Source organism: Phalacrocorax aristotelis, chromosome 14 (assembly GCF_949628215.1).
Source record: "Phalacrocorax aristotelis chromosome 14, bGulAri2.1, whole genome shotgun sequence".
Classification (NCBI taxonomy): Eukaryota; Metazoa; Chordata; class Aves; order Suliformes; family Phalacrocoracidae; genus Phalacrocorax; species Phalacrocorax aristotelis.
The window spans coordinates 16,286,364-16,574,721 of record NC_134289.1 but is presented as its reverse complement, the minus strand read 5'-3'; the positions used below and the strand labels follow the sequence as shown (position 1 = coordinate 16,574,721).

Here is a 288,358-nt window from a genome sequence, read left to right as displayed (position 1 = left end):
GGGGACCGCTACTCATTCCCTAGTTGACTTAGGGCAGCAAGTTCCTAGAGCCAGCTCACCTACAAGAGATACAGTTAAAAGAAGCGGGGAGAACGTTTAGTTTCTGTATGCAGTTTTCAGCATAAAACTTAATTTCAAAAAAATTCTGGTAAAGCAAAGAGGGATCCACAATGAGAAAGGCAGTTTACTTGTGTGTAGGCTGTGTGCGTGGAATAATGTCTTTTTTTGAGTGATGCTGCACTAGTCTGCAGTTCTATAATTTACTGTTAAAAGCAATGTGCAACTTGGAGGGAACATAGAGTGCTATGGAGAGCTGCTATAGCTATCATGGCGTGGTGGTGTTAGTATGACAGAGTTTGGCAGCATACTTCTGTCGTTTATAGGGAGGAATCCCTGGGCATAGTTTTCATACCCAGGATTTGCTTTAGGGACCAGAACTTGGTCTGTAACATTGCTCATCCAGGAGCTGACACCAAAAGCTATGTGATGATACAGCGCAATGTCCATGTCTCTTCTCTTGCCAGAGCACTAATCCGCTGAACACTACGAGAAGGTGACTTTTTTCCATATTCTTCTCCTTTAAAAGTTTGAGGAACAATGCAGTGGATGTACTGGGTAACAAAGTCATTTCCCTCTGAGAGACTACTTGTCAGCATATTTTTTACATTTATGCCAACCTCCCTGAAAAAGCAAGCTGCTTTGCTTCCCCTCCCCACCCACCCCACCCCCCCCCCGAGATGTTATTTCTGATCCTATAATGAAGTTCAGAATCACAGGAGAAAAAAGCAGAGAGATATCAACTTTATTAATGTTTAAAAGAGAAACTAAAGTATGGGAAGGTCTCAGGGAGAGGAAGACTACTTCTGTATGATGAATTTGAAGAAGGTATGACTTGAGGTTTTGGAACATGGAACTTCATTGTATTTTAGACCACTACTGCCACCAAGTGGAATAGTTTCCTCTAACTTTTCCCGGGGTCTTAAAGAAACGCGTTCGCCTTCAACCACCTGCTAGTTCATGGAATGGTTGGATTTTTTAATTATCCAAATAATAATTAAAAAAAACCAGCTGTTGACTGCACTCCGGTGGTGTTGGCTTAAGGTCATGTCCTTGACGCCTAATGCGCCTCTTGTCTAAAAGCCTCTCAGTAGCACCATGGTGCAAAGTGAGTTGGGTAAAACATTTCCTCTGTGCATGACAGAATTTGGGGCAGAAGTAAAATAACGTGGTTCATCAGTAATGATATGTGAGCTTAAGGAGGAGCAGCAGTAAATCACCGAGTTTAACACAAGGAACTTGCAAATATGAAAATTATGTGCTCTGGGTTAAGATAGCTGTTTCAATTGCTTCTCTTTGGCTTGTTACTGGAAGTGACTTATCGTTTGCATCCTCCTTTTGCTTTGTAAAAAGCCCCGTGTCAAAAAGGTGGACGTTTTATTGGGTCAACAGCTGTTAGTCTTCCTTGCAAAGCTGTGGCTGCTAAATGAAGGTGCATATTAATCAAGGGCAGCATCCGCACAAAGACGTATGGTGTGGGACTAGGGAGAAATGATTTGTTTATCCTTAAGGCAGCTTGGTTGGTTATCTTGACTGATCATGAATCTAAGGGGGTTCCTTCAGCAGACAGTGATGCTCCTACTGTCTCGCCCAGCCTATGCCACTGTGTCCGCAGGACGGTGATTCACGGAGTCGTGGATCAAGGGAAGTATCATCAATGCCATCAATACACTGTAGCTGACAGCTTTGAAATTGAATTTCTATTTTCATAAAACATGCTTTAGCTGGCAATTGGACAACGTTGTTGCCTTTCTGTGAGGGTAGTCTGCAACAATGCCCGATTATATGTTTCCAGGCAGGAGCCTCTCAATAACGGTTTTGGAAAAAGCTCATTTTCTCTTGACTATGAAATTGAAAGTGCCAGTAATATTGAGGAGTTCAGCCGTCTGAAAAGGTCATTTATCAGCCTGCTCGTGAGGATGTGTTACCTGAGCATTTCCTTTCTGAGGAGTCTTGGCTTCATAAGGCTATGGAATAAGAGTGAGGCTGAGAAGTTGTGGGGTTTTTTGGTTTTCAGTGTGGTGTTGGTCGGGGACTTGTTCGTGGCCTTTTTTTCTGGTGCTCCCTAATTTCAGTTGCTTGGCCATTGTAGTCACCACATGTACCTCTTCACCTCATTCAAATATGTTTTTGAAATACATTTGTGAGCCCTAATGGAACAGTTGTGTTACCATGTCAAAGGCTGCCCTCACTGAGGGCTGGAAGACATGCTGGGCGCTGGTTTGAACAAAAGCATAGAGAAGGTCTTTAATTTCCTCAGCTGACAAAATCATAATGTGCTGCTCTGAAAATGTTGGCTCCCAACAAGGTCTGCCTGCATGGCTGTTTCTTTCTTTATCCTCTTAAAACAAATTTTGCTGTTGGAGAGAGGTGGTCGAGACCAAAATCCTCTCTAGTCACAGACAAGTCCAAAATGACCCAGGTACTTCATAATACTTCAACCCATCACTGGACAGAAGTAGAACGTAATTTAATTTCCAGGTGTCTGATTCTGGATTTTGTCACCAGGGCGTGGAGAGAGCGGTACGTTTCTTCTGTGGATGCCTGTGTATCGGGAACGAGCAAGCTAATGCAGTCACGCTGCTATTTGTGGATGTATCTGGCTGAGAAATAAATTCGCTGTCCCTGAAGGTAGCTGTGATGTTTTGAAATTTTTTTTTGTTCTTCCCTCATTGGATGTAAAATTAAATATGACATGAAAAGTCAGAAATACTTCATTTTAGAGATGTCAGAATGCTTTTATCTTGGAACACTCCAGCATAACATAAAATTATATATGCCAATATTGTAATAAAATGCAATACAAAATTAAAAGTCAGAAAGAAATACAGTCTGACAGCCAAAACGAAGAAGTTAAATTTAATATTCCGTTTAAATATTCCATCATCAGAATCAATATTTCAGAAGGTTGAGTTGTTGACAAAATTATATTTGCCATCTGAAAATCTTTTTTCCCCTCTAGCTGAAATCTTTTTAACTGGGTCTAATGGTGAATTGCTGAATTTTGTGTTCAAGTCTATGAATGTATTTCACGGAAAGCACTGAGAAGCCACTAGAGGATGATGACGAATCTCCATCAGTAATATACTGAAGTTGATTTGAAATACTGATTTAGAAGAGAATTGCTTTGTACCCAGCATCAAATTTCTAACTTAAATAATCTCTGGGTCATGCTGTATTTTTTCACAGGACAGATAAGTATAATCCTCTTCAGGCTGTAATTATTGAGAACAGAATTGTTTCACACTTTACAGATTTGTTTAGGCAGCGGTCAAACCATGATAGTGGGAGAAGCAGAGGTTCCCCTGTTTGAAAGACAAGGAACAAGAAGTCACAGAATTGCAGTGCAAGGCTGAGGTCTGCCAGCCTAGCGTCTTTAGGCAAGCTTGTCTGTGGGTTGAAGTCTCCTTTGTTCCCTGTGCACAAGTTTAAGGGCTGCTTTATGCTCCTGTACAAAAGGCCCTACTAGTGGGAACTTCAGATTCCTCTTGTTCTTGATAAAGAAATTGATACGTCATGGGTTTCAATGTAGTGAATTAACTGAGTTGTTCTGAAATATTATGAGTAACTTTAATTTCAGGTGCTTCAAAGTCCAAATTACTTCATAAACCATAACCAGAGCAGAATTTCGGTCAAGGATAGTTACTGTTAAGAATTGGTGCAGCTGTGAGGTTTGCTTAGTGAACATTTGTCTGGCTCCAACAATTAATATTGCAGATTGCTTCCATTTATTTGAGAGCGTGTCCTACTTTACTCAGCTCAGAAACAATCAGTTAAATGACATTGAGAACTTAGAAGACCAGATGAGCAAAACAGGCAAGGAGTCTTGCACTGCCTATTCCCCACTCCCCACTTTTTTTCACGTTTGAGAAATCCTTGCCAGTTTTTAAGGGTCCCAGGAGAGCAGTGTTAAAGTTCAAAACTCCAAGTACGTGTAAAAGGTGTGTGAGGGGGGAGATAATATAAAAATAGTACCAGAATATAAAAATACTCTCAAAATATCTTCTGACGAGCAGAATTACTCAGGAATTTGGCACCTTGGAAAACATCCATTCTTTGTCACATGAAAAAGATCTTGACTTCGTTGTCATGGTTTAGTTACCCTTCACAAAAGTTGTCAAATCAAAGTTACTTTTCCATCTAACATGGATCATGAGCTCCTGCGTTTCTCCAGTATTAATGTGTGTCGTGTTTGGAGTCCTATCTAGGTCACTGTTGTTTGCTTAAGGGATAACGTTTCAAAGTCAGTAAAGGGGACTTGCACATCCAGCTTCTAATTCCCTCTTATACTCTGGAAACCCTCTGCCAACGTTCTTTGCAATTTTCCTTTGTTTTCTCTGCTCGCTCCCTTCACTGTAACATCGAATGTTTCTTCCTGCAGTCTTTGCTGGGGCCCAGTTTCCACTGAAGTCAAATAGACCATTCAGTAGGTGAATATTTGGTTCCTGATGTGAGGGCTTTTTTTAATGGCTGTTACAAAAATTAAGCTGGTGACACTTACCAGAACTTTTTGCTTCCCTACATGTGTGCTGATGGATGTTACCCTAGATCACAGAAACCACTGTCAATGTTCCAGTCATTATGGTATAGCTGATTATTTTGATATTTTTTAGTTCACTGGATACTGTAAGGCATCTTTCTTTCAACTAGTTTTTGGTTGGAACTCCCAATGACGACATGGCTTTTAACCAAAAGTAATGTTTTTTCTGGGTCTCAGTTCTGAATCCTGTCCATTTAGATGACTGGTCTCATCAGAATCGTCCAATGCAAACAGTAGATTTGGGTTTCATTCAAATAGTAATGTCCTGAAGTTGAATTTATTACAGGACCAGTATTCTGTACGAAGTCAACCCCAAGAATAAAAATATTTACGCTTGGCAAGAATACCAAAGTTTGTTTGCATTACCTTGTCCTGTAGCATTAGGTCAGCCACCATCTATTTTACAGCTTTGCACCAGCAAGCATTGTTTAATGAAAGAAAAACATCAGCCTCCCAGGAACGTGGAGCAATGTTGGCTTCTTGCCTTAATAAAATGAACGACAGCCTGTTATTAATGAGCATCTTACTAAACTATCTAGTGTAATGACAAACAACTCTCTGCAAATCTTAAATACTACCTTAGATACCTTCGTAGGACCTACGTTAGTGCCTGTGAAAGAGCAACTTGTTTTATTGTTAAAATTCCGTATCGGCCCCTGTTGCAGTGAAATTCATAGTCTGATTGGATGTCAGGTTGCCTGGGATAATTAGCCTGGGGAATCTGTGCTTAGCATTTGATTGCTGGATCTCATTTCCAAATATTTTGGATGACAAACAGCAGTGTTTGGCTGCTGAGAAATATTTACACTCACAAACTAGAGAGGCACCTTTCCTTTTCTTATTTCAAGTTTCTTGTTGACATTTCTAAGTGTATCTCTAATGCTGTACCATTCACATTGGCACCAGTTGTACTGTATACTTCGTTGCTCAACTGTTCATGTTTGTATCATGCAAGTAAAGACCTATTTGACCAAAGGTCTTATATTTGACAGTATTTAATTCCCTCAACGTTAGCTGTAGTATCACACTAGAGAGAAGCTAGAACATGGATCTAAGTGGGCAGAGCTGAGACGAGGTGCTCTGTCTCTTCCTATAAATAAATGGCCATACTGAGGAGGATTACAAAGTCACAGGGCTAGCAGGAAAAGTTTTAACTACCTTTTTGGTTCATGAAAATTATTTCTCACTACTGATAAAAGCGTGTGTTGTATAAGCTATGTACTCTTATACTAGCTTCCCATGCTCTCATCTTTCAGGTCTCATTTATCATATTGACAGCACTTTGCAGGAGTAATGAGTTATTTTTTGAGATGTTAAACCTGAATGACTAAATAAGTTAAAAAGAAAATAAACTTGAACAAATGTGTTGTCTCTGACTCTCCTTCATAATCCTTTCAGAGCTTTCCTCTACAAGAACCCAGGGAATTCTACATATTTTAAGATACAGTAGAACTGTGTCAAACTGAGCAATCACTTCCAGATCTTTTTATGCTCTTCAGCTCATCTTCTGATTCATAACTCTGTATCTTATAACACAAGTTATAAGTCAAGTTATATTTGTAACATACCACCTCAACATCATCATTGCTGGATGACCTTTTATTTAGAATTAAGGGAGGATTTTTCCCCCACAGATTCCCAGGGAGAAGTTCTCTGTGTTTATGTGTTATAAATTGTACTGCTCAAGAAAATTTTTTTTCTCAGGACAGTTCATGTACCACAAATAAATGAAGATAGGTGCTGAAATATTGCTTCGTCTGGGTTCATGTAGGAATATACAAATTGCTAGCAGCAAAAAATATCTTCCTAAGTTCTCTCATCTGCAAACTCACTAAAACCTCCTTCTCTGCTCAATTTCATTGTCAGCAAAACATAGCAAAACCCACTTTGGAAGGTTAGTCTGGTTTTCTGCTCCAACTGGTAAGTAAAGCAATTCTTTCTCAGCGTGAGACATTGACGTATTTTGGAATACAAGCTAATGGGGTGGGGAAAGGTGGTACCTAGGCTGGGTTCCTTGTGCGCCTCCTCTGAACAGCTTAGTATGTCCGTGTCGTGGATCCTCGACCTGTGTAAACCCAGAGGGGACAATGGGAATGTACTGGAGTTTTACTGGAGAGGCCTGGCTTGATCTGTGGGACCTGCATTAGTAACGAGGAGGGGTTGGCAGGGTGGGGGGAAGAGCAAACTCAGCTGGGGGTGAGTTTTCAGAGCTGGTGGCTGGTAGAAAAAATATTGTTCTTGTCTTTCAATAACTTTAGATCAAATATAACAAATCTAAAGACATGAAATATGGAACCTCACAATGGCATTTTTTTACAGTAACTTTGCAGAGCAGCCTGACATGGCAAATCCTTAAAGGAAGCAATGTTGCTCATATCCTGCATGGAGCTTTAAAAATACACCCATGGCTTTAAGGACTGCTCTGTGGTTTCTTGAAGATAAATATTTTTCTGTTCAGGTAGATTTATGCCTGAGCAGCTGATATACCAAAGGGTAGATTCTAACCTGCGCTTCACTACTGCAAATCCAGAGTAACTCTGGAGCCACTGGATTTCTTTCGCTGTCTATGAGATGGCTGTTGTATCGTTATCTGCCTTGGAAATCATATGTTTATGTTGTCATGGCCCTTTTGAAGAAGAATTTAATGGCTGTTTTCTTTGATACCCTTTAGTCCCAGGTGTGAAATTGATCAGGAAAATCTTAATTTGCAGGCTTAAAATCTCCAATTTAACTTTTCTCTCTGATTTCTCATTCTGTAAGAGTGGTGGGGGTTTAGGTGTGGTGTTCACTTTTTAAAAATAATTTTACTTGCTGTACAGCATGTAGTTACTACTCCTTAGTGTCCCATGCAATGCATTCTCCTCTCACTTGTGTAAGTGACCCATCTGGGCCACTTAAATAAGAGTAAAGAAGAAAGCAACCATTAAAAAATCCCAATAGTTAAGACATTTTATTTACTGAAGTACTGCATTCTCCCTTTCCCTTTCTTTCTCCACTTCTGTCACTTGGAATGCCTCTCCTGTGTGTATATGCTTTATGGCTTATCTTTTTGGTGGCTTCTTGTGACGAACTCATATTAAATCTGGGGATTTTTGACTACCCAAGTAGGGTGTGTCTGACTCGGTGCTGTTGTCATCTTTATCTGTAATCTTTAAGAAAAGTTATTTTGGGAGACTTGGTGGAATTAATTTGTTCTGCTACATTCTTCATGGTTGTCTGTATTGCGTCTGTAGCGGTTTCGCTATTTCTCATGCCAAAACATGTGAAGCTGACATGCTTACAGCGGTCATTTTCCTTTCACAGTTTTTGTTTCTTTAGATGGAGTAGAAGGTGGGCAAATAGAAAATTAAGAAATACTGATTGATGTGTTCATAAAATCCATATCCTTTTAATAAATGAGACTCTCAATCAAATTTGGTTCTTCTGATGCTGGAAATAAGACCCTTCTTTGAACCACTGGTGACACAGCTCACACCATCTGCAGAAGTTTTGCTTTTGCAGTAGTCGGCAGCAGAGTAGAGATGAGAATGGCAGCTATAGTTACATTTTATTTGTATTATGTTTATGTATAGCAGTTCAATGTTATTTTTTAATAGTTACCTTGACTCTCTCTTCTGCATCTGTATAATGGATCAAAATTGCTTTGTTAAATCTTCTAATGGGCAGTTATTAATTGAATTGTGAAACTTGTATGAAAACACTGAAAACAGTGGGGTTGTACCGCAGCTTCCTCCTGCGCGCTGAAGCCTCTTCTCACTGTCTGTCTGCCTTCTATGCTGAAGCCTTTGAGCACCTCCTAGGAAGCTGCCATCATCTCCCAGACATGGTGAGAGTCACTGTGAATGAAATCCAAACCTGTTGATGGATGAGGTCAGTCATCAAGTTTGCCTCTGATGTTGGGAAATTTGATTTGGTGTGGTGTGTATACTTAGCCATCTTGCTTTCCATCCAATGCTTTCTTGGCGAAAAAGGAGAGTCAACTGACTTCCCTGAGATCATTTATTTAGAGTCCTGCCAATTTCAAAACATGTTGCTACGTACTCCTCTTTGCGATAATAAAACTCCTAAGAGTGGTGTTTCTAACAGGTTGCAGATATGCATGGCAGCAGTGCTAAACATGACATAATTTGACTACTCCAAGCTTTAGATTAAATTTTGTATGATTTTTATTTTAGTGACACAGTGGTTCTGAGGTAGCTCATAGGGAGCAGCCTGAGAACTGTCCAACAGAGACCTTAAAAATGTGACAACCCCCCCCCCACTTCCAAACCAACCTCCAAAAACCCCCAAACCCCAATCCACTGTTGTTCCAGTACAGCACGATGTCAAATCTAGAACTAGTGATTCTCACTGTTTACTCAATCATCCCAATAAACTAGGGAAATGTGCTCTCTTATTTTTGACTTTTGTTCTTTCACCATCACTTCTTTAGGAATGTAATGTGATTTCCTTTGTTGCTTAAGGAACGTTCTCTTTTGATTCCTGAAACTTGCTGTATGGTCGGACATTTTATCTGTTCGCCTACAATTTTAATTTATTACTAGTATGCTTTGATACCCAGTTTAGTGCTTGAGGTTCAGCGGGGTCCATCTTGCTAACCACCTATTCTCTATTAATTAAAAACTTTTGATTGGATTTGTTTTTAGTTACCACTTAAAATGCAAATTTTTAGACTTTTACATTACTTACAGTCACTTTCAACTCTCTCTTCCATCTAAATTTATCATACTGTTTTGAAACAAGCTCTTTTGTTAATAATATCAAAGAACAACTCTTAAATCAGGATCTGATACTTTTGACAGTAGTGGACATTTCTTTAGGCTAAAAAAAAATTTGAACAGCCTCTATGCGTGGTACTTCATTCATCTCGTGCTTTATGGAATATGGTGCAGTGTAGTGAGCGTATGTCAGGGCTTGCTTGTGCGCCAGAAGTGGTACAGGGAAATCAGAAGAAACACGTCGTGATGCTCTACAGTAGCATGGCTATACTAACTCCGGGAGCCAGCCTAAGTTGAAAGCTATATTGAGCATCTGTGCTGCTTTGCAGTACAGACATGACCAATTTGCTGATGAAAAAGTTAATTACCTGGATACTGTGTTGATGGAGACCAAAGGCGTGGTACACATAACCAATCAGAGCCTGCCTTAAGATACCTGAAGAGGAAGAAACCTGTTTTTTCACTGTACATGGATGATGCCCTGAAAAGTCTGAACCCGAAGGAGTAAGGGGGTCCCAGAGGAGGGCGCTTTAAATCACGCATCAATTCTGAAAAATATTGTGCAATAGAACTACAGGGATATGTGGTTGCAAGTAAATGCCATCAATAAGCATATGAAGTATGTTTACTTGTATTTAGAAGTAGAGTGTCTGTGTATATACACACACATCAGAAGAATGGCTTGCTCTCCAATATATCATCTTAACAGTTGCTTGATCTGATTTTCCTAGAATTGTTTATTCTCTCAACTGATTAGCTACTTTTCACCTTTTCAATCACAAGTTGTAAACTCGGAAAGAAGACATTTCAGTGGAACAAGAAGAGATCATTACGAATGGACAGTGAGATTTACTGATCTACAGTATATTAAAAACTCCTTAAGTCTGATCCTTTTATATATCTGACCAAATATTTATATGAATTTGTATATATGCACATATACTGCTTTATGATGAATTCTGTTTTTGATAATTTAGGTATTATCTAAGAGACTTAGCTTAAACTATTCAAGGTCACTTTCAATACTTTTATTTAGATTTTTTCCCTGTGATTCGCCTATCTGTGACACTCCCTTGTGGTTTGAAGATAGTTTCCTTCCTCTCTGGTTTTTGTTGTTTTCTTTATCAGGCTGCAGTCAGCAGCATTCCTCGTGAGGCTCAGGCGTTCAGTGTGTGGAAGACGGTAGTTCAGATTATGACCCCTAAAACATAAAGTTGTTAGTGCCTTTAACGTTCTCCACCTGCCTGCTGTTAATCCTACACAACTGGACAGTTCCTGACCTGTTTCTTTAGTGAACTCAGAAGTCAATTGGATGCTGGTGTTAAAAAACAAAACAAAACAAAACCCAAAAAAACCAACCAAACAAAAAACAAACAAAACCCAAAAACCCAACAAAAATGACACTTAAACTCTCAGTCGCTGCAGAGCTGTAAATGGTAGGTTTCTGTAGCAAGTCTGCTGTGTGCTTCTCTAGTTGTACCGAGTCATCTGTCTTTGGAGTCCATATCAGCATGCTGTGAGTCCTGTCACAGAGGATTAGGAAAAAACCCCTTCCAGGAGGGATTACATGCATTCCTGAGCCACTGCACAGAGGAGTTAATTAGAGGCGGGGGGAGGAAGGCGGGAATGAGGCAAAGACTGTATTAGCCAACTAATTTGGAGGAAAACTGTTGTATCAAATCATGATTATTGCAATCATTACACCCTTGATGAACCTTCAGTAAAAGCTGAGTATTCATCAGACTGCATAAATTAGAGAGAAGAAAAAAATATGTCATGAGGTCATCTAATCTGTCCCCTGGGGCTAGTCCCCTGCAGTACAGTTTCTCATGCTTGTCCAATCTATTTCTAAACACCTCACGTGATGAGGTCTGCTCCTCCGTGGGTAGCTAGCAGGGGGATAATGTAGGAGTGACTGGACAAAAAATAAGGCACTGTAGCAGTCTTATAACAGTGGCTGCAGGTGCTGGTGTCGAGTGTTTGAGCTGCCCTAGTGTAGAACTGGACAGACTGAGGCAAGTGTTGTCTGTGCAGCTGTGGCATGGAGCTGTCTCTGAGCCCAGCCTCCCTGCTGCTGTGAGTTACCAATAAACTCACACAGGAGTTTAGCCCAGTCTCACTCGGGAAGCTTCTCCCTGACGCTCGGGCTCAATGGTGTCTGTTAATTTCAACTAATTTACTCCTTGTTACGCTACTTTTTACAGAACTAAAGAATTCGTCTGCCTTCTTGATGCTTATACCCATCAGAATTGTAGACCCTAATCATGTTCATCTCCCTCCTGCCACTTAGTCTTCAGTAAACCAAGTTATTTGTATTGGAGTCCTTTGATCTTTCCCTATAAATCAGTCCCTCTGGTTTCTTAATCATTTGGGTAGCTCATACCTGATCTCCTTCCCATTGATCAATATTGCTCCATTAATGAGGCACTCTGGCAGTACCACGAGTGCAGGTGAGCTGTAGTTACATCAGAGGCACAAAACATTATCTTAGTGGTGACCATCATCCAGAATGAGTGGGAAACAATGGAAACGAATCTTAATGACTAACTTGATTTGGATCCATCTCACTGTATTTGTAGTCTGTACATGCGGTTCTCTGCCGTTATTTCCTCATTGTTGATTTGCTACTCAAACATATTTGCTTTAAAAATGTGTAATTATCTTCTGGATCAGAAATGCAAAAGAGTTATTGAGTAGAGGAGCATACAACTGTGAACTCCTATGGGTACTGAAAGAACTTCTGCAATGATTTACATAGGAAACTTTCTCCGTCCATTTCTGCCAGTAGAATTCAATGGCATAAAAATTGCCAATATTAATAAATGCAAAATCTAGGAATAAACTGAACCCCAGTGTGAATATCCTAGAGGAATTATTTCCACATAGTCAAAGCTTTTCCATCTTGTACCTAAATACGTACATGACTTATGTTGCTCTTAAAATGGCAAAGTCATCAATGGATGATCAGCCATTTGACACATACAGCGAAGTAAAATAACTTTTCAGGATGAAGAATTGAAGTGCAGGTATGCCAAGTGAGTTTCCCAGAGCCAAGGTTGCAATGTGTGGCTAAACTGAGAATTAAACCCAGCTCCCTTGATTCTCAGAGGCCTTATATCAAAGCATGTTGTCTCTCAGTTGGCAGTTTGTTGTTATTAGTGGCGAAGTGGTATGCTTCAAAAGACGTTTGAGGTTCTCAAAGCATTGAAAATCTGATTTCAGCGTAGTACAGAGAAAATCTTGCTCTTGCTTCATGACTTCTAAAGGCCAAATATTCTGTCAGCTTCTTGAAACATACAGATAAATTTTGCATGTGTAGGAGTGTTTTCATGGCTATAATTTTTACTCTTAGCTTTACTATTAGAGTTAAGGCAATCTTAACATTTTGCCTTGCTTGACAAAGCGGGCTCACCAGTCTGAGAAGATTGAGAAACACTGCCTTCATCCTTTCTACCTCTTTGTGTTCTAAAACATTTAAATTCATTCTTTTGAATGCTAAATTGCCCTTTAAGAAATGTGTGTGTTGTGGTTGGAGTGCTGAGTCGCTACGCTGTGTCATGTGAAACCAAGGCAATTTTTCCTGCAGCTTTAGTAGGTACAGCATCAAGGTAATGCTGCACAGAACGGGCTGTTGATCCAGGGCTGCTGAGTTGAAATGTCTTCCTTCTTTTCCTACCAGAGCCCAAAGAAAGAGGCTATGAAACACACAAGGGAGGTTGTGGGTTGGTTCTTGTTGGTGGGGTTTTTCGTTAAATATGGCATAAATGGCTAAATAATGAGGCATGCAGGGGACTTGTTCAGTTTCTAGACATAAAACTTTAAAGCATTTGTATCACTTAATTCATACTCTTGCAAGTGCTTCCAGCCAAACCACAGGCACACCTATGCAGAAGATGACTAGGACAGGACCCAGAGCTTTCACTCTGCTCACGTGATTGCCAGTTCTTTGCAGCAGGGAATATTTTAATGCTGGCAGTTCTGGGCTCACAACGCCATTGCAGAGATTGGTGTAACACTCAGCAGCTTTCTGGAGGGTGTCGCACATCAAGGGTAAGAAGTGGGGGTGGAGAACGGCAGCCAAGGTGTCTTGAGAATCTTTAGGGGTCTGAGACTCTGAAGATTTAGTGGTAGCTTAGAAAAGGCTCAAAGGACAATAGATTAGTCACAAGCTTTCTATTAAATCATCAAGTCTCCTGGCTCACCCAGTGAAATATTTTTTTCATAAATGATGTACTTTTACTGCTCCGTCTCTTGACACTGTGAGCCAGTCAGAGTAAGGTCCCATGTTGCATTTTTCGCTTCCTTTTCCTGTGCCATCTGTTATTTTGGTGTATTGATGAAAGGTTGGTGTTGCTGTTGCACATGTGAGAGTAAAACAGATAGACAGGGCATACTGTGTCAGTACAAGATGCCAAAACATGGGCTGCATTTTAAATTAATTTTCAGTAGGTTGAAGCTAATGTTTTTTACAAGGTTTCTGGATTTGAGCAGTGTCAAAATGACACCTAATGACTGCCTGGCTGGGCAGAGCTGGCTTCCGAGAATCATTCAGGTATTGGAGTGCTCTCTTCCTTTTTCATCCTTTTCCTTCCATCCTCAGGTCAATCCTGCATTTCTCATGGGGAGCCTACCTCATGTTCTCATTCAGCACTTTTAGCTGGTTACTTCTTACTACTTGTCCTGTCGTTTGTTTTGTGTGGTGGGTGGTTGTTTTTTTCTTCCCCCCACCCCCCAGTCATGGGATTTTGAGGTTCCTCACTTCTGCAGCCTGAAGTTAAATGCACTTTGGGAGATCCAGGCTTATGTCATGTATTCTTCCATAGTGTGTATAGTGGCCTTTCTACATAATCCACTTGAGTTGGGTTCCTTTTAGTTGTTTTCTGACTGTTTCCTCCTGTCCCAGCAGGTCTGAATTCTGTTTTCACTGCTATTCCCCTCCCTTTCCCCATTGATTTGGAAAACCTGCCTTCTGGCCTGCTTAGCTCTCATTCACGCTTTGTTCTTCTGTTTGCCGACTGAAAGAATTAATGAGGCCACGTCAAAAGAGTAGGTGAGACTCTGCGTATTAAAACCACATGTTTTTGTTACAATTACATAAAAATGAGTACTTATGTAGGAAGCATTACATAGAGGTAGGCATATGGTGAGAACGGGCCGCTTTTTGATGCGGCAGGATGCCCGTCTAGAATATGCAATGCAATTTCCAGATACCGGAATGTCCGGGGAATGCTGGAATTGAATCCACATTGTTAATAGACTGGAGACTAAAGTATATGTCTTCATACCCCAAAGGATGCTGAGGAAAGATAATTTGTTGCCTGTTCGTGCTCCTGCGAGACTATCAGAGCAGAGGACTGATTTATTAGATGTATAATTTTTGAAGAGAAGCTGAGCAGTGTCTTGGAGAAACACTTATTTTTTCCCTGTTTCCCTTCCCACCCCCCAACATATACACATTAATGTTCATCTTGGAATCATGTCTGGGCCCTGTATTGGTTATCATAGTGCAGATAGTCATCCCTATTATACATGCATACTGAGAATTGTTCATGCAAACCCAAGTAGCTGAGGTTGGAAAGGTCTTCCCTGCTCAAACCATGGCCAGCTAGAGCAGGTTCCTCAGGATCATGTCCAGCCAGGTTTTGGGTAACTCCAAGGATGAGAGTTCACAACCTCTTTACATGGCCTTTTCCGGCATTTCATCATCTTTACAGTAAAAAGGCTCTTTTTAATGGTTAAATGGAATATACTGTGTTTCAATTTGTGCCTGCTGTCTCTTGTCCTTTCACTGGATACTGCAGAGTCTGACTCTGTCATCTGTACTCACTTCTCTCATGTATTTATGTACATGGATAAGATCCCCCTGAGCCGCCTCTTCTCTAGGCTGAAGAGTCCCAGCTCTCCGCTTTTCCTTGTCAAAGGCTTTTTTCTTTTTCTTTTCCTCCTTTCCTTCTGCTGGGGAGCTCAGCTCTGGGCACAGCACTCCAGGTGTGTCTCGGCAGTGTTGTGCATGGGGGAATAATCATCTCCCTTAACCTGCCGGTAGTTGTCTTCCTAATGCAGCCCAGGGTGCTGCTGGCTGTCTTTGTTGCAAGGGAACATTGCTGGCTTATGGTCAACTTGCTGAGGGTGCATTCTGTCCTGTCATCCAGGTCATTAATGAAGATGTTAGGCAGTACTGATGGCACCATCGACCTCTGGGCTTACACTGTCAGTGACCAGTCTCCAGCTGGACTTCTTGCGCTGATCACAATCCTCTCAGCCTGGTAGTTCGGCCAGATTTCAGTCTACCTCACTGTCAATTTATCTAGCCCTTCTTCAGTTTGTCTGTGAGGGTGTTATGGCACACAGTGTCAGAAGCATTGTAAAAGTCAAGAAGCAAAATCTACTGCTCTTCCTGCATTCACTGCACTAGTCTTGTCGTAGGCGGCTTCCAGGTCGGTTAAACATAATTTCAATACCTTATTGTCTAATCGGCTTATAATAATATCCTATTTCTTGATACCTTACTTCAATATCTTGTTGTGAAGGTAGGCATTATTTTGAAGACTATCATAAAAAAAAAAAAAGTATCTCAGTAACACCAGGAATATGTGTCTTACAACTGGAAGGCTAACTGTCTAGACTTCCAAGCTCATAGCTTTTTCTTCTGATGTAACGGATGGCTCAGCTTACCATCAGTATATAAATATAGTAAGTGTTATAGCAAGGTTTAAACACTTGGTGTTTTCTTTCTCAGCTGAACAGAATGCAAGGTAACTGCAAAGTGTTATTTTTGTTCTCCCTTTTCGGCAGTTTTTAGGATGTGTTTTTTCCTGCTGAAATATCGGAGCTGCAAGAAAGGATGGTGTGTTTAATATTCGGTGTGAGTTGTAGATATTGGCTGTCTGTCTCTTTATTATTGCTAATCAGAGCCGCGTGGTTAACTTCCCCATAAGTCACAATGAATATTTACCCTGGAATGCATCATTGTCCTAAGTGAATTTAAGGCTGCTGTCTCTTGCCAATAGGACATGTTTCAAGAGACGTCTGTTTATCCTCAGAGTCTGGACTGTAGAAAAAAGACCCAAGGAAACCGTTCTAAGCTTTCCTGCGGATGCTGTATGTAAGCTAGACTTTTTTAGAAACGTTGTCTCGGTTGCTGTCGCTGGTGCCACTTCCCCGCTGGCAGCGGAGGTGTAGGGATAGCGGTGCAGCTTGCAGCCGCTGCCCCTGAGCTGACTCACAGTGCTGCTGGTATTGCTGACTCCAAACAGAGCTGCACAGATGTGAAACAGTGTTCAAAACTGTTGGTGTGTGGCATAGACAAAGTCACGCTGTCTCAAGCAGAGCTGGACAATGATGCAAAAAATTTAGGGTTTTTAAAGTTCTTTCTCAATTTTTTTAAACAAATTAATTTCTATTGTGTTCAGGCTCCGTCCGTGACAACGCTGTGTGTGCTTTGTTTTTATTGGAACAACAGTAGTAGTATATTTGGAAGCATTTTAAATCAGGAAAAATGACTTTTTTAGTATCTCTCCAATTGCTTATGCTTGTCTAGTTACGATTGAAAAGCAAACTGAATGCCGGGGAGATCCACCTTGTTCCGAGTACTCAACACTTGTGGTAGGCAACTTGCGATGATGATGCTACAAATAATTTTGAACCTTTAACGTTTATGGAAATAATATTCTCTTCAGTATGCTCATAACACTTTACAAACAGGGAATGTTCCAATGGATTCATTTTAAGCCAATTTTCCTAACTCTGGTTTCACCTCTCGCCTGATGAGGCTGCATTTAGGGTGTGAGAATGAGCTGATTCTCCCTGGCCGGTTCAGTAGGCAGTGCCTCCCGTGAGGTGACGTAAGGGTAGCAGAGGTGAGCACCGTGCCGTGGTGGCTGTGCTGCAACCCCGGAGATTGCATCTACCCGAATTCCCCCTGAAGCTCCTGTTGTGTGCAGTGCTCTTCTCTTCCCTGTCCCACCTGTTGTGGACTAATGTCGTGTAATACGGAATGGGTGCCGTGTTCAAACATAGTCATGGGGATATTATCATGACACATGGCTTTCGTAGTCAGGAAACTGCATCTGGGGACCCATCCTGATGAGAGGAATTTCATGTTGAAGATTATGATGAGAGAATGTGGTTATTTCATGTTGACACTGCTAAAGCGTGTTTGGTTTTTAAAGACTGAGGGATAGGAGACAGCTAGGATGGGTCAATTCATTCTGGAGATCAAGGGGGAGATTCTTGCTAGAGTAATATTGATAATACATGACCTCAGTAGAGGTAAGTTTGTATCCTCCGTTGTCATTGAGTATGGTTGTGCTCGCACGTATACATAGGAGGGACACGCTTATAGGAAAGTGTTAGACGGATAACCACATAAGGTAGAGTTCTGCTGTCATCCTGATTTGAAAGAAAAGCGATGTATAGTAAATGATGAATGCCTATTGCAGAAGCTTTTCCTTCCCTTTCCCATGCTTGGAATGTTTCATAAATGGAGTTACTATTTCTTTTAGCCTGCAAAGCCTGTCTCAAAGTATTAGGTCTTGCTTACTTCTTGCTTTCTCTTTTCTTTCATCTACCCCCACACCAACATATTATTTATCCTTTTGAAGGATCCATGAAAAGGATACATCTGTGCCCATTTATTCTGCCTTGCAGGAAAAAGCAATGAATGCATAAATGATGTTACTCTACATCTAGGCACTGTGAAGAATCAAAAAACAGCTTTTAGAGCAATTGCACTGGAACCTGGGGCGGGGGGGGCGGAACCCCAAACAAACCGTAAACTAAAAATGAAATTAGCCAAAGGTGTAAAGTCTTAATTCACACCTGAGCTTAGACATTTAATGGTCAGTGGAGAGGTGTTTTTTTCTGGGATATGCATTTACAGGATTGAAGCCTCAAACGGAGCAAAGTGAGTGTGCCCCGTGCACCCAGGACAAACAGGCTGGCAATGATTTTACCCACCTACAGGAAAGTTCTGAGCCAGCAGGCTTTGAGAATCATTGCTGTTTTCGCTAGTGCAAAATTAGAGTGAGTCTATGTAAGAGTACTCTTCTCATAAAACATGAAAAGTGATCTATGAACAGGTCAAGAAGAGGGGTTTTGTGCCTCTCTCCCATGTACCATATGAAAGGAGTAGTAGAAGTAGTCTCTCAGGTTTGTTTTTTACATAATTTTAAACAGATATTTGGGCAGGTGGAGGAAGAGGGAACAGACCCCTGTTTTTTCATTCAGTAGGAATGTCGATCTGCTGGCCAGATCCAGTGATCAGAGAAAACGTAATGAATATAATTTCAGTGGAATAAGAGGGTAAAGCCTAGCAAAGGAGAGGAAAAGATCTGTTTGAAAAAAGATCAGTGTCAAATAATCTTTGTACATCCCTGTAACTCTGAGGCTGAACGCATGTTCCAGATCACCAGTGTCCAGTAAACGTTCACCCCTCTCCTGAGTGTTGAAGTAGCACGTAAGGATCTGTGGTGGGCATTTGGGCTCCTGAAAAGGGTCACCGGGAAGAGTGGTGAAGCATTCACCAGAAGATCAGGTCTGAGGGATGTTAGTGACATTGAAAGGCAAAAGTAAAATTCCCCTATCTATGGAACTCTGAGGGCTTCCCTCTAAAGCATGAAAACATGGAAGCACAAAGACAGTCTTTTTGCAGGTCACCTTGGGGGAAAGAAAGGAGAAGTCAGTGCAGACAAGGAATGGGGACCCGGTTTCAAAGCCTAGTGAGGCATTCTGAAGAGCAGCTTGTCATTTTTAGGCAGCCTTGTGCCAACCTTGTGTGGGGACCTACTATTTCATCTTAATCCCAGCATTTTAATTCTTTTTCATAAGCAGTATCTAGGCTGTGAACTTTGAACATGTTTTGCCTGATTACTGTAGGACAGGTGTACAGATAGGGTTGAATAAATGCCGTGAAAATGTTGTAGTCACAAAATGGCTATAGATGTCCTAATTCCAGACACTCAGCATTATATATTAGACAGCAGCTCTGCTCAAACAGTAAAAGAACACGTCACTATATATCCCCGTCAGATTAAAAAACTAATTTGAAAAGATTAATGTATTCCATTCCTGTTAGCCTGAATCAGATACCGCTGTGCCTACAGCAGCACTGCCTCCTGATTATTGAATTTTTATGGCCTTGTAATTAATTGCAGATTCCCTGTTTTGTTCTATTTCTTTTTCTCTGACATTTTAATTTCAACAAAAAGCAGCGGTCTCCATGCAGCCTCTCTCAGGAGATCCTAATGGCCTATAAAACAAAATGACTTATAGATATGGCACCCACTTCAGTTGGCTAGCGATTGTTCGAAACCTTGCTGATCACGCGGAATTTAATTTTTTCCCTTCCTCTACTGTACTTATTTCTTGTCTATTAAATTGCAGCTCCAGTGTCCTGACTAACAAATGGATGTAACAAAGTGCCACCCTTCCGTAATACATTACTGTTGCCACATGCAAATTTTTTTCTTTAAAAATTGCAGTTCATTTTATCTAATTATAAATGAATAAATGACTCTTGCACATGAATAGAATATTGTCCTTGACTCTGCATGTGAGAATTTCATGTTCTGGTAAATCACTTGGATTTATTATAAATTTAAAGAATCAAATGTGGTTTAGATTCATTTTGCATTTCCTTCCTCCTCCTCCCCAAAATACTGGAATGTACAAAAATTATTTATTTCTGTGCTGTAGAAAGGCATGTTAGCATGACTCACCATCTCCCAGCAAAACTCCCGGAGTTACTGAAGGCTGGTAGTCGTGAATTATTGTTGTTTATATTACAGTAGTGCCTTGAGACCAGAACCCCATTTTTCTGGGCACTGTACCAACACATAATAAAAGATCATCTTTCCCCAAAAGAGTTTATAATCAAAGGAAAGCATCCTCCAAGGGAGGGCTGGGGTGAGTTGTGTCTGGGAAGGGAGGAAAAGGCGGTGGGGATGGGCAGTCCCAGTGCCTTGGAGGGCGATGGGCTGTGCGGGGGAGGCTCTGCCCTGGGAAAGGGCAGCCTGCATGGGGAGCAGGGATGGCAAGGACTCGGCGTTGGTGTGTGTCCCAGGCTGCTGGAAGCATGGCCTCTGCTGTCTGCATCTCCCCTGGGTGAAGCTGGGTCAGTGCATCTTCGTTATCCACCCTCTGGGCTATCTGAGCTGTCATTTCATGAGCATATTCCTTCAGCGTGCTCCCAGGAGCTCCTGGGCAATGTCCCCTCTCCGCTGTGAAGTAGTTGTCAAAGCGACGTGGGTGCGAGGTGGCTGCTGGAGTAGGAGGGCTGTCTGAGAGCTGCTGCTGAAGAGCTCCTTGCATTAACGGGCTTCAAAGCAGCTAGCTGAAGCGTTTGTAATCTAGCCATGGCAGCGCCACGCTTGGCGCTGGGTGTGAAGCCCGCTTACAAACCAGAGTAAACGAGCTGCTCAACCAAGTCTGTTCTTAGGTTAGTTTAGGTCTAGCTTTCCACACTCATACCTGCCTTGTAAGTATGCCTGGGGGTCACGGTCACGATGGAGCAGTGGCCTCAGTGGGTGCTCAGCTGCACACGCTCTGTTCCAGGGAAAAGCCTCATGTCTCCGCAGTCAGCACGTAGCCTTCTTCCCAGGCTTGGAAACTGGAGGCAAAGGCACATGTGGGCGACTGAAGCAGAGTGACAAGAAGTCACTGATCTAATTCAGCATGCATTATCTTTTAAGTACGTGCTTATCTAAATGGTGGCACTTAGGGGGATAGTCGCTACTCACTGTACGCTCCTAGTGTTCCCATACTAGAAGTCCCTAGATGATACAATAATAAAAATGATGGTTTTGCTGGATCGGAGTGTTGCTTGCTCCTCCTTTCAGCTTCCCAGCTGTAAATGCAAGCAGTAATCTTTCCATAGCTGTTACAAAACTATAGAAAGAACTCCTGACAGGGCTGGCAATTCTTTGTATTTCTAAGAGGAGCTATATATATTTTCTATCAACTCTTCTCTCTCATGGATGCATGCAAGACCAAACACAAAACACCACCAACCAATACTCCCCGAATTTAAGAAAGAATAATTAAGACAAAGCAGCCTTTGTAAATGTTAGTGTGACCTTTGCACCTCTGCTGTGCTCACTTTTCATGAGATAGTTGTGCAAAAGCTATCCTGGGTGTTCGTCTTGCTAAAAAGGACTTCCCCTTCCTTCTATCTCTGATCCTAATCAAACCTATCTGGCCTGGAGTCTTTCACCTGGGGTCTCCCACCCAGTTTGTTTAGACGTTTGAGTGGTGGCAGGAGCCTCGCTTGTCCCATTCCATGGATTCCTGGTTGGAGTGTTGAACAACGTGCTACAGTCTTGACATGTACTAGAAAGATATGTTCAAGAGGTCGCCTGATCTGTCTCAGCAAGCACCCGGAGAAGGGGTTCCGTTTTAAATGCCATTGCTTGACCGAGGTGAATACCTAGTCCAAAGAAGCGCTGTTTGCTCGCTCAGGCTGGGGGGAAGGAAGAAGCTGTTTCCATGGTACGCTTGAACGGGCTCTACCTGGGAAGCGCTGGGTAATGCATTTGCACAGCTGGAATCTCCTTACTGTCTGCCGACAGTTACCTGCCCTCTTTCAGCCTGGGGAGCACAACACTTGTGACATGAATGGAGTTGGGCACCTTTTTTCAAGATGATGTATTTAAGAGTTAAAATCTGCTCTGGTGATGCCTGTGAAGCTGATTTTCCTGTGTGACCTATTTTGTCTTTTTCTCCTTGTGACTGATTCATTGTAGGAGGTTTTAGCGCTTGAGTATTCCCAGCAGAACTTGATAGTGTGGTATGGCCTTACGGTAGTCTAGAGGAGACATCTTAGCAGCTCATTTCTTCATGGCACAGAGATGTTTGCTAGGAGACCTTAAGCTGATTCTACTGTTACTGATACCCTGGGTACCTCTGGTGTGGTGCCTTGTCCTACCAGTCTCTAAAAAAACTTGGTACCATAGTTCCCGTCTATCTTCAGGTTTCTTTTCTGTGGGTCAAAACATCTCGTATGGTTTCCTGTGGTCACTCAGCTGAGAGAGGACATCGCTAGTGGCTCATGTGTGTGGGACTGCATGCATTTGCCTGCTGAAATCATTTGCAGAGCTGGTTCTGGAACAGCTGGCTTAGGAACCACCCGGTCCAAGAGGAGAAACAGTACCATGTGGCACAGACCACCACTTAAGTTGCATCAGATGCGTTATTTTAATTTTTTCTAATTTTCTAGTGCAAAAGAAATATTTAAAATACTCAGTTGTGAACTTTTTCTGTGTTGAAAAAAATATAAAATCCCCCTCAGAAGACAGCTCGCCCAGACCTGGATACCAAGCTCAATTCAGTAGCTTAAATGAGGTATTCCTGTATTTATGTACTGCCTACCAACCAGAGGTAGAGAAATATTGCGGTTATGTTTGCTTCTAGCTGTTTAGATTTTAAGAAATGCTTTATCTTCTGTTGTCACTTCATCAAGCTTTGGTTCTGCTGTTTGGTGCTATGAATGTGTGTAGAGGAAAAAACAGATAATAGCATCTGCAGAAAAAGAAAGGTATAGGGGTAGGCTGGTGGAGTGGGAACTCCCTGACTGGGGCTGCATGAGATGTTGCCGGAAGGCCTTACGCAGGTATGTGCTGCAAAACTGAGCAGATGAAAAATGTTCCTGGATCTATAAAGCTTTCATCCCACAGTGCGCTTAAACATCATTTATTTGTGCAGTTTGCAGCAGAAGTTTCAGCATGCTGTACTGTATTTAACGAGACCAGAACTGGTATCTAAAGGATTGCATCACGTGGAGGAAAGTATAACCAGCACTTGTGTTTGTGACTGGAGAAACAGTAAACCTACATTCTAGTTTTGATTCCTTCAAAATTGGCTCTGTTGAAAAAAGGGATTTTCCAGACTATCTAAGGGAATTTTAAGGCGTTCTGACTTATCTCTGGTTTTCTCAGATTCCTTGATTTGTGCAGAAGTTTGATAAGTCTATATAGTGGAAGTACTTTGGTGTTCTTTGATTTGGTTCTTTTTTTCCACCCAGAGTGGCTTCTCTTTTCTCTTTAAATTTTAAAAAAAAAAAAGTAATCTAAAACCTATCATTTTCATGTGGGATTTTGTGGGGTTTTTTCCAGTTTCAAATAGCTTAGCAAATCTTTGCTTATGAAAGCAAGAAATCCCAGTGCTGTTTCTGCATTAAAGGTAATGGTGGAATTAAGGTCAGGTGTGACAAATCAAAGGCTAAGTAGTGTTTGGAGAGCGAGCAGTTTGGCGAGAATGAAGCACAACTATTTGCTTAGTTGTTGATATCTGGACCGAAATGTCTCCTTTAACCTCAGTGGCTTTGGATTAGGTTTTCTGACAACATGTGCATTTTGGTTGTTTTGTCAGAGTCTGAACTCTCCTATAGGATGTACTAAATGCTTTTTTGTACTGAAAAACTGAGGTGGGGAAGCCCTTAGAAGGTGTTTCAGTATGAATTTATGAGAGCAGGGTGTGTTTCATCCACAAGAGACAGCCAGAAAGGAGAGGCAGGAATAGCTGTAGGAGAGGTTTTGATGTGGATTCTCGGCTGGTATGATAGCTATAACCCTACCTGAGTCATTAAAACCATGGATCTGCTCTGGACATGAAACACAAATCACAGTGGGTGGTGCATTAAAAGGCTAGGCCGTGTAAAAAGGAACAGGGCAGTGGTTATGAAGAGGGCAGAGGAATCTGACCTTCTACCATTGGACTTATTATTTTAAGAAAAAATTGAAGTTGATATGAAAAAAAGACTGGGAAAGTATTTTTGAAGTATTTTCTTGCAAATACTGTAACTGAAGGATGTAAATTCTAATCAGTTAACTTAAGAAGAGTGGCTTTGTAATTACTGGCAATAAACAAGCACGTTACATAGGTTCTTTCTGAGCAGGAGTTGGTTTTGCATAGTGGAGATGAGCTGTGGAGTTAGGAACGGTATTTCTATTTGCATGTGCTAGAGTTTCTAGAGATTCTTACAGCTTGAGCAAGTGTTTCTTTACTTACAGCAAATTATGCTGTCACTTTGATCCAGGCAAAGCTAGAATAATAATTTTCAACTCACGGCTGTTACCTTGATGCAAGCAAAAGCAAAAATTTGGTCCTCCTTGTAAGAGCTTGGTTTCAGCTAACTTGACCTGCCTTTGCATCATGTTTTCTATATATGGATAGTTTAAACTGGTTTTATTTTATGGTGGGGGTTAACGAATTTGGAAAAGGCTGAATTTACTTAATTTGAGTGTGTTGCCATAACACTTTATATAGAGCGTTTCATCTGACTTATTTTATTTCTGTGTAAATTCTGGATGGTGTTATTTTTCCTAGTGTAAAGGGTATGCAAGTAAATTTCAAAAGATAAATGAGCCTTTGCACTCCAATATAATTTCTCTACAATCCTATGTCTTATTTATACATTCGGAAAATAGACAAAATGGTGATGTTTTGGCTCGCAGAGCCTTCAGAGTGTATAAATAACATGTATTATTGCATATAAATTATATTGGAGTGCGGTTGCTCATTCATCTTTTGAAATTTATCTGCATAGTTTAGCGTTTCCATCCACAAATGCTTGAAACCAATCTGGCACCCGCAGGAAGTGATACGTCTCCATGCCAAAAAAACCGTGCTAAGGGAAATGTCACTCAAGGAATCGACTGTAATATATACTGTTTGCCACCACGCCCACAGATACGAATTTGTCTAACCAAAGGGACTGAGTTGTTGGGGCTCTGGTTATTGTGATATACCAGCCTTCCCAGGTTTTCAGGTCCAGAGCTGTTGACTTCTGCCAACACTTTAGCAGCTAAAGCCATGTAAATTAGACCCTGTGGGGCCAGTTAGGCACAAGCGTGCTTTCTCAGTATCGTATTCTTCTTCTTCTTGCTAATTCTCAGTAAATAATTCTATCATTTGCATCACCAGTTCTTGCAGACGAACTTCAGTCCTTAAGTTAGGTTCACTCCAGCAGGTGCACGAGGTTAAAAGTTACCTGCGTATCTGAAATAAAACATGTTAATGTACGTCTTTTAGGAATAGAGCCAAGAAGACGGGAGGGCTACGGGATGGGTGGAGAGAGTGTACAGGGGTAGGGGTTTGGAAAGTGTCTTTCACAAGGGATTAGAGAAACGGGAGGACCAAATCTGGAGATAAGGTTTTGTGCAGAGTAAGAAGTTGAGACCTGAGGGAGGAACAAGTCACAGCTGCACGGCATTGCAGCAGTCTACTTTATTACATGGGTAGAGGTGGAATATGATATACCTTCTCCTCTTTTCTTCAGCTCTCTGCCCTACTTGCCCACCTTCTGTCCCTCAGAATGCCTTCAGGCAGAATATGCAAAAATCCTTCGTACTCCCGGGTGGCTGCTGGTGTGCAAATTTGCGAACAGTCCTTTGGCAGATTCTGCCACGTGGGTGTTGCTCAGGTTTGTTGAGCCTCTCTCCCAACAGGAGCTGGAAACCGGCACAAAGCTGGGAGTAAATGCTGTCTTGCGGCTGCTTTGCCTTGCTGGAACGTAGAGAGCGCGGGCGTGAATGCTGCGCGCGGGAGGGATGCGTGGCCCTTCAGTAGGCAATGTGAGCACGGGCAGCCCAGTGGGCAGTGCAGGCAGTGGTCTCTGTCCTGTTGGTGGTGTGGGGTTCTGGTCCACACAAACCTCAGGAGAGGCCGGTTCTGGCCTTATCAGAATAGGTGGAGCGCAGGTGCCAGGAGATCCCTGCGGGTAACAAAAGGGAAGTTTGGTGTGGAAACTGGGAAATTTCACAGCAGTGGATTCATACATCCTTCTCTTCACTTAAACACTCCTGTAGGTATGCACCCTACACAGCTGCCTGGGAATCATGTTCTGCACCCGCTGAGGTCTTAACGTTAGATGTGCTTGAAACGTATTGCCTCTCGGAGCTCCTCAAACCGCTTGTGGCTTCAGGCTGGGTGCAGCTGCTTTTATTTCATGGACAGAGAGGTGGTCAAGGTGGTTGAGGGTGAGGCTCCTTTGGGAATCCCACGAGGCAGTTAAATACTCTTAAAAATTGGCCCATAGCATATAAACAATGTGGGTCTTTCCTTCCAGTCTTAGCATTTTCCAACCCATAGAAAACACTGCACTTCAATTTCTTTTATTTTCACCATCACATTCCAGTGATACCAGTTATCCAACACTGCTCCCCCCCAGCCCCACCCAAGGTACAACAATGAAATTGCTTGGGAAACACATCTCCCCAGGTAAACCCTGTGGACTATGTATGTTCTATCTTGTTTTTAAATACTATAAATGCAGATGTTGAGAGAGTTTTATTGATTCTTCGTCCCTCCCCAGTACGCTGCTCTATTAATAACAAATGCAACAATATGTTATAAATACTCAGTACACCAATGTGTTAGCATAAAACCAGCAATAAATTCCCAGACTTCGCATAAAAGTGAAAATCCCTAATAGCGTGCTCTGCAATTTGCCCACGCTAAGAGCAATCAAGAACCATACATAATGTAAAGGTGCTGCTGTGAGTAGCCAGAACATACAGGATAATTTCATTTTGCGTTCAGAGGGGCTGATCTTTTGAAGAGGTCCCTAATGAGATTCTGCTTAGCTCAGACTAACCTAAAAAACCTGCTACAGTTTAGCACTGCACCTTGCATGTAATGGTGGGCTTTGGAGTAGGAACCAGTAGTTATCACTATGTTAATAGGTTTATGCTTTCTCCATCTTATGCTAAGATCTGGAACTTTTCCTAGAGTCACGTAATGAAATGTCTGTTAAAAGAAGCAGACAGATGGAGTTGCACCAAACATCAGACTGACTTGTTTTAAATAAGGATGAAATGTTCGGTTTAATGATGTAATTTCTCTAAGTGCGTGGGTTTGGACAGGTGAAAGCGGGAACACTGAGATACACTGTAAGGTAACGATGCAACGACAAACAGGTTTGGGGGTTTTGTGTTCTCCTGTTTGTGGCCCATCACATCACCCGCGTTTCCCAGCCTGAAACGCTCAGCTCTGCAAACCTCCCCGTGTTCGGCTCGGAGACCTCTGGTGTGCTGGGCATTCCGTTGCTCGCGCTTAGGTCTGCGCTACAGCAGTTCATCGTCTGACGTACAGTGAATTCATGCCGACTGCGAGCGGCGTCAGGGCTGGGCCAGCCCAGTGCGACTCCCGCGTCCTCCAGTGTCCCGGACACGTCGCTGTCCTCCGGTCAGGGCCTTGTTCCCTGGGATGCCCGCCGGCGGGTGCTCGGTGTGCAGCTGCTGCGGTTGCCCTGACGTTCCTGCAGTACCTCTTTCTTGACCTGCTCTTTCCGGAGGTGTGTGTTAACTTTGTGAAGTGGTCGGTCGGCTGGTGTTGATATGCTCTTTCCGGTGGTGTTTGCATGTAAAAGGATCCTGGCTTTATGCTGGCGCCCCTGAGAGTTGGCCTGTTACAGAAGTAAAGAATATTGATACGTGTCCATTGTTTGAATTTAGACTTAGTGTTTAATTTCTCTGCAATAGGTGGCATGGGGATGATGGTAGTGTTAGAGGTTGGTGGCCTAACATCTGGTGCGCTTAGTTTTTGTTTACTCTGAATTTATCCCTCTGTGGTGCACATGTGCTTTCTCTGCCCAGGTGTGGCCTCGCCACGATGAAGTTTTAGAGCTTTCGGTGTTCTTTACGGATAGATTAAACCCCTTTTTTCATTCTTTAGGTTAATTTCCTTTTTACAGGAAACACAAAGCTGTTGTTTATTAGAGGTTGTGTAAATAGGTGGTAACATTATACCTTCAAACCCAGTCGCGCCATTGTTACGTTGCCGTGATACCTGAAAACACCAAAGAGATGCGCGGCTGGTTCCCTGTTACTGGTCAGGGTGCTGGCACGGACGGAGCCGTCCTAACACAAGACTGGGAACGGGCCCTTCCCGAGGCCCTCTGAATTATATGCTGATAGAAGGAGCAGTGAAGCAATTCGCTGCGTTTTCTGGGTTTACTAAACAAGTGGACTTGCGAGCTGTGTGTTAACCAAGGAGAAGTTGTGCCAAATGAGTCAGGGAGGTGGTTGTTGCTGCTTTGCTGGCAATAGCACTCCGGGTACTTGAAGTTACGTGAGTGGAAAACTCATTCCCATGGGGAAGAACTGTGCTCTAAACCATAGTGTGTACCTGAATTGCTGTTGTATAAAAATGCTGCAGTAGGGTTATAGGAGGTAAAGATCCCCTGTGTCAGGAATGAAACCCAAGAGGAAATGCATAAATACAAATAATTCCAGCTGTAAGCATACTATTTAAATGGAAATCCAGGTTTAGTTTTATTTTGCGTCTTACTGACCACAATTACTGCTACGGTAATTTCTACAGCTCGAACAGGATGTTTTTAGTACAATATAAATTACTTGTTATAAGGGTCTTAAAGCACCATACAGTTTTCTTTTCTTTTTGATTAAGTATTTTAATGTAGAAGTAGATTGATTCATAATTCTGTTTAGCCAATCTCTTTAGGACAAGTGTTATGGAAAACAGCCTCTGACTCAAACCATTCCTGACGATGCGTGAATGAGAAAGCACTCAGCTCAGGCTGGAGCTAGTACACGGTGATTTTTAGGAGATACTAGCAGAGGTGCAGAGATAAACAGACAGTATTGTGGAAGCATTTCTGGATACAGTTGATGTGTACCAGCGGTGTTTGGTCCGGTACCATGCTGAGATGTTTGCGGATACCTTGGTTTTGAGAGTTAATGTCCCTTTCCTCGTAAGCCAGCATCCCTACCTAATCAAGCTTTTCAAGAGAGACTCCTAAATCTGAGTCCTTAGAAGCTAGCCAGGGATACCATAAAACATCATCTTTTATTGCAGGTAGGCAAGATGAGACTGCTGAAACTAGTCTATGCTTCACTGTCTGCTTTCTAGGAACTGCTTGCCTTTTAGACCAATAAAATGTGCGAAAATGGATCTCTAGTCAAAATGAACATGTTGCAAAACAAACGTGAATCTGAATTTTTGCATGTTGGGGAAACTGAAGTATGAGAGAGCAAAACTCACCAGTGACACGGTAACGTTTTGGCTGGGTGGCTGTGGTTTGGGTGTGTTTGGTGTTTTTCAGTGGTGTGGGGTTTTTTGGTTTCAGTGGTTTTGGTTTTTTTTGTTGTTTTTTTTAAATGTGTTATCAACTAATATGGATGATAAGTAAGGTCAGGTCTCATCCCTACTTCTAAGTATCAGTTGCATTTGTAGGTTTGCCAATGGATAGAAAAAGGGAAACCAGGTGTGAAATGACTAAAGCATTGATTCATGTTTGTGAAATGTTGGCTGCCCATAAATAATTTCAGCATACGGGAATGCAAATACGAGTTTTTGCAGAGGAGCTAAAAATGTTTTAGATAATTGCTGAAACTGCAGTTTTGTCTTCCTTTTGCCTTCACAGACCTTCCTGGGTTTAGGTTGGGGTGGGTTTTTTTTGTTTTTCTGTGGTGGTCATGGTGTGTGTGTGGTTCTTCTGACTTAAACCACCGTGTGAACGCCTAACTTGCTGCTTTATGTTGGCACTGTTCTGCTCTCCCAGGAAGGCTGTGGTGCATCTTTTCCATTGACCTACTTGAATGGAGTCAGGGATAGCAGTCTTATGTACAAAGGTCCATCCCACGTGCAATCCTAGCAGGAGAGAAGAGTGCTATGAGCCACTGTGTAAAGTAGTGGTGTGATCCTCTTTATGCCCAGCCTGGTCCAGCTGGCGCTGGTGGTCCTGCCCTCCAATGGAATGGGGATAGAACTTGGCCTGTGTGTCTGTTCTTCACCCTGGCTGGGACATAGGAGACAAGCTGCCTTTTTGGTGTCAAAAGGTGTCGCCTAGCAAGATTTTGTTGAAAAAGTCATTGTGAAATTATTACCAAAAGGTGAGAGGAAGTTGGATCACTCCGGTATCGTCAGAGGTAGGAGCCATCTGGATTCTCCACGTGCCATTCTTGGGGTTGTACCTTGCTGCTAACATTAGTAATTTTGTCTCCTTTCTTCTCTTGTTACCTCCTTGGTCAGGCCTAAGTTTTTGTCGTCTGTCTCTGGTAACTTGTCTTTTATACCTCATGATAGAGGAAATATTTATTTTAGACTCCTAGTATTTCAAACAGTGGAAGAGAAAGCTGCTCTCTGTCACACTGACTGTGCAGTCTCTCACCCCTAGGTTTATCACGTGCGTGTGTTTTTCGGTTCAGTAGCCTCTGATTCTGTATGTGGGCAGAATCGGCATTCATTTTGCACTTCCGCATGAGGTGAGGTAGTCTTTGGGTACGGCAGCTCGGTCAAGGGATCTGTAGCAAACGGCCTGGATTATCAGAGTCTTTAATTTGTTCCTCTCTGCCTGTTGGTGTGTGTTGGTGATAGTTGCTGATGACTGACAAGCTGGCATCCATGGCTATTTAGGCATCCTGGAAAAGCAACGTGATATGTCTTTTACCTTGCTTTCTCTAATTCAAACATCACTGCAAAATGTGGGCTGCTGTAACATTTAGACTGTCAGATAACCTACCCGTTGCAGTTTTAAAGCCCTCTGGGTGAGTCAAAGAAACAGCAATGGAAGAAACTGAAGCCCAGCAATAATATGTGACAATGGTTATGATGACTTTGCAATATAAATACTTTCCCCTTTTAAGGACCCATAAATTGCATCAAGATAATGACTATATAGTCTTCTAACTTGTCTTTTGCACGGTTCAGATTGAAGGCCACAAAAAAAAAGCATCACAGGATTAAAGCCAAAATACTTTTTCAAAAAAATTATCCTTCTCAAATTTGCCTGAGTCTATATTCTATTAATTTCACTATCCTAAAATGTTTTGTGATATGCACCATGCTTCTAAACTGTGTAAAGGGAGATGCTCCCCCAGGCTTTCATGGAAATTATGTTTATAGTACACGCTCCTGTTTCCTTCTCATTCCCTTAAGCAGAAAGGTCCTCACTGGTACATTTTGACTGGCAAAAATGTATACATCTTTTAAGTCATTACAGGTCGACTGCTCATTTGTTACAATAAACTATATCATCCTCGCTAGGAGGCCAAAGAGAGCCTGTAGCCATGAATATACATCTTCCTAGGGTAACTCAATTCAAAGCAGCAGCATGCCATGGTAAAGTATTACTTAATTTATACTGCTAATGTTTAACATTGATTCTGTGTGGGAAAATAAAGCCCAACGCATTTTGAGAACCTACATCATTAAGGTTTAATAATTTAGACCTAGTTAATGTGATAATGAATTTACTGACAACTAAAGTGCAGTTTCAGTACTTACATTTCTAGAAATACTGACTCTGAAACTAGGTTTTCTAGGCAGAAAATGTATATTATAGGATTGTTTCTGTAATTTACCCGTCCTCACCCTCTTAAACCACAGTGAAAAATATATCTTTAGGTATGTTTACTAACTAGCGGAATGCAATGCTTCTTTCACTCCATATATCTGGTGAGCTATGTGGTACGAATAGGGTCTAATAGGGTATTTGTGTCTTAAACTTCTTAATTGATGGAGGCCGCTTAATATCTTTTAAATGTAGCAAAAAGAAAGCTGCTGTTGGGCTCCCAAGCACAACATTGAGCTGCTGCGAGCTCAGGAGCTGTATACTGGAAGCAACAAGCTATCTCTATTGCACGTTTGCATCCCTCCCGCCCCGTCCCGCTCAGGGCCGCTGTCACAACTGTTGTGGTGGCCCATATCGCCACAGAAACTGTTTGACAAAATGATATGTAGGTCATTTCCAAAGCTCTAGGAGGGGGAGGGGGTATTTATTTTTCATATGTGACATAGTGTAGTCCCTGTGCCTCCCTCTGACCTTCCTGTGTCACTGTGCAGACTGCAGCCATCTTCTACTGCCCCTGTGGGTGTCTTATATCAATCAGGCTTCCTTTCAAATGGCTAAAATAATGGGTGTCCTCCACGCGTCCGAATGTGTCAAGGCTTCTGCGATATAACTTGAAGCAGGAGTCAGGGGCACTCGGCGCCTTGTGGGAGGTACTTACTCAGCAGCTTGCTGGGTTTGGCCTTGTTGCGGGATGTTTCTGAATATCCTTCGTGTAGCCTGCCTGGTTTTGTACGCTGCTGCTATTAGGAAAGCAAAGGCGAGCTGGGGGTTCTGTAGCAGGGTTTTCACACAATTTGTGTCCCCCTGTTTTCGTGGAAGGGGCAGCGGTGGGTGTGCTTGGTTGGGGTTTGTGTTGTAGGGGGGTGGTGTTGCTGTTTCGAGCTTCAGTAAGTCTTGGATCTGCGATAGTCCATCACCTGCTGAAGTTTATAGCTCAAAAGCTGTTACTGTGTATTACCATGAGCTGATGGCTATTGCCCGACAGTGTCTTGGATCAGATTAAAGAGAGCACGAACCCCGACACGGGGTTTTACGTAGACACACCTGTAACTTTGGATGCTATTAGGAGAATTCAGTGTCCACCCCAAAAGAATTTCTACGTGCTTAAAATAGTGTTAATGTTTTCTGGAGTGTATAGATGTGAAATTGGGTTAATGAGATACCTGAGTGTTCCAGCTCTGTCCAGGAGAGGGCAGTTCATATTTATACTCAAGAGACGATTATTCTCAGTTCCTTAATAAGATGATTATTAGTTGTTATTATGGCTGGTTGCTCCAGCTTAGGAAAAGTTCACATAATTTCTTCGCACAGTTCTGTATTTCTTCAGAGAGATTCCTAACTTCAGTTTGGGAGCAGAAGGTAGCACAGACATGTGGGTCGTAGGCTGTACAGTTGTTTCCCTGGTTCTTTTGATCTGGGTCCTGAAGTGCATCCCTTGACATATATTTCATCACCTTTTTCTTTCCGCTCCTTGTAATTGCAGTATTAAGGGTTGCAGCTCGAGGCTAGAATGCTGTCCCAGCATGTGTTTAGCTTGATAGAGTTTGATTCTCAGTTCTTATGGCAGTACAAATAACAAGAATAAAAGTTGAAAGGAGAACCTTCGACTTGCAAAAAAGCCTGTTCACAGGAGGCTTCTGTCCTTAAACTGTGGAGTGAAAGAGTCCAACCAAACATGTAGATCTTGAGGTAGATGTGATCCAAGCTGAAGCATTCCTTTTCATGGCTCACCTGTCAGTTGTGCTAAAGTACTAGCTATAACTGTATTTGAGCTCCACCACCTGTGCTTTACCTGTTAGTATGAAATGCCATCACAGGAAGCTGGTTTTCCAACGCTGCTAGGTGCCTGTCAATGATTTTAGTATATCTGAAATAATTTAGCAAGCTCTGGTACTTCAGCAGATAGTACGGTCGCTTCCATTCAAGTGCTGTGGGTCAGTGCTGTCTCAGCAGACTGGACAAAAGCCATTTTTCTAAGAAAGCTCTGTGTGCTTTCTTTGCGGTCCAGGCTGTGCAAAGTGTCGTTGTGCAGTGTCGTCCCGATCCATGTAGGTTCCCCCTCCAATGTTTTACCCCCCGCAACCTCTCTTTCCACCCTGTAAAAGCTTCTTCCTTCCCATTTCTTGAAATTGCCTTCCTTCCCCCTTGCTATTAGGAGTTTTAGTTTGAAGTTTTGTAGAGCTTTTATTTCCTCCTCTTTCTCTCCCAGTTCCTATTCCCTGTGTAATGCTGTTTCTTAATAAGTCTAGTATGTGCCTGGCATCAACATAATGTGAGAGAGGGACCCTTGTGACTTAAACTGCCTGCAGTGTGCCGTAGCAATCGTTTCCCTGCTAGGATCTAGTGACGCAGGTAAGCCTTTTTTTCCATGTTAGCTTGCAAAATAGTCGTATGTGTTTCCTGACTTCCATTCCCAAATCTTGTTAAATGTAATTAAATGTTTGCTTTCTCTTTGTTTCATTTCCAAACACAAACTCAGCAAATTCAGAGTGTCAGTTGTCTATAAGAAGCATTTTTCTTTCCACAAACCCAAAAGGCAAAATTACTTTGGAGCTGCCTAGAAGCTGTGTGGTGAATAAGTATTGTTGAATTTCCTGGGAATGGTTAAAAAGGTTACTCCTCACCCCCAGTCTGTAAGCCCGTGTTACACAGTGGGGGTTGCCACGTGTCTAGTCCTCAGCTGCAGTCACTCATGGTCCCGTTGTTACTAAACATTAGGCTATGAACTTGATTGGGTTAAAAATAATAGTGCGTGCTTTTCCCATTTGGACTCTTGCTCTCTGTAGGGTGGTGCTGCTTGCTGGATGCTTAGATCACTGAGTTATGTAGCCCGCTTCTGAGGTTGAAGACCAAATTCCCTTCTTTTATCACTAGACGTTGGGAGCAACCCCTCTGAAGGCAAGGCACTGCACCTTTGGAGGTAGACTGGTGTGGGAGAATGGGGCTGTCGGATCCTTCAGTGGCTGTCAGAGATTGTACCAGATGTTGCTGATGTGTGGCTAAATGAATTTTACCTTTTTTGCTGCATTTGCTTCCTGATACTGCCGGCAGCTGCTTTGTGACTAGTTAAAAAGTGAGCCTGAGACATCTTGCTAGAACGGATCAAGTATCATTACCATGTACAGTATTTCAAAAGGAAAAAAAATCATACATTTATTTCAGCTAATCTTATATATGAGATGAATGTGCTTTTCATAATGTTACACAATGTAACCATAATAACACAGCCAAGATGGTAAATTCATTTTAATTCCACAAAATTCATAATTGGTGACATTGCCAGTGGGAGCAATTGATCTCTGCTTTCCATTTGTTCTTGACTGTTTCCACTTCAGTGAATTAAAAGAATTGGGCTGTTGGGACCCCACCCTCTGCATGTTCATACAGCATATTATGCAAGAGCAATAGCCTTCAGAAAATTGCTTGTAATAGACAATGCCTGCGTTAAATAAAAAAGGCAATAGTCCCTAGCCTGACTCAGTATTTTAATCCTTTTCAGGTTCTTATTATACCTGATGCCTTTCTGTTCTGTGGCGGAGCAAAGGAACAGGTGTAATTCAGTGTAGCTAAATTGCATTATTTGAAATTAATGAGTTCTGTGTTTATTCTTGTAAATTAGTACAGTTTCTAATAAATCAAAAGGGAACGTGCACTTCCCTGTGGTTGCCTGCATATTACCTCAGTGGGGATAATTAACATCTTGTGACAGTGAAGTCATATGTCAAATCTGAGATCTTATTGCCAGCCTAGTGAAAATGATGTTGCTAGTGACCTATATCGCGACCTTATTGGTGCAGTACGAGTTCACTCATTCAAGATGTTCAAATCAGTCTTGTCACTTCACAGTCCTCCCTGTTTTATAGGAAAGGAATAATATTAACGCACCTAAAGTAAAACAAAATCAGAGGTAGTTAATGGGGTAGACATAATAAGTTTTGAAGCATGTGTATTTATTGTCCTAATTCCTTTTAATTTTGGCAGGTTTTTTGTTTTGGTTTTGTTTTTTAAAAAAAAAAGTACCCAAACTATTTGTGTTGATGCTATTCTTTAATTTCTACTCTAATTAGGGCTAGGTTATACTACTTGCGTCTGAAAAAAAATCATGTTTAAGGTGTATTACTGGGTAGCACAGGTTTCTTGTGCTCCTATTCAAGGAGCATCACCAAATTTTTTTCAAATCTCAAGCATTCAGCTCATTATCTTGCCAACCAAAAGCACAAGATTGTGTGTATATTCTGGGTCAAAGGCAGAAGAGAAGAAAATACTCTGTCATGGCTGCTGCTTCATTGTTCTCCTGGTTTCATTAGCATTTCCAATTGCTACTAAATAGGTAAAGCATTTAAACTTTCTTTGAGAGAATAAAGGGCTGTAGAAGCCTGTAAACTCATTATAGAAACTTTTGGTCATCCAGCTTGTATTCTGTTCATTGGTAATTCTTCATCCCCGTTCTGGATGGCTCAGGTCGCTGGTGATGGGAGATGGACTCTTTCTTCTTCGGATGAGAGTTTAATGAGTAAATACTCCGAGTGCTTTGGTTTCCTCATAAAAGAGAAGGTTTGCACAAGTGCAAGTGAGTAGGTTTCTGTTTAGATACTGAACATGGAGATTAAATCATCCAAAACTAAAAGAAATTGGATGTTTTCGGCTCCTGTGAAATAAGACAAAGGTCTTCAGGAGGGAAAAAAAAGCTCAAAAATCTCTTCAGCTCTAGTCAGCAGAGAAGTTAAGAATTTACTGAGCATGACTCTGGCTAACTTCACATCTCCAGATGTAAACAAAAGAGCCTCTGTCTGCTTGAGGTCGGCCATGTACTGTGAGCCTCTTGTTGCATAAAGCCAGTTCTGACAAGTCTAAATGCCACTAGGTTCGTACGTGTAGCACTGGCTGTCCAAGAAATGACCTTGTTTTCAAGTGCCAGACATTTTACCTACCTTTTCTTAGCTACTGATGACTTCTTTTTTTTTTTTTTCTTTTAAACTATTAAGTTGTAAGGGAAGCCCAGCGGGTTACCTGATGGTGCTTGATGTGCCGTGCCTGTTTGCATGTAGCCTCATACAGTAGCTCTGAGGTGTGAGTACTGTGCTTGCTGAACTTTGTCAAGTTTTCTTGATGATAAATACTTCATTTTACAGTGGTGTACGTGGAAATAATCTATTGGCTCTGTATTTCTGCTTGCAAAAAAGTCATCAAGTATTGCTTCATGTGATTTAATGGCAGCAGGCGAGATTCTGGTCTCAGTTATACCGGCTGAAATCTAGAGTAGTGCTACTGAAACGTGTAAAACCGAGCTTCATCTTCAGTTGTACAGCTGATATCTGGGTACTTCTAATGTAATATATTGGTATTTGTATAACTGTAATTTCTTAAGCACCTGCAATCTGTCTCTCCTCCTGTTTGTGGGTGGAAAAAACTGTATTTTCATTTTAAACTAGCTCATTTTTTTTTCCTGACTTCTCTTTTTAAAGTCTTTTTAAAAGTGGTATTGGTACACTCATTACCATGGACATCCACTGAATTCTCTGTCTCTGAAGGCTTAATTCATTTCTTCATGCAAAACAAATACAGTCTGTTGGGTAGCATCAGCTGGGCCCTACAAGCACCAGGCTGCAATTAGATCATGATCAAATATCCTAAAGCAGGTGGATTGTGGCCTGGCTTCTTAGAAGTGGAAGTCTGCCAGCTTTCATCCTTCAGGTCTCTTTCCAGCTATTTTTGGGATGCAGAAATAATTGGAAAGACTCTTTAGAGAACCCTTTCATTTTCAGAGAACCATCTCTTAAAGATACCACTACAAATATCTTCTTAAAAAAAAATCTCAGCCCCACAGTTGCCCTTTGGCTGGTGCCCTGGAAGACAGGCACTGCCTGTGTTGTTCTTCTCCTCCTGCTCCAGGACTAAGTGATGTTCTTCGCTGCAAAAGTGTATAGTGCCACATGCTAGTTTTCTTTTGGAAATCAGAAATAAGGATTCCTACGGTTGGACATGAGTGGGTTTTATCTGAAAATGGTGGATATTTTAAAATTTAACCTCCATATGGTGTTTGTGAACCATCAGATTTATGATGGGTACTTGGATTGCTAAATCTGGTCCTAGAATGGTTAAGGATCCCATGTGGAAGTCCCACTGACATTGTGTGGCCCCATATGGGTTTATTCTCTTGAATCAGGCCCGAAGTGTTTTATTCAAAGTCAGTAGCTGAGCATAAAACAGATCCCCAAACCTCTGACTCCTAATTGTCCTCTACTTTTAACTAGAACATAACTGTTAGGTGTAATTCCTCTTCTCTTCTTCATAACAACTCATCACCTCTAGTTTTCTAGTTTAATTCCCTGGAAAATAAAGTGGAAGGAGGAATCCCCTCCTCTCCCCCTGCCCCGCCATAGACTTCACAGCATTTTCTCTGCTTTTCAACGTGTGAAAATGAAGTGTCTGATAATTTCCTGTAAGTTTTTGTTTGATCGTTGCTCGCGTTCGGTCCTTCAGCTAGTGTGCTCTGTGCAAAGCCTACCTGCCTTCCAGGCTGAGAAAAAAGCTTTTCAGTCACTTTAAGAGTGAAGAACTAGCATTTCCTAGCTGCAAAAGACAACTTCTGCGGTTTCAATTAAAGGAATTACTGGGATTAGGAAGACAGAGGCCCACTTCTGAAATCAGCTTTAGCGGCATTTATGAGGATCAAGTGATCACTTCAAGTTTCTCATTCTTTTCTAACTGGCTGCTTCTCATGCTCCGAAAATGTTGTGCTGTGTTTGTACTGGGAATGGAAAAATATGTTCAGGCTATAGATGGTTGATGAAATGAACCTGATTGACCATATAGCTGGGGAAATTTATATGTGTCTTTTATCCTTTCCAGCTGCATACAGTGGTGTTCTCTGAATTTGTATGACTTTTAAATTAACTTTTATTATTTTTAAAGGAAATTTAATACAGGGAATAACTTTGATTGCAGAGCCAAGGCAAGTCTTCCAGTACCTGCATCTCTTGCTATAACAGCTAGCTTTACTCAGATTAGCAGAGTCAGCACCATTCCAGTAGATATTAAGTTAAAGAAGCGAGTCTGGCCAGTTAGCGCAGGAGACTGGGAAAATCGATTTCTCGGGCTAAGAACTGATTCCTGTAAGGCTGGCTCACATTTTTACTGCATTAGGAAGCTCTAATGCTGACCTGCATCTTGCATGTGCTTGCCTCTTCAGCACCATGCAATCTAATCCTCCTAGAAACAGGTTGGATAGATATGATTTAAAAATTGCAGGAGATAGGTCTGTTTAGGCCTGCAGCTGTGATGAGAGTGAAACTGCTTAAGGAAAAAAAAAAAGACAACCCCTAACTCCACGCAACAAAAAAAGCCCATGTCTCAGGTCCCTCAAGCAGGCCATTAGTCACCATGGGAGATCTTATGTCAAGCAAGGAGTCTGGCAGACCTGTTTCTAGCTCATTTTTTTCTGCAGTTTAAGGTGTTACCGTGTCCATCTGCCCACCCCGTTCCCCTGCTTGAGGGGTCTTGCCCCCACTGTGCTTTTGGCAGGTTGTCATGTCTACCTACGTGTTAGCTGTTCCCTTTGGCATTCGATACCGCTAAATTCAAGCACTGGTCGCTGTGTGTTTGTGCTAAGAGCAGATGCTAGAGGCCAAGGCGTGAGGGTGTGCTCCCCTTCTCCAGGGCCAGTAAGAGGCTGGGTGGGCAGCAGCGTGTTGACCTGCAGCAGCTGATGTCTGGGTGAGCGGCAGCTGGAGCTGTGCGTGGCTGAGCTTGTCCTGCCTCGGGTACTGTAAGATCACAGGGCAGCAGCCGCCTCCTTGGTGCGTTGTCCAGTCCCCCAGACCTCTCAGAAGATAACCTGAGTCATCCTCAGCTGCTTCAGTGTCCAGACATTAGCGTTGCGCTCACTAGTGCTCTGATGTATTAATAACTAACACCTCTCCCTGGCTTAACGATGAGCAGGCTACAGCATGCTGTCTCTGCTTTCCTTCCGGGGAAAGATTGTGCGCGCTGCCTGTACATCTACACAGCATGAAAATTGTTCCCTTTCCTGACAGAAAATGGTGGTCAGGGAATCTTTAATTTTGGGGGTTTTTTAATGATGATTTTTTTTTTCTCACCAATTCTACCATGGTATATAACCATGAGCAAGAGCAGAGCAAACAGGATGCCTGTCTGTCCTGGTAGGCTAGTGTACTTGGTTATTAAGAAAATTTACCGATGCAAACAATGCCTTAAGGTAAGGTGGCACTTAACAGAGTGTTTTTAGACAGAGGGGAGAGCAGGATTTGTCAGCAGCTAGGAAATGCTAAAGCTTTCAGAAAAGGGGGTGTGTGCATGCTCCCCCTGCACATATTTAATATACGTTTATCAAACTGGAGATGTCCTCATTCTTGTATTAATATTCCTGCGTGTGGTTACAAGAGTAAAAGTGCAAGGGTAACAATACCTTTATTTTCCTAATAGTGATTTGCAACCCCGAGACCTCTTAAGCTGCAGGTTGACGGATCTTAACTTAGTGACACTAACATGGCACTCCCAGAGAAACGTGTTGTGTAATGCTTTAATCATTAATTACTGTTATTCATCATGCAGCCTTCCTTTTAGTGTCCATTAGCATCATATGCCACTCACGAATGCTTGTAAGTGTATAAATGTGCTGGTAATCCTGCTGATGAGTAGGTTTACATTAACTGTAAATTATCTTCTTGAGCAGTTGGTTGGCCTTCCTGGTTTGTGGGGTCGTCTTATTTGTAGTATTAGCAATGAGTTTGGGAAATGAGATATGTAAAAAATATGTGCAGGTTTGCCTTAAAAGCTAGGACCAGCTGGTGCCTGGGGATATGTTGTGAAGTGTTAGCTCAGTTGTGCCAGCATGCGTCAACGTCTTCTGAGACAAAAACCTACAGTCTGTGATCCACATGGCAATGATCTTGTAGAGATCACCTAACGCTTACCAGCTCCGCTTACTCTAAGCAAGTCCATTTAACATCCCACAACTCTTTTTTTAAAAAAAAAAATCAAAACAAATGTAACTGTAGACAAGCTGTTATGAGAGGAGGAAAAAAAAGAGGGAAACAAATGAGAATAGGTAAATGTGAACAAGCAAGAGGGGCCTTTCCCCGCAGCAGCTTGTGAAAGCCCAGCGAGCACGCGCACGTGGCCTTTCTCTTGTTGTGTGATTTTCCTTGTGTAAGCCTTATGTGGGCACACTCCATCTCCAGGAGCATAATGTGGTTTTGGTGGGAACAATGTTATGTTCTGTATTGTTGCATTAATGATTCATGTGAAACATGCAAATCAAAATATAACACTTGCCTACATGTCGTTAGGGAGCAGTTGAGAGAACCAGGACAGAAACAAATACAGAGGTATCAATTTGTGTTGTGTATATGAAACATTTAGTGTGAAATGTCAGTTGCTTCTTACTGACAATCGGCTCGTTCTCTTGAATTAGCACCAATTGTGCGTTTTGTCGCACAGTTCAAAAATGGACAGCTTTTAAAGATGATCTCCCACCGTGTACAGAAGTACTTTCATGTAGCAGAAGCCGTGCAAGATACATTTTGTTGGTTGGAACTGGATTTGACAGCTCACCAAGCAGCAGAATATTTTCAATACAGTCCTTGCTGTACTGTCGTTGCCGGTTAGGTGGGGCGCATGCTTGTTTGCTCCTGGATCCGTTGTGGGATGCAGCTGGCCACCAAAGGCTAGACCCTGATTTTTCGTGTGAATGCACAAGGAGTTTACAAGCTGTGAATTTACAGCACATTTTAAATTATTTTACTGACCATGAATGTACCAGGAAAGTTTTTGGGTGGTTCTGTTTCCTTTAGAAGTACCCGTTTTTGGTGATTGCCTGCTGGCGTGAGGCTGGATTTTCACCCACCTACAGCGCATCAGCAATTTTCACTTGACAGAATCTCTAGAAGAGGAGCTGACACGTTGTCACAAACACTCACAAATATTTGAGCAGTTTGATATTTTACTTGCATGTTGAGCATCAGGTTTTACATAAAACTCCCCTGACTAAGGGGCTGTGTCTCTCGGCTGGTGTCAAACCCTGCCTCTGCTGGAGCTGGTCACAGGACTTCCACTGACTTCAGTGGGAGGAGCTGGGTAAGAACATGGGCTCCATTGAATGAGGTCTGTGAGTTTATTTGAAGCTTAGAGCCTGAATCAGCTAGGTCCTCATTCCTTAACAAAGCTGTTTGGGGCAGCAGAGCCAGTAATTTACACGGATAACATGAGAAGCAGGGTCATTCATATGTGACTTTGAGGCACCTGTACCGTGGCCTGCCTGAAGGGAATTTGTTTGCCTACATCAGCTCCTCAAAGACCTCAAGTCCAAACTCCACCATTATCTCTGTGCTCCCTGGCTGTTCTGTGCAATCCCATAGTTTTTGACTGGCTGGCTTGTTTTCTGCCGGGTTGAGAGCTGGGGAGGGGAGAGAACCACGCTTTCTCCAGGTACAGAGGGAAGGTTATGCAGAGTTGTTCTGCCAGAGCAGAGCGCGTGCCATCTCCTGTTTCATTCACTCGCCACCACCGATGGTACAAATCTGCTGCCTGCCTTGTATCTGGTATCCGTGCTACACCGAGCCTGGTAAGGGAACCGCTTTCCTTGCTACAGGCTACGGAGACTTCTAGTTCAACCAAACGTGCAGTGCCAAGGAGTCCAACCACAGTCCCAGGAGCTGTGTTAATTATTCATCTAACTCAGGGGTAGAAAAGGTCCAACAATGAATTATGATGCTATCCAAATTCTAGTTTTCCAGTTGAAAGTGTAAGTGGGACCGTGGGACTCTGTCAACAATTACCTTAGGAAAGGAAAAAAACCGGAGCGTTCAACAGATGTCCTGACTATCCCCTTTTGGGAGAGAGCAATCCTTCCGCTTCTCTTTAGCAGGCTCTGGCTATTTGTTCGTGCTCCTCTGGGGGCTTATTTAGTGGTTCTGGAAATATTTTAAAAGACATTTAAAGGGAGTTGACAAATGTTTGACCTGTTTCAGTGTCCATGAGCTGAGTTAAATTATGATGGTATCCTTTACATGCAACCCAGAGGCCTGGAGTTTAAAGCTGGGGAAGACTGTAGGAATGTTAAACCCATTTCGGTGACAGCATCCAACACATGTTCTGTCTGGTTGAAGCAAAAGGGCGAGGAAGCGGTGGAGTTATGTGAAGGTTTTGGATGAACCCTTCCTGATGGTTCAGGTACAACCAAAGCTTTCCAATAAATATGCTGTAGCCTGCCACCTGAATCTGCCTGCTTGCGGAGCACGTGGAAGGCAGGGGAGGCACCGTCTCTGCATACAGGGGAAACGTAGGATGGCGCTGCATACAGTACTCTCTTCTATAACATTCCCCTGCTTGTTAAAAATAAATAAAAATAAAACCAAACAAAACTGAAGTTGGTCACTGACTGGGTTGAAGTGTTAGCTGTGCTGTGTCCCTGGCTTTCTCAGTTGGAAGTCTTTCTCTTTTGGGGCACTGCATGTGACTGGTGCCAAACTTCCTTCTCTTCCTTGGCAGGTTTATCTGCCTCTTGACCTGGACCACGTTCATCTCCCTGCTCGTAGACCATCTTGGGGCTGTATTATGCTGGCTCCTTCACATATTTTTTTCCCCCTCTTTATATCACCTCTTCTTCCCAGCTATTCTGCCAGGCACCATTACCTACATATACGTGCTTCTGTGTCCTAAGGCTCTGTCCTTTCTTCAGTCTGCTCTGCTTTGACTTGGTCTTTTCCCTTCTCTAGCTGAGAATGCTCCTGAGCATGTGTCCTGTTTCTTCGCTATTCTCATTCGTAACTTCTCTTCAGTTGTAGCTGCCATCCACTGACAAGCTTGGGGGCATCACGAATAGCAGGGTATGAGGCCTCGCTTGTGTCGGTGGAGTTCCGCAGGAGAATTTCAGCACTGTTTGCACAGTGGGTCTCCATCCCTCTCCAGCTGAGGTTTCTCATTTAACTGTAGTTCATGGGGGAAAAAACCCAGCCCACCTAGTTTATAGTTAAGTCTACCTTTGCCTTCTTGTTGTCCTATATGCCTTAGTTTATACATTTCTTCCACCTAAGTTGAAGAACAAATCTTGTGTTAGTCAGAGGCTCTCACAGACTGCCGTTGCTCCTTATAGAAACTCAAGTTACACTTGCCCAAATATGGCTACCTGCAGTTAATGTCATAAAATTGCACTTAAGCATCTAAGTCTCCTGATTTTTTGGAAAATTTGAGCCATTGCAACTCCGGGTGAAGGGGATGGGGCAGGAAATCATCTCCAGAAATCAGTGTACTTTTATTTAAGTCTCTAAATAAGAACTGGGGTGCTTATATTTTACGTTTTCAGGTTTTGCAAATGTTTGCTGTTGTGCATAGGTTTCAGTCTGTCTTAATACCAGAAAAAAACGTTGCCTCCCACTCCCATCCTCTGCCCTCCTCAAAGAAAAACCCTAGAATAACACTTGCCATGTCTGAACTGTCTCTGTGTGTTGTTTAACTTTTGTTTCCTGCCAGCAAGGAGAACCATGACCGAAAGGAGTGAAATGCTGCAAGATAAACTTCTGCATTAAGCTGCCAATTAATCAGGCTCTGTTTCACATTGTTTAGGAGAGGATCAGAGGATTATTATCTGAGACTGACCTAAACTGTGAACTTTTCAGACGTGCCCTCAAAACCCAAGTTCCCTTTCCCTCTCGGAGGCATTGCGCAGTACACTTTCTGCGATGTGCTCTTTTCCTCCTTCCTACTTGAAGCACAGCTTTCTAATGTGAAAAATATTTTTGTCTTTTTTCCCCCGCTGCTTCAGCTGTAACAACACTGGATGTTTGCTTGGCTTGGGTGGGAAGGTGGAAAATTCTTCCAAAATTTAGAAACAGAGAGCTTTCTGATGTGTGCAGTAATCTTAAGGTAGTAAATTATTTTTATTTGATTTTAAATGCATAATTTAGTATACAATATAAAAATGTATCCAAGGGGGAAATGAATTTTTTTTTAATAACATGCTTCCCAAGGCGAGTGGCAAAACGCATGTGTTGATGGGGAAGGGAGGGGATAAATTTATATCCTCAAGGCATGACTTGTGGTTTTGAATAAAATTGAGATTGGTGCTGCTGTTGGCTTAGTTTCTTCTAGGCAGAGATGGGTTATTCTGTTCATTGGGAATTCAAACTCAGGCAAATTGGGTTCCCTTACAAGACACTGATGATGCAGGGCTTTACTCCACAGTTCGCGTTACAGAAGTTATTGGCTTCTCTGCAGCCCAGCAAGAAAATCTGTAGACTGGAGATAACTTTTTGCTCCTCAGGAGAATTGTGTGGTCCTGATTCTGCCACCCTTGTGCGCGTGAGCCACCGCTCTGGCACCAGTGGGGTTCTGTGCACATTTAGGGGTCATGTGAGGGTGACGGTTATTTTGTTTTCTGTCTGTTGCTAGACAGAGTTCCTTAGTCACTGATCCATATGGCAGTGATAAAGGATCGCTTTTCTCCAACATTAAACAGACTTATTGAGAATAAAGAAAATAAGTATTAGCTTAAAACTGTGCTTATACTTCTTTCTTTGGGGAATGAATTGTTCGTGTTCTGTCCTATCTGGCTGCCTGCAGGAGGCTTAAAGAGAGCGTGCATGTTTCCTCACGCTTTGGTCAGCCCATACATGTGTGTGCGAGTGTGCGTTTGGGGTGTTTCACAGATGCATTTTTAAACTCACGTGATGCAAACTGAGATCACTTTGATTTCAATTTAAGGTTGATTTATGCTCATTTAGCCTGAATCAGTAAACAGAGTCTTAATTTGAAAGCGAGTTCATAGAACGTTTGACCGACATATCTGCCATCCACAGTGGATTAAAAAGAAGTCCACAAATAGTCTTGGTTGCCTGAACTTAAAAGACTTGGAAATCTAGACTTTTCTGGAAAGTGTACGTGCTTCCTTCTAGCGCCATTCAGAATTTTGTGCTTTTCTAGGTGTTGCTATTGCATATAGTCCACCTTGATTAATCTTTTAATTAAAACTATTTTTTTGAACTTATTGTTTGTATATGCAAAACAAAAAAAAGTCCATTTGCATGATCTCTCTTGGGCATCTGAGGGTTTGGGGTTATTGCAGCATCTGGTTTCCACAGGGAAGTGTACCTTAAATCCCTGGCTGTTGGGCGGTCTGGAGAGGCTGGTGATCTGTAGCACGTTTCAGGCACCGCTTCCAGCGTGCACTGGGGTCAGGGAAAATTGCAGCCTGTATGGATTTGCTAGGAATGGAATAGTGTAATGGGATGGTTCTTTCTAAAATGAGTTAAATACGGCAGCTTCCGGCATTATTGGTCCTGTGTCAGAATGCAAAATTTTAAAATAAAATGAACAAATGATGAAGGTAAGGGCTCCAATCGAGGCCTGCCTCCAGGGGAATGTTGGGGTCAGAGAGCTAGTGGAACCGCGCCTGGTGTAAAGGTGATTTCCCCGGTGGTTAAAGGCCACACAGAGGCGTGGGAAGAATGAGCTGTGGGTGAATCACGCTGCCTTCTAGCTACCCTACGCTGCTAAACGTTCGCATAGGAAGCTGCCGCGACTGGCTGAGGACATGGTGTTGCCGGGGGGCTCTAGCTTGCTTTCGGGACAGCTTCAGCCGGCCAGACCCTGGGCAGCTGGCAGCCACCTCCTCCCCTCCCACTGGCTGCAGCTGGGCTTGGGCTTGTCCCAACAGCACGGGATTTGCTGCCTGCCCACCCTTAGCTTCCTGCGTCGTATGGCATGGACGTGTGTTCCTCTTAATGTGAAGTGAATTAATCCATGGAGCGATGGTCTGGAGTATTAGATATTAAATATCGGTGCACCTGTGAAACACGGGTAAGGTAATAGTTTCGTTCCCTCCCTTTTGCGTTATTGGACTTCCTTACGGGTTTTGCTATATTGCTGCAGCGGTATTACAGACTGACTGCCAGATGTGCAACTTCAGACTGCGGTGCTGGGTAGCCTGATATTGCAAATACCAGCTTATATGAATTACATGAAATAAGGATTAAGTTCTTTGTTGTTTTCATTGGTTTGTGAAATGGCTCTTTTCCAAACAGTTCCTTTCTTTAAAATAACTTCTTTTTTACTTTAAGATTTGAAAGTAAAAGGCAATTTGGGCCTAATCTTTGCCGTATAGCATTCTCTGAGCTTTCCAAGTCTGCTGGTGCAGGTGAGGGGGAAGCAGAGCCTCGTCGGACCAGGTGCTGGGTGATTTTGTTCACCGCACATTGAAAGTACTTTTGCCGTTTTTGTTCCGTCAGGTCAGTTGACCAGTTTATGCTGAGCTGTAATGAAATTTTACAGCCTAAATGCTTCCAGTTGTGCATCAGGTGATGTGCTTCAATCAAATAAGGCAGGGCCAGTCGCATTCTGCCCCGGTGCACTGTGGGAATCTCTGAAGATGCTGCCATGACCCTCCTCCCCGAGGGCCAGCAGAGGGTGATGTTGGACAGGAGGTTGTAAATCTGAGGCACAGCACCTCACAGTTATCTGCAGCCAGTCCTTAGATTTTTATAATTTTAATCCACCCTTTAGAGCTATTACTTAAATGATATAGACAGGGGTGGTATAATTAGAATGTGCTGTATCTGCCATTAATTTATAACATATGATAGGCTTATAGATGTCATAAAAGTGTATCTTGAGAATGCTGTGAACTCTGTTTAACCCTGATGTTTCAGAAAAGTTTTAGTTTTATGGCCAAACTGTTTCATCGCTGCAACAAGATCTTTCTTTCTTCTAGAAAAGATGATTAAAATGAAAATTCAATTTCCTCTCCGGTCTTGATCTTCTCTTACTGTGCTGGAATTGGCGTATGCAAAGAAATGTCATGTTGTTACTGCAAGCATCAATGCAGCTCCCCTGGCTGGGATTTGAATTTCACTAGATGCAGGAATCCCTGAAGTTTAATGCACGGGAAATTCATTTACGAGATCAAAGTTAAATTTGTGCCTCTTGACTGCATCCGTGTTTTCCATAAAACTTTCTCCCAGTGGAAGCTGAGCATAGTGTGAAATACTGTCCGCCTGCATATTTGTCTCCCTCTTGTGGCTAAATACATTTTTAGGCCTGGTACTTTGAAACAACTGGTTTTATTCTTTCGCTGAGATTACTGAAGCATTTGTTTCCACACTTAGTTGTTTCTTGTAGACAATTTTCTCACATGCTTTCAGTTAATGTGTGCACCAGGCTGTCCGATGGTAGTGCCTATCTTGTTTGCAGCCTGGATTTTGACGTTCTCTAACACGGTGAAATATTGAGTCACGTGTTGCTGTTTTTCCAGCAAGAACTGTATTTACTTTTAGAATATTCCCTTGACCCAGTTTTATCTGATGACCCAAAATGCAGGCTGGCAAGTAGGATGAATAAATTGGGATAGCAGTGTTACATGCTTTGTGAGGAGGGAAGTGCTGAGGTTTGGAAGCGCCAAGAGTTTGGCGAGATTGCACTTTTGTGCAAGGATGGCTGCATGAGTATGGCCCTTAAACATCTGGTTGGCACTAAAAGAAGTATGAGAGCTTGCCATCTCTGCTCCTGCAGGCTGTATTATAGGCTGCTTTCTGAGCTTTTGAGAAAAAAGGGTTTGCAACACATTTCTAAACTGAGAGGTTACTAAAGCTGTCAGTTCCTTGGGAGGAGAGTTACCTAGCCAGACCAGAGTGAAGAGGGATTTTAAAAGGCTCTTTTCCTGTAGGTCTTCAGTGAAACTGGTGCAGTCACATGCTTTTTGCCATCAGACAAAATAAAGTTAGTTTTTAAAAAAATCCTATGTCATCTTGCAGAATAATCCCTAGCCAAAAAAGATTTAGGATTTTAATATGTGGCATTTCAATTTGCTGATCCACAGAAAGTTAGTTTTCTCTTAGGGGTTGAAACTCCACCCTGCAGTTACCACCCAGCAATTCCGTAATGCAACTGTCCTGCTTTGTACCTCGCTTAACACCACGCATGCTGGTGCTAGGTTTTTCCTTGGGCTTCCATCACCCACGTTATTTGTATTTGAAGGGTTAGAGATGATTTGGAAAACGTTTGTCTCTTGCAGGCCAGTTGCAGCAAATGGTTTTGAGAGACTAAAGCCACTAATTAACAACAGATTTTCTGCAGTCCTTGTGAAAGATGGAGGCAATTCTAAATCTTTTGGGTGCCACCCGTGATGACTGGGAGAGCCGGGTGCCAAAGCTGAAAGGTCTCGATACATTGCACAAAGGGCTTCTCTATGCTGCAAAAGCCGTTCCTGGCTTCCACACCTTGAAATTAATCTGTTTGTCCTGAAAGAAGAAAAGAGGCCTCGGTGTGCCTGAGGGGGTTGTCAGCTCAGTATTAAGACCCAGCCATCAGATGTGTGGGCACATCTCGCTGAGTCTCCGCTCCAATACGTTATTATCCACCTTCGCTCTTGACAGTTGGCTCTGATACCTGTGTTTTTACTGGTTGCGTAGTCAGGTACTCACATGCGTTGAGATAATACTTCGATCCTAGGCTTTGCAGGGAAAATTGGATCTGCTTCCAGCTGCAGCTGGGTCTTCTCTGGGGTTTGGTACAGTTCTTTCCTTACACAACTGAATACCTCCCTGCTTTGCACTGGTAAATTCCTGGCAATGAAGTTCCTATTTCATTCAGGGAAATAGCCCATATCTCTGCAGTTTCCATGCTCTGCTGCTAAACTCCTCTGGCTTTCCCCTCCACAGCTCCTTTTAAACTGCAGTATTACTCAAGCTCTACAACAGGAGACAAGGCATCTAACAACAAATCTGTTTTTATTTGTCCTCCTATCAAATCCCCCTAAATCAGACTGTGGCCAGACATGGAGTGGAAGTACCCCAACCTTTTATAGCACTCGCTCTGCGAGACAGGGAGGAGGCAAACTCCGGCGCTAAATCTTCCCGGTGCCACCCTTAATGACAGGGAGAGCAGGGTGCCAAAGTCTATTATGTGCTGAAAGGCCCCTAAGTGTTATTGTAAAGGGCTTCTGCAGACCCACCATACATTTTCATCTGAAGGTTTTCATGCTTCCGCTGCATGGGAAGAAGCCGGTGGAGTATTTGTAGTGTGTACCTGCCATATTTTATAGTAAAGAGCCCTTTCTGAGCAGCTCTCCTTTTTAATTATACCTTAAAATGGTATTAAATGTTGGCTCTGTTCATGCCAATTGCTGTTTGGTTGTAATCACTGCAAGAGCTCTTGCTTGTTGGGACATCAATTTTCTTTTCATCGATGCTTTGCTTTTATGTTTGGAAGGGAATTTGAAAGCATATAGGCTGAAGCAGAAAATATTGCTGAGGCACACAGAATGATAAATTTCTCTTCTGATACAGGAGAGTCTAAGGAGAAATATATGTTTTGTTTCTTTTAAAAAGTTTTCCTTGCTAGATGATGTTTTGAGGAAGGTGGGGGGAGAACAAATTTGTACTTTTATGTGGTTGGGGAGAGGAGGGTGTATGTGTGGGTTTGTTTTTTCTGTCTCTTAAAGTCTACCTTAAAGTGGATATTTTATTGTCTGCTTCTCCTGACTTACGTATATTGGTAATTGAAGGAGAGTGCTGAACTGCTGGCCTAGTGCATTATTTGTGTTTTCTGAGTCTCCAGGATCTTGAAGGAGGTGATTATCCCAACAGCTGCCTCTTGGGGAATGCGAGGGGAGAGGGGAAATTGCCTAGTTGGGTAGATGGGCTCACCTCTGAAAGGTCACGAAGAGAACGAAATGCTGATGTGTTGTGGACCCTTTCTTCCTAGCCTGACACAAAAGGTAGCTTTAAATTGAAAGAAGACTGTGCCATTGTGGAAAATAGTTCACACGCGTATTTCTGCTCTTCTTCCCAGCCAGCCAGCGGTCTCTTCTGTAAATCACCTCTTCCCTCTTCTGGTGTGACTTCTCTTCATTCCCTCTACAAATGCGCAAGCGGGAAAGCCATTTACTGTAATCAGCTTATCTTGCTTAGCCTTTGAGAATGTTAATTTTGTAATATTAAATCTGAATATTCTACTAGGATCATTCTTACCGGTGACCTTTTGCCTGCTCGACTAACGCAGATACCGCAAAAGCTGCAGCGCAGCCCTGTAGCACAGGGATGATGGCTTCCCATGGGGATTACATGGAAACTAATATTTCTTGGTATATTTGGGTTTTCCAAGAGCATCCTTCACAACGCGTTCAATAATTTGCAGCCCAGCATTGCCCTTCTGCCTTTCAGCTTGAGTTATGTACCCATATGTACCCATGTACCTTCAATCAAGAGATACCTCAGATCTTTTTTTTTTTTTAAAGAAAAAGCTGTATTAATTTTAAAATCTTCACTTTTTTAAGTCTAAGCATAGTTACATGTGCACTGAATTTGAGCAGACTTGGTACGTGCTCTGTAATAAGCTCTGCACCAGGATTTAGGTCTTTTACTTGTAAGAGTCAAATCTTTGTAATCGTGGTCAATTGTTCTAACTTTCTCTCGTGCTCGCCCTCTCCTGTCCCGCTCGGGTGCGTGGCCTGGACACTAGCCTATAACATGCTTTGTCTCCCACCTCCTGAGTGCTCGGCTGTGCAGTGGAATGCTTTCAGGAGGGGGTATGGCCCCACTTAGGGTGCTTCAACAGCCTGGTGGTCTCCTGGGAGTAAGGGGTGGATCTGAACCCTGGTCTCTAGCTTCCTTGGCGGGTGCCTTATCCACGGTGCTATTCTATACGTAGCTCTTTCCAGTGTTTGTGCTCAGGGTGGAAGGAAAGTGATGCCCAGGAGCTTTAGAGATGGGAAGATTTCCCTTCTCCCTGAACCCCTGCTTCCCTTAAAACTCGCATCTGGGCTGCGTACTAGAGTGCAGGTGCAGAGCGTGGTTGTCAGACTCGGGATGTGCATGAGTGTTTCACCTTGTCCTTTTGCCCTTATCCTTGAGGTTTTGTTCCTCAAAGTCAAATATCAGTTTGCCTTTACAAAACTGAGGGCTAAAATATCTGAAAAAAAGATGTGACAGAAGGAAGGTGAAGACAGATGTGTCTTTTAAAAAGCCGCGCTATTCCTCTTTATTCAGAGAGAGGCAGGCCCGTAGTCAGGATGTAGAAAACACGATCGCCATAAAATTAGCAAAGCAACGGTCTCTAAAACACAACATTCAGGAATAATTACAAAGTTCAATGTCAGCTGGAGGGAAAACTTGTTTTGACAAGCTATGCATTTAGACCAATATAGATTAAGTGTTTTTCTTCCTCATGTATATTCTATTACTGAAGAAATTTTCGAAAAGGGGAGCAGGGATGTGTGAAGTATGGTGAACCATAAAGCGTCTTGGGATTTCAGTAACTTATGATGAAAACAAATGTGATGGATGAAGTTACATGTCAGCTGTAAGTAGGACCCTAAAGCCCCTACTGTAATTTGCTTGGAGACAGCCAGCTACAATGCACCTTGATCACATCTTGATAGCATGTGGCCAGGAGTGAAGAATACAGAAGACTTTTTTTTCTTTAAACAGCCCCCATTTATTCACAAATCTGTGCCTGGAACAGCCTTCATGTAAATCATTTCACTATTTATTTCAGTTCAGGTTGGTTAATAAGTTTACTTTTTACTGATTTAAAGGGCACAATTGACATTTTAGCTGCAAAATACAAGAAGCACGTTAAGCGCTGGTTGCTTGTTTCTATTAGTCCTCAGGAACAATATAGGGATCTTGATGCTTTTTAGTGAGGTCAGTGTTTAGTGTGGACCGCTTCCAGCAGAGTGTGTACTCTGGACTCTCTACTGAGAAACTGTATAGGACAAACTATTCTGTACGTCTAATTCTAATAAAATCAATGGAGCTGTATAGATTTACAGTAGTTTAGGATTTGTGTGACTTGCTACCAGAGTCACAGCTGCCCATCTTCCGAAAAAGCAGATTAAACATTTCCTAGAGTCTAGTAGGTTTCTGTCATAACAGTGGAGTGACAATGATGCTTCGAGGAAAAAGGAATCTAATTTTCTCCCTTCAGCACCTCCAAATCAAAAGAATACATTTCCCTCCCTCATACATGAAAACAAAAGCTCTCTCGACTGCTACTACTTCAGCTGTCTCAGGTTCTGAGTTAGTTGTAAAACTTAGAGCTTTCAGGTTTTCCTCTCCGGTTTCTGGTGCCGTTTGCTTAATGCCACCAAGAATTAGTGGTACTTACATAGTGCAGTTTGCATAGTCACGTTTTTTTGGAAATCAATTTTATTGTGAGGAGTAGTGAGCTTGAAGAGACACGGGGGGCTTATGGCAGAATAGAGAAATCTAAGAAGTATTCTGGATGTCCAAGGGCTTCAGTGTGAAATGTCTCCTTCGGATTCATGTCTTTCAGGTTTTTAGATACTACTGCTCTAGGATAAGTACATCTGCAGCTGATTTGTGTAATATTGGACTTAATGCAAGCTTCCATCCAAAGAGAAGGGGCTTTTTCTTTTATTTGTTGGCTTTTTTTTGTTTGCACTGATGTGTGAATTTTTGCAGCCAACAGTTGACATTTATTGGGAAGAAAATTAATTAGCTGGAGAAGTGCGCTTTTCCCCCGCCCCCTTCCCATTTCTAAAACAAGACTATTTGAAAATTGGCATGCCCCTTCTCTCAGCCGCGGACCTCCGAGCGACACTGGGGGAAGGACGAAGCAGCGTCTGCGCTCAGGCCGTCGGCAGCGCCGGTCCCGCGCCGGGAGCAGCAGCAGCGACTGCAGGCTGCCGCGGTCCCCACGCTCCCTCTGCAACTTCCCGCGCGGGGCGACGGCGGCGGCAGTCTGGCCTACGGCTACCACAGGGTGGATGGGCTGCGTGAGGGAAGAGGCTCCTTAATTGTTTCCTTTCGTGTGTTGTTTTTAAGACATTACGATCCGCTTATGTTTATAAAGTGTCACTTTTCCTCTATGGGACCCCACTTTGTACAGCGCGGGGGGGGAGCACGCAATAGGGCATAATTCAGTTTGCAGAGGTAGCTGTAAAACTGGTGCGTCCTGTCTCCCAGTGCTGATGTAGAAACTTAAATAATGGTCTCATGTGTCTTGCTTTGGGTTTCGGGTTTGGGTTTTTTTGAGTTGTGTAAAGCGTTCAGCTGTAAATCAGCGAGAACTGCGGAAGCCAGAAGTGCTGTGCTGATTTACAGACAACTGAGTTCCCGGGGCAAAGTAAATAGACCATCGGCACCTCCCAGCAAATTTTGACAAAGGTGATAAGCAGTTCCCAGGTACTGCAACTCTGTTACCAACTCTGCTACCAACACTAATTTTGTTGTATACAATCAGCATATATACGTATACAACCAGTACACACAGTCTATGCACCAAAATTAATATATTTGTGGGAGAAATTATCCATGTTGCTATAAAATAATTTGCTAAACAGGTGAGAGTCTCTACATTGACACAGACTTCGTACAGAACTTGATCATGAATGTTTCAGGGTAAGGACGCAAACATACAGAAAGACTTAGAATTGTTCTCTCTTCATTACTTGTTTCCTTTTAAGGTTCTTGCTGATTTCGGATTAGAGTCTTTCCGAGGTGATATTGAACTTGCTCTGAAATTTTGTATGTGATACCACATTAGGATTTCAGGGTTTGGTTTAACAGATTTGAGGGTAAGGTGAGAGATGGAGAAGGAACCCTCCCGTAGACCTGATGTTTGACCTTTGACTTTTCTGTGCCTTAGTACCACCAAACGTGACATGAACGTTGTCCACATGTGCAGTGGCTCTGACACGAAATGTGACAAGGCTGAAGTGTCATTATCTACAGACTGTTTTTTTTATACTGACACATTTGTTTATTTGCTATAGTCAGTTTCTGAATTACATTCTTTCTGAAGTTGTATATAAAGTTGGTTTTGGTTTTCTCAGCTTTATTTTGTGGTTTCAGATGGTTTTGTTTTATTTGTTTGGGGGATTTAATTTATATTAACTTTTACTCGTTATAAATAACAGCATGCCAGTTCTCTTTCCGTCCAGAAATGTCTCTTCTCCAGAAAGCATTTTACTATAAAGATGCTGTGCAAAGTAAGAAAGATTAATTACAGTGATGGTGGAGCATAATTGCTAGAGCCTCTGGATCCGATGGTTTCAAATTGATATTTAGGGCATACCAGCAGATCAACAGATGTGGATCTAAACGAGTGACTTGGAGCATAAGGCAGTACAATGTCAGGGAAGATGGTGGGCCGTGATTATTAATGGGATTTTAATTAACGGGTATTCCAGACAAACCTGTTGTTATTGTGTGTCTGGCTGGATTTAGCTGGTTACAATCTCAGACTGTTCCTGCCAGGTCACAGCTTTTTAAGAAGAAACTTAGATGAATATTTGTCTTTTGCTGTTCCTCTCTCTAAAGATCTGCCTGGATTGTGGCTTTGCTCAAGCCGAGAGAGTTTCAAGTGCTTTATTACAGATGCCTTTGTAGATAATTAGGGAGGCAGGACACAGACTTGATCTTAGATGTGGGTTTATGTGGCCAGATGAGCCTGGCTCCAAAGTTTTCAGCTCACCTGTACAAAAAGTGCCTGTTTGGTGTTGGAATCCTATGTCTGAATTACTTAACACGGTGAATGACCATACTGAAGACTCAAAAAGCAAGAATGGGATCAAGCCAAATGCAGTGATCACAGCATCACAGAATGGTAGAGGTTGGAAGGGGTACTTGGAAAGTGCGTGCTGTTTAAAACTGTGTAAAGTATCGAGGTTTTTATCCTGCTTCTGGAAGGATAGGGCTGTGTTGCAGTCCTTGCCATCCATAAATCGGTCTTTCCTGCAAAGGAAGTTTGCACTTAAACATCCTATGCCTAGAGGCATGCTTACGATCCGGCACGTGGCTCTGTCGGTGCTGCTGCGACACCGTGTGCTGGTTCTCTGACCGCAGCTGGCCAACCGTGCCCTGCTGGATGGCAGGGTGCTGGGACCCCTCTTGCTGCCTGTGATTCGAGTTCCCTAAATATGACACTCTTACCCTTAGGGTATGAAACAGTGTAGTGTATCTTACTGTAGTAGATCATCTGGCCCTTCTTCATGTATATCTCGCATCTCAGCCTGTCTCTAGTCACAATATTGCATGTTTTATAGAGTGCATTATTCATCCACAGATTGTTTTCAATATAAATGTTTCTGTTTCCTATGTAGCTCCACTGTTGCTTGTGGTCTACTGTTCTTTGTGATGCCACTTGGCCAGTTTTGTTCACTATATAACTTCATGTGGAACAGGTGAATGGACCACATCTATGACAAGTCAGCTGGTGTTTTTGTGGGACCACTGAAGTAAAGAGAGGGTTTGTACAATAATCAGAAGTAGGAGTAACAGCAGTAAGGTTCTGTCTCCAGCACAGATGGTATTTAGCTTCCTGCTAAGTTAATAGCCTGTCTGTATAAGGGACTTGAGCCATTCCTTTTTGTCCTATTGTTTTTCCCTTCTGTGTAATTTCTCTTCCTCTCATTAAATCACTGAGTTAAATTAAGGATTAGCTATCAGTCATTCGTGCTTCCTTTCCAGAGTCCCCTCTGTTAGCATCTCCCATGCCCTACAAGTGTGATCTGATGCTGCTTCTTGGTGTGCATTTGCATGCATGCTCCCTCTGCAACTCGCCTTTCTATCCTTTCTACATTTAACACATCTACAGCATCTGCTTTATGAGGGAAATCCATCTCCATCTTGGTGTGCTCCCTTGCCTCCTCAGAGGTAGGTGGATAGCTGAATACTGGTCGTGCTTTTGTGGGTCCTTGCAGCATTGACCTCGCCTTTCTGTTAAATTCTTCCCAGTGCTGAAGGTAGATTTTACATTGGCAGCGTTCAGCTCTCCTACCAGTCTCTCTCTCTCATGCCTTCCTCTTTTAAGGTTTAATTATGATCCCGTGCAGTTGCTGTAGGCGGGTGCTGCATCTGTGTCATTTGGCTTCCCCTGCTCTCTGCTCTTTTCTCTGCTTCCTCTTGGTTTTATTCTACATCTCTCTCCTGGCTCTTACATCTCTCTCCCTTTGGCTTTCATTTGTATTCCAGAGTTATCTAAGACAGGAGAAATAACTGTTTAGTGAGGTTAATAATGCCATAAAAAGGACAAAGATCGTGGTGCATAGGAGGAGGGAAGAGTTTAAAGGTGCCCTCCTGTAGGAAAGGCGGCTGGTATAGGAAGATGCATGTTGTGTGTCTGTTCAGTCCTCTGTGACGCCGTAGGCTTTAGCTTGTACTTGAGCCCAGCTCTGCACCCTTTCTGTTCAAGTGTCATCTTGTCATTGCCAGAATAAATTGCACAGACCAAACAGCAGGTATCAGCCTTCCTAAAACCCTGCTTCCTATACACAGCATCTCCATAAGACTTCTGCAGTTCTGGCATTGAGTCGATACTTTGAGTGCTCCCATCCCAGATGGATCCACTGAAGGAAGGTGCTTCTTGTTACTTAAGATTACAGCTCTTGAATATGAGGTGCTACTTGAATCAGCACAGAAAGGATTGCTCTTTACTTTCTTGTTTACATGGAGTTCATTCTGGGCTAGGTTACTTTATCCCATGTTAAAACCATTCAGGGGAATCAATGTGCAGATTTCAACCATCTGTGTCCCTGACAACAGCACACTGGTGTATCTTCCCTTGGATTGACGGTGTCCCGAGGGCAGGAGGAAATGATGTTTATGATATAAGCTAAACAACAGCCTTTGAAGTGATGCTTCAGAAAGTACTGCAGGAAAAAGAAGAGGGAAGAAGCCCCAAATGTAGTATGTTAAAGGAATTTGGGGCTTTCAGAAAGCATAGTTGCTACCCTGCCCCCCTTCACTCATTAATAATTACCATGTTTTATGTCTCTTCTCTGTAAGATTAAATGACCAGTAAAAGAACAGAGTAAGATCACAAATATAAACCCAACGGTGTCTTTGCTTTCTGGCTGCCTGCCGTCCCAGTGGAGAACTCGGTATGAAACTGAGTGTTAAGAAATAAATTGGTAATTCTGAGACCAGACACCCACTTTGTATACCAAGTTCTAGCAGGGTCCTAACCTGCAATTTAAAATACGTCAACCTTTGAAATGTCTTGTAAGTCATGACACAATAAATGCAACATTCTTGTTATAGAAGATGGTGTCTTTCACCTGATGTTGACTTGCAAGGGACTACTTCACCTGTTAGGTATGGTGTAAACAATTTTTTCTTCAAAACACTTGTTTCTCTGTATGGTAAACATTGTTACATGGGAGAAGGGGGCTAAATGCACCCAAGCTATGCCCTACAGGTACCTGTATATGAGCATGTGTGCTGCTTTGGGCCTTGAGATAGCAGGCTAACGCATCTTCCTCCTCTGATTTTAGATGACTCTTATTTTGAAGACAAGATGCATTTTCCATCAATATTTGCTTTTTCACAGTGATGTGTTACCATAATTTTCCTTAACAACCACATATGGATGCAGATTTCTGTCTTGGTGGGTTTTTCTATGTGCAGAGATGCTTCCAAATGTTATCCTGTCTTTAATCCGCCCGCCCTGACAGGGAAACATCACGTTCCTTTTATCTGTCAGAATGAAATCACCTTCTCTGAAGAGCTCCTGGATTTTAGTTTTAGAAGTAAAGATAAAAGCAAAACCAAAGTGGGGATAGTAATCCAAACCCTTTCTGGCTAGGATTATCGATTACCCAGTCAAGTTTTGGATAAGGTGATTTGACTTTTGTCAGTGCAATGGCATTGCCAAAGCCTTTGGTACCAAAACCATTTCTTTCAGGTGCCAGAACTGCAGTGGATGGAAGAATTCCCAAAAATATTATTTGGCCGCTGGTTATTCTGGCCTCTAATTTTCATTTCAGATATATTGCTGTGCTAGCGCAGCCGTGCGACAGCATACTCGCATTCCTCAGGAGTGGTGTGCCTCGCTTGTTTTGAAAATGAAAAGTACTCCAGTGCTTTCGAGTGTATTGTAAACATCAGAAAACTGGAACCATTTAATTTCATTCCTCCAGTACTGCTGGAAGGGTAAATATTAAAACAAATTATAGCATTGGGCGTTATTTTATGCCAATTGCTGTAATACCAGAATAAATTAAGCCTGTGGATACTAACTCCAAGCCTGTGCAATTTGAATGCTCTTTCTAAATACCCTTGTAAGGATTCTTCTTCATCACCTTGGAAATACAGTGTCAGCACCTGAAGAGGCTCTCTGTAAGTAACTAGATTCTGAAATCGCTTCAGCTGGTTGCTGCAGTTGCCCTTCTTGAGGTGGCATACCTCCTCCAGCTGGCAAAGCTCCTTCCCCACCCCCCCTTTATCAATTCTGCTGTTGGTCTTTGTTCTGCTTTAGGATGGAGGAAATTCTTCTGGAGGAGAATTCTGGATGAATAAGTCAGGTTTGCACTCAGCAAGTTTGTCATGCTTTGTACTTCTATCCTTCTGATCAAACGTTTTGCTCACCCAACCAACATGTGCCCTTATAAATAAACCTTAGGGTAAGTGATGCTCCGGAGACAGCGGGGTTTGGATTGTTTGTGATTTGAAGCAGAATCAGATCCTTGAGTTTCTACAACAACTTGCAGTGACTCCATGTCAGAAGTGTAGGTAGTATGGACTTTCTGTAGCGATCCAGGATGTGTGCAGGCCCTCTGACACAAAATTCTTCATGGACTTATACAAGTAGAAGCCAAATTTGACCAAGATTTGTGCAGTGATGTGAATAAAACCCAAAGGTGTGGCTAACCTTGTGGAGGGTAACAGAGTGTGCTCTGTGTTGAAGCTGTGTAATCCTGTGTCACATCTGACATGTGTTACTGCTGGGATGAGAACACTCTGTTCAGGGCACATCTGCAGCCAGCCACAGCTCGGGAATACTGTGGGGGTTAGGTCCTGTCAGGTTTTGAACTCCTACTGAAGGCTGAGCATCCTTCATTCCTTCTAGTATTTGCAGAAGCTGAGGCCACTCAGCATCTCACTGGTTCAGGCCCTGAATTCCCCCATGGTGTTGGAGAACATCGGAGGAATAGAGGTTTCAGATGGTAAATGTGTCATTTTCAAGCTCTCCTTTCATACCCCAATCTCATTTCTTTTTTACATTGATTCCTCACTTAAAAAAGGAAAAAAAAAAACAACAAAAAAACCCCAAAGGAAGAAGCAGCCATTTCCTACACCTTTTGGCACCCTCCATTCCCAGCACTGAGTTTGGACAGTAGAACTGCACTTGCAAATGCTGTAAAAGTAAATACCTTTTACGCTGAAGTAAACTTAGCAGGATTTTGATAGGCGATTTTCCAGAATATGACTATCTTGTGTTGAACTTTAAAAGATTTCTTCTTTGGGATTGCATCTCATGCCCGACTGTTAAGCAGTATTGGATCCAAATACGGTTTTAAAACAGTTAATGTGGAAATGATTGTACAGGGCGACAAAATGTGACATTGGTTTTACTGTGATTAGATGGTATTTTTCAGTGTATTTGTCTTATTTTCTGTCAGGGTGTCAGCTTGGGTGCAACTTCTGCACCGCTTCTACAATAACAAACTAATAAGTACATGTTCTGTTATTGTTAAAAGTGAAAAATATCAGAAATGGATTCTTTTTTGCGTGTTGCTGACTTGTAGCTCCTGGGGTTGGTGTATCCCTTCATTGATACCCCTTGAGAACCGTGCCTTTTTGCAAGGTGGATAGTCTTGAACACATGTAGAAATTCATACCAAAGATATGCTAGCTGTGCTTCATTTGCTGCTTAGTAATCTTTAATTTTAAATCATCTTGAAGTTTTACACACACTAATAAACCTAAGCCTCATGACACATGATATAAATTGGGGATTATAAAGTAATTCTGTAGAAGTGACCCTCTTACACTCTTGTGGTGTTTTCTCCCATAGAAATTCCACTTCGGTCTTTGCCGTGGAGCCTCTCTGACACCGCTTGTTTTCACCCCAAAATACACTTCATGCGTGTAAAGTTTAGCTGGATCACTTAACACCCGTTATATTGCTGGGTGACTGTGAGGAATCGTGTTGTGTTATCGGGGTGAGAGGCCTGAAAGAAAACCGGCTGGTAGCAGGGAACCTAACGGCTTCAGTAATGGCAAACAGTGCCGTAGCATTATAGATACTGTGATCTGTAACTCTGGATATTTTCTGGAACCTCCAGACCCTTTCACAGGTTTTTGTAGGGTGTTCCTTTTGTAATAAAACCTTCTACACTGTTGCACTTAAAAAGCATTTGGCTGAAAATCTAGCGATGTCTAATTGTACAATTAAACCCCTCTTGTGTGTTGGGATTATGCCTCTTACGTAGAGGGTGTTGAAAGGTATAGTGATTGTTCTTCTCTTAGTCAATTACCTTTATCTTTAAAACTTCAGTTTGCTTTTTCAGAACTCAAAAAATGGTAGTATATAGTCTGCCCTAATCAGACTAGACAATTATGCTTGCAGAGACCTATTCAGAGTTAGCTGTGTGTACATGAGCGAGCCTGCACTGAAGCAGGGATGCACCAGCACGTAATCATTCAGCTAGACAATAGCAGAGTATTACTGGGGAATGTTTAGTTTAAATGAGCAATCTATAGTGCATCAAAGCTTGATTTAGAGTAAGAGTTATTGTTGAGGCCTTTTGAAGGCAGCTGATACAAATGAGCTTAGTTTTGAAATGTTTCAGTATCAATTCCAGCACCTGTCTTGGGAGGAGAAGGCAGCAGGAGTCATCCAAGGATAATCTTAGCTAGGTAAAAATTAGAATATTTACAGTGTTCCATCTTCCTTGTTCCTCTAAAGTAAAATAAAAAATGGCAATATAGCAATAAGATGCAGTGTACGGAAGAGGGAAAGCAGTGTCTGCTGACCACTGGTGGGCAAGGCATACCAGGAGCACACCATCCTCCGCCTCCTTTCCCGGAGGAGCACACCTGCCTGGCTGTGCACCTAGCTCCGAAGACCTGTGAGACATGTCTGGCGCGTTTTCCCTCCAGAAGGATTCTTTCCTAAAAAGTACACTAGATTAAAACAGGCTTGTGTGAAAAAGGCTGTTACTAGACCTTTAGGTGACGTGCGAAGTGACTTGTTCTGTGTCATCTGTCCTGTAGCTAAATTTCCAGCATTTTTCTCCTTCCCCACTTTTGTTTCTTTCCCTTTGCAGTTACAGCACCCTTCTCTCCCCAAGAAACCCTGCCTACTTAGAGGCCAACAGCAGAAACTGTATGGTCTAGGACATTTACGTTTAGCACATTTCTGCTCATGACATTTTAACTGCATGGTTTTATTACTTAATTCTAAAAAGTATTTAAAGGAAATGCTTGAAAAATGCTACTCAAAACACAGTATAGATTACTGCCTTCCCTTTCTCCATATTTTCTGTGGAGCATCATAACCAAGTAAAGGTTTCTTAAAATGATGTTAAATAGTTCTGGGTATCCCAAGAATAACTGGCTGATAAAACATACAGCCTGCGTATCTGTATCAGTCTGCTCTTATCCTCTGAGCTGATCTCCTCTGGCTTGTCACTTCTGTTGGATCTTGATGAACAAGAGCAAAAGAGTGAAATCAGTCCAGCTCCGAGCACGAGTGTGCTATATGCAGAGGTATCCTTCCCTATGCTGAAACTATTTGAAGTGTGTTTGCACATTATTAAAGGTGCCTTTATTAAAGGCCTCCTTGCACCTTTTTCCCTAAATCTTAAAGGCGCTGTGATACCCAACGGTTGTTCATCGTGTGCTTTGAGATCCCGTGGTGATAACTGCTGTGGTACTGGTGGCTGTCGTGAGTCCCACTGCTGTGTCCTGGTAATTACATTTCCGAAAATCTAACTATGTGTTGTTAAAGCTTTGCATTCTGAGTGTTTTGCCTGAAACACCTACAAGCAAGCAAAGCTGTAACGTTAAAAATTCATGAACACTAAGCTACTTCTGAAGATGCAGAAGCAGAACTATCAACAGGGCGGTTTTATGGTTGAAGTTTTCGGGGAAAAAAGACCCAAATTGCCACAACCACCCCAAACCACAATATCAGGGTTGTATTGACTTGGATGGCTGTGTCACTTGTCCCTCCTCAGCCAGTTCCTGGGTAACATCGGGATGCAGTTTGATGAATAGAGGCTGGAGGTTTATTCTGTGGTAGGAGAGTGGAAAAGCGTTCACGTTCAAGCCAGTGAGCACTTGGATAGGTAGACCTGAGGTGAAAATGTGCCGTTCACGCCACCTCTGAAGTGTGCCAAAGTTGCACTGACCATATATCAGCTAAAGGAAGAAGATGACTCTCTTACTTAAGTCACAGTTAGGCTGTCCCTGCGGCGTAGGAGCCTGAGGCAGGGTCTGGCCAGGGGTTTGGAGAGATACAGGAAGGAAAAAAATCGCATGCTTAGGCTGCACACCAGAAAAATCCATATGTTAACTTAAAACTATGTATCTGTTAAGCACTTTAGGCAGATTTTAGTCTTCCCAGCTACTTAACCCTCAGCCAAGGTAAGCCAAATCAGGTTCACAGTCAAGGCAGAGAACCTACCCGTTATGCAAACTGGAGTAGGAAGCCAGTCGTTTGGATGCATTGTCTAAACAGGTGATTAGGGAAGAAGTTACCTTTGGTTTGGGAACTCTCCATGGGGGTTCTCTTGTTTCTGCTGTTCATCTGTGCTGGGCTCCAGAGGCCAAAAGGCTTGCCAGTGCATGTGTTGTGTCTTGGACAACTAGTCAAGTGTCCCCTAATAACGTCTTCCATGCACAGTCTTAGCTGCTTCTCCTGCAAGTGCCTGAGAAAGTTTGCTTGGTCATCCAAAGGACAAGTGGCTGAACACTGTTCTGCCTTTGCAGGCTGAGCGTTATAGCAAGGTGGAACTAGAAAGCCCGTCTCACAATATCTGACAGGTTATGTTTGCGCGGCTTCGTTTTCTTACGTGTTCGACCCCTTTCTAAACCTGTGCTACCAAATCAGTAGCAAGTGTAAATGGACGTAGCTTTTCCAACTGTGACAGACACCCAGCAAATGATAGGACCAAGCAGACAAAGAGTCTGCGCTCCAGCCATTGCTGTTGCTTAGGACTGCTCCCATCTTTGAGCACCTCTGGCTTTGCGGTCTCCACTCAGGCAGGCCCGTTCGTCCCAGCTGGCATGCAGTCATCATTCCCTATCATGTATTTGCCTGGGGCTCTCTGACCATTCTGTCAGGGCCTTCATCTTTCTTTTAAAGCGTATTTTGGTCTGGCTTAAGATGACAGTGGATAGATTTTAAGGGTAACACGATTTGCAACCACGTTTCTGTAACACCTCAACAGCGATTTCTAACAAACAGTCCAAAAGTGTGTCCATTTTCTCACTTCAGTAGATGCTATTTAAAGTGACAACTTCCCTGCAACAGTTCCAGTGGAGGGTTGGCCCCACACTAACTTGTGTGGGTGCCTTGGCTGCTTAGGGAAGTGAGCATTTTCCCTCCGCAAGATCCCGAGAGACCAGCATTCAGCGGTGGGCTATGGGTAGAGCTTGAAATACACAGTTTGTCTTTGGTTGACCTGCCATGCAAGAGGTTGTCAGGGAAAAACTTGTATAGCACAAATTATGTCCTCTTCAGCATCAAATGATGTTCTGACCAACTGAAAGAGACCTTCATAAAAATGGCAGAAAATTTTCCTGTAAAAGAAAAAACGGCCTAGCTTTTTATCATTAAAAATGGATTCTTACTTCTGTAATACTTTATTATTTTAAAATATTGTCTAAATCACTTGAGCTGTTTGTTCACTGACACCCGTGTTGTTTATTTATGGGGATTTTTTCCCTTTATTTGATATGGTTTCTATAAGGAAAATAGAAACAGAAATAAAAGCTAATGTCTAGTAAAGGCCCCTGCCTTTTTTTGCACGTAGGCTTCTCTGTCCCTGTGAAGAGCAGCTATTGTTGATGTCATATTTGCAAAAACCATACTTCCAGAAAAACCCCTATATTTACAAATACAGTACCCTGCCTTGCGGTTCCTGACACAAACACCCCCTGAAAAGACCTGCCTGTTACCTGTGTGGGTCAGACTTTAGTCCACATTGATAATGCTGATTAGATAATACATCATCATCATCTTTATCTGAAACTTTTCCACACTGGTGCTATTTTATTACAGAAATTTCCCTCACACCTTGGCCGGCTGAAGAAGGGTAGTAATATCTGTGCTGTTACAATGCAAAGACTGCTTTAACTTTAAGTAATAGAGACCCATGAGGATTTAATGCATTAATTTCACTAAATGTGATAATTTACTACTTCTTTGTTTATATCTTTTAATAGCAGCACCTTTTCACTGTAATTCTTGCAATAGAAATATTTATGAAAAGCCTGGGGCGATTGCTTTGTGCCTCTCCTCTCCAGCTGCAAGGGGGTGTGTTTTAATGGGAAGCCTCAAGACCATTTTCCTGGTGTATCTTTTCCTGCCCTTGCAACACTTGAGCTGTGCCGCGTGTGCTGCTGGCTCACTTGAAGGCTTCAATAGTGATCTCTTGCCAGTCATTAAAAGAAACAAGATTACTGGGTCTAAAAATCAGAGCAATTTTTATCCTGGCAAAAAAACATTTAATCTTATCCAGCAATCTCTGCATTTTAGAGTGCTGCTTGGAAATAATGTGGTGTGAAGAATGCAGGGCAATGTCTAAAAAGTAGCTACTATAAAATATACTGAAGCTGTATCTCAGTTGAGGGTGCTGAGTGAGCAGTGGAGGTGAAGCAGGAAGGGAACGTCAGTATTTTAAGTGCGTAGCTCTTCAGTGGGTGCGGGTTTATGTGTCTGTTCAAGCCTGTGTCTTTGTGCGTGTCACCCCGTGGGGCTTTGTCACCCACGAGAAACAGCGGCCAGCGAGGCATGCGGCGCTGCGTGGTGGGCTGTGGTCCCAGCTGCCTCCTCTCCTACCTGTTCCTTCCCTCCATCGCTCTCCGTTTAGAACAGATCTGCATCTATCCCTCACAAATATTCCAAAGGTGACTAAATGGCTCGGCAGCCTCTCAGTTTTCTTACAGAAACTTCTGGGTCTGAATCAAGAGCTACATAACAATAATCTCGACAAGGAGCAGCTGCAGGCTGGGGATCAAAATTTGTATTGCGAACTGCAGCGTACCTTCGCAAGGCTTTCAGAGTGAGCACGTGGTACCCTAATTGCTTTACGGAACAAGCTGAAATAGAGGTAATTGGAGGGGTTTGCCTGGAGCGATCACAAAAGGAGCTTGTGGGCATGGACAGAAACGTACCGCATCTCCCTTCTTGTAGACACTTCTTGTAACTGCAAAGTTGCAAATTAAAGAAATTCCCACCTGGCCTGCTGGCCTGATAAGTGTGTGACTGAGGCTTAAGTCTGGTTCTCTCATTCTCCTGAACAAGCAAGTGTTGTACAAGATTAAACTTGGATGGGAAGTCTCAATTCTGGCTATTGAAATTATTTGATGAAACTTAATCGATTTCAGTGGCAGGAAGTAAGTGGCCCCTTCACACTTAAAATGAGCCAGGTTAGCCTGGCAAGTGTCCCCTCGTCACGAGGACGTCAGCTTCTGGCTGGGGCTGTGCCTCTGAGCCTGTTTCTGCCCAGTGCTGGTCTCTGCTGGCTGTGAACCCGCCGAGTGCTCTCCTTGCCATCTGCATCCCTGCATCTGCCCCTTGCATCTCCCACCTTGATCCGCTCAGGTCTTTCACTCTCCGTCTTTCTGCCTTGCCACTTGTTCCCTCCTCCTGACTGCGTATTCACACAGGAAAAGAAAATCCTGAAGCTGTTGTGATATTTGAGGTCAACGTATAGCTTTATGTCAGAGAAGCTTCCAAAGGTGCCCCTTCTCGTCTCCCTTTTCAGCTCTGTAATAAGCAGCGTGTGCCGTCTACTGCAGTGGTCATAATAGATAATATCTTCTGTTATCTCTTGTTTCAAAGCAAGAGACTGGATTGTTAACCTGTAAGAAGTAATGTTAAGGTTCCCTCAATCTTTTCCAGGTATACCACTAAAGTGTGTTTTAATGAATTGGTATATTCTAAATAACTTGGAGTAGCTGGAGAAACTATGTTTATTTGAAAAAAGGGAAGACACTTTTTTTTCCCCAGTGCCTTTTCCAAAAAACCCAGTTTTTAAGCACTAACTTAAACTACTCTGTCACGCATATGAGCTTGGATGTAAGTTGAAATCAACAGGACTAAAATTCAAATCTAAGATGTGCTTAATCGGCATCTAAAAATGCGCTGTACTTTGTTTACAGCCTTTCGCTGGGGTAGTGTGTAAAAGCGTATGATGGCCTTTACCTGCCAACAGAGACTCGGGGTGCAGAACTGGAGACTCGGAGAATGCTACGTGTTTGCAAGGGTCTGCTTAGTGTTTAGTCATGTGAAAGCACTTGGTTTTTATCTTTTGGGTCCATTCCAAGTTCTTATTTTTTCTTCTACTCCCTGTGTATATGCAACACACAACATTACAACCTGAAGTTTGGCTGCTTTGTTTCTTTTTACTTCATAACCTTTTATAGGGCTTTGCAAATTAAATTTGGTAATTGAAGCAGACAAGTTTCTTTAACACGAATTATAGCCTATCTTAGAATGCATGATCTGTTTCATAGCCATTACTGTGACTAAGTGGGTTGTGTGGCAGGAGACTCAAGACTCTAGCTTAATAAATCATTGCCCGCTTGGTCAGTTTTAGGCATGAAAGAACAAAAGCATAATATAATTTCTGGTTCAAGTAAGGGATTATCAAGAAAGATTTGTGAGTTGTGTGCAACCCCCTAACCTTCTGGGAAAGAAGGCATTCTAGGACTCATCTTCCCATGAATAAATAAAACAGTCTTGCCAATTAAAAATCCTTTACTGATAACCTGCAGATTTATTTTGTGCCGTAGCTAGAACGCGGGTATCACAAGACAAAGTTTATTCAATTGTGTAGATCTCCCAGTGGGAGGCAAGCAGTGTGTAAAAGAGCCCTCGCTTGCTTTGAGAATGTGAGGCTTTGGAAGCTGCACACGGCTTCCGATCGGCCGACCCCGCAGCAGGCTGCGGAACCGCGTCGGCGAGGAAACAAAGGAGCAGCTTACACAAATTATAAGAGAAGTCCAGCTTAGTGATTTAGAGTTTCAAAAATACAAAAGGTATCCGCAGCATCAAATGTGAATCTCTTTAGAGGTTAAATTAGGAACTGGAATGCATGCAGATGAACGAGGGTGGTTTAATTGTAGATGAATGAAGTTTAACTTATTTAAATGGCACTCTCTGTCTCCACTTCTAATTGTACCATATGGCATCACCTAATAAGAGCCAAGTGCAGATGCCAGTTACGTCAGAGTATGATATATTATAAAGCGATCGGATTTGAAGTGAAGATTTATGACAGAGCTCTTTGTTAAAATCAAGCAAACAAAAAAGCCATCAGATCTATTACGGCCAATGAATAAGCCTCTGCTTTAAAGCTCCTGTTCCAAAGACTTGTCCCTCACCATGCATCCTGCGTCCCCAGTAAGTCTCAGAAAGGGTTAAGGACTGGGGGAAGGATTCCAGAGGTGAGACCTGCCTTTATGCTGTGACCAAAACACTTTGCTCAGGAAGGGCTAAGTGGCAAGATCCTGCAGTGAGCTGAGGGGTTGCTCCCTGCTGGTGGGCTGGGGCTGGAGTGTCCGTTATCCTCTTGCTTCTGGTAAGCGCGTTTACAAACCCTATTTTGGGATTATGACCAATTTTTTCGCCTCACCCCACAAACCCATTGCTACATGGTAAGGAGGTGGAAGAGACCATTCTACCTCTTTAATTTTCACCTGTGTAACCCATGCTAGAGGGTTTCGTTGGTGTTGCAGGCTCTAGGCTTGATCACAGGTGACTGTGAATATTTTTAAGGAGATACCCAATCCCAAAGACCCCCAAAGTGATGGAGAGTCCATTGCACACTTCTGTCTTTGGGTAGTAGTACATGATTCCAAGAAACTTAAACTTGAAAATGAAATGAGGCGCCAGTAAGCTTCCTTAGCCCGCCTGTGTGTACATCGTCATTAAAAATTAATAACTTAATAAGGCAGTGGTTTTTTTCCTACATTGTCTTCTCATTACTTGCATCCAGAACTCACAGCTGCATTTCAGCCAGCCACAGTAACTCCTCGGAAGCTGTGAAACTGTCATTTCTTTCCCTGTTTTGTTAACGGACGGGTGGTGAAATTGACAGTGTTTTTATTTTGCTTTTTTATGGAGCAAAAATCAGCATAGCTCTCCGTTTATTTCCTTTTTAATATCTCCAAATGATTACTGAAACCTTTAAGAATACCAGGAATAATGGCAAAGCCTTTGTAGTTCCTGTGGTCAGCGGGGAAGGCATTAGAGTTGGTGTTCACTGGCCTGAGTTTGTCCAAAACTCAAAACAGCATGGTAACAGTCTTGGTTTAAGAAACAGCTGCTTGGAAAAATTTTGATTTTTCCAATAAGTTTGAGTGACCCGTTTGGCATATTTAGGAACTGCTCTTTAGAAAACCTAATCTGATATTATTTGAAACAATTTAACATTCAATATTGGAGTAATCTCCCGCTGGAACGCCGGGAGGACATCAGCATCCATCTGCAAACAGAAGGATTCAAACAGTAATTTCTGCCATTGCCAGTTAGGGAAGCTTTAAAATAATAGTCACCAGGAATAATCTGCAGGTGAAGAAATTGCAACACATGTGCATTCTGACTGTCATTTGACCCGTCTGCAAGCATGTAAATCTCCCGTTATTCCCAAACTGAATAATCCTCGAATAAAACCAAAGTCATCGAGCGGAAATAATAGTCAGAACTATGTAGCACTGACAGTACGCAGAGCTCTCTCCTCTCCTCTGGCTTTTGTTGCACAGCTTGCTGAGCGAGGGCTGAAATAAAACAGTTGCGCGAGAGTGTGTGAATCTTCAAGTACAACAGAATGATCTGTCCAGACTAAAAATACAGGGAAAGATGAAACGGGAGGAAGATTAGGGTTGATGTACAGGCCCTGAGACAACGCAGCGACAACGCTTTTCTCCTGCTGAAGAGAAGTGCATGGGTTTGATCAGATGGGTCAGGCCTTGAGCTGAAGGATCCCTAGTTCCTCCTCGCATCTGCCTTTGGAGACCAGCATACTCACAAAGTTATTGTGTTACAAAAGTAAAGAAGCACCCTGGCAAACTCATGCCATGCGTGATGAGAAGCAGGTCCTCCTGAGTGGAACAGAGCATACATTTTCTTTTCAGATTTACCCCAAAAGAATTTTTGTTGCTCCTAATAATTTAATCCAGGTTCCCTTTCTCTCTGCACGTTATTTACTGAGAAGTTAAATGTATAAACTCATTTGTCTACTTTGTTTTACTGTTAAAATATTTCAGGGACACTGTTGGAGAAAGTTAAGCATAATTATTGTTGAGATTTTGGTCTGCCTCCTGAGACTGCCTTCTTTGGGCAAAATCTCGTGACAATTTTTCTGATACCTCCCTCTGCGGAGAGAGTCTTCTGTTGCCCTTTCGTTCCCTGCCTCTCCAGGCTCCTTGTTACAGTCAACAGAGGAAGAGGAGTTTTTCCAGTGGGCGAATTCAAAGCACCTAAATGATCCTCCTCCTTCTAAATCACCCTTTCCAGAGACTGGTCTCTTCCATTGGTTATAGGTGACAAGTAAAACTTGTGTTGAAAAAAAACAGTGTCGTTTCCCTGGGAAATTTTTGTGTATGTGATGCAATTTTAGGTTTGTCTCTTGTAAATTGATTTAGCTGCACCTTTCAAGCTCTAGCTGGGGGTATCTCTGGGAATGAGCGTAAGTGGTCCAAAAAATCCCAGGGAGTTCTGCTGGGTGGGGTTGCCAGTCAGAAATCTTTTATTAGGCTGTAAGGTGATGAGCCTTTGGAAAAATCCCCATGCCCTGTCACAGTGAGAAACCCCTGGAACAGCTGCATCTCATGAGAAGCCAACGGCCCACGGTTACAGAGGTGTTTGGTCTGTGTTTCCCTGGGGCTGTCACCATGCTTGCGGGTGAAAGGAGGCCGCTGCCTGAAGAAGGTCCTGGCTGAAGGATGTTTGCATGACAGCTGGGTTGTACCTAACAGCCCTGCTGAAGGTGCTAACTCACCAAGAGTAAAAGCTTCAACATGTGTCCTTAAGTAAGAGGAGGGCATTATTCGTTTTGTTATTTTTAACAGGAGGGGAGCTGCCAGATTCGTGTTAGCAGATTCTGGTTAAATCACTGCGAGCTGATTTTTGAGGCAACTGGAGCAGATGTCCGAGTGTCGCTGCAGGCGTGCTGCCTCCCAAACCGTAACCATTGCACAGTAGGCAGAGCCGTGGTTTGTGGTTATCTCGGCAGGCTCCTGGGCTTGCAGCTGGAGGGGCTTCAGGCCCTGGGCGTCCCATGCAGCCTCCTATGGAAGATGTGTTTCAACTGCCTGAATGCTGTACCTGCTGTATCCAGCAAGAAGAAACAGTCCCAGTGCCAGCAAAACCTCTATAACGAGCATTGTTCTGACTGACTGACTGACTTCTCCCTTCCAGTTGATTTCGAGCATCTCTGGTAAATTCGTTCTCCTCATCACCCTGATGCTGTCACTTACACCTGCACCCTAATTGGAGCACCTTCCCATCATCTACCATGTCACCCTTATCACCAGAGTGATCCTCCACCTCGGCTCTCAATCCTTTCCAGCCAGCCTGTTCCCCGTGCACTGCTCTGTCTCTCCCTCTAAATCTCCTGTCTGCGTGCGCAGCTTAAAAATTTCTGCTCTTCTGTCACCAAAATTGAAGCAACCTCTTATAACACGTTACGGTACGGGCAGCAAATCCTCAAAGAGAAGGGTATATTCAGACTTCCATAACAAAGAAGATTCAAGACAGAATCTGTGTATTTTGGGCAGATCCATAAGTTTTGGGCTAGTCTGGGAAGTTTTGCTGACAATAACAAATGTTTCAGTGGAATCTCATTGATGAGCATCTCCTCTCACTCAAAATTCAGATTTTCCCCTGTGCGTACACCTGCTATTTTTCTGCTGTTTACAACACCAGGTATTGAAATCAATGATGTCTGGTTTTGTAGAGGACAATTTTTGTTTCCAAATTTTCAGTGGCATTTTAAAATCCATTGATAGAAACTTTTTCTGCAAAGAGAATTAGAAATTATGCTTGATTCATTATAATTTTATTACATTTAACAATGGATTTTTTTCTTGACAGATATTATTCTGAGTACCTCCCCTTTCACCTCTTTCTCTTCCAGAGGATTTTAGATTCAAAATTACCCACCAGTCCTTTCTTTACATATCACAGAACTAGAGGGTTTAAATTAACTGTGGCATGCTTGTCGATAGGACAGAAAATGTGATGAGGTCTGTGTCTCTGCACTACCATAAATTGTTTGAGAACTCTCTGCAAGATTTGTTAAAAACTTTTTGAGGAAAGCTTCCCGCTATTTGATCTGGTTTTGGTCAGTATCTGAGTCGTGGATAAGTGCACTTTATTTTCTTTAAACAGATGTTTTATCTGTCACACATAATGCCAATCAGATTAGGTAATTCCATGTGAACCTTTCAGTTTGTTCTATATAAGTCTTTACAGGACAGGCAACCCTTACTGAGGCAGTGCAGGAAATCCATTTGTCTTCTGTTCATTGTCATGCTTGGCTGTCACAGAAAATAATTTCTCATAAGACCATATGTGCTAGAACCGTTATTCTGCTCTATGCTGTATCACGTTTATTGGATGTTGACTGATGCTGGGTTTTCATGTTTTAGATCAAGAGGAGCAATTCCATAACATGTTCTGAAGGTGTTTATCAGAGCCAGAGCTCTTGCCACACTATGTCCCAGAGAAGTGAAAATAAACGCTCTTGGTGTGCAGCCTGAGGCCGGGCATTACCGTTGGGTACAGGTATTGCGAGAGTAGTCTGTGCATTTTAGGAGAAGGAGGTCTGTAAAGTGTGAAACAAGTCAGTCCTCTTGGTGTATTACGTGGGTGAACCAAATTCTTTGGAAAGCATGTTAGGAAGCAATACATTGCCAGCAGTTTACATTGGCTTGAACTGCACGTAGACTAGACATTTAAGGGCAGGACTTGACATGCTACCTGTAGAAAGGACAGGAAGAGCATGATTAAGTGTTAGCTTTCACAGTGTATCACAAACAAATTTTTAAGTCCTAGAAAGTGCCATTGAGCCAGGTCAGGTTCCTGCACAGACATTAGTCTCAGTGGGTCACTCTTCTGTGAACAGAGACTCTTACTGAGCATGTATGTGGTTCAATGTTACGAGTTCAGAACCAGGCCCTAAGGAGAGAAATGTTTTCAGCTGATGCTTCGGATGATCCTCCCTATACCATGTGTCACTTCATCGCTGGGGCATTTTGTCACCTTCAAATCACACGTTAAAAAAGCCTGCTTGGTTCCTGAGAACTGCCCAGGGCACAAGCGGCCAGGGCTGCTACTTGAATTTCGCTATTGGAACAGCAATTAAGGATAATTAAGATGGTGGGGGGCAGGAATTTTAGCCTCAGTGTGGTTTCTGTTCTTGATTGTTTTTTAACATTTGCACTGAATGAGCTTTACATCCTTTTGAAAGGGGAGCTTGTTTTGGTTTGGCACAGCCCTCTGATGGCGCCTGAGCAGGACAGCAGCATCTCTGCCCCTCCGTCTAGTGCTATATCTGCTTTCCACAAGCTTTTGTGCCCGCACACTCCCTTCTGTCCCTCGTGCCGCGCTGCACCATTTGGAACTGCCCTTGTCCTCCATCTCTGCGAGGTGCCCCAGGAGTAGTTTCAACCTTGTGTTAGTGCTACCTCCAAGTTGCCTGTGCTTCTTGACAGCTCTTGTTACGATGGATATAAAGGGTACCTTCTTTGGTTTTTGAGGTTGCTAGACTTTTCCAGGTTGCTGGAGGGATTTCTGCCCCCCACCCCCTTTCTTGCTAGGGAAGTTGGGAGGGTGTTTCTGTGGTGTACAGAGATCTAAAGTCCCTGCAGGAATGAAGGCCTTCAAATTCTAGCAGTCATTGGGCAGTGATAGGGGGCAGATGGGTTTTGACGGTTTTGCAGTTATTGTTTCGGGCAATGGCTTGCCCTTCTTTCCTTATCCCTGCTCACAGGTGTAGTTACACCGTGGGCTTTGCTGCTGTGGGCTTTGTTGCTGTGGGATGTTGTGGCTCCCTCTGGACTGGCTGCCTCTCCATGGCCACGAGAGAAACCTGTGTAAGGATCGTCTGCAAAGCAGTGCAAGACAAAGTGCTCTTCTGGCTTGAGACACCCTGTGAAACCCAGCATGCCAGAGGTTGAGAGAATGTACCATGGTTTACAGTCATTCTTACGTGTGTGTGCACACATGTGTGCCTGTGCTTGTCTTGTGATGATGCTCTTCCCGAGGCAGCGCTATTGCCCCTCGTCAGAGAGCGGCGTACGGGCAAAGTCAGGCCTTGGTGTGACTTGGCCCAGCCATTCTCCTGTCCCTGCACGTTACAGCTGTGGGCAGACCATGCTCCAAGCATTCCGGAGAGGAGGAGCAAAGAAAAGAGATCCAGTTCTGTGATCAAAACCCATCAAGACCTGGTCTTTTAATAGATCTTTTGCTGTGTTTTTTTTTTTTAGTTGCTCAAGTGTCCTGCCAGCTTGCAGAGGTGATCTGGGTATTCTTGAGTGGCTTAGGAAACCATATTTTTTGTTCTTTTCCCCAGACTTGCCCCATTTCTGTCTAGGACGGTCACTCCATTCTGCATCAGAACATAGGCTTTTGGCTGCTGAGGCGTATGTCAAATGGGACTGATTGCTTAAAGCCAAGAATAAATCCAAGAATTTATACATATTTAAGGAGCCCCTCTGCCTGGTCTGCTCAGCCCTAGCAATTTGATTACCTTTTCAAGCCTTTCTTTGCAAGAAGGAAGATCAGTTTTTCTTCTCCCCTCCTCCTTCAAAAATAATATTCTTTACAGGATGAAAAGCTGTCACGTATAATGAAGGGCCCAGGTGCATGCCATCAATGCTGGGTGGACTTATGCCAAGGAGAAGATATTAAGACCTGTTGCAGACAGAGCAGACTGACTTTTAAATTTTTTTATTTTTTTTTTTAGAGTCTTTTCTCTAAACAACTTATTTTACAAGACCTGAACTCACTATCGGTACTGGCAAATACAAGTTGTATTGCCCAGCGTGGGAGCACGGGCATCGCGTTGGCAAACTGACCATGGCACATCTCCAGTAAAACAGCAAATGGTGTGAATTACAGGAGACCTTGTGACTTGGTGTTGCTTAGCAACAACAGATGCTTAAGTCACAAACTTGGTGACGTAATTCATGCTGGGGATGAATAGGAAGTATCTGACTACATAACATACGTAACGTTCAAAACGAATAACCCTTCCACTGCCTTCTGGCAACACCATTTTCTTTCTCATTCCTTTCTTGATAAAGCACTGTTAAGGATGAGAAATCTAATCATTTTGGAGTTTGGAGAACTGTGAAGTTCCTTCTACAAAAATTTGTTCAGGTGGAGTTTCTGTTTCTGGTGTCTGGCTAAAAATATATATGACACGTCATAGCAAAGAGTCAATGTTGCTGTCAAAATCTCAACTTTTCCTTTTTGTGCATGTTTTAATGTTGTGTTTTTACATTTTGATACTTTATCTTGAATGTTTTGATGTTATAGAAGGCAAGTTAGAATTGAGTGTGGTTAATTGGGTTTTAAAGATCACGTCTCAAAAGCTGGCTTTCCTGCTAACATTTAGAGTCCTTTTTCAAATTAAAAGGTCAGGCCTGCCCACGTTACCCTTGTGTCACCATGATCGTACCTTTGCAACAGAAAGGCATGTTTGTGGCAGGTGTTTTCACATGATGCTTTTTTCTGTAGTCTGACAATTGATTTTCCAAATGTGTTTTTTGACTTTAAATAAACATGTACTATGTTGCTTTACATTATGTGGACGTCCTAAGGGAGTTAACGAAGAATTTTTTCAGTGCTGTGTTGAAGATTAGTGTAAGGATACAGTCGCACCCAAGAACTGAGCATCATCTATATCTGCAGTGACATCTGGACGAGAATATTGCCTAAATGCTGTTTGAGTCTGCCCTTGTCCCAGCATGGATATGTGTGTGGTTTGTTCTTCAGAGAACAAACAAGTAATACAAAAACCACCTGTCCTCAGCACCAATTTGTGTTAGTTCTCCCAAAGCCTCGAGGTATACTCTTTGCTCTTGGCAGAGAAGTAACAATACACATTTTTTTAAAAAAAAACAGAAGTGCGGCTTATCCTTCCTAATTAAGAAAAGTGTGAGGTGACAGGGTCCATCATCTCTTTTAATATGTGATCTAAATATTTAGGAAATGAGATGGGTGTCTTTAGCATCCTGTGTTTTGGAGTATTCAGTAAGGCCGAGTTACTTCAGTGTGATGTTTATGACTTTCTCATGCAGTGATTTCACTTGCAACTCAGGAACAGTCCTAATAGGTCTTTCATGCCAGACAACAAAATTGTGCCTTGTGGTATGGCAGGGATTAGCTGGAATTTTGAATACTTTTCCTTTCCCCTCCTCTCCGCCTCTTCGCTAGGCAACTGCTGAGAAGTGGTTTTAATTGGCTAAAATTTTATTATTACGTTTTCATAGTTGCTCACAGGGCACTGCCCTCACCCTCAAAGCTGCACAGACACCGTCCTGAAATGGGAAACCGACCATTTCTGTACTTCACACAAATCAAAACACAGCATTAAGAGAGGTTTCACTTAGGCTGAGCTTTGTAAAGGGATTCATATTTAAATCAGAAGGAGGAAACTGTAAACCCAATGTTAACATCTGAATCTCATGTAAAACCATAACAGTCCCATTTTATATCTGAAATTTGTAGTTTCGTTTGGATTTTGTAACTTTATCAGCTAAAATATTTCTGACTATATATAGCGCATGAAGCGTTGACTTAACTAGCAGCTCCCATTGGTATGTATGTGACTGTGAAAATAAAACCTCTGAGACCTGCTCACTGCGTCCGGAGACGGGGCCAAACTCCAGCATGTTTTAACTCAGACAAAAGTGTCAGTGTCGTTAGCAGGCCTAATTAACACTCTTGATGTATGACAAAACTGGCTTAAAATACCTCGCTTGTGAAAAGAAGCAGCGTGTGTGTGAGTTTGTGTGCGAGAAGCATCCAGAGTTGGGCTCATCTGCAACTGTTGAAAGAGCAATACCTTGCTTTTCATATGTAGCCCACCATTTCAGCATCTTAATGTCTTCCCACGTGGTCTTGTCTCAGCCATCCTGTGACACCCCTAGGGAAATAAAGACAGAAAGAATGGAGGTCATTTGTTCAGTGTCCTATAGGAAATGTGCTGGAATTGGAACCCGGCTCCCCCGAGTCCTGCTCCTTTGTCCTGATCAAAAGATTGCTCTACCTCTCCATAGGCATCCAATGTGTGTTTCAGCTGTCCCTCTCTTCTGTGGGGCACCCTTTGTTTCAGATCTAAATTTAACTCCGTTTCACACACAGCTTGGCTTTTCGTGCTGCTGTTATCATAAATTACGATCCGAAAGGCTGATTCACCCAGCGGTAAAAACTGTTATTGTTACAGCCTGGGAACGCGATACCGTTTCAGAAACGGAGACTTGGTTTCTTTTAGTTTGGGAGAGCCTTAAACCTTTTTCTCTGTGACAAATCCCTGCACTTTATGGCCTGAATGGCTTTGTGTAGCTGCTGAAACAAATGACTACCACCAAGCTGGCTTGCTATTTAGAGGTTATGGAGTTGGGTCATCTGAAATATAATATGCAGATGGATCCCAAGATTTTGTCTCAGTAGCATGATTTCTCTTAATTTATTATTTTTTTAAAATTTTAGGGTCAAGAAAGTGGATTCTTGAGAGGCGAGAAGTAAAACCCACCCCCATCAGTCTAGATAGGCCCCCACTGATTGCCTAGATGCAACCTGAACAAGTAAACAGTTGAACTTAATTTCTACTTGCCTGCAGAAGAGTGTCTGCATCCTCCAAAGGGTACGTACCTGCACGGCACAACAGAAATCCCTTCACCCAGTAAGACAGAAACCACTCGCGCAATGGATTTAGCGGAGCAGAATGCCCATTTACAGCACCCGCTGCAGTTCCCACCCATTGGGTGGTTGCAGGGGCCGCGTGGCAACTCTCAGCTGTGCTATTCCTGATTCAGTCCCCAGCCTCTACTGGCAAGTAAACTGCATCTAATCCTGAAGTCTGGGTTCTTTGAGGCCTATTAGCCTGTTGGCCTCCAAATCTCACCTGTGGGAGCTTGTTCTTAGGGGGAGTGAATAACACCAGGTTCTCCTCCTTTCCAGCAGGGCAATCCCATAGCCTTTTGCAAGGGGCCCTCCAGAGCCCCACAGGAGATTTGCTCCAACACAGCTTTCCCCTTGTCAATAGGCATTTTGGGGAGGAGTTAGGAGGGGAAGGTTTTCCCATCACATGAACTTGTTTGTCTTGCTAATGGAAGAATATTGGTGCTGTCTGTTCAGTAGTTCTGCGTGAAAATGTTGGAACAAACGCCCTGAGAGCTCAGACCAAATCTTGCATGAAGACGTGACTTCAGTGCTGTCGGCTGCTCTACTGTTGCACTAAGTTGTTTGGTAAGTCTCTGTTTATCTCTCTTTCCTAGTTTGTGTTGATTCCTTTATTGGCTCTTACTTTGCTATCTTTCATCACAGGAAACTGCGTACATGCATTTTTAAAAATAACTAAAATACAAGGTTGTACCTCTAAAAGATATATACTTTTATTGCTACGCGTAGACATCAAGGGTGCAGGTGTCACCCTGACACAGAACACCAGCCTAAGTCTTTCCAAATAATTCAGTATTTGGATTGTTGGGGGGTGGTGGGGAGGGTTGTGTGTTTCTAAGTAAAACAAACTTAAATTGGGAAGGTGACAGAAGACATGTTAGAGACTGGTACCTGGGCATATCAGCCTCTTGGCTGATGGCTGTTTGTTCCTCATTTGGAGGCTTTTTCTCTAGATGTCATAACATGACAGTAGCAACACACATGGATTCAAATTAATCTTTTCCAGAACACCTTCTTGAAAAATCAGTTAACCTGTGGAAAGGGAGCCAGAGCCAGCTCTGAAACTATGCATTTGATCTGAATGCCTGCCTAATGCAAAGGTCAGACACAGACTGCATCTGGCTGCCATCCATTCCAATCCCGCTCCATGTCCACACGTGCTCCTGAAGGGAAAACACAGTTAGGTTCAAGTCTGAAATTATTATCTTCTGAAAATGATTCCTAGATCCTAAAAATTTCCAGCTTCTGAAAATCCGTCTGTAACACCTGGTAGTGGAATGCCTTGAAAGTCTGACTGTGAAGCCTCATCCCACTAACCTAAGCAATCTTTTCAAGCCTGTCTTTCTCTAATGGACCAAATGTGTCTAAACATTTTAATGCTGAGAACCTTTGGATTTAAATTTTACTGGTGTTTTGTTTTTTTGTTATTTCTAGAAATGCACTAGTTGCTTCTTAGGCTAAGATCAGTGAATCCGTAGCATAGCCAGGGACAGCCTTGGTAGCACAAGGGAATATGTATTTATATTTCTCCATTGTTGAGCTTCAGAAGCACATCAAGGTCGTTCCCCGCATCTCAGTTGATGCTCTCACGTTTGGAGTAGTTTCCTGATCGGGGTAAGTGACTTACAAGAACAAAATCTGATGAAGTAGCCATCACAATTTACTGGGAGGCACCCTCTGCTAACTGCACCTAATTTACCACAACAGTGTTGGAAAACAGAAGGAAGGGAGAGGACGGTTCATTCATCGGGGGGTTTTGTTCATTTGATACATGGCAGCTTCTCTAGGTGCTGTGTTAGAAATCAGTTTCAATTTGATTAAATAACTGGGGGAGGAATACACTGCCCCATTCATTCGAAGTCCCTCAGCAGTAAGGGGAAGCTGGCTGCTTCCCAGTAAGACGTGCAGGTCTTGCTCACATTCTGACTGCTATAAATTGCGTGAGCGAGGATGGGGCTTCAGGTGGTGAGCGGTGTGATGGAGCACTCAAAATAATCAGAATAAATGTGCAGGAGGATCCTCCCCTCTTTTGACCTAGGAAAGTGTGTGCCTAGTGGTGAGGCCAGCTGAGATCAAAGCCGGTGGCGGGCTGGTTATGAGATAAGTGCGCAAAGAAGTAGCAGAGGCGTGGGAAGGATGGTAGCTTCTGAAGCGCACTGGGGAAGACAAAATGAAAGGAGGACAAGGCAATTCCAGCCAGTGGTCAAAGTGATAAACTGTTCAGATTCTCAAAAACCCATTTGGCTGTCACCCAGCCCTGAAGACCCAGACTCACAGATTAAGCGTTCCTGTGCCCATTCACTGGACTAACACCAACAGGCTTTCTTAGAAGACAGGTTCAAGGTAGGACTTAAATCCTAGGCTGCTGGATTAAAAAGGAGCACGTATTCTTCTAGAATGTGTTGGAAAAGACTGCAGCCTGCCCTTCCTTCTGAAAAATGGCATTGTAATCCCAAGCTTCATACTTAAGGCTGTAAGTTTTAACGGCAGGTACTAAAGAAAAGGTCTGAGAAGATCTCTTTGTAAATTGCAAAGAGGAACGGGAAGTCAGAAGACACAGTCTCCTCTGAACTCCTGGAGGAAAGCTCCATTTGCTCCCTTTTCAGGGTGCTAGTTTTAAGCACCCGTTTTTTTCTTGCCTTACTCTCTCCACACACCATGAGCAGACATTATAACAAATATCAGAACGCAAGATTCCTGCAAGGTCAGGTCTGTTCTGCTGACTGCTTCAGCGCTCATGTTCCCTCCCAGGATAAATGGAGGGAGCTTTACTTCTTTCAGCTGCGATTTTTACCTCTTAACATCACTAGTGCAGTGAAAAACAAGTGACCTGGTTATAAATTAAGGTCAGGATTGCTGTGTGTGTACACATGGTTTCTACCATCAGATAAATACACAGATAAACATGTGGTAGCTATTTTAATTAATCATACCCTGGGAGCTTTGCCCATTGTTTTCCCAAGAACAGTGCGCAAGATGCAGCACTCTAAAGAAATTCCACACATTGCATTAAGTGACCCCTTACCAAAAGCATGGCTGAGAAAAACTGTAATTTCCTTATTAGAATCACATGTCAGCACCTTGCCAGCTACATTCTTGAATGCTCTTCAGCTCTTTTTTGCACTTGTTGCCCACAAACACTGCCATAAACCCATCTACAGGGTGACTCACAGCATTATTCCTTGTCAAACCTCCTCCTCCGAAAAGGCTGTGCCGGAGTCATTTGATGCCGTGTTTGCTGGTGCCCTGGAGGCCTCCAGGCAATCCCCGAGTCAGCTGAGCTCATGTTACCAGGGATAAGTAAGCCGCACTCAGGCTGTGTGCCTGCACCACTGTGACTTCTTCTCAGTCATAAAATCATTTCCCAGTTTATGTGGGAATTATACATTGCTCACCAAATATAGGAGACAGGCCGCGTTGCAGTCAATATTTTAGGGGTGCTCTATGGCCGGTTCCGGTTGCGACTCATTCAGAAGTTCCCTTTGGCTTTCGTCCTTCCTAGCTGGGCTATTCACAGAAAGCAGTGTTTGTATTTGGCAGATAACCTTGTTACAAATGGGAGTAAACACTAATTAATTACAGGACAGATAATTGCCCGGGGAGCAATGCTCACCTGCTTTCCTCTTTTCTTCCTCTGTCCCCTCCAAGTCTGGATTTCTGCCTTGCGCAGGAAAGTTTCTCAGAGAGTTAAGGAAGTTGAAAATACTAAGAGGCTCAGGGAAGAAACAGTTTCTGGACAACACCTCCAGGAGTGTTGGTTTTCAAAACCTTGAGATCTATATTAAAGCCAGAACTTTGCAGAGTGAGGTTTTTCCCTTTTTTACCCTGCATCCAAGCTTACGCAGCTCCCATCGTGTTTTTGAGGAGCATTGCTTCAAAGTAGCTCTAAACTGGAGACAGCCCCTTTTAGACACGGGATTGGGGTTCTCCAAAGTGTAGATCTCCAGCGGGACTACTAAAAAGGGGTAGCAAACTATCTGAATAACCAGCCTGTCTATTTATGCAGGTCCTTTTAATCTCAGCTCACTCTTAAATGATTAGCAGGGTGCCCGTTGTCCGAGGAAGCTGAAGGGCTCTACATGTAGTTGGCCGTGCCTGCGCTTTCAAGGCATGAGCAACCAGGTTTCCCCCTGGACCCCAGAGGACTGTGTGATAGGTCTCAGCGTGAGGAGGCAGAACAAGGCACTCCAAGGGAGGAGTGTACTTGTCGGTTCTCACTGTGATGGGCGACAAAGTTATGCTAGCCAGAGGAACTCTCTCCTGCTACTGGAAGCTTGGCATTCCCTGATAATTTAATTAAACCGAAGCTGAAAAGTTCATGTTTAAATTAATTCTGTCTAAAAGATGCATTTAAACCATGTGTCCTTATCTCTGAATTTTTTGCTGATAATGTGAGAATCTTTGTAATCTTAGAATTCACGTTTTGTGCAGAGAGAGCTTGAAATTTCATTGGGTTGTCATGTCAAGAGACTCTTCAGGAGTGTATCTGAAGACAGAAGGTGGGATGTTGACGACTGAAGAGCACTTTTACACCCATAAATTAGAGCTTAGCAGGTGAGAGCCTATGATTCCAGGAAGATAAAAATCATCTTTGTAAAAGAGAGAAAAGAGTTAATCTTTTCCAGTTCCTGTTTGTGTTTGAGGGAGGGTACAGGCCAATCACTAGAATCTAGCCATATCGATTCAGAACTGGGTACATCAAGTTGCACAACAGGTCTCTATTGTCTGGTGGCTGTGCCAGCACACACAGTGGTCACCAGCACGTGTCGTCTTGTGCCCTTTCATTCGTGCACTCCAGTCAGCCTGTGTGGACGTTAGGCTGCAATGTCAGCTCTTGAAGCCTTTCAGAAGAAAAACCCAAAAATGTCATAGGGATGGAATAGGAGCTCCCAGCAGGAGCTCACCTTCGAGCTGGGAATCCACTCGGCACTGGAGTGGTTCAGGACATGGGAACACTGGAAAAGGGTAAAACGCCCATCAACAGCCTGCTCAGCTAGAATAGCTACCGGCTGCTTGAAAGCCCAGCCATTCTTTTGGAGCCACTTTAGGTCACTGCCTGTAATGTCAGTAAAGGCAGCCCAACAGTGACTGAAATCCTCCGTCAGATTAGGTTTCTATATGTTTCCCTTGGTGACATCAAGAGAGAACTTGAAGAGAAAGCTGACCGACCTGTTGTTATACCAGCACAAGACATGGCCGTGATCTTTCCAGTGTGCCCAAAATAAGCCTCATCTCTGAAAATGAGTTACTGTGTATGTCCATGGCTCAAGGGCAGCCCTGAGAACATCCTTGGTCCTGCACAAGATACACTGTGAAAATGCCGTTGTGCGTCTCCCTTTCCTGTTGAGGAGATCTAGTTCTGTTCTGAAGCCAGAACCCTGCAGCCTGCATAGGAGCAGAAGTCCCGATTACCGAAGTTATTTCGATAATGGTATCGTGTCTAGGGCAGCCTTTGAGAATTCCCAAGTCAGGTACACAGGGCCTGGGGGGACTTTTGGATCTCATATGTTACCAGAAATTTTCTAAAGTTTTCAGTCCATTTTCCTTGTGCTTTTTACAGTGAGGCCACCACAACAGGAAAACAGTATTTCCCCAATAAGCAAAACTGTTTTATAAGCATGAACACAATTCCTCCATGTTGCTGTGCTTCTGTACGTAAACAGCCACATTTTGTGTCCTGTGTTTTCCTGTTTAAAAAGGAAAAAAAAAAAAAAAAAAAAAAAAAAAAACCTGCCACAAACCCAAACAAAAACAAAGCCCCAAACCATCAATGGACATAAAGAAGCTCTGCTGTGCCAGCTAACCAACTAGCTTGGTGTAGCACAAGGTATGGGAAAGAAATGAATGTGGCTTGTTGTGACTGATTAAAAGGGGCAAGGAAGGAGCGTGGGGAACAATGAGTCCATGCTGTGTGGAGTGTGCGTAGTTCCGGAAAGCAAGAGAGTGAAATGCTGCTGAAATATTGATAGGGCAGATAGGATCTGGAATGATTGACGGCGTGTGTGTGTCTTGGCAAGTTTAATTGGATTTGTTGGGGTAGAGGGTGGAAGAATGTGGTGCGTTTCCTTTTATGGGTTTCTTTCGGTCTCTTCTCTCCTATAGAATTGACATTCAATGCATATACTTTTCATTGGCTGCATATAAAACCTGGTGTTTATTACACTAAATTTTAAGGTTGAGGGAGCTGCATAGAGAGCATGGAGATATGTAAAACAATTTTAATTGCATTTTATGTACTCCTTGTCTCTACTCTTCAGTTAGTACTCATGTTTTCTGAGAGTGGCACTTTGGAGGGGAAAAGAAGGAAAAAGAACCTACAATTGAATAGTGGCTAAATGATCTCAGTGTTATGGTGCCGGACACAACACGGATTCTGCCCTGAGGACTTGTGTGCATGCTCTACTTGAGCATTATGGTGCTTTTCTTTTTGGCTTATCAGGAACCAGATTCCTCGCATCTTGCCACAAGATTTGAAGCTGGGACTTTATGGAAAAAGGTGTTAGGTTATACCAAAGTGATAAAGTCCAGATCCCCCGAGATGCTGATGAGCCCAGCCTGTTTAGTCTCCTAATTTCCATTGAAACACGTAGATGTCTGTGGGGAGCCGCCTGAGTTGCTTTGATGGTCAAATCCTGCATCCCGAACAAGTTGCCAGCGTGCTGTATGTGGGCTTTCTTCTGCAGGGCTGTCTGTCAGCCTCCCCTCTCCCTCCTGCCTTTCTCCAGCGTGAGTATCCTGTGCTTTTAAGCAGAACTGTTGAACCGGCTGTTCTCTCCCCATGTCTGATTTCTACTTGCTCTGTAAATCAGGAGTTCCCCTTATGTCAAAGCTAGCAAGCAGAAAACCACCCTGGATTTCCAAATCCTGTAAAAAGTTTTTTGTTTTTATATAATAAAATAAAGTACTTTTATCAGTTGTTGGTTTGATACTTGCACTGAACTTGCTGTTGGTGAAAAGTCCCGGTGTGGGGACTGCATGGATGGCAGCTGTAAATTTTACCTGCACTGCTGGGCTTGGGTGGTGGGATTGGACCCAGAGGGACGTAACTGTGGCAAGTAGGGAGAAGGTATTTTGGCCTCCCAATCCTTAGCCTTTCGCTGTCAAAGGTTAACAAGCAATCTAGTTATTTCACACAGGAGGGTGGATCCAGAATGGGCATCGTGTCTCCTGTCACAGGTGAGCTTCTCCAGCTCCATCTTAAAATTAGCCAGGTTTGTCACTGTGACTCCAGTGACAAAGTTACTTCCCTCCTCTGGCCTTTGTCCGATTTTTGTTCAGGTCTTGCAGGTCAGAGACCTGAGGATGACGGCTTCCAAGGCGTTTCAGAGAGAGAACCCCAATTGCTGCTTCTGGGCTCAGCAGGAAAGAAGCCTGCCTTCTGCAGAGGCACGAGTGAAGGAGCCGGGAATCTAGGAGGGCTTGTGTTGTGTGGGGAAGATTGAGAACTACTGTCAGAGGACACTGCATTTCATCAAAGGGTAAAAACTTTTCACTTGCTCTTGCTCTGAGTTCAGCTTGACTCACTAGCCAAAGACTTGCTAAGCCCTTTTCAAATCTGTGAGCTTTCCAGGCCCTCTGGCACATGCTTCAGAGCTGTCCGTGTTGCATCTCTTGCCTTTTCCCTTCCTTTTGCTTCGCCCTGCCCCACGAGCGAACTTAACAGTCTGTGAAAACTGGTGGGTAGGTAGGTATAGGGAGGGGACTCAATGACATGTTCAGTCATCTCCGAAGAGATGAAGCCAAACAGAATATTTTTGGAGCAGTTTGTTTTCAAATAACAAGCTTAATGTAACAATGTCATTACTCAGCTCTAACTTCAAGGATGTGTTTTCACGGAAACACAATAGAAGCTAAGCTATCAGATACTTCATTTTCATTGAAGTAACAGCCAGTTTCACTGGCAGAAGTATTTCTGAATTTTTTACTCTTACTTAAGGCTGCTTTTGGCATGAGATAAATGTATGTTCCTGAAACTGATTAAGAGACTTCTGGGGGGAGGTGGGGGGGAAGGCAGAGTGTAGGAGAACGTTCACTGTCTGCTTCTTTGATCTGATTTGTTTTTATTATTATGTGTGTGAAATTCAATTTCTGAGAAAATTTATTGATGCAAGAAACCACACGTCATTTTTGTGTTCTGGATGTCGTAGCTACTCTCTTAGGAAAAGCCTGCATTTCAGGAAAAAAGCAACAGAGGTAGCATTCATGAAGAGTCAACCAATGTTTTTATTACTCCACTAATCAACAAACCTCTCCTGCTTGCTGTAAATCTGCTCCCATTGCCCCAGATGTTAACTCTATGGTCAATTCTCTTTAATCTTAGCACCCTCTGCTGTGGACAACTATAATAACATCGTATTTAATTATTCTTGGTTTATAACTTATGTGTCTCTTTTTATACCAAAGGATCTACAAATACAACACAGCTTGTGTCGATGGAGCTGCATGCATCAGGTATGAGAAATGTATTCTCTTCTTGTGGAAGGTGGCTTTTTTCCAAGTGTTTACGGAAGAAGAGATGTGTGGAATACAGACAAACGGTTTTAAAATACTCTAGACTAGAGAGGATCCCGAACCAATATCTTAGTCTTTGCAGAAGAGAGGTGGAGGTGATGCCTGGACATCGCCTCCGGGCTGCATAGGCTATAAGAAAAATTTTATATTTGGCATGTTTAGTTCCTCTGGGACATGCTCCGATTGTACCACTTCTATCTCTGGTGTCGGATTTTCTACACGAACAGGGGCACGTGGGTTAAAATTGGCTTTGGCTCTCCCTTGCCCAGATGTTCTCTCTTGCCAGCACAGTCCCTAGTTAGTTCCTCAGGTCAAGGGGTCACTTGTACCAGCCGGACTGGACCAGGACGTGGCCCCATGTTTCTTCTTACTTTTTGGAAAAAAGATACAACTTCAAAAGTGTCAAAATGGGCAAGAAGCAAAGATTGAGTATATGTATCCGCCTAACTTATAAGGAGAATTTTGCAGGGATTATATTTAAAAAATCAAATGTTGTTACTATATTTTTCCAGTAACCAGTTCCATTTTTTAATCCCTCTGTGACAGGAGAGGAGTAGGTTTGATTTCAGCAATTACAGCCTGAAAACTGAAGGAAGAATATTCCTAGTTAGGTAAGCTATGGTCAATTCTTCCACATTTGTCTACAGATGGAAAATCTCGTTTTCCTCCTTGGTGAAGCTTCTTGCAATAGATCCTCCGATGGGACATCGTTTCCAGCCACCCTTTCTTCTCTCTCATCTCACATTTAGAACCTTTCTTCAACTCTTGTCAGGCTTGAAGGCTAACAAGACGGCTGCACCAAAAGGATGCTTTTGAAAAATGCAGTCATTTCAAATAACACATAACCAGTTCTCTGTACTTTCAGTGTCTCTCTTTAAATGCGTAAGTATTTGTTATCAACCCTCCCTTCATATTTTCTGTTTTGTCTTCTAGAAAGCAGCATGTGTAACAGCAATAACAGTATGAATCAGTCATTTCCCTTCTCACTCCTCCAACTCCATCTGCTGATCACTCATACGAGAGCTCTAACAGCGGAGCTGCTTCTGAGGATTGTTGAAGACGTGGAACAGTGAAAGCCTTCTTGTCAAGCCTCCAAGAGCGAAGAGCAGCAGAGATGAGATTTTGAATACATTAGTAATAATACTGTATTGATCTCAAAACACTTTACAAACATTAACTAATTAAGCTTCCAAACAGTGAAGTAAGTTTGCATTAATAAAGCTGATTTATCACATGAAGAAGTAGAGGTAAGCAAAGGGAAAGTGAAGCGACCAGAGTCAAGTGGCGAGTGAAGGACAGAGAAAGGTGTCCTGATTTCTGGTGGTTCTGCCTTTCATGTGATCTCATTGAGAAAATTTTTGCAGTGAAGCTTACAGCCGTTTCAAATTGAGTCATTTGGGACGTTTTATTGCAAGACTGAGCATTTCTTACAAGAGCCAGGATGATATAAAAGCTCACAGAAGTCATAAACGTTTTTAGGCTCTCAGGTCCAGCTTTGACGGACAAGGGGCCATTTCTGAAAGCGGCGGGGGAGCAGCAGTGGCTGCGGAGTTTTCTGTGTGGTGAGCCTTTCTTTTCTCATTTGCGTTGCTCTGGTGGTGTTAGCTGGATAGAAAACGGCCTTAACCTGCAAAATGGGAATTGGTGTGGGCTTGACACTGATGTCATGCATCTATCCCACCCTTCCTGTGGGAGGAGTGGAGCCCTCTCGAGGGATTGCTGTGGTGCTCCAGTGATCGCAGGCAGTCTGTGCAGCCTCGGGGGCTGTTACGGAGTGGAACGGCTCGGAGTCAGTGGAGCAACCCTGGCTTAAAACCAATGTAACAAAGTGGAGGATCAGGCACACAGTAAGCGAATCATGCAGAGCAGTGTTGACCCAAACAGAGGATGATGGCTTAGAACAGGTTCCTCAGAGACATTAACTTATCCTTGGAAAGGCAGGTCTCAAAGCCAAGGCTTATACTTTCTTAATGGGTTTCATTAAGAAGAAAGGAAAGGAACTGGAAAAAAAGACATGTAGCTTAAAAGGGAACAGCTTCAGCACAGTCTAAAATTTGTTTGATTTTTCAATAAAAGAAGCCAATACTGCCTTGAAATTCATGTCCCTTCAAAGTTCAAGGAGGCCTGTATTGCTGGCCTGCTCAGTCAGAAGGCTCCAGCCACTCATTGTATGTGGATTGCACTCCAGGGACCGCCCGAAAAAAATATGATTTAGTGAAAGCTTGTACCCAAAACACATCATTGGCCTCTGATCTCTGAACATTTAAATATTTCAAGCTTACAAGCGGACGCTGTCACGAGGACAGACCCTGATCCCTAGCTGATTCTAGAACATCTGTTGAGGCATTTACCAAGTTAATAGATTAGCTATGAGAATCAGGCAGGTGTTTTTCACCAAAGCCAGAAAACATCAAAATCAGATTGCCCTCCAAGTCTTTCAGCACAGGCAATCGAGTTAGAATGACTCATAGAGTCTAACAGATAATAAAACACACATAACATTTGCTTTAAGGTACAGGTGGGGATATTTTGTACTGCGCTTAGGAGAAAGAAAAACTAACTCTATTTGGGAATAGAGTAATTGAATACAGATGGGAGGAGGCAAATGAAAGAATTTAGCAAATATCTCAGTGGAATAGCTAATGGGAACGAGACAGAATAGGAAATTAAAAATTATTCGAAGCAGATGGACCATTCTTTGAGTTTTTTAAAATTTATTAGGGCTGCGAAAAAAATGTGTCTGTTTATTTTCCACGGCCATGAAATTAATGACTTGGTGAGTTGTGCTTGTGCAATTTTATGACTGCCATGTCATTTGTCATAATTTGGGTGCTGTTTGATATGGATTTATGAATATTTCCTCCCCCCAACATGATTTATGGGTGTTGGTCATATGTGAATTAGACTGTCACCTTTACTATGAAAAAGTACAAATGACAGATTATAAAAAAAAAAAGTGCTCAAGTCCTCAGTGCTGGAAAGCAGAGTTCATGATCCCCTCTCTGCTTCTTCATTGGAAGTTTTTGTTTGGAGCTGACAATTAAATGTTTGGACTTGAGTCAAGCATATGGGAATGTTGAGAGGGCTTGAATAGATCTGAACTCATCTGAACTTCACCTGTGAAACTCGGCTTGAGTCATCCTTTCCTGGTACTGTGTGCTGAAAAAAATTTAATATATATACACACACTAGTTGCTATAGGAGGAACTGTACCGGAGCAGCAAGTTGGCCTGGCAAATTTGCTGTCTTGCTTCCAGTAGTGGCTAGCTCTGGGTGAAGCTTCCATGAAAAGTGAAAGGAATTTCTCATGATATGTGTGGTTATTCAGCACTGCGTTGTTGAAGGAGTGAAGGTGAAGGACATGCAAAACAGTCTGGATTTCTCTAACAATAATAGAATACTAGGTTTAGATTAAAGCACTAACTTTTATGCTAACTGTTATCACTTCCACCAAAACTATTAGTGTTTGCCATTTGTTTTGCAACGTGTAGCAACAACACGCACCAGTTTAGGACAAGAGAAGCAGCAAGAGTTGCTCCTGAGTTTGAGCCACCTGACTTCAGGTGTTGAACTGAGGCACCTAAGTTAGTACTGAATCACCCGAGGCTCCCCCATTGATGCTGGAAAGCGATACGCACCTCCAGAGGGCAATTCGGCCCACGTGTCTCCATCTGTTGACTATGCAGGCAGACTAAAACAGTACCCCTTCCTAATTTAGCTCCCCGGTTTGGTGTAGGAAAGTCATGTGGGAGGAATTAGAGCCCAGCATGGGATAGCTTTAAAAAGAAGAAACAATACACCTTGCATGACAACAAAACATTGCTGATCATCTTTCATGCTGAGCGAGCAAATGTTTCCTTTATGGGGGATGTGACTGGTTCATTCTACGGTTCTTAGACAACCATATGCTGAAGCCCATTTACTGAGGCCCAGACAACATTGCTTCTCCAGTGGGAGGCTGATAATTCTTAGTAGTAAGTATCTCTGCACTTGTGGGGGAAGGATGGATTACTTTGCAGGGACACCAGCGTGGTCTTTGCATGTCTGGATAGCACCTAGTACCTCTAGGGGTAATTGATTTTATTTTTTTAGATAGTCAACCAAAAGCCTGAGTTAACAAACCGGTGTCGTGTCGGCTGTTGCGATGGTAGCCGAGGTGCTTCGCAGTGGTGTTATGCAGCTGCACAGAACTGGAGTTTCTTGCAAAAATAAGCCAGGATCACCTGTACTGCATTCAAGAGTGAGGCCCAGGGATCTGAGCTGACTCATCAGGAAAGCTTCACAGCTATTGGAGAAAGCTCTGCTCATCAGTTGCAGTGCATTGATATATATCAGAAATATCCCATTGCTTGGGCCAACAAAACTTTTTTTCCATCTAGTACATCTTATCCATCCATTCCCAGGCTCTGAAGTTACTTCAGTTGTCCAAAAGTAGCTGACTGTCAACTTGTCTGGCAGTTCTAAGGTGAAAATTTTTCAGAATTCAGAAAACTTAAAAAATTTCTGTTTCAGTCAAGCAAAATATTTTGCTTAAATGCAAATAAAATGCTCTGCTTGGGATTTACCTAGGCTTAAGAAGGTGGGGTGTTTTTTTTAAGGTTTTTATTACTTAAATGCTTTCAAACAAGCTCCTTTTTTTTTTTAGAAATATTTTTTAAAAGTGGGCAAATGTGAATCATCTTTGTCCTTTTCAAACATTTTGAGTTTTGTTCCTTTATGGAAATAAATGAGTGAAAACAAAGCAAACTTAACCTTTTGTTTCACCAAGCCTGCATTTTGGTCAAGGCATTGAGCCTAGATTAATTCTCCTGGTTACTTCCCACACACACACTTACTGGATGGATTGCCCTGTATGTTTTCCACTATTTTTTACCATATTTTGAAATCAGTGAATTAAATATGGAATCCTTTTCTGTAAAAACAATTATACCAGGTTGGGGATGGAGAGGGGAGAATATCTGCTGTTGGATAAGAGCAGTGCTCTCACTGAGCTCAGACCAAAGCTGTTTTGACTGTATCTGGCATTTAAAGGGCCAACCTGCTCATACCCTGTTACCATAAAGAAATTTGCCAGGAAGGCAGGTGTCTAACTATACGGGCAATCAGATTGCAGAGCAAAGTAATCATGATTTCCGATTTTGAGCGTAGCTTTCCACATTAGCACATGTATTTTGGAAGAGGGGGTGAAGTAATCAGAGAAAGATAAGGGCAAGGGTGGAGATTATCTGAGACAGTACGGCTCTAATAGGGTAGTAAATTTTATGGAGCTTTTATTAAAGTATTTTGTTTCCTTTATGTAAAGAAAAAAAAAGTCAAAGCTATCTGAAAATGAGAAAATCCCTGAGTTTGCTTTCATTTGTTTTTAACAGTTACCGAACTGTAGCAATGTGTTCCTTGGGAGGCACCGTTTGCACACACATGTCTGCAAGTCTGAGTGAGTCACAGCTGCAGAGTTTCTTTAAGGCATGCATGCTTGGCTTTGACATGCTGAGATTTATGGTGAGATTTAAGTTCTTGTACCAATGGTGACGTTTCCTGAATGGTTTTCATCCAGATGGTCTCCGAGAGGATAAGGTTTAACAAGATTTATTCACTGAGAGGGGGCAATGTGAATTAAAATTACAAGGGGTACTGTATATACACTACTTCTTTCCCATTCACTGCCTCACGAAATGTAGAAAATCCTCCCTCTCCATTCCCCCCACAAACGAAGTTAAATGGAGTTGCTTCTTTCAACATATAGTTCCACTCTGAGCAGATTAGGGCTCTGGCAAACAAGTGCTATTGATTTTGTTGGGGTGGAGGAAGGGGTTACTGCCCTTAATTTCTACACTGCCACTTTGCCATGGTCTTCCACCCTACTAGTGGAGGCAGCAGATGCAAGCGAGTGCCAGTTTATCAACTGTCATAGCTCGCAGACCATTGGCAGTTAAAATTAATGTGCTGGCTCTGAGCTGTATGGATGACGGCTGGGCCATGTTGCTTTCGGATGGCTCTGTTTCAGCTTCTGGTGGGGGACCGCTGCAGACAGCTGGGAGAGGTAACCTCTTAAGCCATTACCACTAAATCCAGCACAACCCCTCTGACTGAGCTCCAAGAGTTCGGCCTTTGAGAGCTGTTAGTCCTAACCAGCACTCTTTGAGGTCCTGAGGCTGTATCTTCAATGGGTCGTAGGCTCAGTCGAAGTCAGCGGAGCACCAGTGATTTATGCGGGCTGAGGATCTAGGCACGGTAATTCAAATTATGATTGCTGAAGCTAGATTTTCTGGAAATTGTGTGTATTTTGCAAACGAAAGAACTGATGTTTTTTCATGTAAGAACCTTGTAGGTTTTTATAAGGTTATTGACACACAGTGAAACAATTAAGCACATGCTTAACTGCTGGTAGATAAGTATCTTCACCAAAGAAAATGAAAAGATATTGCTCCCATGCTTAAAGTTAAATGCTTTGTAAGCGTTTTGTTGGACAGAGTCGGAAGATTTATTGTTTTCTGGGTTTCTCTTTTTAAAATACTGTCAGAGCCACTATGGAAGCCTACTATAGGCTTATTCAAGTCCTGCTTAAAAAAACCCCACAATTGGTAGGTATTAAAAGATCAGTATCTTTTATCCATTTGTTGTTTTCTTCACTTGCAGGCTGGTTCCCCCCACCCCCACCTCCATCTTGAGGTATCGAAAGTATCTTATCTGTGAATAATTTGGCTTCTTTAGCAGGATCAACACATTTCAGTTTGACTATCTTTGAATCCAGCCAAAACTCTAGTGACAGGAGGCAACAAGTTCATCCTAGAGGAGCATTTACAGAAAAATACACTGTCCTGCTTGATAACCAGAAAAAACCACTTTTATCAGCCTATTGCATTTGGGACCATGAGCATGTTCAAGGTATGTTTGGGGGTTTTGTTGGTCTTAGTTTGTTTTGTGGTTGTTTTTTTTATTATTATTATTCTTTTGCTTTGCAATCTCATATTATTTGGAGAAATATCTTTAATGCGTTGCCTACTGCTAGTCGAGCTCTTACAGATGAGATCTTCACAACCTGTGACTGGTCTTGAGCCCTTCAGTTTCTGAGTTGTCAGCTTGTGGTTCTTTTATTTTTGAAAGATTGCTACTCAGCATTTCATAAAACCATCTGCACTTTGTATTGTCCCGATTTCACCAGCCTCAAGAATAGGTACTGAAAATCACCAGTTGCTTTTGAGATCTTGCGCTGGGTGAACATCATCTTTTTAAAACAATGGTAAACAAAAAGTGAGAAGACTTTGTGATTGTTCTTTATGGCTAAGAATGGACAGTCTGAGTAAAACGTAAAAGGGTTAATAATTGTAATGAAATAGGCCTCATTGTGTTGTTGCAAGTTAAAAAATATGCCTCTTGCTGCAGGGCTTGCATTAATATTGTTTGAGAGAAGTAGCATCAATGTACTGTAATAGACTTTTATTAATAGGCTAGCACAGTCATCAGTCTCTGGGTTGGTGTGATGGCTGAATACAGCCAGCATGAGCAATCTTGACAAGCAAGTAACAAAATCTATCAATCACCTTCAGAGTGAAGATTCTGTGATAATTATGTTTACAGTGGTAATAAAATATGGATAAATAAGGCATTCAAACCCATGGAAATTTTAGGGTCCATAGTGAATATCCTATGAGATAGAAAAGAGGGCATCACCATAAATTCGCCTAGCTGTGTAGACTGAGAACATTATTCTCTTGACCCATCTTTCTATTTTTAGAATAAATTTCATGCATTTTTCATTCAGCACTGTTCAATGGTAAAATCACTCCAAGGCTGAAGGCCTCGGTTGCTTTTTCTTCTTGCTGTTGGCATGTGCAAGGATGCTCGGTGCCCTTCCTGTTGATGGTGCCGATGCTCTCAAAGCAGCAGCGTTAGTGGCGTTTTAGAATTTGTGCTAGTCACTTTTTCTTTCCGGTATTGGCCAGATAAAGAATGGAGCATGTTTGGTTCCCTTTTATGCTGCTCTGTGTGGGTGGTTGACTCCATTTATTTCAGTGGAATTACTCGAAGTGTATGGTATAAGGAAAAACAAACTTCCTGGTCTAGTGGCTTCTGGTGTCAATGAGTCAAAGTCTCCTGGACTGAGAAGTGATCTGTCATGATTGCTGGGAAGAAAAAGGTCCTGATTTTTTTTTCTGTCCTCAGGCCATGTCCCTGGCAGGACAAAGAAGCCTTACGTAGTGGGAATCCATTGCATTTACATCAAGTTTCAATCTCTTTATAATGGCAGGTTAATCTAGGCTTTAGCATAAGGAAGAACATGGCCCAGTCTGAGTCACCGGTCTGCCCCACACTAGACAGCATCTGACGTTTTTGGGGTTTTATTTTATTATTCCTACGAAAAGTAGTAAATTCAGTTCCTGGAAAAGGTGCCAGTTTGACAGTCCACGGTACTGATGTCCTTGAGCGCGACTATGGCACAGCCCTGCTCAGGCAGCAGCAGAGAAGGCTTCTCCTGCCAGTGTGCCTCCACCCTGGCCCATAGTGGGGGAGAGGTAACTTTGCTTCCCATGCTTCATTTAATTCTTGGCTCTGTCTGCTGAGAATGGCAACGGAGTTGCCAGTTGTGGCACGCACATTTATTGCGAGGAAGTGAGCCAGAACCACCAATCCATTTTGCATAGACACTGAACAGCAATGGTAAATACTTCTTGTTCATTACCACCCTAAGCTGGATTTGAGCTGAAGACTTGGAGGTGAAAGGCTGTCTCCCATTCCTTAATCCCCTTAACATTTCAGTCTGCCTCATAAAATTTTCTAAAAACAAATGTAAACCTTGTGTATAAAGTGAAATCCAGGAAAGAAAAGAAAATCCAGAGCGAAGGCTGAGTCTGTTTTCTTCTTCAGCAAGCTTCTTTGCTAGTAGTGACCCTGGAAAATTGTTCTTTGATTATTCTCTTGAGAGATTACTCTAATTTCTTGCTGCTGTAGATGGCCATATGATCAATTGTCATCAGTCACTGCCTGATGATGGGTCATTACTTGCCAGTGCATACTTGGGGGAAAAACACATGCGACTTCCATTAGGAGGCAGAGTGCACCTACATCAAATATGAAGCATACAGTAAGTTCTCATTAATAACATTTCAAGACTGTCCTCCTAAAGTCCCCAGCACAGAAGCTGCCTTCACAGTGGAAGAACTGAAACTAAGAAAGATTTGCAGCTTACCGTCAGGAAAATGAGCATTCCCATAAGTGAAAATCTGATTTTATGGTTGAGCATTTCAATAGCAGAGATGGGTTTAATTGAGAAAGAAAGGTAAAGCTCATTCTTTTCTGTTCTTTGCTTCAGGACCTCCTAGCTTGAGAGAGCTTATGTAGTTTAATTAATTCATTTAATTAAATTAAGTTGCAGCCGGTATAAATATTCCCTTCTTGTTCCATTTCAAAGTTAAGAATGCAAGCATGGCATCATGGAAAATGCTGCATCTCATGGGTACGGCAGTGGTCAGGCGGTCTGGATGTCTTCAAGAGCTTAGAGAATAATTTTAGTGAAATTTTAAAATAGATTTCTTTCATATTTTCTAAGCATCCTAGCAGCAATTCAAATCAAACAGACCTTCAGCTGAGTAAACTACTGAGAATTAAACAATATAAAGGAAGCACAGCCCCGCTATGCTGAGCGGCCTTTTGAACGGGTTCGGCAAGGACCGCCTCTTTCCTATAAATGTGAAGATGGTTTCTGTCTCTTTCATTTAGGCTTTCGAAGCGAAATCTGGTGGACCAAGAGGAAGAAGTTTAGAAAGAGGTGAAAAGTGGAAGAAGCAATTGGGTTTCGATCCCAGCAAATATGTAGAGACAGGATTGGATGAGACTGTGTCATCCAGTCACGTTGCGTTGTGTTCCCGTCTGGCACTGAACGACACCGGGTCTGGTGCCTACTGTCCTAAATCAACAGATATATACACGGGAGTTCTGTGAGGAGGGTTGGTTTCTGTGCTTCCTTCCACATCCCCAAAGTCCCATGTCTGTATGGAAGACCTCTTAAGAAGTCATCTGAAGAGAAGCAAAGAGAAAGGAAAGTTCGTCCTCTGACTAGTGGTGCTATCTTTTGTGCATGCTGCTGGTAAGGGCATTGGTGTGGAATCACAGGCATAGATTCGTAACCATTAAGAAACTGAGGGTAGACCTCTTTTTCTGATGTGACACACCATGTAAAAATGTACAGATTAACTGGAATAAACACATTTGAAATGACTATCAGACCACTTATTTTTAATCACCTGAAAGTCAGCGTTAAAATTCTGTAGGTGTGGAAGAAAGTGGTCGGCTCAGCCCTCGTGTCCTCATGTACGCGGGCAGGACCATGCTTCGGTGCAGAGAGAAGGCTGCAGTTAAGAAGCTTTGAATTAACTAGCGTGGTTGACTTAAGTTGCTGAGCTGTGACGGTGAGACTCCTTACCCAAGACCCCGCTGAAGCCTGCACTGCTCTCGGTATTTGAGCTACTTAGAGTATGTCCCCACCTCTGGATTGCAATGGAAGTTATTGCAATGAATCACAACTGCAAACATTTCGTTTGAAGCATTTATCAGCTGAGCTTTGGCCTGCTTCCTGATCACAAATTGGCCCTGGATGGTTACTTGTAATATGCTGTGTAACGCTGGAACCTACGTTTTGGGAAAGGATCTCTTTGGGAAATATCACGGTCTCTACACCTTCCAGCTTAACGTGCTGTGCTCACTCATCTGTATTTATTGAGTTGTATGGGTTTAGATGGGAATTTTATAGAGGAAGTTTGAGCCACGATCCCACTGAAATGTAGAGAGAGCTCGGTACCTCTACCCTTAGGTTACAAAAATGTAGGAGAAGCCCCTTGCAAATTGTTCTGTTTGAAGTCATTTAGGGCTACATAGAGATGCTTGGTGGAGTCACCAAGGGTTCCTGGGGTGGTCAGAGGCCCGACATCCACTGAAAGTCAAGAGGATTCAGGCTTTTTTCTGGATCCTCCAGTCACTACATTGTTTCTTCAGACACCAAAGTGTGTTTGTAAATCTCACCCCTAGGATTCTTGAAAATCCTGCCCTTTAGCTGGTGTGCCGCTGCTGTGGATTAACATAACCCCCCCCTCCATTGCCCAGCTGTAACTAAAGCAAGACTGCAGTGTTACTGATGCATGTTCCTCTCCGGCACCATCTACTGGCTCCAGAACCAGGCTTCCAACCACTGCTCTCTTCCCATTGGAAAACAAGTAGTATTTTCCTTTGGCCATAGCCTAAAATTCGGTTCAGTGCAGATGCCGCTGTCGTGGAAGGAACTCGCCGTAGAGTGATGGTTGCAGAGCCTTTTGGGAGAAAGCTTTGTAGTATGGCTCTTGTACTAACAGTTTAGATTCGTAATTCAAGGTGCAAAACTGCCAAAGCACATAAAAAATAATGTGATGATCTTGTTATAGATATTTTGTTACAGTAAGAATCAAGAAGGGGGGGGTGTCTGTGTATTAAGACTGTCATAGCCTTTGAGCATCTTTTCTAGTCCTAATAAAATAGCTGAGAATGAAATGAGCATACGTAAATTATAGAATGATTCAGGGCATCGTGTTGTTAATAATGTAGAGAAATGAGATATAAAAGCTTTTACTCAAGCATACCCTAAAGCAAATTTAAGTAGAGCACACAGCTATGATGCTGATTGTTTTCACAGGTGTTGGCACCATATGAATTAAATGAAGAAAAAAAAATGGTGAAACATTTATGACTCATTAGAATTATGTGGTTTTCTATCCTGTCCTAACAACTGAAAAAAGGTGTAATTTACATTTGCAGCCAAATGGCGTGAAGTAACATTATACTTCACCGACATGAAAAGAGGAGACTTCCAGATGACTACTATTCTGAACTTCTCTAGTTCTCAAATCCTGGATTTTCAGGTTTTCATGTGGACTTCTGAGAGCTAAAATTATTGCCCCATAAAAAACCCAAAAAGGAATATGGTAACTTTGAATCTATAGAACATGTGGTTTCAAGGAGCTAAGTGCCATTCGCTACACATAACACCTTTACAATCAGAATATTTCTCCTTTTCATCAAAGAATACACTTGATGGATCCAAAGAGAGCCACATCTGTGGGTTTTTTTAAATAAATAAAACTCTGCATCCTCCTTTTCCTCTCTCCTTTTCAGAGTTTAATTTTTTTCTATCAGAATTGTTTTGTTGTAGATTTTAAATATTTACATGAAGAGGGTATCCTGACAGGCTGATCTATTGCAGGAAAGCAACAAATAAACAAATCCATGTCTACAGTATTTTAGATTCTGGTTTCCTGAGCTGCTAAGTGTTTATTTTTCCTATTGTAAAAACCTGCATTGAAATGCATTTAAAATGGAGTTCACATGGCAGCTTTCAGGCAACATCTAATGTTTTAACAAAGCCGTAATACAAGCCTCAGCTTCCCATACGCTGCATAGTTGGCTAAAAAAGAAAGCAGCTGATTTATCAGAGCCTCTGTGCTGTAGATGAGTCTTCAGAAAAAGAACATGTCGTACTTTGCAACTGAGACTTTTTTGCAAACACCTAATAAAGCAGAAAAAGAAAGTTTTACTGGGCTTCGTGAGCACATTTTTCTCCTCTCACCAGAGCAGCAAACCCAGTTTGTAATCCTACTTTCATTTATTTCATCCTCCCCTGAAATTTCTCCTAGCACAAACTCACTCAATTCTGGCTGGCTAATTTGCATCTCATGGTCTGCAGTATCTCTTTAGGAGGTGAACTATTAAAAATACATTAGCCTGGTGTGGATGGTAATGGGCCAAATGCTGCTGGTTTTGAAGGCAATCTGGGAAGCCTCATGCTCTCTCTGACTCTTGATAGCTGTGCAAGTAAGTTGTTTGCTTTTGCTGTCCTTGGACTTTAAAAGTTCTAGCAGCAGATGTAGGTGAGCTGATTGTCCTTCTGAAAGTCTGGGCTGAGAAAAGCGCTTTTCTTCCTTTCCAAGCTTGTTCTAATCTTTAACGTTACCTTTATTTCTGTTCTGCCAGAACTGTGTCCTATTAGCATCCAGAAATGTTACACATAACTTTGGCTTGCTTACAGAAGATGATCCAACCGCTAACATTTGCCTTCTGTAGCTGAATGCTGAAAGAAAAAATAATCCACATTTGAAATGTGAGACTTTGCTGCTGTCAGTTTCTGGAGCTGATTATTAGGGCTGCGATTTTTATCTACTCACTTGTACAGTAATTAAAAGCAATTCCCTCATCAGTTATCATCCTGTGAAGCCAGCTTTTAAGCAGCGCTTGATGTACAGTTTATTAACCTAAGCCCACGTTGAAGGAAAGGTGACATAGTTTAAAAAGTAAGAATGAACACATCTGCTCTGAAACAAAGAGCTGAATGTAAAATAGATGCTTATTGTTAAGCTAGCAAAAATGGCAATGGGATTTTAATTGGCAAAGTAGGAGTAATCACCTGGCTTGGGCCCGGTGCACACCTTCATTCTGTCCACTCCCATCTGTGTCCTTTTTACGTGGATTATTTTCTGCGTGGGTGTATCCTGTTGTGATGGAGAGGGTGGTTAAAGACTTGAGGAGGAAATCAGGGAGACAGTTGCTGTGGCATGCTGAGGAGGAAGAGCCTGACCACCTTTGCCACACCCTCTAGCAGATATCGATGAGCACAAATGCTTATCGGTGTCGGCTCCAAATCCGAGGTATTTGATATTAACTCAATACTGAGCCTCTGGCCACCAACGTTGTAGCTGAGGACGTCTTTATTGCAGTAAGAGATTTTGAATAATGGGCAATGAAAATCGTGATATTTACCTGTGATAACTTTTCTGGACAGGTGCTGGAGACAGAACGACAGGCTGAATGAAGGCAAACTGAAAGTGAGCCCAGCCACGGATCTTACACATGGGACTTTTCTAGACCACTGAAAATGATGTGGAATCTTGTGAGAATGCTCAAATATTAGGGGAAAAAAGGCATTTAGAGAAGAAAAGTGAAAGTGGAGCAGAAGTCCCTAAAGCGTTACAGGCTTGCAGAGCTCCTAAAGCACCGACGGGGGGGAGCCTGAGAAAGGGGGATAGAAACAGCTCTGGTGTAAAGGTGCAGGCTGCAGCATTTACTGATGGAGTCCCGGCATTTGTAGAACGGGGAAACTATGAGGTGGAAAGTTACTACTGGCTGTGCTCTTTGAAATGGAGCCATTCAAGGCAGTCCAACAGCACAGCGTGGTGTGCGACAGGCAGCAAAGCAATTTGCAATCCGTGCTCGGCCAGAGAGAAAGGAGCAAGTGTCACAGGAGGTTGTGCCCATCCCCAGCCACGCTAGGAAGTGAATGAAGAACTGCATGGACTTTATTTTAAATGGAACTGAACAGTAATCCCCGGAGGTTTAAGAGTTGAGATCATGCAGTGGATACATATTTCACACCTGGGGATAGAGACATGCCTGAGATGAGCCAGGAAATGTATCTACAGGCCAGGCATGAATACCCGGTTGAAAGCATACATGGAACAGTGCAAGCTGTGCAAAGAATCTAGTGATTGACAAGAAATGCTTCATGAAATCCCAGCCCAGCCCTGGGAAAAGGTCAGAACAGACTTGTTAATTTCTAATGAAAGAAACTTTATGGCCACAGCGGATTACTAACCCAGTTCTTGGAAGGTGTACAGAGAAGAACAATGATCAGAAAACTGAAAGCATAGACTTTGAGATGTGCTACACCTCACTCGCTGGGATGAAGTGAGAGGCTCCTGATCCCTTCGTTTAAGCATTTGAACATTTTGGTGCCTTTAAACATTTCTGCGTGAGATTTATGTCCCTGAAAATACACAACAGAATAGGAAGATGGCATCAGCCTCGATGGCAGCCAACAAACCAATGGCAGCATTAGTTAGATAATAAGGGTGTTTGGCCTGGTTATTTTGAACCTCATGAATGCTAAGTGCTCCTACGGTTTAAACAGAGACATGTGCTCAGACACTGGCCTTGCAGTTTAGGTGAGCATGTCTGCGAAAGCAAAAACAGTCGATATTTTTTCTTTACGGTCCTTGGGAAGGTAAGCAAGTGCAAAGGACCCAACACTCAGAGTTACTATACGTAGGAAGGTATGTATGAAATTAGTCATGAAGTTATTATGAAAAGTAACAGCAAAAAAAAAAGTTGTTACTGGGTGCAGGATGTGAAATGAGTAGAGCAAGCAGGAAAAATGAAACTCGAGGCACCGTGCTGTGACTGGAATCAAAGATAGCACCAGGGGATCGTAGTCTGTTAGGCTAATGTAAGCAAGGCAAAAGGGCCGTGAAGTGTGTGATCAACACCGGCTCAATGGCACTGAGCCTTTCAGGTGCCCTCAATAATAACAGAAAACAGGGAAGCTGAACAGTACGGGGAGAGCTTGGTGGCTTCGTCGCTGGCATCCGCGTTGTTTTAGCTATTACGGAGTAGCCTGTCTGGCATCCGATCACCCCCCTGGTGGAGCGTCAGTCTGCTTTAGGTCCTGCGTCATATCTGCTATTCCCGTGCAGATGTCCTGGATGCCTGAGGGCCTCTCAAATGGCACCGGGCACCTGTGCGCTGGACGGAGGAATCCTGGCCTTCGCTTTACGAAGCAGTGTGCTCTAGAAGGGCCGCGACAGCGTGGTAATAGCTGCAGCCAAGTGTGGCAGCAACGAGCAAGTTGGAGAGATCTTTAAACAGGTAGGGCTGTGCAATAATTATCTTCAGCTTGGGCCTTTTAAGGCTGGCTGTGGGCTTAGCCTGGCAGCTTCCTGCCTTGGCCAGGAATGAATCGCCTGTGGGGAGCTGTAATTCCCAGAGCAGATGGGAGTTGTCGGGCCTACAGTCAGAAATGATGGAAAGGGATACAACATGTAACAGCTCCCTTTGGGCAGGAGAGATCGGGGGGGACAGGTGGGTCTCTCCAGCCAAGGAGAGGATATCACAGATAAAGATGCCTTAGGAAGATGCTTTAACAGGCAGTCAGGTGTCTGTGTCGGATACCCAGAGGAGAAAGCAATTAAAAGAGCTCTAGTTGATTAAAAAAAAAAAAGGGGGGTTGAAGAAAATTGAGTTAGTCTGAGAATGAACTTAATCACCAAGGTGCCCTTGAAGTTTATCAGACCACCTAGAGGTGCAATATCCTAGACAGGCAATGAGTTCTCAGAAATACCCTTAATCTAATCTTTTTATTATTATTATTTTTCCTTACCCTAGAAAGATTGAAGTGTTTTGGTTTGGTTTGGTTGGAAGACTGAACTAGCTTGCCAGAGGGAATTCGGAGGAAACCAGAACGTTTTCCCAACGAGAAGGTAAGGCCCAGCCACACCTTGCAACATCAAATCTTTAATCATGTACCTGCCTGTAGAGCAGCAGCAATATTCAGTGTTTCCGTAACATCATTCATGCAAGAATTTCAAAGCACTTCATAAGCACTAATTAATCAAACCTCACAAACACTCAGCAAGCAGCAACTTTGCCCACCAATGAAGCGTAATCACTTCTAAAATGGAACACGATGGCAGTTTGATATCACATAACGTGACGCAACAGGTCAAGGCAAGTAGAACAGGAGCAATTGAGGGCACTTGGGAAGTACCCATCCTTAAAGAGCTTTGCAGTTACAGTGCTTCTATTACACTGGATATGCTTTGTGGAAATATTTGGTAAAAATGTATTTGTGAAAAAGCAATTTTTGTATTGCACCAAAAAGAACCATCTGAAATATATTTTTTAATTCCTAGTAGAGCTCCTGATGCTAAAGGCAAATACCTACACTTTGTGGGGGCAATCTGTCAGAATGCTTTCCTCTCGCCGTGGGAACATACTGTTTCTATCCCTCTAGCCAATGGCACCCGCAGTCTTAGAGATCGTGAAACCAGCCACTCCTGTGGGGCTCTTGACCCCCAGGTGCTGCCAGCTGAGGTTGCCCAGGGGGAGGAGGGAGCTGTGTCAGAGGCTGCAGGCTCTACCTTCAGTTCCTCTATGTTTTGAGGGACTACCTGGCAGGTTTAATACTTCCCCCCCCCGATGGGGGTCTCCAAGCCGTGATCCCCAGCCACAAAACCTGCTCCAGAGCAGAAGCCACAGGGCCTAAATTAGGGCCTTCTCTTGGCCCAGTTAAAGCTGTCAACGTCCCAGTTGACTACAATGGGAGAAAGATTGGGCTGGCCCAGTTTCTTTATATTTCTGCCGATCCGACCTTTACGGGTGGACTAATTCAGACGTGCGTATGCTGCTAATGTTCAGAGCGAGTATCTCCCAATTAAGTATATGTTGAACAACCTTGAGCTTTTTCTGTCTATAAGCAAAACATCCCTGTAGTTTAGGTCTCCTGTCCCATCGCTTCTCATCTCTTCTGGAAGCAAATGGGATACAGATTTTTTTTTTAACATCATACAATAAAACTATATTGTACTTGTGTAAAACAATGTGCAAACCATTAAGTAGAATAATGAAATGCTGGAAGTTAAAACAATAAGCCTGGATGATTTAAACCTTGCTACATTTTAAACGTGCAATATGTTTGCAAGAACGAATTGGTCTTTGGGGCTGAATAAATAGTGCAGATATCCAGCCCATTTTGGAAAGAACAAGTAATACCTAGGAACATAATTTAAACCAGTGTTGTAATTAGCTGGTCATTTCACATTACTGGAGTTCTGGTCTTATTGTTTGGCTTTATAAATGACCCATATAGTCGTCTCCTAATTATACGTGATAGGTTTAAAACAACCCAACAAAAACCACCAAACTGTTTGGATGAGAATCTTTCCTTTGGCAGAATAGCGAAGAGTAAATTATTTAGATGGATTATGTGGTACACTCCCCATTAATATGCCTTTGCAAACTTATTTAAAAACCCAAGATCTGGAGGCTTCTTTAACTGTACCTTCAGGATATCATAATTCTCCCTGGCTTCACTTCCTGAACATGAAGCAACACAGTATTTTCAGTCAAAACTCATCTCACCATACATCTAACTGATAAATAATGGATATTACTGTGAATGCAAAAAGATGGCTGTGTTCCCGATTATGGTGGAAACTGTAGAAGCAGAAACTCTATTACGAAAGTCAATCAAATTCTTGCAGGACTAAACTGAGAAGCTGGGGCGACTGGGCTTTTCCTTCTAACTTGTTTTCTGCCTGCATAGGGTATGAAAATCTTTCTGACTTTCACAGTGGGTCAACCGTATGCCATGCCAATACTGACGTGGAAACGAGGACTCTCTTAAGGCTGCTCTCGGTTACCATCACCTTCTTAACACCCTCAAGAAATCACTTCGGTTCCCTGGGATCAGGGCGAGAGAGATGTTCCTAGTCGCAGTACCCTTATAACTTCACCTGTAGCAGATCAGTAAGTGATATGCTGTAGAGGAAGGCATTGTAAAGTTGCCACGTGGGGTTCTTTATTTTTGTTTTCCAAATTCAGCATTTTCCCAACAGCATGAAGCCATGGGTACTTGGTCAAACTGAATTTTTGTCCATTTCATTCTTGCTGGAAAGCAGCTACTGCAGGAGGTCGGCATCTGGTGCTGAATTTGAGTTCAGTGCAATGGAGTGAGGACTCTTCAGTAGCCCGAATTATGTCATTAACATCAGCATGTCTGCAAATGCACCACCTCGGTGAAATAATTCCTAGGGAAACTGTCGATTGCGAATCATGATGCTGTATTGTGAAATCTGGCTGAAGTAGCTGTTGTGTAAAAGGCTCTCTGAACGCATAGATTTCAGCCCTCTGGCCCCTTGCTACCAACCTAAAAATTAAGAAAGTAGGCTTTCATGTATTTACCTCTTTTATATTCTCTTGGCTTTACAGCTTGATTGAAAATCTGCACTAATTGTAAATTGCTGCAATAAAAAAATACGTTATATCTATTCATATAAATACAATAGAAATTAAAAGTTGGGGGTGAGAAATGAAAAATTCATAGCCTTGAATGTTGAGAAAGGCAGACCTGCTGTCTCCCCTTGAAGTCACCTACGTGAGACTTTTTGACATAATGGAAGCATCAATGAACTGCTCTTGATTAAAAGTTTGACAGGTTGACACTATCCCCCTGAACGGGAAGACCGAGGTTGAAAGAAAATTTTAATACAAACAGAATTTCATTAATACCACCGTTTGCTATAATGGGGGTCTTTTTTTCCCCCCACTGTTGTTTTTGCTTAGATGGTGTCATTACCTTTTAAAGGGGAAAGACACTATGGTTAAGCTTTGTCTCTGAAACAATGTCATACTAATGGAATGGGAGCTTTCAAGTAAAATCTGAAAGAAACTGCCTGGAACAGTTCTGATTCTCCAGGCACAAACAAAACCAGTTTTAATAGGGTGGTTCCTTTAAATGCAAGCTCTATTCATTGAGCCAACAGCTATTTTGTAGAGATAGTACAGAAATTCATTAAACAATATAAAATAATCAATATAAGCAGAATATCAGGATGGCCTTACATCTCCCAGGATCCAAAAATATAGCCTCACTTCACTTTATTTACCTTCTGAGAGCTTTTTTACTAATGTGGTAACTGTTAGACTCTATCTGCTCTGCTCAGTGTTAGGGCTGTCATGATGAAAGTGCATAAGCAATATAAATAATAGTTGTTGGCACATGAAAGGAACTCTGAGTAGATTGTTCTTTTGGAATCTAACCGTCAGGGTTTTTGTTTGACTCTCGGGGATTTTTTTTTTATTATTATTTTTTATGTTTAATCCAAAGATTCTTATAATCTTAAATTGATTATTTGCAAAACCATCATTCTTTTAATATTTACATTGCGATTTAATATTTATAGCTTGATCCCAGGCAATTCTTATACAATTTAGTAAATATTTATTAAATCAGACTCGTTTTTAAAGACTTACAGTTTTGTAAGCACTCTCTAGCACTAATACTCTTTGAAGCGGAATGTCAGCCTTTGCAAGTCAGTTCCTATATTGTCTTTCTGTTCCTTGTCTGCGGTGATCCTTCTTGACTTCTTTTCACTGCTGAATAGTTAAATAGTTTAATCTCTCTCAGATCCTTGATATTATCAGGTTATATAACCTCCCACTCCTTTCCCACTCAGCATCTCTGAAACGTAATATTTGCACGTGGATTTTTGACTTCTCATTTGAGATCTGCAGAGACCTCCAAAGCGCTGTTTGAGCCCACAGCATCTCTCCTCGTGATGCATTTTTAATTTCTCATTTACGGGCAAGTAAACTGACTTACTGTGAGCTTACAGTCAATATTTTCCTGATATCATTTAATTGCAAGTGTGCAGTTTTCAGATGTGCAGCTTGAGACCTTTACCACGTCACTTGCAGATTCACTCTCTCTTTTTTTTGAAGATGATGAGTGTTGAAGTACTGACTCACAGTGGAAAGCAGACCATGTACACCACCTCAGTTTGGAAACCTAAAACCAAGCCATCTAAATCAATGAACTTGATACAACGCTATAAACAGCTTACCCAGTCACCAGCAGAGTCAGTAATAGAACTCGGGCATCTGCTTCACATTTCCTTGTTCTCCTGCTACGCCATTCCTCTCTCCTTAAAGCATCAGTGACAAATTAAGTAAAAATGGACATCTGAGGAGTATGGGGAAGAGAATGTTGAAAACAAAGCAATTCAGAGCATTTCATCCCTTCTAGCCAAGGCAATGGCAGGTGTTCTACGTCCTATTACAGCCTTGATAGCATGTTATGTTGCATCGTTTCGGCATACTTGCTTTCAGACTGGATGACTAAATGTCAGTTCAGATAGCAGTTACCCAATCCAAATGAACCACAGTTGGATGGCAGCAGGTGAACATAGGAGCGTCCAGTTCAGGAGCCTACCCTACCGCTCCATACTTGGAAGGCTGCAGATATACCAGATTTTGTTAGTGGAAAAAAGCAGTTGTAAACTAGGAAATATTTTCCTGTGATTTTACAGTTCTTTCATGATTGATTATGGGTCTGCACATGATGGAGAAGAGAGCTTTTCAGAATAAATATGAACAGTTCTGATTATCCATTTTCCCATTTATTGACACAAAATGGGCAATAGACAACGTGTTATAAGCAAAAAATGTTTCACTACATTAGGAACCATTTATTTGCTAAAACACCCATGAAATCAGCCTCTTGACATATTCCCCAGCAAGTTAATCTGATCGTGATTGGCTCTGAGTGAAATGGAAATGAGAGAATTCCAATAAGCATGTGAACATACAAACTGATTTTCAACCCATTTTAAACACAGGTCAGCTCCAGACATTACTTGTATCGGCGAGTAAGTGAAAAGCTGAAGTGCATCTGAATGTAAAAGCCAAAATCAATTTGATTTTAAATGATTTTCAACTGATTTTAAAAAGCAATGGTGTGGAACTTATGTGTAAGGTTAAAAGGCTTCACTTTTATTCCCTTCAGACTAAAGCAAGCTTATTTTTTCTCCTTTATTCAATTTGTTATTTTCTTATCCCACCACTGTTTTCAAAGGCCTGTGTATCACTTTACCAGTTTAAGTCAGAATTATTGGACCAACAATGCAAAGTATTTTTATAAACGGAACTAAACACCAGATGGGACTCCATGAATATTATATTATTCATGGCTGTTGATTTAGAAATGCCTTAAAAAAAATTATCTAGTCTGTTGTTGTATGGCCTCAGCTTTATTCCAGCCGCAGGTTTCTTTTAGCTACACTCGTTGGGTACCCCGATGGACTCCGATCAAAATCCCCGCTGGAAATAGCAAGAGCTTTTCCTGTTGAGTTCAGTGGGCTGCTGGTCAGACTGTGATTGCCACCCGTTCTCTGAGCAAAATGGTTTTGTGATACAGGACCCATAATGAGCCTGAGGAAATCTGGATCCAATCTTTGTCCTTGTTTTGCCTAGTCTTGGTCAAAACATTTGTTCTCTCTCAGCTTTTGTTTCCTAAACGATAAAGTGAGAGTAATATTTTTCCTTCCCCCCACCCCCCCAATATCTTGTCCTCTGCCAGTGTAGACTTCCCTGGGTTTTGGCTAGGTTATTGCATGTGGAGCAGCAGCAGCCCCTGCATATCCCCCTTGAAAAGTGGGTTGTAGCTTCTTACAGTAGTTGGAATATTGTGGTGCTAATTACTGTGGAATTCCAGAAATACTCTGATCAAACAGTGGCAGGGGAGCGTAAGTCACTACAGCTCCTCAGGTTGGACGGACAGGCACTAGCCGTGGAATTCCAGTTGTTCTAGGCGACTGCTGCTTGTGCATTGGAAGATGCTTCTCAATACAGATGTGATAAGGACCCAAATTATGGTCAAACACAGGTTTAAATTATGCGGAGAGTTATTCCACAACACAGCTGAGCAGGATTTAAATGAGTTTAAATTGGAGCAGAATAGAGCTTGCTGAAGTCTTTGCACAAATATCCGTGATTAAGGATGGTGACAAATGTGTCAATTGTAGAGTTCTGTATCGTAAAGGATTCAAAAAACATAATCCATTCGTCTGGCAGTATTTTAAATGAGTAAACAAGCTAATTGCTGAGCCTTCTCTACACTACTGTAAATTGAAGTAGAATTTTCTCCAGAAATTAGACTCCGTGTCATGAGATCGTTTGTATCCCCTCTCTCTCTTTCTCAGTCTTTCTCTCTGCATCCCAGTCCTTATGATTTAGTTTTCTGTTTGTATTTATGAGGAGGTTTATTGCTAATGTTTTTGTATGATGTCATTAAAAAGCAGCTTCCTTACTGAATGCGAGGACTGAGTCACTTCCCCATATTTGATACACCCCTGGCAAAGCAATATGATAAATCTTACATATGAAAAGAGATTAAGGATAAGGCCTTCAGAAAGGATAAATTTAGACTCTTATTTCTGTATTTGTCTGTTTTTCAGTGAAAGTGCTTAAGCTCTCAGCACTTGGAACCAACTTAAGTATCTGAGGGTCTGAAACCTCAGTCAATGCATTTACCCCTTCGCTTCGATTTAAAGACTCTTTGTAGTACAAAATGTCAGTTTTCCAATCTGTGTATTTATTCGCTGTCTACTTTTTACTACCATTTTAAACTATTCATTGTTTTTAAAGCCTCTGTCTCTGCAACAGTAAAAACTTAGTGTTATAAATAGGCTATTAAAATGGCCATTTAGCTAATCCAGCTTCCTTAGAGTAACATGGTCACGTTAGTAGTTCCATAATTTCATTTTTGAAAACATTCAAACTATTCTGAAAAAATATTTGCCAAGCTGAATTTTCTTAAGAATTTGGTGCAAAATCTTTAGCTGGAGGAAATGCTCTGAAGATTTTCATGCACGTGTTTTTTTATGTGCCAAAATACCACTGTGAGGTTGGTAAGCAGTTGCAGGGTTTTTTCGCTTCTGTATTCCTACGCAGATTCACAATTGCAAAAAATTCTGAGGCAATACTGAGTATGAGGCATATTAATATGAATCTATAAGAGGCTCACATCTTGAATATTATATGTATTTCTTGTCCTCAACTCAAAAAGACCCTACACACTAGATTTAGAAAAGGGAACAGCAGTGAGCCAATTTCTGGAAAGGTTTCCATATGAGAAGAGGCCAATAGCATGAGCTTAGAACAGAGGTCCGAGGGCTGCATAGTTCCTCTTGGTAGAATCTTAAATTGTGCAGAGAAGTAATAGGGAACGCTTGTTCTCTATTTCTTCAAATTGTAATAGTGCTGAAACAAATAGAAGTGCTTTTCCACATAAAAGACATTAATAACCTGTGGAACTCTTTGCCGCAATTACCTAAATTTGTGAAGGGTATGCTTGTCCTTGCAATTAAAACCCAAAATTCTTACTACTGAAAAGAAAGGTCTTGATACAGTCTCGGCTCAGGAAGTCTGGAAGACCTGAATTACAGGATACATACCATAGAAAGGAGCCCTCTTTGTTATATAATGCTGAAGCGTTGCTCTTCCAGAAGTTTTTGGGTTTGTATTTTTATATTCCACAATGAAACTTGATGGAAGATAGGAAAATCTTACAGCAGTGTTATGCCATCACAATTATTTCATTAATTTAAACCTGTCACATAGGCACACTGCATCAACATCAAATATAGCTTCTTTCGTTTCTAAGTATGCCGATACTGTCCTCTCTCGCGCTGGTATGTAGCAACTTCATTTCCTGTCCACATTTCATCCCACAGATACTACCCTGTGCATTCTAAAAAATAAATGGGGAGCATATAGCAAGTACTGATAGGAAGGGATCTGTTCATGTGGGCAAATGGGCAAGATTTTGAACTTGACTGCCAAGTAGCATATGCATGCACCTACAGGCAAGCGGGAAGTAAAGCAAGAATGCCCAACCTGAGGCCTACAGGCTCACTCCAGAAATACCAGAGTTCAGCCCTGGACTGTATTCATCTTAACGAGGGACCTAAAGTCCCAGATTTCGAGTCATCCATCTTAGGTTGAGAAGCATGTTGTGACCAGTGATGATTTTTTTCTCCCCCAAGAGCTAATCTGGCACATAAAGGATGAGAGCGTTAGACATTTGCTTCTTTTTATTGCAAAGTAGTAGCTGATTTTTGACGGGACAAGAGTTGAGTCGCTCTCTGGAGGATTGCGCTACCCATGTACTTTGCTTATTGCTATATGGTATTGTCTCAACAAAGCAGAGCCTACTGTTATCCATTACTTTCTCCTCTCATAGAGCTGCTCTGGATTAGCCGGGCAAGTCGCTGGCTGCTCGGCATTTTGCACGCTACCAGCAGAAACAGTTACTCCCTACAAGCAACTCACTTTGACAGAGATGGCTGTGCGTTTCTTCTAACTAGTGTTTTTATTCAAGTCGGACCGTTCATCCACGGGAAGCGCTGACTTGAGCCCATGGCAAGAACTCCCCACAGACTGGCAGCCTGTTGCACCTTTCAGGAAAGGAGAACTCAGTCTTTTTATTATTATCTGTGCATGAAGTTGTATTGTCAGAGTCTGGACGTGCTTCGTGAACCAACAGACTTCCGTTGTGCCAGGTGGCACAGGCAGAGAACGGTGAGCAAAGCTGGTTTTGTTGGGGGACTTTTGTGTTGGGTCTTCTGAAAGTAAAAAAACCTCAGCCTTTTTGGGCTGACTCCCCCTTCCTCAGGCCACACACAACCGTTCCAGTTAGCCCAGCCACTCTATTGAAATATTTCCTTCTTCTAGCTACAGCAGCAATAATATGTGGAATGTCTTTGAGCTCATGCGTTGTCAGGGCCACCAAAAGGCGAGCAGCAGCCAGCTTCTCGCTTCACCTTCAAGTGCCCCTTTACTGTACGCAAGCACCTGTAGAGGCTAAAATCCCCTGAGAGCGATTGCCTGGATAACCAGCACTGGTGAGTTTGGGGCTTGGAAAGGTGGGGGATGGGGAAAGTTTGGGTGCATAAATAAGCTGAAAAAATCCTCACTGTCAAATGAAATGTTCCTCTGCTTTATCACCATTATTTTTAGTGAGATTTTGCATTATGGTACCTTGAGTTTTAAATTAAATGTCAAATATAATTTGGCACTACAAAGAATGAATTATGTGACTGCCCTTAGAGAAAATCAGAAGGCTTAGCTCTGTGAGTTAAATTGGTATCTGCCTTATACTGAGCTGATGTGGGCTAATTGATTAGGATCTGACAGGATACCATATTGCAAATTCAGCACAATCTCTTCCATTAAAAAAAAATAGACCTAAGGTACCTTTAGGGAAAAGCAAAAAAAATCTTCTGTAAAACAGAATGGGGAGAGGAAAAGAGTATCTTCAAGGACGCATTGATGGTTTAGATTCTCCAGAAGCCCATGCTTCTTAAGGGCACAATATGGATGCTAATGTGCCCCAGGTCACTTTGGAAGCAGATTTGCAATCAGATTTCAGGTTCTTCTGGCCTAACTTTAAAGAGCAGCAAAATATTTTCTCAGATAGCTGACTAAATCTATCTCCATAAGAACTGGGATGACAAAGTGCCACTTTACATCATTAAAGGAGGGTAATACATTTTAATCAGCAATTATATGAGGAAGGACAAACCAAATGCTATAGCAGTGGGTCATTTTATAAATTCAGTACTTGTGGGCCTCTCCCTTTCAAAACGCATGATGTTATTTCCTGGAAACATCAGTCTTAAAACTATTGTCAAGTAAACAAGCCTTGTGTTTCTCACAGCCTTCATGTCTGTGTAGTCTGGGTTTAATTTTCTGTTAAGTACGGCTAGTGTTGGGGGGGGAGGACTAAGTTTGAAGTTCTAATGTAGTCAGGCTGGAATCTGTCACTCAGCTTATTGCATGTTGATGACTCAGTGCAGTTTCAGCTGTAAGCAGACCATGATTTATGGACACCAAGTGAACTCCTGCGGCAAAAACCAGCCATGAGATCAGAGCAGCAATAGGGCCCTTTTTTGGCAGGAGACAGCGCCTGCATTTTTCTCATTCATGCCAAACTGCTTTGCACGGCAATTAGCTCTGTCCTCATTTAGTCTCCAGTCCCAAAGGGTAATGAAAGTCATATATCATCTTCAAGGCTGCTAATTATCCAGCTCAGTTACAGGTAGGCTTTGTAACTGTGAGAAGGGCCTGTCTGCTTGATATTTATTGCTCTTCCAATAAGCAAGCAAAGGAGAAGGGGGGAAAAAACTTTCTTGAAAGCTTGCCCATACCCCTTGCCTCAGATCCTTGACATACCTTCTGCAAATGTGCTAGTCAAAGGGGAAATGTCTTCATTCCACATATCCATTTTTCATGCTGTAACTAAACATTCAGCAAGAACAGAGAGCAAGTGCTTGAAACATGAGAGAACATACATTTGGGGTGAGCTTGTCTCTAGTCATTTGCTCGTGGAAAGACAATCCTCTGAGTACACAGCCATGAAAACAGGAAGAAGGGCAACAGGGAAGAATGAGGAACTCCTCCTGCTCCACCCCTGCCTCCTCCCAGCCCTTCAGCACACACCACACAGCATCTTGGGAAGGTGTTGGGGTTAGAGAACTGCAGTAGTTTTACTGAAGATGTACTGGAGGAGCCTAGAACTCTGTATTTGAACCCTCTCATCACCATCAGCCCTGAAAAACAGTAAAATTCAAACCTCCGTCGGGTGTTTGGATCCTGCCTGACTTTCTGTAACAGGCTGAACCAGGTGCTCAACAATTTCTGTTGTTCTGGATGCTGGTATTAACAGAGCTGGGCTTTGCAAGCAGGAGCCATCTTGTGCTGTTGTCAGTATATTGGCTAAATCGACAGGCCGGGCATTTGAGTCCTTGCTCTGCTAAGGAATGAACTGCTTCCTAAACGTGGATGAAATCCTGCTAGGTTTTGAAGAGGTTTGGTTTGCTTTTGACCTCTTTGTTTCATTTGTATTTTACCTCATTATTTCATATTTATTTTGATCAGTAGGCCTGAAGACTGCGAGGTCCAAGACTAAGCAGTCTGTTGCAGTGCCAGTGTCGAGGCATCTCCAAATCCTATCAGCCAGTGAAGGAGTTGCCAGATGTCCTCTGTAACTGCCCAGTAAAATCTCACGCTTTGTATGAAAAGCTCACAGAAAAGCTTTCTCCATTATTTCACATCAGCTGCCTGCTTTTCTGACACTGGTGGCAGTGGCTGCTATGAAAAAAGCTACTGGGAATATGCAAGAAAGTAATTTTGCTGGCCCCAGCACAGGGCACATCTGCGCATACGTAACGCAGCTGACTTGGGCGTGCGCCGGTGCGTGGAGTGACGTCGCATCTCGAGGCATGACGTCTCGTCTCCCTGGTGTTACCAAGGCTCCCGTTTACTCCAGGGTCTGTTGTCTCAGAAATCCTCAAGGCAGCCTTGTTGTGTAGAAAGGCAGCTGTCAAAGCAAGCACGTGGAAAGGGGGAGCTGGGGCAGAAGCAGTCGGTAGAGCTCAGCAAATAAAGAGCTTTGGCTGGCGCCGGCCTGCAGCTGGGCGTACAATGGGCAGGAGGAGCAGGGATGCTCATCGTTTGTGCACAGCAAGAGCAGTTTGTGACTGTATTGGTAGAAGGCAGAGAAGATACGGACCTACTGTCATAGCAGAGATGTCCTGAGAGTGCGCTGCTAGGTGTATGGCTCTTCGGGTGGGAGCTGAACTGCAGCACGGTGGGAGTTCTGCAGCCTTTGAAGGCTTTGAACTGTGGAGCGGTGTTGGGAGGGCCCAGCACTGCTCTGGTGCCTCTGGGTGTCTCCGCGGGTTCATCCAGGCCTGACTTTCATTTCTGTCAGCAGCAGGAAAGTGCTTAGAGGGCAGGGATGGGAAAGAAGGGGAGGAAGCTCCTTACTCATTCTTACAGCTCCTCTTCCTGTCTTCGCTGTTGTGGGAAAATGGAGGATCCTCTTTCATGATCAAATGTGATTTTATTTTTCTGTGGACTGAGGATGCAGAACATTTTGCACTGTTTTTCTGGCCTGGAGGAAGCACTAGAAAGCTGGGTGAAATCCAAGCGGTTCAGATACTGAGATGCAGAGGAGCATTGTAAAGGAGCGGGTGCTCATCTGTCGTGTGTTGGCAGATTCCCTTGAACGGAGCGGTACTCGCCTGATTTATACCAGTCACAGAGGTGCCCTGCAAACCTTGAGTTATTTGTCTGTGTGGTCTTTGCCAAGTTTCCAAACCTGTTCACTTGAACTTTCGGTAGCTGCATTCCAAGTGCTCTCGCCCCACCCTTCCTGGAAATAGGTCTCCACGCAGCTCCTCCTGGCGCGGTGGGAACCGCTGTTGGGTATCCCAGTGCCGGGCGGCACCGGTGCCCGTGTGCTGCTGCCTTGCAGGGGCAAGGCTGGAGGCGCCGTGCCACTGGTCCTGAGCTGAAGGGCAGCGAGTTGGATAGAAGTCGTCGTTCAGGATTGGAGTGGTGATCTATCTAATCTGATATCTTGGCACTGATAATGGATAGCGCTAACTGCTGCGGAGGAAACTGTCCCTTTTTCTCCTATTATTTAATTCTTTCTCTGATACGGGTTTAAATTACTCTTTTTCCTCATAGTTAGAATTTCTGCTTCTAAAAAAAAAGAAGTTGGTTTTGCACTACTCATTCTGTAGTGCCCATGACATTTCTTTTTACACCTTTTGAAGTTTTTCTGCAGTTTTTCTGAGAATTTAGCAGAGAGTGGGAGAGGGATAATAGGAAGAAACAAATACTAAAGGCTTCATCCAAATCCTGCTGAAGCCACTAGTGTCTTGCCTTTTCCACCATTTGGTTTAGATCTGCGTCCTAGCCCAGCTTTTCATGTAGTACTAATTAGCATGATACCAATATTAAAGTTTTGGAAGAAGTATTTGCTGAGATGAAGATGAGAAAGTAATGAAAAAAGAATGTTCAGGGCTTACAGTTCTCAGTCCACAAAACCATCTCGTAGAATTTCATTTCACTTGGTTTAATTTTTCTATTTATTGTCCCATCTCTTGAAACAAACATTTGTCCAACTTTTATCTGTTTCCATTTTTATTAACAATGACTACGGTATCATAAAGGCAGGTATCCCAAATGCTTGTTCTTTATCAGTGATGTGATTTGTTGTTGCGCAGCAAATGACATCGGAATCCGTTGTTCCCTTCCACCACCAAAAGGGGTGATACCCGGGTGTAGTTTTGTATCAGCCGTGAACTGCTGAGAAGGTGGTGAAAGGGTGCGTCTGTCCCCTGTCCTTGCACTCATCCAGCTGTGCCGGCAGCTGCACAGGCGAGCGGGTCTGGCTGACTGCTGAAGCATGCAACCACACGTGCTGACACAAGCGTGGGGAGAGGCAGGTGAGGCGGTGGAAGGGAAAGTCTCTCCCTTTCAGTAGCATTTCAAAGTTCAGCTAGGTGAAGCTGACTGTGAAATCGCATCCTTACTGTAGCTGCATATACTCCTTAGGCCTCGGTTTCTTGCATGGCTTCTTCGACAGGTGAGGAGGAAAAAAAAAAAGCAGCATATAGACATGCTTAATGTGTATAGAAACATCCAACAGAAAAAGACACCTGTTTATTTTGTTTACCCCGTCCATTGAAACAGTCTTCCCTGTAAATACCGCTACTGGTTTACCTTCCCGATGTAGCAAAGTGGTGCTGCTGCAAATGGAAACTAAAAGGCTGTTGTTGGCGTTGTGTGCTTTGGATCCGACACGTACGGGGATGGTCTGAAAAGGTATGTTGAAGGTGTGTTTCTAATTGGGAGCTTAATTCGAAAATAGATATTGTTGAAAGGCCACGTCAGAGGAGCCTGAGAAAGATATAAAAATCAAGTGTCTTTGATCAAGTTCTGCCTCAAACTTCTCACCTTTGATGCATGGACCCTACACAAGATGCCACTGCTCTCCAAGTACCTAACCACAGCCTAAAAAGAAAGCTGCTGTGAGATAACTTCACTCTTCCCTTTCAGATGAAGCTGGAAAAAAAAACAACCACTATGGGGAAAACACTATTTGCAGCACTTGAACTGTGGATTTTCAAAACTGCTGTTGAGCGTGAGTGGAGCAAACTGCCCTGGGAACCTTGCCCTGCTCATTCGGTGTGGCACAGTGTTGCGATAAGCCTCCTGTTGAACAGTGTGGACTGCAAAAGAGCTACAGACAGTTATTCAGTATTGTGGAAAAATTCACACAGAGAGAATTCAGGTCTTCAACATTTTTTTTACTAAAATGTCTCTGTGTATAAAATTGGCAGGAAGGAATAGGCATGGTGTGTATTTTGTCATCCTTTAAATCTTATTTTCATAGAGAAATGATTAAAGAATGGGCTGTACAAAGCACCAATCAATATATGTGATAAGGGAAATTCATGCAGAAGAGAGGTCTGAAGTGTGAGGTACAGGACATGAGAGTATTGCTTCCTTCCTGTGATTAAGAGCTTTTTTTCCTTTCTAACTTAAGTTTCTATGCTCAACAGTAAATGTAGTGCTTCTCTTCCTTTTGTAACAGGCAGTCGTTACAAATTTTACCAGCTCCAACAGGGAAGGCATCAATCGGGTCTCGTCTGGTAAATGTTAAGCTCCTTGTCAGGGCTACCAAATCTTTGGCATGTGTATGTGCGGAAGGGCTGGGGAAGAATGTTTATCCACTCTCTTCTTACAGATTCTGTTCTGCATATGTTCTGGTGCCATGGTCGTCTCTCTAATATCACCTACATGTTATTCCATTTTATGGCAGAGCAAGCAAGGTCAGAGAGATGCACGATGTGCATAGAGCAACAGATGCTAAGGTTTCCGGTGGTACTTAGCTCTTTCAGAAGTTTGTTCTTTGTTTCATAAAGAAGTCTTAAAGAGCCCACAAGAGATCTTATCTCTTGTGCAGGTGAACTCTGGCCTTTCTGTGGAGCGTCCTGTTGGGACAGAGAGCTGTAACTGGTGATTATGGTCTTTGTCCTGGATGTGTATATAAGTATGCTGGAAAAAGGAAAAAAGATTTTGATCTCGGTTTGAAATTTTATGAGAAGTGATTGTAGGTAGCACAGAGTGGGGGTAACATGCTGCCAGAACGACTGCTGAAACGTACAGATGCGCTCTTTTACGGGAACCAACTAGCTTCCTGCAAACTCCCATGAGAACCCCATAAGCAATACAGAGTAGCTTACTGGAACCAGTGAATTAAGCATGGTCTTTTGCCGTGGTTTTTACTGTGCTGATCTTTTTTTTTTACTGCTGAGTTTTTAAGGGAATAATGGACGGCTTTTTCACAAATTAAATACTGTGTGTCTCAGCCAGATAGGTTACCTCTCGTTCATGGTTCTCTTTCTTAATCCAGGAGGGTCACTATCCCTGGGCTCCTCCGCTGCAGCACAGAGAGAATCCCTGGCACCTCTGTGCCTTTCCTGCTTTGGGAACACTGGCAGGATGATGGTGAGTAAAGGCCAAACGTGTTCCTGCTGTGTGAGAAAGCTTCCTGAACGTGCAAGGTTTTTTTCATGTGGGTAGGGTGTTATTTTGTGATTGCTGTTCTGTTCTGCTCAGACTGTTTGAGGCTGTTCCTGTCAAGAGTCTTAGTGATTCTGTACCTGGTAACACCCCAAAAGTAAGTGTGGCCTTGTGTAATTCTTACCTAATTGTGTTTCTAGGCTATATCTCTATATGGTTAACATGCTTATTAAGCAAGCAGGAAAATGTTTGTTTGCTAATACAGTAAATAAACTACCAACAAGCCTATGTTTAGTGAACCATCAGTGATAGTGGTTGGTTTTAGATTCAAAAATTATTACATTGAGTGAGTACATTCAGAAGCAATCCTTTTATTTCTACCTTGCTACATATAGCTGGACTCATGTTTATGTGGTTTTCAGTCTCCAAGCCAAGGCAACCATCCAGTTGTCCTCATTCAAACCGAAACAGAATTTTCTTTTAACAAGTCCATTGCAGTAATTGTTCAGTCTAGGCTATTTCAACATCATTGTTAAAAAACAGACAAGCAAGGGAACATCTCTTCCTCTAGCTGGTCCTGCAAGCAGTGCCGTAGTATTGTATCGTAGCTTTGGCCTGGCAGAGACTGGAGAATCCACTAGTCCCAACGCCTCTGCAGTAAAATAATTAGCACCTGATTTGGGGCAGGGCTCAATTACAGCTTGTGGTAGGTAGCTGTCCAAGCAGAGAGGGAGAATTGTAGGAGCCCTTTCTCTTTCTTGGCTTCCTGAGTGCACTCCTAGCACTCTGATTTCTGCTTTCTCAGCTCCCGACGCCTCATATATATCTGTGTCCCAGTTGAGACTCATTGGCAGAGGAATGCAATCAGAGCTTGCCTTTCAGCTTTCCACGTTTCCCAGAGGCCTGCATGCCTTGCAGGCAAATACCCTTTGTGCTTATTACCAATACAGATATTTTCATCCCATTTATGGGTATGTCAATACTAAAAGTGCTGAGACACACAAGCTGGCTCTGCAGGAAGAAAGTCTGGAACTAGGAATGGTGGGGAGTGACAGCGGCTGTATCCGTGCTCGCTTTGTAGAACATTGCTCGGTCTAAGAAATATCGTGGTTGTGCAAACACAGCCAAACGACCTCTAGATCTGAGCTCTTATGTCTGCCTGTAGTCACATGGACTAACCCTTCAGTCTGCATCCTGGAGTCAGGTCCTGAAGTGCTCAGTGAGGGAAGATTCTCATTGGAGTCTGGCAGGAGGAGCGTATAATTTTGTCCAAAAACACTGAATATGCAGTAGCAGCTGTGGGTTGTCAAATCCAGCATAGGATTATACCCCACATCACATGCTTCAGCACTTTATACAGACTATGTTTAAATTAATTTTTAATTAGCTCATTATACAGATAGAAGATCTGCTCATCTCAAGTTTCCTAACCACAACTTTGCCTGCAGGTCTCTCTATCAGACAGTTGGATGATGCCAGCCCCCATCTTGAGCTGGAAGTGCTCAGACCCTGCAGCAATGAGACTAATATTAAAAGCCCTGATAGTATCAGGCACCACCCTCCATTATATCACGATTGCATTTTCATCTTCATGCCCAACCTTCTTAAATACTATAAAGAGCTTGTGGAGGGTGGGGGTTCATGACTGCTAGAAAACCTCCATGCCACGGAGAGCCAAAGCATAATGGTGCTGCCCATAACCTCTGCAGAGGTTTTGATGATTAAGTGCAAGTTCAGCCCACCCAAAGTGATTCATAACGAATTGTTGGTCCAGAGATTGCAAACCACAGATGATCTCCCTCTTCTGGTTGGAGAAGATTTTGTAGACATAGACGCCTAATGAAGCGTGACAGTGCCAGTTGCCTGTAGTAGTATTACCTGCTTCGGGAATACCTTCTCTCCTCTGTTCAAAATCTGTCCCCTATTGTGAGATATACCGTACACGTACGTAGCTTGCGGCACGAACAGGCATGGCTGAGAAAGTACTGGCTTTACAGGCCTGGAATTAAAGTATGTGTAAAGCCATTTGTTTGGTTCGCGCAGGAAGCACATGGCACGGTGAGGAGCAGTCCACAGATCGCTTAAGGTCCAAGTATTGGCCTTAACTTGAGATCATCCTTATCCCTCCGGCACCTACGTGTTAACAGTCTCTTCGTTACATGTTTTTAGTCCCGTTAACGTGTTCGTCGTGGCGCTTCCAACCCACTCCAGTGTGACAAGCTGACAGCCATTATAATGAGATCATTCAGAAACATTTTTTTTCCTTTTTCATTTCCTTCTATTTGCTATCAGAATTCCCCTCAGAAGACTCATTTCCGTGAGACCAGGAGGGAATGGACACTTCACGTGTTTCAGTATGACTTTTTAAGGATAGCTGCACCACAGGAGACTACCTGCTTCAGACTGATCAGACAGAAGTAAAAGCTGTCAACTTAACTTGACACAAACTGTAAACTTGACTCAAAAATTCTTGTGAGAAATCATATGATTTGTTCTTTATGGTACAGCAAATCTTTTTGAGAAGATATTAAGTCTCAATTTAATTTCTATGAAATCCTGTTCTTGGCCTGTGTGGAAGCATACCGCGCTTCAGTGACGGGAGGTACGGGGGGTAGCCCAGCTCCAAAGACGCCTTAAACTATTGTCCAGCCATTGGCACCTCTGGAATTTCATAATAAATTGAATCAGCTGAACACGTGGTGGGGAGGGGGTTAGACAGTGAACAGATCTGAATGGGTGGTGAAACCAATGGCTCGGTCTCTAGTTTCATTCCTGCTTGGATTGCTTATCTAGGAAGAACAGGGCAGGGAATGTGTAAGGATATACGTGCTGTTTGTTTAGATCTGTAGGAAGTAGGAAGCGAATTCCTAAGCGGAAGCTCTGCTATGAAGGAGCTAGAGAGGGAGACAGGCTGATTTCCTATAGGGATATCATTAATTTATTTGTTTTAATGACATTCCCTGTCTTTTGTTTTACGTGTAACACAGAAAATTGTGACTTTCTTCAAAGTCCATCTGTCCAAGACCCTTCGTTGTTATTGGTTTTCATTCAGCTCTGTCCAGCTTCTCTATGAGCTGATGGCATTCAAGGGCCAAAGCTTTGTGATATATTTGTTGTGGTTTTACCAGTGCCGTACAAAGCCTCACCTCTCCTCTAGTTCCTGACTGTGGCTAGCCTGAGGATGGAAAACTAAGCTGCACTGAAGCATTTCAATATCCTATTCCACTGCAAACTCACATTAAATTTGCAATTCTCTTTGAACTCAGCAGAAAAACCCTGACTGACATCAGCTGAGTACCTGTGTTTCTGACAACATTACTGCTTGTCTGGTGTAGCAGTCCCTGTGGCCGCTGAGAGTGAAAAGTAGCTGAGGCAGTTTCTGAGGTGGGGAATACTAAGAGCCCAGTTAATTCACCCTCTAACTAGTCTGCCATCCCCCTCCTCTGTTCTTTTCAACTTGTTCTAACCTGTTAGTACCTCTGCCACCGTGCCATAGGTCTGTGCTGCATTGTCAGAAAGCATGTGCGCAGGGGGATGGAGGTAACCGTTGGCACGAAAGGGGGGGAGGTAAGCAAATATTTTGCTTGCCCAAGAGTGGGAAGGTGCGCTCAATGAACCTGGCTATTTCTCTGAATATAGACGTTGCAGAGGATTTTCTGTAAGAGACAGGCATCCTGCCTCCAAAAATAACTTATGCCTGATCTTTCAAAACCCTTCGTAATGTACCTTGCCAGTTATATGTTGCTGAGCAGGAGGGTTGAGAGGATTATTTCAGCTGTGGCAATCAGTTTGCACCTTAAACCACAGGACTGGATTACTTTTGGTATTTAATTTTGAAATATTTCCCCCAGATGTACTGTACCTTTGCATGTTTCCCGGATGAATTTCATGTTGTTATTTCCTGCTCTTATTTCTAAGCTTTCTCAGGTCCGCTGTGTTATTTCTCTGTCTTCGCTTATGTTTGCAACACTTCCTAATTTAGTATCATCTGCAAATTTAATTATTATATCAGTTCTTTATATCACCTGATCAGTGGTTTTAAAATATTACTTAAATATTAAAAACTCGAGTTTAACACAGTCTCTGCAAATTTCCCAAGGGACAGTTCCCTCAAATCATTTATTCTGGGGGGTTTGTGTGTGGTTAGTGTATATGGCACTCTGGATGTGCATAAGACCACTCGGCGGAACTTGCCGAGGTCAATTAATGCTTCCTTTGCTCAGAAGGACCTAGTCTACAGACACCTCAAAGGTATGAAATAGCATAAAGAGGGAGCGGGGGCACGGTTGTACAATCAAACATGGGAGTTTTTCGAGGGAAAACCTCTACCAAAGTGAATGCAAAGCTGTGACAAACATATTCGTGTCACAGGTGAAAACATGAAGACTGCAGTAGGAGGCAAAGACTCAGATAGTCCAAACAAGCCTGATATTTCTTCTAAGGAGCAGGAATAGTGAAAGAAGTAGTAAAGAAAGAGGGCCAAGGGCAGTGCTTTGTGGTGCTCTAAACTTGATTTGCAGTAAGTGGAAACTGAGGAGCTGAGAAGGAAGAACATGAAAAGAGAAAAAGATATTTGAAATGGCCATTGAAACAAAGGCAGTGAGAAAGCTGTGAGACCAAAACTAAAAAGATATGTTGATGTAGCTGAGGCAGCAGATGACTAATGTATGAACTCTGAGCATTAGAATAAAGAAAATTCTGAATTTTTAAAGTTTTTAGACCCGGTTTTATGCTAGCATCTAAACAAACATAGCTGAATATTTCAGGTGACTTTCATTAAATGATTTACTAACACGTAATGTATTGTACATAGATTTTCTTTTTTTTTAAATGTAGCTGTTTGGCAGTTTAGTAGAAGTTTGGCAAGTTCCTTGTGCAACCTCTGTTACTGCTTTATGCCACCTCATGGTTCTTGCAGGTTATTTTTTCCTGTATTTGTTTGACTTCAGTGGAGATCCCTTACTGGGCTGATGCGTCTTCATGAATTGCTTGCTCTTCCTTACCTTCTGTGATTGCCTACATCCTTACTACAGGAGAAAGAACATAATGAGATATAATGTTTACCCTTTTTCTTTTCACACAACGCAAGTTGTTTCTTGCATTCTGAGAGGAATTTTTATTTAGTGGCTTTTAGGTTGTTATTTAATAGCTATATCCCCAGTGTAATGGATCCTATTTCTCAATTACTGTTGCTTTGTATTTTAGATACTTTATGAGGCCTAATCATGAACCAGGTGCTGGGTGCTGAGCAACACAAAGTGAAAGCGTGGGCTTTGTCCCAGCAAATTTGCAGCTTATTGAGTGTCATCGTGGGTTCAGCTGTTCCATTGCTCGGAACCGATAACATCGTATTTTAAGCATCGTTAGTGTTCTAAAACATAGTCTTCACCAAACTGGAGATTTTAGTGAATACGCTTTGGCATAACGGAACTGGAAAGGTTAGGTGGGTTCCCTGACCGTGTTTTTAAGCCGAAGTCTAATTTCCAAGACCACAGGAAAGCGATGGTCAGATGATAGTACTTAAACCAAAATGGCCCTGCGTGTACAAGAGCTTGTCGTGATGCCCAAAGCTTTTGGTTAAGGGTATTCAGCACTCAGAGTCGAACTACAAGTGTCTAGCCCGTGTGTGGAAGCTAAATGTCCAGGCTCCTCATATACTCAATAAAGAGGGATGGGTGCCTACACCTTTGTGGTCCTCTGGAAGTTCCACTGTCACGTAAACCTCCCTTGGGACCCAAGGGAAGGCTGTCGCTGTCCTCCTGCGTAGCCACACTGCATCTCCAAGCGGGGGCTGAACAGGCAGAATAAGGACAAATGCCTTTTATTTGTTTTTAAGAGGTATTTCACTGAATCTAGAGCAATTGTCCACAGCTGTAATCACAGCTATGCTTAGGAATCGGTTCTGTTGGGAGAGGGTCAGAGGGGAAAGGAGATCAGCTTGTAGTTTACACAGAAAAAGAGTCCGTGTTGGAGAGGGTCAGATCAGGAGCTTGTCTGTAAATGAAATCCCTGCTTTCCCTAGGCTACAGTCCAGTGGAAAAAAAAAAGAAAAAAAAAAAGGCTCAGTGCAGGTCTCTGGGAACCTCACTTATTAGTCACTTTTAATATAGCTGTAACGAGCTCCCTTTAAGCCAGACCTTGGGTAAGGCCTTAGAAATGCTCAGCTGTGCCATGTGGCTTGTAACAAATATCACAAAGTATTGATTTATTCCATAACCACTCCCTGCCATGTGTTATGTAAATAACAATGTTAGATAGAGTGTGTGGTTCTTCATGCTGTAATGCATAGATCTTGGGGAGGTCTTGAGTCAAAAGATGAAAGGGCAAGTGCCTCCAGTTGTCCTCAGGATGTGTGCATGACACTGCAGCTGCACACACATGCACCAAGCCCTTCCCTTCTGAGTGCATTTTATAATGATGATTTTAACGTTTTATCTGGTTCTGATCTGGGCGGGTATAATCTTCTAATTACATAACTTTGAATTTTCTCAGGTTGTCTCCATCTTGAACACTGTTAGTAATTCTCCACTGGAAAAACTAAAATCACAGTGCTTTCACTGCATATGCTCGTATCTATACAGATTTAAACTAGAAAAACCATGCGATCTGAAAACACCACTAATTGTTCTTAGCTCGTAGGTTGCAGAGCAGCCTTGCTCTGTTTTCCCACAGCCGAGAGAAGGCCTCAAGGCCAAAATGTCACCTCAGATTTCTTTTGATCTCAACTTATATTTTATTAACCCTTTTAACTTCACTGAGGGCGTGCAAGGAAACGTGTATATTCCCTTTCATTTAAAACCAACGTTGTCCTTACATCTTGCGTGCAAATGTATGGACAGTTTTTCATACAAAGGATTGTTTAGATGTAATCTATATGCCTTGTGAGTTACAGATAAGAAGGGGCGGGCAGCATTTATTCTGCGATGTTTGATTTATTCCCCTTTTATTTTCTCTCTTTAACTCCATCCAAAATATTTCTGAGAGTCTTAGTGAAATATAATACTAGAAGCCTTTAATGGCACCTTTTCATCTCACAATTGCAGAGTGCTTTTCAGGGCTTAATTAAATTTTACAGCGCACCTTTCAGGTGAGTGTAATTTGAATGCATCCATTCCTGTTTGTGAGGAAACTGAGGCAGGGAGTGGTGATTAACTCAAGGCTGTGAGCCAAATAAAATGTCAGAGTGAGAATTATGGCCTAGGAGATTTGATAAGTATCATATAATTCCAGCACGATTTGGTTCTTAAAGATTTCATCAAATAGACAACACGAATGATGGCAGCCTGACCTGGCAGAGGAGCCAAACAGCTCCTCCTGACTCTGCCTTTCCTGAGCCTTTCTGACAACTAGTGGTTTATGCCTCAGTCCACTTTCTGGGGCCTCTGAAATCTTTGGGCATGCCAGATGTTTGCTCAGCCCTCCATCACGATCAGAAGAAAGCGAGGGGATGGTTACATTCTACCTCCGTCGTCATCTTAGCATATGGCCTAGGCCTTTCATCCCTTTCCACTGACAGTCCTGTTAGGGTGAGATCTGAATGCAGCCATCAGCTCCTAAAGCCATGGTCGTCTACAAGATAAACTCTGTAGCATTAGTGGCAAAAGGCATGGGGCTCCTTGCCTGGCCCTTGCTAGTTGTGAAGGGGGAGATTTTCATCCCTCTTCTCGCTTTAAAAGTATTGAAAGCAGCTTGTCCTCTTCTGCAGATAGGCGGGTGGAAGGGAAGAGAGCTGCTGGGAGGAAAGTGTTCATTTGCTCTGCACATCTATCTTATGAAGATCCTTTACAGATTCAATCAGCAGCAGCTAGTACCCAAACAGGGTTACAGATGATGCTGTAGGATAGACCATAAAGCATCATACGGGAGCGGGTTAGGAAAGTAGGAAGATATACCTTCTGAGCCCTTGGTGATCATGGGTTGAAAATCATACCTGCTTTGACCAGAGCCTGGACGTGAGGGGAGTGGAGCTCTGCGAGTGTCTCATGCACGCCTGGCTCCCCGCTCTGTGCTCCGATGTGCAGAGGGGATGGTATTATCTAGCCTGTCTGGCAGACGTGGAACTGATGTGCACTGCAACTCAAGAAGTGGGGTATGGCCACTTCTTTGAAGGCATGTGAAATAAGACTGAAATCAAGCACGTGAGAGATCACGCAGATCATGCGGGCCGAGCATGCCTTTCCCTTTGTACCAGCCATCATGGTGAGAAAAGGTCTTCTGGCTGTGAGACAGACTCATAACAAGCAGAGCAGTAGGTTTAATGAGTTAAGGTATCCGTCTCTGGGAAATCAATGGTGTGAATTAACTTTTCATTCTCTCAGCAGAGAAGCCAAAGTTTGAATGATGTCCCTTTGTCACGAGAAACTGGTCTTGGACCTAGAGGAAAGAGAGAGGACGCTCTTGCTGTTGAATGCACAGCCCTTCACTGCCTGGCTCTGCTGGAGCGTCAGCCCGCACCGGGTGAGCACTGCCGCATCTGGGCTTTCCAAAGCCTGAGCAGGACTCGGCGATCCCGACGTCCGGCTCCAGTCCCTCCAGGCAGGGTATGCAGTGTGGTAACGCAGTATGTTTTCAGTGTGCAGTGAGACAGTTGGTCCGTAGCCACTAGGCAGGTGTAACGGGGACAAAGAGAAGTTTTCTATTTACAACGTAGTCAGCCTGGTCTCTTAAAAGTATTTACCTGAGAGCGAAGTGGCTCCTCGCAGTCCTGCCGAGGCCAGTCTTCCATTGCCGCTTGACGAAACGGGCACTGCGTGGTCTCTTTTTACCAGAACAATATAATCAGAGTACAAATGAGGCCATGCAGGCGCTGAACAGTTTTTGCCACTTAGTCTTGCTCATCCTTCTAATACCTTTCTTTTCTCCTTCACGCTGACCTCTTCTAATAGTGAAGCCAACAGCTGTGGCCACGTGCACAGGACATACTTTGACAGCAGCAGGACTCGGCTGACAGACTCTGGAATATATTATTTCAGCAGCGTCATCTGGGTCTGTAGCTGGCTGTTCTGTAACTGTATTGAAGGTTGAAGGCCTTGGGGTTTTTTATCCTTTTCATCTTCTTTCCACTACAGCAGCATTGCAGAGGGACCCTAAAGTATGCGCAGGAAAATGGGCCTTGGGGACAGGCTTTACTTCAGGGTTAGAAACCCAGCTTTTTTTAATTTACAAGTGTTTAGTTATGTGTAAATCTGTTTCACTACCCGAACTTCACATCAAAGTATTTGAGCTGTGCTGTACTCGATGAGAGCAAGAGTGCATGTTTGTCATTGCATAAGCAAAACAAACTCCCTTCGGGAACAGGGAGACAGAGACCCGAGCACAGCGCACCTTAGAGGACTTGCTGCTAATTTCAGTGATAAAAGGTTTTTTTTACATTATAGGCATTCCTCCAGATTAAAACCTCTGCATCAAACACCATTTTGAACCTCACTTATGATTGAGGGTGTTTCATAAGGGTGCTTAGGCTCCTTTGAAACCTCTGTGTGGGGTTGAACTAGTGACTTGGGAGACTCGAGGCCACCAGGAAGGCGTGCAGAAAGTGCCCGGCAGCTAATTAGCCTCTCGCAGAGCACAGGCCACTCCCGTCGACCCCAGCGCCTGAACCCCTCAGCTGTCAGGAGAGCCATGACAAGAAGTCGGTTGTGCGCATCAGGAGGAATTTCTGCTGAGCCCGAGCTGGGTGAAGCAAGAGAAACTCCCCATGAGCAGAGAGAGCGCCCTGGAGATCAGGATGCATCCCAGCTCTTCAGTGAGAATGATTCCAGAGAGGTGTTTACGTGTTTGGTTTTCAGGAAGATTAGCTGCACCTTTCATTTGTCCTTTGAAGATTATTTTTGCCCTGTAAAAAGATTTTAAAATGGCAAACCAGCACCCAGGCACATACAAAAAAGAAGAAAACACAAGGTTATAGGAAGAAGCTGAGATTCTATCTGGTTTATTGAATGATCCTGGAACACAGTAACAAGGGGACAGTCGCGTGCTTAATCATCTCACTCTTACAAGTGGAAATGATGCTTGACAACAGAGTGCACTGATATCAATGCAAGAGTTGGGGAAAGAACAAAAAAAATAAGGAACAAAATAAGCATAAAATGTAAACAAAATTCTGCTAGGAGTATTTGTAGTGACAGATGCTTTGGTAGATAGGGCAAAAAATATATTCCTTTCTCCTAAAGGGAAATAGGTGGAAGTCCATCAAATAAACTTTGTCCTGGCATATTTTATTTTTGCATGGAGGAAGAGGAAGAGATCCTTTTTGATGTGGGCTTTTTTTTTTTTTCCCCTTCTGTTTTTTCCTTTTCTGCCATACCAGAAAAAAGATCATGGAAGATAAGCCAGGCAAAAGAAAAAAAAAAAAAAAAAAAGGAGGGGGGGGAGGTTACTCTGAGTATCAGAGAGGGGGCTAATTGTCAAGGTTATATCTCCAAAGATGATTGATGTGAGGCTGGGTTTTTCTGTCAGCCTGTCACAAAGCAGGAATGTTTAATGTTCTCATTATTGGTTACGCTGTTGTGTATATTTCTCTGTCAGCACTGCGGACCCATCTGAACTGCCAAGGCACTTCAAAGCCCTGCAGGTCATTTATCATCCTCCTGACGCTGCGAATGTTCAGCCTCAGCTGAGTGCCAGGGATTTGTTATGACTTGAGAGCCAGCTGACAGACAGGTCTGCTGCAAAAAGGATTCCTTTTTGTCACACTGCGAAAACATCAATGTTCCTATAATGGCCTACAACTGTCAAAGGGGACTGCCACCTGACAGTTGTGTGGTCTCACTAATTTGCAGCCCGGTGACTTGTTTCCTTGAGTTTAGATTCAGTTACGGTGTCACATGCAAACAGGTCACCATCTGTCGTCCTGTGCCGGGGGCACATGGTAGGGGGTGGAGAGAGAGAGGAGGAAAAAATGAAGTGGCGAACTGGGGGTGGGGGAGATGTGAGGGGGAAAAAAAGGAACGGCTATGCAAATCAAAGCCATGTCTTTATTTCAGATTCCTGTTTTCTGAGTGTTTCTAGCCCACCACAGTGTGAATCTCTGAAAGTTGTGATGAAAATCGAGGCAGGGAAAGAAAGGACCTTGCAAACAGCCAGAGCTAGTGAGAGGGAGGGGGGGGAGAGAGAGAGAGAGAGAGAGAGAGAGAAATATCAGGGCTTTGTTTCCTTTCCCAGGCCATGACATGATTAATCGTTTTCTTCTGATCTAATTTTGGAACATGAAAAACAGCACATTTGTCTTGAAGAAAAATGATGTGCCGTACTGCGCAGATGGAAATTTCGAGCAATGAAAAAGATTAAAGTGAAATTCCACTCCTTAGACCTAATCATGAGTTGTAGATTATTCTGTCGTTCTAACCAGATGGTAGGCTTGATTCCACAACCCCCTTCTTATATTAATGAATACTAGACTGTTATATTTGACTTAGGTAAGTGAAATGTCTATCAAGCCTAATGGACTGCCAGCCAGCATAACACATGTTGTACCACTGAGGGTCCTTGCTGCATTTTTCATGTTTTATACTAATGTAGAACATTTTGTTTCCTACTGTTTTCCATCATTGTCACTGTTTGCTAAATATTTTCACATGTAGGGGGAAAAAAGTAAAAAACTTGTGTCCAGAGCTAATTTCCTCACGTTGGTTGCAGCTATAATTCTACAAGTAAAACAGTCACCCGAAGCAATCCATACAAGAACTCAATAGTAACTTGATTAAGTTCCCAGTCAACAAGACTGCACTAGGCTGTATGTTAACAAACCTAATTATAGGCAGCATGGTGATAAATTGTGCGGGGTGCGTGTAGCACATCTCTGAGGTCATGTCTAGAAAAGAAGTTTTGCCCCGGGGGACAGGGATGGGGTGTCATTTCTAAATAAAGTAAACACAGGTTCGCTGATGTTTCCCATTGGATTGCCTTCCGCTTTCTGACAAGCGTTTTTCTAGCAGGGGTGTCCCGAGAGACCCTCGCGAGAACGGAAGAGCGGAGGAGCAGAGGAATGAGAGGCTGGGGGATTCTCTTTAACCTTTCCAACTGTGCAGTCCTGTGACCACCGGGTAATTTCTACCACGCCTGGACTTGTCAGAGTCACGGCTACTGGTAATCATGTGTTAGGATGGATGCCACCACTTGTGCTCGCAAACCATGTTACCATTTTCAGTATTTAGCCGAACAAAATAATACTTGTCATGTGTGCTGAATGTGCGAGCGGGGTGGGATCTATCTCTCCCTGGTACATAAAAAGGTAGAAATCTCTGGTTTCTCCTGTCAAGAAAGCAACAGTTGGGCCTTTGTTGCACCCAGTGTGTGCGTGAGCGCCTGCCCCGGCTCTGTCGGGGAGCACGCCACCAGGTAGAGGAAGCGTGCGTGCACGGTGCTAAATTTAGACATCGAAAGAATCAACAGGATGCATGGATCGAGTTACTCTCCCTAGGAGAGAACAAGTCCAGAAACTTGAGTAAGCAGGCAACAGTTGTCCAAATCTGGACTTGCTAAAGCGTAATAGATGCAGTAAAGTTGGAAACGTTCATTGGGGCTGCACAAATCCTGGTAAAGAAAAGCAAGGCACCAAAGTACGCCTCCGACCTGAGTAACTAGGGTATTTGCATTTGAAGAGGAAAATCTTTTTTATAACGGAATGCATTTAAAGCTTAGATCGTTGCTTTACTTATTTTATTCTTGGTTTTTAAAAACTATTTCTTAAGGTTAAAGTCCCGAACTCTGAAGGACGTGCCTTCCTCAGCGAAGCCACCGTTGATGTTAGCTGCTGAATAAAGGCTTTTGAACTGCGCCACAGAGTAAACTCCAAAAGGCCTCCGGTGTGAGTACCCTGCGCTTTGGACCCTCTTTGGTGACAATTTTCCCTTTCTCTTACACATAACATGTTTTGAAAGGCCAAGGTGAGGAAGTCCTGCACAGAATGTCTATGTTTTTCTCAGTGTATGTTGCCCACGCTAAAAGCGAACAAATTGGAAGCCTTACATTAGTACGCCTCAGAACATTTTTTTCTTTGTAATTAATTTTAATCACAAAAAATATTTTTTTGTATTTGTACTGATTGGATCTGTCCAAGAACACAAGCTAAAATACCGAGATGCTTTCACCGCATTTCTGTTATGGTTGGGTTTAGGCTCTGTCTTAGCCCTCCTTAAAGCTTGCTCTCAAGGGATTAAAAATTTTCATTTTCATTGGTGAGAATTCCTACGCAAAAAGTTGCGCGTCAATATTTTTTTCAATTCATTTAGGACAAAACTCCCACTTGCCCTGCGTTTATGAGAGCAGGAGAGAGGGGTAAGTTACCCCTCAAAAATGATCTGTGCGGATTACCAGTCTGTGGAGTTCATATCCTCTGGGGAAAACCGGCTTTTTGCAGTGTTGCTTCTCTTCTGCGCAGGGCGTGTGGAGCTGAGTTGGCGGTGAAGGGAAAGTAATTTGTTCCTGACAAGGGCCAGTAGCAGACTATTTCTTCACTGGAAGAAAGTGACAATCAAGCAGGAAATTGCGATTGCAGTTCCTTATTTGAGCTGATCTTTCTTAGGAGCTGGTAGACATATCTTAACTTAGCCTTTAGCTTGTTTTCCTCAGTCTCACGGTTTTGCTTTCCGTGAAATGTCAAGGACCTTGAATTCCTGCGGTGTTTACAGTATGGCCTGTGGAATTCGTGGCTTGCTCAGAGTGTCACAGCTTTACAATTTTATTGTGAAAGTAACACAGGAAAGGCAGGCATTGCTCTTCCCCTGGCAGCATTTCCCCAGAATAACTGCAGCTTGGGGAGAGGGCTTCCACCCACTGAGGAAAACACCTGAAAGGGAGAGCAAACCCTCTGTTGTTGAATCCTTACTAAGCCAACTTGTTTCCAAACACAGGGAAGGCTGGCTGGCTATGCTATAGCGATACGCGAGTCTCAGAAAGCACGTGTCTTCCTGGAAGAGGCTGCGCTGCTGTTCAGCGAGACCTGGCCAGGCTGGAGAGCTGGGCCCAGGGGAACCACAAGGAATTCAGCAAGAGCAAGTGCAGGGTCCTGCCCCTGGGGAGGGGCAACCCCCCACACCAGCACAGGCTGGGGGGGACCTGCTGGAGAGCGGCTCTGCTGAGAGGCCCTGGGGGTGCTGGGGGGCAGCGAGGTGACCCTGAGCCAGCACCGGGCCCTTGGGGCCAAGGGGGCCAGTGGTGTCCTGGGGGGCATGGAAAGGCGTGTGGGCAGCAGGGCGAGGGAGGTTCTCCTCCCCCTCTGCTCTGCCCCAGTGAGGCCACACCTGGGGTGCTGCGTCGAGGTCTGGCCCCCCCAGTTTAAGCAAGACAGGGAACTTCTGGAGAGAGGCCAGCAGAGAGCTATGGAGGTGGTCAGGGGCTGGAGCATCTCCCTTGTGAGGAAAGGCTGAGCCCCCTGCGTTTGTTCAGCCTGGAGAAGAGAAACCTGAGGGGGGATCTCATCAGTGCTTATAAATATCTGAAGGGTGGGTGTCAGGGGGATGGGGCCGGGCTCTTTTCAGCGGTGCCCAACGCCAGGCCAAGGGGCCACGGGCACAAGCTGGAACACGGGAAGTTCCACCTGAACATGAGGACAAACCCCTTCCCTGTGCGGGTGCCAGAGCAGGGGCACAGGCTGCCCAGAGAGGCTGTGGGGTCCCTTCCCTGGAGACATTCACCCCCCGCCTGGACGCAGCCCTGTGCCCCTGCTCTGGGGGTGCCTGCTCACGCAGGGGGTGGGACGGGGTGAGCTCCAGAGGGCCCTTCCAGCCCCTATCGGTCTGGGATTCTGTGAAAGAGTGTATTACAGCCTGCCTGTTCTGCAGTGCATTACTACCCTGCTGGAACTTTGACTGATGGCAAGCGATGGGAACAGGAAATAAAGGTCTGCAATCTGCACTGCCCAGGAGGGCAGGACCTCAACCAGATGGAACATCTATACAGGTTTGGAAGGTTCCCTAAAGCAGGGCCGCAAGATGTTTGCCAGTTTCCACGTGTCCAAACTCTCCATGAGTGCTGAGAGCTGGGGTGTTCGTACTCGTGTTTCAAATCAGGATGCTGACACAAGTCGCACCGCTCTGGATCTACCTGATGTTAACTTTCTGAAAATGAGAATCCGTGGCTTCTAGCACTTCTCATAAGAGGATCACTTACTCGTGTGGTGGATGCCCACCTAAAATCCTAGGCCATCCAAAGATGGCCTTTACACCCTCCCCTTCTAGGGTGCCTGCCTTACTTCCAAGAAAATGACTCTATTGATCCTTCTGACCCAAGGCTCAGATCGTCAGATGCCAAAGCCATTCCCCCCTGGGCAAAGTGGCTCCCTCTGGGGGGACTGGGGGCGAGGGAGGGAGGAGCTTGCTCCTTCTTATCTGAACTGCAAAATCGTTGCTTACAATAGCTCTCGTGAGAGGTGTGACAAGTCTTTCCTCCCTTCCCCCCCCAAATGTTTATTTCCATTTTACACATATTCCCAACTTCCCGTCCTCCATGCAATCGTCTCGCTTTTGTACCCTGTAACTTTCATCAGTTTGTTTCTTTCCTTTCAGATGTGCTAAAGGCACAGCAAGAGTTGATACAATCTAATACAAACTTCCCTGTTTGCTGTATCATAAAATGTAGTGCCTGGTGTGTTCATTCCCTCCTGTCATCAAGTGCCAACTTCAGCAGTACTTAGTACCTCCAGGTTCTTCCTGCTGTCATTTTCACTTCCCCCCAAGGACTAAACATTTAAAAACTGAGAAATCCGAACTGAGATCCTAAGTAACACTTGAACCACGCTGATCTTGGGTAAACAGTTCCCAGAGTGTTACTGTTCCTGATGTTGAAAGAGCAGGTCAGTGAAAGAAGAGAATGTGCACACAAATTCTTGGTAATCAGGCAGCCAGCTAATTTCTAAATATTGAAAGATTCCTTTAGAAGCTATGAATTTTGTTTACGTTCAAACTGACACACAAGCTCATGAGCCTACCGTTTACTCATGAAAGGCTTTTACCCAATTTTTAATAGGAGCTAGTGGTTTAGGGTTTAAGTTAGGGAGAGGAACAACAAAAAGTAAATGTGGGTGTATTTTTTTGTGTATTTCTTACATAAGTATTTATGTATTTAAACTTCGCTTCATTAAACTGCGTTTTGCAGTTTGCCCAGCAGGCAAGTAAGAGAAAAGACTACCTATCACCCTTTGGGCAGAACTTTTTTTGCCCCACACATGCCTATGTGGGAGGTGATATCGGGTGCTGAAGAAACACCTGATCTTTTGTTGGCCAGAGGCCAGCCTTTCAGCGTAAGAGTGGGTGTATGTTTTCATTGAAAGGTAAAACCTAGGACTTTAGTAAGCAGCAGCATTTCTTGCTTAAACAGGGCTTTAGACTCCCATCTCCTTCCAAAGTATAGGTTGGGTTGTGACACGGCTCTATTTGGCCTTAATGGCTTTGGTGAGGCTCACCTGGGACCCTTTACTGCAGGTCCAGGAGCCCCATTTCAGCTCAGTCTTGGGCACCCAGCTGTCCCCGAAGCCAGGTTATAGGTGCCCCTGTGCCACCCATCTGCTGCTCTGGCTTGCTGACTCGGGTGGACTCCAGACCTGCCCTGCAAGGTAGCTTTGTCTCCTGTCCTGAGTGCACCTTAGACCTGTGTCACAGACCCATTCCCAGCCTCCTTTCCTGGCTGGGCTCCCTGGAAGGATCCTGCGCTTGACTGTTTTTCTCACCTTGTCTGGGACTGTCAATGGGCCCCATCACAACCGCCAGGCCACTCCCCTCCAGACAATGTGGGGCTGAACTCAGGTTACCCTCATTTTCCAGCTTCTTCTGTCCTTGGAGAAGCCCTGGTCTTGCTACTCCCTTTTATAGGATTCAGGATCAATAAGTGTGCAACACAGCAGGAAAGCTCCCAGCCAGCCTTCCTTCAGTCAAGGTCTGGCCCTGTCCCCTGTTCCCTGCTCAGGAAAAACAGGATCTCCTTGAACATCTCACTGCTACACATGGTACGACTCTGCTCAGGGCTCTTGTACCGAAGTTGAAGCCTTCTCAGGCACATGAGCATGGGTTTTCAAGGGGCTGGGGACAAGTCCATTACAGACCCCGCTTGATTTTGCACCTGTATAAGCAGTTCCTGCTTCAATATGTACTCTGTTTTATTTAGGCACGGAACTCTTCAACCTGCTTTGTGATTTTTGTGCAGATTCAAAACAGCCTCCCTGTCCCCATTTGTTAGTAGAACAGGTAGAGGTTCCCTGATGCAGTGGCAAATTTATATAGAAGTGGAAATGTTCTTCTCAATGAGGTGCTGTGTTCTGTAATCCTCAAGGAGAGCATGATTTCTTTGGGGATGTATAAAAGTACACTGGTATCTGAAAAAAAACCAGTATTTCTAAATGAAACAGTTGAATATCTAGCCTGTATCCCACTTCCTGTTGTTGTTATAGTTTTTTTAGAAGCAAATACTCACAGTATATTCCTACCAAATTTCTCAGAAAATTTGACAGAAGAATACTTGCAGAAAGGTTTCAGCATTGTTGGTGACTAGCTAACTTAGCTGATAGTGGCAGATGGCTGTGGTGAAATACTGACATTTCCTTAGTTCTGCTCCTTCCTCTTTCTGGGGCGTTGGTTCTGAGAGCACTTATTAGCCAATGGTTTTACCATGTTGCTAAAATTAATCTCCAGATTGATGTAAATTTAATCGCAGAATTTTACTTTTATGGAGAAGAGTGGCCACTGGAAATATGGAAATCTTGCTTATCTCTATCCTGCGATATGAATGTTAATAAACTCTGATGCAGGTTGGTGTCAGGGGCAAGAAAATACAGGTCAGAACTGATTTATATGAGCAACTATTGAATTTAAACACTAAATTCTCATTAATCTCAATGACAATTATCTAGCTAAATCCCCATATCCTTCCAAAGACATGCCAGTGTTCTTCTACTAATTTTGTCATGTTCATACATGGTGACAGATTTTGTAAAACTACTTTTGTAAATGAACAAAACCCCGAAGCGCCATACTGATGAATAGCAGTAAAAACTTAGAAGACGACCTGATTAGATTTCCTGTGGTAGAAGTATATTATCGAACAAAATACAGGTTTTGAAATGCAACACCTCAAAAGAAATAGACAGTAGGTTGAAAATTCCCGTAATGAGAAATCCATAAGCCTAAATATTTGGTGTTTCTGATTTGCTCGCTTCCTCGGGTTAATGTTTCTTCAACATGTTTCCAATTCTTTTTTTTTTTTTGTTAGCTTGTAGTCGTACTTTCGAAGGTGATGATTTGCAAATGATGATTTCCAGCCTACTGTATTCTGTGTATGGCAGAATGTCCATCAAGATGCCCGTAGGTGACATTAGGAGTGCAATCATTCAAAATGCAGCCTGACAGCGTTTCAATCAATTCACTTTTCAACACTAGACATCAAATATACATTGCGAACCCGGCACCTGCTCCGCTTGTAGCGTGACATCAAATAGGTTAGCCTCAGGTCCTAAGACAGAGGCTGTCTCTTGAACTGCTACATTGAGAAGTGACTTTGGCAATGATACTCTTGGAGATTAACACTCCACCAAAACTGGCTCTCGACCTACAATACAACCTAATCCCTTTACTCCTTGTGTTTCTGTCTCTCAGCACAGCTCGCAGGAGCTCTGTGTCTGCTAGATGAGTCAGTGACAGAGCCTGGCTCTGAACCTCATACTGTAGAGACTCACATTTACAGCAAAGGTGTGAGCAGAACGGCAGCCTTACGCTTATATAAAAATTTGCCCTGGGTCTGAGCTCCCTGGGGGCAGCTTCCCCCCTTCGGTAACAGCAGCATTGCAGTTCCCCCACTGGCACCTTGGGCTGGCAAATTTTGTGACTCTGCATGCTGTCTTGCTTTTTAAAACAGCAGGGGAAGCACTAGGATAACGTCCAGCTCCTGTCACGCTGCTCTCGAGATGAAGAGCTCTAACTACTGCCATCCCAGGACTTTTTTGCTGGGGATCAAGAGCAGGTCGGCTAATGGTGCCCTTGTAAGTTCTCATTTCACTTTTGTACTTTGGGCTGAAGTAAGGTCTACTCCTTGACCTAGAGCAACCTACACTGTGTCTGCTGGATCTTCTGAGTCAGATCCATAATTCTCTTTAAATGAGAGGACAACTAGCTACAGCCAAACACTGTGGAGGTGCCTGGGAAAGCAGTCAGGCACTGGATGTGCCCAGGAGTTCAAGTTCAGAGGAATGAAAAAAGGTATGCCAGCACTCATAAACCTTAGAAGGATGGTGTGAATCCTCCTTCTGTTCTGCTTGCTGTGGGGCAGTAAAAGAGGCAATCTTTTATGCTTACAGGGACAAGACCCGATGGAGTCCCAGGCACTAGGCAGGATGGTGCTGATCGTATTAGCACACCGATCCTACGGTCAGGGGTTGCAGGTTCATGTTTCTTATCTGGGGCAATGTCTTCCTTGCAGCGTGCGCAGTGGAACAGCTAACAGCTGGTCTCACCATTAGCTTTGAGCCCAGGGTGGGCAGGAGGTTTGTGTCCCCTCGCCCTGCAGGAGCCACCTGCAGTCGCATTCCTGGAGCGCCGCAGAGGGCGCTGCCCTGGTTGTTGCTGCCGCTCTTGCCAAGGGACGCTCCCCATCGGGAATGCAAGTGCAGCGGGAGATACACATCCCACGTGGCACAAAAAGAGGTTAATGTAGGGCCTAATAACCTTCACAGATGAATCAAACAGCTGAGTAGAAAAAGCTGTCATAAATATTTGCAGTCCTAGCAGAGTTACTGGAGGAAGAGGAATGCTGTCTTAGAAGACGGTGCAGTAGAAGTAAATGGACAGACTTCAAGAAAGGTAGGAAACTGTACAGAGGTGGGTGGGAGAGGGTATTTGCAGCTGCTTAACTCGGTGTCTTTGGGCTGGAGGGATGCTTTTCCCTCTGAGGAGTGACTGAATCTCTTCCCAGGGGAAGTGTCGGGCTCTGGAGATAGACCTGATGCTGGCAAATCCCAGGTCAGGGCAAAGTCCCGGCAGGCCTGCTCAGCCCGCTCCCTGGAGCGCTCGTCTGGCTGGCGCGGTGTCAGCGGGCAGGCTCACAGGTGGTAAACGGGCTCACGAGCCAGCCCGAGTGCTGGCTGGGGACACAGATGTGCTCTGAAGATTGCGTTGGTATTTATGTGAAATGACTGCTTTTTATTAAGAAGTGTTGAAAGTAATAATAAATATTTATAAATTACTTTAGTGTATTGAATTGTTGACATAACAAAAACATAAATATTTCTTAGGAAAGTGAATAAACATATAAAGCTGCGTTGCTTATTAAATGAATTCATTAGTATTTATTACAGGAAATTACAATCAATTATTAAACATGATGATGGCTTGCTTGGAGAATTGATATATTATTTTCACTATTATTAATAATTTCAATTACTAACTTTAAGTACTGGTGATTTCCCACACACATCCCAGGGCGCTAATTTTTATACAGCATCTAAAATACGTTTAGTGGTTTTGGTTTGGGTAGCTTTATAGTACACAATAAATAGTCTAAAGTACAGTTAATTTCCTAGTTGCTAAGTGGAAAGAGAAGCTCTGGGTGTCCCTTGATCAGTTATGACCTCGCTTGGGAGAGCTGGTTTATATTGTGTAATAAGAAATGTATTTCTCCAAAGTCTTCTGCATCGTCGCTAAAATGCCACGAAGCCAGGTTTCCCCCGCTACTGATTTTTATGTCCTTTCTGCCATCAAACATAGTCTGTATGCTCAAAAGCCTGCTGCCCTTACACCTACTGTATTAAACTGGTCTAACAAAACATAGTGCCTCAAAAACGTCTGTAGATTATGATGGTCTCGCTGTTGGGCCTATAATTATCCCTGATGCTAACCTGGTTGCCCCTGCTACAGTCTTGTAGCTCTCCAGTCATAGACCTACTACACAATATTCAGACAATCTATTTTCAGGTGTCTCTATTTGTCAAAGCAGATGCGTAACGTGCGTGTAGTTTTTTGGCTTGTCACCACAGGTCTTCACCTCCCCAAACCTGCGCTGCAGTTCTCTTCCCACATGCCCTCCTCCAGCACCTCTGTGCTCTGATCTCTCAGGTTGCTGCTTCCAACTTAGGTACCTGACAGATGTGCTGGGCTCAGGACCCACGAACTCTCACAGAGAGATGAGCGTTTTCACTTCTCAATTACCACAACTAACTTTGCACCAGGTATCTTGGTGGAAACGGGGGTGCCTGGCCAACTGCACCCCTGACTACCCACCCTCTGTTGTGGTTCTGCGGCATCCCGTGAACTCCGGTTGTCCTTCCAGTCTCCCAGTGGCCCCCCGCTGATGGGCAATGGCAGCTAGGCGTTGTTGCCATCCCTTCAGTGCCCAGGCAATCAGCACACAACCCATAGCCAAAGTGAATGAAGGTGCTAATGAGGACACCTGGGCTGATCTGGTGGTGGCATTCAGCTGTTGCACTGATCACCAGACTATAAAAGCAGTGAGGGGGATTAACTGAGTGTTTTGTTCAGTATTGAGGAGCAAAGCATTGTCTGTGCATGGTAGGGTCGCTTTATGGTACCTCGTAAAGTGCTTTATGCTGGAGCGAAGCATAGTTATTCTAGTTTTACTAGAAGTGGGATTTAAAAATACATGTAATTAAATTTTTACACATTCTTCTGTGAGTTGCTAAATAACTTCAGTGCTACTAAATGAATAGATTGTGGATGTTGTGAGTGGGTTTGGCTATCTGGAGGGGGTGAGGGGAGGGATATTATAGTAGAGCTCTTTTTAGCTTCCTCAATATTTTTTCTTGTATTTTCAACACAGGAATGGATGAATTTGTTGTGAAAGCTGCTGGATGAACAACTCATGTTTATCTTCAAGTACTGGAGGAACAGCAGGGGATTCCCCTGCCTTGCTTCACCTCTTAGGCTGGTCCCTTGCGTGTGTCTCGCATGTAAGGAGCTCTGTTTGATCGCTGCTCTACTGTGCTGTTGAGACTCTCTCTAAGGTAAGTGTTTGCTTTATAGGGGTTTTTACCAGCCTTGGTTTCTCTCTCACGAGGGGCGGTTAGCCATTGAGTCGGTACGGCCAGGTCAGCTGATACAGATGGAACAATGCTGATGTGATGTTAATAGCTTGTATTAGCAATAAGTGTGCGATTTTACTAATACTACCTGACTAATCATTTTGCACGGAAATATTTTCGAAACTGGAAGGTAGAAATAAGTTGCCTGGAATTTGCTATATAAGGTTGTGTGATGAATATGTATTGATTCAGCAGAACTGTTATTTTATGAATCAGTTACTGCCATGCTTTTAGCTCTGATGCGTTTACAGTAATGTTTTCCCTCTAGTAGGGCTTTACTGAGATGGGATACTTTGCTGTCCATTGTAACAATTGAATTTTTTTCCCACCCACGTTTTAAAAAGCAATTTCTCATTGCAAATAACTTTGATATGCTCTGCTCAGATGGAAGACATTATAGAAGAATTCTGTTGCTGTCAGAATAGAGTGAATGCTAAAAACCATAAGTGATAACTCAAGTTTTAGAAGTAATTTAATTTAAGCTGAATTTGTGCCGTTGTCGCTCAATGCAGCAGTGTTTGAAAGACTTGGTCACAAAGCGGAACCTTGCTGTCCTAGAAGCTGTATTGACACTGGACAAAAAGGGAGCCACTGCCCTGAAGTGCTTTTAGTTTTCTCACAAATGTTTAAGCAGTTAAGTTCGAGGTTCAGTTTGTTTGCTTGCTTTGGTGCTTGCTCCAGGTTTTTTGTTCTGCCCTGAATGATAATGAAGATTTATATTGAATGCAGATGTCACTTTAATTGCCTAGCATACACCTAGGTGTTGTTATCTGAAGTCTTCATCCACTGAGGTTAAGGAAAACCCTTCCCTTTACTCCTCTGCTCTGCAGCAAGCTCTATGCTCTTTGACTGTCTTCCTTCATGTTCTTAAACATATGTACAAAATCCATGGTAAATCTGAATGAGGGCAAGTGCTACTGACCAGCAACTAGAATAAGTATATTTTAAAAGGGACGCAGCCGCCCTCAACATGTTGTTGGCAATCCTTACCTGACCTCCAAACCCAGAACTACGGAATGTGGCATTTTCAAATAAGGCAAAAAAGTTGTGGCTGTTTCGGTGCTAATACTTACCTTGTGCATATAATTGGTCTGTGACATTGGAGGCGAAATTAGAAAACCAAAGTCATCGGTGGTATTCCAGAAGGGATTAAGCCTGCTCTGCTGGGACTGTTCAGCTTTGCAAAAATATTGTATTCCCAGCATTCATCTGCTAAACCTGATCTGAAGGTCATTTAAGGTCTGGAGCCGATAGAAGTTTTTCTATTTGCCTTGGGGGCGGAATTGGGTCTTAAATGATCTAAGACTTTCCTTTCCCCAGAAAGGGGCCTATGTTCACTTGCACAATTATTTGGTGTGAACTAAATTTAAACTCTGTAGCCAGCTAATAAATTTAAAACAGTTTGTTTTTCCTAGCAACTGTACTTTAGCCAAGGTCTGCGAGATTCAGAAAGGGAAACGTGTCTGCGTCTACACTTGTGTATATATAGTAGTAAAGCTTAAATTGTACCTTTGCGTGCTTTTGATATTAATTTGGTCAGTGTATCGATACTACTGTAAGTAACTCCATAGAGTTTTTCCATAATGTATAAATGAGAAACACATTTGCAGACATATTTTAGGTACTGAAAAAGATGAAATCTAAACAATTTAAGACTTGTGAAGTTTTTTCCGCTTTTCAGAAAATGAATAGCAAAGGTCGAAGGTGTTAGATGTATGCTTTTGCTCATCTCGTTATAGTGTTAAATACTGTCAAAGTAACTGAGTAAATCATTTAAGTATATCCTCAACTCTAATTGTTCTATGTTGTGGTCTAGTGAATTCAGAAAATGAATTCCACTGAGCCAACCTCTTACTTGCAAAAGGTATGCATTTCCTTGGGTGATGCAGTATTTCCTTTATGGCCTGAAAATTACCCAGTGTTAGATAACGTTTCAGTCTCCTAATAAGTATTTTGTACCAATTTATCAATTTGGTTAAGTGTTTTTCCATTAATATAGTAAAGCTTTCATCCGCTCTGTTAGCCACCAAGGTATGTCTAGATCTGGTGGCCCCACGGTCTTTTGTAATTAAAACGGTTTGGGTTTAGTGTCTTGTAAGTAGTGGCCCTAAGCACGCAAAGGTGTAGAAAATGAAGCAACAGGGTGGGAGCTAAGGGGGAATGAAATAATCGAATAGATTAGAGAAGATGGATGGGGAAAACTAATATCGATAGCACGGGTTATGTTACAGTTGTGTGTATAGTTGATTCCAGTGGGTTGGATATCTGATACAGTCAGTGTCATATCTGGGGGTGGAATCATAGAGGCAAAACAGGACGTGCTCTGCCCTGAGGAACCTGCACTTCAAAATGTGCGTGTAATGGCCGAGGGAAGGAAAAGGGGGTAATGGTACTTCTGCTGTCACTTGGCGATTCACTCCTCTCTCTCAATTATATACGTGTCTGTGAGAGCAGCTTTGATAAGTACTGGGCTGAAAATTAGCAGAGGACGCTTGAGGCTGCCTACGGACTAGGAGAAAAATGTGACAACTGGGATTGCCACTTGCATGAGAAAAGCAGCGTTATCTTTTATAAAGGGCTGTATAAAAGGCAGGAGGGTCAGTTCCACAGCTGGTGTAAGCCGGCATGGCTCATTGACTTCAGTGGAATTGAGTTGCTTGCTACCAGCTAAGGCCCCAGATGCCACTCAGGTATTAGGACAATGTGTTTGATGTGCCCTTTGATCACGTAAGTCAAATTGCATGAGTCATTACTCAGAGTGCAGAAGAAAGTTGTGGATTCAAAAATCGCTCACTTCTCCATGAAAATTCACTGAAATGTTTGCCCTAAGAGTCCTAGAATAAAGGTAAGAAAGCATCAGAAGCTCCAAACCTCTCCCCGAGGAAATGTATAGGAGGGAACTGACACACAAGGGTGGAGCACATTCATGATGTTAAGGTCAATCTCATTCACTTTGTCTTGGCCCAAGATACGTTTCCACCTGTTGTTTTCTATGCCTGTGAATTCCCTGAAACTGCCACAAGTATAAACCAAATCTATTTGGCCTGTAAGTCTCTTGGCTTGGGTATACTTGTTCTGTTTATTAATTTTGTGCTTTAGGTGAATTCGTACAGATGGTGAGACAGGGCAAGAAGATTTACGTTTACATTTATTGGCGGGCCCTATTTTTCCCCTCCTGGCTGACTTCAATAGGGTTGTGTGGTCTATTCACTCCATCAGAAAGTGCACCCTGAGAAAGTACGGCGAGGGCCCTGATCACAGTCCTGCCTTCAAATAGGTCACAGCTCCATTTTTCTGCAACAATAAAGGTTTTATAAACAAAGTCTGACTGGAAAGATTGTGAGTTATGACACTACAAAGAGCCTTGCTGAAGGCAAAAAAAGAAACAGGGTAAGGTATAGAAAAACACTTACAAACACTAGGTTAAATCCTAGGTCTTGAGTGAGACATCGATCCATTGATGTCAGAGGAACTGTGCTACCTTACAGCAGTGCTGAAGTTGGTCTATCAGTGTTTACACCACACAGTGCATGTGCTGTATAGTTAAAGTGAAAATAAGTGTGTAGGCACAGAAGTACTTAAAAACCTGGTTACTACTGACTTCAAAGGCATTGCTCGCGTGCTTCAAGATAGGCATATACTTAGGCTTCTTGTTGGGGACGTGAAAGAGGCTGTGGATGATGCCCTTCTACTTGCATTGCCTATCGCAGTCATCTCACGTTACCTTCAGTTACTATTTTCAATGACCATCTGTTGCCTTTCGTCATAAATTTAGCACTGCCCCTGCAAACTCTCCCGTTGGCAAGGCCTGCTGCAGTTACTCATGGGGGTAACCTCTGTGGAAGTATTTTTGCAACACTGGAACTTGCTCCTTTGGGGTGTCTTTTCACTACACAGCGTGCAGCACCTGGGGTAAAGCCGTGCAAGTGAGCAATCGGTGCCACTCTTAGTTGGGGTGGCACAAGTGTAGGGTGCTCTGGGACGTACAGAGCACAAAAGGAAGCCTCTTGAATTCAAACAGCTGATGTGTTGAAGGCATTCAGACTTGTATATGTTTGAAATTAAAAATAATTCCACTAAGGTAATCTGGGTAACTTATCCCTTGCGCACAGATATTTGAATGGTCTCTTTATCTCGGTATTATTCAGTAGAGGGGAAATTATCGGCATTTCAATCCATCCCACCAGAACCAAAAAACTTTCCCTCTTCAGACCTGTTCTGTAAATGTATTTTTTTCCCCTCCCTCTTGAACTGTAGGTCTCTGAAAAAGCAAGCTCATATTACTTAGTTATATGAGCTGCTAAAGTTTTTAATTTTGGTTGCTGGTGCCCAGAGGACGAGTTATCAGTTATTAAGCTAATCAGCCTTATGTTGTAGTGCATCAGTTTGAGGTTAGTGTTAAAAATCTGGCATAAGTATTTGCACCCTTCCTGTGTTAGTGGAATGTAATGCTTTTCCATGCAAAGATCAACTTAACAAGCAGATTTAATCCGACACTGGGGGGAGGGGGGGGGGGTCAGGGCAGAAGGGATTGAAACCCTCTGTGCACTAGACTTCCACCTCTATAGCTATGGCAAGCAATTTTTACCAAATGAAAGGTTTGGGATGTGTTTCAGCGAAGCGGGTGGCCAAAATGCAAGGCAATAACAATTCAGAAGTTGCCGCTTTTCTGCTCTCTTGTTTTTAGTGCATCTATAAAGAGCATCCAAGCAGGCTGTGTGCAACTATTTAGAAATGTCATAATTAACTAGCTCTCACTTGTTAATAAGTGAATGGCAAAAGATTAAAAGCTTGCGATTTTGGTTTGCTTTTAAAATAAATTTTCAATGGGTCTTGAACAAGACTTGTTAGTATGATGTCTGTTTACTAAAGGTGCCGAACAAGTTTTTAGACAAAAAGCAGGGAACTTGAATAGGACTAAAAAAATAACAATTGTATTGTGCAGAAAAATACTGCAGTTCAAGCTTCTGGCTAGGTGAAGTTGAAGTCGAGAGTTGCTGGGGATTACATTAGTCCCTAGTGAGAATGTGTTCGCTGTTTATTATCAAGAAACTAGAGGACAGAGTTTCTGCACCGGGCTTGTTTGGGGTGGGGAGTGGGGGGCATCCAGGTTTATCGAGCTCAGCGTTGCATTCTGCGGCCTTAATCAGTCAGAAGCTAATTAGCAGCCTCTACACAATAAGGCCACAAGTCATTAATCATAGGAGATGAGAGCAGTCAGCCCCCCGTCCTCGACATTTCAAGAAAAGTTTTCTCTCGCGCTTTTTTTTGTGATAGGGCTTCAAAAGTCGCAAGATTGCCTTTCATGGTCAATAGTGTGTGAAGTATAAGCCATGTCTTGATGTGACAGACAAGGGACCACTGTTCAAGGGCCCATTGGACCTTTTTTTTAAAATGCTGTCCTCTAATAGAATGGAGTCAACTGATGACTTTATTTGCTTTGAGTTGAAGCATAGTTCAGCTGGGAATAAAAAAAAAAGTTTTAACAAGTATGATTTTTGTTAAAGGGAAGTTTGAATTTTTTTACAAAGCCGCTTAGTTCTTTTAAAAAGTTACAATCCTTTCTTATGCGCAGCTAATGAGGAATGAAAGTCCTTTCACATGCCTAATACAGTTTAGTGCAGTGTGTCTTGAAATCTAATGCTAACAGCCACAGGCTAAGCACTAGGAAACCCTTGTAGGAAAAATAAAATTTCTTGAGGCTACTGATCAAACTGCTTCCAAACAATTTGGGGTAGTAAATTTAAACTAAAAATTTGCTCTCATAAGTGACACTGAGAATTAGATTAATGTGTTGTACTCTATTTTGTTTCCTATGTGCTGATATCTGTATTACTCCCACAATAAAAAGGGTTAAACATCTATAAATAACTAGATATGTCTGTGGAAACACTTTCTGTGAAGGAAATTCTGCTTCCTGTATCTTTCTTACCCTAGTTTTTGTTTTTTGAGGGTGTGTGGGTGATATCTGTATGCCTGATGCATATCTCTAGCAGGTCTTACTCCTTCGTGGTCAGTAGTGTGTCCCTACACCTGTTGACAGCATCAGTGTTTCAGGCTGAGAAAATTATTATGATATTACAGCCGTTTAGAGCTTCAGGCTTGGACAGTCGGGGAGAGGAGGTGATTTTGTAAGTAACGAAGATGTTCATATAGTCTCCTTCTATTAACCACTGAATTTCCAGTGTAAGTAAAACTGGTGTTTTTGTAAGACAGGTTTTAGAGAGGCTTCTTGAAGACCTAAGTGTATCTCTCAAGGTCTCATGGTTATCGTATTGGCCTCCATGGATTTTGTTGTTTTACTTCAGGAGTTACGGTAACACTGAGGGCAGCTAATGGGCCTTTCTCTGTTCAACCGCCCAGGCGTTCCTCATTCTGGCAGGCACTATACCAAACTCTGCATCTATCCCTGTGCCTGGAGTCGTCCCCCGCAGACTGGGTTGGCCTCTAGCAGGTGTTAGCTCGAGCAGCAAAGATGCACGGTAACATAGTGCTGCACAGCACTGCCAGCAGCCTAGACACAGATCTGTTGCTCCTGTATAAGCAGTTCCACTTGTGCTTTGATTTGCTTACTTCCCCTGTTTGTGGAGTCAAAATAATGTTGAAAGCCCGTTTGGTTTGGGGGGGGTGGTGGTGGTTGTTGTTATTGTTTTGGTTTCTTGTGTTCTTATTAGCCTTTGAGATAAAAACAGTGAAAGTGAGGAAAGAAAAATTTTAATTAGGAGGCTCAATCAAATGAAGTCAGAGTTCCGTCTCCAGAAGCTCAGCAAGCAGCTATCTATACCTGTAATATGGCTGTATGTTGTTGCGTGTATTTGCCTGGATCACTGTTGGATTTTGTCCTTGGACGATTCTTCTAATTCAGTAAGAATGATGTCTCCAAGCTGTTTCATACCTTGAGCTTATTCTGAAATCCAGGGGTCTGTGGGGATCATAATGATCACTGTGGGTAATGGCGGGGGGGAGACTACCCCAATCATAAAACTGTGGTTGAAAAGATAACTCTAGATAAGACTTCAGAGTGAGAAGGCCTGTGTTTTGGTGCCAGAGTAGTATAGTTTATCTTGACATGTTGTTTCCTCCTGGGGGAAGGGTTGGGAAGCCCAGTGAAGTGCTACCTTTTCACTGCATTTTTGGTTCCACCCCTGCCTTCCCCACCAGCGCGCACACATGCTTGTGTACTCCCATGCTCACTCCTTGCTTTCCAGTTCGCCAGTTTTGAAATGTGAAGCTAGTGACATTCCAGTTCACGCCAAGCTTTCCGTGCTGGCCTGAGTGGGCCTGGCAATTCGGCAAAATGTGTTCGTGCATCCCTCACGAAAAAGGCCCCATGCAGAAACTTCAGCCAAAAAAACCTAGGGGCACTGAAAGAGCCATTACGTTCCTCCTGTCGTATCGGTGTAATGGTACGAATTTTGAAAAGTTCCCCTAATATATCTTTAAACCACAGACCATGGCGCTGGTTATGGTCTATTGTGTCAACTCATACATTTCAATGAGAGGGCATTTTCTTTCTTTTCCTCTCGTCATAATACTGGGGGGAAAAAATATGACATGCATCCACACAAAAAAAATTGTAATGAAATCACATTAAGGATTTGACTAAGCCCACACAAGCAGAGAGTTAAGACTGATATCCTGTCATTACCTCAGCTCATTACATCTTGGGGTTTTGTTACTCGTAGTCCGTAAGATCACCCAGTGTCGGGAGAATCCTGTGCTACCTGGAAACCAGGGGATGTGTTGTGCTGTAGCTTTACCTCTGAAATTTCCTTGCTTTGCCAACTTTCCTCAGTGTTACCATAAAACAGTTTTTGGTGACTTATATGTATTAATGGCATTAATTAAACTATCAGCACAGCTGAATGGGAGAAAATGTGTCTTCTGAACTTGTTTCTTGAATAGGAGTAAATGCCTCATTAATCTTAAGCATCAACCCAAGAACACTGTGTTTGTTAGATAGAATAATAAATGACTTTACAGGAAATACACAATAGCAGATGCTGGAATTCATCCATTCATTAGTCACTGTGCATAAATATCCCCTTATTTCCATGAAGAGACATTTAATGGAGAGCCAGTCTGACAAACATGCGCAAGCTTTCACTCACTCACTGAGAAAACGGAAGGGAGAAAATGTCATACAAATTTGCCTGCTGAACACAAAGCATCACGTACCTTATCATGTGTGCTTTTTCTGCTCCTTGCCTATCTTTCAGCAGCTTGAAATGTGCATTAGCAAAGGCAAAACTGTCAGGCAGGTTTTGGAAGCCCATAAGGCATTACAGTTATTTCTGCCTCTTGGTTACAAAGTCTGTTTCACTGGTGTGTCATCTTGGAGACAGTCACCAACTTCACTCATATTAATGCAGACCTAAAGCCTGGTTGTTCAGTGTCTGGTGAAGTCAAAAGAAAGCTATTTTCTTCAGAACCTTACAGGAGAATATTGCTGGGTTTGACTTATTTTTTTTTAATCAGTGTCTCCCAAGATACGAAGAAACAAGCTTGTTTCAGTGAATAATAGTGTATTTAAAAAAAAAAAAAAGTTGTTCCCCACCCTACCACCCCTGCTTTCTGTCAACTTCTGTAAACTTGCGTGTATTTTCTAGTACTGTAACACAACTGAGCCAATGAAGTACCTCTGGCAAATGGGTACACATATACTTGTTCAAAAAGAAGTAAAGCCTGTAATAGTAATTGTGTGGAGGGGAAAGCAAAATAATCTGTCAGAAGGCCTGTTTTCTTCAGACTGTTGATTCAACGCGAGAATCTTAGATGTATTACAGGAGCACCTAAATAATTTGCTTGGTATGCTCCCTTGTTTCTCAATGCATGCCTTGATGAAATTTGACTAAAGGGTTAATTTTAGCATAGAAAACATTAACAGAGCATTTGTGTGTCCTTTTGTGTTTGAGGTCTATCTGGTTTCTAAGGCTAAATTGACCAGAAAGACAAAACCTTGATTTATGAAACAATTTCTTTAAGCTGGTGACTGCATTGTGTACCAAAGGTATCCGTGTGCCATAACAGCACCCATCCCACCCGAGAAAACAAAAATCCTCCGTCTAAGCACGCAGGTGCCTTGTGTCAATGTATTCTTCACTGGTTTTGTAGTGTTTCCTGCTAGAATACTAATCGGGGTGTTTGGCTTCTGGCCTGCCCAGGCTCAGCCACATAACATAAGGGAGGACAAAGTTTAATTTCTGATACTGGAAGCTTCTGAATAAGTATGGATTTGAAAAACTGCTAAGCATGATTCAGTGAATCTTCTCATCTGAACTGAGAGCTTGGCAACGCTTTATGGTATTGTCAAATCAAACATTTTGGAGCAAAAAATTCAAGCTGGGTACTATGGTAACTTGGGAGGTAGTGCTTATGTTTCTACTGGCCTAAACTTGCAGTCTTTGCTCAGAAGTCCTACTTGCATGAACAAGCATCAGTTTGCTTACAGAGTTAGAGCAGAAGATCAGCAGTGAGTTATTAACAAAGTCAAGGGAGGGAAAGGTTTGTTTAGAAGGAATACCTAATGGTGGTAGCAGCCTAAATTTTCAGAGGTGACAGGTGATGTTTGAAATTGAAAATAGCAAAAAGCTTGGTGTTCCTGTGGATCTGTCCTCTGAGAACTAGGCCCACTTCATTTGGCCACAGAAATTACTAGTAGGCTAATAGGTCACTGATAACGACAGACAATATTAGTAATTTATGAAGTGAGATGCAAATTTAAGTTTCTAACCAATTTTTCACTATTAAAGATCCCAAGGAAACCTCACTGGAGAACCAAAGAATTTCGCCTTTTGTGATGGTCAGATTTCTCTTTGGGGTAGCTCACGCTTTCCCTGCATTACACTCCTGGTAGGGTTTCACGTGGGTAGGTGCACTGGTACTGGGATTTAATTATAGTACACCAGTGGGACTTATATTGCTATCCCAGGAGCAGCTACGTTCCTGTGAGCAGCCAAAGCCCTCTCCATCTATACCACACTAAACTGAATGACACCAAATGTAACCATCTGAACCTTGATTAGGCAGGTATGCAGCTAATAAAACACAGCATTGCCCTTTTCTCCCAAGGGGTCATACTGCGCAGTGGTAGCGGGTCACTTCCACTACTGGTCCCAACTGGTCAGCCATAGCAGGAGCCAGAAAACCCCTTTCGGGAGAAAAGGGCAGAGTCGTTCTTTACAACTGGAATGCCGGGTAGGAATCCTCTGGACTCCATCTGGAACAGCTTTGACCAAACAAAGGCCCCAGATCCGCTCGCAGTGCAGGCAGTGGGAATACTGCCACAGCATTCCTTGGGAGCAACATTAGGCTTCGATTATGGTCACAGCAAGAGAGTAGTATATGTACAGCTGCCAAAAATTATTAACAAATAATTCTAGAAATGTTTGTCTCTGCTTTCCTTTCTTCCCATTTTTCTTTAAGACAACTAACAGAAAATGCATTTGCCTGTCAGGAATGTGAATTAAAATAAAAGTTTAAGGCCCAAGCTCGCTCTGCTTCCCGAGAGAGACATCAGGAAAGGCAAGGCTCAGTGCTCTGAGCCACTGTCCCCTCTTCCAAATGCAGGGTGGTGCGAGGTCTTTGACAGCCGCCGGTGTTGCCCCCGCCCCCCCGGGGAAGCACAGCGTTGCTGACTGCAGCCTGCCTCAGCCTTTCTCCCCCCTAGCCACGAGGGTCTGCTCGAGCTTATCTTTTATGGCCAGGTATACTGTTGGAGCGAGCTCAGCAAAACAACGGTACAAGATGTGAAGAGCAGGGGCCCGATTGCAGCCCTGAGTCTCCAATGGGCCGGAGAGCAGCAGCACCTTTCGGACAGCCCTTTCCCACCAAGGGCATTCTCCTCGCGCACTTGATGCGTCGGCTCCACGTCTGTGCGTTAGCTCTGCCTGCGCCTTTTTTTATTAGTATTTCACAGCATGTGCATTCAGAACAGCTTTCATATGTTATAATCTTGATGAACCAGCTTTGTAAATCAGAATAGCCTTAACCGGGAGGAGAGGATAAAGCAGGCTTTGTGGGTGCTGAATTCTTTCTTGCCTGAGACAATTAAATGTTTGGGCAGACCCTAGACCTTTTTGGCTGCTGATTGGAGTAGAAATTAAACAAAATATAGTACAATGGGAAGAACCAACTCCAGAAGAGTTTTCCTAAAAACACAGCGTGGACAGATGTAATTCCATGAGATTAATTTTAAAGGAAAAATGGCCTCAATTATGTTTTAGAACTTCCTACAGTTTTGTGTGTTGTTTACAAACATTAAAGTCTTATGCTCCTGAGGTCAACAGGTTTTTTTTATCATTAACTTCAGTGGAAGTAGGATTTTTTAAACACTCTGTCTAGAGACCTCCATAGTTATTCCTTTCCTGTGAAGCCTTTTTAGAAAGGACTGTAACATAGATTTTCCTTCTTCATAAGAAATAATTCAAGACAGTCAGAGATGCCTCTTTGTTTGTAAATTTTCTAGCTGTATGATCCAGGCTTTAACGCTAACCGCAGTGTGAGAGCTGAAGTCTCGAATCTGGAGTGCTTTGTATTTTGTCCCGTGATGTTTCTTCCATAAGCTACAAAGGAGAGGCCTTTCCCAAAGCGAAAATATTGGAGGTTATCATCCTGCTAGTCCAAAGGCAAGTCAGGATAGGCAGTAAGGTAGGAGAAAAAGAAAGCCAAAGGCTAAAATGAATGCTGTCAGGTCATCTTATGATTGAAAACGTTTTGTGTAGATAGTGGTGAAAGCATAAGCATATAAATAGCTGCTGACACCACAGAACTCATTGTAACTAGATTAAATTACTTTGGTTTCCAATTCCATAAAGACTATTCAGAAGCATATAAAAATTAGTGAGTAATTCTAAACTGCTCGGTATCTTTGCATCACATCAACCTAGGGAAGTGAATGTAAAAGTGAATCATTCTGACCTGCTGGATTTCAGATCCACTTCGTCTTCTCTTTGCAGTTGCAAAACGTGGCACAAACTTCAGAGCAATTCAGAATGTAGCTACAACTTCCTTACAATTCAGATCATTTGCTGCAGCTACTCAGAGTCATCAAGAGATTGCTTTGAACGTAGGTATCAGTTAATTTCTTTTCTTGTGCTTTGGAAATAACTTTCCAACCCCACAAACTGGGGAAAGAGTACATGTTTACTCACTCACTCCTCCTCTGTGCTTACAGAGGCGAGTACTTGCTGTCTCTTAACTGATCTGTCAGTTGTCTCAGCAAACATCGGGGTACTATGAAACATGCTACCACAGAAGAATGCTTGTGGGGTAATGAAGGGAGAAGATCTGCAACCGAGCTATTTGGTCTAGTCTAGTTTGCTATGGTATAAGGGCTGTCTGTGGTGTCTGAGGACATCAGAGTGAACGCAGGTATGCAATCCCTATTTGTTCAGCTTCATATCGAGTAGATGAGAGATTGTGGTGGGGGCATAGCTAGACGCACTTGAAGGATTCCTACCCTCTACTTGTGGCCCAAAAAAAGAGCGCGACACCGTATGTTTGATCTTGTGTATATGCAAAAATGCATTCCACTCTGCGTTTGTTTTGCATAGGCAATTGGCATGCTGTTTTAGCTGTTGTATGCTCTTGCAAAGCACACAGATGCACAAAGAACGTGCATGGTTTGAAATGTGCTTGCAAACTGCACCAGGAATTGCAGCTGTGCATGGTATGATACCAGTTGTGGGCACTATGTATATGTTTGCATGCAGAGTGCTGAGGCTGTGATCTCGGCGTGCTACGCTTCACATCTTGGTCCCACCTCTCTTCTTGAGTTCACACCTGTTGGTCCAGCTCTGCTGGCTGTCAAGCAGTGGGCGAGCCATGGTCTTGCTGTGTCTGTCCACCTTCCAGAGCTAAACCCTCCCACTCCTGCTCTAGGAGTTCACGGACTGACACAAATCACACCCCTAATATGGAGTTATGAAAGATGAGACACTCTGGTTCCACATCTTTTTTTCCCACCCCCCCCATCACAGATGCACAAACTAAGCCCGTGACTGTCACTTGGACTTGAATTCAGCAAAGCACTCGCTCAGGCTTGATCTTATGCATATGGATAATCCATTCCTATTGAGAAACTTAAATACACCGTCTTTAGGGGGACTAAGCATGAGCTTGGGTGCCGCAATGAGATCTTTGGGTTTTTTAAATAAATTCATGCCTAGCTTAAGTACAAACAAATGCTAACGTACATGGTTAATGATGCTCTAGCCAGGATTGCTCATCCTTGCAGCTGTACATCAGAGTGTAATTTTAATTAGAGTTTAATTATCTTTTCATTTATTTTCTTCAGCAAGTAAATTTATACCTTGCTGTAAATTTTCTTGGGAGTATAAATTAAAGTAACGTTAATAACATTATATTTGTCCTAATTTCTGTATCTACACTTATTTATCTGGGTTTTTTATTAGTCATAATGAAGTATGTTTGGAGAAATCAGGCAACTAATCTAAGTATAGAAGACAATAATGCTAGGCAATATCATTATAATAATATGAGACTGTTTCTGATTTACTGAAGAGAAATAATAATATCATAAATTTGCAATTAGGGTTTTTAATATATCTTAAAAATTAATTTGAGGGAAAGTTGCCTGCATAACAAGGGTTTAAGGAGAAAAACTCTATCTGATACTGGAAAAGAAATTGTTCAAAAATGAACCTGAGAAATCTTTTTGTTCAAAATTCACCTACTAGTGGAACTTAATGTAACCTAACTTAAAAGTATTTAATACTTCACTATGGAAATTAATCTCTTCCAGAAGATATTTGTAGGGAAAAGTTTGATTTGAGCATTTTTACCAACTATGAGGAGTTCAGATTGTCCAAATTTTCCTAGTGGAGTGAGTTATTCCTTAGACATAATGCCACCTACTAAATAATGTTAGGATTTTTATTTCTGCTGACACATCTCCTTCCGTCCAAATAAATGCTTTAAAATCATTCATCAATATATGAGAAAAGTGGAGAATTATTACGAGCCTCACTGTATACAGCAGGAACCTCAGGTACAAAGAGTTTAGATAAAGTGACCAATAACCTGAATGATAAGATTTTTGTATGCTTTACTTAAAATGTCTTAAGAAGTCAACTTACCTATACTGGACACGTATAAACTCTTTCTGCATCTTCTTTTGTCTTTGTACAGTCTGGATTATTTCAAAGCATTGCTTAGCCAATGTCCAGATCAGGGATGGGCAGCTCTATTGTGTTACTTCTGTTTTGTATTCTGAGTTACTTCTCTCTGCGTGCCTGAGTCAGCTGGCCTCACTTCTCTGAGGCATCTAAAAGTTCACAAGACATTTTCTCCTTTTGTTCTTTCTTCAAATTTTATAGATTTTTTTTTTTTTTTGGACAGCTGCTAATGTAGGAGGGCTGAGAGTCTTCTCAGATGCACATCGCTTACAGAATGATAAATAAACTGTCTACTTCCTCCCCCTTTAGTTTCCATATTATGAAAATTAGCCTTTGGGTGTGGGGTTTTCCCCCCTCTAATTCTGGCATGCTATCTTTCTAGCCTCTCCAAAGTAGCAAGGCTTGCTGTGGAGCCAGCAAGCAATTTTCTACTTTACTTCCCGTACAGCAAAGTGCCTTGCACTGGGACACGATATCTAGTCATAGATTGACTCTGCAGAAGGCACAGGATTCTGGTTGTGGATGTGTGATGGTGGGCAGGGTACTGAGGGACTGGAAGGACTAGGTGGTGCCAGGGCCCGAGGCTCATTGTTACAAATGCATTTCTGCAGGCCGTTCTGAGGCTAGAGGATGTCACTGAGTAACGTGGCTAGGAATAGTGAAAACACTGTTCAGGAAGGTTAGGACCAACCCAGCAAGGCCCATAGTTACTGTTTACCAGGTTTGTGTTGTCTGTTCTGCGTGACTAGAAAGCGATGGGTGATAAACCTCTGCCTTGTAACAGAGCTCTAACAGAGTCTTTCTTTGACTAAACTCCATGCTATATTCCTCCAGGCAGTCACGAAGTTGACTATGAAATAAATGTGTTGCAGTGATAACCTCAGACTTAACAACAGCCTGTCTCTCCTATAAGTGACAGGGTATTCTTTCTGTTACCCAACGTGATGGAGCCATTAAGCTTTGAGTCTCCTCAGAACAGCGTAACACAGAGAGCACAAACTGGGCAAACCAGGTTTACAGAACTTTTGCAAACGTTTTAAACATTTTCCTTTCTAAGCCACACAAGTCTTGCCTGAGGCACCATTCCTAAAATAAAGTTAAGCTTCTGAAAGATTTATCCGCTGCTTTTGGAATTCAGCGTAGTTGTCTTTTTGCTCATTCACATAATGAGGCCGTTGTGAAACCCTGACTCAGGAGTTAACTAAGCCCTCTTCAAAATGGGGACAAATGGGAATGTGTGGTCACGCACATGCAACTTCATCACAGAACTGAGTCTCTGTATGCAGCACCAGCTGGGCTAGAGAAGGGCTACGTCCAGCACCCCCAGCTCCGCGCTGCATCCGCTCCTGCCGTATGCACTGTGAAGACTGCTATAGTCCACAGGCAGGCATGAAAACTGGTGCTGTGTGTGGAATAAGGAGTCGCAAAGGCATGCAGAAGCACATCTGTGTGGTCCCTTGTGATGACTACCCTGTCCCCTAACACAGCTCGTTCTTGCCTATAGTGACATTCTGATCTTTCTTATTTAATTGCCCCTGTGTTGGCCGTGGTTCATAGTGGGGGGTGATTAGAGAACCGTGTTCCCCTGCTGTGTTAAACAGTCTTAAGTGAAGTGTACCAAGTGCATTACATCTAGCGTTGTATACTTCTCACAGGAAAAGACTACAGCAGCATTTGAAGCTGTTTCAGCTGGTTGGAGCTAAAAGGCAGAACTTCCTGCTGCTACTGCCACTCCCAGCCCCATGCAATGCCAATGGCCTGTTTTGCTGAAATCAGCCCCCCTCCGGGGTGTTTACTCATCAGAACTGGTTTTGCGATATAGAGGACATCAAATGCATTTCAAAATGTAGAATAATCTTCAAACCAGATCCAGGAAAGGGTGTGTATTTGTGCACGCAGCTTCTGTGCCTAAGATGCTTTTTCACTGAAATCTCTCAATAAACACTCTGAAAAGTGTTGGTTTTTTTCCTCAGCGTTGCTTGCCATAAGATTGATTAGATTCAGGTGGCTTAAAGGAAGTAAAACACTTTCTAGTCTGCACCCAATTCTTTCCCTTTTGTCTTCCTGTGCAAATACAAATAACTAATGCAGGCAAACAGTAAATTGCAGTGAGCAGTGGAAGTGCTAAATGGTAGCAACACTTAAAACATTGCTGAAATTCAAAAGAGCAGCTGTTAGACATTTAAACCTATCATTCTCTTCTGAACATACATCAAATTTACTTCATAGCACTGTCATAAAAATGTATGAGAATGTAAATGCTTGAGTGACCCATTAATCTTTTGAGTAGTAAACATAAAATCTTCTTAACCCCAGTGATGATATAACCATGCTTTATTTTGAATGAAGGCTTTTATCATAGAAGTGAAGATGTTCTGTGTCTTTCTGGGGTGTATAAATAAGAACAAATTAATATTAAAGTCTAATGTCTATGAAAAGTGTACCATTATATTGATTGCAATATGAAGATATATGTAGTGAACAAAGCTACACTCAATTTCTGATGAGCACAGAAAATCTAATAATAAATACACAAAGAGCATAAGCTCGTTATTCATTGACAGCAATCACCAGTCTGATGCAGTTATCATTATTATTTACTAACTAACTCAATAATGAGTGTTTGTTCTTACAGAATTGTCTATAAAGCCTTCCTTTTTATGTGTGTCAAATGATAAACCTGGTTTCTAAGCTGTCTTTGTGGTGAAAAGGCAGCCTTAAATATTGGAACTATTGATTGTTCATTTCAATGCGTAGGTCCGTCAGCTTGTTTCGAACCAAGCAAACCTGTCACTTATATCAAGGTGAATTTTGCTTCAATAAGGATTGGAAAAATATATTTTTTTGCTCCAATTTTGGAACATTACTGTTCTTCAATTTATTCCAATTCTTTCATATACCTTCTATCACCTCTTGAAGCCTTGCTTACAAGACATCTTGACTAGGCTTTAAAGGCAAAGGTATTGCTTATGAACAACACACTGCTTTCTTGTTGCAGGGCTAGATTTAGCCTTGATATAAATAGGAGAAATTCCATTAAACTTCTGAAGTTGTCCAGTTCAAAGCATTGCGCCCACAGGGTAAAAAAACTGGGACAGTTGGAAAACTTCTATTAAATAATCAGTTTCATCCTCTCATCCAGCCAAGATTGTTTCCAGCAGTACACTAAGATTTCTTAAGCAATGGAACTTCATGTGTGGGGAACTTAATTTATTCATAAAATATTTGAAGCATATCCAACTATGCATGAGAAAATTTAAGTCCATCAATTTTTAACGATATTTGGAAATGGAGGTGATTTCAAGGGGGGGGGGGGGGGGGCAGCGAGGAAGAAGTCAAAAATTATACAAGTAATTTAAACACAAGTAGTTTTACAGATTGAGATGAGCTGTATTAGTTTAACTACAAATGCAAACTACCTACCAGGCTACATGCTCCATGACAGGCAAGAGTCTCTAATAAAAAAAAATTCCACTATGTTCAGCATCTTGCTTTTCCCATTTTCCTTGAAACTGTCTTTGAAGGACATCATATTATATTAACTCTCCCTCTGAGACCAAGTGTGTCTTGGTGAACAACAAACTACAAGGTGTAGGGGCTTTGGTGGTAAGTCAAAAAGGTTACCTGAATCTGAAATCTTACCTTAGCTTGAAAGGCAGGTTGCAAAAATCAAGCTGTGGAACAGAAGCAATACATTAGGAAGTAGAGTCAGCCCAGACGTTCATGTGTTTTGAGACCTCCCTCCAAAAATGGCACAAAAGTCAAACCAAAATATATGTGGTAGTTTAAGCCTTGTCATTTTTCTTCAGTATTTGTATTGAAAATACTCTATTACTGCTGCGTAGCTTTGGAACAAAGGGCTGGCTTTAACCAGCACCCTAGAATGATGGAAAATTTTTGAGGAGAGTCGGGGTTGAGAGCAGTGGGCTGGAGGAGCAGACCAGCTAGCCTTCATCAGGCAGACCAGAGCCACCAGAGTCCAGGCTGGCGCTGTCTGCACTTGTACCATAGCATGAAGTCCTACAAAATCAGGTCTCGGCAAATTGGAATGAGGTGGTGTGGGTAAAGGGCTACTTAGGGAGGTGGTGGAAAGGAAAGGTAAGGGGGGTGGGTTTTTCTACAAGGTTCCCCAAATCTTCCCACATCCTAGAATTCCACTTGTATTTCACAGTCTGAAAGAAAGTGCGGGGCGGGGAATCTTCCCATGCAACCCACTGTTCCTTTGCTGCAGCATGGAATGTTGTTGCTTCCAGTAACAAGGCCAAAACAAAAAATACTGTTCTTTATCTGTGGACAGCAGAATCAATTTTGCCTACAGAACTCTAACAAAACTTCATTCTTCAATATTACACATACTACTTTAACAAAATGTGAGTTAAGATATTTCTGAGTTTACTCACGATTTCCCGAACGACCTTCCTCTTATTCTACTGCTTTGGCTCAACATGGTCAGTCTGGGTACGAAATGAAGAAAACATGGTTACATGTTACGCCAAGTGTACGTGTTAGTACATGGAGTGTTGGACAGATGGCATTGTTGTAACGCAACTTTTATAGGAAAAGCTACTCCTTGTGACTTTGTCTTCTCAGAAATGCTGAAGTGTATTTAATAGTATGCAGTGTTCATAGTGGATCTAACTACATTCCTGGGGAAATTCCCACAGATCTTTGACTTTTTTGAATAAGCTTGCATGACTCATAGCACCTGCAGGATACGCCTGAAAGATGTTAGAACACCTGCTAATGAGGGTAGGGACAATCTGAACACACTTGAGGAGGTACTGTGAGGTCTAAGCCAGAATTATGAATAAAACGCCTCTGAGATTAAGACCACAGTACATGAAGGACATGCAAAAGATGAGGCCCTAAGACAGGACAGGCTCTAGAGGTAGCAACGCTCTTACAGGCAGTTAAGAGGAGCAGTTCTTCCCTCTTTATCGACTTTTTACTTTGATTAAAAAGGTTTCTTACTCTGGCTGAGAGTGCTACTGCAGTCCTTGAGAGCTCAAGAAAAAGTATTGCTCTCGTAGGAAAGACACTCATGAGTTCAACAGTATATTCATTAACTAAAAGCAAAGAACTGCAGATAACAAAATAGATCTGAGCCAAAAAGCCCTTAGACAGCTTTGTCATTTATTAATAAGATGTCACTGACTTTTGATACCAATCTTTCACATACACTGTAATTGAGACTGAGGTTTGATCTCCAATGTATTCATGAGCCTCCACCTGCGCATGTCAGAGCTTGCCTGATCTTTTGTGTAGACTTCTGTGATGTGTGTTTATTGAAGGCATGCATGCTCCTCTGTTGCCCATCAAAACAAGAACTCTAATTTAAAAATGAGCAACAGCACTTTACAATGTGTAACTCTTAAGATAAATGCTTTCAGTAGAGTAGACTACTGTGTCATGCTGGAAAGTGTTCCTGTCACTGCACATTACTTCCTCAAGCAGTGCCTGAGCTCTGCTGGAAGATGGCTCTGTGGCTCTTCCCCTCAGCCCACTTCACAAAGGAAGAGCTCCCTTCAAGAGCTAAAAACTGCCTCCTTTTTCCATTGTGAAAGGAAACAATTCTATCACACTTATAGCATCAGTTAAACAGTTCTGGAGCCTGAATACACACACCTGCACGGCTGTCAAAATGTCATTGCAATTGTGCACAAGATTGTCCTTCTCTCAGGTGCTTTCCCCAAAGCACCACAAGCTGAGGACTCAGTCATGGCATCTTGTCTCTTGCAGAAGCTTCAGAGTCAGCCTTGCAAAGAGGTGTCTAGGGCAATGCACATGTCTGAAGTGGTCACTCTAGACATCCTACCTCATAATTCTGTGAGCGAATAGGGCAGAGGTTTTGATTTCTTTTAATCAAAATGGAGTTTGTGTTAGTCCAGAAAAGACTGGACCTTCTTCACATAAAGATACCATCTAAGACACCTCCTTTGACATTCAAGTCTCTGTAGAAGTACAGATGTTTCTCTCGGCTATGCATTTTCAGTATAGTTCTGATTTGCTGTTTATTTTTTGATTACCCCAAGAAAGCCACATCAGTGCAGAAAAATCTGCATGGTCCATAACAGTGGAAAGAAAAATACAACAGCAAACCTTTTACCACTGCTGTGCGTGTTTTCTCACCCACACGCAGAAGGAAGGACCAGTCTTTTTTTGCCCATCTCTTTTACTATCTAATGTAGAAAGTTATTGAATGCATTTGACTCCAGTCTGTCTTGAAGCTCTTGATAAATGTTACTCCATTACATACTTAAAGGCTGCTGTGACTCGCTGTTGAGTATCAATTCAGTTTTTTTTCTTCAGACGCTTTCATTTTGCTTGTGGTTTTTTTGCTACTTTTCTGGCCACCTTCTAGAGTTACTCAAGGCAATGAGTTTTCTACCAGGACAGTCTGTACTAGTAGCAGAATATTTTAATTAGGTATTGGGAATGTTTCTTGAAAGTAAAGAAGCCTGTAAATGTGAGAATTTAGATCAGAAAACTGAATCGTAAGAGTTACACCTGTCTGGTCAGGGAACAAAAAATTTATCTAAGGTTTGCAATCAAAATTGCTCTAAATCCAGCTCTTATGCTTTACTATGGAATACTCTGCAACAAACTAGCCAAGACCAATAACTCTTTGCAGAAAGTACTTAGTTGGAATATGTGAATTACAAGTAAATTAGAGAAAATCACTATCTGCTGGTGTGCAATTTGCTAGAATAAAAAAAGAGATGAAATGTATTGAATATGTTACTTGTTATGAATTATTTGCCTATTACAAATTGATGCCCTGCTTTTCTCGTGGATCTGAGCCATATAGTATATCTCATTTTCTCTTCCTGTGCAGTTTATTAATATTCATTTTTCCCAGTTTCTCCTTACTTGCAAATCTTTCTTTTGCAAATGAAACAACATCTGCAACTAGCTATAAATATTTATCACTCGAGAACAGTCACGACATAAAGACATCTGAAGAGTGAGGTGGGAGGACAACTGGTGATTGTGGGTCACTGATGCTGCAAAATCTAGAAATACGAAATCTGAAGTACAAATTTACGAGAACCTGTATTACAAGGCATGCAATAGCTCACCAAAATAGTAAAGCTTCTCAGACCTACCACTTACCTGAAGAAATAAGTTGCTATTTATGATTAGGAACACATTTTTAAATTACCCTCTCCTCTTGTTTGTAAGTAATGTGATGGGCTACTATGGCATGTAAAGATAACTATAGCCTTCTTTACAGTTCATGTTTTCTCTGTAGGGGAAAAGTACTTTTGCATGGGCGAGAGAGCAAATATGCTTAGAAACAAATCAATGCTATAAGTTTGTTCTGGTCAAAAAAACCCAAAACTAAACCCAAACCTATAAAGCAGGACAGTGACCCTCACCCAAATACATCCTTCAGTGTTTAAGATTAAGGGTCAGCCTGTCAAAAATCTTTTTTTAAAATGAGATGATGTCACAGATAATTTGACTAGTCACTGAAAAATTTACTCACAGCTTGGAGCTGAAAGGTGCTTTTTGCTCACTGTAAAGAATGATATCAAACATACACTTGAAAAAACAAAATGAGAGAGGTTAGCACTATCCAGATTTTCCTATCCACATGGCCTTCCCTCGCAGAGCCATTGCATCGGAATTATGGCTGGGTTGGCTGTTTCCAGATTCTCCTGATCACCATTTCCTCAGGAAATTGGATCCTTTGTAGTGAGAACTTAATATGCTCTGCCCAGATCACGGCTCCTTCACTTAGTGAACTTAGCCACCTTTTATAAAATGGATTTAATTCCTGTTCAGAAGATCGATCAAAGTCTATGTCCTGAGCTCAGAAGTAAATCTAATTCCATACATGAAAGTGGGGTTTTCCAGAAAGTCAAGATCAAGCATAAAAGCGTAGATATGGACAGAGCTCCTGGGACCATGGTGTGAGAAAGATCGGGGATGCAGACTGGCAATTCAGATACAACAGTGAGGAAAGTCTGCAGGTCTGAAAGCTCCTATAGGATGCTGAAGCACCGATTTCCATGGCAGTTGCACGCTAAGATTAAACTGTTGTTATGCTAGCAAAAAATCCTTTGTCCTTTTTACGCCCTCTAGTTTGTTTTTTTTTTGGGGGGGTGGGGGATGTATTAATGGAAAGCAGATGTTGGAATCAGCCTGCAAAACAGAGATGTTTGAAAATGTTGTTGCACTGACAATAACAGTTTCAACCCATGAGGACACTCTTCTCGCTAAGCTGTTGCTCCCTTAATGCTTAGTGACCAGAGCCACTAAGTCACTGAACAGTTTCACTGCATTCAGGGAGAATGATAGAAGTGCTAAATGCCTATTTCATCTGTTGGATACCCAGAATATTCTGGAAGTTCTGGAGTTTGCAAGGTAGGACCCGAACCATCAGCTGATTCTACTGGGACACGACTCCTTAACTTTTTGACATATGCACAGATAAAAGGCCTCCCATGAGCAGTTGTTTCCAGGGATAAGGGTGTATAAGTGAGCCATTTCTCACAGTAATGACAAAATGCAGTCCCTGGTGAGCTAGCTGCTCCTTAAAAGCTCACTATATAAAATGTCACTTTTTTCAGCTAAAACTTAATGGGGAATTTGGGGTACATGTGATTTAATTCCTCAGACCGGCATTTGCTCGGGACTTCTTGCTAGAGCACAATGGAATTTGCAGTTGTCACATTCGTCAGGATGTCAGCTGCACAAGATGGCATCTCTCTAGCAGGTAGTAGTTCTATTAGTGGACACATTTATTACTGGTTTATTAGTGATTCGGAAGGGAAACATGCTGCTAAATTAATAGCTTTAATCACTTCTTGCTACAGCCTGCACTTCCCTTAGAAACTCCCCAATCAAACTTATTGACCCAATTCTCTCTAGGTGTAACTTCTCCAGACACAGGGAAATAGGTCAGAGCGTGATATTGGTTGTGATTTGACCTGTATTTGTCAGTGCAGTGCCTCAGTGCACCGGGGCTAGAAAGGAAATGAACGAATACAAATATTTTGGTATCGTGAAGGAGCCAGCCTATCCTGCTGCTTCTTTGAATATACATATATTATGAGGAGATGTGATGATGGGTGACAGAATCTCTCCCTTATCTGTGGTCAAGCCACAGGCACAGCCTTCCAATTATTGTGTCGATGACTTTTAAAACTACTGGCTGAATGTATGCACCTCTTCTGGAAGGAATGGAAACAAAAATGAGGGGTTTTTGGATTGACTCCTATACAGAAATATGCACCAAAATTTATATTTTCTTAGACCATGTGAAATTTTAAGGAAACAAAACTCTTGGAAGCAATGTTGAATCTCTACCAAAAGTAAACTTGAACTAGCTGCTTCTCTGGTGATTTTATCAGTTTCTACTGAACAGTCATCCACTAAACATATATCTAGTCTTTAAGGTTCTGAGTAAGTCTGTGATAGGCCTGTTTTGTAATAAAGAATAAACAATCCAGGGACTTTCACATTCAAAGTGAACTTGGAGGATGTTAACTTCAATGTCATCAGCTGCATTTATGGCCGCTGTTTTCAGCTACTCTGGGACTGTGTGTAAGGGTGACTTCAAAATTATGGCTTTGGCGTAGTTCATCAGGTCTTTCTGTCAGTTAGTTTTCTTCTGTCTCAAGCCAACCATCAGGGCAGCAAAAACTTGGATTGAAATCCATTTCAGCAGAATGTTGGGTGCAAATCAGTGGAGTGTGGAATAATTTAGAAGTTTGCTCTGCAGTCTCATGCACCATCTCTAGTAGGAGAACTTTTTTCTCCCCTTCCCCTTCAAGTAGTAATACAACTCTGGAAAAGGACTTTTCTCCACCCCCATCCTCACCCACCCGTATTGCACAAAACTAAATGAGGCTTTTGGAGACTGAAGTGCTTGGGATTGGAAATCTGGAATAAATTCAATAATATTGCACTATTATCAAATTAATGGTGTTCACACCTTGTGATCTGAGGAACCTGATGCTCTCAGCCAAATCAGTGGATGAATACAGGATTACTGACTACTGGAACATCTCAGCATTTGTAGCCAAACGTTGACTTACCCATCTTTCTCAAAACTGTTTCTCCTTTTTGCCCATCCTCACCGTCCCGGATGGTAGTTCACTCGTCATAATCACAGACCTGTGTCATAAATCAGGAAATTGGTGCTGTCAATAGCAGCTAACAAAATTATTCTGTGTTGTTCTATAGTTCCATTTCCCTAGTCTCTTTATCCATGTCTCTGATGTAGACCTAAGCCTGATCATTTGATTGTTGCTTAAAGATACAAGGGGAGCTCTTTTCTGGGATGGTACAGAGAAATTAATTGGCTTGAAAAATAGATCTTAACTTTCTTCCTTGCAGTGGTAGAGTCACATCACTGTTCTACCAGATAGATTTGAAATTATACCCATAATTTCTGGTTTAGTCTTTTCCAGAATAGATGAATACGATGATAAAACAAAATTTTCAAGAAAATATCCCAAGGCTGTGAGTGAGTCAAAAAAACCTCCATTCCTAGCCTGCCAAGAGAAAAGCAGAGAGAGATCTGGCAAAACAAAAGCATTTAAAATGTCTGGGACCACTTGAACTTCTCTATCTTATATAGGGAATGAAGCAGCATACAGGAAATGTGCTGAATCACTTACTGTCCCTTAATATACCACTATATAAAAGGTCTTTGCCGAGACTCAGTGGTGTCTTCATTTTACAGGCAAGCAATTAGCTGAAAGGAAAACTGTAAAGCATGTCTTTCCCATTCCACCTTTGTACATTACTATATATTCAGGCTGATAGAAAGAACCTGGCTCGGAAAAATTCATTAGCATTTTAAGGGTTATATAGCATATTCATACTGTTACCAACTGAGCAAATCAATGCAAGGAGAAATGCTAACCAATATAGTCTTTTTTTATATGGTGATTTGCTAAAAGTTCTAGTACATGGTTTTTAAGATCCCAACTCTAACATGCTCTGCCGTGTTGCACTAATTCACTGCAAATACAAGTTAAATTTTTCTTCAATAAACCCATAAAAATAACAACCACACCCCATTGATTTGCCATTAGCAATAGTCTCCTTCCTTAGTGCGGGGTCATTTCACCTTTCTGCCTTCACGTTACCTCAACAACTGCCAGCTCCTGAGCTTTGCTCGGAGGAGTGCAGGGAAAATGGAAGCGGAGCTGTACATGGCAGAACACCGATGATTTTTATTCCCTCTAGCTTCATCAGCTACACTCGTATGAGTTAATGCTATGCACTTAATAAATTGTAACTTGTTTGTGGTGGTAAATGAGGGAAGCTGCAATTCAGCTAAGATGGGATCCACGTTCCTGAATGTATCTTTTGGGGTATGGGGTGAGGGGTACCAGGGAGCCTTGTTCCAAACCACAACAGTAAGAGGATCTTTGCTATTTATTTTACTGGGAATAGGTTCAAAATTATACCAAGTAACTGTCATTTTAATAATTTATTAGTGTGTCTGGGTGGCTAACTGGGGACATCTTACAGCAGAAACTGTGGAGCTGCGTTTCTTTCAGAAAGGAGCACCCAAATTCACAGCTGATTTTCAAACCTTAACCTAGGTCCTGCAGTAACAGTTTATGCAATTAGCCTGGGCGCACACGTGTGTGCTGCTTCGAGTGTATAAGACACTTGTGTTGTGGGCTATTTGTAACTATTCTGCCTTTTTTTTTTTCCAAAAAACCCACACTACCAGTAAAAGAAGACAATCTAAACTCAAGCTGGCATTGTTTGCACTAACAATGTAGAGAAGTTAATTTACCTCTATAGCTTTCAAGCGTAAGACGGAATAAAGCTCTCACAGTCTTGAGAAACACATAAACTTCTGTGCATTTTCCTTTTTACCTTTAAGCTCCTTAATATCTGCTTAAGAATTATGCATTAACTTGAACAAGTTCACCTTAATCATTCATAAAGAAATAGAAACTGAAAGAGTTCTCATTCCCAGAATAAAGGGAGCGGGGGAGCGCACCGATAAGTGAACTTCATTTTCGTTTTGACACTTGCAAAACTGCACGTTTAGCATTAGATTAATGCTAACTGTCATTGGAATGAGCTGATGAAGTAATGATTAATATAGTCGGTGTTTGCAAATGAAATTCCCTGGTCAAATACAAATAAACCAAAGGACTTCTTAAGATGGTCACATTTGAATTTCTCAGTTGGAAAAAAAGCAGGATAAGTTGGGAGTGGGGTTCTTGCTATTTTTCAGTATTGTCCAAGCTTCCCCCCTTCTTTTTTTATTACTAGTCAAAAAAATTAGTGCAATAGAATTCATCTCCATCTGCTTCATAGTTTTAAAGCAAAACAGTATGTTCAAAAGATTAAATAAAAACATTTTTATCCATCGATATACCAATGAGATCCCACCCCTTTGTTAATTTATACGGTAGACGGGTTTATAACTGCTAAGTTAGCATCATGTCTTACAACAATTATTTTAAAAAAATCTTGCAAAAGTGGGCAGTAAATTTAAGTGCTTTCTAACAGCTGTCTTCAAAGGCCATCACCCCATATCAGATATCCAATAAATCCTCTGTTGCAATAGCGAGTGCTTACATCATGCCAGAGTCTAGTTTAATTGTTCAATTTGGATATTAAATGTCAGGTGAATATTGAAATTTTTAAGTTATTATTTATTTACTAATTTATTTTTTCAGTACAGCTTTTGGCCTTCTTGTTACTGAAGTCATTTAATTTTCTAGCCAAACTTCGATTACTAATACTCACACACTCTTTTCTAAGCCTGGCGGTTCTGGTCCTGTCCTCAGGAAAAATAAAGTCAAAGGAGCTGCTCAGTAACATCAAGTACAGCATCTATATCAGTACTTGTAGACTCAGAATATCAGGGAGTTACTTTGCAAAATTTTATGATTCTTATGAGTAAATTATAAGGAGGAATCAAAGTCATGCCAAGTCCTAGAGGACACAGCAGCTAAAAATTCCTAGTAGCCCCTGACGCCAGGTGAGAGCTCCGTGGTGCAGTAGTGTAGGACCCAACGTGCTGCTTTCAGACCTGGCCTGCAAGAGGGTCCCTGAATCCTGGAGGCACAGTGAGCAAGGACTGCATTTCACAGCAGTCATATTCCAGGTAATCTCACAGCTCATCAACCCTGAGCTTTCTGCCTAGGAGGTAGGACACAGACATAATTTAGGCAGGCTTCTACATTTACTGAACTTGTAAAGAAGCATCAGGCTAACACTGAGCTATTTCAGAGGTTGTTATCATAGTTGGCAACTGGTGGGTCCAGTATATTATACCGCTGTAAGAAGAAATCTCTTCTTTCCTTCTTGCATTTCCTGAAGTTAAGAACAACGGCATATCTTCTCTTGGGGGCATATTTGTCACAATTAGGCAAGAGATATGTACTACAGTGTATGCCTTTTCTTCATTTTGGCTTCCCTTCTCTACTGCAAAGTAATAGGTCTGACTGCCTAGTGTGCTGGAAGACTCATATTTCAGCAGCACCCCAGGCTGTGTGTCTGAACAGCAGGTTTTTCCTCTGTTGTTCTATTGAAATTAAGTGCAATGGTTTGCTTTGTTCGGAGAATCTTCTGTCTGGTTTTGCCTGTCTTTGTTTTTATAGCTCTCTGCTAGAACTTCTTGGCTATGAAGCCTAAATAAGGGCAGTGCCACCTTGGTGAGACTCTGCCAACCACAGCAGGAACCACAGTGCAACAATTAATTGTGCTTTCTCAGTCAGAACCAGTGCTACTCAAGGATCCCTTTAAACTGACGTTCACTTTCTTTCCCTTTGGCAGAAGAAGTTTCCCCCCACCTGGAAATACTCAGTCACCACAGAAATAGTGCTTGTGTGCCCTAGCCATCAGGAGCACTGAGACGTAAAGTGACTGCTTCCATATACAGAACGAGGCTCCCAGGTGCCAGATGTAGTTATGGGTAACTCCAGTGACGCTAGGGATGAACTTGTCCCATTGAGTTATTCTCTTATAAACGTTCACTCAAGGATAGAAAATGCGAGTAGGGACATATTAGATACTGTATGTCTATAAAAGGCCTGATCCAAAGATCAGTGGAGCCAGTGGGAATCTTTCCAAGAATTCCTGTATGCTTTGAATCAGGCTATAAATGCTTTCAGCCAGGAATGTGACTCGGAACCAGATCCTACAGATGATCCAAGGTCATCGAGACAACTTGCTTCAGTGAAAAATGATGTGAGGGGCTAGAACGCTTTGATGTCCTTGTCATTAACTTTTATGTTACATAGACAAACCTTTTGCCTTATGAATGATAAGAGAAAGATATGACCCTGGAGGATAAGGATTGAGAGAAGAGAATTCAACCAGTTTTGTCTTCCTGCCATGGCTTACTGTGGTGTTCTGCCTGTGCAGGATCCAGACCTTGGTGTGCAGCAGTCAACTGAGAAACTTTCCCTGTCCATTCTCCTTAGTTATGGGGGTTTTTATAGTCTTAGAACTTACTTATCAGTCCTGAGTGTGTACTTGGGCTATACTCTGTAATACAATTTACTCTCTCGGTTACTGTATTTCTATCTGAGAAACACAGCAATGAATGAACATGAAACTGTCTATTAGGTGGGATCAAAAGCACTGTGCATCATCAGGAAATAAGGTAAGAATGAAATGAAAACATTTCTTAGGGGCAGATAAAATGGCTTACAGAGGTTTCACACACTAATCCAGTCAACCAGCACTGTGATTACCGGAACCTTTACAGTGTGGTTTGACAGGTTAAAGTAGCCAGAACACTGACATATATTTATATTATTATTTAGGTTACTTAAACTGCTGTACCTCAGGAATCATTCTTAACCCATCAGATTTTGAACACAATATAATAAAGCATAACTTAAATTCTGCTGGGAAAATGCCTTCTCTGATAGTATAAAATCTCATGCATTCATATTCCCATATATCTCGAAGGCAAATATAAGCAAAATAATCCATTCGTATTCAAAGAGGGAAATGTAATTAGAAATAAAAATGTAAGATAACCACATCCACCTTCCCAAAAAGAGATTTACTTTAAAGAATGAGATGAAAGTGCTTGCTCTTAAAGCTTTTTCACTGGGTAATTCCTAAGAGAACACTGTTTTTCCTCTTGTTTCACATAGCTGTCCCAAACCTAGTAAGGGCTATATTTATCTTCAGTTCTGAATTTCTGAACTTGTGCTGTCATTCAGCAGCTCTTCTTGGATCAAATACATCATCATTTACTCTATTAGAAAATAAATGTATGGATGTATTATGGAATTTGCATTCCATTACCTTGGTTTGCATGCCATAAAACATTTATTACCCCCTTGGGCTACAGTCTTAATAATGACTGGGTGAAATGCACTAATGTGGTCTTGGCCTTGCTATAGAACAAAAGATTAATGCTCTTTGATGTCACCCAGCTAATAGTTGCGCTCGCCAATTTGTCCCTTCAAAAGACATTACAGTCACATAGACAATCCCTGTAAGACTAAAGTGAGCAAAAAATGTTTAAACCAAACCACAAGCTGAAGCCCAGTTAACCAAATAAGCATTACATTAGATTTTCATCTCTAAAAATAAAGGTATGCAAGTTCCCTTCAGCAAGGGAAGAAAGATCTTCCGTGTTTTATTTTATCCTCTCCTTTTCTGATTATACCCTGCTGACATCAAGTTTAAAAAAAAGCCATCAATATTTTCTTATGTTTTATGGCAGTTACAAAATAACATTTTAGTTAAGCTCCTGGAAGACATATATCAATACCGTTTACAATCCCAAGCCTCTCAGGCCCTTCTCATGTAATAAATTTCACTTGCCTCTGATAAAACTATTGAATTTTTTATCTACCCGCTCCTCTTCAGAGAGAGGAGAAAGAAGTTGTCCCTTTAACCTTAAGAGACAGCTTTGGGATTTTTAAACTTTTTTTACGAAATGCATAGCTAATATTGGCATAGCTTATAAAAAAGCCTATTGCAGTTAAAGCACCCTGTCATAGCAGCAAGAGTTGCCATTTTTTCAGACTTCATGAGTTGAGTGGTGGATCAATATCTGGATGACTGACATCGGGGGGAAAACCGTAAGGAGAAGCCTTGTGGTGCAGGAGGCAGGCATTTCCCTGAGCCACTGTCCCGGTAGCAGGTGGGGTGTCTGTGCTGCTGGATGTGCCAGCTTTCTAATGATCCTAAATGGAGAACGAGGGCCCGGTTCACCATATGATGTAAATCAGCATTACTATTTTGAAAGCAGTGGAGTGACACAGTGACTTACACCAGCTGAGTATTTTGACAAGACTGTATTATCTGTCACACTGTGCTGTGTTCCAGTCTGGAGATACGGCACTATGCCCGTTTGGATTTTCCAGATAGTTTCAACAGATGATTTTCCTGCTGCTGCAATTTCATATTTTGACCAAAATGGTTTTGCAATGTCCTTTCCAATTGAAAACCAGCTGCTGGTATTTCCACCTAGAGGTGGCTGTGCTTCTGGGATGAAGGAAGCCTGTATCTGTTTGAAGCAAAGCTGTTTGTAATTATATAATGTAAAGCACTAGATATATAATCAGCATGTACTAGATTAAAATCCTTTCAAAGCTCTAGTGTATTGACTGACAGGCTATCCAAAAGCATGCTTATATAGCATAAAAAAAATTATAAACCTTTCAAAAACACTAAAGTAGTGGTCATAAGGCAATCCTTTGCAAGCAGTTGTGATTAATGTAGCAGATGAGCCAAAGTGAACATTTTTTTTTTTCTTTTTTCTTTCATATTGCAAGAGAAAGCACAGTCTGTTTTAAAAGTCCCAGTGCACAGGGAATATGGAAACGCATAAATAGATTATAAAAATGAGTGAGAAATTGATGTATGTTTGAATGGCAGATGGAAAGTGTATTTTTATAAGTAAAGTATAGCCCCACAAATAGTAGCAAATACAGTCTGCCTAACGCTGGTCCTGCAAATGAGATGCCAAGGAAATAATCCAGATCACGTTCTTTTTTCCAAGGCTTATTTTGAAGTAAGCATTTTTAACACTTCTCTGACTACATGGCAGGCCTTGTGTTGCCGTTAGTGTATACCATTTATATCAGATATATGATGTATGAAACATCAAGCATTAACAGTCGGAGTAGATATCAGTAAATTTCCTTAGATTAGCAGTTTTTAAGGGAAGCCTTTACAAACCTCCAAAAGCCTGTGGAGGACTTGAATCATGACGCATGCATAAGGATAAAAACATTTCTGTTCTAAACATATATGCTTTGCATTGCAAAGGTAATCTCTTAGCTTCAAACCCCGAAGTCTGAAGTAAAACGTAACAGGACCAGCCATGCAGATTTGGGGACCTAAAATGGGGATTAATAAAATGTTTAATTAAACAGTAGGGAAATTAACTATCTAAATGCCAGGGCTTTCTAGTTGGCTGTGTAGAATCACCTTTCTTTCTCCTTTTCAAAATACCAGATTTCCTGTAATGATCACAAGACAATTGGACTGCAGCCACATTAAAAACCTCTACCGTGCTTGGGTCTGTGTGGTACCATAAGACATTTATTTCAAAACCAATTTCAAGCGAATGGGAAGTGCCACTTCCTCTGCCCGGTTGGATTTGTGATTTAAGCCTCTTGTCTAAGTCCTAGTTAAACCTGCCTCTCCTCTGCTTGAGTTCTGGTGAACTCAGGGTCTGGCATCTCCATGTTTGGAAGCTGCTGAACTGTCTCTGTCTGCCTGCCAGACAACTGTTAGAGGGAAGAATAAAGATATTCCACTTCCAGGTATAAAGTAGGCTGATCTCTTCATATTTCTCCTCCTGTATGAGCAGCACATCTCTCTTAGCAACTGTGTTCATGCTGGCTTAAACACTGCCTGTGTTTCAGTTTTCTTTTTGGCTGACTGGCGGGTCAGAAATTCTGCTGGTTTGCAGTTAGGCTTAGCAATACCAAAGTGTGGAGCCCAAAACAGAGAGGTCAGGCCTGTTCTGCTCCTCTCCACAAACCCTTCCCAGCATGGCAGACAGATGTGACTACTGTTTGTGACTTTGCCATATCGCCGTGATGCTACAGCTCACAATCACAAAACATCTGCCCCACGAGAAGTTGATCATTGCTTTTATCCCACAGCTTGGTGGGTAACACACGTTTCGCTGTCAACCTCGATTCCCCTCTCTCCTTACCCAGTTACCTTCCACAAACAATGAAATATCTCTGCAAGACCAAGTTTAACCATATTGACAATATTGACCCTATTAACAATTGACTACTACTAAACCAGCCTAGGGTCTCAAATCAAAAAGTGCCATGACAGAGTACAGAAGGTTGGTTGGGAGCTCCTACTCCTTAGGACTTCTGTATACTTCTCTGTACTTCACTAGGAGTTTTTTCTCTAAATCAAATACTTTTCAGGCAACAGAGCATCTAAAATGCTCTTCAGTCCTCCCCCAACAACCCAAAATGGTATGTTATGGTTAGTCCTTACTGTGATCCTGTTATTTCCTCAGACTCTTGCTACTCAGCAAGACAGACATTTGTTTACCTCTTACAATTTTACATTCACTGTAAGGCCACAGACTCACTAAAAACAATCACTGAATTATCTTTTCACCTTTCTCCTTTGTTTTCTCATTTTATATGCGCAGAGTTCTGGCATGGCCATAAAAAAAAAGGTAGTATTGTCCAAGGTGTCCATACTGAGACATCTACTAATCTACAGCTTTGGTTTCCCTCAGTGGCTTTTTACAAAAAGGATCCAAAGTTCAAAGTGAAGCTCCAGTCAAAACCAAGTACAGTTTGAATTGGCCAGTGTTTCATGTTGATCACTTGAAGCTTAAGGAAAAACACAGCTGGTGACTCCTTCTAATGTCTTAAAGTGGCTTGTTCAGCATCATATAAAAATACTTTGGCAGAAGAAAGATAAGCTCCAATTCTTAACAGTGGCATTCAGTGGTTTTAGCCATAACTGCTTTTTTTTTTTTCATGCGTTTTAACTAGTGGAAGAGATGAGGTAAGAATCCTACCACACACTGGGTTCATTGACTGCACTGGCCTGGGCTCAGCATCCAACCTGCGCTCTGAATAGGGCAGTAGTTTTATGGAATAAATAGGATGCTTCATGGTGTACATGGCAAAGGAACCAAAATAAGGCGGTGCGCCTAGTTTGGTTCTCGTTGCCTAAATCTTAATTGACAGATTTTGAACTACTAAAAGATTACTTTATTGTTTCACATTTAAAACAAACAATACTTACAGGATAACTGCTAGTTTATCTTCAAGGGATTTTAGATTATTAGACCAATACACAGACTGATAGCATTTAAATTATCAAGTGGTTGCTAAAGAAGGGCAGTCTTTAGAAAGGAATTAGACACAAACTTTACTGAAGAGTTTCACAGGCAGCTGCTGACAGGAGAAGAGATGATTCCCCAGTATTAGGCTCAATTTCCAGGATGTGAACTGCAGGAACAAGCTCTTCTGCCCCTGTGCAACTAGTCTCTTGGCTCTACCTTATACCCTTGCTCATCCCACAATTCAATCTCCTCCATCTTCCACCTGCCATTTGGAGCCCACAGCAACCACAGAGAAAGCATTACTTAATGTTTGCACTCCAGTCAGAATCACGCACCAGTGCTGTTGTAGCCTGTGTGATTCTTCTGGCACAAATGGCATGAAGGGGATGTGGGATGTAGGTTACACCTTGCATAGTGAGCAGAAACCAAACCGAGTGGCTGTTCTTGAAGCATGCACATCATGATCAAGTGTGCGTCCCAAGGGTGAAAAACAGTATGTGCCCTGTAACTGTAGAGTCTAATATGATGTGCAAGGATGGCACAGTAAAGCTTTCAAAATTCAGTTCTTTCTTACGTGTGACATATGGAGCCTACTGCTATTTCTTAGCATCGAACTGCCTGGTCTTAAAATCCACACTCTCCTGTTTTTCCACTCACATGGTGCCACCAAACTGTAGGATTTAAAGTCTCTTCCTTCAGCCTTGCCAACTGCAATGACTTTGGTAAGTAATGGCTTAAAAAAATCTTGTATTTCATGAAAAATCATTTTACTTAACCTACGTACTGCCATTATTAGTATCTGAAGTGTCATACACTCATTGTGCTGTTGATGAGTTAGTTCTCTTTTCTGCCATGTGTTGTAATGCCTTCCAGGTCACCAGCATAAATCAGTTATTCAAATTTTAAAACCCACATTCCTATTACAGAATTCATTGTATCCTAGAATGAGGACTTGCTTTGCATGAGAAAACACCTGTCCGACATTCATTCATAGCTTGAAAACAGGAAATTCTAACAGAAGGATGGCTTACTAAACTTTTTCTGCTTCGGCTATCTCAAGGAAAGTACTGCAGCTCTTATGGTGTAGCTCAAACTAAGAATAGTAACTTATTATCTATTCATAGTCAGTAATGATCATCTGTGAGCTCCAACCTTGCTGTTCAGTACAACGACTGCTGACTTGGCCACAACCCAGTACATTAATAGTAGCATCACTGTTTAAACTGAGGGCAGGGGGGAAAATCTGTTCATGGAGAGCCTCTGTTTGACACAGCCTTTGGTTTAGTAGCCATTGAGTTCAAGGAGCTCCTGCATGTTGAAAAAGTTGGAAAGGGGAAAATAAAGCCTTTTGCTATATGGCAGTTGTCTTCTAATAAGTTCCTGGGTACTGGAATCACTGCTGGCAGGTCAGCATGCATCTTGCTTGCAGACAAGTAGACAGCCCACTTTTCCATGTGGTAGGTAATTTTCAGTGTACGTTGCAGATCATTAATATTAAAATTTAACAGGCAAATTCTGAGAAAGTGGGAGTGTTTTTTAGGGGAGATATATATCAAAGTCATTGGATGGGGTTTTTTTTCTTCTTGTGTATGGAATTTGGAGATACCCATCAGTTACTTTTTTTCCTACAGACAGGAAGATAGTGGTTGCCCAGTGTGGCTGAAAGGCAGGCAGTGGTTCACTGAGTTTTCAGCACTTTTCTAGGGAAGGATAGGACATGGGTTACCTCTAGCAGGTCATCAGGACACATTTTGAAAATCCATCTCCTGCAATGGGTAACAGCTGGTACAGCTGCCTTGTATCAATCTTGTGCTATGCCTGACAGAGATCAAACTTGGAAATTCAGGAAGCAGGGCTTTTGCTGCAAGACAGAAGTGTATGCAGTTCCTTTAATTAATTCAGGAAGTCATGCATGCTTTGCTCATTTTGGACCAAAACACATAATGGTTCTATCTTTCAGTTGCTTTTTGTACAGTTAATTACAAGATGTTCTTGGCTTGCCTGGGTATCTGGTAGGAATGGTATGGTTGATCTTTGCTGAGTCAATTCTTTTCCTTCCAATAAATCTTAAAGAATGTTATGGGATGATTTTTTTAGTAGGCTCTTTGTTATAGGAAACTCTACGGGATGGTGTTCTGTGCAGCTTTTTTATTTGATGTGTATGTGAGAAGATTTGAGACCATAAGTGGACTTATTAGTGTGCAGATGGCACTCAGCTGTCTCTCTCTCCCCTATCACACCGGAAGATATAATCTCTTTGCTCTTGTAGAACCAGATCACTTGGGAGGCTAGAAGGCAAGTTGGATCAACCTCAATTCAGATAAGATGGAATTCGGATGGATGGGGGAATATTCCTGAATATGATTGCTGACAGGGCAAACGTTTCTTCTGTTCTAAAGAAGTATGACTACATCTTTATTTTCCTCTGGCAAAACCAGTATGTTCTTGTGACTTTCTGTACCTTTTTTTGGCATTATCAGCTTCCCTGCATGGGTAATTGAAAGTAAAACAGAACACTGGTGCCTCAGATTGCAAGCTGTGATGGCCAACTCATGGCAGGAATAAATATAATACCCCTGGTTTGTCATTCTAGAATAACAGAATCATTTAAGTTGGAAAAGACCTCTAGGATTATCATGTCCAACTGCCAACCCAGCACCCTCAGGCCTCCTAAACCATGTCCCCAAGTGCCATGCCTACACGTTTTTTGAACACCTCCAGGGATGGTGACTCCCCCACCTCTCTGGGCAGCCTGTGCCAATGCCTGACTATTTTTTTCAGTAAAGACATTTTCCCTAATATCCAACCTAAACCTCCCCTGATACAGCTTGAGGCCATTTTCTCTTGTTCTGTCGCTTGTTATTTGAGAGAAGAGACCAGCCCCCCCCTCACTCCAGCCCCTCTCAGGCAGCTGCAGAGAGCGAGAAGGGCTCCCCTCAGCCTCCTCTTCTCCAGAATAAACCCCCCCAGCCCCCCCAGCCGCCCCCCAGCACACTTGTGCTCCAGACCCTGCCCCAGCCCCGCTGCCCTTCTCTGGACACGCTCCAGCACCTCAGTGTCCTCCTTGTCCCAAGGGGCCCAAACCTGAGCCCAGCATTCGAGGTGGGGCCTCCCCAGGGCCGAGCACAGGGGCCCCATCCCTGCCCGGCTCCTGCTGGCCACACCAGTGCTGACACAAGCCCGGGGGCTGGTGGCCTCCTTGGCCACCTGGGCACTGCTGGCTCATGCCCAGCCGGCTGTCAGCCAGCACCCCCAGGGCCTTCTCCGCCGGGCACTTCCCAGCCCCTCTGCCCCAGGCCTGGAGCGTTGCCTGGGGTTGGTGTGACCCAAGGGCAGGACCCGGCACTTGGCCTTGTTAAACCTAACAACCCTTTAACAACAGGGTTGTGAAACTCTATTCTAGTCTAAATTCTGTGCAGAAGATAGCATATAGAGAAACCCAAAACTTGTCATAATGGCCATGATTTTCTTTGTCCTAAAGGCCCATCACCTAAATGAAAAGTGAAATAACAATGTGTAAGACCTCGGTAAGTGCCATTGGTACTGCAGTAAGGAAGGCTGAAAACTGCTGGAAGCATGGAAAATCATTGTTAAATATACCTCAGTTCTCAAACTGACTCTCGTTTGGGATATCTAGTCAATATGGAGCAAGTAAAACTTAGACTTAACCTTTAGCTATATGAATCAGTGGACTCCACTGCAGTGTGTGAAGAGCCAGTGATTTAGAAAAGGTGGTTTGCCCCTGTGCTTTTATGAATGCAAATGTACATAGAGCCATAAGCAATGTGCTTATGTATATTAAAAATCAAGAAAGGAGTGAATCGAGTTCAAGGAAAAGCATGACAGAACAGGAAACCCTTTTCCTACCTGGCACATTCCTCCATTGCAAATAATCAGGTGATGATATGTGCAATGAACAAAGAATCACTGCGTGAAAAACTGCAGCCTCCTACAGTTATTGCTTTCCTCACACTTCCTGCCAGAACAAGGGAATAGAAGGCTTTCAATTTGATGTTGACGTTATTTCCTTGAATGGTTTTATTAAAGTGCTGAATGTACAGTTTGTTTGCTAGCAACCTTTGGATTTACGAGTTGCCGGTCCTGGAAACATTACTGTTTGTCATGCATTTTCCTCCTGATTTTCCTTCTTTATCCTCCTGCCTTCAAACCTTTTTAAAGTCTTTCCATTGCTGATACTTGCTCTGATGCTAACTGGTAGTAATAGAGTGCTGTGCAGCTGTGGCACTGTAGCTTCCCTCTGGATAATGCTGACCGCAGACTTAGCAGCAAGTGCCAGCTCAGCACATCTTGATAACTCATAATCCCTAGCATAGGTTTTTATAGTTTGTCTAGTCTACTGTAAATCTCTAACTCACTGTCATCGACAGAGCTCTCGACCTGATTCATAGGCACCAGGAATTAAGCTTCTGTCACACTCTGTCAGAAGACGACACCATTTATGCTGTGATATTACACAAACAAAAAAATAGATGCTCTTGAATATAGTGAATCATAGAACAGCATCAAAGGTCATGTTATTATTCTGAATCTTGTTAATTAAGCCAAGTAACTAAAAAGGAGGGGAAAAAAAAGAAACCCACAAAATATAAACCAGTGCACTAGCCAGTACTTACAAGTACAGGCAAGTTATGTTATCTTTTCTATTGCGCCATGTGTAATCTGGGGCAATCTAGTGTGTAATAAGAAAACCATGTACATGTACATTACTAAAAAGAAAAAGTTCTGCATTTTTTTCCCCCTCTGTCTTGCTGTGAATGTGTAAGTTGTGTTCTAGTGATAGATAGTCCTCAGTCCTATTGCAGTTTGCACTGGCTCTCAGCTATAGATAGATTCTGTCCCTCTAAGGAAAAAAGGACCTCAAAAGTCTTAAAAAGAAAGAAAGAAATTAAATCATTTTTGACATATTGATGCAGCAGAACTTAAGTTGTGCTGTAAAAAGGAGTCTAGTCCAATTCTGTCTAGTTTCTCATTAAAGATCAATTTGTCCAGTAATGAGGACCCTGGACAGGGTACCAAAATACCAGAATTTTATTCTGGATCAGACCCTGGCTTTTCATGGGACTTCTGTACTGAGGCTTCACTTCGCTGTGCTTTTGATTTTTACTGTATCATTTCTAAGTCTGGCCCACTCCTAGCCTAAGGACCCAGGAGATGCCTCTTGCCATGGGTGCTCACTGCAGCTGGCCTAGTGGAAGCTCTGATTGCAGGTGGAGGAGCAAGATGCTGTAACTTAATAAACTTGATCTTTGGGGGCTCTAATATAAGACAGAACCATCGAGTTGCTTTGGGTAAATCGTATTTAAAAATGCATGAGCTAACTTTATTCAATCATTCCAAACTCTTTGCCTTTGTTACCTGAACAAATATAGACATTTTCAGCTGAGAAGGTAAAATGTTTTAGATAGACACAGGATATAAGAATAAGTCAATCTTCATGGAAGTCTTTTTGTATTTTTAGTTATATTTGCCAGCATCAGAGCCCTTGCTTGAGGGAGCACAAGCACAAGTTTCTTCTTGAGAATTACACAGGTTCCTATTTTGCATTTTTTGGCAAATGGTGGTGAAACTATAACTGCCCCTCCAGCTGTATTTTCCTGAAAAAATATGGCTTGACTGACCCGCCTATCCCATGAATACATTAATGCTCAGAAAAGTGTTATTATTATTTCAGACAGTTCCCAGTCCCCCTAACTCAGTCATCTTCATGATCAAGTACCCAAATTGTAAAAATCTGACGACCAAAATACATGAAATTGCAAAGTAATCACAGAGAGAATAATGTGGCCTCGTAAGAGAGGAGACTACACAAAGACCACGTTACACAACCTCTCTGCTGTATGTAGCTGGTTTGACTATATCAGTAGTCGTCTGAAAACTGGTTTGTGAGGTAAGTTAGTTATTTTAGTTCATATGCAGAGGAGCTGGCAGAGAAGGGGACAAGTACCTCATGATACTACCTGATCTCCTTTGGGCAAGTTTAGTGCAATTAGTAATGACTAAATGGGCACACACCAGCTCCTTGGGAGACTTTTTCCCTTTTGGCTGTGCTGGAAGGGCACTGGCACACAGAATAGTGAGCGCTGTGTCTTTGCCTGTCTGTTGTGTTGCCAGTCTAGGATTTCAGTTTCTGCAGATGATGATTTAGCTTCTTTCATTCCTATTAAGTTCACTTGAGAACATTTGTTTTGCACTTTGAATTGTAGAAGTGTATCTTGTCATTAAAATAACTTTATTGAAAATTTGGCCCCATTTAACCTCACAGACATATTTTTCCTCTAGTGGTGTCAAGATTAGATGATGTAGCATTTTAATTTGTCATAGATATGGCCTGACAATATCTACAAAATTGAAACACTTAACTGCATAATTCAGTATTCTAAATTCCGTGACCTATCCTTGGTGTGATACATATGATCTATAGCACTTCTGTCTATATCTCTAAGGCACATTGGTGCCAATTGATGGTGCTAAGGAGACACAGAAGGAAAGACAGCCACTTTGCTGGTATGTATTTCTTCTAGCCTTAGGATACAGCAAACCTCTGTGTGAACTCTCTAGTGCTCTGACTGCACCGATCAGAAAGGAGAAGATCCAGCAGTTCCTCACCCTCAAGCCATGCTGAACTGGGTACAGGTTACTCATGCCAGAGCAGTCAGGGATAGGAGAACTGCTGCAAGGCTAACATTGCCTGGAGGCTTGGGTGGTCATAGGGACTGTTTCACATCTTGGTAGCAAAATCCCACCGTTCGGATGCCTCTAGTCCTGACAAATGCAGGATTTCTGACATACCCTCACAGAGGGGTAAATCTCAGTTTCTCTTGAAATCTACTGATAAGGACTGTACCTCACCCTGGGCCTTTTGAGTCCCCCGCAGGAATAACCAACACATTGGGACAGAATGGGACAGAAATGTAGCTAATTTGTAGCCTGCTATCTCCATAATCCTAAACCATTTTAGCCATAACAGAGACAACTGTTAGAATTGATAGATACTGATTTCTACAATAGAAAGGGTATGGACTACTGCGTGTCATCTGGCTAAGTGCTAAAGCTCTGTCGCTACCTTAGCAACATCATTGCATGTCTTATCTCTATTATAGAAACAAATTAATGAAAAATTATATAGATTAAGGCAGGTAATATTCAGGTCCAGTTCTCTTCTGTAATAGAGAGGCTATCTAACAATGATAATTTCCAAATTCCAGTGTGTTTCTCTGTGCTTTCTGATTTGATATTTCAGTGTGCTGTCATTTGAAATTAATTGCAACTAATTAAAAATGATCCAGTTAGGACAATTGGACAATAGTGCTCTGGAGATTGCTACATTCCCAGAGGTTTTAGTGGCTTGCTGCTGCAGTGGTTCAAGTCTTCAGAGGGGTGCTATACATCATAATGTCATTTTACATTGTTATTTCTCTGAAAGCAGCAATTTAAAAGAGTCTCCAGTGAACCCTGAGCAACTTTGCACTAAAAGAAAAATGTTACTGTTCAAGATCTGTAAAATATAAAATATAGATTCAAAGAAATCACTTGACATGAATAGTAGCATTAAATTTGTGCCATTATTTGCATGTAATATATAATGTTGTAGTAAAAGGCTAACAAAGCATTTAGGCTGCTCCGGGGCTCATTGATTTTCTGCACCTTTGTTCAAACTAGGTCAAAACCAATGTTGGTCTTATTTTATCACACACGTTTTTCTCACGTTTGAGTCTTACGTCTTAAAGTGATATAATGCTGTTTAAACCCACAACGTATTGTGGCCTACAGCACCTATTTAGAGAAAAGCACTAGTCTTGTTTTGGTTTAAATTACCCTAACCAAGCAGCTGGCTAATGCGAACTAAACTTCAGAATATACACAGGGCCCATTTTTTAGTAACTTGGGTGAACCGAGGGCTTAATGGAATAAGGCTCACTTTCATGTTGGGGTGAAGGCCAGTCATTTAAAGAATTATGAAAATGAACCTTGTAAGCAGTGCAAGCGTGTGGCTCTAACACAGCTAAACAGCTCATTTGATATTCTCCCTCACCACTATAAGCAGAAGCATAGAGCCTACTAAAATTAGATTTTGTCCCAAGTCCCAAAGCAACAAATCTTACTGCCTGTGCAACCCATACTTAGCGAACTTTATTCGGTGAAGAGAGAGGGATGCAGAACTGAGGATCGGTATAGTTCTCAAAGAGGAAAAACACAAGCTAGAGGCTATTTTTAGACAATGATGAGGCTTTTAAACAGATCATATATAGTCCTGACATTTCACATAATTTCTCCACTGTGAAACGTGTTTTATTATTGAACCAGTTTATTTGTTATAGTGTGCGATCCTTCCTCCCACTATAGCACAGCTGGAACATCACCTCCTCTCAACGTATTTTGCTTTTCTAATTCATCTGATTTCTGAACAGGAGCATCAGTCAGTCTTTGGATGGCTTTGATTCAACACTGTGTTATTTCGTTTTTACGCAGCCATAATAGCAGAAAAATCAATGGAGTTGCCCTGACATACAAATGGAGTAACACATTGGCAGATCAGACCTATTGTGTCTATTTTGCTCGCAGAACCATTAATATGGTTTTAAAAACCTTCAGCAATGAGATAAGCAGTAGTTTATTTTCATACATATAATCCATCCTGTGTTCTAATACCTGTGCTCATATTAATGGAGAATGAGTGGATTCTTGACTTTCTTGTCAAGAAACTTTTGAGGAGTTATATTAAATCGTGTTTTAAAATGTGTGTATTTCTTCGTAAAACAGTCATCTCCGTGTCTCTCACACAGACAGAACTGATCACATACAGATGTGCTAATGGATAAACTGCAGAGCCAAAAAAACAGAGACAAAATGCTGGTCCCACTAGTCAGCTGCAGTTTTACCTCTGACTTTGCTGGATTTAGGAATTTATCCTGGTGACCTTCTTTCTTTATTTATCCCAACTCAGCCACGCTAGCCAGTGTACACAAGTACCTGCTTCCACATAAGCATGGCGTTATTATCTTCATTACATCAACAGAAATGTCTCAGCATTTTTCTGAGACTATCCCAATATCCTCTTGCTAAATGCAAACTGAGATTAAGCAGACTTTACTTGCAGTGTGTTTTGTACATGCTGAAGCTCAGGTTTTGGCAGACCTCGAGAGAGAGAGAGTTCCAGAGAGAGTCAGTAGGAATGTTTTGTCCATCAAGATGTTTGAACCAGACAATAAAAGCACTCCAGGCAGTGGTAAGTTATAACCACCAGAAGATACAGAGAAAAAGGCAGTCTCGGAGATAACTGAATCCTAGACAATGTACTTTGGTTGGAAGATAACTCATGTCACCGCTGCTGCAGTTGGTTTTTAAAAAGTAATCTCTTTCTATTCAAGGCAGGGAAGAAAATCACTAAAACAAATAAATGACTGGGTGAAACTTAAAGAAGCCTCACATGCATTAGCCTTTATTTTGTTGGTAGACAGATATGTTTTGCTCGGAGGGCTGGTAACAGATCATAGACTTAAAGAGGGAACAAGTAGTCTCTCTTGGCTTCTGTCTCTTGTTTCTCTCTCCCCCTATTGTCCTTGTCTCTCCCCCCAACTTGCTCTCTTCCCCCCACCTCTTCCTCTGCAAGTTTTGAACCTGATTCAGGCTGTGATGTGACATCCACTGCAGAAACTGCTTCACTAGCTTAAGACAAAACTCATGCTGGTTTTACCTCTTCCCCTGCCAAAGGTTATCGCCCCCACAGCAGTACAAAGTTAAGTGGATTACTTCAAAGTGTCTTCTATAGTAGGTTAAACTGCTTTGGCTGACTTTGCAACAGAGTGGGTGAGGATCACTCATCTGCCCCACTCTGCTGGCTCTGCAGGAAGCTGTGGAGAGCAGCACAAACAGCTGGTGGCCAGCACAAAGCTGGTGGCCCAGCCACCTCTGCAGTGAATGCCTGAATGCCTCCTCAGTATGATCATAAGCAAAAGTTAACAATTTTAAGTATCTTTTGTTCTAGATCCTCTTTACTAAGGTCTCTCTGTGTCACTGGAGCTGTGTACTTCCATACCCATTCTGAAAGAATATCTCAGGATCTCCTTGGTTTTAACCCACTCTCTCTAGCCACCCCTGATAGGAGAGGTAGTAGGGGCAAAAACCTTGACAGGTTAAATCTCTCAGACCCAGCTCCCACTTACTGAAGTTTAGCTGAATAAAGATAGCATGGCTTGATCTGTATTAAAGAACTGTCTTATTGTATTCCACTAGGGTAATCATTAAAATAATTTTACATAATTACATATACTACAGATTGCAACATAGGGACAGACACACAGGGACTGGATAGGCACTGTTAGTACATATGTGACATTTCTGTAACTTTAATTAATAACAATGATAGGAAAATAGTAGCAGAGTCCCGTTCTTTCAACTTCTCAGTGTAAACCTTCTGCTTTTGTATTCTGGCAAACCAGTAAACAGAAATCTGTTCTTTTGCAAACATTTTAAAGGCTCTGCTCCATGGCCTACAACACTTGGTGTATCTCAGCTCTTGTCATAATTTAAACAAACAGGCTATGTAACACATCTCTCAGTCAAATAAAGCAGACTTGGTGTGCTGCCAACTCTGCTCTCGTTTATTTGCTAACCCCAGGTTTTATTTATTCCCTGAATCATCAAACACATTGCAGAGAGTGACAGGAGCAGACAATATTACATCTAATACCTATATAATAATGTAAATAGAACATGGTAAATCATCAGGTACGTTACTTGCCTGTTTTTAACTACCCCACTTCATTTTGTGCACTTGAACAGAAGTATAGTAAATGAAAAAGCTTTTTGTACAGAGCAGAGTTAGAGAGAATAAACCCATTGGATACTGAAGCCCTGTCATTTACATTAAGTGAAAAATACATTTTACATGATATATACCTGGATGTAACACAAGATTTGCTGGATGGGCCTCATCCTATGCTTGTTATCATCTGTGACAAAATCTCTTCTGACTTCAATGCCTCGGGGATCAGCCCAGTACTGCCTAACTCCGGGATGCAGTCCTGTACGCTGTAACGGATGCAAGGGTCTGTGATGGGCTGGAATGTTTGCTAGTGTTGAGTAAGAGTTACTGAGAGGATTTCTATGATCAAAGGGAGGGAGGAATTAAGGGGGAAAGAGGGGAGAAAAGCAATGTTTTGAAGTTCAGAAGTGTGAAGGAGAGCACTCTCAGTTTCCACAGAGAAGAAGAGTTCACGGTCACAGACCATTGTGTGGAGTAGGTAGGCAGAACAAGTGTGTAGGTGACAGCAAAGCCTTGCGTTTGTTTAAGGTTTGTTGTTTAATGAGATTTGTCTAGCTAAGGTCTAGCTCAACTTGGTATCAGATTGTTTTCCATTGGAGAGTTGATTTAAACCTCACCAGATGAAGGGTCAGAGCTGACAGGTCAATTACGTGTCACTTCTAACTGAAGAGAGACGTTATAATTTTTATATCTGTAGTATTGCTGTTGAAATACGTTTCTGCGAACTGATTCCATGAAGAGTCTTCACGAGCAGCATGCAAATAATGACGGGAAATTGACTGCCTGAAGACTTTTGTGTACAGTTTCTGACTATAAAGTTCACCAAACACTTACTTTCTTCTGTTTATTAGTTGGCCATTCCTGCTAGGTTAACATGGGAAGAGAAGGCTCTGCAGTACTTGGGGTTGTGCCTTGACCACATAATTGGAAAAGTAAATGGTTTCCCTATGATCAGAGTTGGAAACTGTGCCAAAATGACTGAGCTCCATTCAAAAACCCCTTCTCGTGAGTCATTTTGTGGCGATGCATGTTAAAAGAGATGGCAAAATACCAGGAGTAAAATAATCAGCACACCTCAGGCTGCTAATAATGACAAAATAAGTTTTTCCTACTGTGAAGCTGGCTCCTCAGTAGAGTCTTCAGGTTTACATGAGCTTCCTGTGCAAGAGTCTATACCAGAATCAGGCTGCAATTTTTTTTTCTTTAAAAATGTGTATTAAGAGCCCAGTTTATCTCCTGCCCTAAAATGTAAAGAAGCAGTGCTTAAATTTCCAGTTTGTTAGCTAGTCCCAATATCCTTTAGCATGTGTCCCTTAGGGAAATAATGTCTGCAATATTTTGCATCTGACAAAGAATGAATGGCAAAGCACAGTTGCACAGGCTGGGATTCAAGAATCATTGGCCTCACTACTGAAAGCCATGAATCACTGGCTTGACTGTTCCAGGTCCAACTCTGGACACCCCTCTGTCCCCTAAAACCATCACAATATATTAATTTGTACTGAAGCTACTCATGCATTGTGCAATACGTTAATTTTTACTCTCTTCTGCTCATGTACTGTGCTCAAAAGACACAGCAGATATTTTTTCCTGCTATTCTAAAATGCAGCAGAGGACTGTGAGTCCTCACAGATTTGAATGGAGTACATGGTAGGGAAAACAACGATTTCTCATCTTCAGCTTATCGGTGAGTTCTCCAGGATTTCAATAGCCATACTGAGGAGAGTATACCCCTTTATTTCTGAGGATTTAGCTCCTTCCTCTATTATGTGGGCTGGGCAAAGAGCATGGCCCTAAGTATTCTTCATGTGATTTATTCTACATTGACAACCACTTAAGTGGAGGCAAAGTTAGACCCAAAAGGCACAAAGTGATGAAAGCTGGAACTGAAAAATAGCATGACAGTCAAAATTGCTGAGTTTCACACAGCCCCTGCTCTGACAGTGTTAGAAAACTCTTGGTCTAAAAGAATCCCAAAGAGCCCTCTGGAAACCCAATCCCATGACTCATGTGCTCTCCTTGAAGGCTTTTTTCTTCCCCTCTACCAAATGACACTGAAAAAACCCTTGTGGACTTCACTACTTGTTGCAATTTGTCAGCTTTTAGTCAAAATATTTTCCATTTACAAGAGAACAACTTGTCTATATCCCAACCAAAGTTAAATGCACTATCATCTGCAAGTCAGGCTGGACTGTTTCTGACTGGATCATAGGCTGGATGGTCCCACAGGGGTGCAGAGCCTCCTTGGCAGGGGATGGGAAGGGAGGCAGAGGAGTTGTGCTACCTCAGGAACTTCACAAAGAATTAACTCTGGTGGCTCAGGCACTGTTTCCCAAGGTCACCCAAAAGCTCAGATGTCACCTAATGAATCGTCACTTGTGTGTTTGCCTAGCTCACTAGACTGGTTGAAAGGCTGACAAGCCCATGCCACTGCATTATCTGCTGCAGGTGAAGCTAGGAGGGAGTGATTCCGGTCACTAGGTGTTTTATGACTGTTCCCATGCAAAAGTAAATGGGACCAAAGGACTACCCTTCCCTTCCCAGCAGCCACCCTGTGTTGATTCGTAAAGGCCAGATGCTATCTGATCTTCCTACTGGCATTCAGCTCAGAATGCAGTCGTGATCTCAGGCCCTGAATACTCAAGCTCCCTCCAAGTACTACACAGAACCAAACGTTAGCTCAGCTACTAAAAGGAGGATGCATTGCATGCATAAATAAAACTTACCTGAGGACAGAGGTGTTGCTTTGACAGTTGCTTTTCAGAGTAGAACTTCACAATAAAATGAAGAGCTAGGGAGTTTTCTATATAAGGTTGGAAGTGTTTTAAAGACAGCTATGGCTAATCCATTGAAGCCAGTCAGTCTTTTCAAGTTTCTGTGTTCAAGGCCCTTTTATAACCCAACCAGTATTAAAAAAAGCATTTCCTGTGTTTTCCAACTCCACTGTCAACAGCTAAGATAATGGGTCATCATATGTATGCTTTTATCATCTTCTGTATGTATGAAGATGCAAAAAATAATTACTTTTTTCCTCTGGCATAAGAAATGGCATTCAGAAGGAAGGAAAAAAGGAAGAGAGCGAAGGAGCATAGGTAGGCCTTTTCTAAGTGATTTTCTAAAGAAAAAAAATTAAAATTAACTAATTCACCTTATGGCAAACATTGGCTAAAACTACAAAAATGGTGAATTTTGTTCTAGCTTGTGTTGTCTTCAGCATGCCTTGAATTCACTGCAAGGATCCCTGTGCTTGTGTGGTGTTTCTCCGACTACTTTGTAGGAGAAAGAAAACTTCGAAAGGGAATTTTCAAGCCAAGACTGCAATAACAAACTTTTGTGTAGTTTTATATGTTTTTATAATACAGCTCTAACGAAGGGTATCTTTTCTCTTCAGTCCCGATTTTCCTTTTTTTCAACATGAGAAAATTAAAGCTGAAAGGTTGTATGCTGAAGTCCATGCTTATGTCACTGTTAAGTTTGCAGATGAGAAAATGAGAGGGGTTGAATTTTGCTCAGTGATGAGCTAAGTGTATTTTGTATGTTTACATACAGTAAGTATAAAAAAGCGTTTTCTCATTTCCTTAGATTTGAGTTTGCAGATCTGGTACTGCTCCCCTTGCTACTATGCACAATAACCTTTTGTCCCTCTAAATTAGAAGCTCTACAGTCAACTGGGATGAAAATGAAGCTGTCAGCTACACTGTTAGGATTTTCTTCTATGTGACCCAAACAGTAGCAGTGTAGATTGCTCATCAGGAAATTCTGGTTCAAAGAAGTGATGTGGATCATAAAGCAGGCACCGATTTGTCACTGCATAGGTGCATAAACCTACTATCCTTTACATGCCAAATGGCCAAAAGGAAAATCAGCTGTCAGGAGGTTTTTTGCTATGTTTGCAAGGTCTCTGTTGCCTTGGTACCTTTATGGATCTAATGCTGCTGTGACCCTAAATCCACTGTTTTTTTCACTCTGTTATTGATGTTACAGATTGAACTCTGCATATCTAGCTCATGTGAATTCTCATGGCTTCTTAGTGCTTTCTTATAATAATATAAATTATTCGTGTAGTCTTACATTGACTTTCAAAAACATTCTAGATTTCAAACACAACCTTACAAATACAGTGCAATAACCAACAAATTATTCCACCTTGATTGACGAGTGAGAAAGAAATTATTTTTTTCACTAGCTATTACAAACCTGAGCCAAATTCAAACTGACAACAGACTGGTGGGAAATTTAGGGCCTGAATGTCCAGCATTGCATATTCCACCATCAGTTTCAACAGTGCATCATGGTAGTAAAATGATAACTCTGTTGTATGTTCCTTTGAATATCCTTCAGCATACTTTTACATGCAGGAAAATCCAGCCTTGTATACTAGTGTTGGGTACCCTGCATCTTCTATTTCGCTTTATTGTTCTCAACTATTTAATGGTCATTTCCTCAGAAAACACTCGTGCGTTTCTTCAGCTAATATTATTAGCTTGTAACTAGAAACATTACTAACATTAAAACTTTGTTTTGTGGTATGTTACTTAGTAGATTGATTTATTAAGTTGCACTAAACATAAACCAGCAAAAAACATGTATCCATAAAAATTAAGATGCTTTCTATTCTTAACCTTTTTACAAGTTTTTAAAGCAGGTTTTCAGCTTGTCTCCTTTCAAATAGCACCTAAATGGCATAGTTTATTTTGGATGATTGATTATAGGAATGTTGTGCATGCAACCAAAGCACGGTATTTTAGATCATGTCTTCTTTTCACTTTTAAGGAATGAAATGATCTTTATATCTTGAAATGTTTTATCATTTTGAAACTGAACCAGTTATCTGTACGAGTTCAATGTGTGGCTCTTTAAATGATAGAATATTATCAGGACTTAATAAAAACAAGCACAGCTTCCTATTACAGCTGTATTTCAGAAGCAAAACAAATGGATTAACAAGTTCTCAATAATGTTATCATTAGTTAGCCATATTAGTTATAAGCCTTCTGCTAAAAAAAGTTAAGATGATGTGGTATTTTAATACTACATTAGTGGCTCTTACATGAGTCCTACCTACTGCTAAATACCTTACACAAATTTCTCAAAGAGATTTTTTATCATTTATTTATAAAAACTTGTTCTCTGCGAAGACCAGACAATAGGAATAAAAGTAATATATCATTTTACTCTTAATTATCAATTTGTCTGATGGGACCGTTCTTATCCTTTTAATGGTGGTCTTTGTCCTAATCCATACCCCTAGCAGGCACAAAAGTGAGCTATTAGAGGCACTCCTGCTGTTTTTTGCTCACTGTGTGTTTTTGTTCCTTCGTTTCTTGGAGATAAAAGTGAAACAATCCATCCTTTGTCTATTTAGATCGTGATTATTTTTGCACAAGTGCAGCTTCTTACTAGGATTTGGTCTACATGGGAAAATTTTGGTAGTACAGCTATATCCAAGACTATTTTTCCCCTTTTATTTCATTCCACCACAGCTGTGCTGGCAAAACTTCTACCTGACATGCACTTATACCGCCACCAAGAAATCCCATTGGTAGTTTTGCTAGTATTGCTTGAGAAACAGGTTTGTTTCTTTTGCCTACCTAAACCCTACCCCTTCAGGACCCATTACTTTCCTCCTGCCTTTGCTAGTAAACCTTTGTAAGAGTAGTCACGTCTAGGAAGTACTAGGACACAGGTTTGGAGGAGGACTAGCTCAATGACACCATGATCTCACTAAGCATTATACAGTAGCACAAAATCCTATGAGAAAGATCTCTCTTTCCTGTACTTCCTCATCAGTGATTCTTTCAGTCCTCTAACCACCCTTACTGATGAGCTCCACAGATGTCTGCAGCCTGTCAAAGATTAAGTAATTTGTTATGTAGGGCTTCAAGTATGGGAGTACTGAGGGTAAAAAGGACAGTGACAGAAAAGGGAGAGTCTTCACAACCCCAACATTAAAAACATACCATAGATAGAAAAAACAGATTCTTAAGGATTCTTGGTAAGTAATGTTACAATCTAAGTCATAAAATCTTTAAAAGCTCTTTAAAGGTCAGTGGATTCCAGTAAATTTGACATTAGTACTTTGAGGTTTTGAAATTAATGCACTTACTGAAACATTTTATTAGCATTTTTTATTCTAGTTAATAGATGTGATTTTTACAAAAAGTAGATCTTTGTGGTCTACTTCTTCAAGCTGACAGTGTGTCAATCAAAAATAAGTCCAGCTAATAAATTACTATGACAAATAAATTAAATGCTTTTGTGGTTAGTTTAGTGTTTTCCTAAAGTCCCAGCACAGTCCAGGAAGTATTCTGCCTTCTCTCTTAACCAAACTCACTGATTGCTATGCGTCAGCCACAGGCAGTCTCTAACATTGTTTTTGCCTTGTTCTTACGATTTTACTGAGATGCATCTTAACCCACACTGGCTTAAAAACAAATGCAGGAGGCAGTGGTTGCTTTTAAAGTTATTACCCAAAATATTTCCCTGGTGAAACATAAACACATATTAAATAACATGACATTAATAATTGCATAAAAGGAATGTTCAAAAAATAGTTTCAGGAGAGAGAATAAACCATTAATGAATTACTACATTAGTGAAGTAGTTTGGGTAATAGTTGAGATGTTTGCACTAAGTTGATAAATGCTGCGCTAGTAAATCACTTGCATATATCTTCTTTTCTAGCCTTAGTTCAGAGTCCTTTAGATCTACAAAGGTTGTAGATAATTTTTGCACCCACTCAGTCAATGACTGGCAATGCGGCATGTAGCCGCAGTCATTCATTCTGTCAGTCAGCAGCGCTTGATAATGTGCCTGTCAATATAATTCAGTGCCTGTTCAAGGAAAGTGACACTTTGAATAGTGGACACTTTTCAAAAGCATTCATACAGGGTCAGTTCCATGATAAATAAATATATCTCGTGTTTGGAACAAATAGGCAATATGCAGGAGCTGGAGTCTGAGCAGAAATACATAACCGGTCTGCAGGACACAAGAAACTGCAATGAGGAGTGAATATCATAAATGCAACTTTGCTTTTTCATGTCGTATTAATTATGGGGTAATGGATAATAAAGTCTTCAGGATCCTGCTTGGCTCAGTGGAGCCCTGATCCGTGACTAGGGGCACTCTGCACTACTACCCTACAAATGAGATATTAGAATAACACTATCAATAGTTCTTTAAACCCTATAAAAAAGGGCACATATTTTCATTGCTGAATGAAAAACACAGGCAGAAATCTTTAATTACCACTAGCAGGATGTTAAAGAAAGTATTTATATGGCATACAGCGTTTAGTTTCTAGTTTCTATTAATACAGGCTGAGAATGTGAGGAAGAAATATGCGATAGTGACAGGATTTTTAATGGTACCTCACCTTAAATGCATTTTAAAATATGTAAATCAATAAAAAAATTATTTGTAATAGCAGACTAAGAGTGCTGGTTAGCCTTACTGCTGAATGAAATGTATGCTACAAGCCCTATTACCATACATCGTGGGAGCTGTAGTTAGGATTAATCTGTCAAAAGGGATGGTTTAGTGTTGATGAATATGACATGTGACCATTAATGATGTTGATTTTATCTCCTGAGATTAGCATGATTTACTTCGGATGGATAATAATGTCATTTGCTTGATGCAGTAGATCTGTTTATGAGCTGATTAAATTGTAAGGCCTTGCTTCATTTCATGCTATTTGGTTTACAGCTTCATTACTGCAATCACAAAAGCTGTGGAAATGTCCCACATCCCATGTCATAATAAATCATTGTTTAAGATTGCAGCTATGTATTTTAGCATTTCAGTTTTGCACGGACCATGCATTCCTTAACAAATATGTGATTGGGAATACATTAACAAGATATTCTGGAACATACTGCTGCAGAAATGTAGAAAATCAGCCTGAATCTTTTAATTGAGATTAAGGAAGCACTTGAGTAATTAGCTGTAACAAATTACCTTATTATTTAGACAGTGAAGTAAACGTTTTTGTTGCAAGAATGATTATCATAAATCTGCAGAAAAGTGACAGTCAAACAACCATAAAGGAAACTTGTAAGCAAACTACATTTTCTGCCTATTACCTTTTACATTTAAATAAAATTTATCAGAGACGTACTCTAAAAAGAACGTATTTGTTGTTTAGGGTTAGTATATGTTACAAGCTATACCATCTGTAACTGCTGCACTGGGAAGAGTATATGCATGTAAATCAGAAAGGGGGGAAAAAAAGAATCTGTTAATTATAATGGCAAATGCTAATGTTGCCATAGTTAAGGCTGTGTCAACGTTTTCATTATAAACCTGGTTATAAAGGAAGAAGGAGAGAGGGAGGGTGGTAATCAGCCATCAGAGATTGCTGTGTGCTAAAATTTTGTGTACAAAAGGGCACACTGAGCTCTCACACCATGTAATTCAGAGGTATCTGTGAAGCCATGCTTGCAGTCCCAGTGAGAGGAGGACCAGGGCCAAGCTCTCAGCTTGGGAGCGATGGTGACTTTTGGTTGCAATAATTTTTTTCGCATTTCACATAAAACGATATTGCTACTTTTATTGTACAAATGAAAAAAAGAGTTACATTTATCAGTCAAATGGGGCCTTTCAGAGCTTGTGGCTTACCACTGGCTGAGTTTGATAACTACAGTTGATTAAGTCTTGGTTCATGTGCTTAATTTTAATGAAAGTTTTTAGAAATTTGAAGAGCATGCTTTAATAATTAGCTTAACTTGCGTGTTTTATTGTAGTAGAATGGATTTTTTTTTAGTTCTTTCTCCTGCCTTTTTTTAAAAACTTCCAAGTTGGTTCCCAGTGGATGTCATGGAAATGTCTCAAGTTACTTTACATGTGAATTCTGCTGGGTTATAACATGGTCAAATGTGAACTTTATAGTGGATTTGTGAACTTCACACACACACACACACCCACCTTAGCTTTTACCTAGCAAAACTCTGCTCTCCACCTCAAAACGTTGCAGTTGGCAGATGAAGAAGCGGGAGCCCCAAGAGGAACTCTGCTCGTGTATAGTCATATATGTGTGCTTGAATGATATTCTAGGTCAGGCCCGGAGGATCCAAGGATTTCCAAATATGTTGCAGCAATGACCACGGTCAAGATTTTTTACAAATGATTCATGACTTGGCTATTCTGGTCACCCAGCCTGAGACATTTTGAAAAGCCTGGGTTTTTTCTTGTTTGGTTGTTTGTTTTTAATGGTTGATGCATGAAATGTTCTGGAAAGTGGATTCTTTCAGGAGAGTTCATGCTGTGGATTTGGAAAGAGGGGACAGCTCTAAAGCTTGCACCTCAATTCTGTCTGGTGGTTTGGGGACAGATTTACCGAGTTGATTTAGTTTTCCAATATATTTTGGCTGCTGGGCACAGATCTACCACCTTTGACATTTTGCAGAGCCAGTCCCTGTTGACATTGGTAAAGTTAATGAAAATGTTTCACATGTTGAAATGTTGATATTTCCAGGAACATTTCAACTAATCAAATGAAAACAGTGATAAACATTTTCTCCTGTTTTCTAAATAACTCTAGACCTAAGTTAATGAAAACATAAACTTATTCATAATTTATTTTCAAATATATCTTTCACCAAAAAAATGTAACTGTTGGGGCAAAAAGAAAAGGCAAAAAGAGGAAACCACACTTCGGATCTTCATTGCTTCAGGAAACATTTGGTAATATATTGCATCCCTGCTTAAGTTGGCTGAAAAGTTATTACCACAGTTTCACGGTTTTATGTTTTATAACTTTGAAATTAAACAAAACAAAGGCTTCCTCTCTTGATGAGCTGCACCTTTTGACAGCAATTTGGTTTCCAGCCAAAAAGAAAATGCAAAGGCAGAATTTTTCAGGGTGCACATTCTTTCACTGATATTACTGTTGAAACTAAAAGAAGAATGCCTTTGAAAATCCCAACTGCTGGCTTCACTAAAAACGTGTAATTTCACTATCCACCTGCCATTGATGGTTAATTTAATGTAATTTATGCATAGAACAAAATCTCTTTCTAGCGTTATGAGGTGGAGAGGCTATCAGCCAGGGTGATAGAGTAATGGTAGTTTTGTAGAGAGACCTTTAACCTGAATAGCTGAAGTCATCTCCACACTTTAGTAACCACTATTCATATTAACAAGGACAAAAGTACTATGGACATATAATTTCTTAGTTCCCTTACAAGCTGTCCCCTATGTGCCCTCTTCCGTTCCTCAGACCCTGTGATGTTTGGGGAATTCTGGCTGATGCTTTGAGGTTGTTTTTTCTGAAAATGGTGGCACTGGGTAACGCATATGTGTCTACCTTACTGGTAAAGTTGCCACTGTGGTAAGAGTGAACAGACTGGTCTTCGTGCCTGAACCCTGAATAAAAAATTTATACATTTGGAAAGTTGATGGTTGCTAGAAGATGCTTCATCAGTCTGCTCTGCAGGTGCCTTTGAGTACAACAATTATTGAAATAGGACAGAAAGAAGTATAATGGGTTTAGAATTTTTTGGGTGGGTGCAATGAAAGGACAGAAGTTGAATCTGAGTGGAAGTGGGGAAAACCTATGCAGTATTTTGCAACAGGAGAACTGGTTTCACTGCAGGTCTGTTCACTGATAAAGGAAGCAAGCTAATATGAAAATAATAATTAAAAAGAAAATAAATTGTGGGCTGTAGCAGAAGGATTAGGAGCAGCTCTAGGCCAAAGCATTTTCCAGACTGGTGTTGAAACTCAGGCAGGAGAATACACTTTTAGTCTGGCTTTGGATCTTCTACACAGAATATTCCTAAACCCAAGGTATGGTCTGCAGATATTACACCCACTGCATTTGAAGATCTAAATTGTATATTACAGATCATCTACATAGCTGGAGCTCTTGGGGACCAAGAAAACTCTGGTATTTTGGAAGACAGCACTGCTTGTGAGAACTTACACAAATTGGATTGCAGAATTCCAGGTAGAAAGCTGAGTCCACCAATGTATTAGCACGGTTTTCTGTTTCAACACTAATCCTAGCAGGGATATTTTCCCATATTTAGGCCATTTATGTTCTTTTGCAAACTTGCTGATGTCAGCAGAGTTGGGCAGGCATGTACCAGGACCAAATTTTCTTGAAAAGGTTTTAAGGAACCAGCACACCCTAATCCTTGGCTGTTCTAGGAGGCATCCAAATGGCTGCTGAGGAGGCTCAAAGTTGTAAGCAAAGAAAATCTACAAGGCAGTGTGTGTGCATGTACTTAGATTACGTCCATTGTGAGCCTCATAATATTTAGAGGCTGCTTGATGGTACTTACAGCAGTGAGTCCTCAGCAGCTTTATGAATCAGAACCATGTGTCTTCTGAAGAAAGATTCCTAAAAGACATCTTGTTAGATTTCAGGATGAGAAAAATCTCTATGATGATGCAGTCTGATTATACGTATTACCGGGGCCACAGAATTTCATCGAGGAGCTCCTGCATTAAGGGTAACTCTGTTTGATTGAGCTAGCTAAAGAATATGAAGAGAAATCAGGGCAGACAATTTGTTATTTTCTCCCTTCGTAGAGTTTAAAAATAGGTTTTGCAAAAAGCAATTGTGCCTCGTTCAATTATTGCATTACCTCTAACACAGAGACTGCTGTAGTCAAGCCTTTTAATGAACAAATTTTGTAGAATTTAGGGTCTCTGAAGTGTAAAGCCACAACAGAGTGTGGCTCTTAATGTGCCATATAAGCATTATGCTGCTTGCTTTCTCTATCAAAGCTGGCATGTATCAGAATGCAATAAAAGAAAAACTATTTCATTCAAAATTAAATGGCGACATCCAATTAAAGAACAGACTCAAGTCTGAAACTGTAAAATCCATTGAAAGTTTCTTTCTGTTTTAGACTAAATGTACGAATTGCTAATGGAAGAGTTACTCCAAACGACTGGCTACTAGTTACCTATTATGTGTTCTAGCAGGATTTGTGGTTGGATTTTTTTTTTTCATTCCTCCTCCTCAGAAGATTTGGAGAAAAGAACAGAAAACTGTTGAAAAGATTTGCTTAGGCTTTTATCTTTTGAATCAGTGTCATACTAACAAAAAGATGTTTTGAAGTCTTTAACCATTAATTGACTAACTGGTTTTCTTTAGACATAAAACTTGTCAAGGCCTTGATTGTTGTGAATCCATGGTGATAGATTCTGGCTGACTGCCTACGTACAAGGTCTCTGAACACTAGGATAACACTTTCTGAAACAATTTGGGCTTATCCTCCATAATGTCATTTAAACAAACTTAATTGACTAAAACTTTCATTTCTGTGCATTCTGTATGAGGTACTATTTGAGAGAAGAGGCCTTTTAGGAACAGACCCTAAATGACAAAATCTGACCTCTACCTAGCCTTAGATTTCTCAGTTCTTGTTTATTTACACAAAATAAGCCAATATTAACTGCATTAAAAATTCACTATAAGCAGAAAGCCTGTTATATGCTCTCATTTTCCTTTAGTGAATAACCTTTAGAATGGGTCCAAACTGAGACTCTCCGAATAGCATAAAATTCACACACTTCTGCAGTAAGACTTATCATGACCTTCAGATAATTGCCCATGCATGTTAGTCAGTAAGCTTGTTGTATGTGAAAGGAATGAAAGATTTCAGACTGAAAGTTAAGACTTGTTGTTGTTGTTGCAGAAGAGACTGAAGAGATGCTCCTGGAATTATTTTCTTAAATGCAGAGTTCTGGGCATGCTCTGAATTATACACCTACCTCTACAGAATAGCAATTTGCATTTTCCACTTCTCTTTCACTGATAAAATGGTTTGGTTTTGAGTGGAAGTAGTATGTCAGATCTAAATAATACACATGACTGATAAAACTGTACTCTAACACTACTTCCAGGGAACATGAGAACTCTGGGATGAATGTTTTATCCCTAGGAAGTCTTCAAACATCAAAAGGTAAAAGTTCTTAACACCTAATGAGTTTTGAACGGCCCACACTACATAAGCTGGTGATAGTACTCTACTCTGTAGTTGTCAGGGCCCTCAGGGCTCTAACAGGCCTTAATGGCCCTCACCAGCTTCATCCAGGGTCTCCCCAAAACCCTGCCCACAGACCCTGGAGCTCCCTCAGTCCCTGCCTGAGCTAGACCATAGGAGTGCCAGTCTCTGGCCTGGCCAAGGGCCCTACTGATCCTGAGCCCAACCCATGGGCTGATGACCTTGGCCTCACCTTGTCACCATGGACCTGCTCAGAGGTCATGACCAGTTACACTCACTGGGTCTGATCCTGACTTGCAGATAGACTGACAGCTTGACCTTGAACCTGCCTCATCACCACAAACTTGTCTAATGATCTGAACTCCTGTTTGAACATCAGCTGCTATCTATGGTCCTGCCCTGCTTCCTCCCTGGGACAGCCAGGACCCTGCCCTGGTGACCGTGTCATTGCCCTTGGCTCCACATTCCCTGCTGGAGCAGCTGCCTTTGCTGCTTCCTGACAGCAGTACAAAAGGTTTTCTCTTACCAAAACAGTATCACAGATAGGACCCGTAGATGAATCCTTACCCTGCTGTAGTCAAGGGGTGACTTCCAGTGATGTTGTTGATCTTTTTGTTTGGGAATGTCACTAAGCAGCCCATCCAGTGAAGGAAGCTCCTGTTAGCAGTGTACTTGTTTCATGGGCAGAGGATTTCTGTCTCGCAATTCTTTTCCTAGAACAACCAGAGTTTTAACATAAACATCCCATTTTCTTTCAGTCTTTCTTTAAAAAATTATTCCAAAAGAGAAGTTTAGCCTAAGCATCTTTGTAATGAGTTAAAAATCACTGAGTTTGGACTTGGCCTTAACAGGCATATTTCACTACAGACAAAGTCTAACTGGAACCTGGAATAATGTTGAATAATCATTTTTGTCTCTTGGATGCATAGAAGTATTGCAACTCTACTGCAAACTTAAGTGCCAAGCAACCACTCTATTGCTCAAAGAGTGCCAATCAACATACCAGTTATTTCTCCTAAGAGAATGCAGCTATTATTAGGGGTTATTGTTAGTATGGAAATCTTTCAGATTTAAGGAATTTTTTTATATTTTGTTCTGAATTGACTTAGGTTTTCCTGACCAAACCAGAAAAAAACCAAATCTCAATCTTATTTGAAGACAGTTTTTAACAGGGAAAATGTTGTTCCAGTTTTCAATTCATGGAACACATATTCAGAACTATGTTTTTTCTTTACAAGTTTTATATACACCATTCAACATGAAGGCACAGTGTCCTTAGGCTAACTTTTTAATTTATCTGGACAGGATGAGACTTTCTGAGTAACAGTCTCTTGCCATTGTCTTGCCATTGTTTTACAGAATCAAGTCTACTGAGAGCATGCAGCAGAGAGCTTAACTACGCAGCTGCAGAACAGTGAAGGAGAGTGTCTTTGAAGGAAAAATGGTGCTGCCGATGGTGCTGCTAGGATGCTAAAGTGCCCAGTGATTTTTGTGTTATTTTGATGTGCTGCATCTGTACGGCTGAAAATTAGATGCAGAGTGAAAACTACTACTGAGGAAAGGCTCAAGACCCAGTACCAACCAGAAGACAGCATCTGCCACCACTGAAAAAAAGGATGTGTAGTAACTCTGGGGCTGTGTGCCCCAACTCCACTATAAGTGGTAACCTGTATGAAGGAATAATGAGGGAATGGAGTGTGCTGTTGTAGCATATTGTTTATTTACTGTTGCTTTCTTCTAACATTATAAAATAGTTTGAACATTATGAAAGTTTTCTGATATAACTTCATGACCCTTCCTTTTTCCCCAAGCACTTACACCTTAACATATTTTACAATTTATTAACAAATAAAAAAGTATTGAAATACCAAATACTGTAATGAAAACCATTACAAAAATCCCTTCTGCCAGTAGTAAATAACAAAATTGAAAAGGTATGTGTTAAAGGAGCATTAATGTCAGGCAATGCAGTCTTATTGGTAGCAATAGCAGAGAGCTGAGTGGTTGCACAGGAATTAGTGAGAACCAGGGATAGCTGTTCACTGCACAAGTTCAAGGACTTGTTCCTCATGCGTCAGTCACTGCACAGCTGTGAGTGTGAAATGTATGTTAAAGCAGGGTTCAGTAATCTCAGTTAGTGGGACAGTAGTCTAATCCTCCAACTGCTGTCAGTTCTGCTCCTTCGTCCCTGGCTCAGCATCAGAGAACGAAGGGGCCACAGTTTCATCCCTGCTTTCTCACTTCCCTCTCCCTCTTTTACACTTTTCAGTTCCTTGCTGAACGAGAGGCGCTGGTTCAATCTGCATTTCAAGTCTTTATGCATTTCTTGCCATAGGTCATCCAAGAAAAATCTCCCTGTTGGTTCCCCATCTGCTCTCCAGTAACGTGGGTGTTTGACTCAGACCTATCTAAGGTAGAAAGTCCTACCAAAGCAAGAAAAGAACAAGTGTTTTTTATCATTGGAAAGACAGAAAAAAAAAGCCTTTCCTTCTATACTAAGCAGCTTGCAAGTCTAAAAGTTGATAATTTTACACAATTAATATGTCTTTATTTCACCTCTGATCATTCACCTGTTCAAAAGCTTTTTCAGGCCAGTTTACTAACTCACAGACAGAACAGTAATTATTGTAGATTTAAATCACCTAAAACCAAAAAACTGTCAGGCCTGACCATTGCACAAGGGGATCAGGCTAAAAGGCTGACACATTGCTACTTTTTCAGATTAGTGAAGCCTTGGATGCAGGATTCCCTCCATCATTCCTAAAATGATGCTAATCCCTAGACCTAAGGTTTTGCAATTCTATAGCTGGACAGCACCTATACTAAAAGGATTTTCTATTGCTGCTGTCTGCTTAGCAGATTAGTTATAGGAGGGGACTCTATAGAACAGGCCATGCTTGACCTGCACAGAATCTCCAGCTGTCTTGTGTTTTTTCTGTTTAGAAAATTCTCAAGCATTAACAATTAGCAGTGGAGAAACATTAAAATTATGTCTATATTTTAGTAACCATGTCTCCATTTTTCCCTTCTGAAAAGGGAAGGACCGGTGGCCCAAGACAGTTGTGACTAAGGAATTTCTTAATTTAATCTTTAATTTAATCCGCTGTGACACAACATAGACTTTGCCATAAAGCTAGCCCTAGTAAAACTATATTTAGCAGTATAGCAGTAAGACAAAGTTATACAGTGCAAGTGCATGAAGTATGTACTCATATCTCCTATAATTCCAGCTTTGATTTTTTTCCTTTTTTTTAGTTATCTATTCAAGTATAGCTAGAAATAATTAGCTGATTTTAAAACCATTTACCTCACTTTGAAGCCATCTGGGCCCACTTTAACTTGGTGGGCTAGAGGTTATAATAGAAGAAGAGTGGTGCCAAGGAAGTAGCATGCCTTCTCCCCTCAGTGAAGTTAAGGCATTTCATAGTGTGATACACTATAAAAAATGACTCTGTGAGTCACAATCTGGAAAATGCTCCAATGTATAGTGCAGTTGGTCTGGAACAATAGTAAAGATGACAACTTCTCACCAACTAAAGCTCTTTGTGGCTTCGTCTCTACCTCTTGCCTGAACAGACCCTTGGTACTGGGTCCCAGACCTTCCCATTTACTCAATATTCTGAGTCCTATGACTTCCTCTTTTTCCCGTTTTGCCCTCTGCAACCTATTATTCCCTATGCTGCCTCAGACCATTCCTTTTATGTCCTAAAACTCACACTATGCTGTTAAAGACTTTGCTTGTGAGACTGCAATCTCCATGCTGATTGAGGGGTGGGGAAGGAGAAGGTAGGGCTCTCTTAGTCCTTTCAACAGAGGAAGGAAACAGATAATTTTTAGAACTGCTTTGGTCTCTTTATTGTGCAGGATTTGATGCTGAAAATCTTAGTTCTCTCAAGACAAAGGCTAATCATTTATTCTATCACCTCTTTTGCTTTTTCTTGCACAAGCTTTCATACAGAGCACAATTGCAGATGTCCCTCCCGAAATGACACTTTCTGCTCTATTCACACCAGAAGGCAATCCGAACTCGCATGTGATTCTCCATCCTCCTAGCAACTCATAGAGACATCTGACCAGAGACTGCTGAGGTACAGACAGCTGGAAGATGCAGTATCTTATACAGAGGAGGAATGTGGGCATAAGTAAACAGAAGAGCCAGAAATATACAGAATTGCAGAAAAATCCTCACCCTAGGGAACTGTGGAACTGACACTGGAAGACTGTCAAGTCAGTGTGTCCCCAGAATGAGAGGACATGGGTTCAAGCCACACACAAATCCAGATTTCAGAGGCTTGAGCTCAGGTAAGACCCTGGATTCCACGAAATTTATAAGGAAAGTACAGGAAATCTACAGTGATTTCATGTATTTAAAATCTGTTCTCAATCAAACTAAGACAAATTAGCTTCAACAGAAAAAAAAAACCCTTGAAAGGATTCCCAGAATTTTGAATGAAGATATTTTTTAAAATTCAAGTTTAAGATATTACTGTACTTGAAAATTATTTCAGGCTGAGGCAGGGTGTGAGTTTAATGGTAACAGCCATACAAAAATATTCTACGTATAGAAGCTTATCACGTAACATGATTACCTTATTCTACTTTGTATTCTAGAACAAGCATGTCTGCACGAGAAGTTATTCAGTAAGAACGCTGCTTTTATTCTTGAATAATTCCATGTGCAGTCAAGCCTTTAGTCAAATCAGCACAACTCTGTATGTAGATAAATCGTCAGTCTATCCCTGCTTGCATTTACAGGAAATCTGTATCTCTGTTACTAAATGCAGCTGACAGATCCAAAAACATCACATTTGTCTGCAGAATAAGCATAGATCTTACAAGCCCCCACCCTTATTAACCTACTATTTCCTGTGTCCTTTGGAGGTTTTATGAACTGCATATCCTTCATATTCTGTGTTCAATGTCATTAGCAAACTGGTAAGTATTATGGAGAGAAGAAAAACTTTTTTCCTCCTTTCTTTGCTGAATAGCCAAAAGGGAGAGTTTTTGAGTGTGACAATGCTCCACTATCCTTATATAAAAGTCCAGAAGAAAGCAAAGTTGCTTTCCTTTGGGGAGGGGGAATATCTTTATTCTAGTTCACTAAAAAAACACTGTTAGACCCTTTAACCATAAAGGCTTTCCTTTCTTCACATGGTCTAAGTATTTGTGTTTGTCACCTGTGTTTGCCTAGTTCTGTCAAGAGTGCTGTCTTAAAGCCTTAATTAAACATTGATGTCCAAACCCCAGAACTTCCACAATTACATTTCTGTTATTTATCTCTGTTACTGATTTTAGCTGTGGTTACTTTTTAGAAAAGTAAAATAGCAAGCTATACATTTCAAGGAAAACACAAGATTAATTAATGTATACAACTGGGACCTGCTGCTCATGATTTAAAATATCAGTAAGAATTCATAATATGGTTATTTATTTAATTTATATTTAATAATTTATTAATTACATTTAACTATTATTAGTTAAAATTGTTAATGTTCTCCTTTGTGTAGTTTTTGTACCTTCATTTTAATAGTCTGTTCTAATACAGGGTTCAACAATTCAAGTACACACTGGGTGGCCTTGTTAGCATCTTTCTCTAAATACACAAGTATATCTTTTAATTCAGTTGTACCTAAAAGTTGCCACCACCAAATGGCTACTTTCTAGTCCATAAGAAATTATGTGGGGCTGGCTGTTCAGGTATATTTAACATGAACTTGCCTCAGCGGTATTCTCAGCAGAGACCAGCTCCTCAAGAGCCCATGAAGATCGATCTGCTTTTTTTCCTACTGCAATTACACCTCCAGCCCCGGTGCTTCCCCCCACAGACTGGAAGGAAGAGGTCAGTACTGTTATCACATTTACAGTTTACATGCTGTGGGCAGGAGTCCGCATCCCTGTTTAATGTCACAGCAGACCATAGATATCAGGCATTACACAAACATTCAGCGATAACGTTTTTCAGAAGCGTGCGAGCCCCAGACCAATTGGTTTTCTTGCCAGGGGAGGTCATTCTAGCTTTCCAAAATAGGATCAGTGAACAAGATAATTCTTCCATTTCAGTTATGTTTTTGTTCTTTAAATGTGTATCATCAGCCTTACCAATTACTGGCTATTCTGACCTATGTATGGCACAGTAAAATAAAGACGTATTTAAGAGTGAGGCAGCCCATGCTTTTGTCACTCCGCTTGTACAAGTTCAGTGTTAATTTCAGAGCGCATTAGCAGTATTCAAGGTAAAAACTTCCTGGGAAAAGAGTAATTACGAAGGCCTGGCTGTCTCTCATTTGTGTATGTGGAATACTTGGCACGGGTGCAATCCAAAGCACCCTTCCTTCATCCTAATAAACACAGGGTTCGTCAGCTGGCTGGAGCCAAGGGACCAGCCAGCGCGTGGGGTGTTCAGGCCTGGAGTTTTCCTCAGGGCCGTCTTGTCGGCAGCACCTTATTCACCACATAAAATGCCCATTGCCACACACATGGGCTGTAACAGCAAAGCTGAAGGGACGCCGCAGCCCCACAGGTGGTCTGAGGCAGCCTGCCCGGGGCTGGAAGCTGCTCCCTCCACCCCCCAGGGCTTCCAGAAGGTTCCCCAGCGCCTCCCCTCAGGAGCAGCATACCACTGCCTCACCCCTCAGTGCTGAGGGCCCAGAGTCAGCCACAGCTGTGGGAGAGTGGGAGGATTTGCATGTCCCCCCACCTGGTCACTCGTGAGAGGAAACCCAACCCGAGGTGTGACTCTCCTGGGCACAGCCACTGCAGGCCTCTCCCAGACTTTACAACCCCCTCACAGAAACCTGCCAGGCCACAGGTGTCCATCCCAGCGTGGGGCACTGAGTGACACTAATCGGGCAAATGGAGGGAAACTGTGTAGATCAGCTGCCTCACCTGGGGAAAATCAACCCTTGTCACGCCAGGCTCCTCTTCAAAAGGGAAAGGATGGCTACCAGGAAGTTTCTGTGCAGGCAGCCTGGCATTTGGCTGTCTGGGAAGACAGAGCTGTTTTCTGTCAGCAAGCGGATGGATAGCAAGGAGCAGGTACTGAGCTGCGGCCGGGCTGGCGCGGCCCTCTGCTCTCCCCAAGACCTGGGCTGCGAGGGCTGCTGAGAACTGCAAGCAGGTCAGTGGCCAAGCAGAAATTAATTACTTTTTTTTTCACTGAGGAATTTTTGTTGTCACATTGACTTCTTTCAGGCCTCTTTAAAGTATACATCAAAAAAAATCCTTTCACAAATCATCATCTACTTAAGTCTTCTTTGGCTCAAATGTTATTCCTTTTGCTATTGAAAGTAAACTTTAGTTCGCTGTAAGAATATATATATTAAAGTATATAAATGTAGCTCTTATGAAGAGTTATTTCCTTTAAAACAGAGGATTTTACAGTTGACATTAAAGTAGCCTTTAGGTTGCTCGCTACTTACATATGATGCTGTATGATATTTCATTTAAGGAGAAATTACTTTTGGTGGGATTTTTTTTCTTCAAGAATATAAAAGTTGATTTGTTCTACTTAATTTTTTTATGGATTTTTCTAATAACTAATTTTCCACAGGAAAAAATAATAGTTTGTCAAGGTGGCTTTCTTCTTCAGAAGGAAGTTCTGCAGCATTTTTTATGCATCATGTAGTTGGCTCTATTTTGTTGTTTTGTGACTTACTTCTGTTGTTAAAAAAAACAAACTGGGGTTTCCTAAGTGTTAGAAGTAAAAATACAGTGTTTAGACTGTTGTTTACTTAACTATTAGTATCATGCAGTTCCTTTCACCATAAAAATGTTATTTAATTGTGGTAGGTTTAATCCTATCTACCAACTCCTCCATTGCAAGGCTTTAGAAGAGGAAGGCACCTGCTTGGCTACTGAGCCCTCCCCTCTGCCTCAGCTGTTGTGTCAGGTTTAAGTGTGTTGTACTCCATCTTAACAACAGATGTGTGGTTTATTCCCACTATTCTCAGAGGATGGGCGTTACAGAACGCAGTTGCTTTGCAGCATTGCTGGTGAGCCATTTGCCATTGGCACTGACTTGGGAAAGAGTCAAAAACTGAGCTACCACCATACACTTGAATTGCTACCACCTCCCCCCACCCCAAGAAATAAAAAAACCCACAAAACTAAAAAAAAAAACCAACAACAAACAAAACCCTGCACCAGCTCTCAGAAAGTTTCTTCACCAGTGCTCTGTTGTTTAAGAACCATCTTCTAATTCCGAGCTTAGTTTATTCATGGCCAACTAAAGTCCATTTGGTCTTGTGCTGAAACTCTCTTTTAATTTAAATAGTCCTTTTTTCTCCTCTCAGCTTTTTACCTAACACAGACAGCAATCCCATCCTCTCTCAGCTTTTGTTATAGTAGACTAAACAAATCAAGCTTGTTTAATCTTGTTTCATAAAACAGGCTTTCCATTGCCCTGTTCTTCCTAATAGTCCTTCTCTTCTACCTGCTCTAGTCCCCGTTAATCTGTCGAATGCAAGTGACTAGGCTGTGTGCAGTATTTTAGGTGAGCTCTTCCCAGTGCTTTACACAATGATATTACTTCTCCTTGCCTCTATTGGAAGTTACACCAGCTGCCTTACCCTGCTGATGCACAGTCATTGTATTTTAGCAGAGTTTTCTTATTAATGTTGAGAAATGACACCAAGGACGCTTTTTTAGCTCAGAATGCTAGGATTTGTTTGGATTTTTTTAAATCAGGAAAATATTTTAGTGTGTTATGATCTCCTTTGAATAATACCAGACTATATCTTCTAAATAATTTTTAAATTTTCTGTACCTTGTCATTCCAAAGTTTTGGCTATTGCTGGAATCAGAATGATAAACATATCAATCTCAGACATCATGTTTCCCTTCTTAAAATAGTCTTTAGCTATTTTGCGTGAATTTTTTTTTGTTAAGTTTGGTAGAAGGTCCTTGCTACTGTTGTGGACTCACATTCTAGAGTTGTGAGTTGGAGTGGAGGTTAACAAGGCTCCTAGAGTTTAGGGCTATACCAGATGTGATTTTGTTTCCACTTCACCTGATTTTCATTCTCTAACATCATTCCCATTAGCTATTTCCCTGTCACCCCATGCTCAGCATTGCCCTTCTTATTGAAGTGAATGCAACATATCAATTTGAGGTCAGGACCATGCCTGCATTATCCTTAATCTCTACTATGTTCCTTTCTTTCATTTTATTTATGCAACTGAAAAAAATCTTTGTCCGTTTTAATATCCTTTGCAAAGGCTAACGCAGCTCCTCTTGTGGCAATTCTTACTTCACCCCTATGCTTCTAAGATAAGGACTGATTAACAAACAAAAGGGTTTTCCCCATGTTACTTTCATTTCTTTTTTCACAGCTAACATGTTTCTTGAGGTGATAGTGCATCCAGTTAGGCCCAGAGTACCACCTTCTGGGTTTCTTTTTTGCCTTTTCCTGTGTTTGCAATATAGATTCTTGACCATTTTAACATTCTTGATGTGAAGTATTTCTAATACTTTGCTCCCTGCTCAATCTATTAGCTCCTCAGCCCAGCTGATGTGGCCACATGAGAGTTTGCCCTCTGAAACTGAAACCTTTAGAAACCTCTTTGATTTATTCTCCTGCTTAACTTAAATCAGTGTTGTCTGACTTAAGCCAGTTGTAGAAGTCAGCTCTGGGTCATTTTGAATGTTCTCTTTACTTATCAGTAATAGAATATAAAGCATCTTATCACCTCTTACTGCTCTGATGAGGAAGATTTGATTAAGTGCATTGTACATTGTATCCAAAAATAACTGGATGTTACTGCTACAGATAACGCTTGTAGTCCATTCTGTCCCTGGTTTTGTGGTTATAAACAACTGCCTGTAGCCACCACTCCAGCAAAAAAAGTACCTGTGTCACTGCACACGAATGATCCGGACTTAGGGAACGCCAGCATCTAAGATAATGTTTCCCATACTTTCCTGTAGTGTAGCGAACCCTGCTAATAGTACCACCAGAGTTAAGCTGTTTTTTTAAGAGACTTGAGCACCTGTAGTTCAGCTTCTCTGAAAATCAATTTCTTGGACTATAAAATAGATTAGTCTCTAGCCAATCTTTAACTTGCTTTTGAGTAGGTATGCACATGTAGCCCACTATTCACTGTGCTGTGCCTCCCACTCTGTGTCTGCATCTGGCCAAAGCGGATATGAGCATGCTACAGCTGCTTGCTAGGGTATTTAACTCGAGGTGTAAAGGTTTGGGATTTAGCCCTGGAGGTCCCAGGTAATGAGCAAGATGATGATTATTACACTTCCAGAATTGTATGTACTTGCGTTCCTAAGGACAGCTTGTGATGGGGGTGTGGAGAGCATAGCTTCCTTTTATCTGTTCTAAAGCTTACAATGCTTTTTTCCAGAATTAAACTATTACAAAATACATCAAAAGAGACTTCACAGAAATATGCCTGCCCTCGTTTTAATGTCCGCAACAAAAAGACTGGGATAATGTTCCACAAATGAGTTTAACATTTAATAGATGATGAAATAACATGGTTATGCAATAATTGTTTTCAAGATGGAGATGCAAAACTCACTACCTCATTCTGCTAGTGCTCAAGTTAGTGTGTAAACTAGTCTGTGTATCTGTGCATACAAAAACTGAGCAAAGTTACTGAGCAATAGAACTAAATTATTGCATTTGCTTCATCCAAGGTGATTAGCTATCAGAACAGATGTAAATATTTTCAGAGGCACTCCACATAAAAATTTGTTCTTTTACGTGTAGAAACTTCCATTTTCCTTTACTGTCTTACTAATTTAAAGGGGGGTAAATTTTTTCTTGTTAACTTCAAAATTATTATTCTATGATTTTCTTGGAAAAGACCTGGACAAATATCTTCTGTGTAAATAATATACAAGGTAAAAATGCACACATCCTACCAGTCACTGCAATGCAGCAATTTCTCGCATAAAACATGAGGGATGCCTGATCAGACAGATGTGCTGATTAAACTCCCTATGCTTTTACTTCCTGGAGAGGCATCAGCTCAAAGGTGACTATCTGTGACACAACGGCCAAAACCTACTATCTTCTGTTTTGCATAACATCTAAAAGTACAGGAGTTCACTGTTTTCTTTTTTTACCTATTTACTACTGATCTACCCTGCATGATCTCTTCAGATTCCATCATCTGAACCTTCTCCTCACAGACAGAAAACCAAAATTGCCATTGTTTGCTCCAAGGTCCTCCCAAGCCCCTTCCCAAACTGTCATGAATTGCACAACTGTGGCGCATGTATTTAGTTCTGATTTATATGTAATTAGAATTTGTAAGCTTTAGGGCTTTTTTTGCCCCAGGAGGAATCTTGTCTTCCTTAGGATTGCTAGAAAACTTCTGCTGATTTCAGGCTGACTAGAATTTCACACTATAGATTGTGAACTTGGAGTGTGTGCAAGTTTAATAGCTTAAGTATAAATGTAAATTGACACAATCCCATTAACCAGCAAACACAACTAACCATGTGGAACACTATGTTTATACAAGTTTAAGTATTTTAGTTAGAATAAATATTTTTCCCTGTACAGAGTTAGCTTTTTTCATAACCTGTGACCTGGTATATACGCAGCGGTGATGATTCATGAGTACCTTCTCTAATAGGGATAAACTGCACTGGTATCATCTATCAGTAGTGGTAGAGTTTGCCAGTATTTTTACTTACTTTGATAATATCTACATGTAAGAAATTGTACTGTTCTAACTCAGTCGCTTTTGAAATAGGTACATTTAAAACAGTATAAAAAAGTGTTGCCTGTCTATTGAGGAGGTAAGACCTGCTATAATGCTTTTCCAACTTATTTAACTCCAGAGCAAGACTGTGGCACTTTGAGCAGCCAGTTTTCTCAGAGAATTTGTCAGTACCTGATTTGTAGGTACATCAACAACCGTTGGTTTCTCAACCAAATGATAGAGCTAAACTAGAAAAATTAGTTGCTCCATCTGGACTAAATTCCTTTCTCAATCTTTTTAAAAACCTATTGATGTATGTAGGATATCTGCTTTTGATCAAGTGCAAGACTTTACCCTAACTCCATATAGTCAGCCTGAAGACCATAATTATAAATGTGATTAGCTCTCGTCATAACAGCTGTTTGACACCTCTACTGGAATGTATTTAGCAGCTGAACGTTCTAAAAAAGAACTTATTTCTACTCATCTGTTTTATCTGGGATGCATTCCCTGGGCCTGCTGGTGCAACATATATTTAAGGAAATCATAATCTTGCAAAGGGAGGGGAATTGGAGGGATTGGGGGGGTGTAGGACAAAAAACCCCAACCTTGTGAATGTTCTCAGACTCATGAGCTTAAGCATTTTGTGATGGAAACTGTCTATACAGTTGTTTTCTTGTTGTAAACATACATGTAGGGACATGTAAGATTTCTGACTGGCTTTGTTTTGGTCTCCATCAGTGAATTTCTGTGGTAGCCTGACAGAGGCAGGGGTAAGCAGCAGTGAGACTGCATGGGTGTGTGGTGAGAGGGGATGGGCACCAGTGGCTCCATATAGGGTGGGACCAAGTAACAAAAACACACCAAAGATGACATCCTTACTTGCGCAGCCAGGAACTCTGGTACAAGAACTAGGGTTTTTTTCACTGTGTAATCAATGCACACAATGGGAAACTTTGCCTTTTTATGAAGGCCTTGTCAGGCAAAGCTTGCTGTCACCTAACATGCCAAGGTGGTTTCTACTTTCCTGGCTATTTATCTAATAACTTAGTGGCTACAGGTCTGTATTTTTTCCTACTCCACCTGAGCAGACTCATCTCTAATTACCATCTAGGGTGGAAAGGGGATGTTGAAAGTGTTACTGTTGTGTCCGTAGAATGTTTAAAGCTCTTTCTTGGGCAAAGAGAGTAGGTGGGAACACAATTAAATCTGGGCACTGATTGGGAGACCTGAGCTGCGGGCTTTGGCAAGCACCATAACTGGTAGATTAAATAGTCTTGTTCCTTCCTTCTCTTTCCTTCTGGCCTGGTGCATTTTTATGCAAAGTGAAATGCCTTCAAAGGAGGGGTGGAGATTTTTCCCACATTAGAATAGTCTGGTGATTAGGAACCCTAATAAGTGAATTATGGATTTGAAACCTTTCCGATCTGGGAATTGATACATATTCCTCTGCCCCAAGACAAGTACTTGAAGCATGGAGAAAAGAGCACAGTAGATGATGGCAGCAGTTGATCTTTCCTGGTAGGAAAAAAACCTCCATGAAGAGAGGATTAAGGGCTGTGAATTGTACAAAAGGGGAGACATTTCCCCACAACTGTAAGGTAGATTGGCTGTGTTTGAGAATCTGGGCCTTGCTGACTTCAGTGAAACTGAAACATGATATTGCAGTGGCAGTTTTAGGCCTTGTGATGGCTGAAAGGGTGTTAGGAGTGGGATTGCTTCCCTTGCACAGAGTGTGTGTCCTCACACCTGGGTTGTCTGTCCGAGTCCCAGCTGAACTGACCCCTCTAAAGCCATGGTGATGGATGAACTGCAGTACATCCATTAGCTCAAACAGGCTGCTTAGCCTAAAAAACAGCTGAAAGGCTGAAAGGATCCTTTCCCTGGCCTTGCCACGATGGGAAGGCCTTTCCCTGGCTGGCCCTGCCAGCAGGGCCCCAAGGTGCCTGCTGTCAGGGCCAGGGCACTTGGGTACAGCACTGCCCGATCGCATCCCACCAGAGGGAATGCAGGGAGCAGAGAGGTGATGCCCTGGCCTTTCTCTCTCAGCCAACAGGCAAAGTGCTGTGCTGAGGTGCTATGGGGGGTGCCTTGGGGTGGCCCTGGGCCACAGGGCCTGCCCTGTGCCCAGGCTGCCTGCCTGCCACCCTGCAAGTGCAGGGTACAGTGCTCTGCCTTTCCTCCCCTGCCCTTACCCTCCTCCCAGTGTAAATAATGACAGCATTACTAGCAACTGAATGTGTTTACTTTTACAAAATCTCTTCGTGTGTAGCAGTGTATGTGAGTAAGAAGGGCGAGCAGCCAAGGATAGGGTGCAAACGCTGACCCTGTATGAAGGCTATAATAACAGAATCATTAAGGTTGGAAAAGACCCCTAGGATCATCAAGTCCAACTGTCAACTCAACACCCCCAGGCCTCTTAAACCATGTTCCCAAGTGAACACACCCAGGGATGGTGACTCCCCTACCTCTCTGGGCAGCCTGTTCCAATGCCTGACTATTTTTTTCAGTAAAGATATTTTCCCTAATATCCCATTTAAACTTCCCTTGGTGCAACTTGAGGCCATTTCTTCTTGTCCCATCACTAGTGACTTGGGAGAAGAGACTGACCCCTCCCCCACTGCAGCCCCTCTCAGGCAGTTGCAGAGAGCAATAAGGTCTCCCCTCAGCCTCCTCCAGGCTAAACCCCCCCCGGGTCCCTCAGCCGCCCCCCAGCACACTTGTTCTCCAGACCCTGCCCCAGCTCCGTTGCCCTTCTCTGGACACGCTCCAGCACCTCAGTGTGCTTGTCCTGAGGGACCCAAAACTGAACCCAGAATTCGAGGTGTGGCCTCACCAGTGTTGAACACAGGGGCACCATTGCTGCCCTACTTAACAGCATTCTGCTCTCCTGCCTAAAATAGCCAGTTCTGCACGTCTCTTGTGATCCACAGTAATTATCCCTATTCATATTACACGACTCGTGTGTCACTGGAGTACCCTGAAGTGAATCTGTAGGGAACTGCTGGCAGAGAGGATGCTAGGGCACCATCGGCTGTGTGAAGGTGGCCCGTCCCCGGGAGGGGCCTTGGGCTGGCTATCCGGGGGGGGGGGCTGGCTGCCGGGGGCTTGGGGGTTGCTTGGGCTGCGCGGCCCGGGGAGAGGGCGCTCTAAACGCAAGCCTCAGCATTAAATAAGGACAGCGGGGCTGGCGTGGCAGGTAGGGGAACAGGAAATTAGCCGGTGTTCGGTGAGAAATCGTGAGTCAGTTCAAGGCTGGTCGGGTCTGGTTTTCTTAAGGTGATTGCAAAAAAGAGAAGGGTTTGAGGAACCCAGAGCCCGTGTCCTCACTTCTAAAGCGCGTCGAACTTCTAGTCATATATCGAAAATCCTTTCCCAAAAGCAACTGCTGTCCACCCAGTACCGTCTGTGAGTCGCGAAGTGTTTCTCGGTCTGTCCGATCTCGAATGCCCCGTAGCATTTCACGCCTACTCCCGGTTAAAAACAATGGGGAAATGTGGTGGTTGAATTTCGACTAACTTTTCACGAGCGATAAAGGGGCTGTTTTTTGTAACAGCGTAGGTTATTAGAAACTCGTAGTTTGCAGTTCACGTTTGCCATCAAGATCACAGCAGGGGAAAAAAGGAGGCTGGAGCCTGCAGTTGCTTCAGCAATTCCCGTTCGCGGGTTTCGTAAGACGATGGAAAAAACAACGCTTTTGGAGCAAACTTGCTCGAGTTTAATATACAGCGACTTCAGGAAGTGCAATAAAATCAATTAATGTTGCAAAATCGTTGGCCAAAAAGAAAGCGGCGAAAGGATTTATGGAAATGTAATGGATTTACAAGCATTTATCCTGCGACTTGATAAACAGCAATGGGAAGCCTAGATGGTGAAAATAATTAGTGCCGCAGCCTCAGTGAATATGGACAATTTATTGTTATAATTTTATCCTTTCAGTGGTTATTCAAATTTATTTTTTAATTTTGTGATCTGAAGCGCAGGAGGATTAATCTAAAGTTTGGTCTCGGCTTCCTCGGGGGCTGGGGTTCTTCTGCTGACATTTTGTCTCAGCGCAAAGCGAAGCGGGATCTGTCACTCGCCGGGGCTGCTCCACGCGGGGAGCTCACACGTAGCTTTTTCTGCGGGTATTTTAAGGGCTGTTACCGTTGGCCTCGATAACGAGTGTTACCCGACGGGGGAAGGGCCCGCTCTTTGCCTCCCTTTTCGCTCCCTTTTGGTTTCAGACGCATTTTCACGGGAGCTCCGGCAGAGCCGCGGCGCTAACGCGGCTGCGGGAGGGCGCCGGGGCCGCGCCAGCGCCCGAAACTTTGCTGCTTGCTCTCGGAAGTTTGTAGCCGTTATAGTAGAAAGGAGACATCTAACGTGGAGTAAAGATTACAATTTCCAGAAGTCAGAATTTATTACGGTTAAACTGTGATAAGATCCCATCTGTTATGAACACATGTAGCACCAATTGTTTTTCATACAACTGCAATTTATTTACCCTTCAGAGTGAATGAGATTACAAGCGTGATTAAAAAAAAAAAAAAAAAAAAAAAAAAAACAACAGAACCCAGCCACCACCGCCGCGGTTTGTGTTTGGTCCGGCCTATCTGTTTGTATCTGGCTCAATCCATTTACAGTGCGATGCCTCCCCTGGGATGAGACCGGAGCTTCCCTCTGCCCCAGAGGAGTCGGTACAAACCGTACCGGGCTCGGGACGGGCGCGCCGGTGGAGGAGGAGGCGGCGGGGGCCGAGCCCAAGCTCGCCGGGGCCGAGCCTAAGCCCGGGCCCGGGCCCGCCGCCGCCCTCCGGCGGAGCGGCCGCTCCCGCCGCGGGCCCGTCAGCGCCGCCTGGCGGGCGGGAGACCGATCCAAAGCCGGCGGGGCCCCGCAGACAAAGGGGCGAAGCCCCCCTCTCGCTCGCGGGGATGCGGGCTGCGCGGCGCGAAGCCCTCGCACGGGTCTCCAAGCAAAGCGTGCGGCGCCTCGGGAGAGCGGCGGCGCTTGCCTTTTGCTGGGACCGGGACGTGAAACGGGGGCGGGGGAGGGGAGGTGTTTTGGTGTTGCCATTGGTCGTAGTAGTTCGGGAGCGAGGAATGTGCCTGCTCGCCCTCTTCCCCCGTCCCACAGAAGCGGGTTGCATAGAGGAGCACGAGCCTCACAAAATACAGCAGGAAAGATGGAGTTAAAAAAATCAATAACAAAAAAAAAAATCCCACACGTTCTTACCGCGCTAGCCTTAGAACGGTAATCTAATTTTGTTCTCTTTCAAACTGTTTCAAGGCATATACGTGTGTGTATATATACGTGTATATATATCCTCCAGGTTTCAGTGGGCGTCTTTCTGCTGCTCTGTTATCATTATTTCTTGCCTTGATGTGACGTTGAAGACGGATGACAGCATTGTCAGGTTGTCTTTAATTCATTTGAAGATTAAAAAAATACACACAAGGCTGCTCACAATATTCAAAGCCCGAACGGATTTACTTTTTTTCACATAGGGGACGGGGTGGCTGGGAGGGGGGTGCGGTTGATGAATTTCAGACACGAGAAGAGAACAAAGTCTGTGCATTGCTGTGTGTGCACACACGCATAGAACAAGCGGCCGGAGGTGGAATTTTTGCAGCAGCAGCACCTGGTTCATCTTGATGGCGAAATACTCAGCATTAAGACAGTCTTTTCGCATTTATGAACAAGCTCAAATGTATAATCTGCTCAAATTTCAACCCTGTCTCTGCTGCCAAAGCATTCCATCCTGGAGAGGTGGGAGCATACGGACTCAGGGTCCGTCTTTTTTCTTTTGACACCTTCATGCTTCATCGCAACAACATTTTACCTTTTTTTTAAAAGGCAATCTGCTCCGAATTTCCTAGGACTGAGCTGAGAGGGAAATTGAGCAGGGATTAGACCCCTCCGTTCGGGACTGAGGGCTTGCCTGCCGCAGGTCTGCTCGTGAAGCAGTGTGGGCTGTACTTCGCCATGCAGAGAGAAACGTGGGGTGAGGGTCTCACCTTGGGGTTAGACATGTCCGAAATTACACCCAAAATCTAAATGGGAAGGATGCTGGTAACTCCAGACATTTCCCAACTTTAGTTTCGTACCTTAAAAAAAACAAAAAGACAAACACCACCCTAACACAACCCCAAACCCACCCAAACAGAAAACCTAAACAGCGCCCTACGGAAAGCCTGGAGCGAGAGCCAACTGTGCGAACGCAAGGCAGCATTTCTCTCCGTCTCTTCTAAATACCAAAGGATGAAGTTTGATCGATGTTTTTACAGAATAGGAGTGCACATTTACTTTGGCTTCGGAAAGCCTGGGCCTTCCAGGGCTGCGCTTGCCGGGGTGCCGCCGCGGGTGCGGGCAGCTCCGGACAGCCCTGGGGTTAGGAAGCGGGGCGCCAGCCCTGCCGCGCCTACCTTGCGGCTGCCGTGAGCGTGGTTTCAAAGGCAGGGCATGGGCAGCGGGTGGGCGACTTTCCCGTCCTTAGAAAATGGAGCCTCTTGTCGCTGAGGAAAATCTTCCCTCATGAAGGCGTCGGTGTATTTTCGCTCTAGCGTATGTTCCGCGCTCTCGCATCAGGCAAGCAAACGTATATGTGTGCGTTTGAGGACTTGAACGCTGAAGCCGAGATACATACGCCCATATAGGCTCAGATATATTACAGAAACTCCTTCGCTGTCTGTGGAGTCTGGTGTTTTATTGTTTCATAAAACTAGCTTAATTACATTTCCCCATAGATAAGATAAACAGAACCCTTCTTTTCTAAGCGCTGCTTATCAGAAGTATTTTGTCGAAATGGCATCCAGAGTAAGCCTTTGAGAGGGGATGGGAAGGCATTAATTTTTATTTTGGTTCCTCATTTGCACTTAGCATCTGACAAGAGTTGATTTAAATATTACATGAGTTTATCGTTAATGCTCAAGAAAGATTTGTGAGAAAGACGAAACTGTTTAATTTAAACTAATGTATGCCTGACTCTGGTCAGATTGATCAGAGTTTCGGGGTTTGATGGGTTTTGCCCTTCTGTTGCTTGTCCTCTCGAGCTGGTTTTTCACTGTGAAATTATTTTAGTTCGGTGGCATGGACCAGCGGCTGCTGTCAACTCCACAACCCATCCAGTTCGCAAGAACGGGGGGAGGAAAAAAAAATGCAGTCCTTTTACCTAAAAACATTGAAATCCATAAGTCAATCTATATTAAGAGAGGAAAAAAAAAAGGCAAATTTCCTAGATTAATATCAAAATCCTATGTGACACTTGCCAGGTCAAATACTTAACAAGCCTGGAACGGAGACCTCCTTAGCACCGCTCTACATGTAAAATAAGCTATTTTAATTTTTCATTAATCCCGGGGACAGTGTCTGAGCAAAACGGTAACGGTAACGTTAAGCGTTCGTTTCATCCCTCGCACCAGAAGCCTTCACGCGTGTAACTTTTCAGAGCTGAAGCCCCGCGAAGGGCGCTGGGGCTGAGGGACCCCGCAGTCCCCTGGTCTCTGCAGAGCCGCCCCGGGGCCGCCGGCGGCGGCTGCTCCCGCTCTGCCCGGGGACGGACGGCGGCAGACGAGGAGCGGCGGCGGCGGCGTGTTTTAATCGCGGCAAATCTGTAATAGTCGCTTGCACACCCAGATGGAGCCTGAAATGTAATTTTCCTCGAATTAAGGGTGGTTAGAATAGCGAAACGGGGAGGGCAGCCGAGCCGCGGGAGAGGGCGGGGGCTGCGAGCCTCTGCTGCCCTGCTTGGGCTCGCCGGGCGAATCCTCCGCCGCCCCCGGCCCGCAAAGCCCTTCTTGCCATCACTCGCCGGGTTTGTATCCGCTTCCTATTTTATTGTTAAAGTTTACTCGGTGCAGTTAGCAGCGCTGCCCTCCCCTCCCTTTCCCTAACTCACCAGTTCATAACGAGAGCATTTCTTATTCCCTGCAGCAGAGATACGCAACGGCCCCTTTCCCACTTAAGGGGTGGGGGGAACCCCAATACATGTGATTAAAGCGCCCAGCCTTTCCCGTGCCGCTCTCCGAGCAGCCCGCCGAAGAGCCGCGGCGCGGCCCAGCGCCCGCCAGTGCCGGCCTCCTGCCCGCATCCCGGACACGGCCCCGGCTCCGCTCCCGGCCCCGGGCAGCGCGCCGCGCCGGGACGGCCGGGCGAGCGCGGGAGCTTCGTCGGCTCGCTGCTTTTCTCTCCTTTGCATATTAACGCTAACTTCCACTAATTATCTGGAGTAAATGTATTAGACTAATTAGCATCTGGGCTCCACGGGAAACTTTGAACAGTAATTATATTGTGGGGGATACAGAGCGAGGGAGAACACGCAGTGATTTGTCAAGCAGAGTCGCCGCTTGCAGCTTTTCCCCCTTCCCCTGCGCGGGGCCTGGCCGGGGCCGCCCGCAGCGGGGGGAGCGGGGCCGTGCGCGGGAGGGCAGGGGCTCGACTCGCCGGAGCCGCTCCCGCAAAGCGCCTGGCAGGCGGCGGGAGCGAAGCCCTCCGCTGGCATCGCCGTTGCGGGCTGGGGTGGCTCTTTCCTGTCTCTCTCGGCGGCAAAGCTTCGCTCCGCAGGTTCGGTAGCGGCTCCGGCTTCTCCGCCGCAGCCCCGCTCCTTCCGGGGTGCAGGGCGAGGAGCCGAGGCGGCCCCGCGGCTGGCGAGCCCGGGCCGGGGAGGCCGGCGGGCGGTGCGGGCGGGGGCAGCCCCGCTCGACATCACGTCGAGTCTGGCAATGCACTTCTGCAGAGAGCAAACCCCGACCAAGTAACGGATGGACTCTTTTTTCTTTTTTTTTTTTTTTCCCTTCCCCTCCCCTTTAAAAGAAAAAGAGTTCTTAGAGCAGTCCGATTATTTTTTTTTTCTCCCAAACGTGCTGATCATTCGTGGTGCGATACGAACTGAAGAAAGAAATTGAAAATAACTGGATGAGATCAAACAGCGCTTCCCTAATTGCTTCTGACCTTCTCATCTAGAAAAAGAGACGAATAGTTATGCATTACACTGTAAGAAAAAAAAAAAGCTTTCAGATAATCTTCTTACTCTTTTACGAGTAAGTCCTGCCTTCCCCTTTTCTTTCTAAAGAAAGAATGAAGTCTTTTAATTGAAACCCAGTTTTAAAAAACAGGCTTTCATAGTAAACACATTTTTTTAAAAAAGTTAATCTTCCTTAGGAAAGTGAAAGAGATTTAACCGACTCTCAGTTTTCCTATTTCATATCTATGAATTTGACTGAAGGGGGGGGGGGGAAAATACTCCCGTCTGATTTTTTTTTTTAAGAGAGCCCTGGGGTTACAATAAAAAAACTTTTGGGTTTTTCTTTTTATTATTTTTAATTAAAATTGAATAAACGCTTAAGGAGAAATTAGCAGTCGCCTCCATCCAAGACCTACTCAGGTTTTTATAACAGAATCAAAGCGTATTTAAAAAAAAAAAAGTAAAACCTTTTAATACATCAAATATACGGAATTTTAATCTTTAAAGCGATACATTGTCTATTTTAGTACATGACGTAAACCTTACTTAACCCTTTTTACAGGGTGGACTTAAAAATTAAAAATAGTTAAGTGTTCCTTTTAAAGAACAAAATAAGGCAAATGAGGTTTTTGGAATAGAATTGTTTTTGTTTTTCTTCCAGAATACATACAAAAAAATACCAATTCTCTTTCAAGGGTATACACCTTAAAAATAATTGCAATTTGAAATTATAACTGACAAATTGCGAGTTGTTTTTTAGTAACAAACATGCATGTAAATTTTTTTGTTTCAATGAGACATTAAATAAGAACGTACAATACAATCATAGCAATTTTAAAGTAACATTAAAGAGAAGACCTCTATCTTTTTATTTATATTCTACAATGGGTGTTCCACTTTTACCTATTGAGCTCAGTTAAGTAATGCACTTTATGATTCGTTGTCCCGCTTGAAGCTAACATAAATAAATACAGTGCTCATGGATCCAGTCCTCAAATGAACACTATTTTATAAAAAGTCAGATTTTTTTTTTTGTATGTGTGTGTTTTTTCTTTCCAACTTTTATAAAGTTTTGCAGGGCCTCCGTCCCTCTCTGCTACACTCGCTGGTGCGTGCCAGGGCCCTGCTGCCTGCGCTCACTGGTACCCTAGGGCCGAGGCTGTGGTGAGTCTCTGCCCGTAGAGCGCATAAGGGGAATAATAGGGTCCGGTGGCGGCAGGCACGGGCACGGGGGCCCCGGGGGTAGGCAGGGGGCTCTTGGAGTAGGGGTGGTAGCGGCTGCCGAGTCCCAGGGCATGGTGCGGGCTGCGCAGGGCCAGCGTGCCCGGGCTGCCCGGGGCGCCCGTTGTGGGGATGTGCATGTGGCATGCCATGGCCGCGGCTGCTGCGCTGGCCAGCGAGGAGGAGCTGGGGTAGCTGGAGAGGAGTTTATCGGTGCCCGGGAAGGCAGTATGGGTCCGCAAGTGGCTAAGCAGCTCCTCCGAGGTGGCGAAGCGCTTGTCGCAGGGTCCGTTGGCCGACACCCAGTTGCAGATGTGCGGCTGGGGGTCGTTGGGGAGCATGAAGCCGTAGGGGTACAAGGGGTGGCCGGCCAGCGAGGGCGGCGTGGCGCCGGTCAGCGAGGAGTGGACGCTGTGCAAAGGGTGGGTGGGGTAGACGAGGGGGTATCCGGACTTGAGGGCCTGGTCGTGGGCGCAGGAGGCGCCGGCAGCGCCGGCCAGATGGCTGGCGCAGTGGTAGCTCAGGCAGTACGGGTCTCGGCACAGGCTCGCCGTCATCACCGACGGCGGCGAGGCGCCCGCCAGCGGGCTCGACCCCGCCGGCTTGCTGCAGCCCAGGCTGCTGGCGGCGGCCAGCTGGGCCCCCACCAGGCTGGAGGATTTGGTGGGGTCCAGCGCCACTCCGTGCGGCAGGAACTGCGGCGGGTAGCCGGCGTAGGCTCCAGCCAGCGTCCCCGGGTAGCTCATGCCCGCCGGGGGCAGGGGGAAGACGGTCTGGCCCGGCTTGTACGGGGAGACCGGGGCCACGAGGCCGGAGCCCAGGACGGAGGCGGAGGAGGTGGCGGTGGTGCTGCTGCAGGAGGAGGCGGAGTCCGAGGCGATGGGTTTGGAGCCCGGCGTGTTCTCCTGGTGCTGGTTGACCTCCACGTTAATCCCGGCACAGCTCACGCTAATCCGGCTGTGGCTGATGCTGGTGGTGCCCGGTCCGCCCTCCGAGCCGGAGCTGCCGCTCTTGCCGCAGCCCTCCGAGTCCTTCTTGTCCTCCCCGCCTTTGCCCTCGGCCGGCAGCAGCCCCGGCGAGCATGCGGAGGCGCTGGAGTTGGGGCTGCCTGTCCTTGGGGTGAACGGCTGGCAGGTGGCGCTCGGCACCCGGAATCCCGACTTCTCCCCGGCCGCGACCCCCGCGGCGGGGGCGCCGGCACAGCCCGCCGCCCCCGGCTCCTTCTTCTCCGCGCCCGGCTTGGAGTAGGGCTTGAAGCTCGACTTGTCCTCCACGCCGATGTCGCTGAGCTTCAAGGGGCCCGACTTGGAGTCCTTGTCGCCTCCGGAGCCATTGGAGGTTACCGAGGAGAGTTTGGAAGAAGGGGACGGGTCCGGCTTCCCTATCTGCGAGCAAGTTTGTGCCAAAAGGGCCAGCGGACTCTTCTTCGCGTCCAGCTGCGGAAATCAGAAGGACACACAAAGACAAGGGTTTAATCGGGGTCTCGGGAAAAGCCCGGGGCGTACCTAGGGTACTCGTCCCGTACATTCTCGCAAAGACCAGCCTGGAAGTAACGAACAATTTTTGCGCGCATTTATCACCCTGGCAGCCCCCTCCCCTGCATGCACCATTTTCCACAAAGCCCTTAAAAAGGGCCGGGGATTTTCGCGTCCCCCCCGAGCCCGGCGCGGCCGCCCGCCGCCTCCCCGGGCGGCGCGGAGCCTCTCGCCCCGCCGCCCTCCCGGCCCCGCGGCCGCACGGACCCGCCCGCCAGCCACAGCGGCTGCAGCATTTCTGCGCCCTGACTGCCGGCACTATTTATAAACAGAGCCCGAGTTAGCCGGGCTCCGGGGGAGGGAGAGCGGCGTCCTCGCTCCGCAGAGACCTTAATGAAATCATTCATTCCCACGGACACACCCTTCCCACCGCCCGCTCCGCTCCCAGTTTCGGTCCCTCAATCGGCGAGTGGCGCAGAAGGGGACCGACAGCCTCGACAGAGGGGGAAAGGGGCGAACGGAGCCCCCGAAGTACAAGCGCGTGGCGGTGCTGGAAACGGAGCGGTCGGGGAGCCGAGATACTTGTCCTGCCGCGCCCCGGCTGGAGCCTGTCCCTCTCCGCGACACCCTTCCCTCTCCCCAAAAAAAGCCCACCCCAACCCCGCTCCCTGCAGAAGCAAGGCTGTTCGGCGCTCAGAGCGCTGCTTCATTGAGTGGCCGGATCGTGACCCTAGAGCGGGTCGTTTCCTTCCCCTCACCCCTCCTCTCAAAAAAAAAAAAGGGGGGGGGGCTAAAAAGATAAAAATTAAGAAGTTAATTTACACAGGAATTAGCAATCGGTCCACAAAGGCGGGGGCGCCGCCCAGGAGCGGCCCCTCGCCCCCCGCCCGGTTCGGAGGCAGCCCGCTGCCCGGCGTGAGCGCGGCTGGACGGTGCCGGGAGGCCGGCGGCGCCGCCATGCCCGAGGGGAGCCCGGGGAGAGCCGAGGTCCTTACCTCGATGGGGCTGACGGGCGTGGAGGGCAAGGGCTGCAGGTATTCGGGGTGTAAAATGTGTCCAGTCCGCGCCGTGAGCATTTTCAAGACTTTGATGGGGAGGCGGTTGGCTTGGCGTAGCGGGTCCGAGGGGGGGACGGCGTGGAAGCAGGGCTTGGCGGCGGCGGCGCTGCCGTTATTCCCAGCGTGCCCGTTCGGCCCGGCGAGGTCGGCGGCGCTGCGGCTGCGGCGGGGACTGCCTCCGGGCTCGCTGAGGCTGCTGCTGCTGCTGCGCTTACTACTTCTTATAGCAGAAAGCGAGGGCGATGTGATCATGACCCAAAACCTCGCATGAAAACTGGGGCAAGTGGCGCCGCTCGCACTCGGAAAGGCTCGCTCGCTTTCTGCGGGCGACGAGGGAAAAAAGCCGCACGCCCCCCGAGCAGGAAAACAAACATAAAATGTCCCGTGGCTCTCTCTGGCGGGGAGGGCGTGGGTGGGGAGGGGGAGGGAAAGGGGGAGCCGGCCGGAGAGAAAGCGGAGGGGAAAAAAAAAAAAAAAAAGCCGAGTAATCCTTGGGCTGCGCTGGGGGCGGGGGTGGGGGCTGCGCCGCTGTCCCCCCCGGCCGCTCTCGGCTCCCCCGGCTGGCGCGGCGCGGGGCGGTGCGGTGCGGCGCGGAGCGCTCGCCTCCGCCGCTCAGCTGCGATGCGAGCCGCTGCCCATCCAGCCCGGGATCTGGCAAAGAAACTCACTTCAAAAGCAGCTGAATTAGTCTGAGATTAAAGCCTTTGCCGCCTTCCAATCAAATGGGACCCCGAGGTGATTGGAGGGTCAAGGGGATGTGACGTTCCCTTTTCTGGGGCTTTTTTTCTCTGTTTTTAATGGTCTCTCGCTCTTTTTTTCCCCTTCCCTTTCTCGTCCGCCTTCCCTCTCCCCTCCCCTCCTTCCTTGTTTTCGCTCCTAGGACGGGCCGGGCCTTAATTCGCTGTTTCACATCACGCGCTGCCAACGTTTTTATTCCTCCGCAGCCGCCGCGGGTACCCCGGCGCAGCGGGGGCGGCCGTGGGGCCGGGGGCGGCCGTGGGCTGCCGCGGGGCTCCGCCGCACCCCCACACCCCGCCCCCCCCCACACTCCAAGCGCGGCCCCGAGCACGGCCTGCTGCCGTCCGCCCGCCCGCCCCGCACGGCGCTTACAGGCCCAGCCCGCGCCCCCCGCCCCGGTGCAAGCCCGCTGGGACAGCTCTGTGGCCCCCTCCGCGCCTCAAACTCCCCCCCCCCCCCGCTCCAGGCCCCGGAGAGAGGCGGGGGGAGCTTCCCAAACCCCCCCTCCCGCCTCACAACGCGGGGGTAGGCTCGGACGAGAACCTGCAGAGCGGCGGCCTGCGCGTCGCCGCCCGCGGGAGCCGGGGCGCTGCGGAGCGGCTTGCGGGGATCGGGGGGAGGCCGGCCCTCACACGCGGGGCTGTCACGCACCGCCCGCCGCCGCCTCTCGGGTCTCTCCGCCCCGCCGTCAATTGTCAGTGCTCCCCAACCGCAATCAATCAGTTATTTGTCAGCCCCTGTCAATCCGCCCTTGATTTATGTCAGCTTTTGTTGCTGATTACAAGCCTGGTGTGACTTGAAGGGGGAAAGAGAGAGAGAGGGAGGAAGGAAAACAGAGGGAGAGACGGGCTCCTCGGGAGAAAAAGCCATTCAATTTACGGAATAAATCCTTCGAGTAAACTCGATTTGTGTGCCAGCGCCCGGCAGCCCTCGCCGGGCTCCTCAGCCCCTTCCCTCCTCGTCCGGCTTCGAAGAAGAGCCCTTCGTCCGTGCAGCCGCCGGGCTGGCCCGGCGGCGGCACCGGGAGCCCGGGGAGGCGGCCCCCCGCCTTAGCGAGAGCCTCGGTTCGCCATTCAGGCGTCTGATTCCAGCTCGGCTGTGCCGATCACCTCGTGGGTAGGCGCCCGGTTCGCGCCGGGCGTTACATCCGCCCTGCTTTGTGTCCGGACGCTCCCGAAGCCTACCGAGCCCTCGGTCCTCAAGCCCGCTTTTACCGTGCCGGCGGATGCCCCGAGCGGGGTCCGCAGCCCTTCTGTCGCTCCCTGGATTGCCTTTTTCTTTTCTCTTTGTACTTTGCATCCCACTATCCCTCCACCTCCTCGTCCCGTAACATTTTTTCACAGGCAAAATGTGTTAATCAATCTTTTACTTTTGTTTCCGGATCTGACATGGTGGCCCACACAATCTACAACATTAACAAAAAGGTCACTTAGAGATAAAACACGTTTGACAAGTGAAGAACAAGGCAAGTGCTTTAGGGGTCGCGTCCAATTCCTGACCTGGACTCCGACCAGAACAGGCGCCGAGCCTGGAAGGGGTGGGCGAGAGGAAGGACTTTCGCTTTCTGGCGTTTATATCTGCTGAACCAAGTCCTTCTTCCCTCGAAACACCGAGCTCCCCCCGTCCCCACGCAGCCGTGTCAGGCAGCCTCTAACGACCTTCCCTCCTTACGAGGTAGCCATAAGGCAGGTTTTCCTAGCTATCCCCCCTCGTAAAGCGGTACCCTTTAAATCCTGCAGCCAAGTAAGTACATCTGCTGTCTTTTGTTAAAACCACTTTCCTCTTCTAATGCAGGGCATAGAGCAGGGTAAATATGCGGGACTCCTCTAGCCTCTATAAAGATACAATTATTTTTAACAAACTTTTTAATTTTTGTATTTTCTCTGGAAGCACAGGGTTTATTGCCACAACTTTCCAGTGGAAAGTCATAAACGTACTTTCATTTTGCAATCACCGCGGTCATCTTACAAGACGGTGAAAATTAAAAGGGGCGGGGTAGAGACAGAAATCTTGCATAAAAGCCGATATTGCAATAGGACTGACAAGACCCACAACTTGCCCTCGAGGAACTCCCCCCCTTCCTTTATATAGAGTGGAAGTGACTTGAATCTGCCCCAGGTTTTCCCCCAGTTCTTTCTTTTGTTGTCAAGTCCAATTGATAAATGGAGTGCAGTAAAACTCTGGAAGAAAAAAAAAAAAAAGCTGAAACCTTCATTTGTGTTCATTTGCATTAAAGTGCTTGGAACAGCTGTTTTCCTTACAGGACCGGGGAGACTCCTATCTGTTTTCTCGTTGTATTTATCCTGCCTCCCAGGGTGAAAGACTAAAGATTAATTGTCTTAAGGTAGAGTCAGCTGTGGGAAGGCTCCCCCCCTCCCCATTTTCCCTTCCCTCTCTCTTTTCTTGGGGAGGTGAGGGTGATTTCGGGAAGGGGCTGGTTACTTGGGAGCCGGGGAAGCCGAGGCGAGCGCGGGTAAAACCGGCAGCGCACCGGCGGGGGGAAGGCGAGGGGGAGCAGCGCGAACCCCCATCCTTCTGGCTGAAGTAGAAGCCTCAGAGGGTAATTTAATTAGTGACTTCAGAGGACAGCTTGTTCTTTTTTCTTTTTTCTTTTTTTTTTTTTTTTTTCCCCGCTCAGCCTTTGGAGTGAGATTTAAATCACGCTCCGCACTGTAAACTTTTGATGCAGCAGCTTGTAACAGCCCTGCCCCACGCCCTCCCGCGCCCCCGAAGCCTTGCTGAGCCCGGGGAGCTCCTTCCCCGCACCGCAGGAGGACCCGATCCCGCGCGGGGCTGAGGCCAGGCTGCCCACGCGTGGGGCGGGCGGCGCCGGGGCGCGGGCTGCTGCGGGCTCCCTTCCTCGCCTCAGCTGCGGGAGATGGATTCCGTCCCGCGCGTTACCTTCGCGAGAAATCCTCGTTTAATGGCTCCGCGCGGAGGGTTTGCTCTTTGGCGGTTACTTGTGCAGTCTTGTTGAAGTTTTGGTGGCTGCTGCTTTTATTCTCCTTTTTACAGAAAGAAAAAAAAAAATCCAAACCAACCCAAACCCAACAAAACACAAACCTAAGGGTTGGAACCCGTCTTCCTCCTCTTAGAAAGGAAAATTGTAACTTAAAAAAAAAGGAGAGCAAAGGAGGAATTAATTAACAAGTGCCAGTCCACACTTTCCTTTACCTACCAGCTATTGGCAAGCATGTCAAGTCGATTTTATTTGCACACAATGGAAATGATTTATTTTCTCTTAAAAAGGAGTGGGCTGGCAGATATTTGAGGAGGAGAGAGGAGAGCGAGAGAGGAAAAAAAGTTTGAAAATGCCTTGAACTATTCACTGTCGAGATGGCTAATCAGTATTGAGGCTCGAGGGCACTCGGGCAGCTTTTCAATGCGGTTTTCCTTTCATCTCAAGCTGGATGGAGGCGCTCAATTAAAAGCCTATCAGTTTGTAAGTAAATCAACGCCTATCAAAGTTGTCACATCAAACAAAACGATTATTATTGCAGCCCGCCTCCCCTATTAATCTCCCTCTAAAATAATCCGCTTGACAGGTCAGGCTGGCGAGCTGCAAACCCTGGTCAGGATCGCCCGAAAAACCCGGACCGCCGCTTTTTCCCTCGGGAGAGGGAACGGCAGCAACCTCGGCACCAGCCTGCCCGCCCTGCGAGCTCGCTCTCCTGCCATTTCAGTGTCAGCTTCTGCAGATCACGTTGGAAAAGGGCGTTTAGGCTTTCAAACCGAACAGCGACAACTCTACAGGCCCTTTAGATGGGTTTTGCTTTCCACCCCCTCTCTTCTCTATCATTTAGAACAAGGTTAAGCTTCTAATTAAGAGAAACGGAGTTGCTGAGTTGTGTCTGGGCTGTGTTGCCGCGTGTAGCACCGTTCAGCTACCTGTCTGTCCGTCCTGCGCGCCAGGCGCGCGCCGTTCGGCGGTGCTTGCCTTCCCCTGCATACCCCAAGGCTTTCAGTGAAATCTGCATTGCAATAGATTTTTGTAAACGGTGGAGCTCTTTTTTTTTTTCCTTTTCTCCTTTCCCCTCCGAAGAATGATAGTACTTCGGATAAGGGATGTGATGGATTATCAGAAATACCGTACCACGAATTCCTATGTTTGGGGAGAGGCACGATTTATTGTATTTTCCCCTCTTTTCTTTTTTTATTTTCTCTTTTTCTTTTATTTTATCTTTTTTTCTTTTCTCTTTTTTTTTCTTTTTTTCCCTTTCTTTTTTTCCCCTTTCTTTTCTTTTTCCCTTTCTTTTTTCCTTTTTTCCCTTTCTTTTTTCCCCTTTCTTTTCTTTTTTCCCCTTTCTTTTCTTTCTTTTTTCCCCTTTCTTTTCTTTTTCTTTGTTTCTTTCAATAGGAGGTTGCATGTGCTCAGGTAACAGCTGATGCATCTGCCCAGGTATCCGGCAGAGGTGTGGGGTATTTCTTCCAGAATGTTATTAAAGCAAATAGTTTGAATGCTTGCCAACAGAAAGGAAGATTTCCAAACCTCTCCCGTTTGCATAGTACTTGAAAATATTTACCCTTATGATTGTAATTACTTTCCTGATATATATATATAAGCAATATATATTTTACCCTGCATGAGGTGTAGGTAATCGCTTTCGAAGCGGTGATAATTTTAGAGTAATCTTAAAAATAATAGTCACGTTTAAGTGAACGGGAATTTTAGTCGTCAGTGGTATTTTTACTAAACGAGCAGAAAATAACTTTTTTGGTTTGTTTGTTGCTTACTGCTTTCGGAAATATGCCTTCTCCTAAAAGGTTTTCGAACGAGTTTGTCTAATTTTGTTCCTTTTGTTCCGTTGAGATAGGAAGAGATTAATGCACCTAATAATAATAATTAAAAAACCCAGCCCAACACCTTTCTCTCTCAAGCCCTTTGACAGATTCCCCTACTGACGTTGGTTCATGTGTGAGTGTGACAATTTTACTCCCCTGTTGAAACCCTTTTACCAACAGCTATTTTCCAATTCTACCCTCTTTCATGTTTAAGGTGTTCCTTGTGCAAACAGCTTTTATCTTAAAGAAGCCCGCAGGTAACTTTCTCGAGGGCGAGGGCAAGCCAGGCGGGTGTGATGACACGGGAAGGGCTGGGCGTGTTTCCTGCTCGGTGCGTGGGGATGCGGGTGCCATTTCATGCACTGAGCGTGCCTCGGCCGAAGCGATCGCGCCCACAGCGAGCCAACCCCGTCCCCAGCCGCGTGCGCTCGAACCGGCGGTCGCTGCCTGGACCTTGAGAGGGGAAAGAGCCTTTTGGCTTGAGTGACGCCTCGGTCTGATCATGGAATCTCAGCAATCATAAGGGCATCTCTCTGTTTACCTTCTGCGAAAGCCTGGAGGCTACGGGGGGGTGGGGTGGGGTGGGGTGGGGGGTGGGGAATTATACCGGCTAAGCACATCTTGGGTGACAGAAACCCTTCCGAATTTAACTAAGGCAGGCGAACGGAGGCGATCTTTAGCTTCGTCACTTGCATCCCAAACTCAGAGCGTGTTTATTGACAACTTTGTTATGGAAACTGTGCAGATCAACCAGATGCGGCTTCCACGGCGTGAGGAACAACGTCTTTTGAGATACGGGGAGAAGTCCTAAGGATGTGTCCGGAAAAGGCATTGGAACCCCAACAATTAACCTTATCCAAACACCCAAATGACACAGGAACAATAAGCCTTGACGCAATTACAAGACAGCCACGTCTGGGCAGGGAGAAGCGTGCACTGTGTCTGAGCTATCTTCTTGAAATAGCCTAGGTCCCCCGTCCGAAAGGTTAAAATAATCTTAATTTTAATAACTATTAGCGTGTTTGCAGTCATCCCTAATGATGCATTTAGGTCTCCTCTAATCCCCACTGCTTTCATCTTTAGCTTTTTACACCCTAAAATTAATTCCACCTAAAGTACATTTTTCATTTTGTACTGTACTAGCGACGTGCAAATAATTTACATCAGCGTTCATCAGGACTGTCCTGAAGTGATGGATCATTTTGTTGAGTTGCAGTAAAAGTGCAGAATGATCTATAATGATGTAATATATACATTAAAAGGGTGTCTGGATGATCAGAGTTTTGCTAAAAATGTAAAAGGGCTTTTTGATTGATAACAGGGTTGCTGTTTTTCTGCAAAGGCTGTCACGGGCTGACACAATGCTTGAGTTATTAGGGCAGAGAAGGGCAACCATAAATTTCCAACGTCAGGCAAAAACTCTCTTTATTGTCTATATGATGGATGGGCCTCCGTACTAGACACCAAATACTTCGTATCACCCTTAAATGGGAACACATTTTTCGTGGCCATAATTCATGTTTTTTAAATAGAAAGTTTGAAATGCCTGCCTATATTTCACAGTCCTGACATATTTATGAATCACTCCCTGCATGCAAATATAATTATTTAAAGCACTGAGGTGACATATGGGTTAGAAATGTACCAAATGCTGTTAGCAGAGTGATTTTTTTTAATTCCCCAAATTGAACACCATAGAAAACTCTGCCTGTCTGTTCAGATCAATAAAGTCGAAGGGGAAGTTTTACTGGTTTTGTCAGTGCCACATACAGATATTCGGTTTTGATTAGGCGAAGCTGACAAAAGGGGAGTCTTTTTGCAATTACCATTAGGTTAATGAAAGAACCACTCATCTTTCTCCTGGCACCCCCGGGCAGGCAGACGCGCTCCCCCCCCACCCCTTCGGGCGACGAACGCCCCGGAGGTAAATCCGACACGCGTTATTTTGGGGGGGTTTAGGCTCTACGTTCCTCCCAGCAGCGCCCGCCCGGGAGGGAGCGCCGCTCCGGGGGCACAGGGGGCTGCAGGGGGGGCTCCGCCGCCCCGGGGCGGGCAGGGCCGGGCCGAGCTCCCCCGGACCCCCGCCCTGCCGCGGCGGCCGGAGCCCGGCCCCTCACTGCCGGCCTTGGCCTTTGCCCGGAGCCGCTCCGGGACCCCTCGCCGGCAGGGAAAGCCCCAGCCTCCCCCGCCGGGACCCCGTCGGTTTGTCCCGGCGGCGGGGCTGCCCTCCCTGCCGGGCACGGCGCCACGTTACCTGCCGGCTTAGGCGGCGGGCTCGGCTCAGCCACACCGGGCAGCGGCAGCACGGATTAGGCGGCCGCACCGCTGCTCATTTGTTTTAGCTAATTACGGGGGATAAAACCCATCCCACCCTCTCGGCGGGGGTGGGGGGTGCCTGAGCAGCAGTGCCTGCAAAAGGACCCGGTGCCGGAGCCGCCGCCCGGAGCCGCCCCGCGTCCCTCGGCACTTCCGCCGGGGCGGGCGGAGCCGCCCCGCCCCCGCCGCCGGGAGGGAGGGGGGGACCTGCCCGACCCCCAGTAAGTACGGTGGGGGGCCTGGGTACCTGTGGTGGGGCTCGGTCCCTGCCCGTGGGCGGCCAGCCCGGGGCACCGCACCCTTGGGAGGGTTCCTCCCGCCTTGGGCATCTACGCCTGCACACCGGGAGCCGCTGATGCAGCCCCGGGGTCTGGCCCGTAATGCACACCTTTGTATTTATTTAGTTGAAACTTATTTTCAGCAGAGCTCAAGCGATGCGAGCATCAAACCTACCAGTATGTTGACTATTTTTTTCCCATGGACTTGTGTGTAAATGTGTAAAATGTTTGCAGTAGTCCAAACTTACTATAGCGGCCTGACTCTTTGCCCATAAAATGTTAAATCAACCGTGACCAGACTCATTTTCCCATGTCAGCCAAGAGGACTCTGTAAATCAACACATTAGGGCTTCGCTGGGTAGGAGCTGCGTGTGCTTCATGCAAAATGGCCCTGACAGCCGCTCTCTTGGTGCCGTGGTTGTCAGCCTGTGGCTGGCTGCAGAATTGTCATGTGGTGGTGGGAAACCTTGCAGGTAGAGTGCAAAATCGTTGGCTATGCACTATGCAAGAGAGCGAGGGCTGGAGCAGCAGAAGGAAATGGTATGGGTTGTTCTACCTTTTGATGTGATTGGGTTTTTAAGACTCACAGGTCTTTTGCAAAGCCTATCCCCCCAGCTTGAACTGCTTAGGTGAGCCTGTGCCTGCTGTGAAGGCCTGGTTACTGATATGTGGGCAGGGAGTTTCTGCAGGCATTTCCTACCAGCTCAGGATGGAACCTGCTTGGAAGCCAGTACAGAAAGCTCATCTCACGGTTATGAAGGGGTGTGTGATACCTGGATGCAAATGAGCACAGTGCATAAATACAGCTAAGAAAGAATAGCCTTGGCCATAGGTGACCATGCAGAAACAACCACGGCAAGCTCCCTTCTTTGTTCAGGAAGCAAGGAGAAAAAAAATAATTCTCCCCCATGCCCCAACTCTAAACACTATGCTGGATTCTGTAAAGGTCTCAGCCAGCCAGCCCTTATCTAAACCACTATCTCTGAGCAAGGGTTCAGTTACTGCAGAGCTTATTTCTGGGTGCTGGTAGGTTGAAAGGAAAAGAAGATGTAGTATAGCATGTAATAAAGCAATATAACCCCTTACTACCACACAACCGATCCCAATAGCGATACACATTGAATCAGATTAGATTCAGATATCAAGGTAGAGCTTTGTGCTGTATTTCATGAGAGGGGCCTCAGCATAGAGAAATCATTACCCGGTCCTCCTTGCTGGATTGCCTCCCACTCAGAGGAGTGACCCAGCTATGACCCAGGCTCTGAACACTTGTGTGTAAATTTAATTTTCAGCATTACATCATTTCAACCGGAATCTCACCTCTTTGCTCACTGTTGTGCTATGTGGCTTACCTGGAGGTAAAGAAAGAAAAGGAGGAAGAAAATGTGCCAGATATGAGGAAATATAAGTTTAGCTTGAAGTATGCTTGTAGCTACTTCTACGCTGTGGTCTAGTGAGACAAAATGAGTGAGCCACTGGTAAGCTGAGAGGGGGGGAAAGAATCACATGAGGAGTTTAAAATCCTACAAGTTGTCAAAAGGAAGAGGGTTACTTATGAAGTGATGATACAAATGCTGCTTACAAATTTTCCTGAGTTCTTTTTTAAAAACAGAAGTCAGTAGGCATTAGTCAAACCAGTGTCTGTAGCAGTATTTCTTCTTGGTCACTACTCTCAATGCCTGAAGAAGGGCCAAACAATGAAAGCTTGTTCTTCAGAAGTCAATGTACTTTTTCGTGTGTTTTTTGCTGTTTTCTCCAGCAAATTTTTGGACTATGAGTTGTATGGAAATCAACACCACCAACAACAACAAAAAGTAAATTCTGCATTGTGGAGGTTTCCCTGTGGGAATTATCTGTCTGAATGGAGGTACATTTTTAAGGGAAGTAAAACCAGTCCTCTTACGAAGGCTGCCCGCTCCCTGAAACGTTAAAGGATTTGAAGCAGATTAAGAACAAGAAACAACTGAGCACACACCCTACGTTATCTAATAGTAATTTTTATTTTTCATTAACTGAGTGGAGAGTTACCCTTTATGTCTTTTCTTTCCCATAAAACCCACATTTCTTTCTTCTTTTTCTATTTCATTCACAGAAAGTTCATATCCTCAGTGGATGACAAAGGAGGTGGAAGCATAAGAGTGTGAAGAGGTTTTTTTTCCTGACCAGCTTCATTCAGGTACTCCCAGCTCTGATAAATGTACTACCTTTAGTGTCAGGAGTAGAGATTAAAGGCAACGGGAGCTTGGCCAAGGTCACAAGTCCTTACAGTAAATAAGCAGTCCGTTCAAGTAAACTTATTAAATTGTGGCCACAGAAGACCAGAGGCTAGACAGAGTTAGCAACTCTCACGTTCCCTTTCCACAATCACCACTAACAGTGCGCAACTTTACTGTGTGGCTCTGTATCTGTAAAATGGGGTCCTGGTGGTTAGTTATCGATTACAAAGACTTTTAATGAGGATAAGATAGTAAATGCTTTAATGCTTTACCGTGGCATAAAAATACAAGAACTAAATCTCACATGCCCTGTAGAAGAGCGCCAACGCTATGCAGTGTGTCTTGCTGTATAATAGCAGGGTGAAATCAAGAGGACCACCTCATTCCCGTTTAGGGTGCCATGCTGTCTTGTCAGAATTACATCTGCTGGTGCTGCTGCAAGTTCTGGGTTTTGCATTGCTCTGTGACCAGAAACAAACATGTTTCAAGGCTCCTTATTCCTCCAGAGAGATTTTTGAATTCATGAAATGATGTAATACGACATGTGCGTGTAATGATGGCGTATGAATCATTTGAATCAATAGTTGCCACGTGTTTGTATAATATTCCAAGTTAGTGTTCTTGTTGTTTTCTTCAGATTTATACAATATGGTGTTTCCACCTGTGACCTTGAAATCACAAATAATCTCCACGTTAGTAGCACAAAGGTACCAATGGCATTATTATATAGCTCTGGTAGTCTTGTTTGAATGTTATTAATATACAAGGGTGAAATCAATTAGCAAAACACCATTTTGGAAATCTAATTTATTAACACTGCATAAGACTATTCTTCGGTTGAATAGCTCTAAGACAGAGATAATATAATAGCGCTGTGGCTACTTCAGTCAGGGCTTGTACCTTCTCTCCGTGGACTAAAAGGCAAAATTTTCTCATTTACCGCTACATGAACGAATTGGACTGTGGTAAGGAGCTGTTTTGGTTCAGTAATCACCCACTGTCTCATTCACACATTTTTATCTTGATCTCAATGGGAAAAAACAAATTTAAGTAGGATGCCTTCCTATGTATTATGGGTATTTAATAACAAAGTATGTTAATAAGTAAGAGGAATGGTTGGACCCAAATTATAACATCTAAGAAAAACAGTAAACATTACAACCCAATTTAAAAAGAGGCTTCACTTTCCCTGGACTGTTGGTATGCATTTATATCTGCTATTGTTAATATTAATAAACCAAAGGAGAAGAAATAAGAACCTGATGCCATATTTTGTTATTCATCATGAAAACTATGTAGAGTCGATAGGATTTTTAAAAGGGTACGTTTCTAATTACAGCACTGATATAAACAGCATGGATGTGTAATGGGCTTTTTACAGTGGAGGTAAAAGCTATTCTTGGCCAGAACTGCCTGCTTCTTTCAATATGCCTCTTAAAATGGTTTGTGTGACAAAGACAATGAGAAAAAGTTTCCATGGGGCTGAGTGTGGATGTGGAGGTAAGCTGACCCTGTTTTTTTGGGCCACCATTTGAAATTTCTTGTGACTTGGATGGTGTGAAAAACCTTGTTACGTGCAGTAGCAAAGGACAAAATCAGTTCAGTCAGGTTCTGTTTCTGGTTTGGTTTAACCAAGAAGAAGTTGAAAGGGAATACAGCTCTTCACTGTGGCAGGATTGTAGTTCTATTTATATATCTCTTCTGGAATAAGGAAAGCAATAACATTTTTACAGTGAACAGTAAATATTCATGGGATGCAAAACCACCCAACCCAGGGTAGGGTGTATTTGTGTTTGTAGTATACTCACACACACAAAAAGTATCACTTCTCGGAGAAGCGTTGGCCTAAAGATGGTTTGGTATCTTTTACACAGCCTTGGCTGCACATCCGTGGGTGGATCAAGTGTTTATCAGTAGTGCCCTTGCATCTTCCCAGAAGGCCTAGGTATCCTTTCTTGTGGAATATTGTGAACTGACCCAGGGAAGAAAAAGATCTACAGCACCCACAGGTCTCTCCAGGTATCTGTCCTCAGTGTAGGCACTAAAATGCCAATAGATCTGTTGCACTGGGGACTTCCTAAGACCTTGTAAGGCGGGATGAATTTCATCCTCACAAGATTAAGAACTGAAACAGACTCCTGAAGCACAGAAAAATTAATTTAACAGTTATAAAGACGTCAAATTGATGACACCAGAGAATGAAGTGCAGAATGTCCTCCTCTGCCTTGGCAGAGTAATTAGAGAACAGTTCATTCAAATCCTCTCTGATGATTCTGCAGAAATACCGGTTGCATGAGTGGACTTCTGCGGTAGAGGTGCCGCTAATTCATCTTACGGATTACCTCGCAGCTAGAGCGTGGTAACGTCTTTGATACAGACTTTGATACGGTGGCCTGTGGCTACTGGCTCCATGTTTCATTTTCTAAATGTAAACTTATTTGATTTTTTTACCTCTGCTCGTTTACTATGTGGCCAATTTCGAATCTTTGCCCTTTACTGCTAAAGATTTTTAGTTCACCTTTAAGTGACAAGTTCAGATATAAACTTCTTGGCTTTTATCAGTTTAGGTCAAATTGTGAGCAGAGGTTTTTGGATTAAAACTGCTTAGTCTTCCACCCTTCCATTCCATGTAAAATAAAATTGCCTGAAGATATCCACCATAATCTAATCTATGATATTCTGATAGGTACTGTATACTATCAACTTTAACATTTTTAAATCTTAAGTGAATATCCTCTATCACTGTTTAATACAAATAGGTCTGAGAGATTATAAAAATATTTAATGCATAATGCATGTCACTCAGGTATTATTGTCGGTAATGGATGAGGAACAACGTTTGGATAATTTATAAAAGTAGACAAAAACATTTTTCAGTAGTTAGTGTTTTCAGGGTGTTGGTTTCTAATAATAACATTTTGGTCATAATACCTTTTAGCACAACTTAAATGACTTTACTTATGCAAATTGATGAACTAACTTGAGTGCTTTTATTCTACCTGAAACACTGAAAGTGTCTTGCGTTATAGAAACATGTATAAAAACAGTTCAGCTCTTTTGCTTGCTTCAAGTCAAACAGTAAAACAGGTCACAATTTTTCTTGGTTACAAAGTAAAAAAGCCCTTCCCTCACCCTCTGTCTGGGACTCATGACATGCCAAGGAGTTGGAGAGGAACCTTAACGATGGGTAGGTTTCCCCTAACAATGGGGGATGCTTAAATGGCAGAGATTTACGGAGAGGGCAAGTACATCAAGTGAGGGAGAGAACACAGCTCAGGCATGTTGTGGGCTGCCATGGTGCAGAACCTGGTGTGACTGCTCGGGCTGAGGGTGAACTGTCGTGCTGGGGGCTGGTAAAGAGCTTTTCTTCAGCTTCTACCATGGCTTTGAGGTGTGCCAAGCCTATCAAAGGCTGTACCTACCCTGTCAGTTTAAGATGCTCTCAGGCTCTGGAACCCCATTTGTGTACTGTTTGCTTTTAGGCTTCCACCTGGAACAAATAATTTCTTTCCTGCTAAGAAAAAGTTTGGGGCCGATTTAACAGGCAGTTCACTTCATCGGCTGCTGCCTTGGGACAATATAGACCCATGCTGGGTTTCATTTCCTCTACCCATTTGAGGTATACCAATTATATCCAGAAGGCCTTGGAGATTCATATGTCCCCTTAGTGCCATGAGGCATGCACCACAAATTTTATGTCTCATACCAGATTATAGAGATCTGTCAGACTGCAATGCGGCCTTTAATTTTTTAGTCTGACTTACTTTCAGCCAATGAATAAACAAACCTGTGATGTTGTAAGGGCACATAAGTACAAAATGAGACCTGAGGAGACTGGGCCTGCTGGAGGTAGCCCAGGCCTGTGCTGAGAAAAAGTTTCCCAGTACCACACAAGAAGAGGTGACTTGGTGGCACCTCAACATGGCTGGTTCTGACCACAGAGGCAAGCAGCTTGAAGGATAAACCCTGAAAGCCACCTACTTGAAAGATAAGGATGTCAGCAGACCACTTGGTTAGCTCTGCATAAACACCTACATTATGCTGAGCGGCACTGGATTTCTGACCTGAAGACTGCTGCAGAGCCATCCAGATTCCTTTGGTTTCCAGTTTAGGGCTGATCTCTGTGCTAGGCTGGGTGAGTGTGGAAGCTGAGGCTCCACAGCCTTCTCTAGGAGAGAAGAAGGTGCTTTCTTCTGCCTGTCTCACATTTCCAGGGTAGCAGTGGGACAGAAATTCTAGGACAAGCAAGCAACCAGCTTGGGTAAGTGCTCAGATTTTATTAAACCTGTTTGAAGTTGGGGGCAAAGGAGAAAATTGGCAGCTCGTAGGGAATATATGGTATATGGCAGTGAACAACCAAGCAGGAGGTGCCCACTGCAGAAACTTTGTGCTCAAAGGCCGGAAACGGCTTCCAGAATCCCTTCATTCCATATCACCCAGAATCATGAGAAAAAAATTACCTCTTTAACCAGCAGACTTAGCTCATTGCTTGTACAGTATTGACTACAGTATATGCCTGTACACCAGCACCGACACATGTTAGCTCATAGCAGCCAAGAGCAGGGCATACAATCTCAGCAAGCAGTATTGTACACGTGTCATCACTAGCGCATGGTATGCTCACAACCTAAACTCGCTCTGACAACCATCTGCACGCGGCTGTTCACATTTGTGTTCCCACTAGCACCTGCATCAAATTTCATAGTGCCATTTTCAAAGTGGTGCCACGCAGGCTGGGAAAACAGATCCTGTCTATTCCTCTTATGTATTCCTGGGCGTAACAATCATGGGTGACAAGAATTCAGGTTTTTGAGCTTACATGGGATCTTAGTGGATTCTTCCCTCTCTCTAGCATCCCTCTCATGCTTTCCCCTCAGCTTTGTGTGTCAGTCATATTGCTGGCTCACTGGCATATGATCACATTTCTTTTCTGAAGCTGCCACCCTAACCTGGAAAGCATAAGGATCCCCACATTTCTGCAGCCCCTTCGGTAACATGGGTGGTCCACTCACGCAGGTGGGAAGGTCACTGGTTGCTTTTCCCTGGTGTGTAGTTTCTGGACATAACGCAGCCTCATTTCTAGCTTTTTGGTGGTACTGGAATTTCTTCATTGGAATTCACTTGGGAAAAGAGGGTGCTCATCTGCCCCAAGATAAAGCTTCTCAGTATAACTGGACATGTTCTTCACCACTTCCATAGCAGTCAGGGTAGGCCAGTGAGACCACAGGTGGGAGTCTCTTCACATTCATGCAATTAAAAGAGCCAGGTGGGAGCATTGTATTGGGTGGATGATAGTCCACATGACCTTAGGAGCCACTAGCTGATACAGACTGTGCAGGGGTAGAAAACTGATGTTACAGACTTTCTCTGCCTATGCCATACTGATTTTCCCTCTTGAAGGAGCTGGGGCTGCCAGACACCACAGCGTTATCCTCCTAGAGGCCATCCTCTAGGTGCCCTCTAACAGGTTTCTGGAACACTAGGAGCTGTCACTAATTAATTAACAGATACATTGGGTCAGATTGCTTTTACAGAGCATACCTGAGAGGTCATGTTAGACAGAAGCACTGCTTAAGTGATTACAATATATGCAGAGTATGTGGCTGGAGCTGGTAAGGGACAGTTGTGGAGCCGGTTTGGGGATCAGCCCATCTACATAAACGGGACTTACAGCTAGGGTTTTCTCCCTGATACAGGGGCACTATAGAGGTATTCTAGGTATCTGGCTCAGAACCTCAGTGACAACCATAGTGACTCTAAACTGAAAGAGCATTAAGCATGCTAGGTCAGGCAAGGAAAAAAAATGGAGTGCCGGAGTGGAGGTTGCCTTTACAATCTTGGTTCTGACTGTTCAGTTCATGGACATGATGACAGCCTTGATGATGACAGAACAGGGAAATCAAAGGTATCACCTCTGTGTGATCCCTGCCTCATTTGGTGCAAAGTCTGCAACAGAGTGACTGCCAGGGAACCCTAATTTGTCACTGAGCCCTCTGAGAGGAGTGGTAGGTAAAACCAAGATAGCACAATATAGCAAGGTAGTGGTTTTTTTTTCTCATGCGCACAGAACATGCAGAAGTCTGATACAAAGTAAGAAACCTGTAGTGGGCTCTGTATCAAGTTAGAGGACTGGAAGCAAGAAAGGATGGTAATGTAAGGTCATAACAAAAATGCACCTCTAAACCAGTAAATATTTAATTCTAGATATTAGTACTGAAAGCACACAGAAAAACTACCCACTTCTGGTTGCTAATATGGGTTGCATTTAGGATGCGCACCTGGAAACACATTGGTTTACCATTTAATAATCAGCGACAGACTACAGTACATCAGAAACAGGATAAACAGGATGGTCTTTATTCTGCATATTAAAACCAGAAACGAAAATTGAAATAAAATTATTTTCTAGTGGCATTAGACTGGCAAGTTTGATAGAATTAATGTGATGTGGTACTATACAGTTATTGTAATAGTATACCTTCATTTTTGCTCTTCAAACAAGCATAAAGTGGCCTGGAGCTGCTCTAAGGTAGCCAGCTGAAAAAAAGTCTCTCCAAGTGGTACAAAGCTGAAGTTATGTTCAGTTCAAGATGTTTAGTCTGGCTTGGGAGGTGGGGAAAGGCAAGAGTAGCATGGACTCTACTTCTATGCCACCGGTTTTTTCTTTGGTCTACAGGACCACAGCTTGTGGAACTTCTAGCAAAAATCTCTTGATCATATATATTCACCTCTCTCCAAGAAGTTTGTAAAGCAGTAGTTTGTTTGACAAGAAAAGGTAAAAGTTCTCTAAAAGCCCAAACTTCTGCCCATTAATTTTGCCTTTTATTTTTATATTTTCCATTCTACATGAGGAAAAAGGCTTTTCATTTTTCATTACACATAGAGAAGCGGTCATCATTCTTGGGCTTTATCCCCGTTCCTGAGCAGTATTAGCGAGACAGCTAACCTTTCAAGCTACCCTCATTGTAAAATTGGGATATTAATGCAGGTGAATGGCACTTTAGAAATGTTAGGTATGACTTTCTTTATGTTTTAAAATAACCAGTATAAATAACACTAACAACTGATCATTATGAACAATTTTTACAAACACATTTACTTATAATCTTTCCACTGAAAGACAAATTACAATACTGTACAGTGAATAGAATTGGAAACAGTAAAAGTAGAAGGGAATTCACATGCATTTCCATTCACTAGGAGAAGATGAACACTAATAAAATTTCCTTGTAGATAAAACTTTGAAAATATTATTTTCAATATGCCAGTTTATGGGCCTGTGTGAAGAAAATACATATATACTCCTGTAAGCAGTCATTAAGCTTAAAATAGAATCTCTAAAATCTCTCAGTGGACGTGTCAAGTCTTCGTTTTGCTCACTTACCTGTTTGGTTGTTGGCTAATGTTTTGGTCTTTGCTTTTCTGCTTAAACAGGACTATTTTTAATTAGTCCTATAAAATGGACACCCTCAAACTTTTCAGGTAATGAAAGATTTTCAGACCTGTGGTTCTCTTCTAATTAGAACTTCTTTCTGTTTGTGACAGTGTGGACAGTCCTGTACCTTCATTAACAGTTGCATTTTCTAATGATGAAAAATTAACAGTAGGGAAGAACTGAAGTTAATGTCTTGCTATCCTTTCGTATGATTTGATATATGGAATAAGCAGAAAACTCTCCATGCTGCTGCATCCATGAGGTTGTTTCACCAGAGTTTTTTTTCTTAACTTGATGAAGAGTTCAATGTTCTTTTCAAGCCAATTTTTTTTTAAGTCAGACTTATACTAAATGTGAAATCAAAGAAAGAGGAGAAAAGTGTCCAAACTTAGCCCTTAGGTCCGAGGTAGTCAGGATTTTCTACAAGAGGCTCCACTTGCTGTATCTGAGGTGCACGTGAAACTGCATTTTGAGATTACATGGCTTCGGTGCCACGTCTGAGGTGCCAGAGAGCCAGAGGGCTAGGTGAAACCCTTCCTGGCTGCGTATCACCAGCAGCATGTGAACCAGGGTGCAGGTTCTCAGGAGAAGAAAGTGAAGTTTTAATAGTTTCAATTCCTAAAAAGCTTAGTCAATTATCAGTAAATATTTTAATAGGAGGTTAATGAATTGACATAGGTTAAACAAGCCAACAGACACTGCCTAAAGCCATCCATGACTGCTACACATGGCTCACAAGCTGTAAAGTTCTGCAGATTCTCTTGCTTACTGGTTAGTACTGCTTTGAAAACTACTCACAAACAGGACCTTCTTATAAGGTACAGCCTAATGGGTGTTTCTTTTTCTTCTTGTTTTAGTAGGGAAGTCTAAGACAGCTGAAAAACTGGGAAAAAAATGCTAGAAACTTGGCTGGCTAATCTGGATATTTCTGTCCCTTCGTAATGAGAATTAACTGTGCATATTTCTCAAGAGTTTTGAGCTGAGAATAAAGTAGTTTTTGTTGGTTACTGCCCATTCTCCAAGAGCTCAATCTGCAAAGCTGTGTTTTAGTCCTCTGTCCTGTAGTCCTGATCCATGATATTTGTTATGACAGCTTCCTTTTTGCCAGGTTCTGTCACATAAGTTGAGTTACTCCATCAAAAATAAACAAATTTGTTTTCTTTTCTGCAAAATTTTTCTGCAAAAATTTCTGCAAACAATTAATTTGCAAAAGTTTTATGAATAATAATATTTTAAACTTCCTGAATCTTTTTTTCTTTGGCTTGGTCTGAAGTCTTTTGTAATATTGCTGTGACTGAATTTTAAAAACACAGCATCATACGTGACTAGATCTCTTTTAGCCTTCACGTTTTATTACAGAATTCACAGAATTCACCCAGCCTTGTCTTAACAAGGTACAGAATCTTCAGCAAGTGACCCAAATGTAGCACAGTGGTCTAACTCACTACGCCGTCATGTGAACTATTATGTCACTCAGATACACCAGTATAACCATTACTAGAAAGAAATCCCAAACCAGAACCCTGTGGTGTTTTTTGGTTTTGGCAAGTTATTGGAATACTCTACGCTGTCAACTTTGAAACCGAAAACCTTACAGCATCGCAGTGTGACTCATGCTGCCTAAGTCCTGATCTGGAGACAAAGCCTGGGAGAGTTCGAAGTGGTTTTATTCTCTGTGTCCATTCAGTCATTGCCTTTTTTAGCAAATATGCCCATTCTGGTACCTGTTTCTATGCTGATTTTGTAATGTAGGCATCTCTCTGCTGGGACTGAAATAGTTTATTCCTAATTAGTTCTATACTTTATCCAACACCATCAGCTGATACTAGCTTTACTCATCTGACCAGGATTCCAGCAAGAACCCTAAGCATGGAAAGCTTTATATTATATTCTTAACAGTCCATCTTCATCTTTACTTGAGGGCAACAATTATTAACCTGAAGCTCTGAACTCTTCTCTTGTGATTGTGGAAAAGGTCCCTGGTACGATGGCCAAATACCAGCACATTTTTAGATACTTTTATATGTATGGAGTCAAGCTGGATTCCAAAATTAAGACAAGAATTTCATTAAGTTTGGTATCGGTCTGTCTCTAATGATCTCTGCAGGATAAACAGGAAGTCTCTTTGGTTTTGGTCTGCTATTGCTTTTGTGTTTCTCACCAAAAGAAGGCTTATCAAAATATTTTTTTGTTATTATTTCGACAGGTGGCTTGGAGTCTAAAACATAACCTACAGCTTATGGAGTACCCCTCTGTTCTCAATGAATAAGTGTTCCATTGCCTCAGCTTCTTTCCTTTTCACTTTCCCAGTCAGATAGTGAGAAGGGTCTAAGAGGTTTTTACCAAGAAGGAGTGGGATAGTATTTGGAAAGTAGTCATGAATCTAATCCTAATATCACAGGACTGCTTGACCCACAAGTTGGATTTTTTTCTTGGTATTTCCTGTTCACAGTAATGCCATTTTCTTGTTAAAGAGCGGTTCCTGCAGAAAATACTTTACCAACTGCACTGGGCTCCTTTGTTCCTCCACTAGCTTCCACAAGACTTTCTAGTAATTTCTTTCTAGACTTCCCAGAAGAGCTGACATCATGCTAGATGCAGGACCCGAGAACTTAGGACAACAATGTCTTGGAGGACCAGCAGGAACTATGGAACCTACAATCTAAAATTAAGCACTCTTTCTGCTTCATCCTTCCTAGGAAAGAGGATTATGCATGTTATTGGATCTGAAGGATTTCTAAGTTGGTATATTTGCATGCAAGGAGAGTGAAAGAGAGGAGTAAAACAAGTAAAGTCACTAGCAAAAAGATTCAAGAAGAGTCAAATTTAACTAAACCACCTTGATTTCCCATGCATTTTCTCTCATTTTCAAGAAGTGCAAAACCTGTTTCTTGTCATTGTCAAGTTTACATCTCTCTCTATTAATTGACAATATATTGCTTGCCTAGACTGTACCTCTGTAACTTCCAGCTTTCAGCTCTTCCCTCTTGCATCATGTGCGTGCGTGTTCTTTTCCTAGTGATGTCTCCAGATGATGCAGAATTAATGCTAGCTGAGCTATATTTATCCCTCCTCGCCCAGAAGGATGGGTGGATGAAAGTAGTGAGTAATGGGAAAAGTTGCTGGTGGCTTTTTTTTGAGCTCTGTTCTTTCATAGCCATCCAAATTGTTAGCAACTTCCGTACTTTTCTGTGGGAATCTTTGGTACTTAAAAGGTGTAACGAAAAATAGCAACTGGCTTTAGGACAGAACAATAGGGAACTAAAACTTTTGCTCCTTAAAATACAGGAGTTATTCCATACTGAACTGTACTATGTTCACTTCTGATTGGGCTGTATACTTGCTTACTGCTCCCTTCCCAGCAGCAGCATTGTGTATCTGTTCTCTGTGTGGAAGGCTGCGGTTCTGCTCTTTGCCAGTATAACCAGCTCAAAGAGGTAAGATTAGAAAATGGGGCCATGAGAAGCAGGGAAGGAACCTTTTGCTAATGGCAGGTATTCCTACACCTTGGCTTGAACTCCTTCCTGATCACATAACCTTCTGTTGGGGTAAAAACACCTGTCTTTAGGGCATAGGGTCTCAGAGGCATAGGACCCCTTCCAAAATGTATTTTCAATAGTATATGCCTATTTATAGATAGATCTCTCATTTTGCAGTGTTGTTGGCAAAATGCTATTGTGCCTCCTTGGATTAATCAGGTTAAAATAGTTCCTTCTGAAAAAAGAAACCAACAAACAAGCCACCAAACCGAAAGCACCTCTGGCTGGTCTGGTATTTCAGTTCTACAGTGAACTGCCAAGACAGCTAGAACAAGAGAGATCAGCTCAGCTACAAGCTCCTCTGGCCTCCACAGCCACTTCTTTTGTTGTCTGTGCTTTGTAGTCAAGCATTTCCTGCAATAATTTGGTTTTGTCTTTGTGTGACAAGTCGCTGTCCCAGACATTGTGACAGAGACCCGGAACAAGAAAACACCTCATTGAACTTCTAAAAACCTCAAATCTCTTATTTCTAATAGAACTGCAACATTGGACAGCCTCAGATCAGACTATCGTAGCTTTAATCCTTTTTTCCCCCGAGCTCCAGTTGTTACATTCTTATGAGCAAGCGTCAGTGGACAAAGAGGTACAGTTGCTTCAGTACTGCCATTTACTTTCCCACGATAACGCAGCCAGCCAACCTGAAATTCACCTATACGTAATGGATTGGAGGGAAGCACAGCACTGCAGGTTTGGTGTGAGTCAGTCAGCTCAGGCTTCAAAAAAAATAATATCTGGGTATGTGTGCAACACATAATTATAGGAGAAGCAGTAGCAACAGCTTCCATACAAAGCTTACTGAATTCTATCAAATTAAAAAATTCTTATGATCTTGTATGAAGTGTTCTGTGCCTCCATGGTTAGCAACAGGCCTTTGGAACTTGGCAGGAGGATAATCCTGGCATCCTTCTTGTTGGCTTTATGAAAAAACATTTAGATTGCATGAATTATAAGCTATTGAAAAATATAATTTCTTGTCCTTGGTTTGTGCTACACATTTAGTTTTGGCAACATATCAAAATCCCACAATAATCTGCAGAGCTGTGGGCGGCCGTCATCAGCGTCTTTCCCCTATGTGCTGTACACTCTAGGTGGGACACACAGAGAATCGTGATCACCCTTCAGCTTGGAATATCCCTTTGCCTGCAGGTATTGCCCACTGGGAGTGAAGGAATGATGGCCCTACACTTGCTTCTTTTCCTGGCTGGAAATAATTTTTTTATTGTATAATACCTACTGTGATTTACAGCGAATAGGACAAACAAACAGGGTATTGCCTACAGCTGGGGTATCAGCCTAGGTCTTGGGAGGTGGCGGTTCAGTTCTCTAGCTGGCTACAGATAATGAACGTAAGATTTATACAAATAAATAAATTCGCCTTTCTGTGCCTCAGTTCCTTTTCTGTAGGATAGGAAGAAGATGATTTTTCTATTTTCCTGGCATAGGGTGAGAGTAAATGCGTTTAAAAACGCTAGGTGCTCCGGTAATACAGTGCATTGAAGAACTTAGTGATATTTTACCTGACTGAGTTAAATTTATTTAGCTCTGCTCATTCTATAATCTAAAGGAAACAGGCTCCCATATATTAAAAAAAACCTGACAAAACCAAGCCTGTACCATAACATATATTATGAGAAGGCAGAATTAAATTGCACAATTAATTGTCGCTATGTCTTAGCTGTTGAGTGCGTCACTTATTAAATGTAATTCTAACCTAACAGCTCTAGTGTGCTGTATAATGTAACATAAGGGATTTTTAATTGTATTTGGGCCGTACCAAATACAATACAATGACAAAACTGTCATTGATTTCTGTGGGAACTGGATGAGATTACTGGATAAAAATTTCAGAAAACTTGGGTTTTTCTTCTTCCCCCCCCCCCAAAGCTTTTAGGTTATTCTGGTTCTTGAACTCTTAGCTTATAGTATGTTGCATTTTAAGGCCTATACAAAAACCTACCTTAAAAGAATGCTAACACAGTTACATAGTGAAGCTTTCCAAAGACATCAGAAAATGCGGAACTTCAAGGTGCCTTTGCAATAAAACAGTGAGTGAGCTTATGTCAGATTTGTTCACGATCACCATGTAGTCTCACTGCGCTCGTACCACGCTGCTGCCATAGAACAGGAAAATAATAATTAAATATATCCCAGAGGTGGTTTTAGACATAATTGTGCTTCGCTTGGGGATGGGGGAGGAATCAAAGAGCCAAAATGCAAGAGGTTTTCTTAGGAAATGTATCAGATTGGACAGTCTTCTTCTATGTTGCAGGAAAGGATAAAAAAGCAAAAACTCTAGATGAAAGTAAAAATATTAGCCCTCTTTTCTCTGGTAGGAGTCCCCACGAGAATGGAAAAAATGTAAATCGAGGCCATTAGTGAACAGCAGGAATCTCAAAGCCAACTCATAGGTGTTACGTGGGCCCATGGTAGGTTGGAATAACCTATCTGCATTGGCTGCTTTCCAGGACAGACGCATCCTGCAGAGCTTCAAACGCACACGTGTGGGCATACGCTTCTGGGATTAAAAAAAAAAAAATCACTCTACTGTCATTTTAATTCAGCAGCAGATAAAAATAAAAGAATTTGGATGTTCTTATCTTCACGTTTGATAGCCCTATATCACACTGTCATACTAAGAGAGTTTAAGAAAAGGTGTACTAGGGTATTGAATGAACACGCTAACTTGCTTTTCATATCCCTTTAACTTATTATTGGCTCTTAGATGTCTTTTTCAGTGGGAATATAAGAAGCACATTGGAGATAGGAAAAGGGAAACCCAATTTCCAGCAGTTCAGCTTAGGAATGGCAAATGACATCATCATTACTGCATTTCTTTCTGTCATTGTCAATAAGATCAAACTACATACTTCGTTCTCTTTTATCTTTTTTCCATCGTGTTTGTTTTTTTTCCTGTGTGTTTCACAGCAGAGTGCTAGGGACGCTATTTCCTGGGAGGCATCTGAAGTCATTAGTCTGGACATTAAACACCATCTTTAACTCTTTGCGATTAAAGCCAAGTGTAAGTGAAGCTAATATGAATAAAATGTTCCTCTGGTAATATGGACAAAAATGTCTGTACCACAGTCAGTCTCTTTCAGCTGAATTGAATTGGTTTGTATTAAGCATCGCCTTGATGTGGATAGTTATCAACCAGTGTTTTGAGGCAACCTTTTCAGTGTGAGCAGCAACACAACGAGTTACGTGAGTAAGCTCCGAGCCAAATTTTCTGATGGTCAAGTTGGAAGAATTCTGTGACTTGGCTGGGATCTTTTTTCCCCCCTGAAATGTTTTGCTTCAGAAAACTCCGTTTGTTCAAGCACCATTTTGTCAGGAGAAACTGCATATTTTTTTAGATGACAATACGTGGTGGTCTGCCTTACTCCGAAATGCAAGAGGATTGTGTTCACGCACATGCAGTCGTACGTGTGCAGTGTGCCGTAAGCTAGAAAACACATCGCTTTGATTAACTCACTCTGAAATACTTTTGTAACTTTCAGTTAATGAAATGTTCGGGATTGCTAGTTGTTCCTCCTGTAAACTTCCAGTGTTGTTCTTTTAGGATAGGAAAACAATTGTGTACAGAGGTTTTATATAAAAGGGTAGAATTCATTTGGTGCTTGCTGCTATGCCAAACTTACTGGCATGTAGGAGCTAATTATTTTAACCAGTTGGTCACTGGGATTTTGTAATTGTAGCTGTGTAGGTGTTTGAGGCTAATGACTGCTAAAATGACTTAAAGCTCTGCTATTATGCGATGAACTTAGAAAAAGGGACAGACCTGATGGGTATTTACCACAGTTGCAGCACATCGCTTCTCACTGGTTTGGAGGCTGGTTTACAGGTATTAACATCTGCTTTGAACATGTAGTACTCTTTATCTGAGGAACGGGTCTGCTCAATTTGTGATGTATATATGTGTGTATATAAAAAAAATATACTGAGCATATTAATAACTCATTTATTGTTGCTATATACAAGAAAACTTTATTCAGGAAAAAGGTTGCTTTTGTCTGCATGTAACTCTGTATCACAGAATTTTGACAATATTTGTTAAAAAACTAAGGAAATAGTATCTGAATGGCCCACACAGAAGTGCTACCTTTTGCTTCTAATTGTGCAGTGAAACCGATCATTTAAGTAAAGTGATTTTTATACTTTGTGCATACATCCAGTGTAAAAAAAGACATTTCAAAGGTCAGCTAAGTCCCACTGTCAGATAAATGACTTCAACCTGTACAAAGAAGCCTCACAAAACTTTCGGCTTCTAAGCAACCACCACCAAAAATACCTTCTGTACAAACCGAGTCCTCTGAAGCTTTTCTCGCCAAGGCAGCTCTAGCAAAGCTAAAGCAAACATTCAGATGATTCAGGTTGCGCGGGGCCAGGACTCAGGAAGGGAGCGTTTTGGGATGCTGGGAAGAGTAAATACATATTGTTGGGTGAAAAACATTCTAAAAGCAGAGGCAGCCTCGCGATCACCTCGAAGCTGTGCCTTAAAGTGACACTGACGATCAGCAGGCTCAAAAGCTAAAAAAGCCCTCCTGCATTTATATAGCACTGTAATGTATTTTAGCTCTGTAATAACATGAGGCATGAACTAATGAGCACATTGACTCATAGGTTTGCAACCTGAGACACTGTTATAACTTCGTTACGGTTTCAGATCAGATGTTACAAAATACTCCTTCAGCGGTAGACAGTTGCAGCTGTGGGTTTTCATTCCTTCTGAGAGTTACGTGCAGGTGATGGGTGCTTTGAAATGAAGGAATAAAACAGAGACTCCGAAAAAACAAAGTGTGAGAACTTTGCCAGTCATCCTGTGGGAAACTGGCAGCAGAATTAGGACTTTCAGGACGTAAGTTTCCAGAGCCCGTGGAAGCATCACAAGACAGACACCTCTGTTCTCCAGTCCTCTGTTCTAGCGAGCTCTGTCCTCGCTTGCTGTGCGGCAGAGAAGGCCCACCCTGCTGCCGCAGCCAGCAGCGCTCCCTGCTTGTTACACCCCACAGATTCAGAGCTGTTATTTTATCCACGGCAGGTAATAATCTAGGCCTTGTCTGTACAGGAAGATGTTGAACTGGTTTCAAAAGAATGATTACAAGCCAGATGCACTTAAACCAGTTTTCAACCTCCTGAAGTTGTTTTTGTAATTTACAAAATTCAGCTCAACTGATTGAAGAGATGATAAAGTCAATTTAAGTCAGCCAGGTTAGGGAGCTGCACCTGCAACTTCTCCCTCTAGACAAGGTCTTGCCTTGTAAGTAGGAGGATCAATGGCAGGTTAATGTAATTGGCAATGTGAGAGGCTGGAAAAAACAGTCGTGTGCTATTTTGTAAACTATTCAGGCAGGAATTTTTCCTTCATAGATATCTCTAAGGTGACAGCTAACACTCTCCTGAAATTAATACTAATAATGTAGATAACAATGTGTTAAATTGTTTTCAATATAGTTGTTCTAGTTTTACAGAAGTGTAGTATTGAACTGAAGTCACGCCAGTAAGACAACCACGGCTAAGTACGGCAGTGGGCCGCTTCGTGCCTTCAGCTGTACGCGTTCGCCGGGATGGGAACCGCAGGCTTGTGACTGAGGGAGAGATAAAAAGAGGTAGATACAGAAAGGGGAGAATGTATTGCTTTGTTTGAATTTACAGTTCACATAGTCCTTGTTTCCCTTGGCATACGTTATTTGCTATATAATCTAATAAATAAATAAAGGCACTGGTTGTTTGAAGCATGCTGGGTGATGACCTGAACTGGCAAGCATGTCTTGATGGAAAACTCGTACTTAAGAGAAACAGAACTTTTATTCATCAGCGTAGGATCATCTTATTTGCTGCAGATGAAGGGAATAACTCTTCTCTGTCTTAGATGACACAAGGAAAATTAGATCCATGCAAACCATCGGAGCGATTTGTTCATTGACTGTGTTTTGATTTTCCTACATGTTGTCCCATTTTAAAAAAAATTTATTACACAATATATTAAAATAGCAGGGAGGAAAAAGCATTACAGAATGTTTTTTCCTCAGCCATTTGCTCCATGTTTCCTGCCCAGCAGACAGCGCAAAAGGAGGAATGGCTCTAGAGGAGGTGTAATGCCACAGCTGTACCAAGAACTCATTCTGTTGATACCAAGAGGCAGAGCAGCGAGTACAGCATTAGTTTCTGCTGTGTTGCTGAATAAATTGTAGAAGGCGGTTTGCAGTGTAGAACATGAATCCTCCTGAAACTTATTTCCGCTCACAGCATGTGCCTCTGCTTTCAGCAGGAGTGAGTTACGCTGTATTAGCAAGAAAGGGGAAAGAAGAGCCAGAGGTTTGAAGGTGCTCAGGCAACTGAAGAGGTAACGAGAGGACTAACAGGATTTAGGATCTAGGGATGAGAAACCGAGGTATCTTTAAGTGTCTCACATAAAATTCTTACGGACAACCTCCAGTTCCCCTGCTCGGCCTAACCAGTGGTGACCCGCCATCGTGCCACTGCTCCAGTTAGCAAGTTCTCACGCCCTGGAAGGGCTGTTTTGACAGGTATTATTTCTGTTTTCCACACAAATTACCCGGTATTCCATAGGCAAAAACCACTGCTGTGGGGAGGTGGGCCTCTCCTGTAGATAGCGCGGGATCACTTCTGCTTTGCCCGTGGCACGCACCTCTTCGCAGGCAAGTTACGCTTTACGCCAGAACGGAGGAAAGCCAAGCCAAGGCGCGCCGCTCGGCCGGCCGGCCCGGGTGGTCCCGGGCCCCGCGGGGGGCGACACGCGAGCCCCGCTCCCTCCCGCGCCCACACCTGCGGGCTGCCCGCCTCGCCCCGGGGCCGCCGGGAGCGGCGGGCCCTCGCCCCCCGGCAGCCCCCTGCCCGGGCGGGAGGGTCCCGCCGCGGGGCCGCACGAAGGGGCCCGGCCCGGCCCGCCCCCGGGAGGCAGCGGGAGCCCCGCGCCGCCGCCCCCGCCCGCGGCCCGGCCGCGCTTCCGCCCGCGTCAGCTGACTGCTGCCAACGAGCGGTCCCGGCCCCGGTCCCGGCCCGCCGAGCGGCCCCGCCATGGCGGGGGTGGTGGTCAGCGGAGACCAAGTAAGTGTCCGCGGCCGGCGGCGCCCGGCACGGCGGCGGTCCCACCTGCCGGGGGCAGCCCGCCCCGGCCGCCGCGTCCCCGCCCCCGGCCCGGCCCGGCGCGGCGGCTGCCAGGACTGCCGGTCCCGGCCGGGGGAGGCTCCCGGGGGTGCGGGGGGGCCGGGGGGGGGTGTGGGGCTGGGGTGGCTCCCGGCCGCAGGTGAGGCTTGGCGCTGCGGGACGCCGCGCAGGTATCGCCGGCGCCCAGTAGCCCCTGCCCCGGTGCGCTGGCAGCGCCCGCTCCCGGCGGGTCGGCGGCGGGACGCGGGTGACTGGGGTCGTTGCCCCGCCGCTGCCGCCGGCTGCCGGAGCCCGCCCGCTCGCAGGCAGGCAGGCAGGCAGCGGGCGCGCTCCCGGGGCCGCGCTCCCGCGGGGAGCGGCGCGGCTCTGACCGTCGCTCCCGCCTAGGCCCGGCGGGCGGGGAGCCCGTCCCGCTCCGGAGCCGCCCCGGCTGCTCCCGGCCCCTGCCGCGCTGGGGAGGCGGGCTGGGGGACAGGCCGGGGGAGCAGGAGGAGGAGGGGGACTGAAATGTGCCAGGCGCGGTGCCTGCTGCGAGTCAGCGCTGTGTGTGTTCCGTTTTGGTCAAAGAGAGAAGTTGGGAAGCAGAACAAATCCTGCTGGCCTTCACCCAGCGCCTTATTTGGCTACTGAAAAACTTTCTGGCTGAAAATTGATGTCGTTACTGCTGAACCTGTGACTGAAACTAGCAAAACGTTTTTATTTCCTTCCCCCAAAAAGAACAAATGAAGCCAGTCTTCTTTTTGAAGGCAGTTTGCTATGAAGCCGGGTGCTGCCCATCTAACTGCTTCTTTAATCTGGTTGCTGTTTCTGCGTGGAATTCACGTAAACGTGTGTGTGATATGGAGGCAATTGGCTATTTTTGCAGCCGCTGCAGGAAACGGTTCCTGTGGTCTCTGTGGTGCACTGAGTAACAGGCTGCCCTCTTCCCCCAAGGGTGCCTTGAGCCCTGTGAGCAAAGTGTACTCTTAATTTGGCCATGTGCCTGACATACAATCTTCTAACAGCACAGAGTAAAATATAATGCTCGACTGACTGGAAATACTCTCCAGATGTAATCCCTTCAATGGAAGGCAATGTGCAATATCTAGGGTTCATACATGACCTATCTGGTGACATTCTTTTATAAAGATGTTACTTTATGAGTTACTGAGATTACAGTACCATTGTAAAATTATTGCAGGGATTAAATGGTAATATCCTCTGAAACTGAAGCAGGAGAGAGCTGCAGCTGCTATTGACTGGTGAACTTATGTTTTAAATATTTTGTCAAAACACATTTTTCCCTGAATTGCATACAGTGCGTTGAAGAGTCTGCAAGAATGTCTGAGACGTCCACGGCCCATCTGATGCTGGGCTTTGTGGGGAGCTTTCTGACCATTTCAGTGGGATATTGAGCAGGGCACCGGCAGTACAAATGACTGTGACCTGACCAACCTGTATTAGATTTGTGTTGGAGAATTAGGCAATGGAAATATCTGCATCCAGTTTTTAATCCCACCTCACGTCTGTGACTGGCGTAGAAAAAACCCCTAAGAAATCTCCCGTTACCAGTGTGCCTTGCACCCAAGGAGCTGAGGAGTCTTGGGAAAAGCATGCTTGCTCTCGTCTCTCGGCGATGGCATCTCTGGACACGCGCTTGAAAGCCCATACGTATTTTCAGTGTATTTGAGATGGATGCAAAAGGAAGAATACTGAATTATGTATGTTTATTGTTTTCTGGGTAAAATATTTTGAACCAAAAGAGTGAAAATGAAGAAATGTTATTCTCCTATTGGCCACACTACTGAAGTCTTGTTTTATATCGGCATTGTTCAAGGATGAGGGAGCAGGAGAGTGGGGAAATAACTCTTGAAAACTTGTTCAGAAAGGCTCACTGTGTGTTGTAGCGCTGGCAGCTGCTGCTGCTCTTACAGTAAAGAGAGTTCTTGGGTATCTGATGCAAGTTCATGTATGTGGGGCATGGAGATCTGAGGCTGAATGCACTTTGTGGGTTTTGCGGAAAAAGAAATCTATTTATTTTAAATGGGAAAACGTGCTCGTGCTGTGCCTGTGCTGAAATGGACTTTGTGGAAGTCAAATGCCTTTTACAAGGCCTCAGCACATTAAAAGGCTGTGACAACCCTATTTCATCTGCAAATATGCGTGCCAAATACTCTGTTTGTACCAGTTGTGCAAATATATTTGCATATTATAATGGTTTGGAGGCTGAAGCTTTGCAACATTTGATGTGTTTTGCCTCCTGTGTGCCCCACAACACATTTGTATGAACTGTTTTCTTCAGCTTCTGTTCTCGTGGAGCTAGGACCCTTGTGCCCAGGTAAGCTTCTGAAGCAGTGGGAATGCAGGTCAGCGTCTCTTGCTCCTTCTCCACCACTCTTCCGGGTGAAAAGCAGTGTGGTGGGCTGTGCTTTTGTAGTGTTTGTAGTTGCTCAAAGTGGTTTTGCACTCCTAGTGTTAATAGGCATCACATTTTAATAATTTCAATTTCGACGTGTTACATTGAACGAAGTGGTTAAAGAGTTACTCTGCTGTTAACGTGGTGTCTTCCCAAGGGTTTGCAAGCGTTAAAGATATCTACCATTCAGTGAAGAGCGAAGCAATTCTTGTATGCATACCTGCATGTGTGTTGTAAAGTGCACTCTCGTTGTCTTGGATGAAAACTGGGGAAACCCCCCCCATACTTCGTAGAATCATAGAATGCTTTGGGTTGGAAGGGACCCTTAGAGGTCATCTAGTCCAACCCCTGTATTTAATTCATCTAGTCCAACCCCCTGTATTGAATTCAATAAATTCTGTTACATCCAAACCATTAGGATGCCAGCTACACGAAAGAGTTCCTTTCCCTTTTGTCCTTATATTTGCTGAAGTCATGTGCTTGTCTGGTAGCAGAATTTATCGCAAGAGCAGGTATGGTTTAACAAGGGGAAGAAGTTGTTAAACTGAGCTTCAAGCTACTTGTTTTCTGCTCGTAAAAATTATTTCACTGTTGTCAGCTTTATCTGTTGAGGTTATTGAACAAAATGAATTAAATGGGATGCAATATAGTATTATCAGATTGCAATAATTTTCAGAGTGTAAGAGACCAGGATGACTTGCAAAGGTACATGCTGCCAGTCTGGTCTGCAGAGGAGTCTCTGTTTTAATGGAAGGTGAAATACTATCACAACAAAGTTTGACTGACTTTTTGTGTATCTTCATCTAACACCTTTTAGACCCGTGGGATATGGTCTTGAAATAGACTTCATATGAAATATTTAGATAATGCTAGTATCTCAGAGATAGTGGTTCTAGCACAGCGTTGAAATCTACCTAACTAGCGAGTTGCCATTGAAGGGCAACAAAGATTTCTTTAGCACCAAATCTGAAATGTCAGTGTTTATACTGATATTTTGAACACCAGAAGGGTGAACCAATATAGATGTATAGAATTGATGACAATAGGTTTGGCAGGCTTTGTGGGGATTCTTTGAAGAAATCAAACCAAAGGCTTCTAAGACCTCCCAGCAGGGAGAACGGAAAAAGTTCAGCGGGGTTATTGTTTGTATCTTTCTGGAGATATTATCACTCACTTCATCCTGGCTAAAAAAAAATATTAAAAAAAAATCTGAGTAGACTGTATTTTTGCTACCACTGCTTCTTCCCGTGTTTGTTAAAGGTGGGTTAGATGGGCTGGTATGAAAAAGAGGAAAGTCATTGACAAGTATTTTGGGTATAAGGAGAGGTATGCTCTGAACATAGGTGTTGAGGCCAGAAATCTTACGTGACTGGCTGAAAAAGGCTGCATGCTTGGTTTTTTCAGATCTCGGGCAGCCCTCTTGCTCTGCCCGTAGCATATCCCTGGGAACAATAATCTCACGGAAGGGTTGTGAGAAAGCACTGACGGTACACTACCAGGTATTTCTGGACCAAACTTCCCAAAGTGATCTTTAGTGTGTTGAGTACTGAGAGGCAAACTAGAAAGTCCTTTGAATGGCTTCTGATCTTTCAGGAAAATGTCTTCTGGAGTGTATTAGAACATCGGAATGGTAATACAAGGTAAGGTCAAATCAAAGTATTACCGGTGGAGTAGAAGGAATGTGATGTATTTGATCAAATTACTTTCATCTGGAGACAACACATTGTATTAAGGATATAGATGTAATAAATGTTAAGCTGTTTGTATCAATAGGAAAATGCGGTTGTGATAGACTCTCTAGTGGTAAAACTGACATAGCTTAAAGCTGTAAGGAATATTTACTATCTTGTGTGTTACAAATATTTACTATCTTATGTGTTGTCACTGGATCAATGAGACAGAATCTGGACAGGAAACTAAATAATCCACTTACAAAATGTTTCCTTTTTTCTTCCAATTCTCAGGTGTCCTACATAAGTCAAGACTGTGAAGAAATTCCAGAATTCCTGGGAAGAAAATATGGACATATGGCAAAAAGGCTAGATCTTAGCTTCAACTTGTTAAGGTACGTGGCAATATATAGATTTTTCAAGTGCAATATGGGGCACCAACTCCAAAAATAGACTATTTCTTTTTTTTTTCTTTTCAAAGTAGAAACATACACGTATGTCGGGTACATTCAGCTGTTATCGAGTGGTGACACTGTTTTATAGGCAATGTCTGTCTCCTTTTCTTGCACACTTGGAACACAAATAACCAGGTGAGTTTGGAAATATCTCGTGTTAATGTAAATGATGCCTGCTGAGGAGCTTATGGTCTGTTCTCTGCTCAAAACGGAACATAAGCATCGTCACCTGAAGAAGTGAAGAATGGGATCAAAAGTGAATTGTTCTTAACCAAAACACAAGTAAGTGCGTGCTTCTCTCCCTTCTTGTTGTTGGTAGATTTCTGGTTATTACCGTAAGTGGTTTGTAATACTCTCTTCCCAGGTGATGTGTTTGTGTTGCATGATTTTATTTCTGGGCAGCTGTGTAGTTCAGTGCTAAAACTAAGTGCAGTTAGAATTTATAAATGAATTAGAATTATTTTAATACATGGATTGATTTAGAATTCTATAGTACTCCTGTTAGTTATTGCAGTACCCTTTTTCATGTAATCCTTGTGGGAGAGCCTCGTGAGGTTCAGCGGTGTATCTTTCGGGTTGGCAACTCTATAGGTAAGGAGGGAAAAGGAATGGAGTGAAGTTGTCTAAGAAAAAAGGCGTAGTTTTTCCATGGTGGGGTTGGCCTCTTTTGAGTTTTCCTTTTATTTCATTAAGTCTGCTTGTGAGGAGTGAGGCACATAAAAGTAGTGTGCTGATGCCTTGTTCTCCTAGGGGGGACAGCCACTGGTTTTAACTCACTTGACACTCATAAATGTTATCCTGAGCCACTGTCAGCTCTGAAAGGCTGATCCCTACATGCAAGAGGGAGCAGAGCAAAGGAGGCACTAACCGATCTGTGGATTGTTACTGTCATATACTTCTGGCTGATGACCCGTACCTATGGAAATTGTGATCAGAAGATGGTGGGGAGGAATTGAATGTCCATGTTTTCATTTTGTTGTGAAGATAATCCAAGTTTTGCATGTGTATTCAGATTTAACACGTCATCAGCAAGACTGCTCCTTCTTTACACCTCTGGAGGAACTACCTCTGGGGAAAAAAAAGAGTTTGTTTCTTTCATTTAATGCATGATTTGAAGAACCGTTCCTCTGACTTTGTAGCATTTCATAAAGTAAAATGTTAACATTAAATCTATTTGTAAAATACCACTTAAAGTTTTAAAGTCATTAGTTCATGTTTTCATGGAGAGCATAACTGGTGGTGTATTTCTCAAATCTGCGTTCTCATCCCTTCTTTCCTTCCCTGCCCAAAACACTACTGTTTCGCCTCTTCTTCAGAAGGGATGTCATCTGGTTTTATTGGGGTTTGGGGGGAAAAAAGTCTGTTAAAATCTTTTGTGGGGAAACGTGAAAGTGCTAGTTTTTGGAGTAGCTGCAATCAACTTTTGGTGTAGGATAGCTTGCTGTTGTAAAGCTGTAAAAGTATTCTAAGGCCAGAAGTCAGATGTAGGGAAAGGGGAGACGTTGGTTGGTCTTTTTCCTTTGTTTTGTGGTTTTTTTGGTTGGTGTTTTTTCCTTTTTTTAGCTTAGGGAAGCTAACACTAAATGTGATGAGTGCAGTAATGTTTTCTTATTTCAACTGTGACAGATATGCGTAGTATATGGAAACTAAGAATGACGTATTTATTATAGAGTAGCCATTCAGGCTAGTTGTACTCGTATATGAACACTGTGCGGGCATATTACAGAGAGGGTCAGGTGAGATGTAGAATAAATGTCATAGCCTTAAATGAATGTAAATATAGAAGAGATGTCTTGGGTGGCTGTTGCAGCAAGTGTAAACAGTAAGATCATTGTAATCTTCTTCAAACAAATGTTATTGCTTGAAAATTCTGACAATGCTATAGTATAGTGATGAGTTTTATGATTTTTATCAGTGAATGCTTAATTTGAATAGTTTAGTATGGTTTTTTTTCAGTGGGGAAGAAACTCTAAATGTCTCTTTATAAAGGAGGGTGATTTTATAGAAAAACTTGCTATCTGTTGGCAAAGACATAAGTTGAGTGAAGAAGACCAAGGGAGATCAAAATCTAGAAAAAGATATAGAAAATATTGTGCTTTGCTGGCACAATAGTTATTTGCAGTAAGGATGTTGGCTTTCACTGTAACATGACTCATTATTAGATGAGAGTGTGTGTGTGTTCTTGGAAAGAAAAAAAATATTTCAGTGGTCACTAATTTCTTAGCCTGTATTTAAGCCAGAGAAATGCTGAAATATTCAAGTTACCTGCTCTCGGTGTTAGGCAGTAAATAAGTACTTACCAACCTTCTTTTGAATGTTGTTTTGCATATAGGGTTTCTGTGTCCTATCCTCTGTAAGTATGGCTACTGCCGAGGGTATTTCAGGAAGGAATCATCCTCCTGCAGCAGGCGATAAATTCTGTTATGTAAAAGTGTTGGTAGAACTTCTGACAACATAACACTTACATTAAGAATTTAAGAAATTGAGCATAGAGGGAAGATTTTTTTTTTTAAATTTTGTGGGCAGCAGTGTTTGCAGTCGTGTTATCTGATATTGCTATCACAGGTGTAGTCGCATGGAGGGGAAGAGAGAGATCCCTGTCGTAGTACCGTGCTCAGCTTTGTGGTCGGTTGGCAGCAAGCTGCTCTTCCCAGGCAGTGCTGTCCTTTCCGGACCAGAAGCTGCGTGCAGTTGTAGACTTGCAGCCTTCACTGTGCGCGCACGCACGCACGCTTACCCGCATGAGAGGCTCCCAGACAGGTGTCACAAAACTTTCTTACGCAACTGGTACAATGTAATACCTGATTGAACAATTGCTTTAGTGAACTGTACTGATTTTGGTACCGCTCTAAGGTAAATAACTTTGTTGCAAAAGTCAGGGTAGAGCCGGGTAAGTTATTTTGCCATTTAAGGCTTTCCACCGTAAATGTGTGTTTTCAGAGGTTTGCCCAGGTGTACTGGGAAGAGGGTGGGAAGACTGGCTGGTGCTGTTAGTAGAGGGAACTTAGTCAAACATGCTACATTTTGAGACTTACATGCAAACAACTTTTGCCAGGTTTGTCCCTTAATAACATATCTCAAGAGATGCTGTTGTGTTTTCCCAGGAAATAGAGCTTATTTTGTGCAAACCAAGGAGTTCCCCCACCTTTTTTTTTTTTTAAACCTGTTGAGTTGATACACATTTGGGTAATAATTTTAAAAAATTTAGGGATATCTTCTAATTATTGGTTGTTGTGGCACTTCTGTCTTCTTTTATCTGCAAAGAAAAGTGATTATGTGGATTCAATGCTCTTTTGTGGCGTGGTTTTGTTACTCAGATTTCTCTGATTTTTCTTTTTTGGATGTGATATAAACACATAAATGTACACAGCACTGGAGAGCTAAATTGGAGGAGGGGAGGGTTGTCATTAGTTCTTTTGTATTGGCAATTAAATACAGAGGAAAATGTGTATTTTTCACCATTTTTTTTCTGGCTTTGGAATCCTTCTCAGGCTACAGCTCCTTCCTCTTCATTACCTAAAAATTAGGGCTTGTGTAGATGCTTAACTGTCTTTGCATCAGATGTGGTAAATCTAATAAAAGTACTTGATTAAATAATCACAAGAAATTGCTCTTTAAAAGAATTGTCTGTCTTGTTTGCCTTTGTCCAAGAACTAGCATCTCTCTGTGATTACTCTGAGCAATGCATGGATCCAACTCTCTCTCCTCTGGCAGCCCAAGCAGAGTGACTGTTACCAGTCACAACGGTTACGCATCTCCCCTGTTCCCTGTGAGGGAGAGGAACGATAGAGGTGAATGGCAAAAGGGCACTTGTAATGGGGATGTTGGGGAAAAGGAGCAGTAACAGCAATTTGTTTTGTGTGAAGCAAAGGGAAGAACTGGTGTGTGTTTGAAAGCATGCTCGTAATCAGCAAGATATGGTGCCACTGCATTGCCCCCTGTTTACACCTCCGGCGGATGGAAATCCTTCAGCCCCAGACCACTGTAGTCCACTTGTGAGTTATTTCTTCTCATGCCGTTTTACTTGCAGATTTTGTGTGAACAGTTTCAAATGTCTCTTGTTTTCTTTTGGGACTAACGGGGGTGTGTGAAGAAGATGGAGCCACACTCTTGTCAGATGTACAGCAAAAGGACGAGGCGTTCGTCACAGGTTGCAGCAAGCGAATTTCCAACTGTTTGTAAGGAAAGGCTTCGCGATGAGAAAGGCTGAGTGGAAGAGGTGCCCAGAGAGGCTGAGGAATCTCCATCCTGGGTGATGTTCAAAGCACAACCGGACAAAGCCCCAGGCAATCTCATCTAACTTTGAAGTCGCCCTGCTCTGAGCAAGGGATTGGACTAGATGACCTCTAGATGCCCCTTCCGACCTAAATTATACTATGATTCTGCAGCTTTATTGGTGTGGTCATCATAAAACGGCCTGTGCTGTAGCAGCTCTTTTGATTTGATATTGGTAGTGATTTTCAGCTGTTTTAGAAATGAACTACTTACACGGTGCATTTTCAGTAAGGCATGTTTCAGGAGCAGAGGTGTTTTGCTTTGGAAATCTGTTCCTGAGGCTCTCACGGCAACTGCATTTGATAGCCTTCCCTATAACAGAGTACTGTAAAGGCCACTATTTTGTTTCATAATATGTGGAAAGCATTCCCTGGTTCCCATTTAATGAAAGCATAGAGTGTAGGGAGGAAAGTCACTGATGTGCCAGTGTTAGCGTGACTGGGAGGCTTTGCTGAAAAGGATTTCATGGGGAACGAAAAACTATTGCTGATCATTAGAAGTTAAAGAATTTGTTGGAAACAAAGGTATATAATAATCACTGGTGAAGGAAAGAGGAATAAATAAGTAGGAAGGATATAATGTAGGTAGGGAGTAGAGATTTAGAAGAGATACAAAGTTGGTTGTTTTTTTAGATGCATCTTGCTGTCTGGTGGAGAGAAAAAAAACTATTCAAAGGTTCTTTTATTTGTCTTAGATAACTTTCTTTGTGCCAAATTTCTCCTTTCACGCTGAAGGCTAAATGCACTCCAGTGCTTGAATAACAGATGCCAGTGTTTTTGTACAAGTAGGTGCCGTGTTTTTATAAACAACCTCTACAGTTCGATTCCCAGACAAGTCCAGCTTCTAATTTTGTCCTCAGTAGTTTTAAACATGTGAGTTGTTTTCCTTTTTCTTACAGAGATCTCTTCTGGGTCTAAGCTACGAGGCGAAAGGGAGAGTGAATCTTTAATCTTGGCCAATGAGGGAGGATTAATCCAATAATTGTGCTCATGGAGATACAGCTATCTCTTCCCTCTCTCTAGGGTGCAGATTATTTCAGCTAGAAGCATGAATAATTTGCACAGTATGTGCTGGTGCATATTTTCCACTGTCCGATTAAGAGGGTGTATGTACAAAAACATCCCCTTGAACTTTAATCCTAGTCTGGAATGTTCTTCCATAACCTTTGTGAGGCTGAGGCTTTGTAATATCCTCTCTGTGGACTAGAGATTGTTTGTTTCTCTCTCTGCCTACTGTTTTCCTGCCTGGGGGAATATACAAGTGGCAGCTTGAAACTGGGCTTCAGTGTTACAGGGCACATTCCTCTGTGAGTTCGGCATGTGAAAGAGAGGCTTTTTTTTTCCTTGCCACCTTCTGAGTCTGTGCACCAATAAGACACACAGAACAGGAAGATGAACAACAAAAGAGAGATGGAGAAAAAAAAGCCAGAATTCAAAACAAAGCATGACATATTTTTAAAAAGCCTTTAGACTGCTCTTTATAGCGTTTTAAAATGTTGAAGAAAATGCACTATTGTTAAAACTTTCTGATGGTTTTATTTATAAGGTAGAAAAATATTTTCACCGTAATTGGGTAACTCTTAATCGTAGCAATTGCATATTTATCAGTGTGAGGGGCTGTTATTAATGTAGCTGTCATGCACAAACACATTTCTGCATTAAATCCATTTAGTATGTGCATTATTTGGTCTAGAATGTCACCAGGACATCAAAGCCCCCTTAGGCATAAGAGCACAGTGCCCTGCTGTGGCTGCAGAAAGGGCTTGATCAATAAATGTAACATGTTAATGCAGAGCAAATAGAATAAAAGATTTCTTTGACAAGACATGAAAAATCACCTTGTGGCAGCTGGCATGGTGATGCCATTTCAGCGGAGACACTAGCAAAGTTGATCTGACAAGTAAAGAGGAGAGATGATGGTTATAAGGTGCTTTTGTTTCAAACTTCTTTCTTGACCTGTCAGGTTTTGAAGGAGCCTGAATGGCCCTTTTTTGTCATGTGAAAATTGTAGTCTTAGGCAGTTATGAAGCAGTTATCTCTTCTCAAATTGTGAATGCTGCTGTTTAATTGATTCACTTAGCATTTGAAACTGTCACGCATTAATAATTGCTAAATCCTGTAGATACTGCTCCAGTGTGTCATGCTTAAATGTGTAGTTATCAGAAAATTAATATCCTTAATGAACCGATGCTTTCAAACTAGCATTGCATGAAATCTCTTTTGCCCTTTCATTTGCTGAAGGTGTATCAGCCAGTTTGCAGAGAAACCCCTCCCGACCGTTGTGTGGCTTTATTTATTTATTTTTTTTGATGCCCGACAAATGCCAGCTTTGCTTTGGGTACATAGAGTGCTCAATGACAATAAATATAGTAATTATGCTGGAGTTAGTAATTAACATAATTATAGTCAATTACGACAAATACAGTGCAGAGCTAAATAAATGAGGGTGAGAAATTAGCAAGCTAATTGATTTACCTTACTTGCTGCTTTTTCTTGCAACTAGCAGTTGCAGATTTTCTGCAGGAGAAAGAGCGTTGTTTACAAATAGCTGATTGTGTTTTGAAATGATTCTGTCTCGTGGCTCTCGCTCCTGTTGCTTTTACACTGAGGTGAAGAGGATTGAAATATGGGGTAGCGGTTAGAAGGAGAAAGGAGCTGCTGTTCTGTCCGCACTGAATGCTTTGAAGGAAAATGTATGTTCTTGCTTTCATTTTAGATGCTTCTTACGGTACTGAAGGTAAAAAAAAAAATCACCCAAACAACTAATGATTCTTTACAAACAAAACACATTGCTCCCGAAATTTTGGTCATATATTTTAATCCCCTTGGACGCGCCCTGAATTATCTAAGAGACATCTATCTTTCTGTTTGTCTATTGACATTAGAGAGATCAGCAGAGCACTGGATAGGCTAAAGGAAGAATTCAAATCGTTCAAGTAATCCAAGTGTGTTGAAACAATATGCCCTTGTTCAGCCATCAGTTTCAATAACTTAGAACCATTGGACCAGTAGAGATGCATAGTATCATAACATTTGTGCACATTATAATTGCCTGTTTGGTTTCAAGATGATTTATAGTATGTTGTCTGAAATAAGTGTATTGGAGCTATGCAGTTAATCTGTTTCACTCTCCTTGTTTTTTTGTTTTCTTTCAAGCATGACCACAGTTTACTATGTGAAAAGAGAATTAATATGTTTAAGTATTGAAGATTTTTGTATTGCCTTTTTTTTAAAAAATGTTTAGTAAGTTTAGTAGCTGAGATTTATTCCCCACTCTTAAGAAAACAGTGGTTTACAAATGTTTGTAAACTTTATACTGGAAATAGTTCACTATTTCAAGGTAAATCAAATTCTGTTTAGAGGCCTCAACAAAGAGGTAGCATTTTCCACAGCTAAGCAACCTGAAATGTGTACATTCTTGATAATTTTTCTCTACTATTGCAGTAATTTATCAAGTTCAAATGAGTACATTTGTAGTTTGAGGTGGGTACTTAAAGTTTACCCGTAAGGGGTGTCCTACAGAAGCACAAGATGCTGTTTTTTTAAGTAACGTTGAGATGTCGTGAATGCCTGAAAATAAACGTACGCTAACACTGCTAAGGGTGGTCATTCTTTGGAAGCTATTCAGCTGGAAATCAATTTTCTAAATGAAATATTTATATACAAGGAATAATTTAAATTATTTAAAATTTACAGATGTAATGGTCTTTCAGATGAAGTCTTACATGTTTATTAATCACTATGGACTACATTATGCATAATTATCTTTTTATTAAAATAACTATGAAACATCCTACTGGATGGGCTGAAGACAAGTGTGATGATGGGTTCACTTTCTACATGGGTAATACCTAGGGAGTTGTATAAGATAAAGTTTTATAGATATATGGCTATTGTAAAAATGGAAGGAGAGTATTACCAGTAACAAAAATGATTTCAGACTGCAAATATTAATTCTACTTTTGATAGGTGACAGACAATCCAAACTAAATCTACTCCTTGCTCTCTCTTCCCCTCCTTTTCCCTCCCACTGTGCCTCCCCCTTTTGAAAAGTGGCATTTCAACAGGAACCAGATGTGATCTGGGTAATGTATAAGGAAACCCTTTTTCCCTTTGAAAACTTTGAAATAATATTTAAAAATACTATTAAGATATACCTTGTCTCACATTCAATAGCCATGCCTGTGTTGCTATTTTGTCAACTTGAAATGTGACTATAGAATATTTGCTTGTACGAAGTCTTATCTGTGTGTGTTTTTGTGACTTGTGTGTTTTCTTGCTGTGTCTCATCTGCAGTCATCGGTTTATTGTTGATATGAAGGGGACCAGTGAATGACTAATTTTAGAAATATCAAATTAATGGCTTATGGTATGTATTTAAATATCTCATTGATTTCAGCATGCTCTGCCAAGGATGTAAGTTGTTTTTTTGACGGATAAGTTATTTTTCCAAACTCAGTAATATGTAAGGACAAACTTAGAGTATAAATTGCTGCATTTCAATCTTGTGCTGGTGGCTGTTATCATTTTCTAGGCCCAATAGCCCCTCTTTTTGTCCATTGATCCTTGCTTGACTTTTTATGGCCACATGGTCACTAACGGACTGTGAAAACACTGTAGTATATATACCTCTGACCCACAGTGCTGGCTGTTATCCATTGATTTACTGTATCTGACGGATCAGAACATAAGATTGTTTTCTGTTCCGCATTTCTCAAGAAGGCTTAACATTGTGGAAGGAGTTGTCTTGAGAGCGTATCACATGGCAGAACTGGGCAAAAGCTCGTTACCTGAACCTTTGGCAGGGGGGTCAGTGTGTAGTGGAGAATTCTTGGGAGGATTACTGGAGCTGTTAAATCTGGTAAAAGTGTTAAATATACTGCACAATTTGACATTAAGTAAAATAAGATTGTGAGCTTGAACTGTTACATCCTTGAATATGGCTGGTGAATACTGCTGTGATGATGATGAAGGTTGGCTTTTTGGTGACATCTACCTCTAAGGGGCTGTTGCAATCATGAGTAAAGGTGAAGTCTGTGCTCCTGAACACAGGTGAGTAACGAACTCCTCGGACTTGAACAGAGATCGAATGCCGGATGTTGTATTAAGCATCAATTGACCCAAGGCTGTTCAGACCTTTTGATGGAGGCAGAGCACTGCAGTGAACTGCTGTTTGCTCCACATAGTTTTCTGTGTGTTTGAATGAGCGGGGAGTGAACTGCTTTCTCTTACTGTTTCTCTGGGTGAGATTGAAGTTGGTGTTGGGAGTGATGCTGGAGGCTAAATCCTCACAATCTGCACTTGTTCTCTGGGTACCGCAAGGGCTGAATTCACTGACACAGTCAGTCAGCTCCTCTTGTGAAAACTGTTTATCATTCTTAAACAAAAATTAGTTTTGGTTTTGAATTCTGTTCTGAATGACAGGAATATCTGTCAGATTGAGAAAAATCAGTTAATAAATGGCAGACTACCACAATCTGTAGGAAGTATTGGCATTTGGAGGAGAAATAGTTCGATGCGCTTGTTTTAGATTTCAAAGAATGTCAATAGATGGCAAATAATGCCTTGGTGACTTCTCCTGCGTAGTCTGTGGTCATCTGGATTTTAAGACTGAGAACTATTTTTTTTTTTTCTTTAAAGAGTATTGTGGGGGTTAAAGAAAAGGGTATGATAAAGAGCATGCTGTAAGTATAGCAATCAGATGGACCATTCTTACTTTCTGACTTCCTTAATCTCTCTTACTCTAAAACAGTATTTCCTCATCACTGCTGTTGGGAAACAAGAGCGAAGGACTGCAGAAGTAACTGTTGTCTGAGGACAAGGAGCTTGACTGAAGGGAAGAACCTGCATTAACCCTGGAGCTATTGTCTCTGTCTTTTCCTCTCTGTTTTCTTGAAAGGTATCTTCTTCTCTCCTTAATGCAATAAACGTTCCCAGCATCTAGCTGCAGATGGAAAGAACATGACTAGTTCTGCTTACCAATCACTGAGTAAGGGGGTCTCTGTCCTCCAGTGTTCAGCAAACCTGCTGAGCGGTCACGGTACAAATAGCTAGTTGGCATTTGGCAGGTAAAGTCCTTACAAAGCTTCTGTTATGCGTTGCTTGTTTGTTATATGCTGTCTTGTGTGGTTTGTGCCATTTTTGAGCTCTTGCATTTTACATAAATTATCTTGGAGAGGATTTTTCAGTTTAAAAAGACAATGCCCAAACCCTTAGCTCATGCAAGGGTGAAGAATGAGTATCACAGAAGTGCAAAAGGGCTATGCATTTTTCCCAGGCTCAGGAGCCAGCATGTCAAACCAGACATGCTATACAATAATTATACTGTCTTTAAGGTCAAAGTTAATGCAGTATTATAGCTCAGTTGCAGGCTTTACCCATGAACTGATGCTGGCAATTGTGTGAAGTTCTTTGGTTTTTGTTTGTTTTTGTTTTGTTTCTCCTGGTCTTTCTTTCTGACCACGCTTGCCTGAGCGAGTTGCTCACTGGTAGAGTTGGAAGATAATTTCCTCTGTTCATAATTTCTTCTCCATTTTTAACTTAATTTGCCCACCGAGTCCCTAAGTGGTAGTGGTGAACGTGCTTCGTATAATACAGCCATAAGAGTGTGTTCGTTTATAAAACCATCTCATTGCTCGTGTTTGTAGGAACGCTTGCTATGGTGAAACACAATAGAAATCACTTTCAAAAGAACATGATTGAGAGATGCAAAATATCTAATGTTAGGGGATTGTTTGTAATCCATCCAAAACTCAGGGAAGTTGATAAGCTCTTGCAAATTGGACCATACTCGAATGGCTTCCCTTCAAGTGCTTGGGTCTCTCATGCTTTTCCTGTGCAGTCAGTGTATGAGCTGGACTGGTACATGGTAGTACACGAACGTGTGTGCACTTCCAGTTCATTTTTCCATAGAAAGCTTAGTGTGTGTGGGATGCTGTTGTCAGAAGTTGTTTACTGGCATTTAATACATATCTGCACACACAGACACACATACACACACACAAAACAACATCTTATATATAAACTTCTTTATAATATATGTATAATGCCTTTATATATATTATATGTATAATATAGAAATTTTATTTTTAACATAAAAATTTGAGGGTGTTACTGTAGCGTTTGGCCTACTTTGATTCAGCACCTGCAATAGGGCTTTGTCAGCAATAACCTCATATTCAGCCTAGAAAGAACATATTACTTACAGGTTACTAACAAAAAAAGATACAACACATCCGAGAGGGGTGACTGGGAGAGAGAACTGTCCTTGAGGGAGTTAGACCAAAATGGGAGCAGTCTTGGGGTGAAAAACAAGAAATCACAAATTTCTATCTCCCTTGTGATTGTTTTATCCAAACCTACCTACATTATTACAGGTTTCGTTATTTTTAAACTCTCTAGTCCCTTCTTCAGTCCCTCCTCCATAAGCTGTCAGAAGTGCTCAGTGTTGGCCTTGCCATCAGCTCCTACTGAGGCTGACAGGAGGAAGGCTGGGTCGGCGTGGTGGTGTTAGCTCAGCGGCGACTGGTGCGTATTGCGGGTTATGAGCTCTTTGGCACGGATGCCGCCTCGCTCTCTTTGGGCTTGGCAAAAGTCCGGCTCTTGCTCTGTCAGTATTGTTGCACTGAAGACTAGAGTGGCAATGTTTGGCTGATTACTTGTCAACTCCAAACTTAATTTTTTATGTTTGTAAATCCAGCAAAGGAATTAAAAAAGTTGTGGGGGCTTTTTTTTTTTTTAAATATGAAGCTTATCTGCTCAGTTCTCTCAGCTGGTTCATTTTTATATAACGTACTGGACTGATGCAACCATTCTGAGTACGAATTCTCAGTCCTCAATTTCTGAATTTGCATGAAGCACCATTTTTCAGTGCTTGCTTTGCTGAATATTAAAAGATGGGCATATATGTAGTTAAAATATACTTAATGATATTGAAAATGTGGCTCATACTTTACAGGCCAGCTCTGCATTTCCTGTTTGGCAGGTGGGCTGGCTGGTGCTGTTTGTTCCTTGTGAATACACCCAAAGGAAAGACATCAGAGTGCTCCATTTTTTAAATTACATTCAGAAATGTGAGCTGCCTTTCCCTTAGAATGTTAATCTAGATCAGACATGCTGACAGGGAACTCAGTTTATGAATGTAACAGAAAAGCTACCTACTACCTACACTTAATAGTTTTTAAAATAATTATTTCCAACCATTAGTTTGCAGATCAAAGTTAGCATATGTACTTTTTGTAAGAGAGGCATATACTTGTGGTGACTTAAATGACTTATTTAGGAATTAGTTCAGATATTTATTAATAGTGAGTTAGATATTTATTAATAGTGAGTATTATTTTCTTTCCTGTTTCTTTTCATAATTTCAAGACCAGTATATTGTAGTTTTAAATCCTTAGGTGTTTGGGAGCACCCAGTTACCTACTTAGAGCAACAGAGCGGCTTTTTATGATGGGGATACGGCTAGTGAGTTTTTATTTTGGTGGCAGTGGTTCGAGGCTTTTGTTCTCTATTTTTGGTCTCATTCCCTTTTACCAAATTCTAAAAATTTATTTCATCTCTTGAGCATAAAGTCTCTTAAAGCACAAGGAAATGCAGCAGAATTGTCCTCAAACGTTTTTAGATGTGAAGGGTCCAAGAGTTGCTGCAGTGCCGTGGCTCTGCAAGGCCACGTGGCTGCTGAAGCACTGGATGAGGATGCTGTGTTTTAGGCTGCTAGGACTTCCAGGACGTTTTAGCTGGAGAGAAAAGATGAAAACTTGACCTAGTTATGTAAGTAATAAAGTGTTCTGATTATTTTAAAGCACTTAAAGTCTGAGGGAAAGGTGTTCTAGATGTGCCAAGGATTAACAGTATATTGAATATTCAGAAAACTCTGCTTCCAACACAGTTATGTTAAGATAATTTGACAGTCCAGTGTGTGGATGTTAAAAGTACAGCTGCTCAAGGATCTGAACGCTTTCTTTTTCTAGCTATTATCTTGCATTTGATACACTTTCTATCTTGGACAGTGAGGTACTTCGGAATAGCACAGAAACAGTCACATGTGAAGGTGATTATGTTGGAATGGCTTTGGGAAAAAATTGTCAAATACTACGTTTTCTAAGAGAAGGAAACCAGCCAACAATGTGAGAGGCTGTGTTATGTGTCCAGTTTACTTCCTTCCCTCGCTCTGTGCCTTCTTTTATTCCTCCCCACCACCTCCAGCTCCTTAAATCAGCAGAAGGCTACTGAAGGTGCTGCTGAGAGATTTGGGTGCAGGTGCAACGCGAGGTTCTTGCTGTCCTGCAAAGGCTCTCTCTTTTGTTCAGTGTTGCTTGTAATGAGGAGCCAGGCATTAGCTAGCTCAGCTGTTCCTGTACAGTACTGGTTCCAGTTCTACCAGGTGCACAATTAGTAAATTGTCTTCCAGCCTAAGAGGGCAATGTCGGAGGGTAGTTCGATTTCTTTCAGTGTTAATTCTTTGGCTTCCTTTAAATAAGTCATATCAACAAATGGTCTGTTACTAGCACTAATAATAGGGCTTTTGAAACATGGACATATCTCTAATGAGAATCTATCTCAACCCATTTAATGCGGCCACCACTTTGCCACCAAATTACAGGCTCTGGCCGCTGCAACCACAGGTGGTTTGAAACAAGAGCTTCACCTGCATTTAAATGACTGAGCAACAGAAAAGGCGTTTCTAAAGTTGAGGAGGCTAATGCATTACTGTAGATTTTGTTTTGACCATCATTTGTCTCACTTTCTACTAATTGGTAAATGGGGGAAGAGAGGACGTATGTCTGTATTGAGCTGAAAGTGAATGGGCAAGTGTTTCTTTGTGTGCTTTAGTGCAGCAGATGAAAATCTGGGTTGCTCTAGCCCTGGATTTCAAACCAAAGTCAAAGGCTGAAGTCAGCTTTAAGGTATTGTTTTGCATGTTTGGTTTCTTTTTTTTTTTTTTTTCCTTCTCCATTTTCTTTCTGTGTGGGGACAGAAGTGTGCTGGAAGCAATTAAGACTAATGTGGGTGGAAAAAGTAGCACTAGAAACCCTTCAAGAAAGCTGGTAGTTATAAAGTTGATACTGGTATTTACAGCATAGCCTATTGCTGTCGTATAACCTGGAATGAATAAGTAATTCCTACATTGTAGCAGATACATCTTAGCAGTAGGCAGAATAGTGTCAGAACTGGTCAGTAAGCTTCACTGTATACACAGAAGCATCAAATGTTTCAGGTTCTGTACCTTTTGTTTAATGCACTATGAGATCACAGTCTAGATCAGATTTCCTGAATGATTCCTTGGCTGCCAATTTCCATACAGCTCTCAGGGGGAAAAAAAGGGGAGAAAGGCTTCTGCGCCCAACGAGTGGACTGCAATCCTATTCACACCCTTTTTTTCCAAGTAAAGAAGCACAAGCAAGTCTATAAAAAAGATATGTAGGTGCAGACTTATGTTAAAGGTTCATCTGTAAGTTCCTAAAATCAAATAATATCTGAACTTACCTCTCTGTCAAGAAAATTTGCTCACTTAAATTATACTGCTGCTTTTCAAACCTGTTACCACTCATGGAAAATAATAGATATTTCCTTTCACTAGATTTTGTATGCTGAACACAAGTGAGATCCTTGACGCCTGAATCTACCCAGTCGAATAGAAATAACCTTATTGGTAGTGCAGAGTGCATTCACAGCTGTGCATGTATGTAGAAAGCGAGGTGTGAGTCATTTCCATCCTGGGCGGGTCTATTTTTCGGCAATGTTTTTAAACCTGTTCCTTGCCTTTTTGCTAGAGAGCATTTTACTTATTTATTTGAAGACCTTCATGTCTCTTTAAGTGATCATTGAACAGAGAAAGTAAATTGCTGTTAAAATTCCATCACTGGTGATTCCAGCTAGTGCATTATCCAACCACGACTAGTATATTAGAAACAAGCAAGCAAACCAGCCCGCGCTTCTCCCTCCTTGGTGTCTAGCTAGCAGAGTGCATGACAGTAGAGAAGTTTGGCCCCAGAGCGCTTTGCATGTTAGGCTTTTTTTCAGATTCCTGTGTAAATCATCCTAAGGCTCCGTGTGTAAACTTGACAGAACCTCTCTGCGCTTGACGTCGTAACTTCCAGCTTTTATGTTATTTAAATACACTAAAATGTACCCTGTATAAAGCTGCAGGTGCTGCTGCACGGTAACGCTTGCCTTAGGAAAACCGTGAGGCTGGTGAAAGAGTTAAGCAAAGCAGCCAGAAACCATTTTCAGCTTTTACTTTGCAGATACAACCTTTTAAGCATACCTACATTTACCTGCAATGGCAATCGTTTTGCATTTTAATGACAAATCAAGTACGCTAACTTGCATTTGAAACGAAAGTGCCTTAAATGTCTCTGGCTGTCAGAATGAGATGTTAGGAGCTTGATGAAAAGAGAACAAAGAAGACAAAGTATGAAGCCTAGATACAGAGCAAAATGAAATAAAACCTTGTATGGCCTGTCAGGGGTGTCAGTTGATATTCCTATCTAAAGCACATTATAGTATTACTTTGCAGCTCATAGCTTACTCATCTGTCTTTTTTAATTCATCACATTCTAGCCCACATCTTTTAAGTCCCATGTGTCAACAATGGAAGAAATCTGTTAATTGACAAATGAGTGTCACAAATGTGAATTGGTGCCTTTACATCAGAGGCAGGTAGTCTCTGTTGTTTTTTGTCGGCTCTATTATTGGCATAAGCCAGTGTAAGACATCTGTCTTTGCCAGAATGAGAGATGACAGCCAAAGAAGGGCTGTCATTGTTTTAGTGCATGTTCATTCTGCTGAGATACTGTATAAAGATAAAATGTCAGTTAAAAGAATATGAAAAACTATCGGGAGGAAGTCCTTAAATTACTTGGGAAGGGGATCCGGGAATTGGTGCCAGAATTGAAATCTGAACGTTCTAGTTTGCATCTATCACATCAATTTAAAAATAATACTTTCTGAGTAACTGGGTCAGTTTATAAGGCATTTAGGAAAATGTTATGTTGTGTTGGCATAATTAGCTCATAAGATGGAAGGAAAAACATACCTCCACAGGATATGAGTTTATTTATTACAAGTTCATTTTTCAGACATGTATAGAATTGTCTCAATAAAAATATGCTGTGTAGCATCTCTGGCGTTGATTTGCATCTGTTTTGAAATATTGAAATTGCTCCTTTCCAATTTCTTTTTCTGTTATAGTTCTATTTTAGATTGATGAGGAACATAATGAAATGAAAAGCATAGCCAGCTGTGGGTTGATGAGACAATTAATAGGAAGAAAATTATTAACGTAGTTCTGGAGTGTCCAGAGGGTGTACAGTATACGAAAGTTACTTCCAAATCACTAAATCCCTTTATTGCAATAAATGGCTTTTTAATATTGGAGAGTAAAAAAGAGAGGAGGAAAATGGTTTAATGGAGTAGGTGGAAAGGGGGAATAGAATAAAAATGTCATAAAAGGCTGCCATTTTGCTTTTTACTTTGGATCAAAAGTTATAAGAAAGCTTGATCAGCACATTCACCTTCAGCAGCTTTGACAACCGTATGTGACAGGTGCTACAGGACGTTCCTCGTGTGCCCCTCTCCTTCCAGAACAACCTGTCACTTGGGTTCTAAATGACCTGTCTGCACGCTGGGGTTTTTGAGGACCATGTTAACTCTCGATCTGTAGTGAGACTGGCTGGGTTGAAGTTTCGAGATGGATGTGTCTAAACAACAATTCATTAAAAGTCTCAATTTTAAAATTACTTGGTCTTGCATTTTAAATAGACCTGTTGATAGAGTAGTTTTTAGAAGTTCTCAGTTTTGGTACCACTTAATACAGGTAGAATTGTCACTCATATCTTTGTAGGATTTGTCTGTGTTCGGGTTTCTGTTCGTTTGTTTTGTTTTTTAAAATGTTTTTGAAATAGTGTTTAAACTTGGTTCCAGCACCTAGTTGAGCAGCAGAAAAAATGGCCAAGGGATGTTTCTCCCCCCTTCCCCACCATCTACTGTGGGGCTCTCAAATTTTGTTTGTCTTTGCTAACTATGTTTATCTCCAAGGTGCCTGCTGGCTGTTCTACTGCAGTCCGTGGTTAATGGTGACTGCGGTTTTAATTTTAATTCTTGAGGCCAGTAACAAAGTCGAATACTTCTAATAGGTGCTAGTAACTTTATGGGGCTTTTTTAGAGACTAAGACACAAGGCTAAGAGTGAGTAGCATACAGCCTCCTTTTATTTTAACTCTTTGGACAGAAATATTGTGGTTTTGCACATAGACCTTCCTTTAGAAAAGAATACTAAGAGGGAAGGTGGCTTCTCTCTGTAAAGCCTACTTTTAAAATTTTTTTTAAGAAAAAAAAAAGCCAGTCTTCAAGTTCTTTGGAATTCATTTTGCTAAACGTAATTTTAAAAGTTTTTAATCCATGAAACTTAAGAAGTATTTGCTGCTTGTATACAGAGGTTTATGCACCTAAATTGAACGACTGTGATTGTATTAGCGGAAGCCTTGTTATTCCATTCCCAGCCTTCAGTGGTTCTAACTAGACGTTGAAATTTCCAGTCAGAAGCCATGCTGTTGGTGGTGTTATGCAAAGTGCCAGGCATATCTTTCCAAGCACAGTTTTTAGTAGCGTGTTGTCAAGTTCAGTTTCCTTTGAGAATCGGAAGGACGACACTGCCTCCATTTTGCAGGTGGCAAAGCTGAGATGTGAGGAGGCCTCACTGATAAACTCTAGATGCCAAGCATCGCTTTCAGCCCTTCGTACCAGCTTGCACGAACCGCTTCTGCGTGTTGTCGGGAGCGATGGTTGACACCTGTCCACCTGCCAAAGCTGTCGTGCTCCTCGGGGTGGTTTATTCTCATGTGCCCCTTAGCGGCACTTTGTATTCTCTGATAGCGGCTGTATCAGCAAAATGATGGTACAGCTGAGACTAAAAAGAAAGTAAAAAACTGAATGCACTGTAGACATGGAAGACATGTTTTTGCCTTCGGGTGGATCAGGATTTTTTCATATTTCTTCCCTTGTGGTTGAATGGTATATAATTATAAAAATAACAACAGTAACAGCAAAAATGATGTGGACTGAGACTGTATCTTCTATTGTTGGTGGACTTTCTTCTTTTCCTAGCTAAAATTTAAGAGACGATCAGTAATGGTAAGTAGGAAGAACAGATCTCATCTGTCTAAAAGAACTTTGTGAAAATGCACGTGCGGCAAGTAGAATTGGAGCTCGTTGGATACCTTCCTGTCCCATCCCCAGTGCTTACTGCAAGATGCCAGGTAGAGCCTACAGAAAAAAAATCAGCTTGTAGAATTTAGCTATGGGAGCATGTGTTTGTATGACAGTATTTTCACTGTTCCATAAACTCTAGGAAAGGAAGATACTGGGATTTAAATACAGAACCGTTGTACATGTGTGTGCACATACCCTCTTGGCGATTCCCCCCTCCCAGCTGCCAGCTGTCATACAGTATCTGAAACAGAGAAAAATTTATTGGGTAGTATTTAGAAACATGTCAGTGGTAACGACTGGATCTCTGATTTCAATTATCACCTACTAAATTTAGGCTAATGTAATGCATTTGTAGACCTGTTGAATGCACTTGACATCATGTTTAAAATATTTGAGACTGCACTGTTTTTTAATATCATATGTTGACCACTTTCTTTTTCCTATACACATCTGGTGCATGGCAGCAGGCATCCCATGTGACCTATAAAAACTTCAGTTGTGCTAGTTTGAGAGTTTCTTTTTTTTTTCCTTCAGATAATATTTCAGCTGAGGAGAAGAAGCTAGTCTGAGACTACAGTACAAAAATTGGCTTAATGAAACACTGCTCTAAGATCTGTAATTCACCATTTTTTCCCCTTTGCAATCAGTGTGTAAACAGTATTTTAAGCTTTATTCCTCTTGTTTAGCTTTACCTTTTCATTGAAAATCCTTGGGATTTAGGTGCCTTGGTCACTTGGGTGCTCTTAAAACTATTTTAATAACAAATTACCTATAGTCACTATTTTTCTGTAGAATGGTTGGGTGAGATTTAAGGTGGAATCTGTGATTTTTACACCGTTTCTGTTGTTAAATTAGCAGAGATTAATGTTTAGATTCAAATTACTTTGAGTTCTGTTTTACTTACCGTGCAAATGTTTTATGCGCTATTATTTTAGAATTATTGAGAGGGATCTTTTTAAGAAAATATTTCCTTTTCCAAGTATCGGAATACTTTGTTGGAGTGCTGCAAAACAGTTTTCTACCTTCCAATCTTATATTCTTTCCCTACCCATCATTTTCATACTTACCCATTAAATTTATATGCTGATGTTTGCGACTCTGAGCTTGCCTTCTGACCATTGGAATAATAACTGTTGAAGGCATTTGTTTGGTCATACTCAAGAGTACGAATTGTCACAGCTTTTAGTTTATCTTTCACTGTTTCTGTGAAAATTTTATGAGCTTTTAAAGTTACATCCACATCTGCATGCAAGTAATGTATGAAACAAAATAGTCTCCAGATATGTGTAGGCTACTTTGAATAAATTCATTGTCCACATCTTGATAGATGCATAGACAGACTTGGGGAATTCTGGAAGAACAAATAACCTCCTCCTTTAAAGCAAGGTCCCAGCTTGCTTGTACTAATTTTGCTTTGTTGTAGTTTCTCATGTCTTGGAATATATTTTTCAGTAGTATTCTCAGTGGTGGTTACCAGGTTCTTTTTCTTCCTGCCTAATGCTTCCAGACATCCTTTAGCTGGCTCATCATTAAGTTATTTCAAACTGAAATTGTTATTAAAAAATTCTGAGAATGTTGTCTGTTTCTGAAATACAAGACAGTATAGCAGAAGCTTTTCAAAAGGGTATTGGAAACATGCTTTCTGGGAGAGGAAACAAACCTTGAAGATTACATTTCAGTTGAGCTACATGTAGGTCTTCTGGTGAAATGGGTAAGAATGTACAGTCTTACTGATGGTTGTCATTTTCAGAATTGCTGAAAGTGTCTTGGATGGTAAGTTTCAGGACACTTATTTTCTGGGAAGTTTGTTTGGTTTTGGTGTGGAAATTGCCTGTGATTCCTTAGAAATTGTCCAAGCCAAGATGTAGATGTTATTCCAATAATTGCAATGGATCTACGTAGTGGCTTCATGGTGTAATTGAAGTTACCGTAGAAAAGAGGCAACGTTTCATATTCTGACTTAACCTTGCCCAACACAAGCCTAAAAGTTGTCATTAATCACAGGTCACAGAAAATGCCTACATAACTTCATTACACCCAGGCTATATATAGCTATATTTATCTTCCTTTCATAGAGATATGTCCTTCTCAATGGAGGATCCCTTTAATATGAGCCCTGCATTGTTTCTATTTTTCTTTGGATGTTTGAAAAATTAAACCTAAGGCCTGAGAAGTCTTCAAAATATAAATTTCAGTCATAAACTAAGAGCAGACAGAGTTTTAAGTAGCTTGCAGAACTTGCTTTGCTCTGTTACATATTTCTTTAGTAGTTTGGGACCTCCTGATGAGTGGATTCTGTTCTGTGCCATCAGTCCTAACAGGCTTTGTTTTTCCTACCAGAAGGCTGAGATTTTGCAAGGGTGCAGGGTGGGTATTTCACTTGTCTGTTTTGATACCTTCTAATGACAGTATATTGATTTGCAAATAGAGGGAACTCCTCTGCGGCTCCATTTCGCTAACCTTCCTGATTGCTCTGTACTCAGTTCTTCTCAAATCACTCCTGTGCTGCCTGACTGCCACCTTGGACGACCCAGTTTTGGAGTTTTGCTGCCTTCCACTTTATTCCCACAAATTCTTCTAATCTGTGTGACTACAAAAATATTTCCTCTGCTTCCAGGTATCTTCTCTCACTTGATAGTGTCGTGCCTGCCTACCATATGTTTCTACAGCCCCTAACTGTACTTTCGCCTTTCCTTTTAAACCAATAGGAGAGTTATTGCTTTCAATACATCAAGGTGGAACTTCTTCATGAATATATGTTATGCTGTTTATTGCAAGTCTGCTGTGATGGCGCATCTGTTGTCCGCTTGCTGTGGCAGAAGACCGTGTACATACTCAAAGACTAGAGAGGAGAAAAAAATTAGCATGTTACAGTTCTCTCCTTGTTAAAGCTGATAGGTCTAATATAAAAAGGTGCGTGCTACAGTCATGAGCTTTAAACTAGGAAGCTGAGGAATTTTTATATTGTATAAGCAGACAAGTAAAATATATTTCATATATCTGTAGAGAAGGAAGGTAAATACCGTGGCATTTACTGTAATTTATAAGCCCCACCAGTAATAAAAGTCTTGAAGTGTATTAAACTTAAGCCCTGTGTTTAAGGGCATTGTCCTATTTTCGTGTTAGTTCTCATGAATGCTTCATCAACCGTCATAGCCCTGTAAAATGATTCCTGGGTAGTAATCAGCGGTGGTTGTGGAGAGCTGTAATCAGAATAAACCCTAGTTTATACTTTGTGGACAAATACTAATTGGTTGACTAAAAATCAGCAAAAAACATTACAAAATTTCACGAAAGCCAAAAAGAAGGGGCAAAAGTAGAGAAGGGTGAATACTTATCTTTGTTATTAATATCCAGTTTACTTTCAGTTCATGACTTCTGCCACCCAGTGCTGTCCTTCTGTTGAACAATCTGAATGTCCTTCTGGCACAGATTAGATTAATCCTACACATTTACTCCACTGGAGAGGAAATAAGATGACAACTACAGCTAAAGAAGTTCATGTCTGGAAAGAGTAGAGAGGAGTTTTATATTGATACGGGCTTTGCATTTTGATAATGCTTTGTGATGCTTTCTCATTGCATGATTCCTGCAGGAGGGTGGTGGTGGGTTATGTGAAGACAAATCTCTTGGGAACAAAAATACCCTTTTCTGCCAGAGCTGGAAGATGGTTCTTCTATTTTCCTTTTTTTCTTCCTCTCCTTCAAGGAAGTCCAAGAAAACTGCTGACACTAACAGAAGAGGACAATATTATTTATGATGACATCATGTATTACCCAAGCAAATCTGTTTTGAGGAAGATTGTTTGTTATGGTGTGTTGAAATAAAGAGACTCTTGAAGGAGTACTGGTTCAAATTCTTCTCCCTTCTATCACCACCACCCCAGCCCCACTTTTCCTTTTCTACTTTGTCCATCTTTGGGGGGGTCTTACTATTGACGGCTGCTTCAGAAGGTTGTTAAACAGATTATCTTCAATCCTTAGACATAGCAGCTTCATGCGGGTTGATGTTATGCAAGAATAATCTCTGCTGTGGAGCTGGAGGCCGTACCCAGCTGCCACTGAGTAGCGTTGGTACTGATTTACTGGCTCCAGCAACGTTTCATTGTGAGCTTTATTCAGAGGTAGTAAGTTTCCTTCACTGAAATACTGTCACAGCCTCATCTGCTAATGGAAGCTGGTTGTTTTCAAACAGTATTCCATTTGTAAGGAATAGTCATATATAGCTTAGCTAAACTGACCTTTGCACATCGAATGCTGTGACCAGGAGCAGTCGCAATATTTATTCAGATGGTGTTTCATCAGCAACAGTGAGAAAGCAGATGAATAAAAGACAGACAATATTCCAGCATTGAATTGGTTAAAAAGACAGCTAACTGGTAAAGTTAGCTAGATTATACCAGTTTTACAAACAATGCTAGGCAATAAGGCTAAAAAGGAGTTGAGGTTAGTTATGTGAGTGGCAGGAAAGAGGTGGTGACTTGGTCTAAGTCTTAGACTGTGACTTGAGCAATATTCTCCGACCAAGTACCGATATCTAGGCTGAGACACTGGGGGGGCTGGGAGGCCAAGCGCCTGGTGGCTGCCGGGGGTACAAATGATTCCAGAGAGGGGGATGTCACAAAAACCTTGTACAAAAACATTTAAAGTTAGGTCAGAAATGGAGACTTATGACTGTTTCATGAAGTTCGTCTAGTTTGTCGTAGTTCTTAACTCCAAGGGAATACAAAATATACAGAAACAATTGTGGAGATGTCAGAATTGTGCTTAAACAAATGTTGCTTGGTCCTTCCATAGTCGACATTAATTAGCCAGTTGCACTCTGCCTAATGTCTGAGGGCCCCATGCAATCTTTTTATTAAAAAAAGTTGATTTCAGTAGCTGTTTATACAACGTGTGTGCTTAATAAAAAAATCCCTTCGTAATGGTACAATAAAATTCAGGCTGACTGAGATGCTGTGATGCCTGTATTCATTCTGAGCAATGCCTTGTTTTATGAATTTTTTCTCCCCCCATCATGTAGGTTTGGCCTTTGATAGAAAGTAAGTATCTAAACCTTTTTTTCCTATTATGTACCCTTCTGCATGCATTTGTCTTTCCAACTAATGCTGTTTAGAGAAGGAGGGCCGGGGTTTGCAGTGGGATGTAGCCTTTTCAGAAAATGGTTTGAAACTTGGGAGTTCTGCGTTGCATCAGGCAAGGTGCTTCTGATCAGTTTGCCAGAAGCGTTTTGCCACTGCAGAAGCCCAGGAGGAGGAAGGTGCAGCTGTCTGCACAAGAGCGAACTCTGGAGCCTCGCGGGTAAGTGGAAGTGTGGCCGGTGAGCGAGGCGGGGGCTTCAGACTCGCAGTGAATTCCTCGCTTGTTCAGTGCAAAGCATCAACTCCCTCGCCTTAACTTTGTCATGCTTTGCAGGGAGCTAAGAGTTAATGCCTAGTGCTTCATTTCTGTACAAAGCAAGTGCAGCCATGCGGTTGGGAGTCCTATCCCTCATTTCCCCTCGCTTTGAGCGGTGGTATGATATATCTTACTTTGTAATTCTTGAAAAATCAGCTTGATTGATTTTTATTTAATATGTGTTAGGCCTAGAACTTTCCCCAGTCTCCTTTTAACCTTGTCAGATTTCTCTCTGGTGTTCCTCCTCCTCCTCCTCCTCCTGTTTTGAAACAGTTAAACTCTTGTAATATAAATTGATTTACACCTCAGCTTTGGTAAGTATTTTTGAGAAACGTGGAGAAACTGGTGCTTGCAGGAAAAACTCAGGTTTTTCTTGGGTGGTCCCGCATGTTGTGGCAGAGCTGTGGCGATTAAGTCCTTGCAGACTTTCAGTTATCCTGTAACTTCTTCAACAGAACCTATACAAAGACTACAGCAAAGTTGGTAAGAATCCTTTCATCATCCATAGAAGACACGTACCAGCATAGCAGTAGTACAGCCTGCCTGTACTGTAATGCAGACTGTCGTGGCACCTGAAAAGATGACTGTCTTTTTCTCCAGTTAAATGATGGGTGTTTAGCATGTGCTTAACCATGTTGTTTTGTAATACAGGAATGGAATTAATGTCCTTGTGTGCTTTGCTGAGTCAAGATGTTGGTGGACTCCTGCACTCATGTTTCACGGGGTTGACTCTCTACTGATGTTCGTTCTTTTTGTTAATAGCGATAAAGTCACAAAACAATTATACTCCCGCAAGCTGTCCTTTAATAACCATTGTCATTTGTCAGAGTGCATTAGGCCCTTGCAGATTTTTACAGACAAGCTATTGGTCTTCATGAACTAATAGAGTGCTCTGATGTGCCAGCATCTGACTTGCCAAATTACTGGTGGTTCAGAGGGGAGCTCACTTTGGTATAAAGAAATATTTTACACCTCTTTCTATTACAGCAAAGGATTTTCAACCAGGATTAAAACCTGACTTAGCAACAATCAACAAACAATGCTTATTTGAACTATCTCAGCTTTCCAGTCCTGCAAGGCTTATGTTTTAAGCTTTTTCATTTGCCTTTGGATATGAATGTAATTTGTGTTAAAGGAGAAAATGCACAATGATGTTCATGTGCTAAATTGTGGTGGTCTTATCATAAGCGTGTATTTAGGATGCTACACCTCGGTGAGTATTTGGGACTTCAGTCGCTGCTGGCTATACCACAGAGGTATATCTCAGTGTGATTCTGTCTTCTCCAATTAGTTTGTTTCTTAAATTACTGTTGTAACTACAGGCAGCCAAGGTGTATTCCTCCTAGTAATTTACCGGCATGAAGTGGGTATTTGGGGTTGGCATATTCTTAGGTTACCTGCTATAAAGGAAAGTACATGAGAGGGAAAGAGAGCAACCTGTAAAACCCTGTAGAATTTTGTGAACCGTCCAGTGTTAAGGATTAAGAAACGTGGTAATTCTGTTGCAGTTGTGGTGATGTAAGTATATACGTTTCCCTTCACTCCTGACAGCCCCTTGAACAGATAGAGAGCTCCGATGCTTAAGGTACATACTGCATCTCTACTTCAGGGGTTGCTTTCTCCTTGGTTGGATCACGGTGAAGCCTGAGGGCTCACTTCTGCTTTGTAGATGCGTACACGCCACTATTCAGTTCTTGGGTACACAAGGAGACAGATTAAGTGTATAGAAGCCAGTCGAATAAACATGCTTTGCTGACCTCTGACTGGAGCTGGGATATAGCAATATATACAATTTGTAATAAAAGTAACCTGTGTTCTTTTGAAATATTCAAGTGTATTTTTAGCATTGCTGCTACTTGGAAAGTAAAGCTTTAACGTAATCTGCCTCCCACATTTCTGGCTGTTCTGACAGAGTTAGACTAGACTCTACACATGACGTTAATGAACAATATAATTCACAAGGAATGCATTTAAATTAGCAGGTAAGCAACCATTACAAAAAAGTTATTGACTTTGACGGAAGTCTTTTGTATCGTAGTCTCTGATGTCTTTTTTGAAGCAAACATTTCTTTTTGTTAATTGCTTATCCCACCTGTGCTGCTTTATTATTGTAACAAACAGGGTAAGCTCTCCGGCAGAGAGAGTTCATTGTTATGTTGATGCTGCCTCTGTTACATCTTTGCTCTCTCTGTTGCTTGCATCAGTATGCACTTATACATATTCTGCTGCAATTCCGTCTCACCCTTGAGCTGCTAGTCTCAATATTGTGTGTGTGGCTTTTATTTTTATTTTACGGATATCCATCTGGCAACCGAAGACAAGTATTTTGTTGACAGATTAGAAAGGTTCAAGGTTCTTGAAGTTTGCACGTCCTGTGAAAAAGGCAGGTCAATTTTTTCACTCTGGGCATCTGTCTCTCATAAGCTCATAAATTGCTCTTGAAGCTAGATAGAAAAAATACTGAAGGCAACATCATATTTAAGAGTTTAAATGTGCTGATTGGAGTGTCTGAGAGTCTAACCTCAGGCAAAAGGTCTCCAGTTCAGTCTTTTTGACTGATGTGGAGTGGTCCACTGTTAATAATTTAGTTCTGAGACCTACTAAATGAAAAATAGGAGACTCATAGCATCAGTATCATTGTTGATCTTCCCTAGAAAATACAAACGTGTATTTTGATGTGTTTCCATTCTTTACGCACTTAACTGTTCTCTATTGTATCCGCTACATCTGAATTTTTTTTCTTAATGAGCAATGATTTTATACCTACAGAACACATCGCTTGCCTTGCAGGACCTTCTGTTCGTTTTTAGTCTGCTCTGTTTGTGTAGTAAATAAAAAATGGGTAGTGCTTTGCCATTAGCTGTTTTATATGCGTCACTCCTGACTGTGCTTGTGAGTAATCTGCTAAAGAGTGTGCACATGCCTTCAGTTTGTAGCAAAATAAGGCCTGGAATAATTTCATATTTTGAATTAACCTAAATCATGTTACTTTTTTGTTTAAACTTCATCTGATTTTTTTTTTTTTTTTTTTTTTTTTTGTGAGGAAATGTGGCACTTAATTTGTGGGAGAACCAGAGCAGCAGTCCACTTTGCCTAACAATGTGTAGCCAGAAGTGGCTGGTACTAACTACGGTGGAGGAAGGAATTGTATAAGAAACAGTGAAGAGGGAATTTAATCACAGCAAACTTCCCCTTTCTGCAGAAGTGTTTCAGATGGAACCTTTGTTTAAACAAGCTTTTTGATGGCTGTGTAAAGTCAACATGCTGTAGGTTTAGTTCCAATCCTTGTCAGGTGGGAGTGGGTTGTACTTCAGCCTCCTGTTTTTGTATTAGGAGAGGTGAAATGCAGGACTGATCGCCTCTCGATTGTCTCCTGGAGCTCTAAAGCTTGTTTGTTTAATAAAGGTCTCGCATCATGCTTTAATACAGGATCGATATTTTGCATTTTAGAACTTCAGAGCCAATTTTGGCAATGACGTGTGGGGCGGAATATTCTACTGCATTTCCCGCGAGTGACCGTTCAGCGAGGAAGTTTGGTTGGAAAAACATGCCATCAGACGTGCACGGAAAGAGGTTTAAAAAAGTTATTTTTATTCTCTGTAAACAGGTGTGTTTTCCAAAATAGTGTGTAGTTTTTATAGCTTTTGCGGATTAACACTAATTCTTGAGAGGGTAAATAATTGTGTACGTAGTTATTAGCTTACTGAAGAGCTTTTTTTTTTTTATGTGATTGTGAATAGGAGAGAGTTGAACCGCTGCCATGACATGCATAGCTCATCCAAAGCTCTCAGAGTCCAGAAGCAGTAGTGAGGAAACAACCTTTTCTTCCACTGCTGGTTACATTATTACTTTTTAAAACTTGTCTGGGTTGAATTTCTGTACTGTTTCCCAGTAAGTACGAAGACATGTCCTGGATAGAACCTTGACATTTTATAAATTATTTAAAGTAAGATAGACTCTTCTGAAACTAATATAATTCTTCAAAAGTACCTCTTAATACCCAGCCTATATGTAGGGTATGTATTTAGAGTAACCCTGAAAGTCAGGTTTTAAGTGCTTGTGTTCTAGGCCCATGTTGAAAAAAACATATAAAAAAGCGAGGGTCAAAAGAAGTTTTAAACTCTTAAGTATTTACTTTTGGAAACGGAGTGACCTTTGGTAGCAGCTATTATCTTGCTTACAGTTCATATAATGTTCACTAAAATAAAGATTTATAAAACTGAGCATTTTTAAATTGTTGTTAAGCTTCCTCAGATCATGATGCCCAGGTGTAGCTGTACTATTCTGAAACTGGTGCTCGAACAGAGGAGGAGGGAGGGATAACTGGGCAAGCCCTGTGGCTCCAGAACGGACTGGTTTTGGAGGGGGGTGTTTTCCCTTCTAATCGCCTCACAAGTGTTGCTACCTGAGCCTCACACTTGCGGATCTACATGGAACACACACCTGAACTACCTACAACAGAATATGTTGTTAATGTTTTTCTAATAAATGCACATACACTGATTTCCACACACGCCTCCCCAGTTGTTTCTGGAGGCTCAGTTCAGTCTTTTTAGGGCATCTGTATGGTGTGATAATTTTGATTGGTTTTGGGTTTGTTGTTGTGTGGTGGTTTGGGTTTTGGTGGTGGATTTGTTTTTTCTTTTTTTTAATGAAACAATAAGTTACAAACTAGAATGCCAGGGAGCTGCATGCTGTCTGTTTTAGTCTGATCATCAGAGCACTGTTTAGATTGTTGTTTCTGTCCACTCCTGTTGATCTCCCCCAGCTTATATCCTTTCTACCTCTCATTAAAGTGTACTTAAAAAAATTATTATTTCTAAATGAGATGTCTGTAAATCCACAGACACCATTTCCATGTCAGTGTACCAGGCTTTCTCTTTAAACAAAAAGAATGTGGGTTGGAGGGGGGCGGAGAGCTTTCTCCATAGGGGAGAAGTGGCAGTATATTTCTTCAGTCGTGAAGATAATTAGGTTGTTTTAGTTAAGTTAGGTCATCACATTAGCTATTTAAAAGCGCATCAGGAAAGTACACAGTGTGCTTTGCCTGTCTCTTTGTTTCCTTAGACGTTGACAGGGAAAAGAATGCGTGGAACGGGGCTCTCATTTTATTTGGTACTTAATACTCTAAAATTGAGCATGGTTGCTGGGGCTCCCAGTATGGGAGGTGAGAAGGTAATGAGACAAATTTCTTCTGAATTTAGAGATTGTTTTTGTATACATAAATGTGAATTTCCTCAAGGTGTTCAGTCATGTTCCAGCTTGCTGTTGTGGTGTATCAACCATACTGATTTTACAATCGGAGAAATCAAGCCCAGTTTTGGCAAACTGAGATGCCTTGAGGCATATTTGTGCTGCTCCTGTGACGTGGAGCAGTCTGAGGTAGCTTCTTGACCATTTAGGCTGACGAGGGCAAAGAACACATCAGTCTGCCTTCAATCTTGGCTTGCTATGTGGTCTTCTGGGAGAAGCACTCACAATGTCTACATAAGGAACTCATCATAAGTGGCTCGAATACTTCCTATTGACTAAAAAAAAAAACCTGGTGTCACAAACAGATCTGTTGAAATGAAGAAGTCAAATGTCTAAGGAACCACGGAGTATCAAGATATTATTTTTATCCTGGTGATGTGTTTTGGCTGTTACTTCCATGTATTGCTATTCGTACTGTGCTGACAGACTGAAAAGAAAACTGTCTCTCTGATGTACAAAATTTGTAATCTAGGTAGAACTTGTAAGCCCCGTTCCCTCAAATTGAAGCACAGAACTTGATTCCCCTTCAAGAAAACAGCAAACTCTGCACCTCTGTTCCCATTTTTAACTACTTTTTTTCATTCCAGTCAGTGAAACAGAAAAAAGTATTGGATCCTGGAAGGGACCTTATCTGCCTGTAGCTTAAAGATAGATCCTGAAATCTGGTTGCGGTGCCATTATTTCAGCTGCTGCCTTTGTCTCTTTCTTTTCTGTCTCCCTCTTCCCCAGTGCAATTGGCCTGAATGTAATATTTCTGAATGTTATGGGGAGTGGCTCTCCATCCTTTTCACAGCAAAGCATTTCATACAGCAGTGATATAACTATGACTTGACATTTAGACTGAGCCCGTATCTCCTTAGCTTCTTGCAAGCGTTTTCGTTCTTTCCTAGAGCGTAAAAGGACCTTCTTCAAGAAGTACAAACGGCTGTTTATACTTTACTCATAGACCCTTAATTTTGCTACTATCTCTTATTCCCATCCTCCTTTTTTTTTTTTAACTATTTGACTCTAAAAAAACCCCAACTAATTCTGATGGTTGTTATGCACAGCCGAACTGGCCAAACCTTCTCATCTCCCCCCACTCCCCTCCCCTCAATAATCATAAAGTTGATTAGCCAAAGCAATGAATGAGAAAATGTGGACGTTGAATACATTACTTAACCTCTCTTTGCCCTGCACTTGCATTTGTAAAGTAAAGACTGAAATAGTAACCACACAGAATGCTGAAGCTGAATGCATGTTGGGAAATCACAATTGCCAAAGATACTACAGAAATACCTGGTTAATGTTATCTGAATTATGTCATTGTTTGGTCAAAAAATAGATTCAAATGTGTTCTTGCTTGTGCTGCTGAATTTATGGTTCAGCATATTGTTTTCCAGCTGTGATGATCTTACAACATGCTAAAGTTGGTAGGGGTCTGTGTTTTGATAGCATTGGTGCAGCATTTTATTATTAATCAAAGGCAAAAACATTCCTGGTCCAAGAATTACAAAGCACGTTGCGTACTTGCTATATGGAGTTAAATTTCTCTTCCCTTGTTCCCCAAGTCAATTGCAAATTAACACTAATAAATCACGTTGCAGCAGTTGGTAAGAAGCGAAAGTATTTTAATAATTAAATACTTCTTTTCAGTCCCCACCCCCCTTCCTTTTTTATGTGGTGATTTTCTAGACTCAAAATCAGCGTGTCTCATGCAGGCTACCTATAATATATAGTTGTTTCAAATCAGCTTTACTTACTGAGCTTTTCTAGTAATGGAGCTCTGTCAGCAAAAAGCATATGCACCAGCAAATGATGAACGATGGACTCGTGTCAAATGGAAGCTTGAGAGGTGCTTCTGTCGTTAGATGGATTAGTCTGAACCAGGAGTTCAAAACTCCTCAAGTGTAATTGTTTCAGAGAAAAGGTATCCCTGGATTGATAGGGGAGGGTGAGCACTGAGAGTCGGAGGAAGAACTACTTCATCAGATGAAAGTGAGGGGTTACTAATCCACAAGAAGGATAGGCTTTGTTGTCACGAGATCGCTTGCTTGATAGTTCTGCGAGTTTTCTTTTCTTTTTTAATGTGAAGTTTGTAAAGATTTAACTTTGTGTCCATGAAATATACTGATATTTTGGGCTTTTTCTTACAAAATTAGCGAGCTTAATCCCAGCTATGTGGCTATTGGCAACAGGAGTTTCAAAATAATCTGTTATATTTTTCATACGCTTTCTAAAAATGTTGATTCTCGTTTCAGTAGTTGTTGTGTTAGCTATGAAAGCTCTTTAATCTGCTGTAGTGGTTCTATCAGTTACAGGCTGATTAAGGAAATTAGGGATAACTATTTCAGTGCACGATGTTCTGTGTAAACTGTAAATTGTAGTTTTATATAAATAGTGTTCTAATACTGTAGGTCATTGTTAAACGTATTGTGCTCTCCTGTTGTTATTGTGTAAATCTCATTGGGAGAAAAAAATCTACAGGGGAAGAAATTTACATTAGGAATTAAACTTTTGAAATATTTCCCCTGATTCTTCTATGTCGCGTTGGCTGTGCTTTAAACGGGTGTGCCGTGAGAGTGTTCAACAAAAGAATAACTCTAAGCAGGGAGGCTTTCGCTGCTCCTCAGCCTTTCCGTTGTGCCAGTTTTTCCTTCTCTTCTGCTTCTTTGCAATTGTTAGCCTTCATGTGAACTGAAAGGTACTTCAAAACACTGGAGGAAAATAGTCTGAAAGCTTCATGCGCATTTGCTTCATAGTAAAGAGAAGTGAAGAAGTTGAAGACTTTTTCCACTGACAGGTGTTTGTGTGTCAGAGCAATGAATGCTTTTGATGGCAAACCCACTTGCTTTTCTTCATTGTACTCTTCTTTCTAAATATAATAGAGAGAAAAAAAAGGCAAATTCTGACAACAAAAACAAAAATTCTCCAAACTGTATAATAGGAAGCTTGCTTTATTTATTATTTTTTTTTAAAGAAGAAATTTAAATTATTTCAATGGCTATTCTTGCTCCTTCTGTGTGGGGAAAAAAGACAGCAGTTGAGGAGTGTCTGGGAAAGGTGAAGGCACTTGTGCGTCGTATTCCTCATTATGCTACAAAAATATTGTCACCTGATGATTAGTTGATGCCAGATTGCATTGCAGATCCTCCTTCTTTAAAACAACATAAACTGTTAGACCCTCCTCCTATAGAGCATAGAGCTGTCCTAAATCTCTGCTTGTTTTTAAAAATTGTTTTCACGTTCTTAAATCCTGTTGTGCAAGTATGTTAGCATGGCACGTGTCTGTCTTCGTTATTTGCTTAGTCTATAATCTGACTAAAGACGGTAATTGAAGATTATTTGGAGGTGTTAAGTGTTCTGATCTTTGGTTGTTTTCATGTGTTAAGCCATGCAATGCAATCGCATCGTATGGAATTGTAGATGCATCAATAGCAGTCAAATCGAGCATGTGGAAGAGATTAAAAACGAGTAAAACACGACTTGGGTAGTAAGCCTGTTCTTCCAAACACAAGAAAACCCCCTCCTCATTAATATCAAAACACAAAATGTAGGAAAAATAATTACCTAGTTTGGTTGTAATTAAGTCCATTTCTTCTTTCCATTAACAGAGGAAGCAATTTGAATGATGGTAAAGATGGTGCTAAAGTGAAGTCTAAACTTGTGTGGACAAATGTTTGACAGAAGCGCCAGGATATCCATCCATGCAGCAAACAGAAACAGATGCTATGTAAATTGTGCTGCAGACTAAAACTGACCCAGTAGCAAAGAGCAGCCGTCTCCAGGAATGCTCCTGATCCAACCACAATGGGCAGGAAAAGCAAATGCGTAACTATAGAATATTAGGTTACTCTGAGTGTGAAGTGAGCAAAAAGCAGCTTTAGTCCAAACTGGTTGTCCTCTTCTACCTCAAAGTGATTTCAATGTATATGATCTGCGTTTCACTATTTAGGTTTTGTGGGTAACTGAAAAATGTTGTCACGTTGTCTTTGATGGGCAAATGAATTTCAGGATTTCTGGAAATCTTCACTTTTCTGTACAGTACATCTAGAAGGTTATTTTATAATGCCCTTCCTTCAAAGCCTGGTAGAAGTTTTCTGAAGGTCAGGCGTTTTTTATTTTTATCTTTTTGTTTCTGTCACTTACTGCGCAAGAATTCTCTAATATCCCGTTTGAAACGGATTGCCAAGTAACGTCAACGTCTGCCTTATTACTATTGACTCCTAAAATAACTCGACTTCTGAAAGTCTCAACATGTAATATTGCACCCGTTAGGTCCCGCGAGTGCAGGAGAGTGAGGAGCGTGCTCCTGCGTTCCTTGGGTCACCCCCTGGGGAAGGGAGCGGGTGTCTCCCCGCAGGGCCCTGTTGAGCCCAGGGCTGCACTAGCAGGCATGTCCTTCCCTGAGGCGCTCGAGTGTCAGGCTCAGCTAGCCTGCAGACCTGTCCCGGCCGCCCTGCATTGGGTCAGAGGCCAAGGTGTGTGCTGCAAATGCCGTGTGTGAGGGTTGAGGGTTGCAGCTGGGGGGTGTTAGGGAAAGGTCAGATGAACGCCTCCAGAGACTGCGCAAGCCCCAGCAGTTTTGAAGAAGAGCCTGAGAAGACAAGTTGGGTGTCAGGGCGCCTGAGCAGTGGGTGTATTGCCTGGCGAGAACGCGCAGGCTGGTTCCACAGAACCTCTTGCCGTAAGGAAGGTGAGTTTTGCATCTCGGCTGAAGCCGCTGTATTGTTGCTGGCCCTTGTGCTCTTCTGCTCACCCCAGAAGCTTGAGCCAAACCTCTTGCAGAAATAACACACCCGTAGGAAGGTGCAGACTGGATTGCCCTCGGTGTTACGCTGCATAATTGCATAAAAGTGTAAATTTTAAAAAGAAAGCATGTGCTATTGAGGCAATGTGTAAATGTGAATTTTGATCAGGCTTCAGCAAGGTTACCGCAAAGCTTTAACTGCCGCCTGTGCAGCAGCGATATCGCCGTAAGTCCAGGAGCGCTGCCTGGAAGCTAACGTAGCCTGACAGCAGGAGTTCTTGCGGTGGAAAAGAGGAAGATCTGAGTAGCCAAAGCACTACAGAAGTC

At 42.6% G+C, this 288,358-nt stretch overlaps 2 protein-coding genes and 2 long non-coding RNA genes across 6 annotated transcripts in view; 3 read left to right on the top strand and 1 right to left on the bottom strand.

Moving 5' to 3' along the window:
- The first annotated feature begins 84,493 nt into the window (after positions 1–84,493).
- Positions 84,494–86,651, top strand: LOC142064561 (uncharacterized). The gene is made up of 3 exons (XR_012663153.1): positions 84,494–84,951; positions 85,877–85,924; positions 86,531–86,651. It is a non-coding gene; the product is annotated as an uncharacterized LOC142064561 (long non-coding RNA).
- A 269-nt stretch (positions 86,652–86,920) lies between these two features.
- On the top strand, positions 86,921–203,005 carry LOC142064491 (uncharacterized). The gene is made up of 11 exons (XR_012663132.1): positions 86,921–87,546; positions 91,354–91,483; positions 92,696–92,869; positions 99,783–101,641; positions 102,158–102,252; positions 117,603–117,697; positions 129,649–129,756; positions 130,405–130,520; positions 139,469–139,652; positions 194,743–194,845; positions 198,216–203,005. It is a non-coding gene; the product is annotated as an uncharacterized LOC142064491 (long non-coding RNA).
- Positions 203,006–217,905: 14,900 nt separating this feature from the next.
- On the bottom strand, positions 217,906–221,821 carry ZNF503 (zinc finger protein 503). Its single transcript, XM_075109530.1, has 2 exons — positions 221,152–221,821; positions 217,906–220,117 (listed from the first exon to the last, which is right to left on the bottom strand). The coding sequence occupies exons 1-2, from the start codon at positions 221,464–221,466 to the stop codon at positions 218,597–218,599; spliced, it is 1,836 nt and encodes a 611-aa protein (XP_074965631.1). The 5' UTR covers positions 221,467–221,821; the 3' UTR covers positions 217,906–218,596.
- Positions 221,822–249,438: 27,617 nt separating this feature from the next.
- Positions 249,439–288,358, top strand: part of LRMDA (leucine rich melanocyte differentiation associated) — a 676,631-nt gene continuing 637,711 nt past the window's right edge. The window contains exons 1-2 of one of the 3 annotated variants that reach the window (XR_012663092.1): positions 249,439–249,586; positions 254,006–254,106. Coding sequence is in view for 2 of the 3 variants with exons in the window: in XM_075109328.1 (XP_074965429.1) it covers positions 249,557–249,586; positions 254,006–254,106 (131 nt within the window). In the remaining variant the exon portion in view is untranslated. The remainder of the gene's footprint in view (positions 249,587–254,005; positions 254,107–288,358) is intronic. The other 2 variants (XM_075109328.1, XM_075109327.1) reach the window with 2 other exon arrangements.

Coding starts and splice junctions, on each gene's coding strand:
- ZNF503 (XM_075109530.1), bottom strand. CDS start 221,466: ATGATCACATCGCCCTCGCTTTCTGCTATAAGAAGTAGTAAGCGCAGC. Junction 220,118..221,151: donor CGCCCGTCAGCCCCATCGAG/GTAAGGACCTCG, acceptor TGATTTCCGCAG/CTGGACGCGAAGAAGAGTCC.